Below are 288,358 nucleotides of genomic sequence, written 5' to 3'. Positions count from 1 at the left end.
GGAGAGGAGGCCTGGGATGAAGAGGGGAGGAGGTCTGGGGTGCAGAGGCAAAGAGGTCTGGGGTGAAGAGGAGAGGATGTCTGGGGTGAAGAGGGGAGGAGATTTCGGGTGCAGAGGGGAAGAAGTCTGGGTTGAAGAGGAGTGGAGGTCTGGGGTGAAGAGGAGTGGAGGTCTGGGGTGAAGAGGAGTGGAGGTCTGGGGTGACGAGGAGTGCAGGTCTGGGGTGCAGAGGGGAATAGGTCTGGGGTGAAGAATGTCGGGGTGCAGAGGGGAGGAGGTCTGGGGTGAAGAGGGGAGGAGGCCTGGATTGAAGAGGAGTGGAGGTCTGGGTTGAAGAGGGGAGGAGGTCTGTGGTGAAGTAGAGAGAAGGTCTGGGGTGAAGAGGGGAGGAGGTCTGAGATGAAGAGGGGAGGAGGTCTGGGGTGTAGAGGAGAGGAGGACTGGGGTGAAGACGGGAAGCGGTCTGGGGTGAAGAGGGGAGGAGGACTGGGGTGAAGAGTGGTGGAGTTCTGGGGTGACGAGGAGAGGAGGTCTGGGGTGAAGAGGAGGGAGGTCTGGGTTGACGAGGAGAGGAGGTCTGGGGTGAAGAGGGGAGGAGGTCTGGGGTGAAGACGAAACAATGTCTTGGTGAAGAGGAGTGGAGCTCTGGGGTGAAGAGGAAAGAATGTCGGTGTGAAGAGGGGAGGAGGTCTGGGGTGCAGACGGGATGCGGTCTGGGGTGAAGAGGGGATGAGGTCTGGGGTGAAGAGGGTGGAGGTCTGGGGTGACGAGGAGAGGAGGTCTGGAGTGAAGAGGAGAGGAGGTCTGGGGTGAAGAGGAGAGGTGGTCTGGGGTGACGAGGAGTGGAGGTCTGGGATGAAGAGGAGTGAAGGCCTGGGGTGAAGAGGGGAGGATGTCTGGGGTGAAGACGAAACAATGTCTGGGTGAAGAGGAGCGAATGTCTGGGGTGAAGAGGAGAGGTAGTCTGGGGTGAAGAGGGGAGGAGGTCTGTGGTGAAGAGGAGAGGAGGCCTGGGGTGAAGAGGGGAGGAGGTCTGTGGTGAAGAGGAGAGGTAGTCTGGGGTGAAGAGTGGAGGAGGTCTGGGGTGTAGAGGAGAGGAGGACTGGGGTGAAGGGGGAGGAGGTCTGGTTTGAAGAGGGGAGGAGGTCTCGGGTGATGAGGGGAAGAGATCTGGGGTGAAGAGCAGTGGAGGTCTGGGGTGAAGAGGAAAGAATGTCGGGGTGAAGAGGGAAGGAGGTCTGGGGTGCAGAGGGGAATAGGTCTGGGGTGACGTGGAGAGGAGGAGTGGGGTGAAGAGGGGAGGTGGTCTGGGGTGCAGAGGGGAAGAGGTTTGGGGTGAAGAGCAGTGGAGGTCTGGGGTGAAGAGGAAAGAATGTCGGGGTGAAGAGGAGAGGAGGTCTGGGGTGCAGAGGTGTGGAGGTCTGGGGTGATGAGGGGAAGAGTTCTGGGGTGACGAGGGGAAGAGGTCTGGGATGAGGAGGAGTGGAGGTCTGAGGTGAAGAGGAAAGAATGTCTGGGTGAAGAGGGGAGGAGTTCTGGGGTGCAGAGGGGAATAGGTCTGGTTTGAAGAGGAGAGGAGGTCTAGCATGAAGAGGAGAGGAGGTCTAGGGTGAAGAGGAGAGGATGTCTAGGGTGAAGAGGAGTGGATGTCTAGTATGAAGAGGAGAGGAGGTCTGAGATGAAGAGGGGAGGAGGTCTGTGGTGAAGAGGAAAGAATGTCGGGGTGAGGAGGGAAGGGTGTCTGGGGTGAAGAGGGGAGGAGGTCTGGGGTGAAGAGGGGAGGAGGTCCAGGGCGAAGAGGAGAGGAGGTCTGGGTTGAAGAGGAGTGGAGGTCTGGGGTGAAGTGGAGAGGAGGTCTGTGGTGAAGAGGATTGGAGTTCTGAGGTGAAGGGGGAGGAGGTCTGGGGTGAAGTGGAGAGGAGGTCTGTGGTGAAGAGGAGAGGATGTCTAGGGTAAAGAGGAGAGGAGGTCTAGGGTGAAGAGGAGAGGAGGTCTAGGGTGAAGAGGAGAGGAGGTCTAGGGTGACGAGGAGAGGAGGTCGGTGAAGAGGAAAGAATGTCTGGGTGAAGAGGGGAGGAGTTCTGGGGTGCAGAGGGGAATAGGTCTGGTTTGAAGAGGAGAGGAGGTCTAGCATGAAGAGGAGAGGAGGTCTAGGGTGAAGAGGAGAGGATGTCTAGGGTGAAGAGGAGTGGATGTCTAGTATGAAGAGGAGAGGAGGTCTGAGATGAAGAGGGGAGGAGGTCTGTGGTGAAGAGGAAAGAATGTCGGGGTGAGGAGGGAAGGGTGTCTGGGGTGAAGAGGGGAGGAGGTCTGGGGTGAAGAGGGGAGGAGGTCGAGGGCGAAGAGGAGAGGAGGTCTGGGTTGAAGAGGAGTGGAGGTCTGGGGTGAAGTGGAGAGGAGGTCTGTGGTGAAGAGGATTGGAGTTCTGAGGTGAAGGGGGAGGAGGTCTGGGGTGAAGTGGAGAGGAGGTCTGTGGTGAAGAGGAGAGGATGTCTAGGGTAAAGAGGAGAGGAGGTCTAGGGTGAAGAGGAGAGGAGGTCTAGGGTGAAGAGGAGAGGAGGTCTAGGGTGACGAGGAGAGGAGGTCTTCGGTGAAGAGGAGAGGAGGTCTAGGATGATGAGGGGAGGAGGTCTGGGGTGAAGAGGAAGGAATGTTGGGGTGAAGAGGAGAGGAGGTCTGGGGTGAAGAGGTGTGGAGGTCTGAGATCATGAGGGGAGGAGGTCTGGGGTAAAGAGGAAAGAATGTTGGGGTGATGAGGGGAAGAGTTCTGGGGTGACGAGGGGAAGAGGTCTGGGATGAAGAGGAGTGGAGGTCTGAGATCATGAGGGGAGGAGGTCTGGGGTAAAGAGGAAAGAATGTTGGGGTGAAGAGGGGAGGAGTTCTGGGGTGCAGAGGGGAATAGGTCTGGTTTGAAGAGGAGAGGAGGTCTAGGGTGAAGAGGAGAGGATGTCTAGTGTGAAGAGGAGTGGATGTCTAGTATGAAGAGGAGAGGAGGTCTGAGATGAAGAGGGGAGGAGGTCTGGGGTGAAGAGGAAAGAATGTCGGGGTGAGGAGGGAAGGGTGTCTGGGGTGAAGAGGGGAGGAGGTCTGGGGTGAAGAGGGGAGGAGGTCTGGGGTGAAGAGGGGAGGAGGTCCAGGGCGAAGAGGAGAGGAGGTCTGGGTTGAAGAGGTCTGGGGTGAAGTGAGGAGGTCTTCGGTGAAGAGGAGAGGAGGTCTGGGGTGAAGAGGGGAGGAGGTCTGGGGTGAAGGGGGACGAGGTCTGGGGTGAAGTGGTGAGGAGGTCTGTGGTGAAGAGGATTGGAGGTCTGAGGTGAAGGGGGAGGAGGTCTGGGGTGAAGATGAAACAATGTCTGGGTGAAGAGGAAAGAATGTCGGGGTGAGGAGGGAAGGGTGTCTGGGGTGAAGAGGGGAGGAGATCTGGGGTAAAGAGGAGAGGATGTCTAGGGTAAAGAGGAGAGGAGGTCTAGGGTGAAGCGGAGAGGAGGTCTAGGGTGAAGAGGAGAGGAGGTCTAGGGTGACGAGGAGAGGAGGTCTTCGGTGAAGAGGAGAGGAGGTCTAGGATGATGGGGGAGGAGGTCTGGGGTGAAGAGGAAGGAATGTTGGGGTGAAGAGGGGAGGCGGTCTGGGGTGCAGAGGGGTAGAGGTCTGGGGTGAAGAGGGGAGGAGGTCTGGGGTGAAGAGGGGTGGAGGTCTGGGGTGAAGACGAAACAATGTCTGGGTGAAGAGGAGAGAATGTCTGGGGGGAAGAGTAGATCTGGGTTAAAGAGGAGAGGAGGTCTAGGGTAAAGAGGAGAGGAGGTCTAGGGTGAAGAGGAGAGGAGGTCTAGGATGAAGAGGAGAGGAGGTCTGAGATGAAGTGGGGAGGAGGTCTGGTGTGAAGAGGAGAGGAGGTCTAGGATGAAGAGGTGAGGAGGTCTAGGGTGACGAGGAGAGGAGGTCTAGGATGAAGAGGAGAGGAGGTCTGAGATGATGAGGGGAGGAGGTCTGGGGTAAAGAGGAAAGAATGTTGGGGTGAAGAGGGGAGGTGGTCTGGGGTGAAGATGGGAGGAGGTCTGGGGTGACGAGGAGAGGAGTTCTGTGGTGAAGAGGGGAGGAGGTCTGGGGTGAAGAGGGGAGGAGGTCTGGGGTGAAGATGGGTGGAGGTCTGGGGTGACGAGGGGAGGAGTTCTGTGGTGGAGAGGGGAGGAGGTCTGGGGTGAAGTGTGGTGTAGTTCTGGGGTGACGAGGAGAGGAGGTCTGGGGTGGTGGAGAGAAGGTATGGGGTGAAGAGGGGAGGAGGTCTGGGGTGAAGAGGGGAGGAGGTCTGGGATGAAGAGGAGAGGAGGTCTGGGGTGAAGAGGGGAGGAGGTCTGGGGTGAACAGGGGAGGAGCCCTGGGGTGAAGAGGGGAGGAGGTCTGGGGTGAAGAGTGGAGGAGGTCTGGGGTGAAGAGCAGTGGAGGTCTGGGGTGAAGAGGTGAGGAGGTCTGGGGTGAAGAGGGGAGGAGGTCTGGTGTGAAGAGGAGTGGAGGTCTGGGGTGATGAGGGGAGGAGGTCTGGGGTGAAGTGGAGAGAAGGTCTGTGGTGATGAGTTGTTGCTTTACTGAGGCAGGGAAAAGTATTGACAGAATCCATGGAGGAGGGACTGGTTTCCCTGACATTACTTAACTGTGAATATACAACATATAACAAACAATGCTGCACTGGAAAAATTGTTCAGCTCACAATGTCATTTCAAACTAAAAAGCTAATGATGTCTAGTTACACTCATCGCTCCTGACTGTGCAAGGTTCATTTTCCTCCATTCTCTATGTAGTAATGCACCTATCTAATGATCTGTTCCTCCAAGACGACCACAACCTTGTTGTAGGGTTTGGAGGCTTGCGTGCCTCAATGACCTAGAGAGCTATGTTGGCTGGACTCTGGGCTTTATGCTTTGGTGCTTGGTAGGGTCACTATGTCAAACAGGTCAAAGGTTGGAGGTCAGACTAAGCGTGGTCCAGATCCAGATTTGAAGGTTCAGCGTCGGGCTAACAACCCTGAATAGTAAATCAAAATTGTTACAGAAACAGCAATGAAGAATTCTTCTACATTTGAGTGTGACGGTATTCCTGTGTCTCTATGTGGGACTTGCATGACTGACAGTAGTGGAAACCAAAGGGAAGCTACTGACATGACGAAGGAAGCCCTGAACACCAGCAGGCATGGAGGACCTTCATTTCTACCCTGAATGCCAGTGGCGAAACAGGCAATAAGTAAGTACAGAGGGGAGGCTAAGCAGGAGCTACACCTTGCCCAAGGGTGACCTATAGGCTAGTGGAAGGAAGGAGTGCCCTACATCTCATTTGGTAGAGACCTATCTCCATCCTGCCACCCAGTCCTGTGATTAGGCTTGGGTTAAAATCAATAAATTGCTGGGTGGTGTAGCTCAGTGGACCAGAAGGGCCTGTTCTGCAAGGCGTTTCTAAATAAAATAACATTATCATCTTATAACCTCTGTCAAGTCATTTTTCATCCTTCTTCACTCCAAAGAGAAAAGCTCTAGCTCGCTCAGCCTATCCTCATAAAACGTTCTCTCTAATCCAGACAGAATTCTTGTAAATCTCCTGTGCACCCTTCCTGTTTCCATCTCAATCTATAATTGACTGCTTTCAATGAAACTTGCAACATGATACATGGCAGGGTTAACATCTGGCCTCGGCAGAGTTAGCTGAATTAGTATCATATTTCTAAAGCTGACAGTTTGACACTCAATACAGGAAACAGGATAATAACAGTAAAACTTAAATAAGCATTTGGTTTTAGACCAAAAACTCAGCAGGAATTGTAGTCTCTTTCAATGGCAGAATGAAATAAAGGATTCCCAAATACTCTCAGTAGCAACTTTATTAGGAACCTTCTGTTGTGGTTTCTAATGAACTGTCATTTATTGAAGAGGGTTATTCTTCTAGTTGCAGTGACTATTACCTCCGGTACCTAATGAAGTGGCCACTGAGTGTATGACCATGGTCTTCTGTTCCTGTTGCCCACCTACTTTAAGGCTTGACATGTTGCATTCAGAAATGCTCTTCTGCAAACCATTGTTGTAACGTGTGGCTATTTGAGTTACTGTCACCTTGAACCAGTCTGGCCATTCTCCTCAGACCTCTCTCATTAATAAAGCGTTTTCACCCACAGAACTGCCCCTCACCTGAAGTTTTTCTTTGTTTCTTGCACCATTCCCTGTAAACTTTAGAGACTGTAGTGTGTAAAAGTCACAGCAGATCTGCAGTTACAAGATATCAAGAAACCGAGGGGAAGCTGCTGACATGATGAAGGAAGATACTGAGATACCCCATCTGGCACCAGCAATTACTCTATAGTCAACATCACTTAGATCACATTTTTTCCCCATTCTGACATTTGGGTCTGAAAAACACCTGAACCTCTTGACCATGTCTGCATGCTCTTATGCATTGATTTGCTGCCACGTGATTGGCTGATTAGATATTTCCATTAACAAACAGTTGTACAAAGGTACCTGATAAAGTAGCCACTAGGTATATGTTGGGCATCCATCGAGGATATCTTCATGAGGTGGTGCCACAAGAAGGCAGTATCCTTCTCTAAGGACTCTCACCATCCAGAAATGCCCTCTTCTTGTTACTACCATTGGGAAGGAAGTACAGGAGCTGAAAACCCATGCTTATTGTTCTAGAAATAGCTTTTCCCCCTTCCACCATCAGATTTCTGAATCACCCATGAAACCATTTATATTTTTGTATGTCTTTGGACTGTACTGCTGCCACGGAACAACATATTCCACTTCAGAATGAGAATCAGGTTTAATATCACTGGCATATGTCGTGACATTTGTTGTTTTTGTGGCAGCAGCACGATGCAATACATAACAAAAAATGTGATTTACAGTAAATATATCTATATAAATAGTTAAATTAATTAAGTAGTGCAAATAAAGTAATGGGGTAATGTTCATGGTTTCAATGTCCAATGTAGAGGGGAAGAAGCTGTTCCTGAATCGCTGAGTGTGTGTCTTCAGGTTCCTGTACCTCCCCTCCGATGGTAACGATGAGAAAAGGGCACGTCCTGGGTGATGGGGGTCTTCTTGTACAGTCTGTGGTCACCAGACTTGAATGCCACTTATGTCAGTGATAACAAACCTGATCCCGATTCTGACTTAGATTTAAATTCCTCATCTACTGCGTTGCGATCTGACCTTGTTCTCTGGTTATGGGACAATGATTAACCTCATAAAAGCCAGGGACAGCAGGCTCCGGGACAGTTTCTTCCATCAGACCTATTTACTCACGCTGACACAATTGTATTTCTATGTTACATTGATGTCCTGTTGTACATACTATTTATTACAAATTACTATAAATTACACATTGCACATTTAGATGGAGATGTAACATAAAGATTTGAACTCCTCGTGTACATGAAGGAGGATGTAAGAAATAAAGTCAATGGAGTTTGATCACGCATGAGGAGGATTCCTTTTGCAACTCCTCCAGTGGCAAATTTCATATCCACTTGTGAAATCTGACAGTGTTACTAAATTAGAATTTTTTTCTTTCTCAGGATTATGACTAAGATTGGTTTTGTTTCTCATATACGTATCCATTGAAACATTGCAACTTTCAGCGACTAACTAACTTTCACAGCTCACTAACCCTCTGCCATACTTGTTTTATTTTCCTATTATTATTTACAGGTATGGCACTGTATCAGGGGGGATGTACAGACTCTTTACAGGCAGAGGGGGGAAATGAACCTGGATCACTGGTGCTTTTACACCATCATGCCACCCCTAAAAGACAGAAGTGGTCAATTCCACCCCTCAGAGGAGTAATCCTACTCTCCTGTACCCCTGTAACATATTCTCTCTATCACAATGGCCCATCTGCCACCTCCTTGATTATTTTTTTTGTCACTTACATTGTTTAGAAGAACTGTATCAATTAAATTCAAGTTTAATTGTCATTAAACCATACATAAATACCCATGAACACAGCCAAATGAGACAGCGTTACTGTGGGGTCAGGGTGCAAAACAGAGTACTAACAGTCACACATAGCACACAGCACACATAGCACATACAAGACAGCAAGCACATAAAGATATCAGTAAGATACACCCACGGAAAAAGAAAGTCCAGACCTAAGCCATGAATACCACAGAAATCTGCAGTCAACTGCATTGCAGCTTGTCTTCTGCCAAGTCAACACTGGAGGTGGGGGGCAGAATTGACTCCAGCCTAGACGCCTGGCCACACCGCCCCGGTGGAGTGCACCAGCTCTGACGACCCTGTCCTGGAGGCACTGCGGCCTGAGGCTTAGTCCTTGCTATGAGCAAGGCCACGCTACTCCCCAGCCGCCCGTCTCTGCTCTCCACCAACTAATCAGCGAACTGAACTTACGGCATTCCTCACTAACAATGTCTAAAACGGTCTTGCGGTCACAGGAAAAGTGACCAGGATGGCCACTCACTATTAGACTGTAAACCTCCTTCGATGCAGGCAGCGGCTCTTTCACTTTCTCAGCCAACGAGCAATTCACTGACGGGGTAAACCTGCAATACTTTAAGTTCTTCCTGTCTAGCAGGATCTCAGGATCTCGCAATCATAAAAAGTACATTTAACAAGGACAATTGCACCTTATGTTGACCAAATAGTGGTCAATTTGTTAGCTGCATGTCTTTGAGATAAATGAGGGCAATGGAAGGGCCCTCGGAGGAGCATGCAACTCAGACCGGGGCTGAGGTCAAGATCGAGACGCTACCATTGTGCCACTGCACTGCCGCTATGTCCTTGGAATTGGCAGAAACTGGAGTCACAGGGAGAATGTACAAACTCCTTACAGGAATCAAACCCTGATCTTCCGATTGCTAACTGTGCTGCCCCCTTATAATCGTTTCATTCTCTCAGGAAAAATTCTGCCAGTGGAATTCAGGGCAGTGAGCAAGGAGCAGCTGAAGGAGTGATGTAGAACAGCCGAGAGAAGAACGGACGAACACCTCTTGGTAAGCAGCTTGAATGCGTCACACAGGGCCCAGTCATTGACTGCAAGGCAGATATATTCATACTCGTAGTATCTGGTGGCTAACAAGAGAAATATTTATCCCCAGGCCTCAGAGGGAGATGAGCAATCAGGTATCCAGCTCTCATTCCTTCTGCTCCAGCACATTCCTCAACATTGGGCTCAGCAACATAACTGTTACACATTCTGTGGGATTTTTGTGATACCTCTGGCTTCAGTGATTCAGAGCTTCCATTGCTCGATGGGAGACCCACTGGAGTTTGAGCTCTACTGTGGGAAGAAATCCTGTCTTGCACTGCTGATAGGGGAATGCAGGGTGTCTCTATGAAGGAGAGATTTTAACATGACCAGAGAAAACGCCCAGCTAACCTTGCAGGCTCCTGTGTGGTACCGAGTATATATGGATGTGCTGAATGGCATAGCATAGAATCATAAGGCATAGGAGCAGAATTAGAGGGTCTCGGCCCGAAACGTTGACTGCTCATTTCAAGAGATTCATCCAGCTTGTTTGTACAGCATTTTGAGTCTGGCCCTGCCTCAAGCTCATCAAGTCGTGATGAACAGTCTCAGCCCGAAACGTTGACTGTTTATTCTTCTCCATAGATGCAGTCTGACCTGCTGAGTTCCTCCAGCATTTGTTTTTTCTATCTATTCATTTATCTATCTATCATCTGTCTATCTGTCTACCTCTCTATCTGTCCATCTACCTACATACCTGGCTACCTGCTTACTTACTTACTTAAACACAAGGCAGAAAAGGGCCTTCCAGCCCTTTGAGCTTTGCTGCCCAGAAACAACCCCCCCCCCTCGGTAATTTAACAAACGACTAGTTAACCTACCAGCCAGTACATCTTTGCATGGTAGGAGGAAACCAAACCCTTGCCCCTTGTTACTTTTCTTATTTATATGTACTTACAAGTGCCACATCATGACACTGGTCTGGGTAGGAAAATAGTCAAAAGATGCTGTCATCATCAGATGGTTCAAGGCCACTGGGGGGGCAGGGAGCTTGTCTCTGGTTTAAAATCTTGGGCAAAGATACATGGACAATGTGAGGAAGCAATCTTTTTTCAGACAGCAGTGATTGTGCAGAACTCACTCCTTGTCAGAATGGTGGGAACAGACTGAAATGTGGCCTTGGAAAGAGAACAGGAGAAATGTGAGAGGGACTAGGATGTCATGGCTGATTAACTGGATGCCAAAACTCACACATATTCCTTAATCACACTTTATTTAAATGTGCACAAGGAAAACAGATTGTCCCTGTCACCAAACTATTCTGATGTCTGAACAGGCAGTTATGGATTAAAAATGGCAGTTATGGATATTGACCATTTGGTAAACAGTGAGTGTACAAATTCTTAATTTGCAAGATTAGTTGGCATTGGCAATCATCATTATTATGTGCCCTGTCGTATGACATAGACAAACATGTCTTTGACCATGCTTGTACTTGGCAAATTTTTCTATGGAAATGGTTTACCATTGCCTTCTTCAGGGCAGTGTCTTTAGGTGACCCCAGTCATTATGAATACTCTGTAGAGATTGTCTGCCTGGTGTCAGTGGTCACATAACCAGGACTTGTGATGCGAACCGGCTGCTCGTACGACCATCCACCACCCGCTCCCGTGGACTCACGTGACCCTGAGTGAGGGGACTAAGCAGGTGCTACACCTTGTCCAAGGGTGATCTGCAGGCTAGCGGAGGGAAAGAGCACCCCACATCTCCTTTGGTAGAGACGTATCTCCACCCCACCACACAAGCCATCCATAATAGAAGTGTGAGAAGTCAATAGAAGCTATCAACTGATGACACTTTGAAGTTGGTAAAGTAATTGTCCCCGAGTTGGTGTGCGCCTTGCATCCTTTGATAAATCCATATGTTATCTCTGCGCACCAAATAGCTCCAGTCCGCTGCTGTGCAAAGAGGAGCCGTGCGCTTCTTCTTGTCTGGTCTTTATTTTAACCCTTTCTTTGCTGCAAATTCACAAGGGGAAGAAGGAGTGGAATCAGACTGAGATGATTTCTGTATTTCATTGGGAGTTTGATGAGACTTGATATGGTACCAAAGACACTCGCAGATTTCTGCAGATGTACCATGGACAGCATTCTAACCGGCTGCATCACCGCCTGGTATGGAGGGAGGGAGGCTACAGCACAAGATCGAAATAAGCTGCAGAGACTTGTAAACTCAGTCAGCTCCATCGTGGACACTAACCTTCGTAGTATCCAGGACATCTTCAAGGAGCGATGCCTCAGAAAGGCGGCATCCATCATTAAGGACTCCTATCATCCAGGTCATGCCTTGTTGCTACCATCAGGGAGGAAATACAGAAGCCTGAATGCACACTTTCTATGATTCAAGAACAGCTTCTTCCCCTCTGCCAAACGATTCCTAAATGGACATTGAAACCATGAACACTACCTCACTACTTTTTTATTTCTATTTTGGCACTACTTATTTAATTTAACTATTTAATATATGTATACTTACTGTAATTCATAATTTTATATTATAAGACCATAAGACATAAGAGCAGAATTAGGCCATTAGTCAATCAAGTCAGCTGTGCCATTTCATCATGGTTGATCCAATCTCCTCCCTTCATGCTCTGAAATTCCTCCTCACCTCCATTCTAAAAGGATGCCCCTCAATTCTGAGGCTCTGTCCTCTGATCTTAAACCCTCTCATCATAGGAAACATCCTCTCCACATCCACACTATCAAGGCCTTTCACCATCAATACATTTCAATGAGGTCACTCCTCATACTTCTGAATTCCAGTAAATACAGGCCCAGAGCTATCAAATGCTCATTCAAACTTGGAATCATTTTAGTAAGCCTCCTTTGAAACCTCTCCAGTTTCAGCACATCCTTTCTAAGATATACTGCCCAAAACCACTCACCATACATTAAATGAGGCCTTACTACTGCTTTGTAAAGTCTCAACATTACATCCTTGTTTTTATATTCCAGTCCTCTTGAAATAAATGCTAACATTGCATTTGCCTTCTTCACCAGACTAAACCTGCAAGATAACCATTAGGGAAGCCTACACGAGCACTCCTAAGTCCCTTTGTGCCTCAGGTTTTGTATTTTCTCTCCATTTAGAAAATAGTCAACCCTATCATTTCTTCTACCAAAGTGCATGACCGTACACTTCCCAACACTATATTCCAACTCCACTTCTTTACCCATTCTCCTAAACAGTCTAAGTCCATCTGCAGTCTCTCTACTTCTTCAGAACTACCTGCCCCTCCACATATCTTCATATTGTCTGCAAACTTGGCAACAAAGCCATCAGTTCCATCATCCAAATTAGTCCCAACATAGATCCCTGTAGAACATCACTAGTCATCAGCAGCCAACCAAAAAGGGCACCCTTTAATCCCACTCTTTGCCTCCTGCCAGTCAGACACTGCTTTATCTTCCCTGCAATACCATGGCTCATAGCTTGACAAGCAGCCTCGTGTGGCACCTTGTCAAAGATCTTCTGAAAATCCAAATACACAACATCAACTGATTCTCCTGTGTCTACCTTACTCGTTATTTCTTCAAAGAATTCCAACAGATATGTCAGGCAAGATTTTCCCTTGAGGAAAACATGCTGACTATGGCCTATTTTATCATATGCCTTCATGTACCCCCAAACCATATCCTTAACAATTGGCTACAACAAATTCCCAACACTAAGGTCAGACTAACTGGCCTATAGTTTCCTTTCTTCTGTCTCTTTGCCTTCCTGAAGAGTGGAGATACGTTTACAATTTTCCAGTCTTCTAAACCATTCCAGAATCCAGTGATTCATGAAGCATCATGACTAATGCCTCTGCAATCTGTTCAGCCACCTCTTTTAGAACCCTGGGGTGTAACCATCTGGTCCAGGTGGCTTATCTACCTTCAGACCTTTCAGTTTCCCAAGAACCTTCTTCTTTTTAATAATAACTTCATACACTTCATGACTCCTGACACCTGGAACTTGCACCATACTGCTAATGTCTTCCACAGTGAAGATGGATGTAAAATACGTATTCAGTTCATCTGCCATTTCCTTGTCCCCCAATACTACCTCTCCAGCTTTGTTTTCCAGTGGTCCAATATCCACTCTCGCCTCTCTGTTACACTTTATGTATCTGAAGAAACTTTGGGTAGCATTTTTAATATTATCAGCTAGCTTACTTTCATATTCCATCTTTACTTTCTTGATGACTTTTTTTGTTGCCTCTGTTGGTATTTGAAAGCTTCCCAATCTTCCAACTTCCCACTAATTTTTGTTTATACGCCCTCTCTTTGGCTTTTATGTTGGCTTTGACTTCTCTTGCTAGCCATGGTTGTGTCATCTTGCCTTTAAAATGCTTCTTCCTCCTTGGGATGGATATATCCCATGCCTTCCCAGTTGCTTCCAGAAATTCCAGCCACTGCAGCTCTGCTGTCATCCCTGCCAGAGTTCTTTCTCAATCAATTCTGGCCAACTCCTCTCTCATGCCTCCATAATCCCCTTTATTCCAGTGCAATTCTGATATATCTGACTTTAGCTTCTCCTTCTCAAAATCCAGGGTGAATTTGATCATATTATGATCACTTGCCCCCAGGGGTTCTTTTACATTAAGCTCCTGAATCAATTCCGGTTCATTGCACAACACCCAATCCAGAATAGCTGATTCCCTAGTGGGCTCAACCATGAGCTGCTCTAAAAAGCCACCTCATAGGCATTCTAGAAATTCCCCCTCTTGGAATTGAATTGACTTTATTACATCCTTCAAATAAATGAGGAGTAAAAATCTTTACGTTACGTCTCCGTTCAAGTGTGCAAAGCGCTATTATAGTAATTTATAATTATTATGTACAACAGGATAGTCAATATAACATAAAAATACAATTGTGTCAGCATGAATTAATCAGCCTGATGGCCTAGTGCAGAGGTCGGCAACCCGCGGCTCCGGAGCCGTATGTGGCTCTTTCATCTCTGTGCTGCGGCTCCCCGTGGTTTGTTAGCTTTTGAAATGTAATTTGAAATTTGAAGATTATGGTGATCTTGTACAATCTAAAAACTTTGTGGAGACCCCATTTCCTGGCACATCCGAACCGGCTCACAATGAGCCACCGCTCCGGCTAAGGGAGATAGCCTACGGGGGTTTGTGAGTACGTGTCTTTTGGAGCATCCGCGCCCACGGGAACGGGTTGAGGGAGGCTTTAAAGCAAGGCTGTTTAGTTCGAATAAAGTTACCTTTGACTGCAGTGTCTTTATTTTAGCGCTGCGTGTAGCACACCGCTACAACGTGTTTTTTATCGCTATTAATATACGTCACCACTGCCAATGCCTGACACCCGCCAGTGCGTGCTTTCTTTTAATACTTCGATCCAAGGTAGGCTAACTATGGAGTAACCTTCAACCCAACCCAACCCAACGTCTTTTTTTCGGAGTTCAAAATGTTTTTGTTGCATGCAGAAATGTAATTTCGTTTTCTCTGCAGGAGTTCATCAATTTCATAAATGCAACACATTATAGTTTGTTTATACATAGCATAAAGGCAAAAAAACCCGTTGTATGCAGTGTTATTTCATTTTATATGTCAAACGGGTTTTGTGGCTCCCAGTGTTTTCTTTTCTGTGGGAAATGGGTCCATATGGCTCTTTCAGTGGTAAACCTTGCCGACCCCTGGCCTAGTGGAAGAAGCTGTCCCAGAGCCTGTTGGTCCTGGCTTTTATGCTGTAATACTGTTTCCCAGATGGTAGCAGCTAGAGCAGTTTGTGGTTGGCGTGATTCAGGCCTCCAATGATCCTTCAGGCCTTTTTTACACACCTTTCTTTGTAACTGTCCTGAATAGTGAGAAGTTCACAACTACAGATGCGCTGGGCTGTCCGCACCACTCTCTGCAGAGTCCTGTGATTAAGGGAAGTACAGGATGCTCTCAATCATGTACCTATGGAAAGTTTTAGAATTTGGGGGGCCATACCAAACTTCTTCAACCATCTGAGGTGAAAGAGGCGTTGTTGTGCCTTTTTCATTACACAGCTGCTGTGTACCAACCATGTGAGGTCTTCGGTGATGTGTATGCCAAGGAACTTAAAGCTGTTCACTCTCTCAACCCCAGATTCATTTATCCCTCCTGTAGTCCACAACCAGCTTCTTTGTTTTTGCAATGTTGAGGGAGAGGTAGTTTTCTTGACACCACTGTGTCAGGGTGATGACTTCTCTGTAGGCTGCCTCGTTTTTGTTTGAGATTAGGCCAATCAGTGTGGTGTCATCAGCAAATTTAATTAGCAGTTTGGGAGCTGTGGGTGGTGACACAGTCATGGGTATACAGAGAGTAAAGGAGGGGGCTTAGGAAACAGCCCTGAGGGGCACCTGTGTTGAGGGTCAGAGGGGTGGAGGTGAGGGAGCCCACACTTACCACCTGCCCACAATCTGACAGGAAGTCCAGGATCCAGCTGCACAAGGCAGGGTGAAGGCCGAGGTCTCTGAGCTTCTTATCAAGCCATGATGGAATTATGATGTTGAATGCTGAACTGTAGTCCAAGAACAGCATTCTCACACAAGCATCTCTCTTCTCCAGATGTGTAAGAACAGATTGTAGAGCTGTGGCTATTGCGTCGTCTGTCAATCGGTTGTGTCAGTAGGCAAATTGTAAGGGTCCAGCGTGGGTGGCAGCATGCTGCAGGTGTAGTCCTTGATCAGCCTCTCAAAGCATTTGTTTATTATTGTGAATGCGACAGGACGCCAGTCATTCAGACTTGGTCTGTTTTGGTACAGGGATAGTTTGAAGCAGGAGGGCACTCTATGCTGGGAGAGGATGAGGTCAAGAATGTCTGTGAACACACCTTACGGTTGTGCCGCACACATCCTGAGTACTCGCCCTGGGGTGCCATCCGGTCCCGCTGCCTTGTGACACTCCATTCGTTGGAGAAACCTGTGTACTTCGGCCCCACAGAGGACCAAGCTGCACGTCTCCTCAGGGCTCAGTATTGGCGACATTGAATCACGCGTAGAAAGATTTAGCTCATCTGGGAGACGGGCAGCAATGCTGGAAACTCCAATGTGTTTAGCTTCGAAGCCTGCGATGGTGTGCAGACCTTGCCATAAGCTGCATGTGTTGTTGGTAGAAAGTTGAGTTTGAATCTTGTCTCTATATTGTTGCTGCCTTGATGACTTTGCACAGATTGTAGCTGCTTTTCTTGAGCTCTTGCTGATTACCGGCAATGTAAGCTCTGTCTCGCATAGTAAGTGTGGCTCACACAGAACTGTTGATCCAGGGTTTCAGATTCGGGGAGACCCTGACTGATTTCTGGGAGACAACATCCTCGATGCACTTCCGGATGAAACTCGTGACCCCATCTGTGAACTCGGAGACATCCTCATCATGGAAGACATTCCGGTCGACATCATTGAAGCAGTCCTGCAGCATGGAGGCCGATTGGTCGGACCAACAGTGGACAGTTTTAAATATGCTGCTTCTTGTTTCAGCTTCTGCCTGTACTTCGGCACCAGAAAAATGGAGGAGTGATCTGATTTTCCAAATGGGGGCAGAGGAACACTTTGTAAGTGTTGTGGAAGGGAGGGTAGCAGTGGTCGAGTATGCTGTCTCCCGTGTGCTCACCTCGATGTGTTGGCAAAACTTCAGAGAGACTTCAGGCAGCAACGGTCTATTAAAGTCTCCGGTGACAATGAAGGCAGCCCCCAGGTGTGCATTCTCCAGGGTGCTGATGGTCTCACACAGTTCCTTGGGAGCCAGGTTAGTATCAGCCTGCGGCGGAATATACACAGCTGGGATAATAACAGCCGTGAACTCCCAGGGCAGCCAGAAAGGTTTACACAGTAGCACCAGGTACTCCAGATCTGGGGAACAAAAAGTTTTGAGGGCATGCACATTCCGGGGATCGTACCAGACATTATTGACCATGAAGCATACCCTAGCTCCCTTAATCTTCCCAGAGGGGTTTTTACACCTGTCTGCTCAGAATAGGGAGAACCCAGAGGACTCGATGGCGTGATCTGGTATCCTCTCCATCAGCCAGATCTCCACGAAGCACAAAATGTTGCATTCCTTTGCTCCCCACTGGTAGGAGATTCTGGCTCTCAGTTCACACAGTTCATCCAGCGACTGAACATTAGCCAGGAGCATGCTAGGGTGCAGCGGCTGATTAGCATACTGTTTCAACCTCACCAGGCCCTTCTCCCTTGCTTCCGACGCCACTTCCGAGGTAGCGCCAATGCAGTAGGTGAGCCTCCCACTGATCGCGCAAGCAGGGGATCCCCAGTTTAGAAAAGGCGGCACACAGTGGCTAAATGCCATCTTCCCAATGTTCAGGAGAGTCAGTCTATCGTATCTGATGTGACCATCTGCTACTTAAACATGAAATGTGAAGGAAATCACAGAAATCAAAAGTATACTGTAAAGTTGGAACAGAGCTTGCAACATAACCACCATATGCATTGCCATCGTGTGAGGTGTATCCAGCACCTATCTGATTTTTGAAATCCCCCATGACTATTGTAACATTGCCATTTTGACATGTATTTTCTATCTCCCACTGTAATTTGGAGACCATATCTTTATCACTGTTTGGGGGACTGTATATAACTCCCATTTTTTTACCCTTGCAGTTCCTTAGCTCTATCCACAATCATTCAACACCTTCCCACCCTGTGTCGCCTCTTTCTAATGATTTAATTTCATTTTTTACCCACAAAGCCTGCAGAGCAGTGTGACTCAAAAGGTCTATTCCGCACTGAATCTCAATAAATAAACTTAGAGGGCAAAGTATGGATAAGGAATAAAATGTGCATAAATGCATGTACCAATCCTGAGAAAAAAAGAATTATATACGTTCACTCTATCTATACCACTGATGACTTTATACACTTCTGTAAGATCACCCTTCAGTCCAGTGAAAATAGTCCAAGCCTGCGCAACCTCTCTCCATTACGCAGTCCCCCAAGTCCTGGCAATATCCTCGTAAATCTCCTCTGCACTCTATCAAAAGTATGCTATGGTGTCCCTCATCACCATAACTTTAGCCCTGTAAGTGCTTCCTTTAAAAGAAAGTTCCTCTTGGAACGTGATGGTATTGGGTTCACTGTCCACAAAGCCTTAAGCTCTAAAGGGGATTTTAAGAATGACCTGATACAAGTATCTACAGTCACCCTCACTACAGAGAGGTGAAACTGTATCTACGCACACTTTAAAGACTAGCTTACTTCCCCATCTAGCCTCTGTGGTGAGGTCTAACTGCCATTTGCCACTATTTGAGCAGTGGGTCCTTCCCCCCCCCCCCCCCCCACCACTCAGAAGATTATTCTGGCTAATGAGCAGTTTGAACACAGTTTATTTTACTTTTAATTCTACACATTTAAATTTAGACAAATCGCTCCTAACATGCAATTAAAACTCACTGAGGATTTCTGGTGTATAAGTGATTTCTGAAATAAAAACGATTTATAAACCGCAAAGAATTTCCAAACAAGGGTACAATTTTTAGTAACTGAAAGAACCAGTCATTTGCCGCAGAAACCAAGGAATGGATTCTAGTTCTTCCTGTCTCCTAGTCTTTTGTCACTCTCCTTGCAATTCCTAACAATCTCCAATGATTTCTAATAATCATAACTGTTTTTACGAGTTATCAGCATGCGATGTTTTCCAGATACATTTGCTAGGACAAAGTAATTCACACTGATAGTCTAAAACAGGGGTTCCCAACCTGAGATCCACAGACCCCCCAGTTAATAATAGGGATCCATGGCATAAAAAAGGTTGGGAACCCCTGGTCTAGAAGCTTCTGGAAAGGGAGATCCCAAGCACCCAAAATTAATGTTTTGAGGGCTGACTCCCTAAGTACACAACTATCACAACCATTGATTGCTCTATTCTACCTCTCAGACTGCTCTGTAAGTTTTCTTGAACTGAGTCACAATGGGGCAAATAACTTAACCAGTACTGTCTGGTCTGATACAGGCCAATTAACATAACTCAGTTGTCTTATGTTAATAAGGCCTATAAGCCCTCATCAATTTCTTGTTCACAACAAGAAAAGAATAATGGTTAGAAGTTTAACTTTGTCGCAAACAACTCTGGCCCTTTGGAAAAGTCATGTTGCTATGCTGGAAAGCTGAGGTTAGCAATAACACCGTTAGGCCCTGGAAGGTGAATATCCAACACAGGAACCTGCTTCCACCCACCCCACCTGTCAATCATTGCTCCTCATCATTGTTGTTGATTATGTGAGAAATCGTTCTCCTCAACTTGCATTCTGCTGCGTTATTGGAAACAATTGCTCCTTCTTCATGCTCTGAGAACTGAGACCACGCTAAACTGCAAATAGATATTTTGAGCATCTGAGCAGAGTAGTGGGTGAGTCAGATGGTACTACAGATGAATAATAGCTATTTTTATTGGTTGTGGTAATTTGTAAAGGTCATGTCTGCTCCTTGGAAGGGGGAGGAATCCAAATCTGAACCAGGATTAATATCACTAGCATATGCCGTGGAATTTGTTAACTTTACTGCAACAGTACAATGCAATACATAATAAATATAGAAAAACACGGAATTACAGTATATAATGTATATTAAATAGTTAAATTAAAATAAGTAGTGTGAAACCAGACATAAAAAGTAGTGAGGTAGTGTTCATGGGTTCGATGTCCATTCAGAAATCGGATGGCAGAGGGGAAGAAGCTGTTCCTGAATCACTGAGTGTGTGTTGTCAGGCTTCTGTTTCTCCTACCTGACAGTAACAATGAGAAGAGGGCATGACCTGGGTGAGGCAGATTCTTAATGATGGACGCCACCCTTTTTGAGGCACCACGCCTTGAAGATGTCCTGGATACTACAGAGGCTAGTGCTCATGATGGAGCTGACTAAGTTTACAATTATCTGCAGTTTACTTTGATCCTGTGCAGGATCCCTCACCCCCTCCATCTCCTCCCCATACCAGACAGTGATGCATCCTGTCAGAATGCACAGTATATCTGCAGAAGCTTTCAAGTGTTTTTAAAGAGATCAAATTACATAAATATTACTGTTTTCCCAAAGTAATCCAATGTGCAATTCAGTCCTTTCTGCGGGATTGCTGTATGACATTAGACTCTGTGAGTACGGTGTGCACTATTCTGCATACAGAGACACAGGAGCGTAGTGGTTACTGGAGTTTAATTCCCACCTGAGCAGAAGCTTACACTCTGGCTTGTCCCTGAACCCTAACCTAACACCTAGCTCCCTTGACTTTCCACAAAACCTTGTCTACAAACCTAAATAAAAAATCAAAAAGCAACTAAAGGTGTGCTAAGGCCTCAATGGAGAGCGCACAGTGGGTGCTTTGAATCAAATCAGGATAATCAAATTCAAATTCAAGAGCATTGGGTGACCTGTCATCATGCCATACTGGCTTCAGTCTTCAGATGCAGTAAAAAAACTGGTGCCCATCCAATCTGATCCAACCACGGCTAAGCATTGCCCAGCTATCTCTACGCTAAATCACTGGCAAAATGATGGGAAGGGTCAAAAGTTTTTTAAAAATGTTCATAAGTAAATGTGTTTATTATCAAAGTATACATGTTATACAGGCTGATCACCACAGATCCGGAATGATTGGGATCTGTGCGGTGCCGGATGAGTGATCTTGATGAGTCACAGGCGGTTAGCAGTCTCACAATATTTATTGGGGTAAAGCGCTGAATAGGTCCCTCTGGCCCTTCGAGCCAATCCGCGCAGCCACCCCCGATTTAACACTGACCTAACCACGGGACAATGTACAATGACCAATTAAGCTACCAACCAGTACGTCTTTGACTGTGGGAGGAAACTGGAGCACCAGCAGGAGAGCCACGGGGTCACGAGGAGAATGTAAAACCCCTCACGGCAGCGGCGGGAATTGTACCCAGGTCGCTGGTATTGTAAAGCGTCATGCTAACCACTACAGTACCGTGTTGCCCCGTTGTGTGGACGAAGACTAGATCCAAATAAAAAACAAGTAGTACTTGAGAGGTTTGTGAGTTGCAGAGTGGGTCTGTAGCTTCCCACCGCAACTGAAAACATGCAAAAACATCCTACAATCAGCATAAAGGGGCTCGGGGCAAAACTCACAAAGGCACTGTGAAAACAATGGTAACCATGGAGACAAAACAGGCTTGTCATTCAGTGAAGGTGTGGAAGTTTGGTGGTGGAGTGATATGCTGCAGTTAGCGATGTTTAACAGCTGTGTTTGTGCTGGTGTTATTTTTAAATGTTTGAAAATATCATGGACCTGGCCTTTCCACACAATCTTGGGCACTGTCCCAAACGGAAAGATGCGAGGCAGGTGGACCGAGGGTTAGCAACTCAGACCAGCGAAGGGTTCAGGTTCAAATGTATGGTCATAGGTAGATTTAAGTATCACACAAAAAAAGAGCTTTTCCCAACAGTAGTAACATATTGTAAATATTAGTCATGCAAAGTCATTTCTTTGGAACAGAGATGAGGAGAAGTTTCTTTAGCCGGTGGTTGGTGAGCATGTGGGATTTGCTACCACAGATTGCTGTGGAGATTAAATCATTAGATATATTTAAAGCAAAGGTTGATAGGTTCTTGATCACTAATGGTGTAAAAGGCCATGGGAAGAAGGCCAGTGAATGGGGTTGAGAGGGAAAATAAATCAGACATGACGGAGCAGACTCAGTGAGCAGAAGGACCTAATCCTGATCTATGACTGATGGTCCATGGACTCCTTGCTTAATGGTATTGGCCCATGGCATTAAAATGGTCAGAGACCACTGGTCTATGGATATTATAAGCCAAGAGGCACGCAGACTGCAAAGGGTGGCCAGCGAGTGCTGGACCCGCCCCACACTTCCTACCCGAAAGGGTTAGCATGTGAGGAACCTTTGGGCCTGAACTCATTGGAGTTTAGAAGAATGAGGGAGGACCTCACAGAACCCTAGGCCTGGATAAAGTGAACATGGAGTGCACATTTCCAATATAGTGGGAGAGTCTAGGACCAGAGGGCACAGAGATGAGGAGGAATTTCTTCAGCTTGATAGTGGTGAGTCTGGGGACTTCATTGGCACAGATGGCTGTAGAGGGCAAGTCACTGGGTATATTTAAAGCAGGGGTTGATAAGTTACAAGGAGAAGGCAAGAGAATGGATTCAGAGGGATAATAAATCAGCTATGATAGAGCAGACTTGATGGGACAAATGGCCTAATTCTGCTCCTATGCCTTATGGTCGTAAACTTAAATTAATATAAATTGTACAGAAGATAACTTAAATGACAAAGTTGCAATGCCAATGGAAGCTGAGAGGGTTAAACAAAAACTAGTCAACAAACAAAGCCAAAGTAAATTTATTATCTAAGTAGATATTGCATGCTGTCTTTTATAAGACGGCTTTCATATTTATTTTTGCTGAATTATTTTGTTTCTTTATTTTGCTCTTTAAGCTTATTAACTTTTTTAGGCTGCATTGAATCTGGAGTAACAATCATTTCAGAATCAGAACCAGGTTTAATATCACCGGCATATGTTGTGAAATTTGTTGTCTTGCGGCAACAGTACAATGCAATGCATAGTAACAAAAAAGATAAATTACATTAAAACATAAATATTTTTAAAGAATTATATCATTTGTTCATTACGTGCCATGTTGTTTGATGTGGGCGATCATGGTCTTTCTATCTACACCTTGCCCAAGGGTGACCTGCAGGATAGCGGAGGGAAGGAGCACCTCACACCTCCTTCGGTAGAGACGCATCTCCACCCCACCGCCCAGAAACAATAACAGAATGCAGAATAAAGTGTTACAGCCAGAGAGAAAGTGCAGTGCAGATAGACAATAAAGTGCAAGATCATAACGAGGTAGGTTATGAGGTCAAATGTCCATCCTACTGTATTGCACTCGGGAACCATTCAACAATAAGACCATAAGACATAGGAGCAGAATTAGGCCACTCAGCCAATCTGCCATTTGATCATGCCTGTATGATTTTCCCCCTCAGCTAGTCAACAGCCATATACTTAAGCAACATAAGGTCACTTGTGTTCCATTCCTCTGACTGCAACCCCAACTAGTGAGGCTTGAAATGCTGGTATTTGTAGCAGAATAATAAAATGCTGGAGGAACTCAATGGGTCAGGCAGCATTTGTGGAGGGAAATGGACAGTCGGTGTTTTGCACTGAGCCCCTTCATCCCGACAGAAAGCTAGAGGGGAGGCACAAAGAGGTGAGGGGACAAGGTGGAACAAGAGCTGACGGGGAGAAGTGAGGAGGGGTGATAGGGAGATGGTGGAGTTGGGGAGAATGGGAATAGCGACAGAGGTTGGGAGGTGATGGGTGGATCGAGGGGAGGAGGGGTGACGGGCAGATGGAGGAAGGAGGAGCAGAAATAGTGACAGAGGCTGGGAGATGATGGGTGAAATCAGGTGAGGAGGGTGATGGGCAGATGGAGGAGAAAGGGGCGGGAATAGCGGCAGAGGCTGGGAGGGGTAGGTGGAGGTGCCAAAAGGTTGCAGAATCTAATTCAAGAGGAAGGTGGAACATGGAATTAAGTGTGGGAGGTGGCGAGGGCAGATGGGAACAAAGGAGGAAGGAGTCCCAGGGAGAGGAGATTCCCTTAAAATTTTCACAATCCCAATAGCTCACAGACTTCTTGTATAACTGGCCAACAACAGTAACTTAGATGGCACGTAATCAGAATAATGTTATATGACATTCTCTCAAGATTGTTTCCATCCTCAATCTACACACACACTAATCACCCATTAGATATTAGTGTAATTCTGACTCATGTTTTTCCCATACTTTTCGAAACACCATAGACCCAGTTACAGTAATTTCAAGCTTGTTGGAGATGTGACCTCATCCTCCATCGTCCAAGGCTCAGTGCTGACCTCCAATGCAGCTCATGTGGAGTTTGCACGTTCTCCCTGTGACCACAAGGTACACGGATTTCTGAGATTAGTATGATGACAAGGAAAATCTCATTGAAACCTGTTGAATGTTGAACGGCCTGGTCAGAATCACATGGAGAGGATGTCCTCTCTATAGTGGTGGTATAGGTAGATAGGGTAGTTAAGAAAGCTTATGGGGTGTTAGCTTTCATAAGTCAAGGGATAGAGTTTAAGAGTCGCCAGGTAATGATACAGCTCTATAAAACTCTAGTTAGGAGTACTGTGTCCATTTCTGGTCGCCTCACTATAAGAAGGATGTGGAAGCATTGAGAAGGGTACAGAGGAGATTTACCAGGATGCTGCCTGGTTTAGAGAGTATGGATCATGATCAGAGATTAAGGGAGCTAGGGCTTTACTCTTTGGAGAGAAGGAGGATGAGAGGAGACATGATAGAGGTGTACAAAATATTAAGAGGAATAGACAGAGTGGACAGCCAGCGCCTCTTCCCCAGGCCACCACTGTTCAGTACAAGAGGACATGGCTTTAAGGTAAGGGGTGGGAAGTTCAAGGGGGATATTAGAGGAAGGTTTTTCACTCAGAGAGTGGTTGGTGCGTGGAATGCACTGCCTGAGTCAGTGGTGGAGGTAGATACACTAGTGAAGTTTAAGAGACTACTAGACAGGTATATGGAGGAATTTAAGGTGGGGGGTTATATGGGAGGCAGGGTTTGAGGGTCAGCACAACATTGTGGGCCAAAGGGCCTGTAATGTGCTGTATGAGCCTCTATGTTCTATGAGCCTACAATCAAAAGGCACAGCCTCTGAATAAGAGAGTATTCCTTTAGAATAGAGGGTAGTGAATCTGTGTAATTCATTGCCACACACAGCTGTGGAGGACATGTCATTGGGTATATTTAAAGCAGAGGTCTATAGGTTCTTGGTTAGTATGGGGATCAAAGGTTGCAGGGAGAAGGAAGAAGAATGGGATTGAGAGTGTAACAAGAGGGCTATGGATGACAGTGAGCCTCAATACTGAGTAAGGTCTAGAATTAATCCAGACTCAAAATAAACAAGCTGATACAAATAAAATCTAAAGGCAAAACTAGAGCTGGCACTCCTATGGTTAAGCATTGAGTGAATAGCATGAAGTCATTAAGTACAGACTTTCCATGAAGAAATGTGGCAGACAATAATTGGTAGTCTGAGTCTTAAAGGCACAGTGGCAGCTAGCCATATTCCAGGGAACTGGGATGTTGAAACGTGGGTGCCTGTCGCTGTTCAGTTGGGACCATGACAGAGAGGGATAATGAATCAGCCATGATGGAATGGTGCAGCAGACTCGATGGGCTGAGTGATTCAATTCTGCTTCAATGTCTTATTGTCTCATGGTCCTTAATTGATGCTGGCATCCAAAGCATATGAAAATATTCCTCTTGCCTAATATGAAATGATATTCTAGAAAATGGATTCTCTCCAAAGCAATGGAGATTAAATAGAGGTTAATTTGCTTCACTAGCAGTTCAGACGAAGGGTTGAACTTCCAACAGTTAATTTCCCTCCACAGATGTTGACTGACCTCTGCAGTGGTTTGTGCATCGATCCAGATTCCAGCATCTCCGGTCTCCTGTGTTTCCATGGAAGACATCTGCTCACCCTTCAGGGAACTGTGGCCCTGACCAGGTCAGCCATTTGTCCAGTGGGCCTGTTAGGGGCCGACCGTCTGGAGCTTGCTGCTCCTGTGCCTACCTTCACTGACTGTAGGTTGGGCACACCTCATCTAGAGAAATTTGGAGTCCGGACTGAAACATGGACAGGGTAGGTTAACGCACTTCCTTTGCCAGAAGGATCTAGGAATACCAATCCATTACTGCTTCAAAATGGCCTCACAAAGAAAGCTTTTGGTGCATTGGCTTCATAGATCTATTATTGAGTACAGGAGATGGGATGTCATGTTGAACTTGTATAAGGCATTGGTGAGACCTAATTTGGAATATCAGGTGCAGTTTTGATCACCTTCTTACAGGAAAGATGCCAATAAGATTGAAATAATGCAGAAAAAAATTACCAGATTTGCAGGTCATCGAAAACCTTGGCAAATTTCTATAGATGTGTGGTACAAAGTGTGCTGACTGGATACATTATGGCCTGGTACGGGAACACCAATGCCCTTGAATGGAAAATCCTACAAAAGGTAGTGGATTTGGCTGAGTATATCACAGGTAAAACCCTCCTTACCATTGAGCACATCTACATGAAACGTTGCCAAAGAAAAGCAGCACCCATCATCAGAGATTCTCACCACCCAGGCCGTGCTCTTTTCTCACTGCTGGCATCAGGTAGGAGGTACAGGAGCCTCAGGACTCACACCATCCAGTTTAAGAACAGTTCCTACCCCTCAACCATCAGGCTCTTGAACAAAGGGAGATAGCTACAATCATTTAAGGACTTTGTTATGTTGTTATTTCATGCTCGTTATTTATTGTAGTTCATTATCCGCATTTGCAGTTTGTTTACAATTTAGTTCCTGATGTTTACAGATGCTGTTTATAGTTACTGTTCTACAGAATTTGCTAAATATCTCAGGGTTGTATATGGTGACATGTTATGTACTCTGAACTTCACTGAGAGAATGTGGAGAAAGATACAAGGGTCCTTGTCTCAATCATTCCCAACAGTTGTGTAACAGAGGGCTCTCTCGTCTCTAGGCTGTCCCCAGGGACAGTGCCTTTGCTCGGTTCATCCCCCACAGCTGAGTACTAGAGGGCACCCTGATCTACTGGATGTTCTGGGGTGGAGGGTGGGGGGACACAAATTGCTTGAAGTTGCCACACAAGTTAATAGGTGACTAAGAAGGCTTCTTTAGCCAGGGGATTGAATTGAAGACCCCAGAGGTAATATTGCATCTCTGTAAAACCCTGGTTAGACCACATTTGGGCTGAGCTAAGATGGTGCCAGTGGCTGCCTCTTCCAGTTCATCTGCGGAAACAGCTTAAATCCCTCTCTTTAACGTCTCATTTTTTTCTCTTTTCAAGATGGGCTGGGTTCTGTCAAGGTCCTGATCTGCAAGTGGCACTCAAACTGCAGCCTTTTAGTGGCAGATGAGTTCCCGTTCCTGCAGCTTGTCGGCCGTTTCCCAACACTTTCCAGGCGTGGCTTGGAAGATGCTGCCTCCAGGGTGCAGCCCTCCGGCTGACCAATTCCAGGCCGGTGTTGCCGACTGAGGCTATGGAACATCAGGATTTCGCAGCAGTGGATGTACGGAAAAGTGACGTGGCAGACTGTAACATCATAACAGCGACTGGCAGCCTCCCCTTTCGCTGTGAAAAGGGGCGATATCTCTCTGTGCAAACACGAGGAAATCTGCAGATGCTGGAAATTCTAACAACACACACAAAATGCTGGTGGAACACAGCAGGCCAGGCAGCATCTATAAGGAGAAGCGTTGTCGACGTTTTGGACCACGACCCTTCGTCAGGACTAACTGAAAGGAAAGGTGCTAAGATTTGAAAGTAGGAGGGGGAGGGGGAAATGCAAAATGATAGGAGAAGACCGAGGGGGTGGGATGAAGCTAAGAGCTGGAAAGGTGATTGGCGAAAGTGATACAGAGCTGGAGAAGGGAAAGGATCGTGGGACGGGAGGACGAGGGAGAAAGAAAGGGGGAGGGGGAGCACCAGAGGGAGATGGAGAACAGGCCGAGTGATGGGCAGAGAGAGAGAAAAAAACAAACAAATAAATATTGTCAGGGATGGGGTAAGAAGGGGAGGAGGGGCATTAACGGAAATTAGAGAAGTCAATGTTCATCCACCATCAGGTTGGAGGCTACCCAGCCGGTATATAAGGTGCTGTTTCTCCAACCTCCTCTACTGTCAAGATGAAGCCACACTCAGGTTGGAGAAACAACTCCTTATATACCGGCTGGGTAGCCTCCAACCTGATGGCATGAACATTGACTTCTCTAACTTCCATCAATGCCCCTCCTCCCCTTCTTACCCCATCACTGACATATTTAGTTGTTTTTTTTTCTCTCTCTCTGCCCATCACTCTGCCTGTTCTCCATCTCCCTCTGGTGCTCCCCCTCCCCCTTTCTTTCTCCTGAGGCCTCCCGTCCCATGATCCTTTCCCTTCTCCAGCTCTGTATCACATTCGCCAATCACCTTTCCAGCTCTTAGCTTCATCCCACCCCCTCCGGTCTTCTCCTATCATTTCGCATTTCCCCCTCCCCCCCCCCACTACTTTCAAATCTCTTACTATCTTTACTTTTGGTTAGTCCTGACGAAGGGTGTCGGCCCGAAACGTCAACAGCGCTTCTCCCTATAGATGCTGCCTGGCCTGCTGTGTTCCACCAGCATTTTGTGTGTGTTGATATCTCTCTGTGCCTTGTTAGCGAGAGAGATAGAGAGCCTGTAGTGTGTTGCACTGTTGGGTAAACAGTTGCTCTTGTTGACTGCAGATCATGGTCTCTCTGGGTGCTTTGCTGTTGCTTGGTGAGTGGTGGGTGCTGAAGTGGGTAGGGGGGACATGGGCAGGTTGATGCTTGTCCATGGGAGGGGGCAGAGGGAGGTTGATGCTTGTCCGTGGGAGGGGGCAGAGGGAGGTTGATGCTTGTCCGTGGGAGGGGGCAGAGGGAGGTTGATGCTTGTCCGTGGGAGGGGGCAGAGGGAGGTTGATGCTTGTCCGTGGGAGGGGGCAGAGGGAGGTTGATGCTTGTCCGTGGGAGGGGGCAGAGGGAGGTTGAAGCTTGTCCGTGGGAGGGGGCAGAGGGAGGTTGATGTTGTCCGTGGGAGGGGGCAGAGGGAGGTTGATGCTTGTCCATGGGAGGGGGCAGAGGGAGGCAGAAGCTTGTCCGTGGGAGGGGGCAGAGGGAGGCTGAAGCTTGTCCGTGGGAGGGGGCAGAGGGAGGCTGAAGCTTGTCCGTGGGAGGGGACAGAGGGAGGTTGAAGCTTGTCCATGGGAGGGGGCAGAGGGAGGTTGATGCTTGTCCGTGGGAGGGGGCAGAGGGAGGTTGATGCTTGTCCGTGGGAGGGGGCAGAGGGAGGTTGATGCTTGTCCGTGGGAGGGGGCAGAGGGAGGTTGATGCTTGTCCGTGGGAGGGGGCAGTTGATGCTTGTCCGTGGGAGGGGGCAGAGGGAGGTTGATGCTTGTCCGTGGGAGGGGGCAGAGGGAGGCTGAAGCTTGTCCGTGGGAGGGGGCAGAGGGAGGTTGATGCTTGTCCATGGGAGGGGGCAGAGGGAGGTTGATGCTTGTCCGTGGGAGGGGGCAGAGGGAGGTTGATGCTTGTCCATGGGAGGGGGCAGAGGGAGGTTGAAGCTTGTCCGTGGGAGGGGGCAGAGGGAGGTTGATGCTTGTCCGTGGGAGGGGGCAGAGGGAGGTTGAAGCTTGTCCGTGGGAGGGTGCAGAGGGAGGTTGATGCTGTCCGTGGGAGGGGGCAGAGGGAGGTTGATGCTTGTCCGTGGGAGGGGGCAGAGGGAGGTTGAAGCTTGTCCGTGGGAGGGTGCAGAGGGAGGTTGATGTTGTCCGTGGGAGGGGGCAGAGGGAGGTTGATGCTTGTCCGTGGGAGGGGGCAGAGGGAGGCTGAAGCTTGTCCGTGGGAGGGGGCAGAGGGAGGTTGATGCTTGTCCGTGGGAGGGGGCAGAGGGAGGTTGATGCTTGTCCGTGGGAGGGGGCAGAGGGAGGTTGATGCTTGTCCATGGGAGGGGGCAGAGGGAGGTTGAAGCTTGTCCGTGGGAGGGGGCAGAGGGAGGTTGATGCTTGTCCGTGGGAGGGGGCAGAGGGAGGTTGATGTTGTCCGTGGGAGGGGGCAGAGAGAGGCTGAAGCTTGTCCATGGGAGGGGGCAGAGGGAGATTGATTGTCCGTGGGAGGGGGCAGAGGGAGGTTGAAGCTTGCTGCTACGTGTGTGCGGCGGGGAGAGGGGTCTTTGGGGTTCTAACGTTTTCTGTCGTTCATTCTTTTGGGGTTCTATTTCTTATGGCTGTCAGCGAAGACAAGTACTTCAGGCTGTATACTTTATCCATTCTCTGATAATATTTGGATATTGTGCTCAGTTCCGGTCGCCTCCTTATAGGGAGGGTATGGAAACTTTGGAGAGGGTGCAGAGGAGATTTACCAGGATGGTGCCTGGATTCAAGAGTGTGCCTTATGAAAGTTCGAGCAAGTTGGAACCTCATCACTTGGAGTGAGGAGTTTGAGAGGTGACGTGACGGTGTAAAATGCCAGCTAGTGGGGTAGAGGCATCAGCACTGGACTTCGAGGCGGATGATCCTGAATTCTGATTCGGCACAGTCACAATCCGGGCAGCAGCAGTGTCTGCGCAGGAGTAAGGCCTTGCAATCTACTTCAATATCTTGTCACGAAAACCCTGTGGACAGCTGTACTCTCCATGTCGTGAGTCGCTAATGACTCAATGGGACTCAACAACAACAATAGATTTAGTTGCAGCCAACGCCTTCTTTCCCAGAGTGGAACTGGCTGAAATGAGAGGGCATGATTTTAAGGTGACTGGGGGTAAGTACTAGGGAGAGGTGGTAATAATCGGAGGTGGGCACTGTCAGGTTTTTGTATCTCCTGATCAGTGGGAGTGGGGGAAGGAGGGAGAATGTCCACGGTTGGAGGGGACCTCGATTAGGTTAGCAGCTTTACCGAGGAAGTGGCAGAAGGTAGGTTTTTCAGTTAAAGAGTGGCTTGTGCATGCAATGACCTGTCAGAGGTGCTGGTAGAAGCAGATACATTAGGAACAGGTAAAAGACTCTTCGGATCTGTTTTATTTAAATTTATTTAGAGATATAACACAGTAACAGACCCTGCTGGCCCAACAAGCCCAGGTCACCCAATTACACCCATGTGGACTGTTGAACTATTGACCCCATATGTCTTTGAGAGGCAGGAGGAAACCCGAGCACCTGGAGGAAACCCACGCAGTCATGATGAAAATGCTCAAAGACCGCAGTGGGAACTGAGCTCGGGTTGCTGTCATGGTAAAGTGATAAGCTAACCACTATCAGATTCAGATTCAGTTTATTGTCATTTAGAAACCACAAATGCAATGCAGTTAAAAAATGAGACAACATTCCTCCAGAATGATATCACTATGTCACCATCGGCAAATGGATGAAAGGATGAAAGGAAACTGAAAGGCTACATGCGAGGGAAGAGTTAGATTGATCTTGGAGTAGGTTAAAAGGATGTAGGCCGAATGGCCTGTGCTCTTCCATGTTTGAAGTTCTAAGTATCACAGGCTGCATTGCGGCCTGGTGCGGGAACACCGATGTCTTTGAGTGGGAAATCCTGCCAAAGGTAGTGGATTCGGCCCAGTACATCAGGGGCAAAGTCCTCCCAGCTGTTGAGCGCATCTACGTCAAATACTGTTGTAGAAAAGCAGCATCCATCATCAAAGATCCTCACCACCTAAGCCACGCTCTTTTTCTGCTGCTGCCATCACAAGAAGGTAAGAAATAGGAGTAGGAGTAGGCCATCTTCCTGTCGAGCCTTTTCCCCATAACCTTCAATTCCCCTACTAAGCAAAAATCCATCCAACCTTGTCTTAAATATATTTTCAGAGGTAGCCTCGTCTGCCTCATTGGGGAGAATTCCACAGATTCACCACTCTCCGGGAAAAGCTGTTCCTCCTCTTCTTCATCCGAAATTTACTCCCTCAAATCTTGAGGCTATGTCCCCTAGTCCTAGTCTCACCTACCAGTAGAAACAACTTTCCTGCCTCTATCTTGTCTATCCCTTTCATAATTTTGTATGTTTCTAAAAGATCTCCTCTCATCCTTCTGAATTCCAGTGAGTACAGTCCCAGGCAACACAACCTCTCCTCACAGTCTAACCCCCTCATCTCTGGAATCAAACTGGTGAACCACCTTTGTATCCCCTCCAAAGTCAGTATATCCTTCTTTAAGTAAGGAGATCAGAACTGCGCACAGTACTCCAGATGTGGCCTCATCAGTGCCCCGTACAGTTCCAGCATAACTTCCTGTCTCTTAAATTCAATCCCTCTACCAATGAAGGCCAACATCCCATTTGCCTTCTCGAGAGCCTGTTGCACCTACAAACCAACCTTTTGTGATTCATGCACAAGCACTCCCGTCCCTCTGCACAGCAGCACGCTGCAATCTTTTACCATTTAAATAGTAATCTGATCTTCCATTTTTCCTTCTAAAATGGATGACCTTGCATTTGCTAACATTATAGTCCATCCGCCAGACCCTTGCCCACTCACTTAACCTATCCGTATCTCTCTGCAGATTCTCCGTATCCTCTGCACAATTTGCTTTTCCACTCAGTTTAGTGTCATCAGCAAACTTAATACATTACACTTTCTATTAGTTAACCAATCCTCTATCCATCCTAATACATCAACCCCAAATCTGTGCATCCTTACCTTATGGGTAAGTCTTTTATGTCGCACCTTAACAAACTCCTTCCAGAAATCCAAGTAAATAACATCCATCTGTTCCGCTCTATCCACTGTGCTTGTTAAAGCCTCAGCAGGTAGAAGATAGAAGAGCCTCAGGACTCACACCACCATCAGGCTCTTGAACCACTCATTCTATTTCTGGTGTTCCCACAACCAATGGCCTCACTTTAAGGACTCTTTATCTTGTTATTTCATGCTCTAGTTACTTATTGGCTATTTATTTATTGCAATTGCACAGTTTGTTATTCATTGATCCTGTTTATTGTTATAGTTCTATAGATTTATTGAGTATGCCCACAGGAAAAAGAATCTCAGGGTTATATGTGATGATATGTATGTACTCTGAAGATAAATTTTACTTTGACTTTAAGGGAGTTGCAAGACTACTATGGGCTAAAAAAATTAAGTTAACACTATCGAATGTAACGATTGTGTAGATAAAAGCTTCTCACTCTTTCTTGTCCCTCAGTCCAATCAATGCCCACAATCATTGGTGGTACGCCTCTGACAGCAACTCTGACCATGATAAAAACTAGCCTAGTATGGAGACCCTTGAACGGGAAGTCCAACATAAAGTAGTGTGTACAGCCTGCCCCTCACAGGCAAAGCCCTCCCCACCACTGAGCACATCTAGGTGAAGTATTGTCACAGGAAAGCACTATCCAACATCAAGGACACCCACCACCCAGGTCATGCTCTCTTCTCGCTGCTGCTAAAAGGAAGGACATATAGGAGCCTCAGGACTCACGCCACCAGGTACAGGAAGTTATTACCCTTCAACCATCAGGCTCTGCAACCAAAGGGGATAACTTCACTTGCCCCATCATTAAAATGCTCCCACAACCTATGCACTCACTTACAAGGTGTGCGGAAGAGCATCTCTGAACACACAACACGTCGGACCTTGAAGTGCATGGGCTACAGCAGCAGAAGACCATGAACATACAGTCAGTGGCCACTTTATTAGGTACAGAGAGTATGTAGTAAAGTGGCCACTGAGGGTACATTCATAATCTCTATGTTGTACTGCACAGAGCAGCTGAGTACCAAGTAGCTGAGACTCATGCAACATGCAAACAGGCAGTTTGGCCCATCGAGTCCACATGGACTATCACGCACCCAATTACAAACCCAATTCATGCTCCTCACATTCCCAAGCAACTCTTCACCATCTGAGGAGAAAATTTATACTGGCCACTTGACCTAATAATCTTCTGGGATGCTGGAGAATCTGCAGGAAATCCACGTGATTATAGGAGGAATGTGGAAAATGCACACTAACAACGCCTGAGTTCAAGACCGAAGCCACATCACACTATAGCTGTGAGGCAACGGTTCTACCCGCTGCACCACTCTGCCGCTACAGTTGGTAACGTTACTGAGTTTCTCACCATTGGGAATATCATCTGTCTAAACATCTGCTTACTAATTAGCCACAGACTTTGGCTCAACATCTATCAAAAATGTTATTAGTTCCTCCGGTATTGTGCATCTTATGCCAATCCAGCTCATTTCTTTGAGGCTTAGAACACTACAACACAGAAGCACGCCCTCCGGCCCATCTTGGCCGTGCCAAATCAGTAATCTGTCTAGTCCCATTGACCTGCACCCGGGCCATAGGCCTCTGAAGTTCGAAGTAAATTTATTATCAAAGTACTTATATGTCACCATATACAAATCTGAGATTTATTTTCTTGTGGGCGTACTCCACAAATCTCTAGTATAGTAACTATAACAGGATCAATGAAAGATCAGCCAGGGTGCAGAAGGCAACAAACTGCACAAATTTGATATAAATAAATAAACAATAAATATCAAGAACATGAGACGAAGAGTCCTTGAAAGTGAGTTGATTGGTTGTGGGAACATTTCAATGATGGGGGAAGTGAAGTTGAGTGCAGTTCAAGAGCCTGATTGTTGAGGGGTAGTAACTGTTCTTGAAGCTGGTGGTGCAAGTCCTGAGGCTCCTGTGCCTTCTCCCTGATGGCAGCACCAAGGAGAGAGCACAGCCTGGGTGGTTGGCATCTCTGATGATGGGTGCTGATTTTTTGTGATGGGGAGGGCTTTACCTGTGATGGTCTTGGCCGAATCTGTTACTTTTTGTAGGATTTTCTGTTCAAAGGCACTGGAGTTTCCATACCAGGCTGTCAATGCAGCCAGTCAATGTACTTCCCATTACATATCTATAGAAGTTTGTCAAATTTTAGATGTCATTCTCAATCTCTAACTCCCAAGGAAGTGAAGGTGCTGGGTGACCCTAGGTCATTTCTAAAGTAAGTACATATTTGGCACAGCATAGTGGACCGAAGGGCTCTAGGTTTTCTGTTTTTCTGTGCTGGTGTGCTTTCTTCGTAATTACAGTTACAAAAATTTGCACCTGCTGGGCCAGGTCATACCGCTCTCATCCATGACCCTCTCCAAATTTCTCTCAAGTGTTGGAATCAAACCTGTATCCACCTCTTGCACTAGCAGCATGTCCCACCCTCTGAGTGAACATGGTCCCCTTAAACATTTCACCTGTCACCCTTAACCCATGACCAGTAGTTGTAGTCCCACCCAACCTCAGTGGAAAAAGCCTGCTTGCATTTACTCTATCTATACCCCTCATAATTTTTGTATACCTCTACCAAATCTCCCCTCAACCTTTTACATTCCATGGAATAAATTCTTAACCTATTCAAACTTTCCCTATAACTTGGGTCTAACGTGCAAATCTACACAGACTTCTGAGGAAGCAGAGGTGCGGTGGTGCTTTCTCTGCAATTATATTTATACGATGGGTCCAAGATAGTGACACCCAGGAACTTAACATTACTGACCCATTCCACCTCTGATCCTGCAAAGAGGACTGGCTCATGGTCCTCTGGTTTCCCTCTCCTGTAGTCTACAACCAGTCCCTTGGTCTTGCCGACTCTCAGTGAGAGGTTACCACTCAACCAAGTTTTCAGTCTCCCTCCTGAATGCTGATTCGATACAGCCCAGAGCAGTGGTGTCATCAGCTAGCTGGTATATGGCATTGGAGCTGTACTTAGCCACACAGTCATGGGTTAAAAGCGAGTAGAACAAGGGGCTAGGCTTGCAGCCTTCTGATGCACCTGCATTGATGGAGATTGTGGAGGAGATGTCCTTGCCAATCCGAACTGACCGGGGTCTACAATTGAGGAAATCCAGAATCCAGTTGCATACGGAGTATTTAGGTCCAGCTCTTGGAGTTTACTGATCACTTTAGAGGGTACGATGGTGTGAAATGCTGAGCCGCAATTGATAAATTGCATCCTGATGTATGGATCTTTGCCATCCAGATGTTCCAGGGTAGTACGAAAAGCCTGCGAGATTGCATCTGCTGTGGACCTGTTACTTCAGTAGGCGAATTGGAGTGAATCCAAGTCGCCATTCAGGCAGAAGCTGATCTGCTTCAACAGCAGCTTCTCAAAACACTGCAGCACTGTGTGTGTAAGTGCCACTGGACACCACACACTGCCAAAGTGAGAGTTTGAACATGTCTGTGAATACACCAGCTGGTTTGTTGGCACAGGTACTTGGCCAAGTACTTCGTATGGACCGGATGCTTTCCTTGGATTCACTCTCTTAAAGGCAGCCCACATTCAAACCACAGTCGTGCCCATTGTCCCTCATCAGATATGTTTCGCAAGTCGGAAGTCCCAGCACTGTAATGGTGGGGTACCACACTAACCCATTGAGCGAGCAGTCAGTGGGTTGGGTTGCTATAAACTCAGCTACCAAAGTAAAGTTATTGTCAAAGTACAAAGTATACATGTCACCATTTTCCTGTGGGTATTCATAGTAGATACAAAGAAACATAACAAAATAAATGAAAAACCATACACAGATAGACAACCAAGTGTGTAAAAGACAACAAACTGCGCAAATACATAAAGAAGGGAATAATAATAAATAAATAAATCAGCAGTAAATATTGTGAACATGAGATAAAGATTCCTTGAAGTGATTTCATAGTTTGGGGGAACATTTTGATAATGAGGCAAGTGATGTTGAATGGAATTATGCCCTTTGGTTCGAAGGCCTGATGGTTGAGGGGTAATAACTGTTTCTGGAGCCGGTGGTGCGAGTCCAGAGGCTCCTGTACCTCCTTCCTGATGGCAACACTGAGAAGAGAGCATGACATGGGTGGTGGGGTCCCTCAGGGTGGATGCTGTCTTCTTGCGACAGCGCTCCTTGTAGATGTGCTCAATGTTAGAATCGGCTTTACCCGTGATGGGCAGGGCCATATCCACTACTTTTCACAGGATTTTCCACTCAAGGGCGTTGGTGCTTCCATACCAAGCTATGATGCAATCAGTCCGAATAATCTTTACCATCCATCTATAGAAGTTTGTTAAAGTTTTAGGAACAATTTCTTCCCCTCCGCAATAGATTTCTGAATGGACAATGAACCCATTTACACTGCTTCACCTTTTTTTCTTCTATCTTTTTGCTCTCTTTTAGCACCACTTATATTTACTTTTTTTATTGTAATTCGCACTTTTTATATTATTTATTGCCAGGAACTGCTGCTACAACACAGCAAATTTTGGGATATATTCCAATGGTATTAAACTAGGTTCTGATTCTGATTACTTGCAGGCTTCGAAGGAAGTAGAGGCGCTGTGAGCTCTCTTTGTAATGAACTTATGTACTGGTCCCAGGACAGTTCCTCTGAAATGATAACACAGAGGAATTTAAAGCTGCTGACCCTCTCCACCGCTGGTTCTCTGGTGAGGGCTGGCTTATGGACCTCCTGTCTCCTCTTCCTGCGGCTGATAACCAGCTCCTGGTTTTAGCGACATTGAGTGAGAGGTTGTTATTGTGGCACCAGTCGGCCAGATTTTCAGTCTCCTTCCTGTATGCTGAGTCAGTGAAGGGTTAACGAAGCCAATAAAAGCTGAGGAAAGTCAGCGGTGAAGTTACAAACTTCGCAAATATGAGAAAGGTTCATCTCACAGGAATGTTAAACAAGCCAGTAAAAGCTGTTATCTTGGCTGCTGATCAGAAAAGTATGCAGTTGTCTGACGGCTGCCAGCATAATGCAAGTACAGACAAAATCTGTCCCAATTGGTCGAAATGTACAGGGAGAAGCAGCCTTGAACAGGTACAGGTAAATCAGAGTCATTTGTATAGAACCTGGTGGGCTGAGTTGATGCCCCCGTCAATCAGGGTCGACCATGGATGTTGCGTCCGAGTTGTCGAGATACACAAGCCAGGGCAGTACAATATTGAGGGCAAGCTGTTGCCCATGTAGCAAGCTCCCCCTCTCCACACATCTGCAGGAAATGCAGAGACTGACACAGCTTGGCACTGGCAGCATCGCAGGAGATGTCAGTCAGCGTTGAACTCAACATAGGACTGCCTTAGGGACTCCAGCTCCAGATTTTTCCCTCGAGGTTTACTCCCAAATTCTTCCCCATGAGTGGGTATAGTCACAAGGCCGTAGAGGTTTGAGATCAGAGCTTTCCTTCTCCCAGATGAGCTGCCAACCATGGCCGATGAGTCCCATCTGCATGAAGTGACTAGTTTTAAGGAGCCATTACTCACCACTGCCCCTTCTCATATCAGTAGAAATGGCTCCACCAGGAGCTGGACTTGGTTGTCAAAGGCTATTGGAGATGCACGCTATTGGGAACATTTAATAGGTAGTGAGCATTTGTCCCCATTGCCACTCCCGAAACTTTATCATATGTACATTGCTACACAGAGTGGACTGCATCATTTATGCTAACACCAGCTAAGCTAACAATGTGCTGTGGGCACACACTCTGATGCCCACTGCATGCCCACCATGGCCGGCAGAAGCAACAACAACAACAATAAACAAGCTGCTTTCCTTCCTCCTGCATATACAGACAGTCCTTTAACCTAGAACGGGTCCCCTCAGAGCCTCCGGCCTCCAGCAGATTTGGATGCACAGAGCATTGGGCTTTCAAATTCCCCAGTGGACATACAGATCTTGGCCTCCAGCCATCAGGCCTCCACCTCCAGACTTCCGATCGACCTAAGGCATTCGATCTTCGGTGGCGACCCCCAAGACTCACCAATGATGATGAGTGATGACCCATCATTGATTCTGTTATGGTCACTATTCTATTATGGATTTACTGAGTGTGCCCACAAGAAAATGAATCTCAGGGTTGTGTATGGTGACACACAATATATGTACTTTGACCATATGTTTACCCCGAACTGCAGGCCTGGAATGCCAAACTATTTGATGATTGTGACCCCGAACCAAGGCCTCAAAGTCCAGTCTCACTGACTCACTCACCACCCCTCGGGCCTACTGCCCACTTAGTGCAGGTCAGGCCTATCAGGGTCAAGGATCAATTATATTCAAAGTTCAAAGATCAAAATCAAAGTAATTTTTATGTCACCACGCACAACCCTGAGATTAATCTTCCCATGGGGGATTTTCAATAAATCCTTAATAGAATAATAACTGTAATAGAAGTAATGAACGACCACACCAATTGGGCATTCAACCAATGTCAGCAATCTGTGCAAATGCAAAGTAATAAAAATAAATAAATAAATAATCACTCAATATCAATGACATCAAGGATCTTTCAAAGTGAGTCCATAGGTTGAGGGAACATTCCAATGATAGGGCAAGTGAAGTTGAGTGAAGTCATCCCCTGTGGTTCGAGAGTCTGATAATTGAGTCTGTTCTTGAGCCTGGTGATGTGAGTCCTGAGGTTCCTGATGACAGCAGTGAGCAGAGAACACGGTCTGGGTGGTGGGGGTCCCTGATGATGGATGTTGCTTTCCTGCGATGTTTCGTCTAGATGTGTTCAATGTTAGGAACGGCTTTACTTGTGATGGTTTGGGCCAGATCAACTGATTTTTGTAGGATATTCCACTCAAGGGTATTGGTGTTTCCATACAGCCAGTCAGTACTCTCCACTATATGTCATGTTGAATCTTCACATACTCCTAAGTAGAGGCACTGCTGGCTTTCTTCATAATTGGGCCCAGGACAGGTTCTCCAAAATAATAGCAGCAATGAATTTAAAGTTGCTGACCCTCTCCACCATTGATCTCCGTTGATGTCAGGCTCATGGACCTTTGGTTCAATTTGCTCTGGTGTGCTGATCAGGGTGTAACATTCACAAAAAGAAAATTCAACAATTATACAGAGTTATATAAAAATAAAGTTAAAATGCTAAGTACGAGTATGGAATACAATGAATAAATACATGAATACCAGCATGTACTTACAAAGGAAACCAATATAAATATGGTTTAAAGTGTCTACAGTACAGTACAGAGACATAGGTAATAGATAGAGAGGGTGGGGGAGGTTTCTTTCTAGAATGGTTGATCAGATTCACTGAGTGTGTATGGATATGTGTGTGTGTGTGTGTGTGTGTGTGAGTATGTGTGTCTGCGTAAATGTAAATGGAAATGTAAACAATGTTTACATCATTTACATTTACATAATTTATTATATTGCAATTTGCCCTTTACTATTCCTATTGTCTTGTTTATTAACTATTTACTGTCTTGCACTGTTTTGTGCACTTTATGTAGTCCCGTGTAGGTCTGAAGTCTAATGTAGTTTTGTGTTGTTTCACATAGTCTAGTGTAGTTTTGTGTTGTTTCATGTAGCACCAGGATCCTGGAGGAACATTGTTTCGTTTTTACTGTGTATCGTACCAGCAGTTATGGTTGAAATGACAATAAAAGCGACTTGACTTGGCTTGTGTGTGATTCACAGTTATCTTTCATCGAGCAAGCATCTGCAATCCTTCTGATAAAAATCTATGTTTTGTACCACAACCAAACAAACATTTGACTTTTTTTAGTGATTTTAATTGCACATTGTACTAACTCGGCCACAGCTGACAGTGGAGTGCAGTGGGTCAAACAATCCCATTTAATCCCAAGAAAGTGAGAAATCCCACTTTCAAAATTGAAAGCATGGGAAAAGGCCTTTCTGCTCTGGTGTACACACTTGTCAAAATGGATACCTTTCTGTCTGTGACCTCAAGTCACTCCACTGCACTGTAAGTACTTTATACCACCATTTATAGTGTTAACATTGTAACTATGTGCTGGTATGTATGTGTTTATGCTCATTTCAACGGTCCAATGGTTCCATTTAATATCAGAGAATGTGCACAGTTTGCAACCTGAAATTCTTCCTCTTCACGGACATCCACAAAACAGAAAAATCCCAAAAAATGAATGACTGGAACATCAGAACCCCAAAGCCCCCTCCCCATCCCATGCACAAGCAGCAACAAAAGCATCAACTGCCCCCCTCCCGCCACTTGCTCCAGGAAAAGCACTGACTCCACTCCCACCATGAAAGCAAAAGCAAAGTGACCATGATCTGGAGTCCATCAAAAAGTCCACACTCCATCACAGCTCTTCAGTATCTCAGACAGGCTCGCTCGCACTGAGAGAGAGGGAGATCAGTAGCAACGAGGGGAGAGGCCAGCAGCTTGCTGTTTCCATGTTACAATCTGCCGCGTTGATGGAGATATCGAAACGCCAGGTGGCATGGCAAGTTGAGAATGAGAACCCGCCACCCGTGGAGAACCGTAGTTGGGCTGCAGCTGTAGATCACGGACTCTGACAGCAGCCCAGCCATATCGGAACTTTAACCTCTAACTTTATTATAAGGTATATAATTTTATGAAATGCTTCAGTCTTTATCACTGTTGAATGTTGTATGTTGTTGAATGTTGCACCCTGACCAACTCATCACAGCAAATTCCAAACACATGTAGAAGTTAATGGTGATCCTAGTTAATTTCCACTTCTCGTGCACTATGCAGGACAGATAGTAAACAAGAGAGGGAGAGATTTAGAAAGAGGAGGAAGAGAGAAAGAGGGTGAAAGATAGAGCAGAAGGGAGAAAGAGGAAGGGAGGAAGAGATTTAGGCAGAGAAATGAGGAGACATTAAATGTCTTAGAGAGCAAGAAAGAAACAGAAAAATTTAGAAAGGTGGACAGCAAATGAACAAGAAAGGGAGGAAGAGATTTAGGAAGAGAAAAGATGAGGCAGGAAATGATTTAGAGATAGATAGATAGTGAGAAAGAAAGATTTAGAGATCGGCAGAAAATGAGAGAGTGGAGGTCTAAAAAGATAGGGAAAGGGGGAGAGTGACAGAGGAAAGAGATATTGTGAGAAAGAGGGAGAGATTGACAGAGTGAGTGAGACAGAGAAAAAAGATTGAGAAAGAAGGAGAGAGGGAGCATGGGAGATAGAAAGCAGGTCTTCTTGGCCTAAGGACCAACCGGTGGTTCTGCGGGGATAGACTGAGTGAGCTCCTGCAATGCAGTTGGTACACGGTACATGCTGCAGCCACCAGGCAGTGAGTAGGAACACTTGGGGTTCCCCAGTTGCCGAACTAGCGAACTCTGAAGAAAGATTTCATTGAATTACAACAATGCAGCCCACTCACAGAACAAGTGGCAATCCCCGGTGTCCGCGCATCGTGACCCCGAGGCAGTTCCTGAGTGAACTCGAGGGGAACCGTCCAACAGCCAGCACCACCATGTGGTGGGGGGTGGAATCGCAGGACATTGATATGCTTTTGGGACAGAAATACCTTCAACCCCCTGTATCTCGAATATTCACTCCACACTGCCAAATGGAGAGGGGGAACGTGTAAACATAGACCTGAATTGGGCCACTTCCAATTTTTTTTCTGATTCTTGCCCAAGTTCCATTTTCGTGGCATAAGAGGTCTGGCAGATGCTGGAAATCTTGAGCAACACATCAAAATACAGGTCAGATAGCATCTATGGAGGGGAATAAACTGTTGACGTTTTGGGCCAAGATCCTTCATTGGGAGTGGAAAGAAAGGGGCAGAGGAGTAGAAACTGGCAGGCGAAAAGTCAGACCAGGTGAGGGGAAAGGGGGGTGGCTGGGGAGTGTTTTGAAGCTGGAAGGTTAGATGAAAGGGGTAAAGGGTTGAAGAAGAAGGAATCCAGTTGGAGAGGACAGTGGACCATGGAAGAAAGGGCTGGAGGAGGGGAACCAGAGGAAAGTGATGAACAGAGAAGGGATGAGAACTACTGTGAACTCAAGTGCAGGAATCACGGAGACTTCAGCAAGTCAAACGAACTAAAGAATTATCACAGAAATTAACTAGAAAATCTAAAGAGAGCTTGGGCAAACTATACAGAATCTTGACGAGCTGAAAACACTCCTGATTCGCAGAAGAACTTGGTCTGATTTTCACCCGACGAGGAACCACAACGACCCAACAAAGAGGCATTGGCTAGCCTCCCTGAAATACACCCTGGAGCATGTAGGAATTCAGGGCCACTCAGACAACACAGATGACCAGACAAAACAATAATCCTCAAAGACAGCAACTACAATGACAGACATCGACAATAATGGACTGATTAAATTATTCCAATTTGAATAAAGTGATAAAAACAAAGAGTTTAACAATCCCCATGATCCCAAATGAGACACCTGCAACACACAGTAAAGACCCAGAGCTAGTTCAGACAAACAATCCAGGGACAATGCATACCAATGCGGTGACATTCAGAAAATACAGTCCACTGACAAAAAAAATCTTTTTTTTAAAAAAGACCTAGGTTGTGACAAGTAGACCCTGATGAAGGGCCTTGGTCTGAAACATCAAGTGTTTATTCCCCTCTGTAGTTGCTACCTGATTGGCTGAGTTCTTCCAGCATTTCGTGAGGGCTGCTTCACAATTAATCATCAGTTTACAACACATTTAGACCAAGTTCTTCCAAATTAATATCAAAACATTCAACAACCAGTGCCCTTCAAGACAGCAGTCACTCTGTAGCAAGAGCAAAAGGCACAGGAGCAGAAAAGAGCCATTCAGCCCATCAAGTCTGTACATAATGTAGGAAAAGAAGCGGGTGATGAGCGCACAGCAGGAGCCTGCAAACGGCGCCAGCAGTCTGGTGCTAGTGATGGAGGAAGGGGATCAAATGGTGGCCCCAACACTGTGGTGGAGTGATGCAGCAGGTAGCACCTCATATCTCCAGTGTCCCTGGTTCAATCCTGACCTCGAATGCTGACTGTGCATAGTTGGCACATTCTCTAACACCACACCCCCACGCACCCTCCCCAATGATGGTTAGTCTGGCTTCCTCCTGTATGCCCCAAACCGTCAAGCAAATCAACACCTCCACATTTTAACCCTCCCCATGACCACCACGACAAATACAATATCGAAAGTCACTTTATGTACAAACATTCTGTCTATGTATATTGATCAGGATTCAGTTTGGAATAGGTCCTTTGAGCTGCACCACCCAACAACCCTCGTTTTAACTCCAGCCTAATCATGGGACAATTTACAATGGCCAATTAACCTACCCCTCCAAGAGGACTCAGACTTGTGGTTTGGAGGCTTGTGTGCCTCAGTGACTCGGACAGCTATATTGCCTGGAGTCAAGGCCTTGTGCTTTGGCTCTTGGTAGGGTCACCAACAGGTCAAAGGGTAGAGGACAGTGGTCCACCAGTCCTCTAGGTTCTGGGGTGCAGCTCGGGGCTAACAACCCTGACTGGTCAAACAAAACAGCAAGGAAGAATCCTTCTACATCTGACATGCAAGAGAAAGTGAGACAAGTGAGAGAGAGAGAGAGAGAGAAAGTCAGGGAGTGCAGAGATGACAAAAGTGTTAGAGAGAATCAGCGGGGAGATGAGGGATGTGTGAGAGAGAGTCAGGAGTTCTAGATTGACAGATCCATCCCCACCAATACCGTACCCAGTGTTATACAGTGACAGACCCGTCCCCACCAGTACTGTACCCCGGTGTTATATAGTGACAGACACCTCCCCACTGGTACCGTACCCCGGTGTTACACAGTGACAGACCCATCCCCACTGGTACCGTACCCCAGTGTTATATAGTGACAGCCCCGTCCCCATCAGTACTGTACCCCGGTGTTATACAGTGACAGACACCTCCCCACCGGTACCGTACCCCGGTGTTATACAGTGACAAACCCGTCCCCATCAGTACTGTACCCCAGTGTTATACAGTGACAGACACCTCCCCACCGGTACCGTACCCCGGTGTTATACAGTGACAAACCCGTCCCCATCAGTACTGTACCCCAGTGTTATACAGTGACAGACACCTCCCCACCGGTACCGTACCCCGGTGTTATACAGTGACAGACCTGTCCCCACCAGTACCGTACCCCGGTGTTATACAGTGACAGACCCATCCCCACCGGTACCGTACCCCGGTGTTACACAGTGACAGACCCGTCCCCATCAGTACTGTACCCCAGTGTTATACAGTGACAGACACCTCCCCACTGGTACCGTACCCCGGTGTTATACAGTGACAGACCTGTCCCCACCAGTACCGTACCCCGGTGTTATACAGTGACAGACCCGTCCCCACCGGTACCGTACCCGGTGTTATACAGTGACAGACACCTCCCCACTGGTAAAGTCCTCCCGTGTTCTACTGTGGCAGACCGTCCCTACCAGAACCATGCCAGTTATATGTAACTTGCATTTGGTCTATATCACACCTTAGGGTCATATATCACTAAACATACAATCTATGTTAGATGCTGGCTTGTCTGAGAGTTGGTTTTATTCTGATCGAGCTGAGAGCGGCAGTGAACGGGTTAACGGGGGATAACAGTTCTCCTAGTGATGTTGGTGTTGGGAAAGTCTCTGTTTGCTTGTTTACAGTAACCAAGCGGGGGGCGGCCCCACTCGCTGGGCCGGAGCCATTTTACTCAGCTTCCGTCCACGGATCATCATAAAAAGGGGCCAGGGCGAGCGAGAGCAAGACAGAGAAGGGTTGTAAACCAGCGGTGAAGGTTGATCTGCTGCAGACACTTCTGTGACCTCCGCGCACTGCCTGCCAATGTAAGTCACCGCGTCGTCAGTCTCCGATTCTCCAGCTCTGTGTGAATTAGTCTCTGTCAACGTGGGTTTGTATAAATCTCACGTTGTTTGCTATGACTGTGCCTCTGAATGCTTAACCCTGCGTGTCTTACAGATGTTGGCTGACCCGCTGAGTTCTTCCAGAAGCCCGTCTCCCACCCTCCCTCTCCCACACACACGATGCTGGAGGAACTCAACAGGTCAGACAGCACCTATGGAGGGGAATAATCAGTCGACGTTTAGGGCTAATTTCCTGATGAAGGGTCTTGGCCAGGATTGTCGACTATTTGTTCCCCTCTATAGACGCTGCCTGACATCTTGAGTGCCTCCAGCATCGTGTGTCTGTCTATGCGTGTGTCAATGTGTGTGTGTGTGTGTGTGTGGGGGGGTATCTGCCTGCGTGTGGGTGTGTATTGCTCTGAATTTGCAGCGTCTGCCGATTCTCTTGTGTTTGCCTTCCTGTACACCTCACTCTGCAAACACCTATCTGTTTCCATCTTTCTGTGCGTCTGCATGTGAGTTCTGTGCACATTACGGCACACTCTACCGAATCTGTGTACGCACGCCCATCCCCATTGGAGTCAATATCTCATTCCAGGACTAATACTGAATTGGCCCAACTCTTAATGACTGTAGTTGTTAATAAGATTATTCTCCGTATTCACAGATCGTTTCGCTCTATCGAGTTCTCTCTACTAGATCTAAGTGCACAGTCTATACCCGTTTCAGTGTATGATCTCTTTCCAGAACTTAATCGGCATTTACCCAACTTTCGACGGGTCTGGTAGTTTAAGAGATTGAGAGTTGGAAATTGGGTAGACAGGGTCTTTTTTCTTATTTATTTGAAGGGTAGAAATATCAAGCATTAGATGACTGGTATTTAAAGTGAGAGGGGAAAAGACAAATGGCCTAATTCTGCCCCTATGTCTTATGGAAAAGTTTAAAGGAGGTGTGCGGGCTGAGTTTTTTTTACACAGAGCATGGAACAGGCTGCCAGAATGCTGGCTTTAAGACAGATGCGAATCTGTAGGTGAAAGCATTATTCAGGAGGTTCCAAAGTGCCTCACTGGAGTCAAGATGACAGTAACTGGGGGCACTGCTGGCTGGATCTTGCTGTGCACGATCACATCAGCTGTTTCTCCATAATATACCCCATCTCCCTAAATACAATCTCCCCCCACCCCACCCTTTGCTTCTCAGATCAGAGACCATAGGAGATACGAGCTGAACTAAGCCATTCAGCCCATTGAGTCTGCTCCATCATTCCATCATGGCTGATTCATTATGCCACTCAACCCCAATCTCCTGTCTCCTCCCTATAAACTTTGATGCCATAACCAATCAAGAAACTGTCAACCTCTGCTTTACCCAGTGACCTGGCCTCCACAGCCACCTGTAGCAATGAATTCCACAGATTCCCCACCCTCTGGCTAAAGAAATTCCTCCTCATCTCTGACCTTGTGCTCTGAGGCTGTACTTCTGGTCCTAGACTCCCCATATATAGGAAACATAATTTCCACATCAACCCTATCCAGGCCTTTCAATACTCGATAGGTATCATTAAGATTCCCCCTCATTCTTCTAAACTCCAGCAAGTGCAGGCTCAGAGCCATCAAACGTTCCTCGTACATTAACCCTTTCATCACCTCTCCGACTGTCACACTTCTAGCAAACATCCTGTCCATTTCCCTTGACCTCAGGAGCGAAACCCCAGCTCTGTCTTGGCCTAATTTGGAGTATTGTGTGAAGTTCTGGTCACCTGCTATATGAAAGATGTAAATAAGGTTGAAAGAGTACAGAGAAAATTTACAAGGATGTTGCCAGGTCTGGAGAACCTGAGTTATAAGGGAAGGTTGAATTGGTTAGGACTGTATTCCTTGGAATGTAGAAGATTGAAGGGAAATTTGATAGAGGTATACAAAATTGTGAGGGGAACAGATAGGGTAAATGCAAGCAGGCTTTTTCCACTGAGGTTGGGTGGGACTACAACTAGAGGTCATGGGTTAGGATGAAAGGTGAAAAGTTTAAGGGGAACATGGGGGGAAACTTCTTCACTCAGTGGGTGGTGAGAGTGTGGAATGAGCTGCCAGGGCAAGTGGTGCACACAAGCTTGATTTCAATGTTTAAGAGAAATTTGGATAGGTACACGGATGGTAGGCATATGGAGGGCTATGGTCCCAGTGTAGGTCGATGGGAGCAGGCAGTTTAAATGGTTTGGCATGGACTAGATGGGCCAAAGGGCCTGTTCCTGTGCTGTCCTTTTCTATGACTGTTTGAGCTTCTCCAGCTGAATGTGTATCCGCTAAACCATAGTGCATGGCCTCCCTCTCAGGACCTCTGAGTCCTCTCCGAACTGTGCAGCCGCCATGAACGAACAGGCTGCTGTCTGCAACAGACATGCCCAGAGATGTGTCGGAGTGAGGTGGGGAGGGAAGGGGTTGGTAGACAAAGCGGGAGGAGGGCTTGAAGGGAATGGCGCGCAACTCTGCTACTCTACATTGTAGGGAGAGCCAGGCAACCAGAGCTGTGCACAGCAAGATCCACAGGTGTGGTTTCACCATTCCTTTCCTTTTTCAGACTTCCCTGGCCATGATGAGTGAATCCTTCCTGTGCCTAGTCACCCTGCTGGCTGCCATGATGACTCCAGCCCTGACCGTGACCAGCCCCCAACTGGCCGAGCTCGGGAGCAACTTTGGGATCCGTGTCTTCCAGGAAATTGTCAGGTCCGCCGGCGACCAGAACGTAGTCCTCTCGCCCCACGGCGTGGCAGCGCTGATGGGGATGGCTCAGCTGGGGGCGGCAGGGAACACACTCCACCAGCTCGAGAACACCATGCAGTACCGGCTGAATGGTGAGTGGGGGCTGGCGATAGGCGGCTACGGGTCATAGTGTGATGGTTGTCCCAGGGCTTCTCTAGCCTGCATCTGCCTCCCCTCTCCCTGGCTCTGGTCATCTGTTCCCCTCTCTCCTTCCCTCACACTCTCTCACTCCCTGACCTTTCTATATGAACCTCCCTGCCAGCTTCTTCACCTGTCTCTCTCTCTGTCTATCCCTCCCTCCATCTGTGTCTGAACCCCCCCCTATCTGCCCCTCCCTCTCCTCTATTTATTCTACTTTGTTGTCTGTGTCCGTGTGTGCCCCTTTCTGTTCCATTGAGTGCCTCGGTCTCTTCCTCCTCCCGGGTATGTGTGCGTGTGTCTGCATCTGTAGTTTTATCTTTTTGCCATCTCTTTCTTCACCTTGCTCCGTCTGGACCTTTTCCTCTCACTTGCTTGCCCCTCCCTGTTGTTTTGGCAGGTTGGAATCATGGCTAATTCGGGTATTGGACCTCAGGACACCCCGTGGGTGTGGCAGTCCTGAGTGTACTGTGTGTCAACAAGATTACGGCAGCTGGTGAGGTTGGATTAGTCACCAGGCTCACCCTGTATGTACCTTCATCAGACATCAGCTGGTGTGAATGAACCTGCCTCTGGGTTTGGGAGATTCTGCAGTAGAGATTAAAGTGTGGATTTCATCACATTCCTCCTTGAGCGAGGAGGTTGTGGGCTCCAGGGCACAAACTCAACATCTGGCCTGCTGCTGAAGCATGCTACTGAGGGAGTGCCACCCTGCCAATGCACCTCGTCTCTGGAATAAACAAAGGTTCCATTCTGGGTGGCGGGGAGGAAAAACGTCTGTACCAAAACAGGTGTAAGGGGGCTGGCTTGAGGTGTTCTCCAGGCTTGGTAATCCATTTGCAAAAGTTTCATCACCATACATAGGGACATCAACAGTACACTGTTCACTTGTGGTGTGTCCTCTGAATACTTGGCCTTTATATACTTATCAATCAGCTGATTGGTCGTCATTATGGAAAATCAATTGTGATGTGGGGGGGGGGGTCTCGTCGCTGACTGGCTGCATGGATTGTGGTCTGGAAATTTGCCTGCGTTGGCTTAAAAATAGGATGGAAGAGTAAGAGAAAATCTGCAGTTGTGTGAAATCATAGTAACACACACACACACAGATACACACACACACACTCACACACACACACAGTCTCACACACACACACAGATACACACACACACACTCACACACACACACAGTCTCACACACACACACACACAGTGCTGGAGGAACTCAGCAGGCCAGGCAGCGTCTCTGGGAAAGAGTAAAGGGTCGAAAGGGTCGACATTTTGGGCTTAGACCCTTCTTCAGGACTAGAAAAGTGAGTTTCTGCAAACAATTCTTGTTTACAGAATTGTTTGCCGAAACCTACTCTTTTAGGAGTTCTCCTGCACGCCTCGTGCTGGTTTGCGCCATGACTTTCACTGACGATTCGAACTGTGCCCCTGTCGGACGGTCTTCATGGTTAGAGACCAGTGAGTTGGTCATGTCACTTTCCAGCCAGTTGATGTTCATGGATCCCTGTGGACAGTTTTCTCCCAGTTTGGTCGATGCAACAAGATCCTCTTGCCCCATCCCCTCGGAGGTCACAGAGGGAGGGGGTGTGTTGGTGGGTAGATGGGAAAATACGTAATTCCGAGTCCTTTCCTCGGCAGCGTTCTCTGCGACCTGCCTCTGTAGCTGACTGGCAACCCCTAGTGGCAGGAGCCAGTAGCGCATCATCAAACCAGCTCCTGGTGGGAATTGACGCAAACGCATCGATGGCACTCATTAAATTGATGTATTATTATCAAGTCTATTAAATGTTGCAGTCGAACCCGCATCCACCGCTTCCACTGGCACTCAAGGATCCCCTCAGGTGCCCCTTAAATATTTCACCTTCCACCCTTAACCTTTGACCTCTAGTACTTGTCTCACCCAACCTCAGTGGAAAAAAAAGCCTGCTTGCATTTAGCCTATCTATATCCTGCATACTTGTACATACATCATCATCATTGTCGTTACGTGCCATGTCGTGTGATGTGGACGATCACGGTCTTTCCATGACCACGATTGTTCTTGACAAGTTTTTCTGCTGAAGCGGTTTGCCATTGTCGTCTTCTGGGCAGTGTCTTTACAAGACGGGTGACCCCAGCCATTATCAATACCCTTCAGAGATTGTCTGCCTGGTGTCAGTGGTTGCATAACCAGGACTTGTGATGAGCACCGGCTGCTCATACGACCATCCACCACCTGCACTCATGGCTTCACGTGACCCTGATCGGGGAGGGGTTGCTAAGCAGGTGCTACACCTTGCCCGAGGGTGACCTGCAGCTTAGCGGAGGGTAGGAGTGCCTCACACACCTCCTTTGGAAGAGACATATCTGCATCCATGTATGCAAAGTTAGTCCGTGGATAATAGGCCATATGTATGTAGGGAATGGACGTTAAAACATTATCAGCTAGTGGATAGCTAGGTAGAAATGACTTTTGATTTCTAAAAAAACCAGTAATGTACAAGTGAGTGTGTGAGATTTACACCTGAATCTGTCTGGGTATGTAGGATACAGAATGGATGGCAGGGTGGAGATACGTCTCTTTGGTGCTGTATCTCAATAAAATCAATAAAAAAAAATATAGGGTAATCTAACAGGAAACGATGAAGTGACAAAGTGGCTGTTAGCAAGGGGAACTCTTCTAGGTGGCAGTGGAGTCAATGAAAACACAGTAGGAGAGTGACTATGTCTGTGTGGGTATGAGGTGTGGAGTGTAAGTGTGAAGTTGCAGTGAATGGGGAGGGGGGGGTGAATGAAGGGTGATGAGGGGCTGGGGAGAGGAGTGGCTAATCCCTGACCAACTGAATCCTTTTTTTCCTTTCTGGACAGATAATGGTGTGCTTCTGGCCCTGAGGCAGCTCCGTAAAGACCTCATTGCCAAGAGCAACCAGGATGCGGCCTATGTCGCCAGCTCTGTGTTCGTCCAGAGGGACATGCAGCTGCCAGTGGCCTACATGAGCAAGTACAGGAAGGCATTCAACAGCTGGCCAAAGCAGCTGTTCTTCCAGAACAACGCAAAGGCCACCTACATCATCAACAAATGGGTAGATGTGAAAACCCGAGGTGAGTCTCAGAGTCAAAGGTTTGGCACCCACAAGAATAATTGGCCATCATTGTGCCTGCACCACCCTAAAGTCCATCACTAAGGAGTTTGTACGGTCTCCCCGAGACCATGTGCGTCTCCTTCTACTTCGCAAAGATGTGCGGGTTAGTAGGTTAATTGGTCACATGGGTGTAATTGTCAGCATGGGCTCATTGGGCCAGAATGGCCTGTTGCTGCGCTGTATCTCCAAAAAAAAAAGTGAGATTACTTTAAAGCCACTGAGTCCTGCTAGTTATTAGGCCACTGCTCCATACATTATGCTTCTTCAAAAGCTTGGATTCCAGTTTATGGTTTCTTGTCATTCAATCTCTTCCAGACCCATACCACTATTAAGTTACAGGAGACACACTGGGCCATTTGGCCCATCAATCTTAATTATTTTTAACCTATTCACCCTTCTCCTCTTAATATCAGCCCTCTTACTAATCAGGAAATATACCCAAAACTTGGCCTCCACAGCCTTTCCAATCAATTTCACAGACTCACGACCCTTTGGCTGAAGAAGTTCCTCCTCATCTCAGTAATAAAGGGATGCCCCTTCATTCTGAGGCTTTGCCCATTAGTAGATTCTCTTACTAATGGAAACCTGTCTGTATGCACTCTATCCAGGGCTTCTAGTGTGCAGGAGCTTTCACAGAGATCTCCTTCCATGCATCAGACCTCATGTGCATCAATTGTTCCTCATCTGTTCAGCCTTTCATTCCTGGGAACATTCTTCGCATCTTCAGGATGAAAATATTTTCTCCTTCTAACTTTTAACAAGTTAAACCTACTCTCCTAGCTTGGGTTTCTATTATATCAGTCTGGGACTTGGGTCAGTCCATGCCTCTCCCGGGAAAACCCACCCTGAACTATATTCGGAGCCATGGAATTGTTACAGCACGAAAGCAGGCAATTTACATGAAGAAATAATTGGGGAAGAGGATTTTAGGGAAATAGTCTTTCTTTCCTAAATGCATTAAACACAGTGTCCACTACAGACTGACCTTCACCAGAGTCTGAGTGGTTTGTACATCAGATCTTTTGGTTGAGAGTCACAGAGAACAACAGCACAGAAACAGGCCCTTCAGCCCATCTAGTCCATGATGAACAATTATTCTGCCTAGTTCTAGGACCTTAGCCCTCCAGTTACAGTACTGAGCAAAAGTCTTATGTACTGCACTGTACTGCTGCTACAAAAAAAAACAAATTTCATGACATATGTGAGTGATGATAGACCTGATTCTGCTATGGGTCTCTATTGTGGACTGAGAATGGGAAAGGGCAGGAAGAGGGAAATCATGGTTGGGAAAAAGGGCAAGGAGAGAGGACGGATTGGGAAGCACCAGAGAGACATTCTGTAATGATCAAAAAACCAATTGTTTGGAATCAAATGACCTTGCCTGGTGCCTCAGGGCTGGCTGTGTCTGCACCTGCACCACCCTCTACCCCGGCACTCCTTCCCTGCCACCTGCCCCACACCCATTTCACCCTCACCATTCTCAACGTGCTTTGTTCCTGCCAGATTTACAAACTTGCTCTCCGCTCCACATTGACAAATACAGTACTGTGCAAAAGTCTTAGGCACCCTAGCTACATAAATGTGCCTAAGAATTTTGCTCGTCTACTTTACATATCTTAAGCATCATTATGTGCTGCATCGTATGACATTACACCCACCTCCTTTGGTAGAAATGTACTTTCACTCCACCACTCAGCACCATCTGTAATCCCTCATAATTTTGTATACCTCAATAAGATCATCCCTCGGCCAGACTAAAACAGCTGAAAGCAATAACTTTTATGCTTTCTTCTTAACACTGGAAGAGCCTTTGCATCACAGAAGTGTTAGTGTCCAACACCTCATTCTTCTACGCACCAGGGAATAAAGTCCTGATCTATTCAACCTTTCCCATAATTCAGGTCTCAAGCCCCAGCTACGCACTTGTAAATCTCCGCACTCTTTCAATCTTATTGACATCTTTCCTGTAGGTAGGTGACCAGAACTGCACACAATACTCCAAATTCGGCTCAGCAACGTCAATGTAACATCCCAGACTCAATACTTTGCTTACAAAGACCAATATGCCAAACACTCAATCTAATTCTAATTCTTTCTCCTCCCAGGAATGATACACGACTTTCTCCAGCCAGGCTTGCTGGATCCCATTCTGACCCGCATGGTCCTGCTCAACGCCATTTACTTCAAGGGCCTGTGGAAGATGCCATTCCCCTCAGAGGGCACACAGCAGCGCGAGTTCTACAAGGCGGATGGGACGAGGATTATGGTGCCCATGATGGCACAGATCGCCAAAGTGAATGCTGGTGAGTCAAAGGATGCTGCTTGGTCCTTGAGGTGAAGGTGCCAGAGCATTACGAGTTCAAGTGCTTCCCCTCTGCCTGCCTTAGTATTGGTTTATTAGTGCCACACACTTATTGAAAAACAGATCATTCCATACTATGGTGCCTACTTAATAAACCAGCATCCCTTGGAGACGAAGTACAGCGGGGTGGAGGGGGGGTAGGGTTGATCCGTTTGACACGCTCTCAAATCCAACAAAGTCAAATAATATATTCAATCTTTTATAAAGAACCTATCAAAACAAGACAATCTCAAAGTGTTGAAAACTAGTGAAATTAAAAGCCACGAGGCAACGAGGTGGCGTAGTGGTTAGCAAAACTATTTACAGTACCAGCAACCTGGGTTCAATTCCCGCCGCTGCCTGTAAGGAGTCTGTACGTTCTCCCTGTGACTGTTTGGGTTTCCTCCGGGTGCTCCAGTTTCCTCCCGCAGTCCAAAGATGTACCAGTAGGTTAACTGGTCATTGTAAATTGTCCTGTTATTAGGATAGGGTTAAGTCGGGGGTTGCTGGGTGGCACATCCCAAAGGGATGGATGGGCCTACTCCACGTTGTATCTCAATACACAAAATAACAGCACTAGTGATACAACAAAATGAACAGACTTAGTGTACTAAATGTAATTAATGCCAAGCGTTCTTAAACATAATCAAGAATATTCAAAAGTATTTAAGCATATTCAAGTGATTTGGAGCATAATTAACTGGCCAACAAAAATGATTTCATCCCCTTAGCTCTATCCAAACTAGACTAACTAAAGACAAGCCACATGTTACAACAGTGGTGCGCTGAAGAGTATCTCTGAATCTGTTAAAGTGGATGGGCTACAACAGCAGAAGACCATGAATCTACACTCAGTGGCCACTTTATTCGGTACCTAATAAATTGGCCACTGAGCACGTGCCAGGTGGGACGTCATATTGCAGTTTGTACAAGAGGCCGCATTTGGAGTTTTGTTGGTCCCCCTTCATTTGGAAAGAGTGCAGAAGAAATTTGTGGGGATGTTGTCAGGAATTGAGGGACTGAGTTATGGAGATAGTTTCAGCAGATTGCGACCGTTTCTAGAGTAGTTTGCATAGTTGGCACAATATTGTGGGCCGAAGGGCCTGTAATGAGCTGTAAATTTCTATTTTCTATTTAAATAATAAACCTGATTCTGATGGTTCAATTTGCATTGAAGGTCCTATTGTACAAATATGCTCCCTGTGCGTGGAATCCCGTGGGTTGTTGCTGCAGCTGTGGGTGGAGTCAGCACTGTGGTGTATCTGACATGAGCTCGGGCAATGATTAATCCAGACAGACCAGGCAGACAGAGATCTGCCCCGTGACTCTTGCGCCTTCTGTAGATTGAGATTAAGATTGGCTGCGTGCCCGGAATAACCTGCATGTCACCCACACCCACACCTAGAGCTGGCGCAGAAAGTAAAATCATTATAAGAAGTCTGTTAAAGAAAAGGTGCACACGCCCTTGTTTACAATGCAAAGACCATTCAGCCCATTTGATCCATGCTGTTATCTTTCATTCTGACTGACTACTACCACATTCTTGTTCTGCGAAAGTGACTGCTCTGTTCTTTTTTAACAAAGAAAGTATGAACTGATTCTATTTGGAAGTTCAAATTTGAAGGCAGAACACAGGGTTAATAGCAGGATTGGGGCCGGTGCCCATTGATCATTAAAGTTGCTGCACAAGTTGGCAGAATGGTTAAGGTGTATGGTGTGTTAGCCTTTATTAGTCATTGTGTTGGGTTCAAGCACTGTGAGGTAATGTTACAACTCTATAAAACCCTTGTCAGATCATAAATGAGATATTGTCTTCAGTTTGGTCAAGTCATTATAACAGTGAACGTTTTGAGAGGGTGTAGAGGAGATTTACCAGGATGCTATTTGGATTAGTGAGCGCGTCTGAGGATAGGTTGAGCCAGCTAGAGCTTTTCTCTTTGGAGCAAAGGAAGATGAGAAGTGACTTGATAGAGATGTACAAGATGATAAGAGACACAGATTGGGTGGACAGCCAGAGACCTCTTCCCAGTGTGGAAACAGCTAATACAAAGAAGTGGGGGGCAACATTTTAAGGAGAGTGGAGGAAGATATAAAAGGAAAGATTTTCACATGGAGTGGTGGGCACGTGGAATGCCCTGCCAGGCATGGTGGCAGAAGCAGATACGTTAGGGTGTTTAAGAAACACTTAGACACAAGATATTCTGCAGATGATGGAAACATACACAAAATGCTGGATGAAGGGTGAAGGGTCTTGGCCTGAAATGTCAAATGATTACTGAGTTTCATGGATGCTGCCTGATCTGCTGAGTTCCCTTCAGTATTTTGTGTGCATAACTTAGATAGGCGCATGGATGATCAAAAAATGGAGGCCTATGTAAGAGGGAAGGATTAGATTGACCTCACAGTAGGTTGAAGGGTTGTGTGCTTTAGTGCTCTGTGTTCTAAAAAGCTCTTTGACACGTACCATGATGTTTCCAAGACCCAAACTAAATGTAAAAAATTCCATATTTGTCCCTCAGTGGTGCTATGGGATGAGAGCTATTCGAAGTGAAGGCTCCTGTGAAAGATTGACAGTTTATCAGCCAAATTTTGCCCAGTAGGGTTTCAACCTCAAATGTTTCCAAGATCTCTCCTGTCACACACATTCATAAATTCGTTTATTACTGTCACAGGTACCAAGGTGCAGTGGTTAAAACTTGTTTTGCATACTGTCTCTACCAGGGGTTCCCAGCCTGGGATCCACAGACCCCTGGTGGATGATAGGGCTCTGTGGCATGGTAAAGGTTAGGAACCCCTGGTCTATATATGGTACTCATTACAACACTGCATTGAGGTAGCACAAGGGAAAGCAATAACAGAGTGCAGAATAGAGGGTGGCATGGTAGTGTAGCGGTTAGTCTAACACTTTACGAACCCAGTGACCTGCCTAACTTGAGATATGAGTTGTGTGATTGACAAGCCCGAAAACCAATGGTATTGCTTTGTTCATCCAGGCGAGTTTGTGACTCCCAGTGGCATGGACTACGATGTCATCGAGCTGCCCTATCACGGCGAGACGTTCAGCATGTACATTGCCGCCCCGTACCAGAAGAGAGACCCGCTGTCCACCCTCACTAACATCATCGACATCCAGCTGGTCAACGAGTGGAAGACGAATATGCGCCTTGTCAAACGCCAGGTCGCCCTGCCCAAGTAAGTGAGAGAGTATGGAGGGTGGAAGAGTGGCCTACAATCCATTCAAAGTTCAAAGTAAATTTATCATCTAAGTGCATTCATGTCATATACAACCCTGACATTCACGTTCATGTGGGAGTACTCGATAAGTCCTGTATGGAATAATAACCAGAATAGTCAATGAAAGACTGGACCAACTTGGGAGTTCAACCAATGTGTAGAAATCAACAAACTGCAAATGCAAAACAAACAAACAAACAAACATGTATCTAATAGCCTCTTAAATGCCACTATCATATGTGCCTCCACCACCACTCTTGGAACCAGGCACCTACCAGTCTTCGTAAAGGAAGAAACCTGGCCCCACACGTCTTCTTTAAATGTCCCCCCTTTTGCCTTAAATGCCTGTCTTCTCATCAGTTTAAATATACCCAGTGACTTGGGCCTCACAGCCACATGTGGCAACGAGTTCCACAGATCCACCAACCTCTAGCCAAAGAACTTCCTCCTTATCTCTCTCCTTCTAATTTGAGGTTGCGCCGACTGGTCCTAGACTCCTCAACTACAGGAAACATCCCCTCCGTGCCCACTCTATCTAGTCCTTTCAATATTCTGAACAGGGAGAAGTCTGCAGATGCTGGAAATCCAAAGCAACACGCTGGAGGAACTCAGCAGGTCAGGCAGCATCTATGGAAATGAATAAACAGTCAACTTTTCAGGCTGAGACCCTTCGTCAGGACTCCTTTCAATATTCAATGAGACCCACCCTTAAATCTTGTTACCCATAGCCATCAGATGCTCCTGATACATTGACACTTACATTTCTGGAATTATTCTCGTGCATCTCCTCTGGGCCCTTTCCAATGTCAGCACATCCTTTCTTAGATAAGAGCCCCAAAACTGCTTACAATGTTAATGTTTTTGTCTTTTTCTTGGCAGATTTTCCCTGGAGACAGAGACAAATCTGGAAAAGCCACTGGAAAACATGGGAATAAAGGATATGTTTAATGGAGCAGAGGCAAACTTCAGTAACATGAGCAGTAAGTATCACTTCACAGCATCCTCTCCTCAGCGTCGGTCCTTCTTAAAGAGTTCCGCATTTGGAGGGAGAGTTGCAGAGGATCTAGTGGGGACAGAATTAGTTTGAGAAACATCATTTGTGAATGATTTATTCTGGGTTTGTTCACTACCATCAACTGATCTAGCTTAGGCAACTCACTCCACAACTCTTAATCAACACTCGCACTTCATTGTCTCTGCTCAAATAACAACATAGCTATGATACTTCCGATAATTGCCCCCCCCCTCAGCATTCCCCATTCCTGTTACCCTCTCTTACCTGCCCATCGTCTGTCTCTGATGCTCCTCCCCTTCCCTATCTTGCATGGTCTTCTACCCTCTCCTATCAGACTCACTCTTCTCCAGCCCTTTATCTCTTTCACCAATCAACTTCTTTACTTCACCCTCTCCCCCTCTCCCAGTTTCACCTTTCACCTGCCACCTTGTACTTCTTCTACCCTCCCCCCACCCACCTTCTTACTCTGACCTCTCATTGTCTCAGCCCAAACCGTCAAATCTTTACTCTTTTCCATAGACACTGCCTGGCCTGCTGAGTTGCTCCACCATTTTGTGTGTGTAACTATGGTGACCCTGGGCCAATAATTTAAAACACGAATTCTACTATCCCTCTATACCAAAACACACTCAAACCACTTCTGCAATTTATAATACTGCAATAGGGGGATCTCCCACTGGCCAAACGATTGATCTTTCTTCTCCCAGCCAGCTGTTTATTCCTTCCCCAGATGCTGTCAAACCGGCTGCGTTCACCCAGCTTGTTATACTGTATGTGTTACTCTGGATTCCCAGTATCTGCTGAACCTCTTGTGTTTTCCGGGGTAAAATGGTCTTCAGTCCCACAGCGGAGACAGTCTCTGAGCTGGCGAGCTAATAATTCTACCTCCTTTCTCTGTTGCTACAGAAAACAAGAAGCTCTTTGTGGCACACGCTCTACAGAAGGTGAAGATCGAAGCGAACGAGAGTGGAACCAAGGCATCTGCAGCCACTGGTGAGTCTTCCTGCCCTCACTGGGCCCTGTAGGCTTCTAGGCTCTTCCTGATACTCAGCTGTGTAAGACATTGCAAAAAAAACCCCACAGACTTAGATCATCCCGAGTCTGGGTGACTGTTATATAACAGTAAGGACGTGAATGGAGGGTGTGTGTGTGGAACATCCTGCCAGAGGTAGTGGTAGAGGCAGGTACATTAGGAGACTCTTGGATAGCCATGTGGGTGATAGAAAAATGGAGGGCTATATAAGAGGGAAGGGATAGATTGATCTTGTGGGCTGAAGGGCCTTTTCCTGTGCTGTATGGTTCAGATCTATGCTGTCTGGTCCAATGGAGGTCGAGTCACTGAATGCACCTATAGTGGAGATTGATAGGTTCTTGATTAGTAAGAATGTCAAAGGTTACGGGGAGAAGGCAGGAGAATGGAGTTGAGAGGGATAATAAATCAGCCATGATGGAATATTGGAGCAGACTCGATGGGCCAAATGGCCTGGTTCTGCTCTTAAGTCTTATGGTCTAAGTTCCTGTGTCTATGATTTACTACTGCTTGATATGTCTAAGCTCTTGCTTTTTTTTAAACCTCTGGAGGGGAGAAAAAGACAGCACGCAGCCAATACCCTGGGCTTTCACAGCTAAAACAAATTGGTGGATGAGGAGTTGTGGTTGGAGAGAGGAAATAGTGAAAAAGCAGTTTTGGACAAGGAATCTTTGACAGCCCACAACACCAGAACTGTGCACGCACAAAGAACCCTCAGAGATATTGAAATGCAGTTAGCAAGTTGCCAACAATAAAGCCTACAGTCACTCAATAGCTACAATTGTTTGGTTTTGAAATCACGAGCTGCAAGAAAGGCTTTACACACCCAGTCCACGAGCTGCCCTGAGGCCAGAACGTACAATTTGAGCCAACTGTTTAGGCAGCTGCCAGGACAGATTGCTTTCAGGCTCATTGGTGGCTTCACAGCTGGATAGGGAGGTAAAGAAGGTGTATGACATTCCTGTCTTCGTAAGTGGAGGCATTTGGGACGATACATTGCAGCTTTATAAAACTTGAGCTAGGCCGCGTCTGGAGTCTGTATTCAATTCTGATTTATTTATCACATGTACATCGAGACACACAGCAAACTGCACAGTTTACTTTAACAAACCAACGCAATGTAAGGACATGCCGAGACAGCCTGCAATGTTGCCACACATTCCAGCACCAGCGTAGCGTGCCCATGATGCTTGGCAGAACACAACAAAACACAACATACCAAGCACCAACAGCGAAACAAGCCCCATTCCTCCCTCCCAGCCACCCACATACACATACGCAGCCCTCTTACCCTGGGATTGGCCACCTTTGGCCTCCAGCCTCCAGCAGAACTTGTGGATTCGCGGGTCCTGGGCCCCAGATTCCCCAGCGGACCTGCACAGATTCACAGACGTGCGGCTCCAGCTAGCGGATCTCAATTGGAACTCGGATCAGCCTCAGGCTTAAATCCAGAGTGGAATTTGTGAATGCACTGCTGGGTGGGTGGTGGAGGCAAGTATGATAGAGGCATTTAAAAGGCTTTCAGATAGGCAAAGCAATGAATAGGAAATGGAGAAGTACGTGTAGGCATAAGTTTAGTTTGGTGTTTAAAGTGTGAGACACAACCGGAGTTTAGAAGAATGAGATAGGGGAATCTCACTGGAACCTATTGAATATTGAAAGGCCTAGATAGAATGAACATGGAGTGGATATTTCCATTTGTAGGAGAGTGTAGGACCAGAGGGCTTAGCCAAAGGCTAAGCCAGAGTTTATTCAGCCAGAGGGCAGTGAATCTGTGGAATTCCTTACCACACACAGCGGTGGAGGCCGAGTCATTTGGTATACTTCAAGTGGATGTTGATAGCTTCTTGATTAGTAAGGGTGTCAAACGTGTCAAGGGAGAAGGCAGGAGAATGGGATTGAGAGGGATAATAAATCAGCCATGAATGAATGGCAGAGCAGACTTGATGGGCCGAATGGCCTAACACTGCTCCTATTGGGGTCTTAAAACATCCTGACCCTGTACTGTTCTTTGTATTTTATCTAGATAAACTTATTAAACATGGTTTAACAAGAATCTATCTCTGCAGGAAAGCGCAGTGCAGATGCAGATGTGTCTGTGATGTCTTGATGACCGTGATTATTATTTTAATTTTGCAGCTGCCATTATTTATGAGCGAATGGCCCCACCTGAAGTCGCGTTCGACAGACCCTTCCTGTTCCTGATCCGACACAACCCCACAGGTAAGAATTTGCCTCTGTGCGATCGGGAGAAGCTCTGTTTAGTCTGCAAGATTGTGTTTATTTAGAGACACAGCATAACAGCTCCTTCCAACCCTTTGAGCCACGCTGCCCCAATTGACCCTAAGCAACCCCAATTAATGATAGCGTAATCTCAGGACAATTTACAATGACCTATTAACCCATCCGGTACACCTTCAGACTGTGGGGGAGAATGTACAACCCCTTTACAGGCAGCAGCGGGTGAACCTGGGTCGCTGGATCTGTAAAGCATTGTGCTAACCACTACACTATCATGCCACCCCCAATGTGAAAGAAAACTGGATCCTTTTATGTTCCTGTTGAGTTAAAAATTTGTTTTCCCTCTTTAAAACAGATGTTCTTTATCTCCACTTTTATAATTATTTAGTAATTAGAATTCTAATTAAGTGCCAACTGCACGATCGACCCCTTTCTGCTCATTGAGGACCATCAGCCCCTGCTTCTTCTTCTCCTTCTGAAGTCCATCACCTCTATAGGGGCATACGCCGCTGACAGTAGCCCATCAGAGTCTTCAGTCCCAGCTATTCTTTCAAGTTGCCGCTGGGTGTAACTCATCTTCTTGGTGTATCCCCCTTCTCCCAGGGATGAGGTATTTGGAGGTTCTAACCTTTCTGTAGCTCTGTGTTTTTTTTGGGATGAGGTTGCTAGCTCCAGGCCCAACCCTGCTCCTTTCAAACCATCCACGCCGGAGTTCATCCACCCCTTGCTACACATCAAATAACCCGCTGAGTCCAGTGCTCAGACGATACCAGTTCTACACAGGCCCCACTGTTTGAACTCATTCCAATCAGATTTATTATCACTGACATAAGCCATGAACATGCTACAAATTAAGACAAGAAATAGAAAAGGAAAATAAGTAGAGTAAAAATAGTGAGGTAGTGTTTATGGGCTCATTGTCCGTTCAGAAATCTGATGGCAGAGGGGAAGAAGCTGTCCCTCAAATGTTGCACATGCATGTCTTCAGGCTCCTGTACCTCCTCTCTGATGGTAGTAACGAGAAGAGGGTATGTCCTGGAATGTGGGGGTGGGTCCTTAATGATGGATTCCACTTCTTCTGAGGCATCATCTTTTGAACCTTTCCCTCTGGTACCATTGATGGAGCCAACTGAGTCTACAGGCCTCTGTAGCTTTATCCAGATCCTGTGCATTGGTCGCATTGTACCAGGCAGCGATGCAAACAGGTAGAGTGCGTCCCCACCCACTAGCCCCAGCGAGGAACCGAGCAATCTTTCACCACCCAGTCTGTCTCCACTGTGCTTGAAGTCCAAGGCTGGGTGGAAGGGATGTGCGAGTGAGGGCAGAAGGGGAAACGATTGCAAAAGGACAAAACCAAAGTGAAAATTGAGAAGATGGACTTGCTGTTAACAATCTCTCATTTTGTATTACAGGCACCATTTTATTTATGGGGCAAGTTATGGAACCCTAGAACTACCACCGTGTAAAGACAATACTCACACCGAATCTGGAAAGCTGTAGAGAAGATTGCAATTAAACTGGCAAACAAAATGGGAAAGCTTTGACTCCACGGTGATCAACCTGCCAGCTGCCACCATCATTCTGGATGTTATCATTGCTGAGAAAGGCCGGATGCGTTTTGCGTGGCCCTCATGCCTTCCATCGCAGCACAGCAAGCCGCCGTCCAAGCGCCACCTCTCAAAGTATTAGCTGTTTCCTCTCGAAAGGCGCCCCGACACCTTTTGCTATTGTGAAGCCCACTTGCCAGTGAGCCATTGACTCTCTCCCTCACCATCGCTAGAAGTATACTAGAACATTCCAGATTTGATGGCACTTTGTGTGTGCATGTGCGTGTGTGTGTTTATGTGTGTGTGTTTATGTGTGTGTGTGTGTGCGTGCGTGCGTGCGTGCGTGCGTGTGTGTGTGCGTGCGTGCATGCGTTCGTGCATATAAGGGAGGAGGCAGGCTGTAGTCTCAGATAATCTCCAGGGTCTAGTTGTCCTACTTGCCTTTTGTGAATGGGTAACAAATCCCATCTTCTCCCTTGTTTATTTGTACGTATCTATACTGAACCTTGCACTGTTGCCTTCCAAAAATGTGTTTGAACATATGAAAATTATAGTTTAGTTTAATATAATATATTTTTTTGCAATTTTTATGTAATTTATTTCTCTGATCTTGGAAGCTTTATAATTAGTAAAATAGAAACTATATCAATTCGTGGTTTGTGATCAGTGATTTTATGTGGCGTAACTTTCTGAATAGGTGCACGAAGGTAACATTGCAACACCCAGCTCACAGTGAGCCCATTCTGGGAACATAGACATGTGGGCCATTCAGCCCCTTGAGCCTATTCTGACATTTATGTAGATCACCGATTACAAACATGAGAGAGTCTGCAGATGTTGGAAACCCAAAGCAATACGCAAGATGCTGAAGGAATTCAGGCAGGTCAGGCAGCTTCTATGGATGGAAGAGAACAGATATCAAAGGGAAGAGTCTCGACCCTGCATGTTGATTGCCCCCTTCCCTCCATAGATGCTGCCTAACCTGCTGAGTTCTTCTGGTGCTCTGTGTATTGATCCAGAATCTGACCTGCTGAGTTCTTCCAGTGCTTTGTGTATTGATCCAGAATCTGACCTGCTGAGTTCTTCCAGTGCTTTGTGTATTGATCCAGAATCTGACCTGCTGAGTTCTTCCAGTGCTTTGTGTATTGGCCAAGAATCTTGTTACACCCTTGTTCAGCATCCACATTTCCATCTAAAGAAAATGAATTCTGTCCACCCGCTCCCTCCACTTATCCTAAAAACCTCAGTTTGATTAACACCCCTGAACTCTTCATCCTTTGCCAAGAACAACCATTGTCATGAAACCATAATCGCCTACGACACAGGACACAGCGTATAATGATGATACTGACTCTTCATTCCATCAGGATATTGGGACACACCAATTCCACACGTTAAACCAACAGGATCAAGGCAGATAAAGCCGCAAGGGGGAGTATTTTAAAATCTAGATTACTATTCCAGAAGGAAAATTCTATGAGAGCTTATTAAAGCCCGCATCAGTGATAAAGAAACAACAAACCTTGCACCCCTTATCTTCCAGGATCATGTCTCATGAAGTCTGATGTAGAAAGATCCACACCTTAATCCTGCACTTTGCTCTAACATCCCAGAAAGTGCTGCCGGTTGGATGTCACGGTACTGCTTATCTGTTAGGGTGATAGAGTAGGTTTACTTTGAAAAGAAATAACCCAACAGCAACTAGAAGGAACATGAGAGCCAAGCTGCTCAGTGTATATGCATGGGTTTCATTTCATTGTGTTATCTGTGTTTGAGAGTATTTTATATCAGTTAATATGAATGTACTTTTCAAATTATTATGAAAATGGAAAATAATGGATGGAGGGTATTTGTATATTCTGTCTCTTTTGTATTAAGAATTCAAATAAATATCTCTTTTACTGATATTATTCTCTGCTGTACTAGTTTCTAATCCCAAATCTTACAGAAAGTTCTAATAATTCTTATTCCAAGTAATAATAGTAATGCAATCACTCGAGTCGAGTATGATGGTCTCCTCAGGGATTATCTACTGGTGGCTGTACAGGCTGACCCACACCGGCCAACTCACCAGTCCAGAGACAGCCATGCCCTTCCCTTGGGTAACATTGGTGGCGTAGAGAGGGGAGACTTGCAGCTTGGGCAACTGCTGGTCTTCCATAAAAAAAATACCTTGCTCAGGCTTGCATCCTGGAAACTTTCCTAGGTCTATCGAGACAAACAGAGGCCTACACTACTACTACATGCCAACCAATTTGCCTGTCCTAAGACACACACACTGGCCAACTAACCAACCCTGAGACACACAGACCGGCCAACTCACCAGTTCTGAGACTGGCATGCCAACCAACTCACCCATCCTGAGACAGGCACACCAGCTAACTCGCCAGTCCTGAGACAGGCATGCCAACTAACTCTGCAGTCCTAGGACATGCACATTGACCATCTCATCAATCCTGAGACATGTATGCCAACCAATTCGCCAATCCTGTGGCAATCACACCAGCGATCTCACCTGTCCTGAGGTGTACACGCATCAATCAACCAATGCAACAGAATTGCTGAAGTGCATTAGGCATAGATCACTAACCAGAACTCTGTGACAGAGACTAACCACCAGGATATTAATGTCAGAAGCAGCTCCCAGCATTTTGACCTTCATTCAGAAATGGGGCATAGATTTAGGATGAGAAGTGAAAGTTTTAAAGAGAATTGGGTAAACAACGTTTTCACTCAGAGGATGGTGGGCATGCGGAATGATCTACTGTATAAACACGGGTACATGTCATCATCATTATGTGCCGTGTCGTGACATGGGGGATCATGATGACCACAATCATTCTTGGTAAATCTTTCTACAGAAGTGGTTTGCCATTGCCTTCTTTTGGGCAGTGTCTTTACAAGAAGAGTGACCCCAGCCATTATCAATACTCTTCAGAGATTGTCTGTCTTGCGTCAGTGCTCACATAACCAGGACTTGTGATATGCACCAGCTGCTCATACGACCATCCACCACCTGCTCCCATGACTTCTCACGACCCTGATCTAGGGTGTGGAGTGGGAGGTCTAAGCAGGTGCTACACCTTGCCCAAGGGTGACTTGCAGGCTAGCAGAGGGCAGGAGCACCTTACACCTCCTTTAGTAGAGACCTATCTCCATCCCACTACCCCATTGTACAGCTACAATGTTTGAAAGACATTTGGACGGAACGTTATAGGAAAGGTTCAGAGGGATATGGGCCAAATACAAGGAAGTGGCTCTAACTCAGATGGGATCCATGTTTGGCATGAATGGGTTGGACCAAAAGGACGGTTTCCATGCTAGAAACTATGATAACAAAATAAGCAACAAAGATTAAGATTATCTTAATTGTCACATATGTATCAAGTGCATTGGTTTGCATCAAGACCAACCCTGGGATGCGCTAGGAGGAGGCCCACAATTGTTGCCATGATTTCAGCGCCAACATAGCATGCGCACAACTTACTACCCCTATCCCATACTGTTTGTCTTTGCAATGTGGGACAAATCCCAAGTATTCACAGTTACAGGGAGAATGTCCAAACTCCTACAGACAGCGGATGAAATTGAACCTCCATTGAGTTTACTGGCAATATGAAGCATTAGGGTAACCACTACGCCTCATAGGCATGAACGTGCTCTTTGGAAAGGACATCCCACTGAGAGAAGCCCCCGAGGGACACAGCTAGGGAAAGGCTATTCTGAAATTCTTCTGTGAAGGCCAATACCTTGTCATGCTGGAGAGTTCCCGAGCTCACAAGGGCGATGCCATTTGGAGTTCAGTCATCTGCGACTTAGATCCTGGTAGGGGTCACACGTGGCTCTACGTGAGGCAGTGAGGACGAGGGGATGGTTCCAGACAAAAAGTGATTTAACCGAGACGTCAGCGATGGAGCTGACAGAAGATGATGACACATCACAATGAACGCTGACCCCAATCTGTCAAGTACCACGTGATTGCAGCCTGTGCATCAGCCTGCCTTGTTGAACAAAGTCACGCACAGCTGTTCTCCATTAAGGGAATCAAAGTTCAAATTACATTTATCGTCAAAATTTGTACGCATGCTACAAACTTGAGATTCATCTCCTAACAGTCAGCCACAAAACAAAGAAATCGAAAAGAACCCATAAAAAAGGCCATCAAGCATCTAACGTGCAGTGAGAGAAAAAAAAACAAATGATGCAAACAATAAACACAAACAAATATTGTTCTGAACTGAAGTCCACAAAGAGAGTTTGTCCACAGGCCCTTGGTTCTGCACAAAGCAGAAAACCGGCCCAACCCTCGCCTTAGGCCCCAACACCCTGTCCTTTCCAACTTTGGCCCAGTGCCTGAATCGTCATCCAAACTTTGGATTTAATCGCTTCAATACGCTTGGGGGCCTGAAGCCTGCTGCTTCGATTTGGCCTGTACCCAACCTTTCCAGTTCAGCCCGCCATCTAAATCAATCGAACCTTGGATCTTCCTCGCTCTCAGCTGCCTCGCCGTCCCTCGGTTCTGCTACATCAAGTTATCTCCAAGTGCAAAGGGAAGTTACAGACTATTGTTTGTGCTGATCCTTTACCAGAAAAAGAGTGATCAAGTATTTAGTTGTTTTCTTTGTGCAGACATCCTGGTTACGTGGATCTCAGAATGGCCTCTGGAGCAACCTGAGGACCCCTTTGGAGAATCGCAAATGAGAAAATCTACAGAGGCTGCAAATCAAAGTTACACACACAAAATGCTCAGGCCAGGCAGCACCTATCAAAAGGAGTAAATATTCAATGTTTTGGGCCAAGACTGTTCATCATGATACAATGCCCTTCTCCATTAGTCCTTCTCCACTAATTTTCTTCCTGGTACTTATCCTTGCAAGTGGAACAACTGACACACCTGCCCCTACACCTCCTCCCTCACTACATTTCAGGAGCCCAAGGAGTCCTTCCAGGTGAGACGACACTTGACCTGTGAGTCAGTTGAGGGTCATCTTCTGTATCAGGTGCTCCCGATGTGGCTTCCTGTATACGGGGGAGACCCGACATAGATTGGGAGACCGCCTTGCTGAGCACTTATGCGCTGTCTGTCAGAAAAGGTGGGATCTCCCTGTAGCCACCTACCGTATTTTAATTCCACTTCCCATTCCCATTGTGACATGTTATTCCATGCCCTTCTTTCCTACTGTGATGAGGCCACATTCAGGTGGGAGGAACAACACCTTATATTTGGTCTGGGTTGCCCCCAACCCAATGGCATGACTTTTGACTTCTCAAACTTCTGGTAGTTGCTCCCCTCCCCCAATCTCCTTCACCATTCCCCCATTCCCTTTTCTCTCTCTCACCTTATCTCCTTACCTGCCCATCAGCTCCTCTCCCTTCCCTTTCTTCCATAGTCTTCTATCCTCTATCAGATTCCTCCTCTTCCAGCCCTTTATCTCTTTCACCAATCAACCTCCCAACTCCTCACTTCACCCTCTCCAGGTCTCACCAATCACCTACCACCTTACACTTCTTCTTCCCTTCCCCCTTCTTCTGACTTCGTCTTATTCTAAGATCTCCCCCCCCCCCCACCCCCTCTCCATTCGGGTTTCAGCCCAAAACATCGACTGGTTACTCTACTCCGTAGATGCTGCATGGCCAGGACTTTGTGTGTGTTAATATGGATTTCCAGCATCTGCAGATTTTCTCCTGTTTTTTGATGCTCAGGTTGTGGGTATTAAAAGAGACTGTGAAGAGGTCCTCTGAACAAAGTCACATAAAATGTTCTGTCCATTTCTGTTTGCTATCCAGAGAATTTTGTAAGCAAAAGTTTAGTCAGAGATTTGCATGCCAGACTTTAAGTAAAATGTCTCCCCAGGGACTGAATAATTCAGAGTCATCTGCTCACAATCAACCTCTCGCGTCTGTACACAGCCCTTACTCAGACAGCCTCCGCTCACTCCCGATCTTAGATGAATCCCCTATTATTGTGACCGAGGATTGGAAAGATGATGATTCAGAAGGACAGAAAAACAACGGATGTCTGTGGAACAGTGATACTGCCGTGATTGTGAAAATGGGAATTGTAAAAACAAGGGATTCTGCTGGAAATCCAATGTAACACACACAGAATGCTGTGGGATCTCAGCAGGCCAGGCAGGGGAATAAACAGTCAATGTTTATCCAGGACTGGAAAGGAAGGGGGAAGAAGCCAGAATAAGAACGTGGGGGAGGGGAATGTATGCAAGCTGGCAGGTGATAGGTGATGCTGCTTTCACCTGCATCTCCTCCGTTCCCCGAACATCCATGCTGACCCCATTTTCCTTCCACGTTAACTGTGATAGAGTTCCTTTTGCCTTTACCTACCACCCCAGGAGCCTCCACATCCATCACAAAGTCCTCAACCATCTCCAAAAGGATCCTGCCATGAAACATAGCTTTACCTTCCTCCTCTATCACTCTCTTTGTGATTCCCTCATCCATTCATCCCTCCCCAATAATCTCTATCGCTGAAAGCAACCAAAGAGCTACACCTGCTCCTTGACCTCCTCCCACACCTCCATTCAGGGCCCCACACAGTCCTTCCAGGTGAGACAACACTTCACCTGCAAATCCGCTGGGGTTGTCTATTGTGTCCAGTCCTCCTGATGCGACATCTTCTATACCGACGAGACCTGTTGCAAATTGGGGGACGGCTTTGTCGAGCACCCCCACTCCTTCCAGAAAGAGCAGAACTTCTTGGTGGCTAAACATTTTAATTTCCATTTCCATTCCTGTTCTGACAAGTCAGCCCACGGCCTCCTCTTGTGTTACGGTGAGGCCATCCTCAGGTTGAAGGAACAGCATCTTATAGAACCACAGAACATTACAGCACAGAAACAGGCCTTTTGGCCCTTCTTGGCTGTGTCGAACCATTTCTCTGCCTCGTCCCACTGACCTGCACCTGGGCCATATCCCTTCATACCCCTCTCATCCATGTACCTCTCCAAGTTTTTCTTAAGTGTCAAGAGTGAGCCTGCATTCACCACTTCATCTGGCAGCTCATTCCACACTCCCACCACTCTCTGCGTGAAGAAGCTCCCCCTAATATTCCCTTTTAACTTTTCCTCCTTCACCCTTAACCCATGACCTCTGGTTTTTTTCTCCCCTGGCCTCAGCGGAAAAAGCCTGCTTGCATTCACTCTGTCTATACCCATCATAATTTTATACACCTCTATCAAATCACCCCTCATTCTCCTACGCTCCAGGGAATAAAGTGCTAACCTATTCAACCTTTCTCTGTAACTCAGTTTCTCAAGTCCCGGCAATGTCCTTGTAGACTTTCTCTGCACTCTTTCAACCTTATTAATATCCTTCCTGTAATTTGGTGACCAAAACTGCAGACAATACTCCAAATCCGGTCTCACCAATGTCTTATACAACCTCACCATTACATTCCAACTCTTATACTCAATACTTTGATTTATAAAGGCCAATCTACCAAAAGCTTTCTTTTTCTATCTAACTGTGACGCCACTTTTAGGGAATTTTGTATCTGTATTCCCAGATCCCTCTGTTCTACTGCACTCCTCAGTGTCCTACCATTTACCTGGTATGTTCTACCTTGGTTTGACCTTCCGAAGTGCAATACCTCACACTTGTCCGCATTAAACTCCATCTGCCATTTTTTCAGCCCATTCCTCCAACTGGTCCAAATCCCTCTGCAAGCTTTGAAAACCTTCCTCACTGTCCACTACACCTCCAATCTTTGTATCATCAGCAAATTTGCTGATTCAATTTGCCACATTATCATCCAGAACATTGGTATAGATGACAAACAACAATGGACCCAGCACTGATCCCTGTGTCACACCACTTGTCACAGGCCTCCACTCAGAGTAGCAATCCTCCACTACCACTCTCTGGCTTCTTCCATTGAGCCAATGTCTAATCCAATTTACTACCTCACCATGTATACCTAGCGACTGAATCTTCCTAACTAACCTCCCATGTGGGACCTTGTCAAAGGTCTTACTGAAGTCCATGTAGACAACAATCCCTTCATCCACTTTCCTGGTAACTTCCTCGAAAAACTCTAATAGATTGGTTAAACATGACCTACCACGCACAAAGCCATGCTGACTTTTTCTAATTAGTCTCTGTCTACCCAAATACTTGTAGATCCTATCTCTTAGTATTCCTTCCAATAATTTACCTACTACCGATGTCAAACTTACCAGCCTATAATTTTAATTTATATTTAAATTAATTCAATTTAACTTAATTCATTTAATTCAAACGCATCTCTCCCATTTCCCACACATCTGCCCTCACCCCATCCGCCCGCCACCCCACTCGGGATAGGGTTCCCCTTGTCCTTACCTACCACCCCACCAGCCTCCTGGTCCAAAGTATAATTCTCCGTAACTTCCGCCACCTCCAACGGGATCCCACTACCCAGCACATCTTTCCCTCCCCCCACTTTCTGCTTTTCGCAGGGATCGCTCCCCACGTGACTTCCTTGTCCACTCGTCCCCCCCATCCCTTCCCAACGATCTCCCTCCTGGCACTTATCCTTGTAAACGGAACAAGTGCTACACCTGCCCTTACACTTCCTCCCTCACCACCATTCAGGGTCCCAGACAGTCCTTCCAGGTGAGGCGACACTTTACCTGTGAGTCGGCTGGTGTGGTATACTGCGCCTGGTGCTCCCGGTGTGGCCTTTTATATATCGGAGAGACCCGACGCAGACTGGGAGACTGTTTCATTGAACACTACGCTCGGTCCACCAGAGAAAGCAGGATCTCCCAGTGGCCACACATTTTAATTCCACGTCCCATTCCCATTCCGATATGTCTATCCATGGCCTCCTCTATTGTCAAAATGAATCTAAACTCAGGTTGGAGGAACAACACCTTATATACCGGCTGGGTAGCCTCCAACCTAATGGCATGAACATTGACTTCTCTAACTTCCGTTAATGCCTCTCCTCCCCTTCTTACCCCATCCCTGACATATTTAGTTGTTTTTTTTCCTCTCTCTCTCTGCCCATCGCTCTGCCTGCTCTCCATCTCCCTCTGGTGCTTCCCCCCCACCTTCTTTCTCCCGAGGCCTCCCGTCCCATGATCCTTTCCCTTCTCCAGCTCTGAATCACTTTTGCCAATCACTTTTCCAGCTCTTAGCTTCATCCCACCCCCTCTGGTCTTCTCCTATCATTTCGCATTTCCCCCTCCCCCCACTACTTTCAAATCTCTTACTATTTTTCCTTTCAGTTAGTCCTGACGAAGGGTCTTGGCCCAGAACATCGACAGTGCTTCTCCTTATAGATGCTGCTTGGCCTGCTGTGTTCCATCAGCATTTTGTGTCTGTTGTTTGAATTTCCAGCATCTGCAGATTTCCTCGTGTGAGCCTATAATTTCCCAGCTTACTTTTTGAGCCTTTTTTTAAACAACGGAACTACATGAGCTATCCTCCAACCCTCCAAATTATATTCCATTTGGTTAGCCTCCAACCTGATTTCATGAATATCGATTTCTTCTTCCGGTAAAAAAAATTCCTCCCCCCCCCCCCCTTATTCTATTCCCCTATTCTATTCTGGCCTTTTGCCTTCTCACCTGCCTATCACCTCCCTCTGGGTCTCCTCCTCCCCTTTCTCCTATGGTCCACACTCCTCTCCAATCAGATTCCCTCCTCTCCAGCCCTTGACCTTTCCCACCCATCTAGCTTCACCCATCACCTTCTAGCTATCTTCCTTCCCCTTCTCTCACCTTTTTATTCTGGTGTCTTCCCCCTTCCCTCTCAGTCCTGAAGAAGGGTCTTGGCCCAAAACATCAACTGTTTCTTCATTTCCATAGATGTTGCCTGACCTGCTGAGTTCCTCCAGCATTTTGTGTGTGTTGTGTGCAGAATTTCTCAGGTAGGTGATAGATGAGACCAGGTGAGGGTGGAAGGTGGGGATGAAATTAGAAGCAGAGAGGTGATAGGTTGGAAAGGTATAGAGCTGGAGAAGAAGGAATCTGATTGGAGAGGTGAGTGCTCCATAGGAGAAAGGGAGGGAGGAGGAGAATCAGAGAGATTTGATAAGCAGGTGAGAAGAGGTAAGAGGACAGAGTGGGGAATAAAATAAGAGGAGAGGGGGAGGAAATTTTTTTAACAGGAAGGAGAAATTGATATTCATGCAATCAGGTTGGAGGCTACCCAAATGGAATAAACCTGTGAGTGGCCTCACCTTGGCAGTAGCAGGGGCCCTGGATCGACATGTCGAAATGGGAATGGGGAGTGGTATTAAAAAGGTGGGCCAACAGGAAATCCTTCTCATTAAGGACAGAGCGAAAGTGCTCAAAAATTAGTCTCCCAATCTACACTGGGTCTCACTGATGCAGAGGAGACCTCATCAGGAGCACAGATACAGGAGATGACCCTGACAGACTCGCAGGTGAAGTGCTGTCTCACCCGGAAGGACAACCTGAGTGGCACTGGTGCTACTTGCAGGCATATATGCCAGGGCGGGGATCAGTGATGGTGGATGGCATGGGATCAGGTGGGAAATTATGGCGTAAAGAAGAAAGGGCATTAACTGTGTCTCAAGAGTCATAGGTTCAAGTCTTTGTCCAGGGATTAGGGTCATCAGTGTAATAATAAAAAAAATTGGAAACAGAAGCAAGAGAAGATCAATCTGATCAATATTCCAAGTTCAAAGTAAGTTTATTGCCCCTGTTGTGACTGCAAACATACTCACCAGAGAGACACCGAGGGTGGTGGATACAGAAGTCTTTATTCAGCAAAATGAGCAGTAGGCATCATATCCAAGATGTTCTTTGAGGAAGAGGCCTGCCTGACCCAACGTTACATGGCATCTTTATATGCTAAAAATCAAAGATAAGAGGAGGCCAATTCTATAATTACAATGTACCTACTTCCTTTGAATTACATATAAACACTTCAATCTTCACATCCACTCTCCAGACACCAAAAATGAATGTTAATGCCAGCTGACACTGGGCCGCATTCGGGCATATGCAGGAATCTGAGGTCAGATGGAGTGTTTGTATGTTTGTGATTGACCCCTAAGTGCAGCTCCAGGAAGGCCATTGTCCAAAGCTGCATCTTAAATTCAATCTACAATCCACATTCGGATCTGAAGGTGGGCTGCTATTGAAATTGGTATTTGCTATATACCATAACTTTAGAATATGCCCGAACAGCCAACATATACTACCCTGACATTCATTTCCTTGTTGGCATCCACAGTAAATATTGAGAAATACAATAGAATAAATAAAAACTACATGCAAATAAATAAGGACAAACTATGGGATTAAACAAACAAAACAAATAATAATAATAGTAAGTTCCTTGTAGCAATACAAGATCTGGTAGTAAACACAAATAATATCAAAAATATCATAGTAAAAGACCAACGAATTCAAGATGATAAATCTAGAAAATGCTAAGCAAAAACAGCAACACATTTCGGGATCCTGTAGCAGTTTAGCTCAATCTGATTACTTACACAGGCACAAGCAAGTGGCAAACTTCATTCACCAGAATTTCCTTCAAAGAGTTGAACTGCACGTGCACTTAACAAGAGCTGAATAACTCATCTCATTCCAGCTTAGGCCACGAACTTATCAATCACCCCTGCTGTGGACCACTTTTACAAAGAAGGGATCCGTATGCTCCACGACCGCTGGATTAAGTGTGTAAATGTAGGAGTGGACTATGTTGAAAAATAAATGTGCTAGGTTTTCTAAAATTGACTCCAACCTTAGACCACAAACTTATAAATCACCCCCCCCCCCCCGTATATCCTTTCCAAAAATACATAACATATAGAAATCAGTAAGTGAAGAACACCAGAACATGTTGAATTAAAAGAGAAAATCAAATGACTCTGGAACATAAACATTGTCCCAATAGTATTATCTACAACTAGTATCATCCCAAAGGCACTGCACCGTAGCATTAAACAGTTAGGGCTTCACAGCAATATCAACATAAATCTGCCGAAAGCCACAATACTAAACACTACTAGACTAGTCCAAAAGTTCTGTGTATTTATAGTAAGGTGTGATTTCATTTATGAGTTTGCATTTTAAAGCAAGATTTTGGTGAATGATGTATGCCACTTGATTGTGCCTGTGTAAGAAATCAGATTGAGTTAAACTGCTTCAGGATCCTGTAATGTGTTGGATTGTTTTTGGGTTCTCTTGGCATGTTCTACATTTATCACCTCGAACCTGTTGGTCTTTTATCATGTATTTTTGATATTTTTTTGTATTAACCACCTGGTCATGTATTGCCATATGGAACCCTTCTGCTTCTGGGAAGGCATCTCCAACTCTGAGCCAGGTGTTCAACGCTTCCTTGTCAACAACTACTCTGCTCAGATTTTGGGGATGTTGATGGAGAGTCATGCACTTCCAGTGGTTAACTTTTTCTTCTGTAGTGCTAATTTATTCATTTTTGTGGGTTGTGGTCTCATTTAAGTTTAGTTGTGTATACTTCTTATTGGAATTGCATATGCTTGCAAGGAGAGCTGATTCCTGTTTTCACTGATGAAAGTCTATCCTCAGAAGTTTTATCTGATTGTTGTGTAGATTCTTTATGTCTGTTATTCCTCTTCCCCTTTCTGTCCCAGACAGTGTTAATCTAAGCACATTAAGCATAATGTTTTCTGAAATCAGTTTCAGACCATTATGACAAAAGAATAAATTAATATAGGTACAGCGAGTGTTTATTGCCTTTGTTAACTTTTACTGTTGATCTCTGTACTGTAGATTTTCGTAAGCCTTGAAGTAAATTCTATCATAAGTTTATCATTTATCACACTATGATCAATTTTGTTTCCTCATTGATATCTCAATTACTTATATAGAACATAGAAAAACTACAGCACAATACAGGCCCTTTGGCCCACAAAGCTATGCCAAACATGTCCTTACTTAAGAAATTACCAAGGCTTACCCAGAGCCCTCTATATCTCTAAGCTCCATATACCTATCCAGGAGTCCCTTAAAAACACTATCATATCTGCCTCCACTACCGTTGCCAGCAGCCCATTCCACACACTCACCACTCTCTGCATAAAAAATCTTGACATCTCCTCTGTACCTACTTCCAAGCACCTTAAAACTGTGCCTTCTCGTGTTAGCCACTTCAGCCCTGGGAAAAAGGCCTCTGACTAAGAACATGATCAATGCCTCTCATAGTCTTATACACCTCTATCAGGTCACCTCTCATCCTCTGTCACTCCAAGAAGAAAAGGCCAAGTTCTCGCAACCTATTCTCATCAGGCATGCTCCCTAATCCAGGCAACATCCTTGTAAATCTCCTCTGCACCCTTTCCACATCCTTCCTGTAGAGAGGCAACAAGAAATGAGCACAGTATTCTAAATGGGGTCTGACCAGGGTCCTATTTAGCTGCAACATTACCTCTTGGCTCCTAAACTCAATCCCATGTTTGATGAAGGCTAACGCACCATATACATTCTTAATCACAGAGTCAACCTGAGCAGTTGCTTTGAGCGTCCTATGAACTCGGACCCCAAGATCCCTCTGATCCTCCACACTGCCAAGAGTCTTACCATTAATATTATATTCTACCATCATAGTTGACCTACCAAAATGAACCACCTCACACTTATCTGGGTTGAACTCCATCTGCCACTTCTCAGCCTAATTTTTCATCCTATCCATGTCCTGCTGTAACCTCTTGACAACCCTCCACACTATTCACAGCACTGCCAACCTTTGTGTCATCAGCAAATTTACTAACTTCCTCATCCTGGTCATTTCTAAAAATCATGAAGAGAAGGGGTCAGATCCTGAGGCATCCATGCAGAATATGACCCATCTACAACCACTCGTTGCCTTTTGTGGGCAAGCCAGTTCTGGATCCACAAAGCAATGTCCCCTTAGATCCCATGCCGCCTTACTTTCTCAATAAGCCTTGCATGGGGTACCTTATCAAATGCCTTGCTGAAATCCATATACACTACATCTACTGCCCTACTTTCATCTACGTGTTTAGTCACATTCTCAAAAAATTCAATCAGGCTTGTAAGGCAGGACCTGCCTTTGACAAAGCCATGCTAACTATTCCTAATCATTTTATGCCTCTCCAAATGTTCATAAATCCTGCCTCTCAGAATCTTTTCCATCAACTTACCAACCACTGAAGTAAGGCTCACTGGCCAATAATTTATTGGGCTATCTCTACTCCCTTTCTTGAATAAGGGAACAATATCTGCAACCCTCCAATCCTCTGGAACCTCTCCCGTCCCCATTGATGATGCAAAGATCATCACCAGAGGCTCAGCAATCTCCTCCCTGGTCTCCCACAGTAGCCTAGGGTACATCTCGTCCGGTTCCGGTGACTTATCCCACTTATTCCAAAAGCTCCAACACATCCTCTTTCTTAATATCTATGCACACAAGCTTTTTAGTCCACTGTAAGTCATCCCTACAATCACCAAGATCCATTTCTGTAGTGAGTACTGAAGCAAGGTATTCATTAAGTACCTCTGCTATATCCTCCGGTTCTATACACACTTTTCCACTGTCACACTTGATTGGTCCTATTCTCTCATGTCTTATCCTCTTGCTCTTCATGTACTTGTCGAGAGCTTTAATCTGGTCCGCCAAGGCCTTCTCATGACACTTCTAAGTCTCCTAATTTCATTCTTAAACTCCTTCCTGCTAGCCTTATAATCTTCTAGATCTCTATCATTACCTAGTTTTTTGAACCTTTCTTAAGCTTTTCTTTTCTTCTTGACTAGATTTACAACAGCCTTTGTACATCACAGTTCCTGTACCCTACCATCCTTTCTCTGTCTCATTGGAACATACCTATACAGAACCCCACACAAATATCCCCTGAACATTTGCCACATTTCTGCCATACATTTCCCTGAGAACATTTGTTCCCAATTATGCTTCCAAGTTCCTGCCTGATAGCTTCATATTTCCCCTTACTCCAATTAAGCAGATCAAGTACAGCCTCTCCTCTTGTAGGCTTGTCTACATATTGTGTCAGGAAACCTGCTTGAACACACCTAACAAATTCCACCCCTTCTAAACCCCTTGCTCTAGGGAGATGCCAATCAATATTTGGGAAATTAAAATCTCCCACCACAACAACCCTGTTATTATAACACCTTTCCAGAATCTATCTCCCTATCTACTCCTCGATGTCCCTGTTACTATTGGGTGGTCTATAAAAACAGCCAGTAGAATTATTGACCCCTTCCTGTTCCTAATTTTCACCCACAGAGACTCAGTAGACTATCCCTCCATGATTTCCTCTTTTTCTGCAGCTGTGACAGAATCTCTGATCAGCAGTGCCACACCCCCACCCCTTTTGCCTCCCTCCCTGCCCTTTCTGAAACATCTAAAGCCTGGCTCTCTAAGTAACCATCACTATTCCTGAACCATCCAAGTTTCTGTAATGGCCACAACATCACAGCTCCAAGTACTGATCCACTCTCTAAGCTTATCCGCTTTGTTCATAATACTCCTTGCATTAAAACAGACACATCTCAAACCATTGGTCTGAGCACGTCCCTTCTTTATCACCTGCCCTTCCTCCCTCTCGTACTGTCTCCAAGCTTTCTCTATTTGTCAGCCAACCGCCCCTTCCTCCGTCTCTTCAGTTTGATTCCCACCCTTCAGCAATTCTAGTTTAAATTCTCCCAATAGCCTTGGCAAACCTCCCCGCCAGGATATTGGTTCCCCTGGGATTCAAGTGCAACCTGTCCTTTTTGTACAGGTCACACCTGCCCAAAAGAGGTCCCAATGATCCAGAAATCTGATACCCTGCCCCCTGCTCCAATCCCTCAGCCTTGCATTTATCCTCCACCTCATTCTATTTCTGTTCTCACTGTCGCATGACACAGGCAGTAATCCCGAGATTACTACCTTTGCAGTTCTGCTTCTCAATTTCCACCCTAGCTCCCTGTAATGTGTTTTCAGGACCTCCTCTCTTTTCCTACCTATGTCGCTGGTACTAATATGTACCATGACCTCTGGTTGTTCTCTTTCCCACGTCAGGATATCGTGGACATGATCAGAAACATCCTGGACCCTGGCACCTGAGAGGCAAACTACCATCTGCGTTTCATTCCTGCATCCACAGAATTGCCTGTCTGACCCATATCACTGCTGCCATCCTCTTCTTTTCCCTACCCTTCTGAGCCATAGGGCCAGACTGTGCCAGAGGTGCAGCCACTGTGGCTTCTCCTAGGTAGGCTGTCACCTCCAGCAGTACTCAAACAGGAGTATTTATTGTTAAGGGGACAGCTACAGGGGTATTCTCTGGTATCTGACTCTTGCCCTTCCCTCTCCTGATTGTTACTCACTTATCTGTCTCCCGAGTCTCTGGTGTGAATACTTGCCCATAGCTCCTTTCTATCACCTCCTCACTTATGAATGTTTCATATTCATCCATCAGTTGTATCGTCTCCTGCTGCTGTTTTATATCCTACTAGCTCTATTGCACCTTTCTTTATATTTAATGTTCTGCATTTATCCAGTCCAAAGTTATTGCTTGTATCTTTTGAAAATAATTCTACTATTTGAATTAATTGCTTTAGCTTAACTGCTGAAGGAGCATATAATTTCAAATCATCCATGTATAAAAGGTGTGTTATGGTATAGCTCATTTCATGGTTTCTGATTTGATACCCAATTTTCATTGAATTTAGAGAGCAGGTTTAAAGCTCGACAGAACCATAGTGGACTTGAGAGCTGCTCTGAAAAATGTGCTGTTTATTTTGATAATGCTGGATGTTCTTTTATGGCTGTTAATAGATAGGGTGATTACAGTATGCCAATGGTTCATCAGATGTTGCAGTATTGGGTGTAGTTTACATATATTAAGAACTCTATTAACCATGAGTGTGGGACAGAGTCAGATGCCTTTTTGTAGTCAATATAGCAACATGGAAGATTTGTTTTTCCACCAGGCTTAATTTAGAATTACAGAATCTATAATTAGTTATTCTTTATATTCTTTCATCCCCTTACAGCATCCTTTCTGCTCTTCTGTAAGTACATGATGTACAATTTTATATATAGTTTGTAGACAAGTAATAGAACGATATTTTGATGGGTCTTTTGTGATTTCCCCTTCAGGCAGAAAATATGTTTTAACTTCTGTCAAAAATTCAGTCTCTTTTTCAGGATTTTAATAAAATTGTTGATATGTATTAATAGGTATGGATGAAGGTAGATACGTTTTTATATCAATAATTATGAATATTATCACTGCCAGTACTTTTCCAGTTGTGGGTATCTTTTATAACCTCTTTCAGAATAGCCATTGTTACTTCAGGTATTTGCATTTCTTCAATTGTGTGCGTGCGTTCTTTCTCCTCCCTAATCCAGCTTGCTTCCTGACCAGATATTAGACCAGTAGTTCATCATCTCTGTGTTTGTTGGTAATTCTGTGTTGGTGTTGGTGACATTTTGGCTCACTGAGTTTAATTTCAATGTCCTATGTAAACCTTTTCCATTGTTTCAGAATTAAGAGTGTTTTCTTTGTCTGTTGCATTACAGAAGTCTGGTTTTGTAAGCACCATGCTCTTGTTTCAGTTTATCTATAAACTCTACCATGCTTTTGTTAGGTTGATTGTATCTTGTATGGACTTTATATTTCCTCAGTATTTCCTTAGCTTTTCTTTAACTTTCTTGATCGGGTTATCCTTTTTATACTACATTATGTGAGCTATTTCTGTACTTAAGGTTTCAATTTTGTTTCTTAATCTCTTATTGTCAGGGTCCAGTCCGGTCCGGAATCCGCGTTCCAGGTCTCGATCTGGTCCGAGTACTCCGGACTCCGGGTCCTGCAGTTGTCCCTCCCGTCACCCATGAACTAGTTAGGACCCTCCTGGCTCAAGGACGCACACCTGTGACTCATTGAGCTGCAGGTGTTTATAACTGGGACCAGGTGGGTGGTCGTTTTGTTCTGTATCCTGTTCTGCCCTGCTCAGCCCTGGTTGCTGGACTGTTCTGTATATGCTCTATTTGGTTGGTCTTGTTCCCCTGCTTCTCTCCTGTGTGCTGGTCCCACTGTTCTGCCTTATTCTCCTTGCTTGTGCTGCCATGCTGTCGGTTGCCTTTCCCAATTTACTGGTGTATCACGGTAGTCTTGCTGTTCACCCTGGACCCAGCGTCTTACCCTTTGCCTCCGTCGGGCGGGTCTGGCCGGACTGCCGCTACCCTGCAGGGATTCTGCCCCCTTCTACCTGTTGCTTCCGTCGGGCAGATCCAGCTGGACTGCCGCTGCCCGGCAGGGGTTCTGCCCCTTCTTACCCGTTGCCTCCGTCGGGCAGGTCCGGTGGGACTGCCGCTGCCCGGCAGGGGTTCTGCCCCTTCCACCTATTGCTCTCTAAGGGTTGTGCCCCGCACCTGCCCAGGTGTCTACGACTGGCCCAGGCTTCTGTGTTTTCCGCCTGGGAGGCGGCCCTGCCCGGGATCCATGCAGCCCGCCCTAGGGACTCCTACTCTTTCCTCCCCTCGTGTCCCATAGGTTGTGCCCTGCACCTGCCCAGGTGTCTGCGACTGGCCCAGGCTTCTGTGTTCCCGCCTGGGATGCGGCCCTGCCTGGGATCCCTGCAGCCTGCCAAAAGGAATCGAGCTGCCTGCCCCGAACTGTGGGATCTGTCTGCCTGCTTGCCTACATTCTACATTGATCTGCTATTTGTTGTGCATTTACTTGCATGAAGGGATATTGCGTTATAAACTGCCAATCTCTCTGAACCACCTGCAGTAGACAGTACGGCAGAATAATGCTATTACAGCAATGGCAACCAGGGTTCATTTCTATGAACTTTCCACCCACCCCACCTATCATGACCTTCCAGCTAGCCTCCTTCCCCTCCCTCTCCCCCTTCCAACCTTATATTCTGGCATCTTTGCCCTTCCTTCGCAGTCCTGCTGAAGGGTTTCAGAGCAAAATGTCGACTGGTTATTAATTTCCATAGATGCTGCCTAACCTGCTGAGTTCCTCCAGCATTTAGTGTGTGTTGCTTCAATTCTGTTTGTAAGGAGATCCCTTTTTTTTTATTACAAAAAAATATGGAACGCTTCACGAATTTGCGTGTCACTGTGACTGTGTGGCTTTCCTCCGGGTGCTCCGGTTTCCTCCCACTGCCCAAAGACTTTCAGTTCGGTAGGTTAATTGGTCACATGGGTGTAATTGGGTGTCACAGGCTCATTGGGCCAGAAGGTCCTGTTACTGTGCTGAATCTATAAATAAGGTGGTAATTAAAACCTGCTCTCTTACAGCTGTTAAAGCAAAGTTCAGTAGGGAGGGTGACCAAACATGGCTATTTATTGCTGGAAGCCCACAGCAATGTGGTGTCTGTTAGCTACCCTCTGAAGTGGCCTCACTCACTTCCTTGTTGTGACAAACCACGGCAAAAACAATGGCTCAGGAAGACAGCCCACTGTCCCTATCTTTGGTAAACAAGGAGTCGTCCATGAATACCAGCCCTGCTAGTGAATGCCACATTACGAGAAATGGAAAAGTTATGTTTGGTCAATTTTGTCCATGTGTGTAAGTGGTCTGCAATGTTGCAGAGGTACTGCTTGGGCAAATGCAATATCAATGGCAGCTTTAAAAACCACACCATCTTTATCTCAGTTTGGAAAGATATGGAGAATTTATAAAGTGTGAGGAGAGGGAGAGAGGAGAGAGAGAAAGAGAGAGAGGGAGACAGAGTGATGGAGGGAGAGAGGGGAGAAAGAGAGCAGAAGAGAGAGAGGGGGAGAGAGATAAGGGTGAGAGAGAGGCGTGAGAGAGAAAAAGAGATAGGGGAGAGGAAGAGAGAGAGAAAGAGAGGGGGGAGAGAGAGTGGGGAGTTGGGGAGAGAAATCTGAATATTGGAACTTCAACATATCTCATCAGTGACATACACATTTCTCATTACTACCAACAGCGAGGAAGAACAGGAGCCTAAAGATCCACTGTAAACAACTTAATAACAGCTTCTCCCCCACTGCCATTAGATTTGTGTACAACCGATGAGTCCATGAACACTACATCGTTACTCATTTGTTTGCACAATTATTTATTTTTGTAATTTATAGATTGTTATGGCTTCTAATTCTGATTTAATAAACCCCATCATCACCCTCTTTTTTTTCTCTCTCTCTCCTTATCTCCCACTCTGTATGTGTCTCTATCCTAGTCTCTTTCTATCACTGGGTACATCTCCTCTTCCATCTCCTTTCCGTCAGTCTGTCACTTGCTGTAGTTGTCTCTGCTGTTGTTTTTGAAGCCAGGATATAAACAAGCCAGACGGTTCACTAAATTCTTGGAAAAGCTCTGTTGTTAAACGCCAACAGATTAGTGCAGTGGAAGAAGTTTAGAGTTGTGTCTTTCCACAGATCGAAGTTCAAAGTAAGTTTTATTATCAAAGTACATATATGTCACCCTACAGTGCCCCGAGATTCATTTTCCTGTGGACATACTCGGCAAATCTATAGAAAAGTAACTATAACAGGATCAGCGAAAGGTCAACCAGAGTACAGAAAACAACAAACTGTGTAAATGTAAATATAAATAAATAGCAATAAATAATGAGAACATGAGAATCCTTAAAGTGAAATCATCAGTTGTGGGGCAAGTGAGTGTAGTTATCCCCTTTTGTTCAAGAGCCTTACGGTTGAGGGGTAGTAACTGTTCCTGAACCTGGTGGTGCAAGTCCTGAGGCTCTTGTACCTTCTCTCTGATGGCAGCAGTGGGAAGAGAGCACAGCCTGTGTGGTGGGGATCTCTGATGATGGATGCTGTTTTTCTATAACAGCATTTCATGTAGATGTGCTCAATGATTGGGAGGCCCTTATCCATGGTACGCTGGGCCAAACCCACTACCTTTTGTAGGATTTTCTATTCAAAGGCATTGGTGTTCCCATACCAAGCCAAGATGCAGCCAGTCACAACAATTTCCACCCCACATCTATATAAGTTTGTCAAAGTTTTAGATGTCATGCTGAAACTCCACAGACTCCTAAGGAAGTAAAGGCACTGCTGTGCTTTCTTTGCAATTGTACTTGTATGCTGGACAGGTCTCCTGAGATAGTGGCACCCAGGAATTTAAATTTGTTAACCCTCTGCACCTCTCATCCTCCGATGAGGTTCACTAAATTCTTGGAAAAGCTCTGCTGTTGAATGCCAACATATTGGTGCAGTGGGAGAAGTTTAGAGTCATGTCTTTCCATAAATCAAAGCTCATGGACTTGCGGTATCCCTCTCCTGAAGTCTACACCACTATGTTGACAAACCAATGCAAAGTTTCCTCTGACATCTTGGCCACAAAGTGAAGGGTGTCAGTGGGTTTATAGAGTTGGAAAGGGTACAAGTCTTAGGCACAGCGCAAACGCCATCTATAAATTCACCAATGACATAACTGTTGCCAGCAGAATCTCAGGTAGTGTCAAGGGGGCAAAAAGAAGTGAGACAAGCACAAGAGATACTGCAGATGCTGAAATCTGGAGTATTATCCACAAAATGTGGAACTCAGCAGGTCAGGCAGCAGCTATGGAGAGGAATTAAGAGCTGATGTTATGGACCGAGACCCTTCATCAGGAGTGAGATAGATTGGCTGCTTGAGTGGTGTCACAACAACCTTGCACTCAACGCCAGTAGGACCAAGGAATCGATACCATTCCTCATCGAGGGATCAGCTGTGGAAAGGGTGAGCAGTTTCAAGTTTTTTGGTGTCAATATCACTAAAGAATTATCCTGGGTCTAAATTACAAAGTTCAAAGTAAATTTATTATCGAAGTATGTATATGCTTGAGTTTTTTTTTGCAGGCATTTCAAGTTCTAAGTACATTTATTACCAAAATATGAATACTGTGTACAACCTTGGGATTCATCTCCTTCAGGCAACCACAAAGAAACCCAATACAACTAATTAAAACAAAGCAAGACCGTGGAACACCCAGTGTGCAGAGAGAAAAAAAACAACTGTGCAAACACTAGAAGTAAGCAAATAGCATTCTGAACGAAAGTTCACAGAAGTGAGGCCACAAAGCTGGTCACAGCCGACTTACAGGAAAATGAAGAAATACAAAGGAATGGATGAAAAACTAAACATAGCTAAGACTGACAAAGATCCAATGTGCAAGAGGTACATTGTGTAAATAACAAAATAAAAATGTAAATAAATAATATTGAGAGCATGAGTTGATGCAGTTATGAAGAAGACACGGCCAGTGGCTGTGTTTCATTGGGAGTTTGTGGAGAAATTTCTGCAGATGTATGGTGCAGAGCATTCAAACCGTCTCCATTATCACCTGACATGGAAAGGCCAATGCACAAGATTGAGAAAAACTACAGAATGTTTCAGCTCCATCATGGGCCTTTCCACCACTGAGGTAATCTTCAAAAGGTGGTGCCCATAAAAGACGGCATCCATCATTAAGGACCCCACCACACGGAACATGCCCCCTTCTCATTACCGGCACTAGGGAAGAGGTACAGGAGCCTAAAAACACACACTCAATATTTTGGAACACCTCTGCTGTCAGATTTCTGAATAGACAAAGAACTATTGAGCACTACCTCATTACTTTATTTATTTAGAAATATAGCATGGACCAGACCTTTCTGGGCCTTTCAGCCATGTTGCCCAGCAATCCCCAATTTAACCTTAGCATAATCACGGGGCAATTTACATTCACCAATTAAAATACTATGCCTTTGGACTGTGAGAGGAAACTGGAGTACCCGGAAGAAATGCATATATTCCATGGGGAGGAAGTATGAACTCCTTACAGAAGATGCTGGTATTGAACTCTGAACCCCAACGGCCCAAGATGTTGCGCTAACTGCTACGCCACCTTTCCCGAAAGCAAGAAAGCCTTGTTTTCCTTTTGCTCTCTTTTTGCACTACTTATTTAATTTTTTACATATACTTCTTATTGTTATTTATAGTATTTTTTTATATATTACACTGTACTGCTGCCACAAAACAACAAATTTCACAGCATACTCTTATTGGCCACTTTATTAGGGACACCTATACACCTGCTCTCTAATGCAAATAGCTAATCAGCCAATCATGTGGCAGCAACTCAATGTATAAAAGCACGCAGACATGGTCAAGAGGTTCAGTTGTTCTTCAGACCAAACATCAGGATGGGGAAGAAATCTGACATTGACCATGGAATAATTGCTGGTGCCAGATGGGCTGGTTTAAGCATTTGAGAAACTGCTGATTTCCTGGGATTTTCTTACACAATTGTCTCTAGCGTTTACATAGAATGGTGTAAGAAACAAAAAACATCCAGTGAGCGGCAGTTCTGTGGGTGAAAATGCCTTGTTAATGGGAGAGGGGAACAGCCAGACATGCTCAAGCCGACAGGAAGGCAACAGTAACTCATATAGTAAACACATTGCAACAGTGGTGTGCAAAAGAGCATCTCTGAATGCACAAAACGAATCCAGTGATTGGCAATGAATAGATGAACTACAGCATACACATACATTCAGTGAGTGCTTTATTAGGTACACCCAATAAAGTGGCCACTGAGTGTATGTCAGCAATAATAAAGTAAATATAAAAAGGACAGAGTTTGGCTGGAGTTGTGATGGTATTTCCCTAATGAGAATTTTCCCAATATCCAGGTTACGCACACAGAAACGGTGGGGATGCCACACAGACGTCATTTTTCCCCATATGTGACTCATTATTTAGGTTAATACACAAAGAACAGCAGGTGTGCCTCATTTCCTTTTCTATACATAGCCCAACATCAAGATAATTGCACAAGAGGGTAAGAGCGTCACACTGAAATCACTCCGCAGACGAGACAGTGATGAATTGACAGAAAAACAAATTGCTGGAGGAACTCATCTCCCGTGGGTTCAATGGTCGATATTTCAGGTCAACAACCTGCATCAGGTCTCAGCCTGCTGAGTTCCTCAAGCTATCGTTTGTCTTTGCTCCAGGTCCCAGCATCAGTAGCCTTTTGAGTCTAGAATCATAGTCATAGAGTGTTCAGCACAAAAACAGATCCTTCGGTTCATCCAGTCAGTGGCAAACTATTATTCTACCTTGTCCTGCACCTGGACCATATCCCTCCTTGCCCCTCCTGCACCTGGACCATATCCCTCCTTGCCCCTCCTGCACCTGGACCATATCCCTCCTTGCCCCTCCTGCACCTGGACCATATCCCTCCTTGCCCCTCCTGCACCTGGACCATATCCCTCCTTGCCCCTCCTGCACATGGATCATATCCCTCCTTGCCCCTCCTGCACGTGGACCATATCCCTCCTTGCCCCTCCTGCACATGTACTTATACAAGCTTCTCTAAAATGCTGCAATCAAACCCACATCCATCCCTTCTGCCAGCAGCTCGTTCCACACTCTCACCATTCACTGAGTGAAGAAGTTGTCCCTCAGGTTCCCCTTAAATATTTCAATTTTCACTCTGAACCCATGACCTCTAGTTTTAGTCTCATCCAGCCTCAGTGACAAAACCCTGTCTGCATTTACCCTATCTATACCCCTCATAATTTGGTATAGCTCTATCAGATCTGCCCTCAACCTTCTATGTTCTAGGGAATAAAATTCTAACCTATTCAATCTTTCCTTATAATTCACATCCTCCAGTTCTGGCAACATCCTTGAGAATTTTCTCCATACTCTTTCAATATTATTTTCATCTTTCCTGTTGGGAGGTGACCAGAACTGCACAAAATACTCTAAATTAGGCCTCGCCAATGTCTTATACTTCAGCATAACACCCCATCCTCTGTACTCCATATCTTGATATATGAAGGCCAATTTCCCAAAAGCTTTCTTTACGACCCCATCTACCTGTTACATGGCTTTCAATGAATTATGGACCTGTAGTCCCAATTTCAGAGGAAAGTGTATGTTTGTATTAACCTGATCTATACCTTCATGTTGTTGTATACCTCAAACAAATCTCCCCTCATTCTCCTGTGCCCCAGGGAGTTTGTACGTTCTCCTTGTCACTGCATGGGTTTCCTCCCACGTCCCAAAGATGCACGGTTTGGGGTAAGGAATAGTGAGTTGTGAGTATGCTGTGTTGATGCCAGATGCCCCCAGCACAATCCTTGAACTGTGTCAGTCCTTGACACAAAAGATGCATTTCACTGATTGTTTCGATGTACCTATCACAAAACAAGATCTCTTACATGTATGAAATGAATAACTTAGTGTAGCAACATCATAGGCACATAGTATCCGAGCAACAAACACAAACAAAGTACCGGAGGAACTCAGCAGGCCAGGCAGCATCTATGGAAAAGAGTAAACAGTTGACATTTCGGGCTAAGACCCTTCATCAGGACTGGAAGAAAAGAAGAGAAATTAGAGTAAGAAGGTTGGAGGAGGAGGGGAGGAAGAAGTACAATGTGGTAGGTGAGAGGTGAAACCAGGAGAGGTGGAGGGGTGAAGTACAGAGCTGGGAAGTTGATTGGTGAAAGAGATACAGGACTGGAGAAGGGGGAGTCTGATAGGAGAGCACTGAAGACCATGGGAAAAAGGGAAGGGGGAGGAGCACCAGAGGGAGGTGATGGGCAGGCAAAGAGATAAGGTGAGAGAGGGAAATGAGAATGAGAATGGTGAAGGTGATGGGCGATTACCAGAAGTTCGAGAGATCGATGTTCTTGCTCCTCCAGCCGGGGTGAGGTCTCACATAGAATCCGATAAGTCTGAATGGTTGAAGGAAGTAGCTGTCCTTGAAACTGATTATGTGGGACTTCAGGTAACTCCTGCTCACTGGTAGCTGCAAAAATAACAGCAGATCGAAACGCCGCACTTCACTGTGAGTTTCAATGTGCATGTGATAGATAAATTAACCTGATCTGATCTGATACCTGAACAGCTAGAGTTGGGAACCAAGTTACTATAGGAAGAGAAAACACCTGCTGTTTCAAACATACACTTTGCTGTGTTTTCAGCAAAATCTAGTTTTATACCAAAGTTCAAAGTTTAAATTACGCTTATTATCAAAGTCCGCCATGGACAGTCCCAAGCCCGGCTGTGCGAGGAGGAGGGGTTGGCATGGAGCTAGCAATGTTAGGGCTACAGAAACACCAGAAGAAGCTCCAAATACCTCTTCCCTGGGAGTTGAAGGATCTTCACCGAAGATATATAGATGGGCTACAGCTGAACTTGAATGACTGTCTCGGGACAGAGGACTCTGGTGAACTGATGTTAGTGGCCTATGCCCCAGTAGGGTTATAGGCTTAAGAAGATGAAGAACATGTCACCATATACTATCCTGAGATTTGTTTTCTTGCAGACATTTACAGGAAAATAAGGAAATGCGATAGAATTTATGAAAAACTACATTCAGTGACCATTTTATGAGGTGCACCTGTACACCTGTTCGTTAATGCAAATATCTAATCAGCCAATCATGTGGCTGCACCTCAAAGCATAAAAGCACGCACACATGGTCGAAGTTCAGGTGTTGTTCAGACCAAACATCAGTATGGGGAAGAAATGTGATCTAAGTGACTTTGACAATGGAATGATAGTTGGTACCAGATGGGGTGGTTTCAGTATCATTTATTATCAAAGTATACAACTCTGAAATTCTTCTTCTCCAGATAGCCATGAAACCCAGAAAAAAAAGAATGACAACATGATCATCAATCCCCTCAACGCCACCACATCGATCCCCAAATCCCCCTCACCCACACAAAAAAAATTTTAAAAGGCAAAAACGTGGAAACAAAGGGTGCAGAGAAGATTTACAAGGATGTTGCCTGGATTGGGGAGCATGCCTTATGAGAATATGTTGAGTGAACTCAGCCTTTTCTCCTTGGAGCGACGGAGGATGAGAGGTGACCTGATAGAGGTGTACAAGATAATGAGAGGCATTGATCATGTGGATAGTCAGAGGCTTTTTCCCAGGGCTGAAATGGTTAGGATGAGAGAACATAGTTTTAAGGTGTTTGGAAGTAGGTACAGAGGAGGTGTCAGGGGTAAGTTTTTTACGTAAGGAGCGGTGAGTGCATGGAATGGACAGCCAGCGATGGTGGTGGAGTTGGATACAATAGGGTCTTTTAAGAGATTCCTGAATAGGTACATGGAGCTCAGTAAGATAGAGGCCAATGTGTAAGCCTAGGTCTTTCTAAGGTAAGGACATGTTCGGCACAGCTTTGTGGGCCGAAAGGCCTGTATTGTGCTGTAGGGTTTCTATGTTTCTGTGTTTCTATTATTAAAAACAATAGGACTGAAAAAAGTCCATAGTCCACAGTCCAAATCCAGATGCAGGTACCATCTTGATTGGTAGTTTGAGCATCTCAGAAACTGCTGATCTCCTGGATTTTCACACACAACCGTCTCTAGCGTTTACAGTGAATAGTGTAAAAAACAAAATAAAAATGCACTGAGTGGCAATTCTGTGGGTGAAAATGCCCTGTTAATGAGAGAGGATGCATACAAGCTGACCATCACCACAGTCTGGGCCATGCCATCTTCCCAGCGCCACCATCAGGCAGGAGGTACAGAATGCATAAGTCCCCACCACCAGGTTCAGCAACAGCTACTTCCCTTCAACCACTTGGTTGTTGAACCAACTGGCACAGTCCTAATCACAAACTTATTATAACAACACCATGACCATGACCACCATGTCCTGGATCCAACACATAAATGCAATTGCAAAGAAAGCACAACAATGTCTGCACTTCCTTCAGAGTCTGCAGAGATTCAGCATGATATCAAAATCTGACGTCCTATAGATGCGTAGTGGAGAGTATACTGACTGGCTGCATCACAGCCTGGTATAGAGACACCAATGCTTTTTTGAGCCCTGGTTAAGATTTCTACTGCTCTGCTGTATTATTTCATTTTAGCAGCTCTGCAAAAGGAGTGTGCCCTGCTGGTAGAATGTTTTGATTTCAGCCGGAGAGAAGAAGCCCTGCTGTTCAACTTGGGAATGTTGTGTCAGCCATTCAGGACAGCGGAATCAGGAGGAAGTTCTAGACAGAGTGGGGCAGAGAGATTTGTGATGGAAAGTAGTCTGGTTTTTGTGGTGGGGAGCTGCGGAGAGGATAGGAGGGAAGATGTCTGAGAATGCCTTTGGAAGGAGGGTGCCCGTTGCACAGTGTTCTGTACAGATAAATGCTCCAAGGATGTAGGGCCATGGGAGAGCCCATTTGTTTGAGTTGAATTTCAAGTGACATTCAGAATGTGCTGTGTGCTTTCACACAGACAACCGTGGGTCCAACGTGTGAATAAAGACATCTCCAGAATGTGCTCCAACTTTATGTGCATGTTTGGACTGAGTTAACTGTAACGAATCCTTTTATTTTATTTTCCCTTTCCTACTAACTGTTCAATAAAGTTGAAATTTGTAAATATACTTTCTTTATCATTTTGTGCGGTGTTCGATCTATTATTTCTTGCTGACCGACAATTGTGTACGGCTTCAGCCCAAAAGAGGCTTCAGCTAGAAAGAGGCATTGGCTCTGTGTAAAGCATCTGTTAAGGTTTCCTTCTTGTTTTTTTTCTTTCTTACTGTACAACTTAACTGGCAGTGGTGTGCTCTGCATGCCAGATGCTGGAGAACTGGGAGACCCAGAGTCTCCCGGGAACTACATCTGCGTGAAGTGCATCCGGCTGCAGCTCCTTAAAGACTGCATTAGGGACCTGGAGCAGCAATTGGGTGGCCTTAGAGTGAGGATACTATTGATCAAAGCTACAGGGAAGTAGTCACCCCAAAGTTGCAGGAGGCGAACAGCTGGGTGACTATCAGGAGAAATGGAAATAGGCAGTAAGAGCAGAGAACCTGTGTGGCCATTCCCCTCAAAAACAAGTACACCATTTTGGATACTTTTGTGGGGGATGACCTCCCAGGGGAATACCATGGCAACCGGAATGCCACAGCACTGAGCATGGGTATGTGGTGCAGAAGGGAAAGCGAGAGAGAAGGGAGTGGTAGTGATAGGGGACTTGATAGTGAGGGGAACAGACAGGAGATTCTGTGGACGTGAACGGGACATCCGGAGCCTCTCAGGTGCCAGGGTCGGGGATGTCTCAGATCACGTCCACAATATTTTGGAGAGGGAGGAGGAACAGACAGATGTCTTGGTACATATTGGTACCAATGACATAGGAAGGAAAAGCAATGAGGTCCTGAAAAGAGAATTGAGAGAGCTCGGTGGAAAGCTGAGAAGCAGGACCTCCCGGGTAGTGATTTCTGCATTGCTGCCTGTGCCACGTGCCAGTGAGGGTAGAAACAGGATGATTTGGCAGATAAATGCATGGCTGAGCAGCTGGTGCAAGGGGCAGAGCTTCAGGTTCTTGGATAATTGGGACCTCTTCTGGGGGAGGTATGACCTGTTTAAAAGTGACGGGTTGCACCTGAACCCAAGGGGGGGCTAATATTCTCGTAGGCAGGTTTGTTAGAGCTGTTGGGGAGGGTTTAAACTAACTTGGCAGCAGGGGGTGGGAACTGGAGTGAAGGGACTCAGGAAAGGATGGATGGTAAAAAAGTAAAGACAGCATGCAGTCAGATTGTCAGGAAAGGCAGGCAGGTCATGGGACTTAGTTGCAGCCAATAAGCTGAGTATCAAGGATTATAATAAGCATAAATAGGCATCATTAAGGATGCAGAATCAGAGAGGTCAGCAAATATGGTACTCAAGTTGTTGTATCTAAAGGCGCGTAGTACAAGAAGTAAAGTGGACGATCTTGTTGCACTATTACAGATTGACAGGTATGATGTTCTAGCCATTGCTGAATTGTGGCTGAAGGATAGCTGTAGTTGCGAGCTAAATGTCCAAGGTTACACATTATATCGGAGGGATGGGCAGGTGGGCAAGGGGGTGGTGTGGCTCTATTGGTAAAGAATGGCATCAAATCAGTAGAAAGATGTGACATAGAATCAGAAGATGTTGAATCCTTGTGGGTTGAGTTAAGAAACTGCAAGGGTAAAAGTTGTATACATACAGTTATCTACAGGCCTCCCAACAGTGGCTGGAAGGTGGACCACAGACTACAACAGGAAATAGAAAAGGAGAGTCAATTTTATGGTAGTCATGGGACATTTTAACATTCAGGTCGATTGGGAAAATCAGGTTCTCAAGAGCGTGAGTTTGTGATGGAGCACTTGGTGACACAGGACAAGATAGGATAAAGTCAGCATGGTTTCCTTCAGGAAAAATCCTGCCTGACAAACCTGTTGGAATTCTTTGAGGAGATTACAAGTAAGATAGATAAAGGGGATGCAATGGATGTTGTATATTTGGACTTTCAGAAGGCCTTTGACAAGGAGCCACACATGAGGCTGCTTACCACGTTAAGAGCTCATGGTATTACAGGAAAGTTACTAACATGATTAGAGCATTGGCTGATTGGTAGGAGACAGTGAGTGGGAATAGAAGGATCTTTTCCTGGTTGGCTGCTGGTGACTAATGGTGCTCCGCAGGGGTCAGTGTTGGGTCCACTTCTTTTTATATTGTATATAAATGATTTAGATAACAGAATAGATGGCTTTGTTACCAAGTTTACAAATGATATGAAGATTGGTGGAGGAGCAGGTAGTGTTGAGGAAACAGGTAGGACGCAGAAGGACTTAGACAGATGAGAATGGGCAAGAAAGTGATAAATGAAATATAATGTTGGAAAATACATTATACTGTCATGCACCATGGCAGTAGAAATAAATGTGTGGACTATTTTCTAAATGGGGAGAAATCCAGGAATCTGAAAAGCAGAGGGACTTGGGAGTCCTTGTGCAGAACACCCTGAAGTTTAACTTGCAGGTTGAATTAGTGGTGAGGAAGACAAATGCCATGTTAGCATTTAATTCAAGAGGTCTAGAATACAAGATCAAGGATGTGATGCTGAGGCTTTATAAGGCACTGGTGAGGCACAGTTTTGGCCCCTCATCTAAGAGAAGATGTACTGGTATTAGAGAGGGTCCAGAGGAGGTTCACTAGGATGATTCCAGAAATGGAAGGGTTATCAGATGAGGAATGTTTGATGGCTCTGGATTTGTACTCACTGGAATTCTGAAGGATGAGGGAGGATCTCATTGAAACCTTTCAAATGTTGAAAGACCTAGACAGAGTAGATGTGAAAGGATGTTTCCCATGGTGGGAGAATCTAGGACAAGAGGGCACAGCCTCAGGATAGAGGGGCACCCTTTCAAAACAGAGATGCGGAGAAATTTCTTTAGCCAAAGGATGGTGAATTTGTGGAATTTGTTGCCACGTGCAGCTGTGGAGGCCAGGTCGTTGTATGTATTTAAGGCAGAGATTGATAGGTTCTTGTTTGGACATGGCATCGAAGGTGACTGGGAGAAGGTTGGGAACTGGGATTGAGGAGGAGATAAAAGAAAATGGATCAGCCATGATTGAATGGTGGAGCAGACTCGATGGACCAGATGTCTTATGGTCTTATTTACACAAATTGAGGTTTCTTTTATTGAAACATCACGACACTCCTGTTTGGTTGAACCCCAAACCATACTGACCCTAGATGTACCTTGTTTCTGAAGGGTGGTGTTCTCAACGCTGAGTCACATGGCTGTTAGCAGAGCCGACCAATGAATCAAGTTTGCATATAAGCCAGTGAGAAGGGTCTACATTTTGAACGGAAAATCCTATCAAAGATAGTGGATTCAGCCTAGTACACCACAGGTAAAGCCCACCCAACCATTGAGCACACCTACCTGAAACATTGTCGTAGAAAACCAGCGTCCATCATCAGTGTCCCCCACCACCCAGGTCATGCTCTCTTCCCACAGCTGCCATCAGGAATAAGGTACCAGTGTATCAGGACTCGCACCACTAGGTTCAAGAACAGTTACCATCAACCATCAGGCTCCTGAATAAAAGGAGATAACTATACTCATTTGCCCATCCATTAAGATGTTCCCCCAAGCAATGATCTCTCTTTAAGGACTCTGCTATAATCTTGTTATTTCATGTTCTCATTATTTATTGCTGTTCATTTATATTTGTGCAGTTTGTTGTCTTCTGCACTCTGGTTGATCTTTCACTGATCCTGTTATAGTTACTATTCTATAGACTTGTTGAGTATGAAAATGAATCTCAGGGTTGTATGTGGTGACATACAATGTATGTACTGCGGTAATAAAATTTACTTTGGACTTTGAACTTTGATCAAATTGCACTAAGATATATTTTTTAAAATTCTAATTGTGTGCCTTATATTTATGTTTTTTTCTAAAGAATGGTGCTTCTGTGCCTGTGATGCTGTGAGTAAGTATCTCATTGCACCAGTCCTTGTGAATGTGGCGATGAACTTGAAGACTTTAATTATTAACAGAGCAGGCAACAAACGGAAGCTAGAAGTGAAGATCAGATAAATTGAGACCAAATTGAGACCTTACTAAATGGCAAATAAGGCTCCGGAGGGTCAGAAAAAGTCCTGAAAAATATTCTTCACTGTTCACTGTCAAATCAAACAGACATACCCTACATTATACCTCATTAAATGAACATTGAGCTTCCCCGCTCACAGCAACCATCTTGTTTAATTATCTCTTATTACTGCTTTGCTATATGCGATAATGACACTTGGAGCGAGAGGAAGAAGATAACAGGCATGAAAAAGGGGTATGAGAGAGATAAGTAATTACTTAGCATCTTATCTCATCTCTCAAGATGTCCAGGAATGATTCATAACAAGGTAAATTCGTTTGACAAATAACACAGATCTCAGAATAATTTTTAAAATTCTGCTTTACAAATTGTTATGATTTTCCAGTTAACAGAATTGAGTTCTGGGCATTTCAGGAGAATCCTTGGCCTTAGATCCTCCAGGAGGACCACAACCTTGTCCTTTGGTTTGGAGGCTTGCGTGGCTCAATGACCTGAAGAGCGATGTTGGCTGAAGTCAGGGCTTTGGCTCCTGGTAGGGTCACCCATGCCAAACAGGTCTGTGGCCAGAAAGAATGACAATCTTCAAATCAGTGAATTCAAATGAATCAAGGGCAGTGGAAGTGGTCTTTGTTCTTGCCGTGTGCTTGGGGGATAGAGGCTGCCATTTTGTGAAGATACCCTATTCTCCATTTTGTGAGCTTGAATGGTGGACTTGATTAGTGTTTTAAAGAAGGCACAAAGTCTCTTCAGGTAATCTGCTGGACTGGAGGTCATTCCCAAATAAGGAGTTATTTGTGACGTGTTCTTTGGTTGGCTATAACATGCAGGATTGTGACTGCCTGAGACGATTCGAGCTCATTGCTGACTGAGAACAAAGAGCCATGAGTCAGCAACTGTCCCTTGGTGGGAAGAGGACAATAGATGGATGCTGGCTTGGACCAGGTGTTAAAGGCCAGACACATGACCTGCGGCCAATGACACAGGAATGCAACATTTGAATTGATAAGAAATGGACATAAAAGTGGATGCTTTGTGGGTGCTGGTGGCGGTAACCGAAGAATAACCATCGCAGATACAAGCGAGAAGAATCCTGCATGAAGCACGTGGACAGTGAATCGGGACCACGAGGAACAAGGAACGCCTGGCCAACATAATTTCCTCCACCCTGGTAATATCTTTGCTATTCTTTGACTATCCAGGAGAGTCAGGGATACTTAGCAGGTGTGCGCACAAGGTATTTAGTCTATGAATTCACGTACTTGTTAGTTTGAACAATAAAGGTAATTGTCAGTAAATACAGATCTCTCTGTGCCTCACTCAGAATCATTGGAAGAGGTAGAAGCGGTATCTCTCTCTCTTTTCCAACGGGTCAAAGGGTAGAGGCCAGATACAAAGCGGTCCACCAGTCCTCCAGGTTTAGAGGGATCGGCTCAGGGCGAACAACCCTGACTGGTAAAACAAAATTGTTACTGAAACAGCAATGAAGAATCCTTCTACCTCTGAGTATGACGGTATTCCAGAGTCTCCACCTGGGACTTGCATGACTGACAGTAGTGAAAACCGAGAGGATGATGATTAGATATGATGTAAATGAGATCTACTATAATGATTGCAGGGGTGATGAAATTTCATTACATATGTTGGATTTGTTCTCCTTGGAATAAGAGAGCATAATGAGTTAAAATTGTGAAGCACCTGGACATAGTAGATAGGTATAAGAACTTAAGAAATAGGAGCAGGAGTAGGCCATCTGGTCCAGCAAGCCTGCTCCACCATTCGGTAAGATCATGGCTGATCCGGCCACGGACTCATCTCCACCCACCTGCCTGCCTTTTCCTGTTCCTGTTGGGATAAGGACCAAGATGGAGAGGACAAAAAAATATCAGGCAATAAGATTGAAATAAAGGAATGAATTAAGAATTAAATGATACTCATTTCTCTGTTAGACTGATATCTTTTATGAACCTATTGACTGTCACAGCTGTCTTGATTGTATCTCAATTGTAAAAATGCTATACCCTTTTTTCAGTTCCTCCATCAGAATCAGAATCAGGTTTAATTTCATCAGCATATGTTGTGAACTCTGTTGTTATGCGGCAGCAGTACATTACATTGCATAACAATAAAAAGCTGTGAATTAAAGTGAGTGCATATGTAAATAGTTAAATAAACAGTGCAACAAAGTAGTGAGGTAGTATCCATGTCCATTCAGAAATGTGATAGCAGAGGGGAAGAAGTTGTTCATGAATCACTGAGTGTGTGTCCTCAGGCTTTTTACCTCCTTCCTGAAAGTGGCAATGGGAAGAGAGCATGTCCTGGCTGATGGGGGGTCCTAAATGATGGGTGTTGCCCTTTTTTGAGGCATCGCTCCTTGAAGCTGTCCTTGAAACTATGGAGGCTAGTGCCCATGATGGAGCTGAGTGAGTTCATAACTTTCTGCAGCTTCTTTTGATCCTCTGCAGTGCCCCCAGATGGTGATGCAGCCAGTTAGAATGCTGTCCATGGTACCTCTATAGAAATTTGTGTGTGACCACCACATCTGTTCTCAGGATAAGGTTTTCTATTCCAGAGTATCCTTCTTCAAGTAATGGTGTTTCCCTTCCTCTACAATGATGCTATCTTCACTTGGAACTCATCGTTTTCCAGGCATCTACTCTCACCTCATCTTACCGACCACCCCACGAGACTGTATGTACAGCACATTGTTCTCTATAACATATGCCACCTTCAACAGGATCCTACCACCAAATACATCTTTCCCTACCCCACCCTGACTCTCCAGTCCCCAAGGATTGCCTTCTACGAGACTCTATTTTATGTGTCTTTCTATACTGAGGTAGAGATTAGAATTGTGCTGGTTGATTCAAGAACTGAATGGTTGGAGGAAATAGTTGTTCTTGAACCTGAAGGTGTGGGTCTTCAGGCTTCTGTACAGTGAAGATAATAATGAAGACTTTGGGGGCTGTATCATTAAAATAGTCATGGTGGAGGTAAACACAATTCTAGGTAACAGTGGAATAAAGGATTCTGGGAAACAAGAAGTGGAGCTGAGGGAAAGATCAGACATTCTGTGACCTTATTGAAAGTTAATTGGACCTTATTAAATGTTATTGAAGGCCTGAAGGGTTGTATAAGCTACTCCTCCTCATCTTTCTTATATCTGAATATTCCTTATACCCAGGAGTCACAACCCCACTCGTGGTATCAATGAGAGGATGTGGGAAGGCCTGAGAAACAGGCCTAAAGTTTGAGGGACCTTGAAAAGCTGTTCAGATCATAGCTGCAACATGACTAAAGCTCACAGAGGGGTCTGAAGATTAGGTCTTTGTCATGAGCCCTGAGCATTGGGCTTCTGGGTTTCTCGAGCACCTCGATTTGTTTATTATTTGTCTTAACTAGAATCGTTAAACCTTTGTGCTCTCTGTTTAATCTTGTCAAGTTAATTGTGACTGGCATGGGTTTTCTGCATTCTATGATTATATGATCTGGACCCCCGTTTAGGGTTCACAGTGGGGTTCTTGTGTGAAGAATAATTTGTCTCACTGTGTCATTCAATCACACCACTGACGTTCTGTTGGAATTTCTATGTATAACCTGCTGCTTCCGTCTCAACGTAGGAGTCTGCTGTTCCTCCACACCTGGGTTCGGTCATTCACAGTGCTTGCCATGATATTCTTGAAGAACAGAAAGATGGTACCAGGCAATTTCTTCCAGTTCAACCAAGAAACAGCTTGTTCTTCTACTCTTGTGTCCTTTTTCGCTTTTCAAAGTGGTTGGGGTTCTGTCAGAGTCTGTGATCTACTGCTCACACTATGGTTCTTTGCAAGCAGTGGGTTTTCAGACCTGCTGTACGGCTTGACACTTCGCTATCTCCAGGAACGGCCTGGAAGATGTGCGCCTTTGGGAAGCAGCCCCGTAGATAACCCAGTTCTTTGCAAAATAAAGTGTCCTGGGAGACTGCTACATTGAGACAACAGAATGGTGTGTGCTGCTGTCAGAAGAAGGTCTCTGTACTTGTATGATCCCTCTCTATCTCTCTCCTTTGATGGTTGGTTGGTCCCTGAGACAGGGGGCTTGGAGAAGCAACACAGAAGATGGTAACATCGGAATGAGTTATGAGTCGCTGGTCTCATTATTGTAGGAGGAACCTCTCATTCAGAGAGAAAGAGGAGCAGGAGAGAGAAAGAGAGGGAGGGAGGGAGAGAGAGAGGGAGGGAGGGAGAGGGAGAGAGAGACTATCTGACATACTTAAGTGCTGGTTATGGTCTGTAGTTTTTGATGGACTCTAGATGAAAATCTCTGGAGAGCTTTTGCCTTGGTTTGCACATGGAGGGGGGAATTGGTGCTTCTGCTGGCGTAAGTTGGCGGAGGGGGTGGTTTGATGTTTCTGCTGCTCCTTGTGTGTGGGAGGACGAGGGAGCTTTGGGGTTCCGATGTTTTTTCCATTCATTCTGTGGAGCTTCTTGTTTCGAGGATGTCTGCAAAGAGTAAGAATTTAAGGTTGCATACTGTACAAATACCCTGATATTAAACTGAGCCATTAAAACTACAGCAGTGAAAGAAGACCATTGTGGTGAGGTGATAAACCTGTTTCCGTCCTGTAGGATTTTGTGACTCTAAGCCAAGCAATGCTCTGGATCAGAAGGAAACTGGAGACGTACAGAGGAAATCAAAGCTGATGGGGCACAAATTAATCTTCTGGCTGATGATGGAGAGGTTGGTGGCAGACCGGATGAGGTTGGTGAAAAGGATGTGGTTCTTGAGACTCAGCAATAACAACATGCAGCCCACATTCGTTTCATCAGCCTAATTCAACAAGAACAAGGGGCATGAGAGGAAGGAAGTCAGTGCTAATGGCAAAACCTTCATGTGTCAGAAACAAATTTGATATCACTGACTGATGTTGTGAAATTTATTGTTTTGCAGCAGCAGTACATTGCAATATATAAAAACAAATTATGAAGACAATAAGATCTATTTATATATTTTTTAAAGTAATTAAGTAGATAGCGCAAAAAGAAAGCAAAAATAGTGAGGTAGTGTTCATGTATTCATGGACTGTTCAGAAATCTGGTGGAAGAAGGGATGAAGCTGTTCCTAAAATGTTGCCTTCAGGCTCCCTGATGGTAGCGATGAGAACAGGGCATGTCCTGGGTTCATACAACTTTGGGATTTGTTTCCTTACAAGCAGCCACAAAACAAGAAACCCAAAAAAACACCCATAAAAAAGCCAACAAACACCCAATGTTCAGAAGAGGGAAAAAACAGAAATGGGCAAATAATAGAAGTTTGCACTAAAAGCCTTGCAGACAAGAAAATTTTGATTGCGGGGGGGGGGGGGGTCCTTTAATAATGGATGCCACCTTTTAGAGGCAGAGTCTTTTGAGGATGCCCTTGATTGCGGGTAGTCTAGTGCCTGTGATGAAGCAGGCTGAGTTTTCAACCCTCTGCAACTCCTGTGCAGTGGCCCCTCTAAACCAGATGGTGATGCAACCAGTTGGAAAGCTCTCAGCACACCAGTAGAAATTTGCTAGAGTCTTTGGAGACACACTAAATCTCCTCAAACTGCTGATGAGCTATAGTCATCATCGAGGGGTCAGCAGTGGAAAGGGTGAGCAGTTTCAAGTTCCTGGGTGACAACATCTCTGAGATCTATCCTGGGTCCAATATACAGCAGCTGTGCAGGAAACATAACATCTTCCTGCTGTATAGCCACAAGAAGGGCCTGGAATTATTGTTGTACACATCTACCATCTGCTTTTTGTTACAGCATGAAGCAGTGTATAAATATGCTGAGTATTTTTGAAAAGGAGCTACAGTGTGGTTGAAGACGAACAACAAGCACCAACATGTTTTTCCAATACATCAGGGTTTGCTGGAATTCAAATTTAATTTTCCAAAATCTACCTACTATTATCCGCTTTGCCATGAACATAGAATACTTAAATAAAATTTATCCAAAGCAATTTTATTCAAAGGTTGGTTTGCAGGTTCAGCAAGCTATCAAGAAGGCAAATGGAATGTTGGCCTTCATTGCTCGAGGGATTGAATTTATAGAGCGGGGAGGTTATGCTGCAACTATACAGGGTACTGGTGAGGCCGCACCTGGAGTACTGCGTGAAGTTCTGGTCTCTTTACTTGAAGAAGGATAGACTGACTTTGGAGGCGGGTCAGAGGAGGTTCAACCAGGTTGATTCCAGAGATGAGAAGACTAGACTATGAAGGGAGATTGAGTCGCCTGGGACTGTACTCACTAGAAATCAGAGGACTGAGATGAGATCTTATAGAAACATATAGAGCTATGAAAGGGATAAATAAGATAGAGGCAGGAAAGACCAGAGCTAGGGGACATAGCCTCAAGATTCGGGGGAGTAGATTTAGGATGGAGATGAGGAGGAACTGCTTTTCCCAGAGAGTGGTGGATCTGTGGAATTCTCTGCCCAATGAAGCAGTGGAGGCTAGCTCAGTAAATATATTTAAGACAAGCTTAGATAGATTTTTGCATAGATTTCTGCTCCTATTTCTTAGATGTTTATGAAATCAGATTATTAACAGAGTGGAACATGGCTGGGAGGAAGGAAATGCTACTGTTGTTTTGTTGTATTCCGTGTTATTCTGCCAAGCATTCTGGGCATAGTACGTTGACACTAGAATGTGCGACAACACTTGCGGAATGCCCCCAGTGCACTCTTGGTTGCACTGGTTGATAACGCCAACAACGCAGTTCACCATGTGTTTTAATGTACACCAGAATCAGGTTTATTATCACTGGCAGATGTGTGAAATTTGTTGTCTTTGTGGCAGCAGTACAATGCATTACATAATAATAGAGAAATGAAATGTGAATTACAGTAAATATATATATTAAAAAGTTAAATAAGTAGTGCAAAAATAGAAATTAATAAGCAATGAGGTAGTGTTCATGGGTTCAACATCTATTCAGAAATTGGATGGCAGAGGGGAAGAAACTGTTCCTGAATTGTTGAATGTGTGCCTTCAGGCTCCTGTACCTCCTTCCTGATAGTAGCATTGAGAAGAGGGCATGAGATGGGTGATGGGGGGTCCTAAATGATGGATTCCACCTTTTTTGAGTCATCTCTCCTTGGACTGATTACCATGGAGGCTAGTGCCCGTGATAGAGCTGACTAAGTTTGCAACTCTCCGCAGCTAATTTCGATCCTGTGCAGTAGCCCGCACCACCATACCAGAGGCTGATGCAGCCAGTTACATGCTCTCCACTGTACATCTGTAGAAATTTGGAGAGAGTGAACCCTCACAAGGCATCAGGTCCCATTGGAGTACCTACCAGTCCAGGTAGTGAAAACCTGTGCACACCAAGCTGTGGGAGTGTTCTCTCACTGCTACAGTCAGAATTCCCTGCACAGGATTGAAAGCAGCTGCAGAAAGTTGTTGTAGCTGTCTCGATGCACAAGACAGGACAGTATGATATGGAGAACAAGCTGTTGCCCATGTAGCAAGCTCCCCCCTCCATTCATCTAATGAACCCCAAGGAACGGTAGAGACCGATGAAGTTTGGCACCAACAGCATCACAGGAGTTGCCAGCAAATGTTGAACTCAATGTAGGACGGCCTTACGGACTCCAACTCTAAATTTTTCACCTCTGGATGTACCACCTAAGCCTTCCCATGAGTGTGTATAGCTGCAAGATGTTGGAGTTTGAGATTAGAGTTTTCACTCTCCTACAAGAGCCGCCAACTATGGCTGATGAGCCCCATCTGTCTGATGCTACAGGATTTAAGGCTCCAGTAGCGGGCCTTTTCACCTCCTCCTGTCTGTAGAAACATTTCTGCCAGGCTTAGTAGCTAAGCCACGCATGAAGGCCAGGGTCTGCACTTGGTTGTCAGAGGTTATTTGAAGCCCACACCATTGGGAACATTTAATAGGTTTAACCTTATTACCACCTCCAGCTGTAACAACCTTCCTTTCCACTATTTATTTAATTTTATTGTGAGTTTTATGAATTGCATTGTTGATCGTTCATTAATGGAACTAGGTCAGGAGATTCTGTGGATGTGAACGGGACACCCGAATGGTATGTTGCCTCCCAGATACCAGGGTCAGGGGCACCTCAGATCGCGCCCACTGCGTTTCGGAAGGAGAGGGAGGGCCGCCAGAAATTTTGGTACCAATGCTACCTTATTGCTACCAATGATGTAGGAAGGAAAAGCAAAGAGGTCCTGAAAAGAGAATTTAGAGAGCTAGGCAGAAAGCTGAGAAGCAGGACTTCCAGGGTAATTTCTGGATTGTTGCCTGTGCTATGCACCAGTGAAGGTAGAAATGGGATGATTTGGCAGATTAATGAGTGGCTAGGAAGCTGGTGCAGGGGACAGGGCTTCAGGTTCTTGGATCACTTAGATCGCTTTTGGGGGATGTATGACCTGTACAAAAGGGAAGGGTTGCACCTGAACCAGACTGGGACCAATATTCTCGCAGGCAGGTTTGTCAGAGCTGTTGGGAAGGGTTTAAACTAACTTGGCATGGGGATAGAAACCAGAGTGAAGGAACACAGGATAAGACAGATGGTAAATAAGCAAATATAGCGTGCAGTCAGATTGTCAGGAAGGACAGGCAGATGATAGGACAAAATTGCAGCCAGCAGCATGAGTACCAGTACATTAGGGATGCAGAATCAAAAAAGGGTAGCAAATACAGTACTCAAAGTGTTATATCTCCATGCACGGAGTATAAGAAATAAGGTGGATGATCTTGTTGCACTATGATAGATTGCCATGTATGATGCTGTGACCATCACTAAATCGTGTTTGAAGGATGGTTGTAGTTGGGAGCTGAATGTCCAGGTTACACATTGTATCGGAATGATAGGAAGGTCAGCAGAGGGGGTGTTTAAAAGAGATGGCTTTTTAGAACAGTTTGTCATTGAGCCTACTAGGGGATCAGCTATACTGGATTGGGTGTTAAGTAATGTAATTGGGCAATTAGGGAACTTAAGGTAAAAGAACCCTTAGGAGACCGTGACAGTATTTCAGTGGAGTAAAGGAAATGACACTGGTATGAGAGAGGAGTTGGCCAAAGTAAATTGGAAAGAGTTGTGGCAGGGATGTCAGCAGAGCGGCAATAGCACAAGCTTCTGGGAAGAATGAGGAAGGTGCAAGATAGATGTAGTCCAAAAACAAAGTACTCAAACAGCAAAATAGTACAACTGCGGCCGACAAGGGAAGTCAAAGCTAATGTAAAAGCAATAGGGAGGGCAAACAACAAAGTAAAAATTAGTGGGAAGAAAGGGGATTGTGAAGCTTTAAAAACCTGCAGAGAGTAATTAAAAGAATCAGTAGGAGGGATAAGATGAAATGTGAAAGCAAGCTAGCAAACAATATCAAAGTGGATAGTAAAAGCTTTTTCAAGTATGTAAAAAAATAAAAGAGATGAGATTAGATATAGGACTGCTAGAGAAGGGTTCAACAAAGGTTCACAAGGATGATTCTGGGAATGAAAGGGTTATCATACAAGGAACGTTTAATGGCTCTGGGACTGTACTTGCTGGGATTTAGAAGGATGAGGGGATTTAATTGAAACCTTTCGAATGTTGCAAGGCCTGGACAGAGTAGAAGTGGAAAGGAAGTTTCCCATGGTGGACTAGTCTAGGACAAGAGGGCACATCCTCAAGAGAGAGGAGCATCCATTTAAAACAGAGATGCGGAGAAATTTCTTTAGCCAGAGAGTGGTGACTTTGTGGAACTTGTTACCACATGCAGCTGTGGAGGCCAGGCCATTGGATGTATTTAAGTTAGAGTTTGATAGGTTCTTGATTGGACATGGCATCAAAGGTTATGGTGAGAAGGCCAGGGAGTGGGGCTGGAGAGGGGAGAAAAGGGTCGGCCAAGATTGAATGGCAGAGAAGACTTGATGGGCCAAAAGACCTACTTCTGCTCGTTATTGTCTTATAGTCTACTCACTCAGACCACTTTTCCAACTTACAACATTAAAATGGGGTGATCTCCGTTGGCCAGATGATTGATCTTTTCTTCTCCCAGCTCCTGGCATTGGGGTTCTTCCTTGTGACAGTGAGTTTCTAGAGAGAGTTATCGCTATCATGTTATCTGAAAACCTCCACTTTCCTTACCAATTCAAAAGTTGCATTCCAGTGTCCTAGGCTATATGATTGACCTTTAACACCTTTTATTGGCTCTGATCCAAAAGTGACAACTGATAATTTATAGCTTTGTTCTGCTCAGTAACCAGCTCCAATCACTCAGAGCAGGCACAGGCCCCAACATTCGCAAACCTGCACGCTGTACTATATCAAAGAACACCTCACAAATAACTTCTTATTTGCAAATTATTCCCAGTCCAGCAAATGACCTGAAGCATCAGTGTGTCTACTCTGATCAAGCCAAGCAGCTTTAGCTCACAAAATGGAGGAACATAAAACAGTTCCACATAATGGCAGCCTCCATTCCCAAGCAAATGGCAGAACAAGACCATCGGTTTGTCTGCTTCCACTGTCCTTGATACATTTGAGTTTGCCAATTTCTTCAATATTGTGGAGAGCAATTGTTCCATAATGTCAGTAGAGGAAGTTCGCTAAATTCAGCAATGGTTTTCTTGTGATAAGCACAAAAACAGACCAGGCACCATGACCCAGAGAGAGAACAGCTCAGTCTCATACAGACGGAGTAGGAGATCGTCATGCACCATGGTTACATTCAGGGTGACCCACAAATACACAAGTGAATAACTGTATAACCTAAGATAAATGTAACGATAAGTGAACTTGAATTTCCCACCATAATCCCACAAAAGCATTTTAAGACAAGAACAATAAACAGCACAAGGGCAAGCTGTCAACCAGGCCCCCCTCCGGAGCCCCACTCTACCCCCGAACAAGGACTCAGCTGTCCATTGCAACCAGAGCATATAACAAAGTCCAAAAGGTCTGGTGGTGGTCAAGACTGCTGGCCGGGGTGCTGGAGCACCCCCCCCCCCCCCCCCCGCCCCCCGCCAAAAGGGGAAACACAGTTTGCAGGGCACCCAGAGTGTCACCTTCTTCCTTCAGCCTCAATGGGTCAGAGGTGGCCAAGGGCTGACACTGTACCAGTCAGTCCCTGCACAGCACCACTGCCTGCTGCCACTTAGCCGATCTCACCCGATATGCCACATCAGAGGTGCAGTTGAGCACATCTCCGACCACCTTCCTGTGGCTTCCCGGCCTGGAGGATAGTCCCTTCTTCTGGGAGGGCCAGCAGACCCATACTGGGGCCGCCAACATGTACTGCTGCATTGGCCCCTATTGGGGCGTTCAAGCATCGCAGCAGTGCATGAACAGCTCCACTTCCTGCCCGTACCCAGGCCAGTAGAAGTGTTCGCGCAGCCTTCCCGAAGTCTGCAACTCCGAAATGGCCGGGCCCCACACTCCCGTGCACCGGCCGCAGCCACACGGCGCAGAACCCCGGGGAGGCCACCAGCTGCAGGAGATGTCTGTCTGAACGGCAACCCGTCACACACCTCCAGCGATCCCCACTACGAGTATAGGGATTCTGCCCACCCGGGCCGGCTCAGGATCGCTCACCGGCTCGCTGTGTCCTTGGTAGGGAGGTCGCCGCCGGCTGTCACCTGAGGAGCCGCCACTCCTGCTTGCCCCTCGTTCCGTCGGGTCGCTGCACTGAGCTGCGGCGTGGTGTACCAGGAAAAATGGCCTGAAAGACGTCATTTTGTGACCCGCGGCGGGGTCGGCACGCCACTGATCGGACTCGTCTCACGGGTTCCCCCTCATCTGTACGCTCCTCTTCCTCGGTGACACAGGCCCGGGTTCGCTGTGTGCAGGGCATTGCTGGGACGGCTTGGGATGGGGGGGTGCTTCTGCCCTCTCCGCCTCGGCCAGTGGTAATGGTGATGTCAGGCGAACAAACTGCCGAAAGCGCGGAGGGCAAGCTCTTCATGGGCCGTGGGAGGAAACTGGAGGGGTAGCCATGCCGAGCACAGCGATGGAGATCTGCTGGGAGCGCCCCCATGTTTTCTCCCATACCCCGCTGTCTGCTGCACAGTTCTTCCTTCACTACTAGCGCCAACGGCCTCTGCTCGAAACGCCGCTCCAGCGACACTACAAGGGCCCTGTAGTGGTGCCGCTCAGGTTGGGGAGGGCCTGCAAGTCATCCCCCTCCAGTGCCAGGAGAAGGTGCACTGCCGTCGCGATGGGGCGCCACCCATTACGCCAAGTGGCAAGTGGCACCAGATAAGGCTCCAGGCGGCTGGTACCATTGTATCTGGGGAGCTTCACCTCCTTTTGCTCCAGCGGCATTTGCCATGGTGCCCATCCTCCCATGGCTATGGTGTCTTGGGTTCTCTGGCACAGGTCATGACATAGGCAGGTGATGTGCTCCGCCACTCTCCCCGGACTGGAGAGCCTGGATACGCTTTCTCTGTCTAGGCTCCCTGGGAAAGCAGAATGCTCAGATCCCAGGACCTCCCTCCGGGTCGCGTCTTCATGAGCCCGTGGGTGCGAGGAGGGCATACTGCTCAATCCCTCGTCTTATTCCCCAGGTCTATCCGACATCGTAGCTCTTCAACCTCGTTGTCCATTTCGGATCCCACTCCTGACACCAGTGTGGCGAGCATTTAGTTCATAATGACAGAGAGGAAGCTCGTTAATGACCCACAAATACACAATCAAATAACTATATAACCCGAGCTAAAATGTAACAATAAATGAACTGGAACTTCCCACCATAATCCCAGAAAAGCATTTTAACACAAGAACATTGCTCATTAGTAATGCAGGGACGGGACCCCAGAGCTGCACAATATTTTAATTCTGCCATGGCTAACAGCAGTGCCACAAAACAACAAACTTCACTACAAATGTCGATGATAATAGACCTGATTCTGGTTCTGAAAACTTACATTGTTTTTCTTCCCTTATTAACATGAAAGTTATTGGAGAACCAGAGAAGCGTCTTTCTCAAACTGATCCAACGTCTTATGGTCTTATGGTTAAACTAGTAAAATGTTTGCTCCCTCTTAAAACATTGGCAGCTAGTTTTAAAAGATTCCTTAAAAGTAATGAAGTAACCCATGGAAACTAACAGGAGCATCATTGAACAAAATCATTGCAAAAAATGACACAATGCCACAAAGAGACTTCAGGGCAGATGACTGAATGTTTAATCAGTGAGGTGAGGTTTGAAAAACTTCCTACAGGAGCAATGTGTGAGACAAAGAATTAAAGGGAGGGAATCCAAGACCATACAATTTAGGAGAAGAATTAGGCTATTCAGCCCATTGAGGCTGCTCTGTCATTCTGTCATGGCTGATTTATTATCCCCCTCAACTCCATTCTCCTGCTGTCTCCCTGTAACCTATCAAGAACCTATCAAACTCCACTTTAAATATACCCAATGACTTGGTCTCCACAGCCGTCTGTGGCAACAAATTCCACTGATTCACCTCTCTCTGACGAAAGATATTCCTCCTCCTCTCTGTTCGAAAGGGACATTCTTGTATTCTGAGGTTGTGTCCTCTGGTCTTAGACTCTCACACTGAAGGAGCCATCCTCTCCATGTGCATTCTATCTAAACTTTCCGATATTCGATGGGTTTCAATGCGATCCCTCATCATTCGTCAGCAGGTATAAGCCCAGAGACTTCAAACACTCTTCATATTTATTTAGTGATACAGGAATTTAGAAGAATGAGGAGGGATTTTATTGAAATTGATCGAATGTTGAAAGGGCTAGGTAGAGTGGATGTGATGTTTCCTGTGGGGGGGGGGGGGTTGTCTAGGACTAGAGGGCACAGCCTCAGATTAGACCAATTAGAATGCAGACAAGGAAGGATTGCTTTAGCTAAAGAGTGGTGGATCTGTGGAATTTGTTGCCACAGGTGACTGTGAAGGCCAAGTCACTGGGTGCAGTTCAGGCAGAGGTTGGTAGATTCTTGCTTAGTCATGGCATGAAAGGTCACAGGGAGAACCCAGGAGAAGGGGCTGAGAGGGAAACGGTGAAGGAGACTCGATGGGCCGAGTGCCCAATTCTGCTCCTGTGTCTTATGGCCTTAGAGTTGTGGCCAAAATAAGATCAGGCTTGATCTTATTAAATGGTGGAACAGGAGTGAAGACTGCATGGCCATGTTTAGTTTCTCTGTCTTATGCTTCTTGCCCAATATCACTTTTTTGAGGCAAACAAGAATGAAGATTAACAGATCCACATTGTCTATCAGGATCTGGATGACTCTTCAGGAGATGACTCTTAAATTCTGAACACACTGGTGGATGTGCACTAGGTGAATACTTCACAATCTTCACTATATCCTAGTAATTACTGATCATGTCTGGTAATAAGATATTTTGTAAAATTGCACTGGCTATGCAATTGGGGAAAAAAACAGGCAGGCTCATTGCTCACATCTTCTTGAAGACTCCAACCATAGTCTGGCCAACTACTGTGAAATGCTGAACTCTGTCCATCACTGGCAAATCCTTCTCCGTCGTTGAGCATAACTACAAGGAGTGCTGCCACAAGAAAGCAGCATCCATCATCAGGGACTCCCACCAGACAAGCCATGCTCTCTTCTCACTGCTGCCATCAGAAAGAAAGTACAGGAGCCTTAGGTTCCACACCACCAGGTTCAGGAATAGTTACTACCCTTTGACCGTTAGGATCCTGAACCAGTGCGGATAAATTCACTCACCTCAGCGCAGAACGGAGTCCACAACCTATGGATTCATTTTCCAGGATTCTACAACTCCTGTTGTCAATCTTAACTATTTGTTTATTTTTTTATTATTTTGTACTTGCACAGTTTGTCATTTGCTGATTGGTTGTTTATCAGTCTTTATGTGTATGCAGTTTCTCATTGTATTTCTTTGTACTGCTGTGAATGTCTGCAAGAACATGAATCTCAGGGGAGTACATATATGGTGACATAAGTATTATTTCTCTCCGTCACTTGAGGAACATCGGGTGGTAACCCTGCTGTTTCTTTAACATTTTGTCCATTTTTTATGAGGCTGATCGATGTTCAACCCAGCATGGATGGAAAGCTTGCAAGGAGCTGGCTGGATTCAAACACGGGACGCTCGCCTCGAAGACCAGTGCCAATGCCACTACACCACCGGCCACCATAACATAAATGTCCTTTGATAATAAATTTACTCTGAACTTTGAACTTAATGCTTTGAAAACTGTTACAGACATAGCAATGAGCAGTCTTAGAGAGGAAGTCTTAGAGAGGTGGCCTGGCTCGTTATAAGACCAGAAGAAGATAAGACATAGGACCAAATTAGGCCATTCAGCCCATCTTATCTGCTTTGCCATTCCATCGTGGCTGATTTATTATCTCCCTCAGCCCCATTCTCCTGCCTCTCCCCATAACCTTTGGTGCCTTTACTATCAACCTCTGTTTTAAGTAAACCCAATGATTTGGCCTCCATAACCAGCTGTAGCAATGAATCTCACAGACCTGTCACCCTTTTGCTAAAGAAATTCCTCCTCATCTTTGTTCTAAAGGCACCTCTTTCAATTTTGAGGCTGTTCCCTCTGGTCTTAGACTCCCCCACTGTAGGAAACATCCTCTCCATGTCTACCCTATCCAGCCTTTCAGTATTCAATAGGTTTCAATGAGATTTTCCCCCATATTCTTCAAAACTCCAGCGAGTACAGGACCAGAGCTGTCAAAAGTTACCAAGCATAACATCAAGGATGAGTTTGCATGGTTAACATTTCTTTGAAAATCTTCAAGAAATCTTGCTTCTGGTAAAGTTACTCATCTGTGTTCTTGCAAACAAACAGTTCTTTTTACCTTACAATTAAAACGCAACTCCTCCACCCTGAAAGCAAATGTGTGGCAAACTGGATAATTAAACACATCCTCTGAAACAAAACCACACCGCCCTAACCCCGTAATTAAATGTCAGGACCAGCCTGTTGTGGGAATTTATGGGAAGTTCTCCAAATATTCCCACTAAAGTAAGTGTTTTCTAAAATAACATTCCAACGCCCACTCTATATTTGTGCATATTTCCAATTTCTATTATTACATTGTAATTCTAACATCATGGGTGGCACACTAGCGTAGTGGTTAGCACACCGCATTGCAGTACCAGTGATCTGGGTTCAATTCCCAACACTGCCTGTAATGAGTTTGCACATTCTCCCCAAAACCACATGGGTTTCCTCCAGGTGCTCTGGTTTCCTCCCACAATCCAAGGTTTATTGGTCATAGTAAATTGTACCATGATTAGGCTAGCTTTACAACAGGGGATCTATCTATCTATTCATTTTCATTATTCATTACAGGCTCTTCCAGCCCAATGAGCCCACACTGCCCATTTACATCCACATGACCAATTAAACCACTAACTCGCACATCCTTAGAATGCTGGAGGAAACTCACATGGTTTGGGGCAGAATGGACAGTGTCATAAAGTCATAGCAAAGTACAACACAGAAACAGCCCCTTCAGCTGATCTAGTCCATACCAAACCATTTAAGCTGCTATTCCTATCAACCTGCACCTGGACTATATCCCTCCATACACCTGAGATCCATGTATCTATCCAAACTTCTCTTAAACATTGAAGTCGATTTTGCATGCACCACTTGTGCAAACAGTTCATTCCACACTGAGTGAAGACGTTTCTCTCATGTTCCCCTTAAACGTTTCACCTTTCACCCTTAACCCATGACCTCCCATTGTAGTCCCACCCAACCTCAATGAAAAAAGCCTACTTGCATTTATCCTAGCTATACCCCTAATAATTTTGTACACCTCTATCGACTCTCCGCTCAATCTTCTACATTCCCAGGAATAAATTCCTAACCTATTTAATCTGTAACTCAGGTCCTCCAGACATGGCAACGTCCTTTTATATTTTCTCTGTAACATGCATAACACACTGGAAGGACTCAACGAGTCAGGTAGCATCCGTGGAAATGGAACAGTCAACATTTTGGGCCAAGACCCTTCGTCAGGACATGTCCCTGATGATGAATGCTGCTTTCATGCAACAGCACTTTGTGTAGATGTGCTCAGTAGTAGGGAGGGTTTTATCTGTGATGGACTGGGACGTATACACTACTTTTTGCTGGCTTTTCCATTCAAGAGCATTAGTGTTTCCATACCAGGCAGTGATGCAGCCAGTCAATATATTCTCCACTACACACCTATAGAAGTTTGTCAAAGTTCTAGCTGTCATGCTAATCTCCGCAAACTCCTAAGGAAGCAGAGTTACTGCCGTGCTATCTTCATAAATGCACTTAGGTGCTGGGCCCAGAACAGGTCCTCCGAAATAGTAACATTGAGGAATTTAAAGATGCTGACTTTAAAGTTGATGTCTCTGAACGCTCTGTCAAACTTCCTTAAAGTATCCTGACTGGTAGCATCATTGTCTGATACAGCAGTTCCAATGCAATGCTGCAAACACCCAGTGAGTGGCAGTTCTGTGGGTGAAAACGCCTTGTTAATGAGAGAGTTCAAAGGAGAATGGCCAGACTGGTTCAAGCTGACAGTAACTCAAATAACCACACATTACAACAGTGGTGTGCAGAAGAGCATCTCTGATCACACAACACATCGAACCTCGAAGAGGATGGGTTGCAGCAGCAGAAGACCATGGACATACACACAACAGCCACTTTATTAGGTACAGGAGGTATGTAATAAAGTGGCCACTGTGTGCAGTAGCTGTTGATCATTTCACGTTGAATTGAATTGGCTTTATTTCTTACATCCTTCACATACAGAAGGAGTAAAAATCTTTACATTACGTCTCTGTCTAAATGTAACATAGAAATACACTCAAATCAGCGTGAGTTAATCAGTCTGATGGCCTGGTGGAAGAAGCTGTCCCGGAGCCTGTCGGTCCTGGCTTTTATGCTGCGGTACCGCTTCCCAAATAGTAGCAGCTGGAATAGATTGTGGTTGGGGTGACTCAGGTCCCCAGTGATCCTTCGAGCCCTTTTCTCACACCTGTCTTTGTAAATGTCCTGAATCATGGGAAGTTCGCAACTACAGATGCACTGGGCTGTCCACACCACTCTCTGCAGAATCCTGCGATTAAGGGAGGTACAGTTCCCATACCAGGCAGTGATGCAGCCAGTCAGGGTGCTCTCAACTGTGCCCCTGTAGAAAGTTCTTAGGATTTGGCTTCTGTGGAAAAATATTTGCCAAGAACAATCATGGTCATGGAAAGACCACAATCGCCCACATCATAAGGCACCAAACTTCCTCAACCATCTGAGGTGAAAGAAGCGTTGTTGTGCCTTTTTCACCACACAGCTGGTGTGTACAGACCACGTGAGGTCTTCGGTGATGTGGATGCTGAGGAACTTAAAGCTGTTCACCCTCTCAACCCAAGCTCCTTTACAGCTGAGATTTACAAGTCTGCTCTGAAAATTACCAGATCATGCTCAGAACAAAAGGAGGTGAATCTGATGAAGACGGAGATAATATGTAGAGACTGAAATGCCACACGAAGTGGTGTGTTTCCCATTCCCACAGGCTGTAAAATCCTATTCTCACCTGTGACATCCTTTGTAAAGAGAACAGCTTTTTCACAGGACTTTATGCATGCAGTCATTTCCCTTTACATCTCTGTTGTCAAGGTAATGTGCCAGATATACCAGGAACAGTGAGAAAAACTGTAAGCCCATCCATTTAGCATCCACAGCCTTTTTTCGGATTGCAATATCAAACTTTGGGTGTTGGGGTGGAGATATGTCTCTACCAAATGAGGTGTAAGGCACTTCTTCCCTCCGCTAGCCTGCAGGTCACCCTTGGGTCAGGGTCACGTGAAGATATGGGAGTAGGTAGTGGATGGTCAAATGAGCATCTGGCGCAGATCACAATTCCCGCCGGGAAGACAATCTCTGAAGAGTATTGATGATGGCTGGGATTACCCGTCTTGTAAAGACACTGTCCAGAAGATGGCAATGGTACACCACTTCTGTGAAAAAAATTTGCCAGAAACAATCATGGTCATGGAAAGATCATGATCGTTATAGGCACAGCACAGAACGAGCGGACGAGTATCAACCTTGATGTTATTTTTGGAGAGAACTGTCAAGTTGAAAACCACTATTAAATTATTCTGATGAAAGGGTACACTTAAAGCATTAATAGCAATGTTTTCTCTACAGGTTCTGGATGCCATGCTGTTTATTTCCTGCATTATGTACATTAAAAATGTTCCTTCAGTGGTTTAAGCAGTGAAAACCCTTTCTCATTGAAACCTATTGAAACTTGAAAAGCCGGGATAGAGTGGCTGTGGAGAGGATGTTTCCTATAGTGGGGGAGTCCTGGACCAGAGGACACAGCTTCAGAATAGAAGGATGTCCCTTTGGAATTTCTTATATAACCATATAACAATCACAGCACAGAAACAGGCCATCTTGTCCCTCCTAGTCCATGCCGAACCCTTAATCTCACCTAGTCCCACCTACCCGCACTCAGCCCATAACCCTCCACTCCTTTCCTGTCCATATACCTATCCAATTTTAACTTAAATGACACAACTGAACTGGCCTCTACTACTTCTACAGGAAGCTCATTTCTTTAGCCAGAAAGCTGTAAATCTGTGAAATTCATTGCCACAGACAGCTGTGGAGGTCAAGAATTTAAATATAATTTTAGCACAGGTTAATAGGTTCTTGAATTAGAAAGGACGTCATAAGTTATGGGGAGAAATGGCTTTGTGAGGGAAAAATCAGTCATCGTGGTGAACTACATATACCTGTCTGGACATGCCCCCCCCCCCCCCCTCCACTGACTGCTCCTGTGGTTCTTCCCACAGACCCCGGTATAAAGGCGATTGGGGCCTGAGCCCTGCCCTCAGTCTCCAGGATGTAGTATGGTGGTCAATTGCTGCTTATTCTTTCTTCCAGCCAATAAAAGCCTATATCTCGCCTCACGTCTCAGAGAGTTGTTGATGGTGCATCAATTTTATTGGCTGGAAGTCTTAAAACATGGAAAGTATTTTACGTCCGGAAAAATTAGACTTGGACCCCCAAACTCCAGAAGTAGCTCTTGCCTTTGAACTCTGGTTTGCATGCTTCCAATCATACTTGGAGGAGGTTCGTGCAACTGAGCCTGCTATTATGCACAGAATTCTCCTTTTGAGGATCACCTCGAAAGTTTACTCCCTTATCAGGGACCTGCCGCCCTACTAAGGGGCACTGGACGCCCTCAAAAGACAGTACCTGTGGCCAGTGAACACCGTCTACGCAAGACATCGCTTGGCGACGCGGCGACACCGACCCGACGAGTTGAGTGCCGAGTTTCTCCGAGCCCTACAGACACTCGTGCGAACTTGTGACTGCAAAGGACTGACGGTGGAACAACATGCGGAGCTGCTAGTACGAGACGCCTTCGTTACGGGGATCAGGTCAGTGTATGTGCGCCAGCGGCTGCTGGAAAATGCCGATCTTACCTTCCGCTTGGCGATCGAGACGGCCAACACGCTGGAGGCTGCTCTGCACAACGCTGACGCTGTCCAGCCGCGCGATCCCCCGCCGGTTCCGTGAACACTGCAGACCCTGCCACCGCTGCCCGCGAGCAAATTCACCAACACCACTACCAGTCGCGAGTCCACGAACTCCCCGAAACCGACCACAGCTGCTGCCAGTCGCAAGTCCACGCAGTGTTACTTCTGCGGACTCGAAAAGCACCCCCGAAAACACTGCCCAGCCCGAGAAGCAACCTGCTCCCGCTGCGGGAAGAAGGGCCATTTTGCCAAGGTCTGTAAGTCTGAACCACAAGCAGGGTTGGGCAGTGTTGCGTGTGAGGCTTGGGGGCCGCCATCTTGCCTGCCCACCTCGTGTGAGACAAGGGGGCGGCCACCTTTGTCGGCACCACCTCGCCCCGCCGCTGACCCACCGGTGCTTACCAGGCACCAAGACGGCGGTTCAACTCTGGCCTCCGTAACCCTCGACCAAAGCGCCCCACACCAGCTTGCAAGGTCAATGATGGACATCCTGGTGGAGGGGCACAGGACTAGCTGCCTGTTTGACACGGGCAGCACTGAGAGTTTTATTCACCCGGACACAGTGCAACGCTGCGGACTTGTGACACAGCGGGTAAGCCAGAGGGTCACCATGGCTTCTGGGTCGCATTCCACAGACATCCGGGTGGGTTGTGTAGCGACATTGGTGGTGCAAGGCACAGAATATCGGAACTTTGCGCTACTGGTCATGCCTCAACTGTGCGCGCCTGTGCTATTGGGGCTGGACTTCCAGAGCCCACTTGAAAGTGTGACTATGGCATATGATGGGTCCCTCCCACCACTCACTGTCAGGAATCCTCAGTTTTGTGGGACTTCGTCATATACCCCGCTACTGACCACACACACACACCGACCCACACATCCCACCCAGCACCATGCCGACAGCTGTGCTACTGACACCACTTGCAGCCTCTCCACCCTCAAGATCCCTCCCCCACCGCTGTTCGCCAACCTGACCCCTGACTGTAAACCTGTGGCAACTAAAAGCAGGAGGTACAGCGCGGGGAACAGGACCTTCATTCAGTCGGAGGTGCAGCAGCTGCTCAGGGAGGGGAGCATTGAGCCAAGCACAAGCCCTTTGAGGTCCCAGGTGGTTGTTGTTCGGATTGGGCTGAAAAATAGGATGGTCGTGGACTATAGCCAGACCATCAATAGGTTCACGCAGCTTGACGCGTACCCCCTACCCCGCATCGCGGATATGGTCAAGCAGATAGCTCAGTACAAGGTGTACTCGACTATAGATCTGAAATCTGCTTATCACCAGCTCTCCATCCGCCCAGAGGACCGCCCCTACACCGCCTTCGAGGCGGGCAGCAGGCTCTATCACTTCCTGCGCGTCCCTTTCGGTGTCATAAATGGTGTCTCGGTCTTCCAGAGGGAAATGGACCGGATGGTGGACCAGTGCCAACTGAAGGCCACATTTCCCTATCTGGATAACATCACCATCTGTGGTCACAACTGGTTGGATCACAACACCAACCTCCAACAATTTTTCCAAGTGGCCAAAGCCCTGAACCTTACTTATTACAGGGACAAGTGTGTGTTCGGAACCACCCGACTCGCTATCCTTGGGTATGTCATGGAGAACCGGGTCATTGGCCCTGATCCCGACCGTATGCGTCCCCTGTTAGAACTCCCTCTTCCCACCACCCTCAGAAGCCTCGGCTTCTTTTCCTATTATGCCCAATGGGTCCCCCATTACCCAGACAAGGCCCGCCCCCTGGTCAAGTCCACCGCATTTCCCCTCTCTGCCGAGGCCTGCGTGGCCTTCAGCTGCATGAAAGGGGACATTGCCAAAGCTACGATGCATATGGTGGATGAGATCATTCCCTTCCAAGTAGAGAGTGACGCCTCTGATTTCAAGCTTGCTGCTACCCTCAATCAGGCAGGCAGGCCAGTAGCATTCTTTTCTCGTACCCTTCAAGGCCCTGAAATTTGGCACTCCGCTGTGGAGAAAGAAGCCCAGACCAAAGTGGAGGCTGTTAGGCACTGGAGGCACTATCTTGCCGGCAAAAGGTTCACCTTGCTGACCGACCAGCGCTCAGTTGCATTCATGTTTAGCAACCAACAGCGGGACAAAATCAAAAATGATAAAATTTTGCGGTTGAGAATAGAACTCTCCACCTACAACTATGATATCCTGTACTGGCCTGGAAGGCTCAATGAGCCCCCTGATGCCCTATCATGGGGAGTGTGTGCCAGCACACAGCTCGACCAGCTATACGCCCTCCATGCAGATCTTTGCCACCCGGGGGGGGGTCACCCGATTTTACCATTTCGTGAAAGCCCGGAGCCTGCCGTACTCCCTTGAGGACATCAGGACGATGACCAGGGACTGCCAAGTCTGCGCTGAGTGCAAACCGCACTTCTACCATCCTGAAAAGGTGCAACTTATCAAGGCCACCCGCCCTTTTGAGCAACTGAGTGAGGTCAAGAGTCCATTTTTTCATACTAGGGAAACATTCAATAGTGTTGTAACAGCAGGACAGAAGCTGCTGAGGTTGGCTGGTAGGTATCTCAGGCTTTTGTACCTTTTGCCAGATGTGAGGGGCAGCAGACAGAGTGAGAGAATGACCAGTTGGCTTAATCTGTTTTGTTCCTGTGGTCCTACAATGTTTTTTTCCTCAAGTATTTGTCCAAATCCAATTTGAAGATACAATCTGCTTTCAATGTCCTTGCAAGAACATAATATTAAAAAATCTCATCTTCCTCTCTGCTAATGCCATATGCTTCGATTGCCTAAGGTTGGACAAACTTGGATTGTTTCTCTGGAGTGTTGGAGTCTGGGGGGAGACCTGATGGAAGTTTATAAAATTATACAAGCTGTGAATGGCTAAGTAGCCAGAATCTTTCTCCCAGGGTATAAATAAATGCTGAAGACCAGAGGGATTTGAGGAGTGTTTGGGTTGGGGGTGGAGGTATAAATTTAGTTGTGAAATGTCAGAGAGGCTTTTTTAATACCATAAAACCACAGGAGCAGAATTAGGCTATTTGGCCTATCAAATCTGCTCTGCCATTTCATCATGGCTGACCCATTTTCCCTCTCAGCCCCAATCTCCTGCCTTCTCCCTGTATCCCTTCATGCTCTAACTAATCAAAAATCTGTCAATCTCTGCTGTAAATATACCCAATGACTTGGCCTCCACAGATTCACCACTCTCTAGCTAAAGAAATTCCTCCTTGTCTCCGTTCCAAAAGAACACCCCTCTATTCTGAGGCTGTGTCCTCTGATCTTAGGCTCTCCCACCATAGGAAACATCCTCTCCACATCCACTCTATTGAGGCCTCACTATATAGTGTGTGGTATGTGCCAGGAATGTCCTGCCAGGAGTGGTATTGGAAACAGATATGATAGTGGCATTGAAGAGGCTTTACCTAGCCATGCACCACATGTCAGGGCTGCTGGGTAAAACGCTTCAATGCTTGGCCAGAGTTTAGCCAATTCAGAGCTACAGGAGCGGCCGAGGTAAGAGATGAGGCTGGTCCTCAAGGCAGGGCCCTAAATGGGGAGAGGACAGATTCCAGCAGTGTACGGCAGGATCGGAGCTAACCTTTTGAGGGGAAACCCCTATTGAATGCCCTAGATAGAGTGGATGTGGAGAGAATGTTTCCTGTTGTGAGGGAGACTAGGACCAGAGAACACGGATTCGAAATACAAGGATGTCCCTTTAGAATAAAGATTAAGAGAAATTTCTAGAGCCAGAGGAAGGTGAATCTGTGGAATTCATTGCCACAGATACATGTGTAGGCCTCCATTAGTCTCGATAGACCATGGAATTAGACCATGGATAGACCTGGGCAAGGTTATATGGGAGACCAGCAGTTGCACAAGCTGCAAGTCTCCCCTCTCCACGCAACCGATGTTGTCCAAAGGAAGGGCAATAGGACCCATACAGCTTGGCACCAGTGTTGTCACAGAGCAATGTATGGTTAAGTGCCTTGCTCAAGGACACACACACAATCTCAGCCAAGGCTCAAACTAGCGACTTTCAGATCACTAGACGAATGCCTTAACCACTTGGCCATAGTACATAATAATAATATCATTGGGTATATTTAAAGCAGAGATTGATAGGATTAGTAAGTGTGTCAGAGGTTATAGAAAGAAGACAGGAGAGTGGGGTTGAGAGGGAAAATAAATCAGATGCGACTGAATAGTGTAGTAGACTCGATGGACCGAATGGCCTAAGTCTGCCCCAACGTTTTATATGAATGTGCAGGGAATGGAGGGATTTGGATCATGTAGAGACAGAAGGGATTAATTTAATTTGGCTTCATGCTTGGAGGTAGAGGAAGTTGAAGACACACACTCAACGATTCAGGAACAGCTTCATCCCCTCTGCCATCAATTTCTGAATGGATATTGAACCCATGAACACCACCTCACTACTTTCTTTCCTCTTTTTGCACTGCTTATTTAATTTAACTTTTAAAATATATATGCATATATATACTTCTTTCTGTAATTTACAATTTTTATTCATATGATATTATGGAGGATGCTAATTATTATGCATTACAATGTACTGCTGCTGTGTAACAACAAATTTCACAACATATGCCAGTGATATTAACCCTGATTGTGATTCTGATCAGTACAAACATTATGGGCCGAAGGGCCTATCTATGTTCTAAGTACCGAACATCCAAAGAATAGACAGCTTCTCCCTGCTACATCTACCTATGCCCCTCCTGTTAGCACAGGTGAAGTGTGGCCTGAAAGCCAGATATCCTGTTGCTTTCACATCAGTTCCTGGGAGATCACATCACGGATGATCTGTACCCTTAATATCACCTCCCTGAACAAGAAAGCACAGTAACATCTCCACTTCCTAAGGAGATTGAGGAAAGTGAGCCTCACACCCCAATCCCCATCTCAGCCGCATTTTATAGGAGCGCCACTGAGAGCATCCTGACAAGCTGCATCTCCACCTGGTATGGGAGCAGCCGAGCATCAGGACTGCAAAAATGTCTGAGAGCATCCTACGATTCTCCTTACCATCCATTGGGGACATTTATCAGGTGTGCTGCCTTTAGTATTATCAAGGATCCCGCCCATCCATCCAGCATCCCCTTTGACTTCCTACCATCAGACGGGAGACTCCAAAGCATAAAGACAAGAACAGTCAGGATCTTCCCTCAGGCCATTAGGCTTCTGAACTCCCTACTGCATTGCATTTGAAGTGTCACTAGTTAATCTGTTCTACACCTTACAATATTTAATTTATGCACTTTAATCTGTTTATGTGTAGCGTTCATCCTTACTTTCATAAGTTCTATGAGTGTTATGTGTTACGTATGCTGCAGTGCTTTACACCTGGTTCAGAGTAACATTGTCTCATCTGATGGTTTCTATATATGTAGTTAAATGACAATAAACCTGACTTAATTTGACATATGTTCATGATTTTTTGAGGTGGGGGGGGGGGGGTGTTGTCCACTAATTTGTTTCATGATACATGCTAATCTTTGAAAGCAGCAGTTAAAAATTGTTGTGTACCAAAATATCATGGCTATAAATAGCCTGAATCCTGCATTCACACAACGGCACAGGCTGAAGGTAACTGACGCTACATTTCGAAAGGGAAGAAACATGCTGTAGGTAAGCCTCGTTCTGCAAAAAACTTCTGCTGCAAGGGATTTCAGAAGGTGCTACCTGGGCGGCGGCTTTCAGATTGCAACCAGTTGGAGCTATTTTTGGGGCTAGCAAATGTGTAGCAAATACTTTTAACTGACTTCAGCCTCCAGCCTTCAGATTCAAATATGAACTCTGGATTAAATCCAAAACGTAGCTCTGAACAATGGGTTTCTTAAGAACTGTGAGCCGAGTTAATTGGAAGAACTGACAATGCTGATTTAAATTTGTTATTTCTGTGTATTTGGGTGTCTGTAATATAGATGCAAACAGGGAGGTGTGATGTGGGAAGATCCAGGCATTTGAAACTGTTACATGTACCTCAAAGGAAGCATTGTAAATATGGAATTGTCCTTTGATCTTAGTCTGAATTGTCCTCTGATCTTTAGCATATAAAATATTGTGTAGTGTTGGGCCAGGCAGAGCCCTTGGTCTGAAATGGTCTCCAATACATTGCCTGCTGTATCTTATTTTGTCAAATAAAGAGACTGCTTCATGACTGCCAGTACTTCTCTCTGGTGACATCATTCACACAACAACACCACCCAGGAGAACATGCCAGATCCCAGGAAAGCAATCCCATTAGTTGCATCCCCCTTCCTTTGTCCCCTGCGACTCAAAGTTCAACGCCCTTATTGTCTCTCACAAGCCCATCAGCTCATTTGGGGAGACAGAGAAGGTCATTAGCTTTTAATACCTTGGTGCTAACATACCAGAGGATCTGTCCGAGGACCAGCATGAAAATGCCATCACAAGGAAGGCACAACAGCAACTCTACTTTCTCAAAAGTTTGCACAGATATGGCACATCACCAAAACCTTTGACAAACTTCTATAGATACACAGTGAAGAGTAATTCCTCCCTCTCACCCCCTCTATTCCACACTCTGACCTTTCATTTCTTCTCACTTGCCTATTACTTCCCCCTGGGTCTCCACCTCCTTCCCTTTCTCTTGGTCCACTGTCCACTCCTATCAGATTTTTTTTTCTCCAGCCCTTGGCAGTAATGACTCTATATAACCATCAGTCTCCTGAACTGGCGTAGATAACTTCATTGACCACAACTTCAAACTGATACCACAACTGACAGACTCTTTACAACTCAGGCTCTCAGTATTATTTATTTGCTCTGTTTCTCTTGTTCTTCTCATTTGTTCTTTGTTGGTCTTTGTTTATATATGGTTTTTCATAGATTCTATTGAATTTCTTTATTTCTTCTGAAAGCACCTGCAACAAAAAAGGAATCTCAAGGGTGATACACAATATGAATTCTTTGGTAATAAATCTACTTTGAAGTTTGAACTGGCTCATTTGCTCTTACCACAAAGGGTTAATTTTTAGTAACCAATGAATCTACCAGCACACCGTTGGGATGTAAAGCAAAATATACCATATAACCATATAACAATCACAGCACGGAAACAGGCCATCTCGGCCCTCCTAGTCCGTGCTGAACTCTTAATCTCACCTAGTCCCACCTACCCGTACTCAGCCCATAACCCTCCACTCCTTTCCTGTCCATATACCTATCCAATTTTACCTTAAATGACACAACTGAACTGGCCTCTACTACTTCTACAGGAAGCTCATTCCACACAGCTATCATTCTCTGAGTAAAGAAATACCCCCTCGTGTTTCCCTTAATCTTTTGCCCCCTAACTCTCAAATCATGTCCTCTCGTTTGAATCTAGGCCTATCTCTGTCCCTTATCTCCATAAGGCCATCATACGCATCCATCAGAAACCTACGCAGTCAGAGGAAGAACTTGCAAACTCCACACAGAAAGCACCCAGGCTCTGGATAAAACCTGGGATTTTGTGTGCAGTACATTAGGTTTGTAGATTGGAAAATTCACAACAGAAATTAGAGGAGTCATAGAGGTTTACACTACAGAAACAGGTCCTTTAGCCAAACTTACTCATGCTGCCTGCATCTGGTGCATATCCCTTTAAACATTTCTTATCCATGAACCTACCCAAAACTCTTTGAAATGTTACTACTGTAGCTGTTTTCCTCTGGCAGCTCATATCTTATATACACTACCCTCTGTGTGGTAGTGTAGCGGTTAGCATAACACTCTTACAGCAGTCAGCATTCAATTCCCTCCATAGTCTGTAAGGAGCTTGTGGGTTTCCTCCTGTTGCTCCAGTTTCCTCCCACATTCCAAAGACGTTAGGGTTTAAGTTGGTAAGTTGTGAGCTATGTTGGCACCAGTAACAAGGCAACCTTGTGGGCTGCCACCAGCCCATCCTCAGATTGTTCTGGTCATTGATGCAAGTTTCGCTTCAATGTTTTGACGTACATGTGACAAATTAAACTAATCTCTCTCGTTAATCTTCTCTAAAGTCTATCCCCTCTCACCATAAACCTACATCTTCTCGGTTTTGATTTCCTTTTCTTGATAAAAACAATTCACCCTACCTCTGTCCCTTATCTCCATAAGGTCATCATTCAGTATCCTGTTCTCTGAGGAATAAAGTTCACGTTGTCAGAGACAAAGGTTACCTGTAAACGGCATCCCAGAGCACTAGAAAATTATCACCAATCCAGGTTCTTTGAAATCCTCTAAATCAGGGGTTCCCAATCTTTTTAATGCCATAGACCCCTAACATTGACTGAGGGGTTCATGAGCCCCAAGTTTGGAACCCCTGCTGTAAATCCATTGGTAAGAGATTTGAAGTACATTTATTACTAAAGTATGAATAAATTATATAACCTCGAGAGTTGTCTGCTTAGAGGCAACCACAAAGCAAGAGATCCAAAAGAACCCACTTAAAAGAAAGCAGACAATGAGCAGAGAAAGAGAAAAAAAAACACAAATCTTGCAAACAATAGAGCGAACACCAGTGTTCCAAACCAAACCAATCCACCTCCTCAATCCAGAGCAGCCCAGAGCAGGCCCAAAACCTCAGTCTGAGTTCGTTATATTAGTGCAGCAAATCATCACAAAGCTCACCGACTTGAAGCTGGGGCATGAAATTGGCCTGACCCTTACCTCCAGTTCCAACACCCTGGCTTTCCGGTCTATCTGGGCTGGTGTTTGAATTGTCCAAACAGCGGATTGTGCCTTGCATTAGAACCAGGGCTCCTCTGCAGGCCTATACCTCACTGCCCAGCAAAATGCTCTGGGCCTAGACCACACCGACCAGCCTGAAGCCATTCTCAACCTTTCCATCATCTCAGTGCTTAGAGCAATCCAACCTCGCACCCGTGTTAGTTAGCTGGGCATAGAAACTCCTCCATCTCAACTCCTCCTCTAATAGCTCATTCCAACTCCTTCCATGACCCCGTCTCGAACATGTTTCGCTTCGGTTTTGCAGCACACCAGCACAGCTCATCCCTCCAATTAGCTTCACCTTCTAACTACCAGAATGCTGTTTCTTGTCTTCCGTAACGCCATCTTAAACCGGAAAGGAGAACTAATGGTATTGTGAATCACAAGCATTATCCAATCCCTTGGCAAATTCCCAAGCACTGAGGCTCTAATCACACTCACCCAGTTCCAACGGGAGAACCACACCGCCTGCAGGATAAAAATCAAACTCCTAAACTAGGCACGCTACCCTAAGCTCTGTCAGTGGAGAAATGCTGGGGAGAATCCTGAAAGTTGCTGATATCAGAAATTTCTTACCATTCCCCGCCACTTTAGGGTGGCAGGGTAGCATATTGCTCAGAGCAATGCTTTATGGTGTTCCAGCTATAAGACCATTGTTCGATTCCCACCACTGTCTGTGAGAATTTTTTACATTCTCCCTATTACCACACAAGTTTCTTCCAAGTGCACCCGTTTCCTCCCACTTTCTACAGCCCCATGAGTTAGGGCATGCTATGTTGGTGCCGCAAGTTTGGTGACATTTGCAGTCTCTCCAGCGCAATCATCACTGATATGTTTGGACACGTGCATTTTACGGTTTGTTTCGATGTACACATGACAAATTAAGCTAATCTTTATGAAGCTAACTTTTAAAAATATTTCAGTTCAGGAGCTTTTTGGCTACCTAGGGTAATAACTGTTCCTGAACCTGGTTGTGTGGGACAAGGCTTCTATACCTCCTGCCCGATGGTAGGAGCGAGAAGGGAGATAGCCTGGATGTTGGGGTCCTCGATGATGACTGCTGCTTTCTGGTGGCCACACTCCTTGTAGATATGCTCAATGGCGGAGAAGGCTTTTGCTGTGATGGAATGAGCTGTATCCAGCACATCTGTATCCATTCCTGAGTGTTGGTGTTTCCATACCAGGCTTAATAGATGTAATAGGTTGTTGTGGACCATGTGTAATAGGGACCAGCATGGAAATGACATCTCAAAGAAAGCATGGCAATGTCTCTACTTTCTTCAGAGTTTGTGCAGATTCAAAATGTCAACTAAAACTTCAACAAACTTCTATAGATGCTTGGTGGAGAATATCCTGACTTGTTGCATCTTTACCTGGTATGGAAATACTAATGCTCTTGAACAGAAAAGCCATAGAAAATGGAGGATACAACCCAACTCATCACAGGAAAAGCCCCGCCCACCATCATTGAAGCATCAAGGACCCTACCATTCTATAGAGGAGATTTACAAGGATGTTGCCTGGATTGCAGAGCATGCCCTATGAGAATAAGTTGAGTGAACTTGGTCTTTTCTACTTGGAGCGACGGAGAATGAGAGGTGTCCTGATTGAGGTGTTTAATATAATGAGGGGCATTGATCATGTGGATAGTCAGAGACTTTTTCCCAGGGCTGATTTGGCTAACACAAGGTGCTTGGAAATAGGTACTGATGGGATGTCAGGGGTAAGTTTTTCACGCAGAGAGTGGTGAGTGCTGGCAATGGTGGTGTAAGCGGATATAATAGTGTCTTTTAAGAGCCTCTTAGATAGGTACATGAAGCTTAGGGCTATGCACTTGGAAAATTCTAGGTGCTTTCTACAATAGGTTACATGGTTGGCACAACATAGTGGGCCGAAGAGTCTGTAAAGTACTGTAGATTTCTATGTTCTACGTTCATTCAGGCCATGCTCTCTTCTTACTGCGACCATTGGGAAGGAGGTACAGGAGCTTTAGGTCTGATACCACCAGACTCAGGAATAGTTATTACCCTTCAACCTTCAGGCTGCTGAACCAGTGTGGACAACTTCCCTCACCACAACACTAAACCGATCATTGAACATAAACTGTGGACTTGCTTTCAAGGACTCTTCAACTCATGTTCTCAGTATTATTTAATTATTATTATTATTATTTGTATTTTTGGTATTGCACAGTTTGTCTTCTTTTGCACATTGGTTGACTTAAGTCATTGTTTGCGTCCAATTTTTCATTGGTTCTATTGTATTTCTTTGTCCTACTGTGAATGTCTTCAAGAAAATGAATCTCCGTTAGTATACGTGTCATAAGAGGCCTCCGTTGGTCATATGTTGCCCCCTAGCTGTCTACGTACAGAAGCCAGGGTAGTGCAATATGGAGAGCAAGCTCTTGCCCATGTAGCAAACTTACCCTCTCAAAACATCTGATGAACCCCAAAGAATGACAGAGACCAATACAGTTTAGCACCAACAGCATCGCAGGAGTTGCCAGTCAATGTTGAACTTGATGTAGGACTGCCTTAAGGACTCCAACTCCAGATTTTTCCCTTGGGGTTTACACCCAAAGCCTTCCCATGAGTGGTACAGCCACAAGGCAGTAAAGGTTTAAGATCGAGCTCCATTTGCCCAAGGTGACTGGCTTTAAGATGCCAGTAACCTGCCTTTTCTCCTTTCCCTAGCAATAGAAATGGTTCCACAGGGCTTATTAGCTAAGCCACACATGAAGGCCAGGAGCTGGACTTGGTCAGAAACATAGAAATATAGAAAACCTACAGCACAACACAGGCCCTTGGGCCCACAAAGCTGTGCCGAACATGTCCTTACCTTAGAACTACCTAGGCTTACTCATAGCCCGCTAATTTTCCAAGCTTCATGCACCTATCCAGGAGTCTCTTAAAATACCCTATTGTTTCTGCCTCCACCACCGCCATCAGCAGCCCATTCCATGCACTCATCACTCTGCGTAAAAAACTTACCCCTGACATCTCTTCTGTACTTACTTTCAAGCACCTTAAAACTACGCCCTCTCGTGCTAGCCATTTCAGCCCCAGGAAACTGCCTCTGACTATCCACACGATCAATGCCTTTCGTCGTCTTGTACACCTCTATCAGGTCACCTCTCATCCTCCATTGCTCCAAAGAGAAAAGGCCGAGTTCACTCAACCTATTCTCATAAGGCATGCTCCCCAATCCAGGCAACATCCTTGTAAATCTCCTCTGCACCCTTTCTATGGTTTCCACATCCTTCCTGTAGTGAGGCGACCAGAACTGAGCACAGTACTCCAAGTGGGGTCTGACCAGGGTCCTATATAGCTGCAACATTACCTCTCAACTCTTAAACTCAATCCCACAATTTATTAAGGCCAATGCACCATATGCCTTCTTAACCACAGAGTCAACCTGTGCAGCAGCTTTGAGTGACCTATGGACTCGGACCCAAGATCCCTTTGATCCTCCACACTGCCAAGAATCTTACCATTGTTAGGTACCCCTAGGGTTCATATTGTCTGTGGACAATCACCTTAAAATGTCAGGAGAATGAGACTGGCTTTTGGATACTGTTTGAGCTGCTATTAAGAAAGAGGGAGAGAGAGAGACAGAAACTGCTTGAAAGATTGTTGTTATGGTTTCTCTACAAGTTGTTTACCTTTCCACAAGGACACTTGCCTGCTTGCAAAGTTCTTGCAGAGAGAGGAGGGCGGAGCAGGTCGATGGACAGCTGGTGTCCAACATGTGGAGATAAAAACCAGGTCCGCTGGGACACAGTCAGACACATGGGTTCGGACACTGGACGAGCTTTGTTATACCCACAGGAAGGTGGGGCTTTTGGAGGATCAATTTGGGGAAATCGATCAGTGGCTCTCGCAGTGTGAAAAGGTGTAACCGGTGGGGAATTATTTGTGTGTCCACCCTTACCAGGGTGATAATTCCATCACTGAAGAACAGTTGCATGTGTTATGGTCACAGTTGGTGACTTCAACAGGATTTCGGAGGACAATGGGGATTTCAGAAGACAACGGGAAGATCGATGTCATCAGTTCACCTCTCATCCCTCTCTCTCTCCAACGTTACTCAACTAACTACCTCAAACTGAACTGAACTCTCTTCATCATCGTTAAACTATATCCATCCACCCCTAGGTTTGAAAGAGCCGAGTTTTGTTCCTGTTTCTACACTATATCATTGCTAACCTGTTTGGTATAGCTGATTTATATGACTGTATTGCGTAGTTACTAATAAACACTATTAGTTATTAGCAATACCAGACTCCAAAGTGTTTTCCATTTCTGCTGGTCCTTTATCCCGTCCCTGGGCGTGCGTCCAAAATTGGGGCCTGCATCCAGGATTTGAACAAATTGTGTGGGGGCTTGTCTGAATTGATTGGGGGAAATCCCTTATTTGATTTGGTTGTGTAGAAAAACAGCAGAAATGGATGTTGAGGGTTTTCTAGAAAGACAAGACCCCGCAGGCTTAAAGAAAGCTAAAAAGGATGAGTTGTGGGAAGTTGTAAATGCTTTGAAACTTAGGAAGGGTATGATGAAGGTGGAACTCCGAGTGATAATAGTGGAGCATTATATTTCTACGAAGCACTTTAGTGAGGAGGAGTTAGAAACATTTCCTCTAGAGGTCCAGATATGTCTGGAACAGATGAGGCTGAAGAGAATTAGTTAGAGGCTGAAGAAGCAAAGAAACAGAGAGAAGAAGCAGGCAAGTGTCCTTGTGGAAAGGTAAACAACTTGTAGAGAAACCATAGCATCAACCTTTCAAGCAGTCTCTCTCTCTCCCTCTCTCTCTTTTTGAATAGCAGCTCAAACAGTATCCAAAAGCCAGTCTCATTCTCCCAACATTTTAAAGTGATTGTCCACAGAAAATATGAACCCTAGGAGTGCATAACACCATTAATATGATATTCTACCATCATATTTGACCTACCAAAATGAACCACCTCACACTTATCTGGGTTGAACTCCAGCTGCCACTTCTCAGCCCAGTTTTGTACCCTATCAATGTCCCGCTGTAACCTCTGACAGCCCTCCATACTATCCACAACACCCCCAACCTTTGTGTCATCAGCAAATTTACTAACCCATCCCTCCACTTTCTCATCCAGGTCATTTATAAAAATCACAATGAGTAGGGGTCCCAGAACAGATCCCAGAGGCACACCACTGGTGACCGACCTCCGTGCAGAATATGACCCGTCTACAACCACTGCCTTTTGTGGGCAAGCCAGTTCCGGATCCACAAAGCAATGTCCCCTTGGATCCCATGCCTTCTTACATTCTCAGTAAGCCTGGCATGGGATACCTTGTCAAGTGCCTTCCTGAAATCCATATACACTACATCTACTGCTCTATCTTCATCAATGTGTTTAGTCACATCCTCAAAAAATTCAATCAGGCACATAAGGCACAACCTGCCTTTGACAAAGCCATGCTGACTATTCCTAATCATATTATGCCTCTCCAAATGTTCATAAATCCTGACTCTCAGCATCTTCTCCATTAACTTACCAACCACTGAAGTAAGACTCACTAGTCTATAATTCCCTGGACTATTTCTCTTTCTTGAATAATGGAACAACATCCACAACCCTCCAATCCTCCGGAACCTCTCCCATCCCCATTGATGATGCAAAGATCATTGTCAGAGGCTCAGCAATCTCCTCCCTTGCCTCCCACAATAGCCTGGGGTACATCTCGTCAGGGCCCTGTGACTTATCCGACTTAATGCTTTCCAAAAGCTGCAGCACATCTTCTTTCTTAATATCTACATGCCCAAGCTTTTCAGTCTGCTGTAAGTCATCCCTACAATCACCAAGATCCTTTTCTATAGTGAATACTGAAGCAAAGTACTCGTTAAGTACCTCTGCTATCTCCTCTGGTTGCAGACACACTTTTCCACTGTCATACTTGATTGGTCTTATTCTCTCACATCTATCCTCTTGCTCTTCACATACTTGTAGAATGCCTTGGGGTTTTCCTTTGTTACGAACCCCGTAACTGGGTCACTTACCAGCAAAGATAGAGAGGCCCGTTGAAGTCTGATGGTACTATTTTTAAAAGTATTTATTGAAAAAGGGGCACAAAAGTAAGATTAATGCAAACATACAGGCAATATACGTCATCAATACTAAATCTAAAAGCGCGGGTTTAATAATAACTAATAAGAAATAGCTCTATCATTGTCTAGGGGATAATGTATTGTCGGATGGAAATATAAAAGTCACTGTTAGTTCGTTCAAGCTGCAGCATTTTGAGTTTAAGAGAAGACAGCTTAAACTTGCCCAGGTCTTTTATGATGCCAATCCTTTGAGTTGGGGGGAAGTTGGTTTCCCGTTGTTAGCTAAAAGCCGTTTTCCGTGGTACCAGCCACCAGTCTCAGGCAACAGAACTGAATGCACGTGGCCTCCTTCAAATGGCTTCCCGCTATTACGGGATTGCTAGCATTTTTTCTGGTGCGTCTGTGGAGCTGTTCCCACAGACCCTCTTTTATCCTGACTCGCAGGGTCGCAGATGTCAATCAGGTTTGGGGTGATGCAATCCCTCCCTCAACCAGCCCACTTTGCCTGAGGGCATCCACGTAGCATAGTATGTCCAATCCACAAGTTTGTCTCCAAGAGACAATGGCCGTGTCCGTAGCTTTATATTGCTGGGGGAACGAGACACTCCGCATGTCTCTCTCTCTCATTTCCTGGGTCTCCTGACTCCACCCAATAGTGATCTTGCGATTCTCACAAAGGAGGGGGCTGCAGGCATAACACCTTAATCCTGTCTGGCAAGGTCTTCTCATGGCCCCTGCTGACTCTCCTAAATTCTTCTTTAAGCTCCTTTCTGTTTGCCTTATAATCTTCTAGATCTCTATCATTACCTAGTTTTTTGAACTTTTCATAAGCTCTTCTTTTCTTCTTGACTAGATTTACAACAACCATATTGGAAGGGTGTTATCATTATCAGGCTCAACCGAGATATACAATTGTGTGTCATTTGCATAACTGTGGATATCAAATTCCTGCTCTCTGATGATGTCTCCGAAGGGGAGCACATATAAGAGGAAGAGTGGAGGACCAAGACAGCTTCCCTGAGCAACACCAAAAAGTACATCGTATCTTTTAGAAAATTGGTCTCCCAGACAGACAAAAAAGATTCTCTCTAAAATATATGAGTGAAACCCAGTTGTCAAGGTGATCTTGGAGAATATTGTGGTAAATTGTGTTGAAGGAAGCACTACATCTGGAGAATTAGAACTAAGACCCTGTTGGCATCAGTCCTGAGCCTAAGGCCTCTGACAATCCTGGTGAGAGCCATTTCTGTGCTGTGGTTTCCTCTAAAACCTAACTGAAACTTTTCTAGACTATTGTTCTCATTTAGAAAGTTATTGAGTTGGTTGAAAATGACTTTCTCAAGAATCTTTCCCAGGAGGGGAAGATTTGATATAGGCCTGTAATTAACTGTTACCTCACTATCAATATTTGGCTTTTTTAAGTAGGGATTTGACAGTTGCAATTTTGAAGGCTCCTGGAAAAACTCCTGTTTCAAGGGATGTTTTTGTAATTTTTCTAACAGAATTGAAAACACTATTAAAGGGGTCCTTAAAATGTGGTAATAACAGGGTTGAGACAGCAAGTAGATCTGATTTTTAATAGTGGTTGGCAGTTCAACTTAAAGATGCATTACCATTACCTACTAGACTGGAGTGTGGTGTAGAGAGTTGGGAGATAAAACTCCTACTAGTTCTTTATCAACTAAAAACTAAATTAACCCAGAAGCTCTATAGATTTTAAACAACGAAAGACAATATTGTGAATTAAAGTCACTTCCATACTTAGTAAAGTTTTAAATGAAAACTGTCGGCCCCAAAGCTAGTCATACAGCCTGTATTTGCTTCCTTTCAACCTTATATGCTTCGTATTGTAAAAGAATGTGTTCAACTGTTTCATAATAATGACAAAACCTACACACCCCCAGGTGATGTTTTCCACAAGATATAAGGAATAATTAAGCATAGTATGCCCAATTCTGTTGAGTCAATATACTTTGTAATTCATACAAACAAGCTGGAGGAACTCAGCAGGTCGGGCAGCATCCATGGAAACGAGCAGTCAACATTTAGGGCTGAGACCCTTCGTCAGGACTGAAGAAGGAGGGGGCAGGGGCCCCATAAAGAAGGTGGGGGGAGGGTGGGAAGGAGAAGGCTGGTGGGTGTCAGGTTAAAAACCAATCAGAGAAAAGATCAAGCGGTGGGGGAGGGGATAGGCAGGAAAGGTGAAGGAGGAATGAAAGGGGAAAGCATGGTGTAGTAGAAGAAGGCAGAATCATGAGAGAGGTGATAGGCAGCTGGAGGAGGAGGCAGAGTAAAACTGGGATTGGGGAAGGGAGAGGGAAGGAAATACTGGAAGTTGGAGAATTCAATGTTCATGCCACGGGGCTGGACACTACCCAAACGGTACATGAGGTGTTTGTATGTGTTGCTTTGACCACAGCATCTGCAGCGTACTTTGAGTCAATATAATTTCCTCCCTCTTGTCTTACCCCTTTCTTCCACCAATCCAACAGTTTTATGTATATTGTAAAGGTGTCTCCCCTTTTGCCTGTTATCCCACACATCTTGCCTTAATCCCCTAATTCTTAGGGCCACCAATCCCTTAGTTTCAGAAGTGGAAGGTTTATATTCACAGATGGATTTTAACAACATTTTTGGCCAAACAATCAAAGTGCTCATTCCCCTCAACACCTCTATGTGTAGGGATGAGCAAGTAGATGGTTTATCCTTGTTACAATCTTACAGAGTCTGGAATCGGAAATGCTTGTAGTTTTGACATGGTTGCTATCTTTTTACGAAGTTGGCTATCAAGGTTACCTGTAACTAAACTGTCACTAAAAGAAGTAATACTGTTGTTAAAACAAATTGTGAATTCCTCACATTTTGTGATAGATGCTTGACTGAGGACATTATAGGTTGGGGCAGGGTTCAACCGTCGGTTTATAGATGAGAACAATATTCTTGAATCGATGCTATTCTCTGCAATAATCTTGGAAAACTGAGCTCTTCTTGAAGAGCGTACAGCAGCGTTAAAGGAGGCTAGATTTTCCTTGAAAATCTATGGTGGACTTCTAGCCCTGTTTTCCTCCATTTTCTCTCAACAATTCTGCATTATCTTTTGAGTTCATGAATGGAATCATTTCGCCATGGCGACATTTTACTAAGTGATTTATTTTTAACCCTAACTGGGGCCACTGAGGTTAATAGATTTGTCAAGTTATTGTTGAAAGAATCAACGATTTCATTTACTGTAGTTTAGATTGTATGGGTCAGATAAATTAGGCAGCTCAGAGAATTTAAATTGTGTTGCACCATCGAGAAACATTTTTTAACTGTAATTTCTTTTATGGTCTTGGTTACAGGCAGGAGGGCATCATAAATGATCAGATATAGTGGTATCAGACAGATAATAATAATATTTAACCTTTTTGTCATTAGTAAGTCAAGCGTATTTCCAAATCGATTGTTGAGCTCAGTGACATGTTGGGTAAGATCTCGGCTGTCTCATAAGTTCATGAATTCAGCTGCCATATAGTTTGTATTTGACAGTTCGTTAATACAAACATTGAAATTACCAGCGATCACAAGGTCAAACCGCGATCTCAGCTACCATCAGGGAGGAGGCACAGAAGCCTGAAGACACACAATCAACGATTCAGCTTCTTTCCCTCTGTCATCAGATTTCTGAATGGACATTGAACCCATGAACACCACCTCACTACTTTTCTATTTTTATTTTTACACTGCTTATTTAATTTAGCCAATTTAGTCTATATATTTTTACTGTAATTCACAGGTTATTTTCTATTATTATGTATTGCATTGTACACCTGCTGTGAAGACAGCAAAATTCACAACATATGCCGGTGATACTAAACCTGAGTCTGATGCTGATTCCAGTCATAGCTTCAAGTTTCAAAGTACATTCAATATCAAAGAATGTATGAATTATACAACCTTGAGATTTGTTTGCTTACAGGTAGCCACAAAGCAAGAAACCCGAACGAACTCAATTAAAAAAAGTAAAGCCCAACACCCGATGCACAGAGAAAGGGGGAGAAAACATAAATCATGCAACCAATAGAACTGAGCAACAACGTTCGGAACTGAAATGAATCCTTAGATCTGAACCCCAGTCAGGAGAAGGCCCAAGCCTCAGTAGCAGTTCATCATAGTTTAATATAAAAGAGGATAAGAATTCTGAGAATTTTGAGAGAAAGCAGGCATTCGATTGAGGAGGACAATAAATTATCGTACCACAAATATTAAATAAACGTCCCTCAAAATCTGAAAAATTGTTGTCAGACAGAAGAATAAATCTCAAATGTATTTTGATCACAATGGCAAGCCCACCACCTCGGCCATGGGTCTTGATACACTGAAACCGCAAAGATCAGGGGGACACCTTTCAGATAACTGGCTGTGTTCGTTTGGCTTTCACCAGGTCCAGTTGAGAAGATAATATCAAGGTCTGTAAAGGTAATAAAATAATTTAAAGTACAACTCTATTTGAAAGGGATCTCACATTTAGAAGAGCTAGCCTAAACAGAGTAGACTAGAGTACTGCAATAATTGGGTGTTGTGAAATAATCTGGATCTTATTAGGGAGCTTAAGATAAAGAAACCCTTAGGAGGCAGTGATTACAATGTGATTCTATTCATACTGCAATTCGAGTGGGAGAAGCATAACTCACATATATTTTTATCGCAATGGAATAAAGGCATGAGAGAGGAGCTTGCCCAGGTGGACTGGAGGAGGAGACTGGTGGGGATGACAGCAGAGCAGAGATGGCTGAAGCTTCTGGGAATAGTTCAATAGATATAGAACCAAAGAACATTATAGTATGTTCCAAAGAGGAAGAAGTTTTCAAGTGGCAGGGGTAGGCAACCATGGCTGACAAAGGAAGTAAAGGACTGCATAAAAGCCAAGGAAACAGCATATAGGTAGCAAAAGTCAGTGGGAAGTTGGATGATTGGGAAGCTTTTAAAATCCAGGAAAATGCAACTAAAAATGCTATAAGAAAGGAAAATAATGAATTTTGAGAGCATACTAGCCAAAATATAAAGCAGAATACCAGAAGTTTTTTTTTTCAGTTATATAAAGAGTAAAAGGGAAGTGAGTGTTGATTTTGGACCACTGGAAAATAATGCTGCTGAGGTAGTAATGAGCGACAAAGAAATGGCAGATGAACTTAATGAGTATTTTGCATTTATCTTCACTGTAGAAGACACTAGCAGTGTGCCAGAGGTCTGTGAGTGTCAGGGACAGGAGTGAGTGCCAATGCTATTACAAAGGAAAAAGTGCTATGGAAACTCAAAGGATTTAAAGATAGATAAGTCACCTGGACCAGATGGACTACATCCCAGAGTACTGAGAGAATTTGCTGAAGAGATAACAGATGCATTGGTCATGATCTTTCAACAATCGTTTGATTCTGGCATGGTCCCAGAGGACTGGAAGATTGTAAATGTCACTCCACTCTTTAAGAAGGGAGGGAGGCAAAAGATAGGAAATTATAGGCCAGTTAGTCTAACCTCAGTGGTTAAGGATGAGGTTTTGAGGTACTTGGAGACTAATAATAAAATAAGTCAAAGTCAGCACGGTTTCTGCAAAGGGAAATATTGCCTGACAAATCTGTTAAGAGTTGTTTGAGTTGTTAGAGTTGTTCAAGCAGGCTGGACAAAGGGGAGGCGTGGATGTCATTTACTTGGATTTTCAGAAGGTGTTTGATAAGGTGCAACACATGAGGCTGCTTAACAAGATAAAATCCTATAGCGTTACAGGAAAGATACTGGCATGGATAGAGGTTTGGCTGACAGGCAGGAGCAGTGAGTGGGAATAAAAGGGGCCTTTTCTGGTTGGCTGCCAGTGACTAGTGGTGTTCCTCAGCAGTCAGTATTGGGACCACTGCTTTTCATATTGTTTGTCAATAATTTAGATAATAGAATTGATGGCTTTGCGGCAAAGCATGCAGATGATATGAAGAAAGGTGGAGGGGTATGTAGTGCTGAGGAAGCGATGTGATTGAAGCAAGACTTAGATAAATAGGAAGAATGGGCAAAAAGGTGGCAGATGGAATACAATTGGGAAATAGATGATAATGCGTTTTGGTAAAGAACAATAGTGTGGACTATTATCTAAATGGAGAGAAGATTCAAACATCAGAGGTGCAGAGGGAATTAGGAGACCTCATGCAACACTCCCAGAAGGTTAATTTACTGGGTGAGTCTATGGTAAAGAAGGCAAATGCAACATTGGCATTAATTTCAAGGGGAATAGAATATAAAAGCAAGGAGATAATGCTGTGGCTTTATAAGACACTGGTCAGGCTGCACTTAGAGTATTTTTCAAATGTTTTGGGCGCCTTATCTCAGAAAGGATGTGTTGTCACTGGAGACAGTCCAGAGAAGGTTCACAAGGATGATTCTGGGAATGAAAGGGTTAACATGCGAGGAGAGTTTGGCAGCTTTGAGCCTGTACTCACTGGAATTTAGAAATATATCTCATTGAAACACACCGAATGTTGAAGGTACTAGATAGGGTGGAAGTGGAGAGGATGTTTCCTATGTGGGGGTATCCAGAACTAGAGTACAGCCTCAAAATTGAGGAGGCAATCCTTTAGAACAGAGGTAAGGAGGAAATTTTTCAGCCAGAGAATGGTAAATCTGTGGAATGCACTGCCACAGACTGCGGTGGACGCCAAGTCCATGTGTATATTTAAGACAGAAGTTGATCGTTTCCTAATCAGTCAGGGCATCAAAGGATATGGTGAGAAGACAGGTGTATGGGGTTGAGTGGGATCTGGGATTATCCATGATGGAATGGCGGAAAAGACCGGATGGGCTGAATGGCCTAATTATGCTCCTATGTCTTATGGTCTTAACATGAGAGATAGGTTTTGAGAATAGAAGGTTATTTCTGTTATGATAGTTCAATCTGGGGGCTCTTCCAGCAACAATGGTCTAAATAGGGTGGGTAACATTTACAGAACTGGTGGACAGTAAGGTGGAAGTAGTAACAAGCCCTGCTGGCCAAATCACTGTGTTCTGTCCAATTACACCCATGTGACCAATTAACCTACTAACCCATGTGTCTTTGGAATATGGGAGGAAATCAGAGTACCCAGCAAAAACCCATAGAAGATGTTTCCTGTGGTGGGGGGTATCCAGAACTAGAGAGCACAGCCTCAAACTGAGGGGCAATCCTTTCGAACAGAGGTAAGGAGGAAATTTCTGATTCATTCTGATATGTCTATCTATGGCCTCCTCTACTGTCAAGATGAAGCCACACTCAGGAGGAACAACACCTTATATTCCATCTGGGTAGCCTCCAACCTGATGGCATGAATATTGATTTCTCTGACTTCCATTTATGCCCCTCCCCCTTCTTACCCCATCCCTTATTTATTTATTTATTTATTTATTTATTTATTTATTTATTTATTTATTTGTTTGTTTGTTTGTTTGTTTGTTTATTATTCCCACCTTTTATTTTCTCTCTCCTTTTTTTTATCTCTCTGCCCCTCTCACAATCACTCCTGGCCTGTTCTCCATCTCCATCTGGTGCTCCCCTCCCCCTTTCTTTCTCATTAAACCTCCCATCCCATGATCTTTTCCCTTCTCCAGCTCTGTATCCCTTTTGGCAATCAGCTTTCCAGCTCTTAGCTTTATCCCTCCCCCTCCTGTCTTCTCCTATCATTTTGGATATCCCCTTCCCCCCTCTCACTTTCATTTCTCTTACTATCTTTTTTTTCAGTTAGTCCTGATGAAGGGTCTCGGCCCGAAACGTCAACTGTACTTCTCCTTATAGATGCTGCCTGGCCTGCTGCGTTCCACCAGCATTTTTTTGTGTGTTGCTTGAACTTCCAGCATCTGTAGATTTCCTCGTGTTTGCGTTTTTAAAAACCCATAGAGTTTGCATTTGACAGATCAGATATGAACATTGAAGTCACCAGTGATGACTATCCTGTCCTAGTTCAATAGAAAAGGGGTAGGAATTCAGAGAATTCCGAGAGAAAGCAGGCATTTTGTAGGGCGATACAGAGGATAGAGTCTGTACCGCAGGAAGGATGTATCAACTCCCTACAGTTCTTGTTGTTCCCTTCCACACCCAGCCCAGATGGAAAGTGTGCAAGGAGCTGGCTGGATTTGAACCGGATCCACTGGCTTCTAAGTCTGGCGCGGATGCCACAACATCACCAGTCGGCTAGGCTCCTTACAGACAGTGGCAGAACTGAATCCAAGTCACTGGAGCTGTAATGTGTTACACTAACCCTTACTGATTAAGGGACCTTTAGCTTGAAATTTTAACAGCCCCTCTCTCCACAGATGCTGCCTGACCAGCTGAATATTTTCAGCAACTTCTGTTCTTATTACTGGAGTGGCAGTAGAGGTCCTCTCTGGGCTAAGAATGCCCGATTTCCAAGCAGTCTCCGCATATGAACAAATGTTAGGGAGACAGTAGGAATGGATTTGTCATCTACAACCCAATGGCCTGAATATTTAGTTTTCCAATGTTAGGTAACCCTCCCCTCCAGTGACATATTCCCCTTTCCCCAACCTTCTTTCTAATCCTTTCGTTTATGACTCCTTTCCAAACCCCCACTCTAGTCCACCCCATCTACTTCCCATCCTCCTCATGGTTCTGATCATCCACTACATAGTGATTAGTGCAACGCGACCCAGGTTCAATTCCCACTGCTATCTGTAAAGAGTTTGTATGTTCTCCCCATGACCATGTAGGTCTCCTCCAGGTTCTCTGGTTTCTTCCTACAGTCCAAAGACATACTGGTCATTGGATGGTTATTGTAGATTGTCCCGTGATTAGGCTAGGATTAATTTGGGGATTGCTGGACGGCATGGCTCGAAGGGCCAGAAGAGCCTATTCCATGCTGTATCGCAGTAAACAAATAAATAGATTGATAAATATACACAAACATGCACGTAATTTACTCACAGGTTCCCCCACCCCTTTCTTTTCTGATTCTGGCTCAATCTGCCATTCACCTCTCCCCTAATGGTTCCTATCATCACCTCCCTTACTTATCAGATTCCAGTTCTTTGTGTAAACACAAGAGTTTCTGAAAATGCTTTAAAATCCAGAACGACACACATACACACACAATGCTGGTGGAAGTTCTACAGCATCAATATCTCTGAAGATCCAGCACAGTGATGCGGTTACAAAGAAGGCATGGCATCGGCTATATTTCATTAGTAGTTTGAAGAGATTTGGTCTGGCACCGAAGACACTCGCAAATTTTCACAGATGTACCCTGTTTCTTTGAGCTCATCTATGGAAACAGCTTAAATTCCTCTCTTTAATGTCTTTTTTTTTCCTTTTCAAGGTGGCTGGGATTCCGTCGAAGTCTGTGACCTGCAACTGCGGTTTTCCATAGCGGATGAGTTCCTGCTCCTGGAGCTCACTGGCTGGCCGTTTTCCGACATTCTCCAGGAGCGGCTGGAAGACACACGCCTCAGGGGTGCGGCCCTGTGGTTGACTGGTCTCCGGCCAGTGCCGCTGACTAAGGAAGGAGCGTGATGGAGAAGGAACAGGAGAACTTCACAGTGGCGGATGCTGCGGACAGAAGTCTTTGTACTTGAGCGATTGCTCTCTCTTTCTTTTTCGCTGGATGGTGGGAGAGTTTGCTGCTGAGTCTTGAATCGCAGAATCTAGGAATAAAAAGTGATGTGCTAGGTTGTAACACTGTAACAGCAACTGTTTATTGGTATCCCCTTTCATTGTGAAATGGATGACACCCCTCTGTTCTTTGTTAGTGAGAGACAGAGCCTGTGGCATGTCAAACCGTCAAGTAAACAATAGTTTTTGTTGACAGTGGATCGTCATCTCTCTTTGAGAGCTTTGTTGTTGCTTGATGGTGGGTGCCGATGCTTTCTGTTGAAATGAGTTGGGGGTGACGTTTCTTGTGCAGGAGGGGCTTTGGGAGAGAGGGGGCTTTGGGTTTCTAATGTTTTTCTGTTGCTCATTCTTTTGGGGTTTTCTTCTGTTTTTCACAGATGTCTGTGAAGAGTAAGAATTTCAAGTTGTATACTGTATACATTTTCTGATGTTAAATTGGAACCATTTGAATTCAGTCAGCTCCATCAGCCTCCTCAGTATCCATGAAATCTTCCAGGAGGTGGCATCAATCATTAATGACCTGCATCACCCAGGGCATACCTGGTACTCATTGCTACCATCAGGGAGGAGGTACAGGAACCTGAAAGCACACACTCAATAATTCAGGATAGTTTCTTCCTCTCTGCCATCCAATTTCTGAATGGATATTAAACCCATGAACACTACCTTACTACTTATTAAAATATTTTTGCACTATTTATTTAATATAACCTTTTAAATATATACATATATATTTCAGACTGAATCCTTGTCAACGAAAGTTTCGCTGTTAACATCATCTTTATTTTTGCCTTGCCATTCCTTTGTTTCAACCATGTCAATTCTCTGTCATCATCAATATCTGATAGGCATTCTTAGTTGGTGTTGATTTTTAATTTAGCCCCATTAATGATTGGTAAATATGTACTCTGTGAGTCTGAAAGTGGTGGGGCCCTGAATTTTAATCCTTCTAAGAAACAGAAACTCCAGAAAGTGTATCAATACCATGTTACACACCTGGAGTGTGGACTTATTCTGTTCCCATCAGATCAGAAATGCCCCATGTGTCTTATTTGCAATACTGTACTGTCTAATGAAGCCATGAAACCATCAAGATTATAGGAACACTTCTGTAAAAGACACCCTGAAAAGGCTACTTAGTTCCAAAGATGAAAGAAGCATTTTGAAAAGGGTTGCACACTCCAGACATTTGCCAAGAAAGCTAAAAATAACCTTGATAGTGGGCCCATTGCTTCTTATAACATTTGCAAAATGATAGCAGAGTCTCATACAATTGGTGAAAGATTAGTAATGACTGCTGTATCAGAAGAGCTCATCACTGTTCTCAAACTGGATACCAGTATTTTAAAATCAATTCCTCAAAGTAATAACACTGTGGCTCATTGTATTGATGAAATGAGTGAAGACATTGAGTTTTAACTATGCACAGAGCTATAAAAAGTAGTATTTGAGATACCACTGGATGAGTCAACTGTGCGAGACAATGAAGCATTGCTACTGACATATCTATGGTTTACCAAAAATGAAAAAGTTTATGAAGAGATTCTCTTTTGTAAAAAGTTAAAAACAAATACCAACAAAAAATCTATGACAAGCTCAAAATGTATATTGTGGGTAAAGGTATTCTGATCGGGAACATGGTTTCTTGTACAACAGATGGAACATCATATATGACAGGTTGCCATGCTGATTTAGTGGCATTTATGAAAAAAGAAATTCCAAATCTGTTTGCAATCTATTGTGCATCGTCAACATCTCGCAGCTAAAACCCTCAGCCAATGACATTTTTCAAGCATGACTCCTATAATATCTGCTATCAACAAAATTAAAACTCATCTATTAAATAGATTATATTGCCAATTACACCAAGATAACGATGAAGTGTTTGAATGCTTGCTTCTTCACACTGAAGTGTGTTGGCTGTCAAAAGGCTGCTGCTTAAAATGTTTCTTTGATCTTTTTGACACTGGTTGAATTTTTGCTCAAAGTCAATAAGCACTTGGGAAACAAGATTGAACTTTTACAGGGAGATGTGGCATAACTAGCTGATCTGCATGACAAAATAAGCATTCTAAATATGAAACTGCAGGGTAAGAATTTCAATTTAACCCAGGCAAAAAGTGCAGTGTCCACTTTTATCAGAAAATTGAAAATATATAAGCAAGGAAGTGGGAGAAGAATGTTCTCACAGTTTCCCTGTGTGGCAAGTACAGCACTCTCTTTCACAGACAGTGATTTGCAAGAGTACTGCTTACACCTGTGGTCACTGAAGAGATTTCAACAATCTGGAATTTCCAGACTGGGTAATTAAGCTATTTCTTTGCAAGGTGGAAGAACAGGAAGATAGTTTGCAAGAAGAAATGATCAAAATTCAGTATGATGAAGAAGGAAAAATGCTTTTCAAAAATGCCAGCTTTTGCAGTATGTGGCTACACTATCATTAAAAATGTCCTGGTCTTTGGAGGAGAGGCAAACTGCTCTTCATTGCATTTCCATCCTCCTAACTTGTTGAAAGGGGCTTCAGTACAGTGAACCATATACTCACAAAAAAATAGAAATGGCTTAGACATTGTTATACGGGAGAACTTAAGGCTTTTGCTGTCACAAATTGAACCAGATATTTCAACTCTTGCTAAAGACCATCAAGCTCAAGGATCACATTGATATCGAAGCTGCTGTCCAGTGACCAGGTACTGAGTAATCTAAGTAAAAGACAAATAAAAATTTAAAGCAGAATCATTTTTCTCATGTTAGCATGTGGTAGACATGTTTTTACACTATAGGGGTGCTGAGAAGTACATTATGCCTAAGAGAGGCATTGGGAAACACTGGTTTAGCCCTTCATGCTCCTGCTTATCTCCCTCCAGTTGCTAGCTCCAAAATTCACTCCTCTCCTCCTCCCACCTCACTCCATTTTCCTATCATATTTTTCTCTTTGCCACCATCTGTCATCCACCTACCACTGTCTCTCTTCCTCCCCTCTCCCCCCACTACCATTTCATTTCCTCCCTATCTGGTGTAACCACCCATCACTTTTCACCCCACCAATCACTTTTGCCCCTTGCCTCACCCCTCTCCTTACCCCCTTTTTTTGGCCATTCCACTCTCCAATCTCAGTCCTAATACAGGGTTTCAGCCCACAACATCAACAGTTCAAAGGTTCAAAGTATGCATGCAGAATACAACCCTGAGATTCAGTGAGCTGTCTATTTGAATGGAATTCACTCTTGTGGTGAAGGTAATTCCAAGGCATGTTGGAATTAAATTGGGTTCAAACCCAATATGAGCCTCGGAGCTTAGAAAAATAGAGGGCTATGGGTAACCCTAGGTAATTTCTAAGGTAAGGACATATTCGGCACAACTTTGTGGGTCAAAGGGCCTGTACGTGCTGCAGGTTTTCTATGTTTCTATGTTTCTAAATCGCACAAATGTCAAAATGAGTGAAAAACACAGAATGTAAAACCTCAAACCAGAGTTTAGTTTAGTTCAATTTAGCACCATCACAGGCTGTAAAGGCAATCTGCCCCAAAGTTGCACAAAATAGCAATAAAAAAAAGGTGTAAGCAGAAATCAGAAACACATCACAACGTGATCTACAGAGTCCAATCTACAAACCGCATGAACTAAACCTTGCCCAAGACCCAAGAACCCAGCACCATCGAGCCAGAGTGAGATAGAGGGAGACTGGCCAAACACAGGCATCTTCCTCTGGCAGCAGCCAGTGAGAACAAGGGACAGACCAATCAACTGTAGGTAGATGGTGCTGAACACCCATTCACCTTCCACTCTTGTTCTTGTTCAATCTTGCTTGACACTTCAGTTGGTAAGATAATGGAGAAATGTTGCTGCTTGTGTGAAGGGAGGGGGTGGGTGCTTTGGTGTTTCTAACATTCATTCTCTGGGGTTCTTGTTTTATAGATGTCTGTGAAGAGTAAGAATTTCAAGTTGTATGCTGTATACATTCTCTGATATTAAAGTGAACCTTTGAACTTTTGAATTCAGGAGCCACGGGATCCAGGGAAACTAAACTGCTTGGAATCAGAAATGGCTTGCTCACAAAAGGGAGAGGATGGAAACAAATGCCTGTCTCTTCCAAGATGGCTCTGATGAACCACAGCGACATGTTGTGGGCTTTTTAAATTTACTCTGAACTAGGAGTGTATTCTGCTTGGAGGTTGGTGACCAGTTAACGACTTAGATGAGAAAGTGGAAGGGCGGGTCATTATGTTTGCAGGTGACACAAAGGTTACCAGTTTTGTGGATAGGTAGGAGGTTACAACAGGACACTGATAGGATGCTAAACTAGGCTGAGAAGTGGCAGATGGAGTTCAATTCATAAAAATCTGAAGTAATACACATTGGAAGTTGAGAAGCAGGACTTCAAAGGTAGGAATCTCAGGATTACTGCCTGTGCCATTCAACAGTGAGTATAGGAATAGAGTGAGGTGGAGCATAAATGTGTAGCTGAGGGACTGGTGCAGGGAGTAGGGATTTAGATTTCTGGATTATTGGGAACTCTTTTGGGGCAGGCGTGACTTGTACAAAAACGACAGGTTGCACTTGAATCCAAGGGGGACCAATATCCTGGCAGGGAGGTTTGCTAAGACTATTGGGGAGAGTTTAAATTAGGATTGCTGGGGTACAGAAACCGAACTGAAGAAATGGCTCACAAATAGAGAAAGCTTGGAGACAGTGCTAGAGGGAGAATAGGCAGATGATACAGAAGAGATGTGCTCAGATCGATGGTTTGAGATGTGTTTGAGATGTGTATATTAATGCAAGAAGCATCATGAACAAAGTGGATGAGCTTAGAGCATGGATCAGTACTTGGAGCTATGATGTGGTCATTACAGAGACTTGGATGGTTCAGGGGCAGGAATGGTTACTTAGAGTGCCAGGCTATAGAAGTTTCAGAAAGGACAGAGAGGGAGGAAAAAGATGTGGGGGTCAGAGATAGTGTCATGGCTGTAGAAAAGGAGGAAGTCATGGAGGGATTGTCTACGGAGTCTCTGTGGGTGGAAGTTAGGAACAGGAAGGGGTCAATAACTGTACTGGGTGTTTTTTTATAGACCACCCTATAGTAACAGGGACATAGAGGAGCAGATAGGGAGACAGATTCTGGAAAGGTGTAATAATACCAGGGTTGTCGTGGTGGGAGATTTTAATTTCCCCAGTATTGATTGGCGTCTTCCTAGAGCAAGGGGTTTACATGGGGTGGAGTTTGTTAGGTGTGTTCAGGAAGATTTCCTGACACAATATGTAGATAAGCCCACAAGAGGAGAGGCTGTACTTGATCTGGTCAGGTGTCAGATCTCTCAGTGGGAGAGCATTTTGAAGATAGTGATCATAATTCTATCTCCTTTCCCATAGCAGAGAGGAATAGAAACAGATAAGTTAGGAAAGCATTTATTGGAATAAGGGGAAGTATGAAGCTATCTGGCAGGAACTTGGAAGTATAAATTGGGAACAGATCTTCTCAGGGAAATGTACAGCAGAAATGTGGCAAATGTTAAGGGGATATTTGCACGGAGTTCTGCATAGGTACATTCCAATGAGACAGGGAAAGAATGGTAGGGTACAGGAACTGTGGTGTACAAAGGTTGTTGAAAATCTAGTCAAGAAGAAAAGAAAAGTTTACAAAACGTTCAAAACACCTGGAATTGATAGAGATCTAGAAGATTATAAGGCTAGCAGGAAGGAGCTTAAGAATGAAATTAGGACATCCAAAAGGGGCCATGAGAAGGCCTTGGTGAGCAGAATTAAGGAGCATTCTACAAGTATGTGAAGAGCAAGAGGATAAGACGTGAAACAATAGGACCTATCAAGTGTGACAGTGGGAAAGTGTGTATGGTATAGGAGATAGCTGAGATACAATTAATATTTTGCATCAGTATTCACTATGGAAAAGGATCTTGATGATCGTAGGGATGACTTACAGCAGATTGAAAAGATTGAGCATATAGGTATTAAGAAAGAGGATGTGCTGGAGCTTTAGGAAAACATCAAGTTGGATAAGTCTCTGGGACTGGATGAAATGTACCCCAGACTACTGTGGGAGCTGAGGGAGGAGATTGCTGAGTCTCGGACAATGATCTTTGCATCATTAATAGGGACGGGAGAGTTTCCAGAGGATTGAAGGGTTGCAGATGTTATTCCCTTATCCAAGAAAGGGAGTGGAGATAGCCCAGGAAATTATAGGCCAGTGAATCTTACTTCAGTGGTTGGTAAGTTGATGGAAAAGATCCTGAGAGGCAGGATATATGAACATTTGGAGAGACATAATATGATTAGAAATAGTCAGCATGGCTTTGTCAAAAGCAGGTCATGCCTTACGAGCCTGATTGGATTTTCTGAGGATGCGACTAAACACATTGAAGGTAGAGCAGTAGATGTAGTGTATATGGATTTCAGCAAGGATTTGATGTATCCCATGAAAGGCTTATTGAGAAAGTAAGGAGGCATGGGGTCCAAGGGGACATTGGTTTATGGATCTAGAATTGGCTTGCTCACAGAAGGCAAAGAGTGGTTGTTAGATGAGCCATATTCTGCATGGAGGTTGGTGACCAGTGGTGTGTCTCAGGGAACTGTTCTGGGACCTCTTCTCTTTGTGATTTTTATAAATGACCTGGATGAGGAAATGGAGGGGTGTGTTAGTAAATTTCTAATGACATAAAGGTTTGAGGTGTTGTATATAGTGTGGAGACCTATCAGAGTTTACAGCAGGACATTGATAAGATGCAAAACTGGGCTGAGAAGTGGTAGATGGAGTTCAACCCAGATAAGTGTGAGGTGGTTCATTTTGGTAGGTCAAACATGATGGCAGAATTAGTGGTAAGACTCTTTGCAGTGTGGAGGATCAGAGGGATCTTGGGGTCTGAGTCCCTAGGACACTCAAAGCCGCTGCGCCAGTTGAATATGTGGTTAAGAAGGCATACAGTGCATTGATACTCATCAACTGTGGGATTGAGCTAAAGATCCAAGAGGTAATGTTACAGTTATATAGGACCCTGATCAGGCCTCACTTGGAGTACTGTACTCAATTCTGATTACCTCACTACAGGAAGGATGTAGAAACTATAGAAAGCATGCAGAGGAGATTAACAAGGATGTTGCCTGGATTAGGGAGCATTCCTTATGAGAATAGGTTGAGTGAACTCCACCTTTTCTCCTTGAAGCGGCGGAGGATGAGAGGTGACCTGATAGACGTGTATCAGATGATGAGAGGCATTGATCATGTGGATAATCAGAGGCTTCTTCCCTAGGCTGAAATGGCTAGCATGAGTGGGCACAGTTTTAAGGTGCTTGGAAGTAGATACAGAGGAGACATTAGGGGTAAGTTTTTTACACAGAGAGTGGTAAGTGCGTGGAATGAGCTACCAGTGATGGTAGTGGAGGTGGATACGATAGGGTCTTTTAAGAGACTCCTGGACTCATGGAGCTTAGAGAATGGAGGGCCATGGGTAACCTTAGGTAATTTCTAGGTAAGTACATGCTTGGCGCAGCATTGTGGGCCGAAGGGTCTGTATTGTGCTGTAGGTTTTCTATGTTTTCTGTCTTGAAGGCAGAGTACAGGGTTAATGGCAGGATTCTTAACAGAGTGCCCTCTCATGCAAGCCACTTCAGTCCTGGGAAAAACCTCTCATTCTCCGCTGCTCCAAGCAGTTAAGGCCGAGTTCACTCAACCTATTCTCATAAGGCATGCTCCCCAATCCAGCCAACATCCTTGGAAATCTCCTCTGCACCCTTTCTATGGTTTCCACCTCCTTCCTGTATTGAGGTGACCAGAACTGAGCACAGTATTCCAAGTGGGGTCTGACTAGGGTCCTATAAAGTTCTCAGTTCTTAGACTCAATTCCACAATTGATGAAGGCCAATGCACTGTATGCTTTCTTAACCACAGAGTCAACCTGCGTAGCAGCCTTGAGTGTCCTATGGACTTGGACCTCAAGATCCTGCTGATCCTCCACATTTCCAAGAGTCTTCCCATTAATGCTATATTCTGCCATCATATTCGACCCACCAAAATGAAACACCTCACACTTATCTGGATTGAACTCCATCTGCCACTTCTCAGCCCAGTTTTGCATCTTATCAATGTCTAGAGTAGAGCAATGGGCTAAGCATGTATCCTTGAGGTGCACCACTGTTGATTTTCAGCAAGAAGGAATGTTATTTCTGATCTGCAGAGACTGTGGTCTCCTGATGAGGAAGTCAAGAATCCGTTTGCAAAAGAAGGTAGAAAGGCCCAGGTTTTGCAGCTTGTTGATTGGAACGGAGGGTATGATGGTGTTAAACAGCAGATTGATGCAGGTATTGTTATTATCTATATGAAACAAGGCCAAATAGAGTGTCAGTGAGATTGCATCTGCTTAAGACCTATTGTGGTGATAGGCAAATTGCAAAGGGTCCAGGTTCTTCCTTCAGCAGGAGTTGATTCTCGCTATGGCCAACCTCTCTAAGCATTTCATCACAGTAGGTGTGAGTGCAACTGGGCAAGTGTTGAGTCAGCTCACCCTTCTCTTACTGAGCACTATTATAATTGTTGCCCTTTTGAAGCAGCTGAGAACCTCAGACTGCAGCAGTGAGTAATTGAGCTGTTCTTGAGCACTCCTACCCATTGCTTGGCACAGGTTTTCAGTGCCCTACCGGGTACACCATCGGAGTCTGATGCCTTACAAAGATTCACCCTCTTGAACGATGTTCTAACGTTGGCCTCCGAGACAAATATTGCAGGGTCACCAGATGTGGTTTTATTGTCCCTTTAAAAGTGAGCATAAAATGTGTTGAGCTCATCAGGGATTGGCGAATCATCGCCATTCATGACATTAGGTTTTGCTTTGTTCAATATCAAGTTTATTTGTTGTTGTACCACACACATGAATACAGCTCAATGAAACAGGGGCTGAGATGCAAAACACAGTACCAATAGTCATACACAGCACACATCACATATAACACATAATTATGATAGTGTAGAAATGTCCAGTCACAAAAATAATGATATTGCAGGAACTATTGAACTACAAACTCTGCCAGAGCTGATTTGAATCTGACTTCATCTCCAACTTCAATCAGAATTTCTTTGCTCTTAAAATAGCCTTCCATAAGTTGTACCTGGACTTCTTGTATAATTTTGGATTACCAGTCTGGACTACCACACATCTATCCCTCAGCAGATTACGAATCTCCTGTTTCATCGATAGCCTTCAATTTGGGTATGTTCTCAACCCATTCACAAAGGTCTTGATGAGGTTGATGATAGCTGTGTTGTGTTCATTCAGGTTTGAAGGTGAATCCCTGAATATTCTCCAGTCCACTAACCCAAAGCAGTCCTGTAAGCAGATTTTAAAAAAGAAAGCTGTGTGGGAGGGAAGCATTAAAGTGATCTTGAGTTCGTTCAGAGGTTGGCATAACATCGTGAGCTGAAGGGTTGGTATTGTTCTATGTTCTCTGTCACTGAACTGAAAAAACTGGCACTCCTTTCCCAATAGCACAAAGCATCTCACCACCATCTTCTCAGGAGCAATAAAGAAATTAAACCTTGGTGACCCTATGATCCTAAAAATAGATATTTTCTCAAAAAATCCAATGAGTATTGGTCAAACAATGATCAGTAGAGGCCATCTCAATATTAGGATCAACTTTGCACTAGATTGGATACACCCAATCATAATGTGTGTCAGGTAAGGGAAGGAACCTATTTATAATAGTATTTCTGTGTAAACATGAAGAAATCTGCAGATGCTGGAAATTCAAACACACACAAAATGCTGGTGGAACACAGCAGGCCAGGCAGCATCTATAAGGAGAAGCACTGTCGACGTTTTGGACCGAGACCCTTCGTCGACAGTGCTTCTCTTTATTGATGCTGCCTGGCCTGCTGTGTTCTACCGGCATTTTGTGTGTGTTGATTATATTTGTGTTTCATTTTGAAATAAAGAAGAGCTTATTGTCAGCGCAGGCCGCTGTTGCCACGGCAACCATTCCGGTGAACTGCAGCATGCGTCGTCCCAGGGCCGTGGACCAGGGAATCGGAAAGAGCCGAAGGTAACCGAAAAAGCCCGAAAGGTTCTCTGGGAGAGCGGGAGAGGGGGGGGGGGGGAGAACAAGGCCGTGGTTGCACATGCGCGTCTCTAACTTCACTGTCTCCGATCGGAGCGGGTCCGTGCAATCGGCAGCGGCCACGAGTCGAAGCATGCTGGGGCGTTCGAAAACAGCCAAAGGCGTGACGTTGACGTTAGCGAACGCTCCGGAAAAAACCGAGCTGCAGCTTCGTTTCTTCGTGTCCGGCACTCGGAGCTGACGACAGTTTCCGGAGAGAGCCGAGCCCGGGCGAGGGCAGGATGGCGCAACGCATGCGCGGCTTAGGATGGCTGAGTGACACCAGAGAGGAGGCGGCGGGAGCGGCAGTGGACCGGGCAAGTTTTCGGGTCGGCTTTAACGGACAGTGCTAGGCAGAGGGTCGGGATAGTACACATCGCCACTATGGTAAGAATCCTTAAATCATGAGGGAGTGATGGGGGGAAAAGGAGGATTGCGAGAGAGTAGCCGTCTCTTTCCGGTTTCTGCTCACCTGCACCCAGGTGAGGGCACGTGACGTCACCAGGTGCCTCACTACCTGGACCCAGTGCATTGACTATGCCTCTGCTTTCGCGTTATTTACAATTACGACACTGTTTTTGACTTCAAAGGCAAAAGTCAGAAAGTGGAAGATGCCAGTTTTAAGACCGGAACATCTCTTTTACCTTTTAATCCCATTTTTGTTTTATTTCGACTATTAATTTGTGGGCTGCAAAGTAAGCTTTTTGGTTCTGATCTCTAATTGCCCCTTGAGAAGGTGTTTGCCGTCCCGACCTGTGGTAAGCCCCCGCGGCGCTGTTGGCTCAAGAGATTCAGGATTTCACTGCCCATGAAGGGAAGGCAGTGACATTTGCGAGGCGAATCTATAGGCGATGATGTTCTCGTGCATCTGCTGCCTGTGAGTTTTTTTTAAATGACAAGAGATCGTGGATGTTATACTGTCAGAATAACCCAGGTGGATAACTCCGGGCATTTTGTGGAGGCATGTGCTGCAGACACTTTGTTTTCACTAATCTATTCCCTCTCTTGCTCTGGAGCCTTTATTCTGTTATGGCAGTTTTTTTAACGTCTTTTATGAAGACAGGTACAGAGTATGTATTTAATCCTTCTATCACTTTATCCCCTGCTATAAAATATCTGGTCTCTGACTTTAAGACACCCACAATTGTTACTTATTTCATATTATTTCCTCTTTCTTTATGATTATATTTCCCAGTATTCTAGTTTTTCTTTAGATTCATTTAGATTTTAGTTTTTTTCTTTAGATTCATAGAGAAGTACAGCACAGAAACAGGCCCTTTGGTCTTTCTAATCTATGCCAAAATCATTTAAACTGCTTTCTTCCATCGATCTACACTGGGACCATATCCCTCCATACCCCTACCATCCATGTACCTATCCAAACTTCAATTAAACGTTGAAATTGAGCTTACCTATACCACTTGTGTTGGTAGCTCATTCCACATTCTCAATACCCCCTGAGTGAGGAGATTTTCTCTCATGTTCCCCTTAAACTTTTCACCTCTTACCCTTAACCCATGAGATCTGGTTGTAGTGCTACCCAACCTCATTAGGAAAATCCTGCTTGCATTAATGTAATTTTGTAGACTTTCATCAAATATCTTCTCAATCTTCTACATTCCAAGGAATACAGTCCTAACCTATTCAGTCTTTTCTTATAACTCAAGTACTCTGGACCCAGCAACATCCTAGTAAATTTTCTTTATACTGCATTGTTTTATGCTGAATTCTAAGGTGCTCCAAATTCACAAGCTTCTTTTTGGTTATAACTATAATTGGATATTTATTTAACTTGTCCCGCAATCTATGTTTGAAACAGTTCACCTGCTGTGTTTCTGTGTCTCAAAGGACCTGTATTTGTTGCAATTGAAGTACTTTCAATTTAAGTGCTGGCCATTTTCTATCTACATCAACTCTTTACTGCAAAGTCCCAGTCTACTGTGGCCAACCTGCCCTTTGTACCCTCATGGTTTCCTTTATTCAGGTTGAACATCCTGTTTTCTGATCTAGATACACCACTTTTCAACATATTATAAAAATCTATCATCTTATTGCCACTTTTTTTCAGTGGGCCTCTTTACAAGATTATATTTGGCAACTATTTTTTTTAAATATGTTGCTTACTCTGAAACTTCTTTTGTTTATGATGGACTGCTTGAGGCTGGACACAAATATAATTTCAGGTGACTTGTATCATGTTGGAAATTGGAGAAACAAGAAGTTAACTTTTATTGAATATAATGTGTTTAATTGTATAATGGTGCTGATGCTTTGCTTCAACTAAATTGAAAGGGTTTTGTCAATGATTTTTGTTTGTACTCAGTGTCTGAGGCTTCTTGGTTAAGTCTCCAACAATAATCAACCAGCATTGTTGGATTCCAGTTACCCTGATACCATCACAATATCCTGGTGAAACCTTTCACCAACCTCTTCACTGACACTGTCAAGATTTGCAGGGAAGAAGACTAAATGGGAATGCAGAAAATGAGTCTTTAGCGACATATTGCACTTCACAGTTTTGTGTGCTTGAAGCATGTTGTCAACTAGCTGCATGTAGTTTGGTGCTCTGTAGTCACCAAGAACATTTTCAACAACGTCATTGCCTTCCATGTGATTTTTCATAGTCTTTGAATTGCCTGTCATTGATAACCTGTTTGATTTGTGAGCCAACAAAAATGCCTTCCTTAATCTTGACATCAGTTATTCTGACTTGAATTATGAAGTGAAATAGCCAATAGAGAGGATTTCATAAAAATGCAGCGTGATGGGGATATTTCATAGTGATTTGCATGATTAGCAGCCCAAAATCCAAATGCTTGTTGTCCAGCATTATTGGAGTAGACTTACTGTTGGAAGTATTGCTACGTGATAGCTCTCAAAACAAGCTGGATGTAAACTGGTTGTCACTGTTAGTGCAGCAACAAAAATCTCACTGAGAGTAGTGTGTTATTTTCTTTTTCTTGATTTTTTTAAAAAGATGCACCAAATTTGTCATTTTACATTCGTATTCCTTGTGTATGAGGTCTAATAACAATTATCATCATCATTATGCACCATGTTGTATGAGGTGAGTGATCGTAGTCATGATTGTTCTTGGTAAATTTTTCTACAGAAGTGTTTGCTGTTGCCGCCTTCTGGGCAGAGTCTTTACAAGACGGGTGACCCCAGCCATTATCAATTCTGGGTTGAGTTGTTCTCCAATCTTGGCATGAAGTTTGGTACACAACCAATCAGCAATGAGATTTCCTCCCCACCTCACAGTTGAGTTTCCGAAAGGATTACCAATCAGCTGATTGATAAGTCTATAAAGGCCAAGTATTTGGAGGACAAACCATATTTAACAACACACTGATGATGTCTGCTTGTATGGTGATGAAACATTTGCACATATGCTGAGATGGCAGAACAACTCAACCCGACAGTCCAGAACCCGAGCTACACGTTTTCCAAATTATTATCAATACTCCTCAGAGATGGTCTGCCTGTTGACAGAGAGTGGCCGCATAACTAGGACTTGTGATATGCACCAGCTGCTCGTATGACCATCCACCATCTGCTACCATGGCTTCATGTGACTCTGATTGGAGGGGAGGAGGGTGTACTAAGTAGATGCTGTGACCTGCAGGCTGGAGGGGAGAAGTAGTGCCTAAACCTTTGCTAGAGATTTATCTCTCTCCGCCACCCACATAACTCTTATGCATTCCAGAAATTTTCCTCTCCACTTCAGGTACTAATTCAGTTTGTAATGCTTATTGTAATCTTCAAGTGACCACTGTGTTACCCCTGTTACAATATACTTGAATTTACTTACTTTTCCTTGCCATACATTAAAGAATGCAATCTCCTCTGTAACTTCCAACATCTTCAAAGGGACTCTACCACTAAGCATACCCCCCCCCACCCCACCCCTGCTTTCCGCAGGGATCACTCCCTCTGTGATTCCCTTGTCCATTTGTCTCTTCTCACTAATCTCCCTCCAGTCCTTCTCCCTGCAAGCGGCCTAAGTACGACACCTGCCCATACACCACCTCCCTCACCTCTATTCAGGGCTGCAAACAGTCCTCCCAGGTGAGGCGACGCTACACCTGTGAAGCCACTGGGTCATCTATCATGTCTGGTGCTCCTGAAGCAGTGGCCTCTCTGTCGGTGAGACCTGTCGTAAATTGGGGGACTGCTTTGTTGAGCACCTCCGCAACATCTGCCATAAGTGGGACTCAAGATTCCCATTTCCGTTCTGAACTGTTGATCCTTGACCTCCTGTGCCAAGCTGAGGCCACCCTCAGGGTGGAGGAGCAACACATATTCTGCCTGGGTACCCTCTAACCTGCTGGTATAAATATTGATTTCTCCTTTTGGTGAACAAAATTTCCTCCACCCCTTCTTGTACTCTGCACTTTGTGCTTTTACTACTTCTTATCTACCTATTACTTCCCCCGGGCCCCCTCCTCCTTCCCTTTCTCTTATTGTCCACTCTTCTCTCCTATCAGATTCTTTCTTCTCCAGCCTTGTCCTTTCCCACTCATCTGGCTTCACCTATCACCTTCCAGTTAGCCTCTTTCCCATCCCCCCCCCCTTTTAATTCAGGCAACCACTTCACTCTCAGAAGAAGGTTCTCAGTCCAAAACATGTCAACTGTTGACTCTATTCCATAGATTGCGTTGAACTATACGAAAGTATTCCCCATCTTGCTGCTCCAATGCATCCAATTTGCTTCTAATTCTCTACCAATTGAGTTTTTGAAATTATTGCACAACACTTCAACTATGGCAAAGAGAAGTCCATGGTAGTGGAAGAGCAGATCCCTAATGTTTCAGTGCTGTGGTAGAGTTGGGGCTGCGCAGAGAGATTCAAGTGTAAGACTGCATTAGCCATTGATTCAAAACTGTAAACATGAGAAAATCTGCAGGTGCTGGAAATCCAAGCAACACTCCCAAAATGCTGGAGGAGCTCAGCAGGTCAGGCTGAGACTATGGAAATGCATAAACAGTCAACGTTTTGGGCCAATGCCCTTCATTAGAACGAGAAAGGAAGGGAAAATAAAGCAGACTAATGTTACGGTGACAAAGGAAGTTTAGGGTGCCAGACCATAACAAGATAGATTGTAAGGCCAGATAAGAAAGCAATGCATCTCACCACACTGTCCCAAATCAAGATCAGTCCTAGTTGCTATATTAATGTCATCCTTTATTAAGGTGCTTTTTATTCCATTGTTTTAAAAGAGGTGGCCTATTTGATGAGTTATTTCAAGGAAATAGGACTTCTTTGACATAGGTATTTCTAGAATGTAAATTCTTTAAAAATTCTAATGGTTCTGGAATGCTTCTTGTGGATTGCAGTGTAGCAAATGTGGCTTCAGTATTTCAGAAATGGAGAAAAAAAATAGGGGATGGATGCTTCCTGATGGGCTGAGTTCCTCCAGCACTTATTGTGCATTGCTCAAGACTTATTTGCTGCCCATTATGCTGCTGCGTTCAGGGCAATAGTGAAGGTCCTCCACATCCGTCTGTCTGTGCCATTGCATACAGATGTAGAAGGATTCTTCATTGTTGTTTCCGTAACTATTTGTTGTACCAGTCAGGATTACTAGCCCTGAGCTGAACTGAATCTGGAGGACCACTCTTAGTCTGGTCTCTACCCTTTGACTTCTGTGCCGTGGGTGATCCTACCAAAAGCCAAAGCATAAAGCCCTGGCTCCAGTGCAAACCTATGACAAGGTTGTGGTCCCCTTGGAGGCATTACTCAAGAAAATAGACTACAATACATAGGAGCAGAATTAGGCCATTTAGCCAGTCAGGCTTACTCCATTCCTTTATGGCTAATCTATTATCCCTCGTATCCCCATTCTCCTGTCATCTTCCTCTAACCGTTGACTAATCTAGAACCTATGAGCTTCTGTAAATATACCCAAAGATTTGGCCTCTGTAGATGTCTGTGGTAATGACTTCAGATTTACCACCCTCTTGCTGAAGAATTCCTCCTCATCTCTGTTCTAAACAGACATTCTTCTATTCTGAGGCTGTCCCCTCTGGCCCTAAACTCTGCAATTGATGCTGACTGATCTTCTGATTTCCTTCAGTATTTTTTGTGTGGGTGGGTATGTATGTGTGTGTGTGGGTGGGTGTGTGTTGCTGTGGATTTCCGGTATCTAAATAATCTCTTGTGCTTGTGGTCATGAAAGGGAAATCATCTTTGACTGTACTGTGAGACTCCTTAAGAGAGCTTGACAGGGCAGATGTAAGGATACTGTTCTCCTCCGGCTGAGGAGTAGAAAGCTTTGTTTCAAAATAAAGATGAGGACACGAGGCTGAAATGAGTTGTTCCTTCACAGAAAGTGGTAAATCTTCAGAATTCTGTACCTCAGTCACTGATTGCATATAAAGCATTGACTGATAGATGACTGGAAGATAAAATAAAAATTCAAGTTTATTATCATGTAGTCTGAGGAATATTTGGGTTAAAGTTAAGTTTATTGCCACATGCACAAGTACACCCAATATACTGGGGATTAAAGTGTGCACACAGTGCAACAACAGCAGAATGACAAGTGTGTGTGAGCGTGTGTATATAGATATATATACACACACACACGCATGTATACAAAATGCTTTTACTGAGCACTCTTGTAAAATTAATTATCAAAATACTTGTATGTTGCTTGTATTTTCTTGCAGGTATTCACAATAGAACAAAGAAAGACTACAGAAAATCAATGAATAACTGCACACAAACAAAGGCTAAAAAAACTAATGTGCAGCAGAGGCCAAATGTGCAAATACGAACATAAATAACTAACTGAGAACATGAGTTATAAAGTCCTTGAAAGCGAGTCCGTAGATTATGGAATCAGTTCAGTGTTGGGGTGAGTGGAGTTAACCCCACTGGTTCAGCAGCCTGATGGTTGTAGGCTCATAATGGCTCCTGGACCTTGTGGTTTGGGACCCAGTCCTGGTGGTGTGGGATTTCAGGCTTCTGCCCGATGATAGTTGTGTGATGAGTTTGTGATTGTTGAATTGGGCAATAGAGGCTTCCCTGGAAGGGGAAGAGCTGTTTACTACTGCCAAGGTACAGCCAGCCGTTGCTGTTAGTGTGCTGATATTGACATAAGCAGACATTTTTGCTGCATGCCCCACACTCATACTTGTTCCCCTCCTGAGTACTATAACACCACATTAGCTGTTCAGCCTATGGAGTCTGCTCCACCATTTGATCACAGCTGATTGATTTTGCCTTTCAACCCCACTCGCCTGCCTTCTCCACTTAACGTTTGACTAGCCTTAGTAATCAAGACCCAACCCATCTCTGCTTTAAAAGTACCCAATACCTTAGTCACCACAGCCATCTCTGCAATGAATTCAAGAGATTCACCACCCTCTGGCAGAAGAAATTCCTTCTCATCTCTGTTCTTGTATTCTGAGGCTGTGCCCACTGGTCCTAGACTTCCCCACTATAGGAGGCATCCTCTCCACATCCGCCTATCCAGACCTTTCAGTATTGTAAACATGAAAGTCTGCAAGTGCTGGAAATCCAGAACAACACATACAAAATGCTGGAGGAACTTAGCAGGTCAAGCAGCATCTATGTAAATGAATAAACAGTCGACGTTTTGGGCTGAGTCCCTTCTTCAGGGCTGGAAAGGAAAGGGGAAGATACCGGAAGAAAAAGCTGAGGAGAGGGGAAAAGAAGCTAGCAGGAAGGTGATAGGTGAAGCCATGTGGGTGGAAGAAGATCAAAGGCTGGAGAAGAAGGAATCTTATGAGAGGAGAGTGGACCATAGGAGGAGGGAACCCAGGGGGAAGTAATAGGCAGGTGAGAAGAAGTCTGAGTGGGGAATAGAGGAAGTGGGGGGGGGGGAATTTGTTTACTGGAAGGAGAAATAGATATGTCATCAGGTTGGATGCTACCTCCTTTTAATATCTGCTGGGGTTTGGTAAAAGTGCTTATGAAAATGTTCATGGACAATCACGTTGTAATCATATCCTGTTAATTTCTATCAGACACATTTTGTTTAACCTTCTAGTTTAATTATTTCCTCAACTGCTGCAGGAGTCGTCCCCACTTTCAGCCTCCTTTCTCCACCACACCTGACTCTTCTGTTTGTCTGCCCTCCTCTAATAGTCCTTCAGCCCTTTACCCTGCCTGGCTTCATCTACCTGTCACCCACCAGCCCCAGATCACCAATCGTACTATTTCATTGCTCCCTCTTTCCTCTTTATGCATGCTGTCTCCTCTCTACACTCTTAGTCCTGATGTAGGGTTTCAACATTGACAAAGCTTCCCCACTCCCCACCACCTCAGCAGATGCAGCTTGATCTGCTCAGTTCCTCCTGCAGATTGTTCCTTGCTCCAGATTCCAGCCTCTTGTGTCTTAAAATAAACATACATGATTGACTGTCAATACTCATCTTCATGCCTGCTCTAGCTCACTAGCTGAAAACTACTTCTATGCCATTGTCACCTATACTGTTTGATATCCAATATCTTTCTGGCTGACCTGTCCTCTGTAAATATGAGATCTCCGCCTCTTAACGTTCACCATCTCAGTCACTCTTTATCCCAGGACATTGACCAGCGTTGACTCCTGTCTGTATTGTCATGGCTCCTGGACGTCTCCATCTCCCTCAACTCTTCTGCAGCCCCACAATCTATAGTGACCTGGGGGACACTGATCACCAGTACCTGTCCTCTTCTCATTGGGAGGGGATACAGGAGCCTGAAGATGCACACTTAGCATTTTAGGAAAAGCTTCTTCCCTTCCGCTACTACAGGATGGATAACGAACCAGCTGCATCATCATTTTTGTTCTTTTTGATATATAGTTTGGGCACCCCTAGTCAAAATTTCTGTTACTATGAATAGTTAAGTGAGTAGAAGATGAACTGATCTCCAAAAGTTAAAGATGAAACATTCTTTTCAACATTTTAAGCAAGATTAGTGTATTATTTTTGATTTGTACAATTTTAGAGTGGAAAAAAAAGGAAAGGAGCACCATGCAAAAGTTTGGGCATCACCCCAAGAGATTTGAGCTCTCAGATAACTTTTACCAAGGTTTCGGACCTTAATTAGCTTGTTAGGGCTAGGGCTTGTTCACAGTCATCATTAGGAAAGGTCAGGTGATGCAAATTTCAAAGCTTTACAAATACCCTGACTCGTCAAAACTTGTCCCAACAATCAGCAGCTGAGCAGCTGCCCAGCATTCTGAGAATTAAAATAAATGATGCCCACAAAGCAGGAGAAGGCTATAAGAAGATAGCAAAGCGTTTTCAGGTAGCTGTTTCCTCAGTTCGTAATGTAATTAAGAAATGGCAGTTAACAGGAATGGTGGAGGTCAAGTTGAGGTCTGGAAGACCAGGAAAACTTTCCAAGAGAACTGCTTGTAGGATTGCTAGAAAGGCAAATCAAAACCCCTGTTTGACTGCAAAAGACCTTCAGGAAGATTTGGCAGACTCTGGAGTGGTGGTGCACTGTTCTACTGTGCAGCGACACCTGCACAAACATGCCCTTCATGGAAGAATCATCAGAGGAAAACCTTTCCTGCATCCTCCCCACAAAATCCAGTTTGCAAAGGAACATCTAATCATGCCTGATGCATTTTGGAAACTAGTCCTGTGGGCTGATGAAGATGAAGTTGAAATAGAACTTTTTGGCTGCAATGACCAAAGGTATGTTTGGAGAAAAAAAGGTGCAGAATTTCATGAAAAGAACACCTCTCCAACTGTTAAGCACAGGGGTGGATCAATCATGTTTTGGGCTTGTGTTGCAGCCAGTGACACGGAGAACATTTCACCGGTAGAAGGAAGAATGAATTCAATTAAATACCAGCAAGTTCTGGAAGCAAACATCACACCATCTGTTTTGGAAAAAAAAAAGCTGAAGATGAAAAGAGGATGGCTTCACACACCTCAAAATCCACAATGGTCTACCTCAAGAGGCACAAGCTGAAGGTTTTGCCATGGCCCTCACAGTCCCCCGACCTAAACATCATCAAAAATCTGTGGATAGCCTCAAAAGAGCAGTGCATGCAAGACGGCCCAAGAATCTCACTGAACTAGAAGCCTTTTGCAAGGAAGAATGGGTGAAAATCCCCCAAACAAGAATTGAAAGACTCTTAGCTGGCTACAGAAAGCGTTTACAAGCTGTGATACTTGCCAAAGGGGATGTTACTAAGTATCGACCATGAACGGTGCCCAAACTTTTGCTTCGGGCCTTTTTCCTTTTTTGTTATTTTGAAACTGTAAAAGATGGGAATAAAAAAGTAATCTTGCTTAAAATATTAAAGAAATGTGTCACCTTTGTGGAAATCAGATAATCTTTTACTGGCTTAGCTATTTAATATATATAGTTTATTGTAATTTATAGTTTACAAAATAAATTACATGATGTATGTCAGTAGTATTAAACCCACTTCTAATCCTGGTTTTAGCACTCCTCGAATTCCAGCCTTTTAGTTATAACTGAACTCAATTGTTGTCTTGTTGACAATCCCTGAAGCCAAGGAAACCCACTTACGCTCTTCATCATCGAATTTATAACTCAATAAAAGATCCCTCTTCGGCCAAGCTTTACTTAAATGGCCTCGTATCCTACTTTGCTTGATAATTTAACATTTTTAAAAAATGTTAAATGTAATTTCTAAATGAAAATTGTTTTGTGAAATTGCTTCAGGGTGCACAGACATTACAAAAGGAAAAACTGACCTTGCAAATTAAATTGAATTTGCATGAAGGGGTAGTAAGTGATTGTAATGTACTCTGATATTGAACCACGTGAAGTCTAATCTGTTTATAGGTTCATGTGTTTTTTTTATACAGAGTGGTGGGTGGCTGGAATGTGCTGCCTGGGGTAGTGGTAGAGGCAGATGCATTAGGGATTCTTAACAGGCTTTTAAATAGGCAAATGAATGTGAGTGAACTAGAAGGTTTTGGACATTGTGTATGCAGAAGGGATTAATTTAGTTGGCCATTCGAGTACTAATTTAATTGGTTCAGCATAACACTGTGAGCCAAAGGGCCTGATCCTCTGCTGTACTATTCTATATTCTCAGCACAGAAACAAGCCCTTGAGCCCACTGAGTCAGTGCCGACCATGGCCACCTTCTCATGGGTCAGCACGGTAGTGTAGTGCACAGTGCTTTATTGACCCAGGTTCAATTCCTGCCGCTGCCTGTAATGGGTACAATCTACCTGTTACTGTGTGGGTTTCCTCCAGGTGCTCCAGTTTCGTCTCACAGTCCAATGGCATACCAGTTAGCTGGTTAATGGGTCATTGTAAGTTGTCCCATGATTAAGCTACGATTAAACTGGGCACTCGCTGGGTGGTGTGACTCGAAGGGCTGGAAGGGCCACTTCCACACTGTATCCCAATAAGTAAGTAATTTCCTCCCTGCTTCTTCCACACACCTGCAAACTTGGGGCACTGTACAGTAATCCTCAGGATGTGGCAGGAAACCAAAGGACCTGGAAGGAAATCTATGTGATCATAGGGAGAGCGTGCAAATTTGGCACAGACAGCAGCAGAGATGAGGTGTATACCTGGGTTGCTAGGACTGTGAGGTGGTGCACTGTTTGGTGCACTGTGCTGACCTACGGTTGAAATGCTGTGTGGAATGGCTTTAAAATCAAAATGAAGAATACAGGAACTACTTGGCAGGTTAGGCAGCACCTGTGGAAAGGGAAACAAAGATCAGTTCATTTTGATCAGATTAGAAAGCAAACATGTTTTAAATTGTAAAGAAGGGAGAGGCGTGGAGTGGGAACAAAGGAAATATTTGCTAAAGGGTGGGGTTTTGACACAGAATAAATTACACGTGGGAAATGTTGTTAATGACAACTAATTTGTCTTGAAGAAATGCAAGAAGGAAACAAAATGAGAACAGAAAAGGGAGAAAATAAAATAATGGAGTCAGAACTGTCAGATTCAAAGCACTGCAGTTCGCATTTACCTCCTCCCTCAGCTCCATTCAAGGCCCTAAATAGCCCTTTGCAAGTGAGGCAACACTTCACCTGTGAATCTGTTGGGATCATCCATTGTGTCCAGTGCTCCCAGTGCAGCCTGCTTCTGTGTTAGTGAGACCCATGTACGTTGGGGGACTGCTTCATTGAGCACTTCCGCTCCATCCACCAAAAGCAGAATTTCCTAGTGGTCAAACATTTTACTTCTGATTTCCATTCCCAGTCTAACATGTCGATCCACGGCTCCCTCTTGTGCCAAGATGAAGCCAGGGTAGAGGAATAATACCTCGTATTCTGTCTGTGTAGCCTCCAACTTGATGGCATGAGGTTTGATTTCTCCTTCTGACTTACATTAACGAGCAGGTGTACCTAATAAAGTGGCCACTAACTGTAAGCTGCTAATTTGTGCAAACACACTTCCAACATTGTGGTCATCTTGCTACAGTCCCATGTTTCCATTATTGCAATTTGCTTCTCAGGTTTTGCAATGCAAGCTCTTACTGCTAAAGTCTGTAGTCTGATCATGTTATGTGCAGTCAGCTTGCAAAACCTTACTGGTATTTGCTTCTTATTCAACAGTTCCTTCCCTTTATTAACTTCTAAGTACAAAGTAAATTTATTCTCAAAGTACGTACAGTGTGCATAATTCTTAGGCACCTAGGATTTTTTTAGTGTGGTTTCAGATGGTCTGCCCTGCACAGAGCTCTGCTCGCGACGTTATCCAGTCTGCCCACTGTAGGAGCCATCCACTCTATCCAGGCCTTTCTAGTCCTGACGAAGGGTCTCGGCCCGAAACGTCGACAGTGCTTCTCCTTATAGATGCTGCCTGGCCTGCTGTGTTCCACCAGCATTTTGTGTGTTGTTTGATTTTCCAGCATCTGCAGATTTCCTCGTGATTATCTAGGCCATCTGGGATTGCCTGGAGAGACGGAAGCAAGCAAGCAGAGGTCCTCACCCTTTTTTATGCCATGGACCCCTACCGTTAATTGAGGTGTCTGAGAACCCCAGGTTGGAAGGTTGGAACCCTGCAAGTGAGATAGTCAAAATCTGTCAAGTTCTCCAAGAAGCTTCTAAGAACCTACCAGCCGATTTCCTTTTAAAATGGTGTGACAGAGCACCTAAGAAAATTGATACAGTTTTAAAGGCAAAGGCTAGTCACACCAAATACTGATTTGATTTAGTTTTTTTAATGTTTACTGTTCTTTATAGTAAATTTTTGATGCTTAGAAACCTTTTTCATTATTTTTGAAAGCATCTTCACTTCAGATTTTTTTTTAAAATCTGCTTAAGACTTTTGCACATAATATACTGTGTATGCCATCATATACTACCCTGAGATTCATTTTCTTGCTGGCATTCTTATTAGAATAAAGAAATACAATAGAATCATGGAGCATTGACAATTACAGCACAGGAACGAGGCCTTGGATCCACGATGTTGTGCTGAAGCAATTAAATTGGTAATCAACTGGCCAACTAAACTAATCTCTTCTGCCTGCATAATGCTCATATCCTTTAATTCCCCCCCCCCCCCATTCATGTGCCTTTCTAAATGTCTCTTAAAAATCTCTAATGTGTCTGCCTCTACTACCACCCCAAGCAGCACATTCCAGATACCCACCACTCGTGTGTTTTTTCAAAAAAGCACCCCCTCATCCCCTTCTCATCTTATACATGCCCTATTTGAACCCCCTCTCTCTCTCTTCTATTTATGCATTTCATAACCTTATAAACCTCTATCAGATCTCCCCTCAGCCACTACACTCCAGAGAAAGCAACAATGCCTTCACTTCCTCAGGAGGCTAAAGAAATTGCCATGTCCCCATTGACTCTTAGCAATTTTTATCGATGCAGCATAGAAAGTATTCTGTCTGGATGGATAGCGCCTTGATATGGCAACTTGTAAGCATAAGAGATTCTGTAGGCGCTGGAAATCCAGAGCAACGCACACAAAGTGAAGCACCACAGTAGTGTAGTGGTTAGTGCGACACTCTTACGGCTTGGGGAGTCAGAATTCGGAGTTCAATTCTGTAATCAGTTTGCATGTCCTCCCTGGATGCGCTGGCTAAAAAGGGAGACCAACAACAGTGTCCCACTGAAATTAAAAATAAGTTTCTTCGTTGTGTTATGTAAAAAATGCATTTGAAAATATTTTTTTCCATAAGCCTTACATGTTACATGTCATTTCTGTTAAGTGATGGACATGAGTAGTGCGCAGGTGCACGTACGTTCTCAAAATAAAAAATACGCTCCAGATCAAATAACGCGCTCTGCATACTGGCGCGCCGTCAGTGTTCTGTCTTTGTGCGGGTCGTTGTTGAGTTTTGGCACAGGGGACAATTGAATAAGAAGGAGCAGGACAAGTAGACCTGCATCTCCTACCGTTTTTGAAATAAAGACAGTCAGGCGGAGAGTGATGATGATAATATCTTGAAGGATAACAGAATTTTCAGTGCTTTAAAATAATAACTGTTACTATTAAAAAAGCTGTATTTGATTCATTTAATTTTCAGTGTTTTAAAAGACATTTCAATAAATAGCTAAATACCATGGGACTTCAAAGACAGATATTTTGTTGTAACGCATTTGTTCATTTTCAATTGAAATTAAAGCACATGTTTTCTACATATCCCATGATATTTTATTTTCTCTTATGAGGTGTATTACCAAAACACTCCGTCCATCTGCTCCTGGTCTGGCCCCCCTGTCAAATTTTAGAACCCTTTGTGGCCCTCAAGTCAAAAAGTTTGCCCACCCCTGTTGTAGAGACACAGCCCTATCACAGAGCTGGCAAAGGTACAATGGCCCCCTCCACTTGTATCTGAATAATGGCCACATGAGAGGAGCAGTTAGTGGTCCAGTTGAATTTGGGGAACTGTCTGAATTCTTCGAGGATTTTTTTTCGTGTCACAGTGAATTAGGAAATGACACCTCTTGTCTTCCACTGGATTGCATTTTTTTAAAAGTTTATGGCGTTATCATATTCTGCCCTTCCCCTCAGGTAAAATATCTGCTTTGCCATCATGTCAGTGCAGCTCATACAGGCGCTGAAAGCCACTCTTGGAGTTCTAGACACCTTTTAGGTCTCCTTCCTTCAAGATGTTCTTGCCTTGGAAGCAACACCATGAGACGAAGGAGCAGAATAGGCCATTCAGCCCTTAGAGTCTACTTTGCATTTGACTGTGACTGATTTAGTTTTCCCTCACAATGCCATTCTCCTGCCTTCATCCTGTAATCTTTGATGCCCTTACTAATCAAGAATCTATCAACTTCAGCTTTAAATTGATCCAATATACTTGGCCTCCACAGCCAGTCTGTGACAATGAGTTCCACAGATTCACCACCCTCTGGCTAAAGAAATTCTTTCTTGTCTCTGTTCTAAACAGATGTTCTTGTTTTCTGAGGCTGTGCTCTCTGTTTCTAGTCTCCACTATAGGAGCCATCCACTCTAAGCAGGCCTTTCTAGTCCTGAAGAAGGGCCTTGGCCTGAAAAGTTGACTGTTTATTCATTTTCATAGATGCTGCTGACCTGCTGAGTTCCTCCAGCATTTTGTGTGTGTGTTGCTTTCAATGTTCAATAGAGTTCAATAAGATTTTCCCCCCCCCCCAAGCATTCTTCTAATTTCCAGCAAGTACAGTCCCAGATGCAACAAACACTCCTCATCTAACCCAGGGGTTCCCAACCTTTTTTATGCCAGGGACCCTTGTCTTTAACTGAGGAATTCCCAGAATCATTCTTATGAACCTTCTCTAGACCCTGTCCAATGCAGGCTCATCCTTTCTTGGGTAAAGGGCTCAGAAATGCTCACATTACTCTTGTTTCCATAATACTTGATCATTCTCTGCACCACCTCAATCCTTTCTCTTCTACTTTCCCCTCTTCCCTCCCCCCCAAGAAATCCAAATTCAACCTGATTTGAAGTAATGCTGGCAGCTTTCTGATCTTCTGTAAAAACAGGTTCTTGCAGATTTTTGCTCCAAAACACTTGACTTGTATCTACATCAGCTCTTATTTAGATGAGAGGCTTTCAAAATACAGGAAGCACATTAGCCCTGGGCTTACCACAAAGTATTGTCAAAGTCGAGTTTATTGTCATCTTCACAAGCCCATGTGTGCACAGGTGCAGAGAAAAACTTGCCTGCAGCAGCATCAGATAAGCAGTGTTCACAAGGAAAAAAACACAAATTGAGGCTGCCATTGTTCAGGCTCGACCATGAATGTTTCATTCTAGATATCTAGATATGCAGGCCTGGGCCGTACAATATGGAGAACAAACTGTTGCCCATGTAGCAAGCTCCCGCTCTTCCTACATCTGATGAATCCAAAGGAACTGCAGAGACCGACAGCATCGCAGGAGTTGCCAGTCAGCGTTGAACTCAATGCTTTAGGGAGTCCAGCTCTGGATTTTTCTCTCGGGGCTTACTCCCGAAGCCTTCCCCATGAGTGTGTGTAGCCGCAAGGCAGCAGAGTTTTGAGATCAGAGTTTACCTTCTCCTAGATAAGCTGCCAACCACAGCCGACAAGCCTGATCTGCCCAAAGTGACTGGATTTAAGGTGCCAGTAACCTGTGTTTGCTCCTTTTCCTGTCAGTTCTGCCTGGCTTAGTAGCTAAGCCACACATGAAGGCCAAGAGCTGGACTTGGTTGTCAGAGGCTATCTGAGACACATGCCACTGGGAGATTTAATTGTTTGTGGGAGCTTGTCCCCATTGCCACCCCTCAGCTATAATAACCTTAAGGAACCTAAAAAGTATGTTAAACATTAATTATAAACACAAGAGATTCTGCAGGTGCTTGAAATCCAGAGAGACACACACAAAATGCTGGAGGAACTCAACAATTCAGGAAGCATCTATGGAAAATAATAAAGAGTATCCCTTCCTTTCCAGCCCTGATGAAGGGTTTTGTCCCAAAACATCGACTATTCATTCATTTCCATGGATGCTGCCTGATCTGCTGAGCTCAGCCAGCATATTGTATGTTTTAAAATAAATTATACACTTTTTTTTAAACAAGAACAAACATGACTAAAATAAAATTTTTAGTGCAAAGTGATCTAAGTATTCATGGTGTTGCTAGAGATTACTGGTTGGCTTGAGAACAAAATGGTTGAAGGGAAGTAGCTGTTCTTGAATCTGGTATATATAACCCGATGTAGTATAGAGGAAGAGTATAGTGTAGGTTAGGACTGCTCACAACAACCTGGAGGGAAGATGCTGAACAGCAGTAATCATTGCCTGACAACGAAGGAAAGCAATAACAGTGGCTCCACTTCCAGATCCAGTGCATTTTCACACCCACATCACTCTCCATTCCTGTGTGGAAGAGTTTTTAAAGTAGAGATACTGTTGCACTGGATCAGTTCCACTCTTTTGACATCTGAAGTCAGATGTTTGGATGAGCAAGCATCACAAACTGGGGTCTTCCTTGGTCACAGTGGATGACCATGATGTCTTCAGTGCCTTGTCATGCCCCTCACTCTCCATGTGGCATTGCAGTACTGCATCCCTGGCCATTGGGTCTCACTGTCGATCTCATCCGCCCAGTCTGCCGGAGCTGATTTCGCACGTTTGGATGGGCATGTCCCTAACTTTCCAGGGTATGAGGCCACCGGCTACCCTCACCTGGTTTAGCCCACCTGGCGAAGGGTGTAGCTGGCTGTTGCAGGTGAGGGTTGAGTGTCCAGTGAGGACCAAAGGTGAGTGAGCCACTCACACAAGCCCCTACACAAGAGGTGCTATCCCTCTCTGGTCACCCCATACACCCAATGTCACATGTAGTGAGATAGATTTGACAATCACATCTAAAACAGTGATTGGGCTACAATTCCCACAAGAGGTTTGTATATTCCCCATAACTGCTCTGGTTTCCTCCGGGTGCTTTGGGTCACTCCCACACACCAAAGACCTAGGAGTTAGGTTTAGTAAATTGTGGGCATGCTGTGTTCAGGCCAAAAGCACAACAACAATTGTGGGCTGCGCTCAGCATATCTACGGACTGTAATGGTTGTTAATGAGCACATCCACTTGAAACGCTGATGTAAAGCAGCATCCATCATCAGGGTCCTCCCCACCACCCAGGACATGCTCTCTTCTCACTACTACCATCAGGAAGAAGCTACTGGCACCTCAAGGCTCATGCCTCCAGGTTCAGGAACAGTTATTGCCCATCAACCATCAGGCCCTTGAACCAAAGTGGATAACTTATAAGGGCCCTTGGTATTATTAACACACTTCCATCCAGCATCCTCTTTGACTTTCTGCCATCAGGCAGGAGACTGATGCATAAAGACAAGAACGGACAGGATGGGAAACAGGTTCTTCCCTCAGGCCGTTAGGCTTTTGAACACCATGCCATATCACATTCGAAGTGTCACCAGTTAATCTATTCTGTACCTTGCAGTATTTAATTTATGCACCTTTACTTTATTCATGCGTGATTCATCTCCCGATTTTATCTTTACTTTCCCCAAGTTATTGTGTATTATATCTGCGCTTTTCACCCTGGTCTTGAGAAATACTGTCTTGACAGTATATACATGTATATAGTTAAATGACAAAAATATTGACTTGAGTACACCCACAAGAAAATGAAACTCGGGGTTGCATATGGTGACATAATGTATTTTGATAAAATCTACTTTGACTTTGAAGTATTTACTGGCGACACCCAATTTCCATGAATGTCAACATCCTTCAATTTCCCCCTCCCCCTCCCACTTTCAAATCTCTTACTATCTTTTTCAGTTAGTCCTGACAAAGGGTCTCGGCCCGAAACATTTACTGTACTTCCTCCTATAGATGCTGCCTTCCCTGCTGTGTTTCACTGGCATTTTGTGTGTATTCCTTCAATTTCTGTTAACCTAACAAAAAGCTGGCTGGTGGCGTAGTGGCATCAGCACTGGACTTTGGAAGCAAAGGCTCCCAAGTTCAAACCCAGTTGGCCCCACTCTCTCCAGCCCCCCCCCCCCCCCCACCCGTGCTGGGTTGAGGGCCGAGCTAGCCACTCGGCCTCGTAAAAAAAAAAGGTCAAGTCAGGAACGTTCATACTGTGATCCGGTTAATCTGAAAGGAGACCAATCCTGACACTACGCACCAGACAAGAATGACAATAGACAATAGGTACAGGAGTAGGCCATTCGGCCCTTTGAGCCAATGTGATCATGGCTGATCATCCACAATCAGTACCCCATTCCTGCCTCCTCCCCATTTCCCTTGACTCTGCTATCTTTAAGAGCTCTGTCTAACTCTTTCTTGAAAGCATCCAGAGAATTGGCCTCCACTGCCTTCTGAGGCAGAACATTCCATAGATGCACAACTCTCTGGGTGAAAAAGTTTTTCCTCAACTCTGTTCTAAATGCCCTACCTACCCCTTATTCTTAAACTGTGGCCTCTGCTTCTGGATTCCCCCAACATCGGGAACATTTTTCCTGCCTCTAGCATGTCCAATCCCTTAATAATCTTATATGTTTCAATCAGATCCCCTCTCATGCTTCTGAATTCCTGTGTATACAAGCCCAGTCGCTCCAATCTTTCAACATATGACAGTCCCGCAGTCCCGCCATCCCAGGAATTAACCTCAATAGCAAGAATGTCCTTCCTCAAATTTGGAGACCAAAACTGAACACAATACTCCAGGTGTGGTCTCACCAGGGCCCTGTACAGCTGCAGAAGGACCTCTTTGCTCCTATACTCAACTCCCCTTGTTATGAAGGCCAACATGCCATTAGCTTTCTTCACTGCCTGCTGTACCTATATGCTTACTTTCAGTGACTGATGAAAAAGACACCTAGATCTTGTTGTACTTCCCCTTTTTCTAACTGACTGATTGTCTGGTATGACAAGCTATGAAAATGAAACATTACAAAAACAGTCCCACGGTATTTTGTCTTCCTTTCACAAGGTAAACGTGGCTCCTAGCAGTTATCTAGTATTGCATTGTGAATCTAGCCACCTGGGCCATGGGCCAAGGAGCTGGCGACATCTGGGCCTGTGTCTGAGCTTAAAAAAAGAAGGCAAAAGTAAGAAGTCTTCAGCCATTTCAGGCCTCTATTTCTCAGCAGAACTACTTAGTCACCTTTAAAATAATTGCTTTACAGTAAAATCCCAATTTACATTAAATTCTGTCAAAATCTTTGGGAGGAAGTTGTCCTAGCATAGTAAATCGAGCACTGCAGTTTGAATGGGTAACAGGTTCTGCCAGTACTTGATGGTTGGTTTAATATCTTTAGCCTTACTTACTTACTGCCTGTTACACCGCTGGCATTTAGGGCAGCAGTGAAGGTCCTCCATCTCTGGTGGTGTTCAGGGCTTCCTTCATAATGTCAGTAACTTCCTCTCGGTTTTCATTACTGTCAGTTAGCCAGGTCCCAGACACAGTCTTGGGAATACCATCACACTCAGATGTAGAAGATGTCTTCGTTGCTGTTTCTGCAACAGTTTTGTTTTACCAGTCAGAGTTGTTAGCCCTGAGCTGAACCCCCGTGCCTCGAAGACAGGTGCACTAGTCTTGGTCTGTCCTCTACCCCTTGACGTTTGGCATGGGTGAACCTACTGAGAGCCAAAGCATAAAGCCCAACATAGCTCTCCAGGCACGCAAGCCTTCAAACCCTATGACAAGTTTGTGGTTCACGGAGGTAGACTGGCAAAAAATCCATGTGCTGGTTGGTTTGGCATTGTTTACAATTAAGGTACCAGTAGCAACATCCTAATTGCTTAATTACAGTAATTACCAACACAATTAAAACAGTTTACTTCAGAATTGAATTAAATGCTAATTCCTCTTGAGTAACAGTGAAATAAATAGTGCCTGTTGAACAGAAAAGGATCTTTCATCACAACTGTTTTATGCTGGATTTGATCTGACAATCATTTCTTGATCTAAAACAAATTTGAACCCCCTCCCTTCTCCGTATAGATGCTGCCTGGTCTGCTGTGTTCCACCGGCATTTTGTGTGTGTTGTTGTTTGAACCCCCTCCCCCTTTCCCCTTCCTCAGTTTGCTCTGTGACACTGTCTGACACGCACCATCAATGCCTTTCGCTGACTTATTTATCACATGTACATCAAAACGTGACAAGGCACATAACGAACATAAAAATACACAGTGGTGCATTGTTTGTGTACACAACCTAGGAAGGCGCAAGTGCCGCCACATATTCCAGTGTAAACAGTAAGTGCTCTCAGTGTTTAGCGGGACTACACAAGCAGCAGCAAGGTCGACACAACAGCCAGAATCAGAAGCAGGTTTATTATTACTGACATACAGTACTGCACAAAAATCTTAGGCTCATTTTCACTTCACATTCGACAGGCTGAATAGCCTAATTCTGCTCCTCCGAATGGTCTTGCATAGTTAGGGTGCCGAAAACATTTACAGAGTACTGTAGTAATTTTATGTATTGCACTGTGCTGCTGCTGCAAAACAAAACAAATTTCATTATGTATGTGAGTGATGATTAATCTGATACTGATATGGGTCTCTATCGTGAACTGAGAGTCAGAAGGGGACAGGGAGAGGGGATCATGGTTGGGAAAAGGGAAGATTGAAAGAAGGGAGTGGGAAGCACTAGAGATATATTCTGTAATGGCCAATAAGCCAATTGTTTGGAATCAAATTACCTTCCCTGATGTCTGTACCCGTGTCGCCCCCACCCATGCTCAGCAATCCTTTGCCACCTGTCCCACACCTCTCCAGTGGATCTCCACCCTTCCACCCTCGCTATTCCCAATATCCTTTGCTCCTACCACATTTACAATCCTGCTTTTTGCTGCATGTTTTGCATGTTGACAAATACAGTACAGTAAAAGTCTTGGATACCCTAGATTTTATATATAATACATGCACGCACGCACGCACACACGCACACACACACACGCACACACACACACACACACACACACACACCACATTTATATCACACTATCAGTTGTAATTAGAAAATGAAATGTACATAAAATAAATTAAATGAGCAGAACAAAAAGGGGTAGCAAAGGGAAAGCAAAAAGACAGCAATAGCAAAGCAAACCCATTCCTCCCAAACACTCAGACAGGCCTTGAAACTTTAGTCTGGCCTGGACTTGCCAAATGCATTAAAAATACATCTGTGATTCTCCTTGGAATAATGATGGTGAAATTATCATCATCATTACATGTCGGGGGCGATCATGGTCTTCCAACTGACTTTAATCTGAGTTCTAATAAGCTCTTCAGAACTTTTGCCTGTCAATCCCTTATTGTAACTCATGAATGTCATGCACTGTCAACCATTTAAAAAAAAATCCAGATCTTCAATGTAGCAGAAAACTTCAGTGACTCTCAGGAGTATTATTGAGCAAATTGCTTCGACGCAGCTGCAGAAAGAGATATTGGGACAAGCGGCTAAAGCTTTGTTAAAAGGGAGAGGTTTTAGAGAATGTCTTGGGAAAGAACTTCCCAATTTAGGATTACCATAAAGAGAAGGTAGTTAATTTTACTCCCCAGGAATGTCTTAAATACTTAAAATAAATATGTCAAGATTCAAATTTATTTATTACATGTACATCGAAACATAGAGTGCGTGCTGGGGCAGCCTGCAGGTGTTCCCACGCGTTCTGGGACCAATAAAGCAGGGCTACAGTGATTGGCAGGACAACGTGGAACACAGCAAGCAACTAAACAGCTGCAAAAAAAAGCAGTGTTCCTCCTTCCCACCCACACGCCCACAGCCTGATGAACATAAACAATGAAGCTTTCTTTCTATTAATCCTTTATCTGTGTCCCTTTGTCTTGACTCCCTTGAGCACTGGAGACAGCGAGAGAAAGCTATGACTCAAGCTATTCAGGCCAATCCCACATTTGTGCACCCAGTCCACATTCTTGTAAGCTGTGCCCGATGACGTTTTCCCACTAGTGTATTCCTTTCAAGCCGACCTTCCACCAGCCATTCAAGATTAAATATGGCTGTTGATCAGGAAGCCAAAATTAGATGCAAGTAGATACTCCAGAGGGATATTAATGGTCTCTGGAGATGGAGGGATGAAATCCTGAAGAGGAGCCAAATGGCATCCTTCTGAATGTAGAGCCAGGAAGATGGCATCCACTGTGTGGGCAGCTTGTAGCGTAGTAGTTAGCACAGCTCTTTACAGTGCAGGTGACCTAGGTTCATTTCCCACTGCTGCCTATAAGGAGTTTGTACATTCTCCCTGTGACTGTGTGGGTTTGTTTGCTCCAGGTACTCCAGTTTCCACCCACAGTCTGAAGACCTACAGCACAGCATGGTAGGTTAATTGGTCATTGTAAATTGCTCTGATTAGGCAAGGATTAAAACGGATGGCTGGGCGGTGTGGCTCAAAGGGCCTATTCTGCACTGTATCCAATAAATCTTTTAAAAGTATATATTATTTGAATATATGTGCGCATATATGTCTGTATATATGTAGGAGCTATCTATTTTCTATTTGTTTTGTGTTGCAAGTTTATTGTGATAGTCACATGGGTGGAGATGTGATAAAAGCGACTAGTTTTAGTTTCATATTCATGCTTTTGTCTTTAGTTCAGTGGAGCTAAGTGAGTGAGCTATAGGTGATACTTTTTTTGTTGACAACTTAATTATATTTTAAATCGCAAATTAGTTTAATTACGTTGAAAAATGCTTTAAGTACGTTTAATATGCTAAAACTGTTTATTTTGTTATGTGGCTAGTTTTAGTTTCATTAGTTTTTATTGCTTTAAGATTTTGTTTTGGTAGTACCCTGATATAAAAATAGAAGTATTCTTTGACTTTTGGAGCCTTGTTATTGGATTCGAAAGTGTGTCATACAGGGTTAATTCTGCCCCCTCACTTAGTCTCCAAGCAGTGTTGGTTTGTTCCAGTAGCTGCTAAAATATATATCATACATGTATATATTTGTGTATATGTATATATCTATCTGTGTGTGTGCACATATATGTGTACATATGTATATGTGTATGTATGTATTGAACCTTGTGCTTCCTCACATCTTTGTATAATATGACCCATTTGACACGATAATATAGTCAAATTGTTATAAATTTGCATTACTATACCCTGTTGTCTTTTCTATAAATACATGCAGTAGTTCAAGAAGTTGGCTCAGTTCCACCTTCTCGAGATGCCATTAAAGTTGGGTGGTAAATGCCAGCCCTGTCTTTGACACCTGGTAACCCAAGGAGAATGTGGGGTAATTTGATATAGTTATACAAACTATATAGTTATGCAGGGTAAATGCAAGCAAGTTTACCCGCTACGGTTGGGTGAGACTAGAACAAGAGGTCATATGTTAAGGCTCTAAGCTGAAATATTTAAGGGAAATGTAAGAAGAATCTTCTTCACTCAGTGAGTGGTGCGAGTATAGAATGAGCTGCCAGTAGAGGTAGCGGATGCAGGTTCAATTTCAGCACTTAAGTGAAATTTGGATAAATACACAGATGGGAGGGGTATGGAGGCTTTTACGATTTGATGGGACTAGGCAGAATAACAGTTTGGCATGGGCCAGATGGGCTGAAGGGCCTGTTTCTGTGATGTAGTGCTCTTGGCTCTAACTAGTGAAAGCTGTCATTGTCACTGTGTTAATAAAACTGGGTTCCGACACAGTCCAGGTGAAGAGGGACAGGAAATGAAAACGGAAAATGTTAGAATCACTGAGTTCAAAGTAAATTTATTATCACAGTACATATAAGTCACCACATACTACCCTGATATTCATTTCCTTGTGGGCATACTCAGTAAGTGCAAAAAACACTGGAATTAATGAAAAAACTGCACCCAACAGGACAAACAACTAATGTACACGAGAACAAACTATGCAAATGCAAAAAAGGAAAGAAAAAGTAATAATAAAAAATAAATAAACAATAAATATTGAGAACATGCGATGAAGCATCATTGAAAGTAAATCTATAGGTTGTGGGAACATTTCAGATTCAGTTTAATGTCGTTTAGAAACCACAAATGCAATGCAGTTAAAAAATGAGACAACGTTCCTCCAGAATGATATCACAAAAGCATATGACAAAACAGACTACACCAGAAAGTCCACATAACGTTTGGCAATCCCCAATCCAGAGTCTGGAGAGGCTGCTGCGTATTTCAGTGAGTGGCTGAGTAAAGTTGAGTGAAGTTATCCATTCAGGTTCAAGAAACTGGTGTTTGAGGGGTAATAACTATCCCTAAACCTGGTGTTGTAAATCCTGGGCTCTTGTATCACCTCCCTGATGGCAGCAGTGAGAAGCGAGCATGGGTTGGGTAATGCAGTCCCAGACGCTGTTTTCCTGCAACAGCACTCCATGTAGATGTGCGATTGCAGCTGTACTTGGACTCACTGTCATAAGTAGAAGGTGAGCAGAGCAGGAGGATAAGCACATAGCCTTGTGGAGGAAATGTTGTCAATCCAACTCACTGCTGGTCTGCAAGTGAAAGAATCGAGAATCCATTTGCACAAGAAGGTATTAAGGCAAAGGTCATGAAGCATTGACTAGTTTTGAGGGATGATAGTATTGTTTGCTGAGGTGTATTGAGTGGAGAGCTCCCTGATGTTTGTATCTACACCATCCAGATGTTCCAAGTTTGAGTGAAGAACTCAGGAGATCATGGTAGCATCTGAGGGGAGAGACAGTTTTGAGTCCAGATGGTTTTTAAGAAAGAAAAGAAAATTAGTTTCATTAACAGAATTGGGGAAGAGATGGGGTAGAACAATGGAAGTATTTATGGTAGCTGAGACCAATCAAGACATTGCGGTCATAAGAAGAACATTGTGTTGGTCTGTGTTAATACACGGCCTTGGGAACTAGCTTATTTCTCATCCCTTCTGAAGAGATTCTGTTTCCAGCTGCCATATCCACCCACCACAGCTGTCTTCCTATAGTCTGTGTTCTCTAATAAAGATATTAGTCATAGTGCAGACATCAGGTAGCTGTAGAGGCCAACACGGGCTCCACATATTCTGGTGCATTGTGGGCAAGAGTGAGTGGTGGCTGTGAAGAAGGCAGAATAAGGTGAGGGGAGGGGAAGGAGTACAAGCCAAAAGCTGATCGATGAAGTCAGGTGGGTGGGAGAGGGGGATGAAGTAAGAAGCTGGGAGGTGATAAATGGAAGAGCCTCCCCCCCCCCCTTCTTATTTTGTCGTCTTCCTCCGTCCTTTCCAGCCCTGATTAAGGATTTTGATCCGAAACGTTGACTGTTTAAAGTTCAAAGTAAATTTATTGAAGTGCAAGTACATCACCATATACAACCCTGAGATTCATTTTCTCACAGGCATACCCAAAAGTGTGCCTTATGAGAATAGGTTGAGTAAACTTGGCTTTTTCTCCTCGGAGCGATGGAGGATGAGAAGTGTATAAGATAATTAGGGGCATTATTCTTGTGGGTAGCCACAGACTTTTTCCCAGGGCTGAAATGACTAACATGAGGGGGCATTGTTTTAAGGTGCTTGTAAGTAGGTACAGAGGGGATGTCAGGGGTGAGATTTTCGCTCAGAGAGTAGTGGATGCGCGGAATGCACTGCTGCCGACAGCGGTGGAGGTGGCTGCAACAGGGTCTTTTAAGAGACTCTTAAATGGGTAAATGGAGCTTAGAAAACTAGAGGGCTATGCGGTAGGATAATTCTAGGCAGTTTCCAGATCTAGGTTACGTGGTCGGCACCACATTGAGGGCTGAAGAACTTGTGCTGTAGATTTCTAAGTTCTGCTCAATAAATCCTTAATAGAATTATAACCATAATAGAATCAATGAAAGACTGTACCACCTTGGATGTTAACCTTTTTGCAAAAGACAACAAACTGTGCAAATACAATAAGAAATAAATAATAATAATAAAAAATAAACAATAAATATCAAAAAGATGAGATAAGAGTCCTTGAAAATGAGACCATAGGTTCTGGGAACATTTCAGTGATGGGGCAAGTGAAGCTGATTGAAGTTATCCCCATTGGTTCAAGAGCCTAATAGTTGAGGGGTAATAACTGTCCCTGAACCTGGTGGTATGAGACCTGAAGCTCACCTCCCAGATGGCAGCAGCGAGAAGAGGGTGTGGCCTGGATAGTGTGGTCCTGGATGCTGTTTTCCTACAATAGCACTCCATGTAGATGTGCTCAGTGGTGATGAGGCCCTTACCAGTGTTGGACTGGGAGGTATCCTGATGTATGCATCTTTGCTATCCGTTTGTTCCAGGGTAAGTGAAGAACACAGGAGATCAGGTAGCATCTGAGGAGAGAGAGAGACAGTGAGAGTTTTGGGTCCAAATGGTTTTTAAAAAAGAAAAAATTAGTTTTCATTAACAGAGTTGGGGAAGGGAATGGTTAGAATAAAGGAAGTATCTATGGTAGGCTGAGACCAAATGAGAATCTGTGGTTATTAGAAGCACATTATGTTGCTTTGTCTGTGTTAATACAGGGCCGTGGGAACTAGCTTATTTCTCACGAACTTCTGAAGAGATTCTGTTTCCAGCTGCAATATCTGCCTACCCTCACCACAGCTGCCTTCCTTCAGCCTGTGTTCTCTTATAAAATATTAGTCATAGTGCAGACATCAGGTAGCTGTAGGTGCTGACAAGGGATTCATATATTCTGCTACAGTGTGGGCAAGAGTGAGTGGTGGCTGTGAAGAAGGCAGAACAAGGTGGGGGGAGGGGAAGGAGTACAAGCCAAAAGGTGAAGTCATGTTGGTGGGGGAGGGAGCATGAAGTAAGAAGCTGGGAGGTGATAGATGGAAAAGACCACCTCCCTTCTTATTTTTCCGTCTTCCTCCTTCCTTTCCGTCTTCCTCCTTCCTTTCCAGTCCTGATTAAGGATCTTGGTCTGAAATGTTGACTGTTTAATGTTCAAAGTAAATTTATTAAAGTACAAGTATGTCACCATATACAACCCTGAGATTCATTTTCTTGCAGGCATACTCAAATCCATAATAAGATTAGATACGATTCAACTTTATTGTCATTGTGCCGAGTACAGATACAAAGCCAAATGAAATGCAGTTAGCATCTAACCAGTTACAAAATAACTGCGAATGAAAAGTGCTACAGCACACAAATATAAAAGTACTGAGACAGTACAATATGGGTGCAATACTGCTTTGCGCTGTGATGTGAGGTTCAGCAGGGTCACAGCCTCAGGGAAGAAGCTCTTCCTGAGCCAACTGGTGTGGGAGTGGAGGCTCCTGTAGTGCCTACTGGATGGGAGGAGAGTGAAAAGTCCATGCTTAGGGTGTGATGCATCCTTGATAATGCTTTTCGCCCTACCCAGGCAGTATTTATGGTAGATGTTCTCAATGGTGGGCAATTGAGTGCCGATAATCCGCTGGGCAGTTTTCACCATAATAGAATCATTGAAAGACTATACCACCTTCGAGCATTCAACCAGTGTGCAAAAGACAACAAACTGTAAATACAATAAGAAATAAATAAATAAGCATTATATATTGGGAATATGAGATGAAGTCTGCTTGAAAGTGAGTTCATGGGTTCTGGGAACATTTCAATGATGGGGCAAGTGAAGATGATTGAAATTATCCCCACTGGTTCAAGAGCCTGATGGTTCAGGGGTAATAACTGTTCCTGAGCTTGGTGAACCTGGGGCTCCTGGCCCTTCTTCCTGATGACAGCAATGAGAAGAGAGCATGACCTGGGTGATGGGGGTCCCTGATGATGGATGCTGCTTTCCTGTGACAACGCTTCATGTAGATGAGCTCAATGTTGGGGTGGGCTTTACCCTTGGTAGACTGGAACATATCCACTGTTTTTATAGGATATTCTGTTCAAGGGCATTAAACAGAACTGTTTATTCACTTCCATTGAAACTGCCAATACCAGAAACCTGAAATTACAATGGAAGGTACGAGAAATGCTCAACAGGCTAGCCAGTATCTGTGGAAAGAGAAACAGTCACTGTTTCTGTTTGAAAGTCCTTGGTCTGAATTGCCAAAAGAGAGCTTAAGTTGGTTTTAAGTAACATTGCCATTTGTAATCAGTGCATGCAAAATTCTGGAGGAATTCTTTGGGTCAGACAGCATGTATGGAGGAATATGAACAGTTGGGATTTCCAGCTCAGACTCTTCGTCGTGGGCCCCTTTCAGTCCTGTTGAATGGTCTTGGCCCAGAAAGTTCACTGTTTATTTTTCTCCATTGATGCTGCCTGACTTGCTGAATTTCTTCAGCATCTTGTGTGTGTGGATCCCAGTTTCCAGCATCTGCAGTCTCTCCTGTGGCTCTGTCATTATCATTTGTAAAGTATTTTACAAGCATAATGAGGTCACACTCAGGGTGGTGGAATAACACTTTATATTCTGCTTCAGTAGCCTCCAACCTGATGGCATGAATATTGATTTCATGCTACACCTGCTCTTACACTTCCTCCCTCACCACCCTTCAGGGCCCCAGACAGTCCTTCCAGGTGAGGCGACACTTCACCTGTGAGTTGGCTGGTGTGGTATACTGTGTCCGGCGCTCCCAGTGTGGCCTTTTATACATTGGTGAGACCCGACGCAGACTGGGAGACTGTTTTGCTGAACACCTACGCTCGGTCCGCCAGATAAAGCAGGATCTCCCAGTGACCACACATTTTAATTCCACGTCCCTTTTCCCATTCTGATACGTTTATCCATGGCCTCCTCTACTGTCAAGATGAATCCACACTCAGGTTGGAGGAACAACACCTTATATACCGGCTGGGTAGCCTCCAACCTGATGGCATGAACATTAACTTCTCTAACTTCTGTTAATGCCCCTCCTCCCCTTCTTACCCCATCCCTGACATATTTAGTTGTTTTTTTTCTCTCTCGCTGCCCATCACTCTGCCTGTTCTCCATCTCCCTCTGGTGCTCCCCCTCCCCCTTTCTTTCTCCCGAGGCCTCCCGTCCCATGATTCTTTTCCTTCTCCAGCTCTGTATCACTTTCACCAATCACCTTTCCAGCTCTTAGCTTCATCCCACCCCCTCGGTCTTCTATCATTTCGCATTTCCCCCTCCTCCCACTATTTTCAAATCTCTTAGTATCTCTCCTCTTAGTTAGTCCTGACAAAGCGTCTCAGCCCGAAACGTTGACGGTGCTTCTCCTTATAGATGCTGCCTGGCCTGCTGTGTTCCACCAGCATTTTGTATGTGTTGTATTGATTTCTCCTTCTGGTTTAAAAAAAATCTCTCTTCCCCCCCCCCCCCCCCGATTCTTCTACTTCTTACTTTGCCTCTTACTACCTACCAATCACCTCCCTCCTTCCCTTTCTCCTATGGTCCACTCTCCTCTTCTAGTAGATTCATTCCTCCCCAGCCCTTTACCTTTCCTAACCCACCCGGCTTCACCTGTCACCTTCTAGCTAGTCCTGCTTCTCTTCCTTTCTTTCCAGTCCTGGAGCAGGGTCTCAGCCCGAAGCATCGACTGTTTAATTCACTTCCATTGATGCTGCCTGACCTGCCGAATTCCTCCAGCATTTCGTGTGGGTTGCTAAGCATTTTCCTTGTTGCTATTGACTACAGTCGTTACAGCTTCTCTACTGTACTTCCTCTTGGGTTAAGAGAACAGAACTGTACTTCGTACCACAATGGTGATGTCACCAAGGTCTGGACCAATTGCAGTAAGATGTTTTAACTCATGGAATTAGTCCCATTCGTAATAATGGCCAGCAAACCACTTCTGTCCTAGATGCTTGCCCCTTGAATTCTGTCACTTTGAATGTTTTTCTGTATCTTAACCCACTTGTGCAACACAACCAATAGAACCACTCCTTCAAATGTCCAGTGATCTGTGTTCAGTCCTGACTTCTGGTGTTGTCTATGTGTGGAGTTTGCACATTCTCCCTGTTCACATTCTCTCTCTGTGCCCGTAACTGTCAGCCTATGTAGAGCTCAAATGCCATCTAAAAATGTGCTGATAATAGAAGTATTGTTGGCAGAATTTCAGATGGTGACAGAGGACGTACAGGAGTGAGATATATCAGCTAGTTGAGTGGTGTCACGGTAATAACCTTGCACTTAGTATCAGTAAAACCAAAGAACTGGGGTAAGACGAGGGAACACACACCAGATCTCATAGGGGGATCAGGAGTGGAAAAGAGTGATCAATTTCAAGTTCCTGGGTGTCAATATCTCTGAAGATCTAACCTGGATGCAGCTACAAAGAAGGAACAACATCTCATTAGGAGTTTGAGATTTGGTATGTCACCAAAAGAGACTGCAAATTTCTATCGATGTACTATGAAGAGCATTCTAACTGGCTGAATCACACTCTGGGGGGGGGGGGGGGGGCTACTGCACAGGGTAAGTAAGGTGCTGTGAGTTGTAAATGTAGTGAGCACCATCATGGGCACGAGCCTCTGTAGTATCCAGAACATCTTCAAGGAGTGATTCCTCAAAAAGGGTGGCATTAAAATTCATCATTAAGAACCCCCATCACCCAGGACATGCTCTCTTCTCATTGTTACCATCAGGAAGGAGGTACAGAAGCCTGAAGGCACACACTCGACAATTCAGGAACAGTTCCTTCCCCTCTGCCATCAGATTTCTGAATGGACATTGAACCCATAAACACTACCTCATTATTTTTTTTTGCACTACTTATTTAATTTAACTATTATTAATTCTGTATTTTTTTCTGTATTTAGCATGTATTGCATTGCATTGCCACAAAGACAACAAATTTCACGACATGCCAGTGATGTTAAAACTGCTTCTGATTCTGATGAAGTGGGTTTCCGCCAGGTACTCTGCTTTCCTGCCGCATCCTAAAGATATGTGGGGCCGATGGGTTCATTTGTTGCTGTAAGGTGTCCCATGGTGTGTGCATGAGGAATAGAATCTGGTGAGAGTTGATGGGAATATGGGGAAGGAGGGGAATAAAATGGGATGAAAGTAAATGAGTGATTGAAAGTCATCAGAGACTCGGGCTGAAGGTTGTATCTGTTGTATCCCTCATTGACATCTCCTTGCTTGATTTTGATTTTGCCATTTATTTACCTCGAGCACTTTCAATCTTTGCTGCAAAAAGGCAGCATCTCTCAGCAGTTGCCATTTCAATTTGGCTTTCCATTTCTATTTCTATGCCCTCCTCTATTGTTATGTTGCAGCCAAATTCAGGATGGGGAGGCAACACCTCTCAAACTGTCAGTGTCACTAACTTTCTCCTTCTCCCTTTTTCCATTCCCCATTCTGGTTCCTCTCTAACCCTTCCCTTCTCCATCTCGTCACCTCCCTCTGGTTCCCCTCATTCCTTTTCTCCCATGGTCCAATGTCCTTTTCTATAAGATTAATTCTACTTTAGTCCTTCAGCTCTTCCACCTATCCCCCTCCCAGCTTTATACTTGATCATGCCTTTCTCCATCCACCAGCCTTCCCCTTCACCTTGTCTCACCTATCAGCTGGCTATTTGTACTCCTCCCCCTCGAATTATTCTGGCTTCTGCCCCCTTTCCAGTCCTGATGAAGGGTCTCAGCCCAGAACATCGATCTTTATTCCTCTCCATAGATGCTGCCTGACCAGCTGAGTTCTCCCAGAGTTTTATTTATGTGTTGTGTTTAATTCACTGACTACCATCTTAACTTCCCTTTCTGATTCTCCTTTTCCTGAATTCCTTTTGAGGTTCCCGATCCCATATCGAGCTGGTTTAAACTTACCCCTATGTTACAGGCAAACCATTCACCCTACCACCCTCCCCTGAACTTCTCTGTAAGAACAGGCCAAAATCAAAGACATTCTCCCTGCCTGAGGTTTCAGCCAGTACAAGGTTGTCATGTCTACTCTCTGGGCCACTGGGTAAATGAATTGGACTCCTTTAGTGAAAGAGCTATAAGTGACAAATACAAGAGATTCTGTAGATATTGGAAATCCAGAATAACGCACACAAAATGCTGGAGGAACTGAGCAGGTCAAGCAGCATCTATAGAAATGAATAAGCTGTTGATATTTCAGGCCATGACACTTTACGGTCCAAAATATCGACTTTTCATAAGACATTCCTTTATATAGATGCTGCCTGATTTGCTGAATTCCTCCGGTTATAAGTGACATCAGCAATAAATCAAATAGCCTTGCATCCTGTGAGATGGAGACCAAAAATAGTTTCTTTGTCCCAGTTACTTGTTCCTTGAGGCACTTGTGATGCAGTCAGGCTGTTTAACACTATTCAGACCACTCTGGAAGTTCACTTTCAAGGTTGAGAATGTGAAAAACATAAGCCTTACTATTTCCAGCACTGCTTTGCATATTCATGCCTGGTCACATTTAACACTTCAAAGATTCTCGTTCAAGACCTTCTGTAGTCTGGCTATTCCAAAGTACTCTTGGTCCAACTCCTTAATTCCATCCTCCATGGACCTGAACTCATCCAAATTTCTGCTGCCTTTTCCGGTCTTGCACATTGTGCTTACGACATGTTTAATGTCCTCTCCTCCAACCTTATACTTGCTGACTGGTGCTGTCTCTGATTTCCTCCAAACCTCAATTTTTAAATTTGCATTTTTTCATTTTCAAACCCTATCTTTTAATCATTTCCATTCTCCTTAATCTTGCAAATAAAAATATCTCTAACTCCAGTTCTGTCCTCTGGATCATTACCATATGCATTTTTTCACAGTCAGTGGGTGTTCTTCAGATGCACATGCTCCGAGCTCTGAGATTCCCACTCTAAGCCCCTTTGCCTCTCTCTCCAGTTAATTGAATAAGCAAAATAAATTCAAAACCATGGCAAGCAATGCAAGAAGTAAAGCATTTAAAGAGACCCATGGAATTCTTGTTTTTATTGGCAGGGATATTCTGAAATGCAGACCACAGCTGGAATACTGTGCATGGTTTTGGTTACTGGTCAATAGGAAAGTATTAGAGAGCATGCAGATGTGGTAAGCCTATGACTGAAATTCTCCTTCTGGGGAATTATTCAAGTCAATAGTTTTCTCATACCCTTCAAAGCCTTCGTGTCCTTCCTGAAGTCTTATAAAGGAAAGTAAATTTGAAGTCGTTAGTGACGATAGAAACATAGAACAGTACAGCACAGAAACAGGCATTCAGCCCACAGTATTGTGCTGAACCAACTAAGAAGCAAATCAAAATTACCCAAACACTTCTTACCTACACCATGTCTATGTCCTTGCATCCATGAGCCCATCCAAACATCTTTTAAAAAGCTTCCAGTGTATTTGTCTCTACCACCATGCAGGGCAGTGCTATTCACCACCCCCTGAGTAAAAAAACTTGCCCCTCACATCCCCTTTGAACCTACCTCCTCTCACCTTCAATGCATATCCCCTGGTATTAGATATTTCAACCCTGGAAAAGACAGAAACTCTGTTCACTCTGTCTATGCCTCTCATTATTTAATAAACCTCTATCAGATCTCCCCTCAGCCTGCATGGCTCCAACAAAAATAACCGAAGTTTATCCAGCCACTCATGATAGCACACATGCTCTAAACCAGGCAGCATCCTGGTAAACCTCTTCTGCACCCTCTCAAAAACCTCAATATTCTTCCTATAATAGGGTGACCTATACTCCAGTTGTGGCCTAAACAGAGTTTTATAAAGTTTCAACATAACCTCTTGACTTTTGAACTCAATGCCTCGACTAATACCATAAACCTTAACCACCTTATTGACCTGTGTAGCCATTTTCAAGGAGCTGTGAATTTGGATCCCAAGATCTCTCTGCTCACTGTTAAGGATCTTGCCCTTAACGGTGTACTTTCTCGTTGCATTTGCTCTACCATGGTGTAAAACCTCACATTTATCTGGGTTAAACCTCATCTGCCACTTCTCTGTCCATATCTGCAACTGATCTATATTGTGCTGTATTATTTGCCTGTCTTCTACACTATTCATAGCTCCACAAATTCGGTATCATCTGCAAACTTACTAACCCACCCTTTTACAGTTTCATCCAGGTCTTTTATATACAGTCGGCCCTCCTTATCCGTGAATTCAGCCAATCGCGCATCGTGAAAACCTGGAAATGCTCTTCCAGCACTTGTTGTTCACGCATGTACAGACTTTTTTCCTTGTCATTATTCCATAAACAATGCAGTATAACAACTATTTTACATAGCATTTACATTGTATTAGGTATTATAAGTAATCTAAAGACGATTTAAAGTATATGGGAGGATGTGCGTAGGTTACTGTGGATCAGGATTGAAAATATATCAGAAGTTCTCTTACTAAGTAAGTTGGAACAGGTACATCCAGTATTATTTAGCGCCAGTTGGTCAAACGTTTGGCTTAGTACCTATTTTACCTTTCTATGCATATAAAACACTTAAGAACATATGTTTCAGCACCAGGCTTGGGAATGGAGGTTCCCGAGTTCGATCCAGTGACAGATCGCTCCCGAGCATGCTCTCCATCTGTGTCTGGTTGATGTGGAAGATCAAAACCCCAAAACCCAATAATTAAACCACTGCCTTGGTTAGAAATAATTGTAGCTTTCATCGGGGCACAGCCTTTCTCACTTTATCCTTTAAAATTGTTCCGATCATTGACCAACGTAGCCTAACGCTTTTCTAAAGGCTGATGGCATTTCACCTCTTTTCAATCACTTTATTATTTCCACTTTGTTTTCAATCGTTATTGTGATTATTTTAGTGAGCAGAAACACTGCGGATTCAGATCTCTGCTGCTGGGTCCTAATGTCCACTGCATTGAGACAGGTTGATTAAGGGACTTGAGCATCCACGAATTTTGGTATCCGCGAGGGGTCCCGGAACCAATCCATCGTGGATAAGGAGGGCTGACTGTACATCACAAACAGCAAGGGGCCCTGCGGACTACTTCCATTCACAGAGCTCACAAACTTTCCACCACTGTGCTTTTATGTTTTCACCACCTTTAGATACAGCACGATAACTGGTCCTCTGATCCAATGAACCTCCACAGTCCGATTACACCTGTGTGACTAATCAACCAACTAACCTGTACATTTCACCAAAAGTGTTTTCAGATAGATAAAGTGTAAAAGAGAGGCAAGAGAGGACATTGGATTGCTGAAAAGCAATGCTGGAGAGGTAGTAATGGGGGACAACAAAATAGTGGACAGACTGAATAAGTAACTTGCATCATTCTTCGCCCTGGAATACATTGGAAGTTCCAGGTGTCAGGTCATGAAGGTACCATAACTAGAGAGAGGATTCTTGGGAAACTGAAAAGTTTGAAAGTAGATAAGTCACCTGGACCAAATGGTGTACACCCTCGGGCTCTGAAAGAGGTGGCTGAAGAGATTGTGGAAGGATTAATAATGATCTTTCAAAAAGCACTAGATCCTGTAATTGTTCTAGAAGACTGGAAAACAGCAAATGTCCCTCCAGTCTTCAAGAAGGGAGAGAGGCAGAAGAAAGGAAACTGTAGGCCAGTTAATCTGAGCTCAGTGGTTGGGAAGATGTTGGAGTGGATTATTAAGGATGAGATCTCAGAATAAACATAGAAACATAGAAAACATACAGCGCAATACAGGCCTTTCAGCCCACAAAGCTGTGCCAAACATGTCCCTACCTTAGAACGACCTAGGCTTTACAAATAGCCCTCTATTTTTCTAATATAACCATATAACAATTACAAAATGGAAACAGGCCATCTTGGCCCTTCTAGTCCGCGCTGAACGCTTACTCTCACCTAGTCCCACTGGCCCACACTCAGCCCATAACCCTCCATTCATTTCCTGTCTATTTACCGATCCAATTTTACTTTAAATGACAATACCGAACCTGCCTCTACCACTTCTACTGGAAGCTCGTTCAACATAGCTGCCACTCTCTAAGTAAAGAAATTCCCCCTTAAATTTTTGCCCCCTTCCTCTCAACTCATGTCTTCTTGTTTGAATCTCCCCTACTCTCAATGGAAAAAGCCTATCCACGTCAACTCTATCTATCCCCCTCATAATTTTAAATACCTCTATCAAGTCCCCCCTCAACCTTCTATGCTCCAAAGAATAAAGACCTAACTTGTTCAACCTTTCCCTGTAACTTAGGTGCTGAAACCCAGGTAACATTCTAGTAAATATTCTCTGTACTCTCTCTCTACTTTGTTGACATCTTTCCTATAATTCGGTGACCAGAACTGTACACAATACTCCAAATTTGGCCTCACTAATGCCTTGTACAATTTTAACATTACATTCCAACTCCTATACTCAATGCTCTGATTTATGAAGGCCAGCATATCAAAAGCTTTCTTCACCGCCCTATCCACATGAGATTCCACCTTCAGGGAACTATGCACCATTATTCCTAGATCACTCTGTTCTACTGTTCTAAGCTCCATGTTGCCATCCAGGAGTCTCTTAAAAGACGCTATTGTTTCTGCCTCCACCACCACCACCGCAGGCAGTCCATTCCGTGCACTCACCACTCTCTGCGTTTTTTTAAAAAAAAGCAACTTACCCCTGACATCTCTGTACCTATTTCCAAATACCTTAAAACTATGCCCTCTCGTGCTAGCCAATTCAGCCCTGGGTAAAAACCTCTGACTATCCACATGATCAATGCCTCTCATTAACTTGTACACCTCTATCAGGTCACCTCTCATCCTCCGTCGCTCCAAGGAGAAAAGGCCAAGTTCACTCAATTTTTTCTCATAAGGCATGCTCCCCAATCCGGGCAACATCCTTGTAAATCTCCTCTGCACCCTTTCAATGGTTTCCACGTCCTTCTTATAGAGAGGTGACCAGAATTGAGCACAGTACTCCAAGTGGGGTCTGACCAGGATCCTATATAGCTGTAGCTGCAACATTATCTCTCAGCTCTTAAACTCAATCCCACAATTGATGAAGGTCAATTATGCCTTCATGCATAATCATGCCTTCTTCAGCTTTGGAGGCAAATGATAAAGTAGGCAGAAGTCAGTATGGTTTCCTCAAGAGAAAATCTTGCCTGCCAAATCTGTTAGAATTCTTTGAAGAAATAACAAGCAGGATAAACAAAGGATGTTGTGTACTTGGATTTTCAGATATGCCACGCAAGCTATGAGTCCCTGGTATTACAGGAAACATTCTAGCAAAGATAAAGTAGTGGTTGATTGGCAAAGAGTGGGAATAAATGGATCCTTTTCTGGTTGGCTGCCGGTGGCTAGTGGTGTTCCACAAGTGTCTGTGTTAGGAACAGTTCTTTTTTACATTAGATGGCAATGATTTGGATGATGGAATTATTGGCTTTGTTGCAAAATTTGCAGATGATATGAAGATAGGTGGAGGGGCAGGTAGTTTTGAGGAAGTAGAGAGGCTACAGAAGGACTAGGTTGCATTAGAAAAATGGACAAAGAAATGCAATACAGTGTCAGGAAGTGTATGGTCATGCACTTTAATAGAAGAAATGAAAGGGTTGGCTATTTTCTAAATGGATAGAAAATACAAAAAACTGAGGCACAAAGGGACTTGGGAGTGCTTGTGCAGGATTCCCTAAAGGTTAATTTTCAGGTTGAGTCAGTGGTAAGGAAGGCAAATGCAATGTTAGTGTTCATTTCAAGAGGACCAGAATATAAAATGGAGAGTACAATGTTGAGACTTTATAAAATACTGGTAAGGTCTCTCTTGGAGTATTGTGAGCAGATTTGGGTCTCTATCTTAAAAACAATATGCTGAAAATGGAGAGGATTGAAAGGAGATTCACAAAAATGATTCTAGGATTGAATGGCTTGTCATATGAAGAGAGTTTAATGACTTTGTGCCTGTATTTACTACAATTCAGAAGAATGAGAGGCGACCTCATTGTAACCTATCGAATGGTGAAAAGGCTTGATAGAGTGGATATGGGCAGGATGATTCCTGCTGTGGTAGAATTCTAGAGGAGAGAAGAGAGCATCAGAATAGAGGTGTGTCCATAAGATGATAAAACATAGGAACAGTATTAGGCCAGTTGGTCCATCGAGTTTGCTCTACCATTAAATCATGGTTCATCCCTTCTCCCCCTTCTCCACCCCACTCTATGGCCTTCTCTCCATGAGCTTTGATGGAATGGCTAATCAAGAAACTATCAATCTATGCCTTAAATACACCCAACAGCCTGGCCTCCACAGCTGCTTGCAGTAACTAATTCCATAAATTTGCTACCCTCTGGCTAGAGAAATTTCTTCACATCTCTGTTTTAAATGGATGGCACTCTATCCTGAGGCTATGCCCTCTTACCGTAGACTCCCCCACCATGCCAAACATCTTTTCCACACCTACTCTTTTCCTTATAAATTCCAGCAAGTATAGGCCCAAAGCCATCAATCGTTTCTATATACTAATCCATTCATTCCTGGAATCATCCTTGTGAACCACCTTTGAACCCTCTTCTATGTCAGCATATCCTTTCTTAGATAAAGAACACAAAACTGTTCGCAATACCCAAGGTGAGGCCTCACCAGTGCCTTATAAAGCCTCAGCATCACATCCCTGTTCTTGTATTCTTGATTGCTTGAAATGAATGCTAGCATTGCAATTGCCTTCCTCACCACAAATCAACCTGCAAGTTAACCTTTAGGGTGTTCTGCACAAGGACTCACAAGTCCCTTTGCATCTCAGATTTCTGGATTTTCTCCCTGTTTAGAAAATCGTGTCCACTTTCATTTCTACTACCAAAGTGCATGACCATGCATTTTCCAACATTGTATTTCATTTGCTACTTTCTTGCCCATACTCCTAATCTGTCTAAGCCCTTATGCAGCCTTCCTATTTCCTCAACACAACCTGCTCCGCCACCAATCACTGCCTCTTACTCATCAGCCAATGCTCTAACCATGAACTTTCCTGTAATACCATGGGCTCTTAACTTGGTAAACAGCCTCGTGTGACCCCTTATTAGAGGCCTTCTGAAAGTCCAAATATACAACATCCACTACATCCCCTTTATCTATCCTACTTGTTATCTCCTCAAAGAATTCTAATAGGTTCATCAGGCAAGATTTTTCCTTAAGGAACCCATGCTGACTTTGTCCTATCTTGTCCTGTGTCACCAAGTACTCCATAACCTAATCCTTAACAATTTGCTTCAACATCTTCCCAATCACTGAGGTCAGGCTAATGGGTCTATAATTTCCTTTTTACTGCCACCCTCCTTTCTTAAAGAGTGGAGTGACATTTGCAATTTTCCTGTCTCTGGAACCCTGCCAGTGTCCAGTGATTCTTGAAAGATCATTACTAATGCTTCCACAATCTCTATTGCTACCTCTTTCAGAACCCTAGGATGTAATTGTCTGATCCAGGTGACTTATGCACCTTTAGGTCTTTCAGTTTTTTGAGCACCTTCTTCCTTGCCATAGCAACTGCACTCACTTCTCTTTTCCACACACTTAAACACCTGGCACACTGCTAGTGTATTTCACAATGAAGACTGATGCAAAATACTCATTTAGTTTGTCTGCTATCTCCTTGTCCCTATTATTATTTCTCCGGCCTCATTTTCTAACAGTCCCATATCCACTCTCATCTCTTTTATTTTTTTTATACTTAAAGGCTTTTTCTATCCACCTTGATATTGTTTACTGGCTTGATTTCATATTTCATATTTTCCCTCCTAATTATTCCTCTAGTTGTTTTCTGCAGGTATTTTAAAAGTTCCCCATCCTCTAACTTCCTGCTAATTTTTACTCTTTTGTATTTACACTATTTTTGACTTCTCTTAGCAGCCATAGTTATACTGCTTTGACATGTCAGTATTTCTTTATTTTTGGAATATATCTGTCCTGCATCTTGGAGAGGTAGGTAGTGTTGAGGAAAGAGGTAGGATATAGAAGGACTTAGACAGTTTAGAAGAATGGGCAAGAAAGTGGCAAATAAAATACAATGTTGGAAAATGTATGATCATGCACTTTAGTAGTAGAAATAAATGTGCTGACTATTTTCTAAGTGGGGAGAATATCCAAAAATCCGAGATGCAAAGAAGCTTGGGAGCCCTTGTACAAAATACCCTAAAGGCAACTTGTAGGTCGAGTCTGTATAAGAAGACAAATGCCATGTTGTTATTCAATTCCTAAAGGCTAACTTGTAGGTCGAGTCGGTAGTAAGAAGACAAATGCCATGTTGTTATTCAATTCCTAAAGGCTAACTTGTAGGTCGAGTCGGTAGTAAGAAGACAAATGCCATGTTGTTATTTAATTCCTAAAGGCTAACTTGTAGGTCGAGTCGGTAGTAAGAAGACAAATGCCATGTTGTTATTCAATTCAAGAGGTCTAGGATACAAGAGCAAGGATGTGATGCTGAGGCTCTGTAAGGTACTGGTGAGGCCTTGAGTATTGTGAATAATTTTGAACCCCTCATCTTAGAAAAGATGTGCTGGCATTGGAGAGGTTCACAAGGATGATTCCAGGAATGAAAGGGCTATCATACGGAATGTTTGATGGCTCTGGGTCTGTGCTCACTGGAATTCAGAAGGATGATAGGGGATCTTATTGAAACCTTTTGAATGTTGAAAGGCCTAGACAGTGTAAATGAGAAAAGGATGTTTCCCATGGTGGGTGAGTCTAGGACAAGAGGGTACAGCCTCAGGATAGAGGGGCACCCTTTCAAAACAGAGATGTTGAGAAATTTCTTTAGCCAAAGGGTGGTGAATTTGTGGAATTTGTTGCCACATGCAGCTGTGAAGGCCAGATTGTTGGGTGTATTTAAGGTAGAGATTGATTCTTGATTTAACTTGGCATCAAAGGTTATGGGGAGAAGTTCCTGGAGGTTGAGGAGAAGAAAAAAAAGGATCAGCCATGACTGAATGGCAGAGCAGGCTCAATGGGCCAGTTGGGCTAATTCTGCTTCTATGTCTTGTCTTCCTCATTTTTTCTCCAGAAACTCAGGCCATTGCTGCCCTGCTGTCATCTCTGCCAGCATTGCTTTACAATTTACTTTGGCCAATTCCTCTCTCATACTACTGTAATTTCCTTTAATCCACTTACTGCTACTTGAGACTTTCTCACTATCAAATTTCAAATTGAACTCAATCATATTGTGATTACCGTCTCCTAAGGTTTCCTAAACCTTAAGCTTCCTCTGGTTCTTTATGTAACAAGCAGTCCAGTATAGCTGATTCCCTAGTAGGGTCAATGACAAGCTGCTATACAAAGACATCTCATAGGCATTCTACAAATTCACTGTCTTGACATCCATTATCATCCTGCATGTTAAAGACTCCCATGACTATCACAACTTTCCCTTTTGACACGTCTTTTCTATTTCCAGTTGTATTCTGTAGTCTGCATCCCAGCTGTTTGGAGGCCTGTATATGACTGCCATCAGGGTCCTTTTACCTTTGTAGTTTTTTAACTCAACCCACAAGGATTCAACATCTTCTGATACTATGTCACATATTTCTGATGGTTTGATGCCATTCTTTACTGCCAGAGCTATGGCATCCCTTTTGCCTACCTTCCTATCCCTCTGATACAATGTGTAAACTTGGACATTCAGCTCCCAACTACAACCATCCTTCAGCCACAATTCAGTGATGGCAACATCATATCCAACAATCTGTAAAAGTGCAACAAGATTATCCATCTTATTTCTTTTACTCCATGCATTGAGATATAACACTTTCAGTTCTGTATTTGCTACCCTTTTTGATTCTGTTTCCCTAATGCCCTGATATTCACCTGCTAGCTGCAATTTTGTCCCATCATCTACATGCTTTTCCTGACGGTCTGACTGCATGCTATTCTTGCTTTTTTTAAAAAAATCATGCATCCTATCCTGTGTCCCTTCACTCTGGTTCCCATCCCCTTGCCAAATTAGTTTTAACCCTCCCCAACTGTTCTAACAAACTTTCCCATGAGAAAAAAGGTCCCCCTCAGGTTCAGGTGCAACTCGTCCCTTTTCTATGGGTCATACCTCCCCCAGAAGAGATCCCAACGATCCAAGAGCCTGAAGCCCTGCACCTTGCATCAGCTTCTCAGCCATGCATTTATCTGCCAAATTGTCCTGTTTCTATCCTTACTGGCATGTGGCACAGGTAGCAATCCAGAAATTACTACCTTGGAAGTTCTGCTTCTCAGCTTTCTGCCTAGCTTTCTAAATTCTCTCGCCAGGACCTCTTTGCTTTTCTTTCCTATGTCATTGGTACCAATGTGTACCAAGACATCTGGCTGCTATAAAATGTTGTGGACGCGATCCAAGACATCCCTGACTTTGGCAACGTACCATCTGCATGTCCCATTCACATCCGCAGAGTCTCCTGTCTGTTCCCCTGAGTATTGAGTTCCCTATCACTACTGCTCCCGTCTTCTCCCTCTTTCCCTCTCAATACGGACCCATGCTCAGTGCCAGTAACCTGAACTCTGGGACGTCATCCCCCAGAACAGTACAGTATCTAAAATGGTATAGTTGTTATTGAGGGGAATGGTCACAGGGATGGTCTGCTCTTCCTTTCCTTCTGCCAGTCACCCAGCTACCCATCTCCTGCAACTGAAGGCTGACTATTTCCCTGTAACTCTGATTGATGATCTCCTCACACTCCTGTAGAAGCCATAGGTCATCCACATGCTGTTCCAGATCCCTAACGTGGTCTGCAAGGAGCTGCAGCTGGATGTATCTCACACAGATGTAGTTCCCCAGGAGATTCTGGGGCTCCCAGGACTCTCCATCCAGCATGAAGAACACACAACAGCCATTTAAACTACAATAAGTACCCCTGATATCAAGAAAAAAAATGGAGACATGGGACAATTTCTTTCGTTAGAGAGTGGTGAATCTGTGGAATTCTTTGCTACAGGCAGCTGTGGAAGCTGTGTATGTAAGGCAGAGGCATGAAGTATGTGGCATGTGTATGTAAGGCAGAGGCATGAAGGGATTTGAGGAAAAGGCAGGAGATTGGGGCTGAGAGGAAAATTGGATCAGCCATGATGAAATGGTGGAGCAGACTCAATGTGCCAATTGGCCTAATTCTACTCCGACATCTTTGAAAGATTCAAAGCACTTATATTATCAAAGTATGTATACATTACATAACCTTGAAATTTGTCTGCTACAGTCAGCCCCAAAGCAATAAACCCAAATGAACCCAATTTATAAAAGAATGACCAACACCCAATGTGCAGAGGAGGAAAAAGACACAAATCACACAAACAAAGGAAGCAAGCAACAGCAATCTGAATCAAATTGAAGTTATTCAGGCGGTTCAAGAGCCTGATGGCTTTTGGGTAATAACTGCACCTGAACTTGCTGTGTGGGACCTCAGGTTTTTACACCTCCTGCCCTATTGTAGCAGAAAGAAGAGGGTATGGTGGGGGTCTTTAGTGAACACTGCTTTCTTGTTGCGGTGCTTCATGTAAGTGGATTCAATGGTTGAGAGAGCTTTGCCTGTGATAGACTGGGCTCTATCCACTACTTTCTACAGTCTTCCATTCCTGGTCATTGGTGTTTTCATATCAGTTTAAGGAGAGGGAAGAGAGTTTTATTGGAGATTTGAGGATGTAAGTTCTTTTGCACTGTGAGGGGTTGATATCTGGAAAACATTGCCAGTGGAGGTGATGGAATCAGGTACAATTAGTGGGTTTAGGAGGCATTTGAACAGAAAATGAATTGGAAAAGATGTAGAGGAATGTGGTCCTGGTCTGGGTAGGTGTGTGTTGTGACTGAATGAAGTCACCAGGAGACTGTGAAGTTGGGGATATACAAGTCTTTATTCAGCACCCAAGCCAACATCGTACTCAAGACACTCTTGGGAGAAGAGGCCTCCAAAGTACATCACATTTCCACCAGAAAAAAAGCAGGATCTCTCTGTGGCCACCTATTTCAATTCCACTTCCCATTCCCATTTCCATTTCGACATGCCCATCCATGGCCTTTCTAATGTTGCAAATGAGGCCACACTCAGATTGGAGGAGCAACACCTTCTGTATGGCCTACCTTCCCACCCCTCCCAAGCTGTTTATCTCTTTCACCAATCAACTTTTCAGCTCTTTACTTCACCCCCTTCTCTTCTCCCAGTTTCACCTCTCACCAGCCACCTTGTACTTCCTCCCCTCTCTCACCTTCTTACTCTGACTTCTCCCCTTCCTTTCCAGTCCTGATGAAATGTCTCGGCCCGAAATATTGACTGTTTACTCTTCTCCATAGATGTTGCTTGGCCTGCTGAGTTCCTCCAGCATTTTGTGTGTGTCTCAGTGTATCCCCTTAAGATCAGTGGTAACTCAATAAAGTTTCAATGGTTGCAATGAATCATTTACTACAATACTTTGAGTTGACAATGCTTCATTTAATTGCATATAATTTTCAAACACTTAAATCTTCAACTGCAAAAAAGAAAAGCAAAAATGTTTGAATTGGAGTTAGCTTATTATTGTTGGATGTACCAAAATACTGAAATCCATATTGAAAATTTCACTACGTAAGTCCAGGTTTTTGGGCTGGCTGGTGGCATAGTGACATCAGCACTGGACTTTGGACCGAAGGACCAAAGGCTCCTGAGTTCGAATCCAGCCGGCTCCGAAAATCTGGAGAGGGATGGGCTCCACCAGGTTTCAGGTGCCCAAGACATGCTGTATGATGAGCAATCACCAATAAGATCAGTGCATTAAGCTTGTCATGACGGTGCCCCGACGACTCCACCAGGAGTTAAGGGCAGACACGCACACACACACACACAAGCACATTGAGGCTTTTGCTTAAGAGGTTTGGGCAGGAGGGCACAAGTGACTAACAAGTAAGAATATATAAGGTTACTTACAAAGTAGTTAGCTAGTAAGATTGGGTGGCTGGGTGGAGATGTATCTTCACTAAAGGAGTGTAAGGTGCTCCTTCCCTCCGCTAGCCTGCAGGTTGCCCTTGGGCAAGGTGTAGCACCTGCTTAGCCCCTCAGTCAGGGTGACATGAAGCCATGGGAGCAGATGGTGGATGGTTGTATGAGCGGCTGGTGCATATCACAAGTCCTGGTTACATGACATCTGACACCAGGCAATCTCTGAAGAGTGTTGATAATGGCTGGGTTCACCCGTCTTGTAAAATCACTGCTCAGAATAAGGCAATCACAAACCAGTTCTGTAAAAAAAAAGATTACTAAGAACAATCATGGTCATCTATGCCTTATGACAGCACATGATGACGACGAATGGTAGGATGAATATATGTAGGCTTTCTCTCCTCAGGTTTGTGAGATTAGGTTCAGGGTGAAAGATGAAATATTTAAGAAGAATCTGAGTGGAACTTGCAAATGCAGGATCAGGTGTTGTAGCTGCCTTCCTCACCACCGACTCAACCTGCAAAATAACCTTTAGGGAATACTGCACAAGGGCTCCCAAGTCCCTTCACACTTCAGATTTTTGGATTTTCTCTCCATTTATAAAATAATACGATAGAATTTACCCTGACATTTGAAAGAGAGATAAAATAAGATGGTCTTGGTAATATAGTCCAGTAAATATAACAATAGATACATGAAAGAGGAGCTGGTCAAAGCTAATTGGAAGGGGATTTTAGCAGGGATGACAGCAGATCAACAATGGCTGGGAGCACTTTGGAAGACTCGGGATTGGTTCATCCCAAAACAGAAGAAGCATTCTAAAGGGAGGTTGAAGCAACAGTGTCTGACAGGAGAATTCAAAGAAAGCATAAAAACAAAAGAGAGGGCATACAATAATTGTAAAAAAAAATAGTGAGAAGCTGGAGGATTGCAAAGCTTTTAAAAATCAGCATAGATTGGCAGCATGTTTCGATATACAGTACAGTGCAAAAGTCTTAGGCACATATATATAGCTATCGTGGACTGAGAGTGGGCAGGGAGAGGATGAGGGGAATCATTGTTGAGAAAAGGGAAAGGGAGTGGGGAGGAAGTGGGAAACACCAGAGAGACTTTTGGTATTGATCAATAAACTGACCTTGACTGCATCCGTATTACCCACCCCAGCACTCTTTCTCTGTCACCTGTCCCACACACTTCCCGCAGCACTTCAGTCCTACCATTCCCACATCCTTTGCTCCCACCAAATTTACAAACTCACTCTCTGCCCCAGGTTGACAAATACAGTACGGTGCAGAAGTCTTAGGCACTCTAGCTATATATATGTGCCAAAGAGTTTTGCACAGTACTGTATAGTCCTGTGGGGGCAATAATACTTTATAAAAACACAGGATTGCCAGTGCATCTGCTTGTTAATGTTGGTACCCTTGTTCATGATTCTGTTACTGACCAAATTTTCAACACTGACGCAGGAGATGGATGGATGTTACAAAACCAAGAGTCCTTGATCATGTTCCTTTCATCTTGGGGAAGGTCAGTGTAAGAATCAGGTTACTTTGGAGGTGATTGTCTCTGTGGAGTATATTGCACTTAAAGTTCTGACTTTTCCATCTTGTTACCAATGTTTTGAATGTCAGTATCAGATTTAATATCAATGCCATATGCTGTGAGAATTGTTAGCTTTGCAGCAGTAGTACAGAACAAGGAAAACTGTGAATTATAGTAAGTAGATACTGTGTATATTAAATAGTTGGATTAAGTAGTTCAAAAAGGAATCTGTGGGGTAGTGTTCATGGTTTCAATGTCCATTCAGAAATCAGATAGAAGAAGCTTTTCCTGAATCATTGAGTGTGTGCTTTCAGGCTCCTGTACCACCTTCCTAATGGTAGTAATGAGAAGAGGGCACATCCTGGGTGAAGGGGGTGATGGTTCTTAATAATGGGGGTTCTTTCTGAGGTATCGCTCCTTGAAGATGACCTGGATACTAATGCCCATGATGAAGCTGGCTAAGTTCACAACTCTTTCTGCAGCTTACAACAATCCTGTGCAGTAGCAATCCTCCCCCCACCACCCATACCAGACTGTGATGCAGCCAGTTAGAATGCTCCCCATGGTACATCTGTAGAAATTTGCAAATCTCCTCAAACTCAATAAAATATAGCCGCTGCTTAACCTTCTTTGTATCTGCATTGATATGTTGGGTCCAACTGAGATCCTCAGACATATTGTCACCCAGAAACTTGAAATTGCTCATTCTCTCCGCTTCTAATCCCTCTATGAGAAAAATGTGATTTTCATGCATAACAGTCTCTAGAGCAGAGATTTCCAATCTGGGGTCCACAGACTACTCGGATAATAGTAAGGGTCCATGGGATAAATCCCCTGCTCTAGTGTTTTCAGAGAATGGTGCAAGAAACAAGAGACATCTAGTTGGTGGCAGTTCTGTGAGCAAAACCACTTTGTTAATTAGAGAGGTCATAAAAGAATAGCCAAACTGTTTAAGTTGACAGGAAGGCGACAGTGACTTAAATAACCATGCGTTACAACAGCAAAGTGCAGTTGTGTATCTCTGAACACACAACACTTTGAACCTTGAAGTGGATGGGCTGCAACAGCAGAAGACCACTCCTGGTTCCACTCCTATACTTAATAAGGTGATCACTGAGCGTTTGCCAATTCTCAGAAACAGTACAATCGGTACCTCCACTTGCAAAACAATGGAGCAAAGCAAAACAAATTTGAGATGGCTTAGCTTATTTTGGATAGTCAGCTAGAAATTGAATGAAGCCTCCACTCCTTCAGCCTCTCCATTCATTTTGACAGAGCTAGAATATCAGAGCAAGATATAAACATGAGCAAGTCCACCAATGCTGGAAATCCAGAGCAACACACACAAAATGGTGGATGAACTCAGCAGGTCAGGCAGCATCAATGGACATGAATAAGCAGACAACGTTTTGGGCCAAGATCCTTCATCGATCAACTGTTCATTCATTTCCATAGATCCTGCCCAACCTGCTGTTTCCTCCAGTATTTTGTGTGTGTTGAGCAACATGTAATGCTGACTCTATAACCAATTGGTCAGTCCACATTTGGAATATTATGAGTAGTTTTGGGCTCCTTGTCTAAGGAAGGTTATACTGATGTTGGAGTGGGCCTGGAGAGGGTTTGCAAGAATGATCCTGGGGATGAAAGGTTTAATGTATTTGATGGTTTTGGGTCTGTACTCACTGGAGTTCGAAGAAAGAGGGCAGGTCTCATTGAAACCTACTGGATACTAAAAGGCCTGGATAGAGTAGATGAGCAGAGATGCAAAGGAATGTTTGGTGCATGGGAGGCCTTCAGAAGTGAACTATTGAGAGTACAGAGTTTGTATGCTGCTGTTGGAATGAAAGGTAATAGATTAGGAAATCTTGATTTTCAAGGAAAATTGAGACCTTGGTTAAGAAGGAAGTGCATACAAGTTATAGGCAGGCAGGAACAAATAAGGTACTTGAGTATAGGAAGTGCAAGAGAGCACTTAATAAGGAAATCAGGAGAACTAAAGAAAGGCATGAGATTGCTCTGGCAGACAAGATGGAGAATCCAAGGGCTCCTACAGATATACTAAGAGCAAGAGGATACTAAGGGACAACATTGGTCCACTTGAAGATCAATGTGCTCATTTATGTATAGAGTCAAAAGAGACAGCAGAGATGTTAAGTGGATTTATTTTGCATTTGTATTTACTTGGGAGATGGACACAGTCTATAGAACTGAGGCAAAGCAATTGTGAGGTCATGGATCATATCTAGATTACAAAAGAGGAGGTGCTTGCTATCTCGAGGCAAATTGTAACATCTAAATGTACTTCTGAACTACTCTCAATGCAATCTGCAGCCTGTAATTTCCCTTTAAGACTATTTCGAACTACGTTAGTTAATGAACTAGCAATTTCATGATCTTTTGAAGGACTTGGCAGACTTAACTCACAAGTATGCAAGTACAGCATATTTTAGTGGAGAAAGGTACATTGCCAGGGCAGAAAGGAGAGGGAGGAGGGAAGGACTTCAAGACAGACTAAAACACCAGGATTTGAAACTTCCCCTACCCAGTATCTTGTTAACAAACTCACTGGAGAACGAGATTGGGGACCTGAGGGCAAAATTGCTTTATTGGAGGGGAATGAGGCATTGCTATGTTCTGAGTTTTGTGGAAACATAGTTTACTCCAGACACGATATATTCAGTGATCAGACTCGAGGACTTATCGATAGACAGGATGGACTGGACTGCTGATTTGGAGAAGCCAAAAGGTTTCATGATAAACTGTTTGAGGTGCCGAGACACAGTGGTCCTGTTGCACTCTTGCTCCCCCAACCTGGAACATTGGAGGATCCATGAGCATCAACTGGCTATAAAGTGGCATGACCAACTCTCTCATCTCAATGCTTGGATTGAGAGGGGCACAAATTTGACTGGGCATCAGTGAAAGTTATGGCGCAAGCAAACATGCGACATGCAGCAGAATTCTTAGAAGCATAGTTTTCCACGGACAACTCTGTAAACAGACAAGTAGACCTCGGTCCTATTTATGAGCCAATGCAGGCAAAATTCCAGACCAGAAGGCACAGAGTTTGCCATGCAACCAATCAGCGATGTGATCTGCTCCCTACATCACAATTGAGTTTCCATAATGATGACCAATCAGCGGATTTATACATAAAGGCTAAGCATTCAGAGGACACACCACAAATTAACAGCAAACTGATAATGTCTTCTTATATGATGATGAATCATTTGCAAGTGAATTGCCAAGATTGAAGAACTGCTCAACCCAGCCATCTAATGATCAAGTGCTGACCATTATATTTACCAAGAGAATTCTCCTTCATGATCCTGACCACAGTTTACTACCACCAAAGGCAAATGTAATGCAAGTGCTTGATATATTGAGTACAGTGATTAGCAAATTAGAAACAGCGTACACCAACACTTTTCAAATCGTGATCGGGGAATTCAATCAGGTTTGTTTGGAGAAATCTCAACCAAGCTCAATCATCAACTTATCACCAGCAGCACCAGGGGTCCCAACGCACTCAACTATTGTTACACTGTAATTAGAAATGCCAAGACTGCATTTTGGGATATATGATCCACCTGTACACAAGTAGAGGCTAAAGAGCAAGACAGTAGAGGTAAGGACAACAAAGAGTGGTTGTAAGAGGCAGAGGAGTAGGTAAGGTTTTGCGTTGAGTTGGTGGAATGGGCCGTGTTCAGGACTCAGCAGAGGATCTAAATGAATACATCATGCTTGACACAGACTTCAGAAAATCAGTTGTTGTCAAGTGTGTCCCCACAAAATCATTCATAGTCGCCCCCAACCAAAATCCATTGGAGAACAGTGTGATCCACGATCTACTGAGGGCCAGATCAGTAGTTTTTGTCTTGGCAACCAAGTAAAATACAAGAGGCCCAGGTATGATCTTAGAAAGCCATGTCATATGCAAAGTGGCAATTCCAGATCAAACTTGAATCACTGATGCCAGATGGCTGTGGCAGGGTTTGAATGCTATCACCTGCTCCAAAGTGAAACCAAATAACATGCGTAGGTAAAAGCAAGGTTTCACTCCCAGATGAGTTCAGTGCCTTTAATGCTCACTTTGACAGTCAAAACATAGAACTGCCACAGCCCCCGATGACCCCAGTTCCAGTCTCTGAGGTCGATGTGAGAGCATCTTTCCATAGTAAACCCACGGAAAGCACCTGGCCCAGATGGGGTACCTGGCCAAGTACCATGACCTGTGCTGATCAACTGACTGGAGTGTTCACTGAGATCTTTAATCTCTTGCTTTGGCAGTCTGAGGTACCCACCTGCATCAAGCAGGCTTCAAGCAGAAAAATGTGGTAGCCTCCCTCAATGACTATCCTCCAGTAGCACTTACATCCACTGTAATGAAATGCTTTGAAAGGTTAGTGATGAAACATATCAACCCCTGCATGAGAAGCAACTTGAATCTGCTCTCATTTGGCTACCAACACAACAGGTCCTCAGGAGATGCATTTTTATAGGCTCTTCACTCAACCCTGGAACATTTGGACAGGATGTTCTTTATCGACGACAGCTCGGTATTCAGTACCATCATCCCCTCAAATCAATAAGCTTCAATACCTTCTTAAGCAACTGGATCCTCAATTTCCTTCCTTACAGACCACAATCAGCATCTCCTCCACAACCTTCCTCAGCACAGGTGCACCACATGACTGTGTGCTTAGCCCCCCGCTCTATTTACTTTGTACTTATGACAGTGAGGCTAAGCACAGCTCCAATGCCATATTTAGGTTTGCAGGTGACACCACTGTCATTGGCTGAATCAAAGGTGGTGATGAATCAGCATATAGGAAGGAGTTGAAAATCTGGCTGACTGGTACCAAAATAAACAACCTTTCAGTCAATGTCAACAAGCCCAAGGAGCTGAATATTGACTTCAGGAGGAGGAAACCAAAGGTCCATGAACCAGTCTTCATTGGGGAATCAGAGGTGGAGAGAGTCAGCAACTTTAAATTCCTTGGTGTTATAATTTCAGAGGATCTGTCCTGGGTCCAGCACATGTAGTAAGCGCCATTACAAAGAAAGCACAGGAGCACCTCTACTTCAAAATTTGTGAAAATTTGGTATATTATTTAGAACTTTGACAAACTTCTATAGATGTGTGGTATATCGACTGGTTGTATCATGTCCTGGTTTGGAAACCCCAAAGTCATTGAATGAAAATCTTTCAAATAACTAGTGGATACAGCCCAGTCCATCACAGATAAATCTCTCCTCACCATTGATCACATCTGCACAGAGGGTATCCCAAGAGAGCAAAATGCATCATCAAGGACCCCCACCATCCAAACCATGCACTCTTCTTGCTGCTGCCATAGGGAGGAAACTACAGGAGCCTCATGACTCTCTCCACCGGGTTCAAGAACAGTTACTACCCCTCAGTCCATCATGCTCTTGAACCAGAGGAGATACCTTCACTTGCCCCATCACTGAGCAGTTTCTGGAACCTATGGATTCACTTTCAAGGTCTCTTCATCTCATGTTCTTGATATTTATTGTTTGTTTATTTATTTGTTATTTATTAGTTTTCTGTGATTTTGGATTTGCACAGTTTGTTGACTTTTCTGTATTGGTTGTTTGTCCATCCTGTTGGGTGTGATCTTTAATTGATTCTACTGTGTTTCTTGTATTTACTGTGAAAGACCACAAGAAAATGAATCTCAGGGTTGTATATGGTGACACATATGTACTTTGATAATAAATTTGCTTTAAACTTTGAAATTAGGGTGGATAAGACCTCAGAGACTGACAAAGTGTTTCCTTGGACTTTGTGGGAGGCTAGTGCAGAAATTGCAGAGGCCCTGGCAGAGCTATATACAACGTTCTTAGTCAATTGGAGAGGTGCCAGAAGACTGAAGAATAACTAATGTTGTTCCTTTTTTTTTGTTTTATATATATATATATATCAATAATTTCAGTGATAACCTGGTAAAGTGAATCAGCAAATTTGCTGATAACATTAAGATTTGGGGAGTAGTGGACAATGAGGAAGGCTAGATCTGGACCAGCTGGAAAAATGAGCTGAAAAATGGCAGATGGAATTTAATGCAGACAAGTGCGAGATGTTGCATTTTGGGAGGAAAATCCAGGGTAGGACTTGCACTAGGGTACTGAGGAGTACAGTAGAACAGAGGGTCATGGAATAAAGATTCATAATTCTTTGAAAGTGGCGTGACATGTAGATAGTGTCATAAAGAGAACTTTTGGTATATTTGCCTTCATAAATCAAAGTATTGAGTAATGGAGTTGGGATGTTGTGTTGAACTAGTACAAGATGTTGGTGAGGCCAAATTTGGAGTATTTGTGTATTTCTAGTTACATACCTGTAGAAAAGATATCAAAAAGATTGAAAGAGTACAGAGAAAATTCACACGGATGTTGCTGGGATTTGAGGACATGAGTTGTAGGTAATGGTTGAAAATGTTTAGGAGTTTCTTCCTTGGAGTGTAGGAGAATGAAGGGAGATTTGATAGAGGTGTATAAAAATGTGACGAGTTTTGATAGGGTGAATTCAGGCAGACTTTTGCCCCTCAGGTTGGGTGAGACTAGAACTAGAGGTCATAAGCTTAGGGTGAAAGGTGAAATACTTAAGATCCTGGGGGGTGGATTTTAATCAGAGGGTAGAGTGAGTGTGGAACAAACTGCAAGCAAAATGGGGGATGCAAGATTAATTGTTTAAGAGAATGTTGAATAATTACATATATAAGAGGGATATGATGGGCTGTGGTCCAGCTGCGGGTCAATGGGACTAGGGAGAACAGCAATTTGGCCCAGCAGCAGGCCCGTTTCTGTGCTGTAGTATTCTATAACAATGTGGCAAACTGGATCAGCAGATCGGGGGCAAAGTGGACAGCAAAGAATACTATCAAAGCTTGTGACAGGATCTGGATTGGCTGGAGAAAATGGGCTGAAGAAATGGCAGGTGGAATTTAATGCAGACAAGTGTAAGGTGTTGCACTTTAGGTGGGCACATCAGGGTGGGTCTTTCACAGTGAATAGTGGGGTACTGAGGTAGTGCAGTGAAAAGTGTGGAATAGAGGTCTGTAAATCTTTGAAAATGGTGTTACAGGTAATTTAAATTTCACTACAATGTGACATCATTAGTAAGGTGTGCCATGAAGCTTGATTTTTTAAAATTATTTTTCTCCCTCCCTCCCCAACCAGAGACAGGAACCTGACTGTGATACAGTGAAATAAGTTGCATTATCAATGATGTGGCAAATTCAAAATACATTTATTATCAAAGTATGTATACATAATACAACCTTCAGATTTGTCTCCTTACAGGCAGTCACCAAACAACGAAACCCAAAAGAACCCATTAAAAAGAAAGTCCATCAATACACCCAATGTGCAGAGGAAAAAAAACAATAAATGTAAGCAAATATCATTCTGAACTGAAATCCAGAAAGAGTCTGTCCCCAAACCCAAGCACAGAGCGGAGCAGTGTGCTGAACCGGCCCATCCCTCACCTTGGGCCCAACACCTTGACCTTTTCAATGTGACCCGGTGCCTAAGTCGTCATCCAAACATCGGGTTCAGTCGCTTTGATGTGCTGTGGGGCCTGGACCCTGCTGCTTTGATTCAGCATGCAACCAACCTTTCTGATTTGGCCCGGCGCTTAAATCAGTCGGATGAGTGGGTGGGAAAGGGAGGGGTGGGAGTTTGCTGTGAGAAGCTGGTGGGTGATAAGTGAAACTTGGTGAGTGGGTGGGGCCTTCCTCTCTCTTGGCAACAAGCTCACCTCGCCACGGTTCTGCCACATCAGATTGCCTCTAAGTTGAAAGGGAAGTTACAGGCTATCGCTTGTGATGATCGTTTGCCAGAAAAAGAGTGATTAGTTGTTCTCACCGCTCACCAGACAGAAATCACTGAGATTCACCAGCGCCATCTTAAGTCGGACTTGTGTTTCTAATTACCTCGCTCTGCTGTACTAACCTCTTTGAGGCAAAGGAGTACTGTAGTGGTTAGTATTTGTAATAAATGTATTTTTGTAAAATAAAAATGAAGGTTGAGAGGAGATTTGGTGCATATGACTGGTTTGCAGTCATTCCCGTTAGCAGATGGTTAGAGAGCCCAGGGGCACAGATTTAAAATTCAGTGCAAAAAATACAAGAGGATGTGAGGAAAACTTTGTTCTATACCAAGGCATGATATGAACTGGAATTCACAGCCTGTAGGAGGGAGGGAAATGAAATGAGAGACTTGAAAGCAAATTAGACAGAATTTTAAAAAGAGAATAATTTACAGAGCAGCTCACAGAAAATTGCTGGAGGAAATCAGCAGGTCAGGCAGCATCTATGGAGGGGAATAAACAGTTTTGTGCTGAGAGCTTTCAACAAGACTGGAATGGAAGGGAGCAGAAGCCAGAGCAAGAAGGTGGGAGGAGAGGAGAAGCTGGCCAGTGATGGGTGAGACTAGTTGGGAGGGGAGTTGGGGGTCTTCATGTGAGAAACTGGTAGGTGATAAGTTGGTGGTAAACACGAGGAAATCTGCAGATGCTGGAAATTCAAACAACACACACAAAATGCTGGTGGAATGCAGCAGGCCAGGCAGCATCTATAGGGAGAAGCACTGTCGACGTTTCGGGCGGAGTCCTGACGAAGGGTCTCAGCCCGAAACATCGACAATGCTTCTGCCTATAGATGCTGCCTGGCCTGCTGCGTTCCACCAGCATTTTGTGTTAGTTGGTGGTAAGACTAGGTGAGTGGGTGGGAAAGTGGGGGGGGGGGTTTGTTGATGTGAGAAGCTGGTGGGTGATAGATGAGATCACGTGAGGGGGTGGGAAAGGGGAGGGATTGCTGTGAGAAGCTGGTAGGCGATAGGTGAGAGCACGTGAGGGGTTGGGAAGGGGATGGGGTTTGCTGTGAAAGTCTGGTGTGTGATCGATCTGTGGGTGGGAAGGGGGTGGTTGCTGTGAGAAGCTGGTGGGTGACAGATGAGACCAGGTGAGGGGAAGGGATGGGGTTTGTTGTGTGAAGCTGGTAGGTGATGGTTGAAACCAGGTGAGGGGGGGTGGGAAAAGGGGGCAGGTTGATGTGAGAAACTAGGAGGTAAAATAGGACATATTTCTCTGCTCGGGGCTGGCATAGACTTGATGGGCTGAATAACCACCACCTGAGGTCCAATTGTTTTCCATCCGCTGCAGGTTATAAAAGTGGCAATCAGAGTGAGTTACATATTAGCTTCACAGAACAGATTCCATCACTGATTCAGTAAATCCTGGAGGACAGGGATGATTTTCTGATTATCTGTTCTCAGCACAACTTCTAAGACTTTTACTTGCAACAGTAAATAATCATACAGCAAGTTAATATTTCCTCTGTGATGAGCCTTGCGAATAGACATGAATTTGACTGTGTTAAGGACCTTTGAGATTGTCTTGTCTTTAATGTACGGTACCTTGTGTTATTATTAACGTCAAAAACATGAAGCTCCCTCTGCAGCGTCCTGTAAACACTGACTATCAGGAATACATCCTGATCGAAGTGTCACAGTCATACAGTGCATCCACAGTCCCTTTGGTCCACAGTATACCTACTGACCTCTTTGCCATAGGGTCATAGAGCACTACAGCACATAAACAGCCCCTTTGTCCCATCTAGTTTGTGCCAAATTTAGAAAATAAGAACTTAAACAAAGATGAAAGTCTTGCTCTAAGTAAGAACTGGAATACAATTTTAAACAAGACCTCCATCTGTACTAATCCCATATACCTGCATTTAGATGATATCCTTCTGCAGCTTACCTATTTAAGTGTCTCTCGCCATGACTCCAAAGCATAGTTTGTGTATCTGATTCCATCATCTTTAGGTATTAACCACTCACTATGTGGAAAAGCTTTGCCCTCAGATTTCTCTTTTTTGAAAACTCCTTCTCACCTTAAACCTATACCTTCTTGCTTTCGATACCTTAATTCTAAGAAAGAGATTTTGACTGACTATCCTACCAGTGTTATGGCGGTGTGGAGATATGCTTCTACCAAATGTGATCATGGTGTAAAGCGCTCTTTCCCTCCACTAGTGTGTAGGTCATCCTTGGGTAAGGTGTAACCAGCTCCCCCACCACCATCCTGCACCAGTCAGGGTCATGTGAAGCCATGGGAGCAGGTGGTGGATGGTCATATGAGCAGTTGGTACATATCACAAGCCCTGCTGACACCAAGCAATCTCTGAAGAGTATTGATGATGGCTGGGGTCACCTGTCTTGTAAAGACACTCCCAGAAGGTGGCAATGGCAAACCATTTCTGTAGAAAAATTTGCCAGAACAGTTATAATCATTGAAAGACCATGATTGCCCACTTCATATGGCATGGCTCATAATGATAATGATCCTATCTATGCTTCTCATAATTATATATGCCGTGGTCGCCACATAGCAGGGGACCCACCCTGAGGTCCATGGACCCCTTGCTTAATGGTATTGGTTCATGGCATAAATAAGGGAATCCCTGTCCCATGGTCTCTTTTGCTCCAGGGAAAACAAGCACAGCCCATCAAATATCTCCCCTTAACTAAAGTGCTCTGAATCCTCTCCTGGAGAATCCCTCTGCCCTCTCTGCAGTGCTCTCACTTCCATTCTGTTGTGCTGTGACCAGAGCTACTTCATGCAGTGTTTTGTAAACACTCCCAGGGAAGGAAGACAAAGGTAACACGCCTAAAGAGAAAGATTAGCTTTATTTGTCACATGTGCATCTAAACATACAGCCAATTGTAGTCGACAGAGTAGATGTGGCAAGCACGTTTCTTATGGTGGAGGGGAGTCCAAGACCAGAGGACCCAGCCTTAGAATAGAGAGGTGTCCTTTTAGAACAGAGATGGGGAGGAATTTTTTTTGCTAGAGAATGGTGAATCCGTAGAATTTGTTACCACAGATGGCAGCTATGGAAGCCGAGTCATTGGATATATTAACAATTAATGGAATCATGATTAGTCGGGGCATGAAAGAATATGGGGAGAAGGCAGGAGATTGGGGCTGAGATGGAAAATCAATGAAATGGGCAGATGACCTAATTCTGCTCCTATAGCTTATGATGTAACATCTTAAATGTGACATTTGGTGTGAAATCAAATCAGTGCAGGTTGTGTTGGGCAGCCCACAAGTGTCACCATGCTTCCAGTGCCAGCATTGCATGCCCAAAACTCACTGACTCTATCACGTATATCTTTGGAAGCAAAATGGATGTGGTCACGGGGAGAACATGCAAACTCCTTACAGACAGTGGCAGGAATCGAACCCCGATTTGACAAATAAGTATTTCACCTTTCACCCTAAACTTATGACCTCTAGTTCTAGTCTACCCAACCCGAGGGGCAAAAGTCTGCCAATGAGATGGCACGGCATCACAGTGGTTAGCACAACACTTTAAAGTACCAGTGATCTGGGTTCAATTCCCTCTGCTGTCTGTAAGGAGCTTGTACATTCTCCCCGTGACCACATGGGTTTCCTCTCAATGCTCCTATTTTCTCCCAAAGTTAAAGACATACTGGTTGGTAGGTTAATTGATCATTGTAAATTGTCCTGTGATTTGCCTAGGATTAAATCAGTGGTTGCTGGGCAGCGCAGCTCGAAGGGCTGGAAGGGCCTATTCCACGCAGTATTTCAATACAATAAAATGTTGGTTTCATTTTGAATATTACATAAAGCTTATTACATGTGTTTAGTAGCCCAGCCTGAGGGATAAATATTGGCCGAGTCACTTGATATCCATCATCAAAGATTGCCAGCAGCTGGGCCATGTGATCTTTTTGGTGTGTGCTGACAGACGACTGAACCGTGCAGAGGAACAACAAGCTCCCCTGTTGAGACAGAAACAAGAGTTTATTCATCAGAATTCCAACTGAACATTGGTGGTTTGATCGAATGACACCACAAGACAAATCATTCTTGAAATGTGCGTGCACACACAGACACAGAAAGAGAAAGAGGAGGACTCGCGCACACACCACCACCACCACCCAAGCAGAAAGCATAAGGGCTTAACGACTCTAAATAAGATGACTAATACAGGCACAAGGCCAGCGGGACCCATGGAAATTGGGCAGAGGTACAAAAGTTAGTACGTTCTCCTCGTGATCGCATGGGTTTCCTCTCAGTGTTCTGGTTTCCTTCCACCCTCCAAAGACTTTTTACTAGGTTTATTGGTCATTGTAAAGTGTCCTGTGACTAGGCTAGTGTTAAATCGGTGGGTTGCTGTGTGGTGCGGCTTATTGGGCTGGAAGGGCCTGTTCTGCGCCTGCATCTCTAAACAATTAAACAAATTTAGGTTCTTGAACCAGCTAGCACAACCTTAAACACCACAACTTAACAATACTGTGACCATTTTGATCACTTTGGATTCAACTGGATTTATTTTGTTCTAATTGTGATCCATCTTGTAAAAAAATACTGTTTATGTTTTCCTTCTGAATGCTGTCACATGATCTTATAAGAAGCATAGTTATGTTCAAAGTTCAAAGTAAATTTATCATCAAAGTACATATATGTCACCAGTACAAACCTGAGATTCATTTTCTTGTGGGCATATTAAGTAAATCCATAAAATAATAACCATAACATCAAAGAAAGTCCACCCAACTTGGGTGTTCAACCAGCAAGCAGAAGACAACAAATTGTGCAAATACAAAACAAAGAAATAATGATAATTAAACAAGTAATAAATAAGCAAGCAATAAATGTCGAGAACATGAGATGAATAATCCTTGAAAGTGAATCCATTGGTTGTGGGAGAATGTCAATGATTGGGCAAGTGAAGTTGTCCCCTTTTGGTTCAAGAGCCTGATGGTTGAGGGATGGTAACTCTTCCTGAACCTGGTGGTGTGAGACCTGAGGTTTCTGTACTACCTTCCTGATGGCAGCAACAAGAAGAGATCATGTTCTGGGTGGCGGTGGAGGCCCTCATGATGGATGCTGTTTTCCTGCGATAGCATTTCACTTAGATGGCTCAATGGTTGGGAGTGCCTTACTCGTGATGGACTGGGCCATATCCACTACTTTTGTAGGATTTTCCATTCAAGGGCATATGTTGTTATGCTGTTACTGCAAGTAAGTTTTTCATTGCGTGTGTGTGTGCATGTGTATATGTGTTTAAACAGAACTCAAACTTGAAATGAGAACTAACTCTCCCCACCCATTCTTGGTTAACCTTCGAGTCCGCCACTGGCTCACCACCTCTCTCTCTCTGCTCTGGATCCACAGATGCGCTTCATGCTACTGTTTAGCCGGCAGGGCAAGCTGAGGCTGCAGAAGTGGTACATTGCCATGTCAGAGAAGGAGAAGAAGAAGCTCGGGCGAGAGCTGATGCAGATCGTGCTCGGCCGCAAGCCCAAGATGTGCAGCTTTCTAGAATGGAAGGACCTGAAGATTGTTTACAAGAGGTGGGTCCCAATTGTGCTAATCATCACACATGCTCAGGAACAGACCATTCAGCTCAGCCTCTCTGTCCTATTGTTTAAACCCTTCGCTCCTCCTATCCTTTGCATCTCAGCATATTGTCAGCGTTTTCATTATGTTTATTGCTTCCTCCATACAAATAAATCAGTCCCTAAGGGAGTGAATTATACATTATCAAAGTTCAAAGTAAATATATTATCAAAATACATATGTTGCCATATACAACCCTGAGAGTCATTTCTTGCAGGCATACTCAATAAATCTTTTGAAAAATAACCATCACAGAATTAATAAAAGACCACACCAACTTGGATGTTCAACCAGAGTATAAAAGACAACAAACTGTGCAAAGCCAAAAAGAAATAATAATAGTAAATAAGTAATAAATATGAAGAACAGGAGATGACGAGTCCTTGAAAGTGAGGTTGTAGGAGTATTTTAATGACAGGGCAAGTGAAGTTGTGTAAGTTGAAGAACCTGATGGTTGAGGGGTAGTAACTGTTCCTGAACCTGGTGGTGTGAAGCCTGTGATTCCTGTCCTGGGTGGTGGGGGTCTCCGATGATGTACTCTACTTTACTGCGACAGCATTTCATGTATATCTGCTCAGTGGTGGGGTAAAGCGAAGAATCTTCTCCTGAATTCCCAAATGGATTTATTAATGAATGCGCCTTTATGTTAATGTCCCACAAGTATTTCACATCACCCTCACTGATAAGCAATCTGCTGGAAAAACTCAATAGATTGAGTAGCATCTGTGGGAGAGAAAGAATTGTTGACGTTTCATGACAAAGCATTGCATTAGGGCTGATCTAGTATGTGGAAGAGCTGGTGGTGGTATGGAGTGTTAATAGGTATGTGTGAGAGAGTAGATCACAGGGAAAAGAAATCGGGAGAATGGGATGATTGTGAGTGCTAACACAGAAGCAATGGTCCAGAAGCTGTGGTGTCAGGCTCAAAAAAACCCTGATCCCCCGGCCTTCTCTCTTGATTGGATGGCTCACATTCCAAAGCACCCTTTATCACTAACTGTAATCCAAATACTGCTTCTACAGAAAGACCATTACATGAAATACTCTACAACGTTAACAGTGACACCTTTATCAGGGCTTTACATCTGTAAGTGAGGAAATTGAGGATCCAGTTGTACAAGGAGATATTGAGGCCTGAGACTTGAAGCTTATTGATCAGTTTAGAAGGGAAGATAGTATTGAATGCCGAGTTGTAGTAAATGAAAAGCATCCTGATGTAGGCATTTTCGCTGTCTGGATATAGACAATAGAATAGACAATAGACAATAGGTGCAGAAGTAGACCATTCGGCCCCTCGAGTCTGCACCGCCATTCTGAGATCATGGCTGATCATTCACTATCAATACCCAGTCCCTGCCTTGTCCCCATATCCCTTGATTCCCCTATCCATCAGATATCTATCTAGCTCCTTCTTGAAAGCATCCAGAGAATTGGCCTCCACCGTCTTCCGAGGTAGTGCATTCCACACCTGCACAACTCTCTGGGAGAAGAAGCTCTCCCTCAACTCTGTTTTAAATAACTGACCTCTTATTCTCAATCCATGCCCTCTGGTACTGGATGTTCCAACATTGAGTGGGGAGCCATTGAAATGACATCAGCTGTTGACCTGTTATGACAGTAGGCAAATTGGAGTGGATCCAAGTCATTTAGGTGGGAGTTCATATGTTTCATCACCCACCTCTCAAAGCACTTCATCACAGTGGATGGAAGTGCTACTAGAAGATAGTCATTGAGGCAAATTACCATGTTCTTCCAAGGCACTGGTACAGCTTGAAGCATGTGGGTACCTCAGACTGCCAAAGCGGAATGTTAAAGATCTTGTTGAACATGCGAGCCTGTTGATCAGCACGGGGCTGTGGGAGTTCATGAAGGTGTTTCCATCTCTTGTTAGTCAAAACAAGCACAACAAACACTGAGGTCATCTTGGAGCAAAACTTCATTGTCATGTCGGCTGGTTTCACTTTGTAGGGTGTGATAGCACATGAGATGGCTTTCTGGAAATCGTACCTGGACATCTTGTATTCAACTTTGTCCCCAGACCTGAATGCCACTGATTTGACCCTCAGCAGATTGCGGATCTCGTCGTTCATCCAGGGCTTCTGGTTGGGGAAGGCTCTGAATGATTTTGTGGGGACACACACAACTTTGAATGTTTTTATAAGGTCCGTGACAACCGTAGTGTATTCATTCAGATCCTCTGAATGGCCCAGTCTACCGACTCAAACCAATTCAGTACCTGCACCACAGCCTTCTACACTACCATTTTGTTGTCCTTACTGCTGCAGTCTTGGTCTTTTGCTTCTGCCTGTAAGTAGGTAGGAGGTGGATAGCCAAATGATAAGACTTCCTGAAATATGGTCCAGTTGTGGACAGCTCACAGTCCTAACTGTAGTGTAACAGTGGTTGAGCGTGTTGGGACCCCTAGTGCTGCAGGTAATATGTTGATGATAACTGGGCAAAGTTTTCAAACAAGCGTGATTGAAGTCTCTGACTACTATTTGAAAGGTGTCATGGTAGGCTGTTTCTTGCTTGCTAATTGCTGCACTTAATATATCCTGAACGTGCATAACATCTACCTGTGGTGGCATGTAAACTGTGGTCAGGATCACAGAGACTTCTCTTGGTAGGCAGAGCAGTCGGCACTTAATCATTAGATGGTCCACGTCAGGGGTACAAGAGTGGGGCAAGGCCACTGCATTGGAGCACACAAAGAGTTTGTCATGAAACACGGACATCCAGCTTCAGCCTTCTCCAAATCAGCAGTCTGGTCCATTCACTCTGTTGCGAAGCCCATATCTGGCGAGTCCAGAGTGAGCCGTGTCCGTGAAACACAGAACACAGTAGTTCTTCATTTGCCTCTGATATAGCAATTTGGCCCTTGGATCCTTAGTCTTATTCTTCAGTGACTGTATATTTGTTTACAAGCTGCTGGGTAGAGGAAGTTTCATTCCCCAGGTTTCAGTCTGGCTTGAAGTTCTTCCCTCCTCACTCTTTTTCAGCCAAGGTGTGCTAAGGAACTATCAGATATGGATGGTTATTATAATTAGAAGCGGAAATGGAGCAGTCACATAAATACTGTTGGTACCAGAGTGGATCAGAAACTGGGTAGCTTGTGGCAAATGAGCCCCCTTCTGATTTCCTGAAGCCTTTTGTATCTACATAGTATATGTCAGGAGCATGACAGAACACACTGCATTGCCCTGCACATACTCTGCTTGACTGTAAGGATCTCACTGTAGCCAGCTATTTCAATTCCACTGAATCTCCTGGTAGTCACCAATTTCAAATCCACTTCCCATTCCAAATCCGACATCGCAGTCCATGACCTCTTCGACTGCCGTGATAAAAAGCAACACCTTGCATTTCAATTGGGAAGCCTCCCGTCTGATGGCACGAACATCGATTTCTTGTACTTCCGGTAATTGCCTTCACCGTTCCCCGTTCCTGTTTCTCTCTCTTCTTACATGCTCATCACCTTCCCCCTCCTCCAGCCCTTTACCTCTTTCACCAACCAACTTCCCAGCTCTTTACTTCACCACCCCGCCACCCCTCTCCCGGTTTCACCTATCACCTGTCACCTTAAATTTCTTCCTCCCCTCCCCCCACCTTCTTATTCTGACTTTTCTGCTTCCTTTACAGTCCTGAAGAAGGGTCTCGGCCCAAAATGTTGACTGTTTACTCTTTTCAATAGATGCTGCTTGGCCTGCTGAGTTATTCCAGCATTTGGCGTGTGTAACCTCGGCTGTAAGGGCTTGCTCTTCAGGACGTCTCAAAGCAATGTAGGCAGATGGAATTTAATGCAGACGTGTGAGGTTTTGCACTTCAGTTGGCCTTACACATGAACAGTAGGGCTCTGAGGAGTGTGATAGAAGGAAGGGATCTGGGAATACAGATTCATAATTTATTGAAAGTTGTAACGCAGGTTGATAGGATCGTAAAGAAAGCTTTTGACACATTGGCCTTCATAGATCAAAGCACTGAATACAGGAGATGGGATGTACAAGACTAACTTAGAGTATTGTGTGTAGTTTTAGTCATCTACAAGAAAGATATGAGCAAGGTGGAAAGTGTGCAGAGAAAATTTATAAGGATGTTTCCAGGTCCGGAGGACCTGAGTTTTTATTAAAAATTTATATAGTTTAGGACTGTATTCTTTGGAAAGTAGGAGATTGAGAGAAGATTTGATAGTGGTATACAAAATTATGAGGGCTTTAGACAGGGTAAATGTGAACAGATTGGGTGGGACTACAACCAGAGGTCATGGTTTAAAGGTGAAAGGTGAAATGTTTAAGGGGAACATGAGGGCAATCTTCTTCACTCAGAGAGTCCTGAGAGTGTGGAATGGACTGCTAACACAAATGGTCCAGGTGAACTCGATATCAACATTTAAGAGATGTTTGGACAGTTACATTGATAGTAAGGATATGGAGGGCTATATCCAGTGCAGGTCATTGGGAGTAGGCAATTTTAATGGCTTTTCAGCATGGACTCAGTGTCCTGAAGGGCCTGTTTCTATGCTGTACGTCTATGACTCTATAACTAAAATGGAGAATATAACTACTGGGCCCTGTTTGTTGGGAGACTCAAGGGGGTACTGCAATTGACCCCAGTTCTTCTCAATCTATATCAACATTTGGATGATTTATTTGAGTGTATTAGATTCACGTTTACTGAAAATACAAAGCTAGGTGGCAGTGTGATCCATGGGGAAAGTGTACAGAGACGTTCAGATTCCAGGAAAATCTGCTTGACATGACAAGTGAAAAATAATGTGGAAAAATGTGAGGTCATCGAACATAGATGAAAAAATAGAAACAGACTTTTTTTAAATGATGAGTAGTGTTCAGAGAGTTCTGGGCGTCCTTTCGCATGAATCATTTCGTACACCAGTTTGACACGCAGTTTGAAAGCTGGCTTTTATTGCAAGTGGGTATGTACAAGACTGAATTATAGGGATTGAAAGGTTTGTCATATGAAGAGCATTTGATGGCTCTGGGTCTATTCTCACTGGAATTCAGAAGAATGAGGGGAAACCTATCAAATGTTGAAAGGCCTCGATAGAGTGGATGTGGAGAGGATGTTTCCTGGGGTGGAGAGTCTAAAACCAGAGGACGTAGCGTCAGAATAGAGAAGCATTCTTTTAGAATGGAGATGAGAAGGATTTTCTTTAGCCAGAGAGTGGTGAATCTGTGGATTTGTTGCCACTGGCAGTGGTGGGGGCCAAGTCATTGGGTATATTGAAGGCAGAGTTTGATAGATTCGTGATTAGTCAGCACATAAGGGATATGGGGAGAAGACAAGACAGGAGATTGACACTGAGAGGGAAAATGGATCAGCCATCATGAAATGGCGGAGCAGACTTGATGGGCCAAATGGCCTAATTGTATTCCTGTATCTTATGGTCTCATTGAGAGGGGGAGATTGAGTTACAGGGAAAGATTGGGCAGGTTTGGACTCGGAGCATAGGCAACTGAGAGGTGATTTTATAGAGCTGTATAAAATCATGAGGGGCATAGAGAGATTAGCTGTATTAGTCACATGTACATGCATCAAATCAAATCAGTGAGGGTTGTGCTCGGTGGCCTGGAAATGTCACCAGGTAGCCAGCACCAACATAGCATACCCATGACTCACTAACCCTAACCCATATGTCTTGGGAATGTGGGAGGAAACTGGAGAACTCAAAGGAAACCCTCATGATTATGAGCAGAACATACAATCTCCTTATAGACAGCAGAGGGGACCGAACCACAAACAGCAACAATGCTTCATTAGCATTTGAGGAGATTTGGTATGTCACCAATGACTTCAGTAAATTTCTACAGATGTGCCCTGGAGATCATTCTGACGGATTGCATCGCTGTCTGTTATGGATGGGTCACTGCACGGGATTAAGAGAGGCTGTGGATGGTTGCAGGCTCAGTCAGCTCCATCATGGCACCAGCCTCCCCTACCATTGAGGATATCTTCAAAATGGCGATGCCACAAAAAGGCAACATCCATCATTAAGGAATCATGCCACCCAGGACATGCCTTCTTCTAGAGCCTGAAGACACACACTCACGCTTTAGGAACAGCATATGTCCCACTGCCATCAGATTTCTGAATGGTCTATGAACACTATCTCACTATTTTGCCCTCTTTTCACACTACTTATTTATTTCCTTTGTATTTCTTATTACAACATCATTTTAAAATGTTTTGCACTGTAGTGCTGCCACAAAACAACAAATTTCATGATGAATGTCAGTGATTATAAACCTGATTCAAATACTGAATGATACAAGAGATCAAAAGGCCAAATTCCCTTTTTTAATTATCTTTTCCTTCCTTGACCCTCTTTCTCTTTCATTCTATTCAAGTTCCCCGATTTCATCGCATCATTATCCCTGAGGCCTGACTTGGTGATTCTGACAGAAAGCTCGAAGCAGGTGGTCATGGTAATATTGACAGTTCTTTGGGAAGACTGATTGAGGAGGTCTTTCAGCATAAGAAAGCCATTTACCAGGAGCTTGTAGAACAGTGCCAGAGATGGGGGTGGAGGGCACGATGCGAGCCTGTAAAGGTGGGGTATAGGGGTTTTGCTGTTTGCTTGCGCTGCAGAACCTACTCTCACCTTGGCATAATGGACTGCAAAGAGAAGAGCCATCAGGACCAGCACAGAAGCTGATGAGCGAGCCTCCAGATGGCTGTGGATCAAGAAGTGTGACTCGTGGACCGATGCAGCTGGGACACAAGCCAGGGCTTATTCAGCTCTGGCTGAGTCACCTGGGAGTGGGTGTCTGATGTTGAAAGACCCAAAATGCTTGATGACCCGAGGCTCATGTGTCCCAGTACATCCTACGATGCAGCTTAGCGTCACTTGATTCACTCAGCCTCCCAACATCGATTAGTGTTCTGCGGAGGAGGAGATAGTCACTATTGAATACAAGGTACATTAATGCTTGGATTACAAGAGGAAATGAGAGGCTGGGTTACCCTGTGGTGAGCGACTCACTTCCTAACTCCATCCACAGGTTGGGAGTGTGATGAAATTCTCCCTGCTTGCCAGCTAAATGATTAAAGCTTCTGTATCCATTGCCTCATTCACAACCTCAGGGCATGGCTGGGGAGAGAGAATTAACTATTAAAAAGCTGCACAAACTTGGATTGTTTCCTGTGGAGCATCAGAGGATGAGGGGAAATCTGAAAGACGTTTTAAAAAAATTCTGCGAGGCATCGACAAAGTGGATACCCTCAGTGGCCACTTAGTATATCTGCTCGTTAATGCAAATATCTGATCAGCCAATCCTGTGGCAGCAAATCAATGCATAAGAGCATGCGGACATAGTCAAGAGGTTCAGTTGTTGTTCAGACCAAACATCAGAATGGGGAAGAAATGTGATCAATGTGTCTCTGACCATGGAATGATTGTTGGTGCCAGACGGGTAGATTTGAGTATCTCAGAAACTGCTGATCTCCTGGGATTTTCACACACAACAGTCTCTAGAGTTTACAGAGAATGGTGTGAAAGCAGAAAACATCCAGTGTGTAGCAGCTCTGTGGGCGAGAATGCCTTATTAATGAGAGAGGTCAGACTGCTTCAAGCTGACAGGAAGGTGACAATAACTCAAATAACAACAGGTTATGAAATTGGCGTGCAGAAGAGCATCTCTTAATGCACAGCACATCGCTTATTGAAGTGGATGGGCTACAGCAGCAGAAGACCATAAACATGCACTCAGTGGCCACTCTATGAGTTGCAGGAGATACCTAATACAGTGACCCCTGACTAGTCAAGAGTTTGCCCCTTCCCCCAGGATAGAAGCATCAGATACTCGAAGGCAGAGGTTTAGTGTGAGGGGGGAACGTTTTTAATGGAAATTTGCAAAACAAGTCTTTTCACAGAGAATGGAACATGCTGTCAGGAGAGATAGTGGAAGCAGACACAGTAGCAGCATTTAAGAGGTATTTAGACAGCCTCGCTAATCCTTTCTGGCTATGCATGGTCTCTGTCCCTCAGTGCTCTGCATATTCCTGTGCTTATCTAAGACCCTCTTACACACCTCTATCATATCTGTCTCCACCAACACCCCTGGCAGTGCTTTCTGTGTACAGCCCCCACTCTCTGCATAAAACAAACCTTGTACCGCACACCTCCTTTGAACTTAACCCCCTCACCTTATTTGCATACCATTTGGGGAGAGATGTGAGCTGTCTTTATCTTTATTTATTTAGAGACTTGGGCCCTTCCAATGAGCCTGCAGTGCCCAATTACACCCGTGTGCCCAATTAACCATCTGTGGGAGGAAACCCACGCAGTCATGGGTATAACATACAAACTCCTTACTGCCAGTGGTGAAATTGAACCTGGGTCACTGATGCTGTCACAGCATTCCACCAAACCACTTTGCCAATGTTCTACTTTGCCTTTCATAATTTTATAAATGTTTCTCCTCTTTCCCCCATAGCTTAGAACCATAGAACATTATAGCACAGAAACAGGCCTTTTGGCCCTTCTTGGCTGTGCCGAACAATTTTTCTGCCTAGCCCCACTAACCTGCAGCTGGACCATATCCCTCCATACCCCTCTCATCCGTGTACCTGTCAAGTTTTTCTTAAATGTTAAAAGTGAGCCCGCATTTACAACTTCATCTGGCAGCTCGTTCCACACTCCTACCACTCTCTGTGTGAAGAAGCCCCCCCCCATGTTCCCTTTAAACTTTTCCGCCTTCACCCTTAACCCATGTCATCTGTATTTTTTCTCCCCTAGCCTCAGTGGAAAAAGCCTGCTTGCATTCACTCTATCTATACCCATCATAATTTTATACAGCTCTTTCAAATCTCAGCTCATTCTACTTTTCTACCTCTTTCGGCCTCCCCTTAGCCCAGGCATGGGCAAACTACGGCCCGCGGGCCGTATGCGGCCCGTTAAGTTTTTTAATCCGGCCCGCAGAACTTGATGAAATTATATTAATAAACCTTGTTAACATTTTTTCCCCGCAATTCTGGCGTTTTCCCAATAGATGACGCACTCTATATACATTGACCTTTGTTGAGGTGCAGCGTATTACTCCACATTTGCGCTTTACTCTTTGTTTGGCTTGACCTATTTGTGTGAACAGGCGTTCAGCGTCATGAACATCAACAAAGCCAGGCACAGATCCAAGTTAACTGACCAACACCTCAGATCCATCCTGAGAATCGTCACAACAAAACTAAATCCAGACTTCGATGCGCTGACTAAAAAGGGAGACCAACAACAGTGTCCCACTGAAATTAAAAATAAGTTTCTTCGTTGTGTTATGTAAAAAATGCATTTGAAAATATTTTTTTCCATAAGCCTTACATGTTACATGTCATTTCTGTTAAGTGATGGACATGAGTAGTGCGCAGGTGCACGTACGTTCTCAAAATAAAAAATGCACTCCAGATCAAATAACCCGCTCCGCATACTGGCGCGCCGTCAGTGTTCTGTCTTTGTGCGGGTCGTTGTTGAGTTTTGGCATAGGGGACAATTGAATAAGAAGGAACAGGACAAGTAGACCTGCATCTCCTACCGTTTTTGAAATAAAGACAGTCAGGAGGAGAGTGATGATGATAATATCTTGAAGGATAACAGAATTTTCAGTGCTTTAAAATAATAACTGTTACTATTAAAAAAAGCTGTATTTTATTCATTTAATTTTCAGTGTTTTAAAAGTCATTTCAATAAATAGATAAATACCATGGGATTTCAAAGACAGATATTTTGTTGTAATGCATTTGTTCATTTTCAATTGAAATTAAAGCACATGTTTTCTACATATCCCATGATATTTTATTTTCTCTTATGAGGTGTATTACCAAAACACTCCGTCCATCTGCTCCTGGTCCGGCCCCCCTGTCAAATTTTAGAACCCTTTGTGGCCCACAAGTCAAAAAGTTTGCCCACCCCTGCCTTAGCCTTTACCGCTCCAGGGGAAAAAATCCCATTAACATGCCACTGTCTTAGTTGCCTCCATTACCATCCCTGCAAGTGCATTTGAGGAACCTAGCACTTTCTGTAAAAAAAAAAGTTGCCGCACATGTTAAAGTTCAAAGCACATTTATTATCAAAATATGTTTACATTATACAACCTTGAGATTCGTCTCCTTACAGGCAACCAAAAAAAAAGAAACCCAAAAAATTTTTAAAAAACTGACAAACACCCGATGTGCAGAGAGAGGGGAAAAAAAGCAATTATGCAAACAATGAAAGTAAACAAATAGCATTTAAAACAAAAGTGAGACGTCAGACACGAAGCCCAGAGCAGCCAGAGCAGACCCACAGCCTGGCCTCAATTCATTGCATATGGAGTAAATTCATGGAGCTCACAGGTATGAAGCCCCACAACTTGGAACGTCCCCCTTCTCATCTCAAAAGCATTCCCGAATTTGGGGGAAAAGATACCATCTGTCTATCCTATCTATGCTTGTCATAATTAAAAAAAAATTCTCTTCTTTCCCACAAAACGTTTCTACCTCATCCCCCCGTGACCTCTGCTTTCACCTCACCCTGAACCATCACTGTAAAACTCCTTGCCTTTCTCACTCACGTTCCATTCTTTCCCTCTCACTCCTGCAGCATTCTTCCTGCAATTGAAATTAAAATCTGCTTCACACTGAGCACAATATGAATGTCAGTAGTAAGGTTTACTGCTTTATAAACTTGTACATTAATGGCCAGAAGGAAAGCTTGGCTTTGCTCGGATGCATTCGGTAAATGGATTACGTTGTGCAAGCTTTCTGGTTAGTGAATCCTGCTGATTTTCTGTAATGCTTCCTGGGCACAATGTGGAGTAAAGTGTAAACTGACACGGTAAATTAATTTGCAATCTCAGCTTCAGATTACTCATTTAGCCTTTGGCAGTTGTGCATTTGGTAGAAGAAATAAAAGTGTAGACTATTTTCAAAATGAAGAGAAAATTCAAAACTCTGAGGTGCAAAGGGACTTAGGAGGTCTTGTGGGGGTTACCCTTAATTTGCAGGTTGAATCTGTGGTGAGGAAGGCAAATACGATGTTGGCATTCATTCTGAGAGGACTAGAAAATAAAAGCAAGGATGTAATGTTGAGGCTTTATAAAGCACTGTTGAGGCCTCACTTGGAGTATTGTGAGACATTTTGGGGAAAGAAAGAAAGGATGTGCTGATATAGGAGAGGGTTCAAAGGAGGTTTACGGAAATTATTCCGGGATTGAAGGGTTTATCATGTGAGGAGCATTTGATAGCTCTGGGCCTCTACTCACTGGAATTCCAAAGAATGAGGACAGGACCTCAGTGAAACCTATTGAATGCTGAAAGGCCTCAATACAGTGGATGTGGAGAGGATGTTTTCCACAGTGGGGAAGTCTTAAGACCAGAGGACACAGCCTCAGATAGAGGGACATCCATTTAGAACATAGATTAGAAAGAATTTCTTTAGCCAGAGAGTGGTGAATCTGAGGAATTCGTGGCCACAGGTGGCTGTGGAGGCCAAGGTATTGCATATATTTAAAGCAGAGTTTGATAGATTCCTGATAGTCAGAGCATGAAGAGATGTGGGGAGAAGGCAGGAGATTGATGCTGAGAGGGAAACGGATCAGCAATGGTGAAATGGCAGAGCATACTCAATGGGTAAATGGTCTAATTCTGGTCCAGTGTCTTGTGGTATTAAATTTGGGTTGCCAAGCAACACTGGTCATTGCAAGGGCCGCTCAATTATAAGAGCCGCTCGGAAAAAGCGGAAGGTTGTAAGCTCATTCAGCTCCATCGTGGGCACTGGCCTTCCCACCATTAGCAGTGGAATCAGGTTTGATATCACCTACATATTTCGTGAAATCTGTTGTTTTGCAGCAGCAGTACAGTGCAATACATAAAAATACAATAAATTACAATAAGAAATATGTTTTAATATATTAAATAACTAGTGCAAATAGAGAGGAAAAAGTAGTGAGGTAGTGTTCATGGACTGTTTCATTGTCTGATCAGAGGGAACGAAGATGATCCTAAAGAATTGTATGAGTGTCTTCAGTTTCTTGTGCCTCCTTTCTGATAGTGCCAATCAGAAGAGGGCATGCCCTGGATGATAAGAGTCCTTAATGATGGATGCCGCCTTATAGGGGCATTGCCTTTTGAAAATGTCCTCGACACTGTAAAGGCCTAGTACTCATGATGGAGCTGGCTAAACTTACACTATCGAGGACAATCTTCAAAAGCCAATACCTCAGTGAGTGGCATCCATCAGTAAGGGCTCCCACCACCCCTTCTCATTACTACCATTAGGGAAGAGGTACAGGAGCCTGAAGGCGCATACTGGGAATAGCTTCTTCCCCTCTGGCATTAGATTTCTGAATGATCCAGTAACACTACCTCATTATTTTGCTCTGATTTTGTACTTTTTTTTAATTTCTTGTTGTAACTTATAGTTTTATGTATTACATTGTACTGCTGCTACAAAAAAACAAATTTCATAATGTATGTCAGTGGTAATGTTTTTTTTATTGCTACAATAACTCATTCATGAGCTATTGTTGTTGCACTTATAGCCAGTGTTTATTTGTCTGTATGCTTAGCAACCTAGTAAGCCATTTTGGAGGTGGGAAATTGACCACCTTGTTGGGTCTGAAGTCACCGACTGAGTGGTAAGGATCTTGAGTTCAATGTCTGAATTGTACGTGAGAAACTGTGTTTGGGTAAGGTAGGGGTAGTGGTTCATAAACACAAGTGACTCTGGAAATCCAAAGAATACATGCAAAATTCTGGAGGAACTCAGCAGGTCATGCAGTATATTTTTGGATCATAGGCTAAAAACTGATTGAACCCCCCTCCCCACCCCCCTTCGACCTCCTAATCCCCGTTCATTTTGACAGAGCTAGAATATTAGAGTAAGATATAAACACAAAGATTCTGCAAATGCCGGAAATCCAGAGTAACATACACACAAAATGCTTTTAAAACTCAGGGTTAGGTAGCATCCATGGAGGTGAAAAACAGTCATTGTTTTAGGCTGAGATCCTTCATCAGTACTCCCTAAAGAATATTAGTGAATGAACCATTTTGATAACTGTTGAGTCGTTTGCTATCAAAGAATGTATAAATTATACAACCTTGCAATTTGTCTCCTCACAAAACAAAGAAACCCAAAAGAACCCATTTAAAAAAAGACAGTCAAGCACCCAATGTGCAGATGAAGAAATCCAATAAAAGTGAGCAAATGGCATTCAGAATGAAAGTGAGTCTCCAGACACAAAGCCCAGAGCATCTGGAGCAGACAACAGTGTCAACCTCAGTTCAGCACAGAGCCTGGTAAGCTGCCTGGAGTGCTTAGACAGAGGAGCCCAGTGCAGGCCTCAGCCTCAGGCTCAGCACAAGGCTGAGTAGATGTTGCAGAGTAGCGAGCAGAATTGGCCTGACCCGCGTCTCTGGTCATGACACCCTGCCTTTTCAATCTAGCTGGTCCGGGATTTAAATTGTCTGAAACATTGACCATTCATTTCCATAGATGCTGCCTGACCTGCTGATTTCCAGCATTTTGTATGTGTTGCTTTGTATTTCCAGCATCTGCAGAGTTTCTCATGTTCATGAACCCTCACCATGCATCTTTTGGAATATGCAAGGAAATTGGAGCACCTGGAGGAACCTCACCCGGAACTCAGATCAGTTAATGTTGGTTCTATAAGTGTTGCATTACGTTGGAACTGGCCATCAGGGGTGATGGTGGAAGCAGCTACAATAGGAGCATTCAAGAAACTTCTAGACAGGCATGTTGATATAGTGGAATGGAGGGGTATGCAAGCAGAAGGGATTAGGTCAATTTGACATCATGCTTGGCACAGATGTTGTTGGCAAAAGTCCTGTTCCTATATTGTAATGTTTCTAGTTTATTCATGGGTTGGATGTTGATTTTAGTGGAATCTGAGGCCTCTGTTGGTCAGTGGAGATGTTGGATGTTCTGACCTATCTGTCTAGATACACAAGCCAGGGTGGTACAATGTGGAGAGCAAACTGTTGCCCATGTAGCAAGCTCCCGCTCTCATTGCATATGGTGAACCCAAAGGCACGGCAGAGACCAATACGGTTTGGCACCTGCAGCATCACAGGAGTTGCCAATCAGTGTTGAACTCAGGGATTCCAGCTCTGGATTTTTTTCCCTTGGGTTTTACTCCCAAAGCTTTCCCTTTGAATGTTTTCCTTCTCCCAGATCAGCTGCCAACCACAGCTGACTAGCCCCATCTGCCTGGAGCGACTGGTTTTAAGATGCCAGTAACCCACCTTTTCCCCATTCTTCTGTCAATACAAACAGTTCCACAGCTACACATGAAGGTCAGGAGCTGGACTTGGTTGTCAGAGGCTATTTGAGGTGCACACCATTGAGAGCATTTAATAGGTAGTGGGAGCTTATCCCCATTATCACCCTTGGCTATAAAAACCTTAAGGAACCAATTTTCAGCAGATCTATTTTAGTAGCAGTAACAGCAATTATGGTCCATTGCAACTGTGGGGTTAACAAGTTGACAAATCTGGAGTCTTGTATTGATTGGACCAAATACGGATGGTGGATTTTGGCCCCTGAAAGGCACTAATGAACCAAAACGAAATTTCTCGTCACCCAAGATTAGGTTTCAACTTCTTTCTCTGCATGAGTAGTCAATATTTACACATCCAATAGCTCACCTAATGTTTGTGTTAAACCCTGTGACTTTAGTACTGCTTTCAACCAAGTTACATGTACACAACAGATTTATTTTAAACTTGTATAGTCATTAAAGGAAACTGCTGAGAGGCTCTTTGTACTGGTTGACAAGTGTCAGACTCTGAGCAGAGGCAGCAACTGTATTTCACACAAAGAGATTTTTCACTCAGGTTGAGATCAGACTTTCCTCCTCGGTTGGAGATTGCATGTGTCATTACCTGTGTGAGTAGCCCTAGATTTAAAAAGCAAATGGGGCCTGTCAGAACTTCCTGCTCAGTTTGAGATCAGATTGAATGATTTGTCAATTGGCAAAGGCCAATAAAGTCGAGTATAAGCAGAGCAACCATTGCGTGACTGGACAGAATTGGAGTGGGAAATGGAGATTTTGGCAGAAGAGGCTCTGGTGAAGGGAGGTTGACATCAAGTCCCAGAGATCATTTTTGGAGCATCCAATTTATGAGTAAAACAGTGTAGCAGTCAGAGATATGAAGGTTCCACAAGGAGGCACAGATGAGTAGTAGATGAGGTCCCCTCTCCCCCCATTCAGTGGCCTCTGAGTGTATGTTCATGGTCTTCTCCTGCTGTAGCCCATCCATTTCAAGGTTTGATGTGTTGTGCATTCAGAGATGTTCTTCTGCACTGTCATCTTCCTGTCAGCCTGAACCAGTTTGGCCATTCTCCTCTGTCATTAACAAGGCGTTTTTGCTCACAGAACTGCCGCTCATTGGATTTTGTTTTGTTTGTTTCTTGCACCATTCTCTGTAAACTCTAGATACGGTTGAGCATGAAAATCCCAGATGATCAGCAGTTTCTGAGATGCGCAAACCACCCTGTCTGGCACCGACAATTATTCCACAGTCAAAGTCACTTAGATCACATCCCTTCCCCATTCTGATGTTTGGTCTGAACAACAACTGAACCTGTTGACCATGTCTGCATGCTTTTATGCATTGAGTTGCTGCCACATGATTGGCTGATTAGATATTTGAATTAAGAGTGAGTGTACGGGTGCCGCTAATAAAGTATAAATTAAACACAATCTTTACAAGAAAGTTACAGCTTTATAAAATTCTGGTGATGCCACACTTGGAATATTATGTTCTACTCTGGTTGCCTCGTTGTAGGAAGGATGTGGAAGCTTGGGAGAGGGTGCAGAGGAGTTTTACAAAGATGCTTAAAAACAGAAATTCTGTAGATGCTGGAAATCCAAAGCAACACACAAAATTTTAGAGGAGATCAGTAGGTCAGTAGCATATATGGAAAAGAGTAAACAGTTGAAGTTTCAGGCAGGACCTTCCTTCAGGATGCTGTTTGGATTAGAGAGCATGTCTTTTGAGGAAAAAGTTGAACAGGCTTAGGCTTTGCTCTTTGGAGTGAAGGAGCACGGGAAGTGACTGAATAGAGGTGCCTTGGATTATAAGAGGCATATTGTAGGTGGGATGGATAGCCAGCACCTTTTTCCTAGGGCGGCAATGGCTAATACCGGACAACATGATCTTGATGCCCCAACCAACCAGGAATCTATCAACTTCTGCTTTGAATATACCCACAGTCTGTGGCAGAGCATTCCACAGATTCAGCTCTCTTTGGCTAAAATAAATTCCTCCTTGTTCTGTTCTAAAAGGTCACCCCTCAATTTTGAGGTTCTGCATGCTCCCCTCCAGAGGAAACATTCCAAAACTGTTGACAATACTCCAACTATGGCCAGACTAGTGTCTTATAAAGGCTCAGTATTATCTCCTTACTTTTATATTGTATTCACTTTGAAATAAATGCCAACATTGCATTTGCCTTTGTTACCACAGGCTCAACTGGTAAATTAACCTTCTGGAAGTCTTGCACAAGGACCCTTAAGTCCCTTTGCACCTCTGATGTTTAAATTTTCTCCCCATTTAGATATCATACATTTCCCAACACTGCATTCCATCTGCTACTTTTTTGCCCAGTCTTCTAATTTGTCTTAAGTCCTGATGCAATCACATTGTTTCCTCAGCACAACCTACCCCTCCACTTATCTTTGTAATGTGCAAACATCTGCAAACATTGTCACAAAGCCATCAATTTCATTATCTAACTCACTGACAAGCAATGTGAAAAGTAGCGGTCCCAATACTGATCCGTGAGGAACACCACTAGTCACTGGCAGCCAACCAGAACAGGCTCCCTTTATTCCCATTCTCTGTGTCTTGCATCAGCCATTCCTCTATCCATGCCAGTATATTTCCTGTAACACTGTAGGGTTTTATCTTGTTAAGCATGTGAGGCACCTTATCAAATGCCTTCTGAAAATCTAAGTAAATGATATCCACTGCCTCTCCTTTTTCCACCCTGCTTGTTACTTCTTCGAAGAATTCCAATAGATTGTCAGGCAAGATTCCCCTCTGCAGAAACCATGTTAACTTGAACTTATTTTATCATTAGTCTCCAAGTACCCTGAAACCTCAGCCTTAATAATCAACTTCAACAATTTCCCAGCTACTGAGGTTAGGCTAACTGGCCTGTAATTTCCTCTCTTTTGTCTTCCTCCCTTCTTAAAGAGTGGAGTGGCATTTGCAATTCTCCATACCTCTGGGACCATGCCAGGATTAAGAGATTCTTGAAAGATCATGACCAATGCATCCATTATCTCTTCAGCAACCTCTCTCAGTACTCTGGGATGTAGTCCATCTGGTCCAGGTGACTTATCTTCCTTAAGAGCTTTCAGTTTGCCTGGCACATTTTCCTTGGTAATACAATGGCACTCACTCCTGCTCCCTGACACTCACAGACTTCTGACTTGCAGCTAGTGTCTTCCACAGTAAAGTACTTATTAAGTTCATCTGCATTTCTTTATCCCCCCCCAGTACTACCTCACCAACATAATTTTCCAGTGGTCCAATATCAACTCTTGCCTCCCTTTTGTTCTCTATATAACTTTAAAACATTTTTAGTATCCTGCTTTATATTACTGGCTAGCTTGCCCTCGTATTTCATCTTCTCCCTTCTCATAGCTTTTTCAGTTGCCTTTTGTTGAATTTTAAAAACTTATCAATCATCTGACTTCCCACTCACTTTTGCCACATTATATGCCATATAACCATATAACAATTACAGCACGGAAACAGGCCACGGAAACATGCTGAACGCTTACTCTCACCTAGTCCCACTGACCCGCACTCAGCCCATAACCCTCCATTCCTTTCCTGTCCATGTACCTATCCAATTTTACTTTAAATGACAATACCAAACCTGCCTCTACCACTGGAAGCTCGTTCCACACAGCTACCACTCTCTGAGTAAAGAAATTCCCCCTCGTGTTACCCTTAAACTTTTGCCCCCCTAACTCTCAACTCATGTCCTCTTGTTTGAATCTCCCCTACTCTCAATGGAAAAAGCCTATCCACGTCAACTCTATCTATCCCCCTCATAATTTTAAATACCTCTATCAAGTCCCCCCTCAACCTTCTATGCTCCAAAGAGTAAAGACCTAACTTGTACAATCTTGCCCTGTAACTTAGTTGCTGAAACCCAGGTAACATTCTAGTAAATCTTCTCTGTACTCTCTCTATTTTGTTGATATCTTTCCTATAATTTGGTGACCAGAACTGTACACAATATGCCTTTTCCTTGGCTTTTATGCAGTCCTTAACTTCCCTTGTCAGCTGTGGTTGTTTAGCTGTGCCATTTGAGAACTACTTCTATGGGACATATATCTGTCTTGCACATGTGAAATATTCCCAGAAACTTCAGCCACCTCTTCAGTCATCCCTGCCAGTATCCCCCTCCAATCCACCAGGTAAGCTCTTTCATGCCTCTGTAATTCCCTATATTCCATTGTGATACCGCTACATGTGACTTACGTTTCTCCCTGTCAAATTGCAGTATGAATTCAATCATATTATGATCACTGCCTCCTAAGGGCTCCCTAATAAGATCTGAGTTATTACACAGCCCCCAATCTAAGATGGCCTTTTCCTCAAGTAGGCTCGAGCACAAGCTGTTATAAAAAGCCATCTCATAGGCATTCAACAAATCCTCTCTCTTACAATCTGACACCGTTCTCCATACCCCCATCTTTCTTGCATGCACTCTCTGTTCCCCCCCCCCCCCCCCATCTCTCTGTCTCTCTAAAATAAACTCACACTGTCTCACTCTATTGTACTCTCTCTTTTCTTGGTCCATGCACTCTCACATTCACTTAAAACTTCAGAATTCTGGATTGAACCCAGATCACGAGCTGTGAGGCAGTAGTTTTAGCCAGATGTCAAGACGCTTTTCTTCATCCAGTGGATTGTGACAATCACAAATCAAGCAAATAGACCTGGGAAGTGGGGGGTATTAAACTGGCAGGTAGGTAGCTGAAGTTAAGATGCAGGTCAGCTAGGTCCTCGAGCGGCTGTTCGGCCCCAGCCTAGTTGTGTGCCCATCTCCAGGAGATAACAGCCTTGGTCTGGATCTATGTCGGAGCGAGATGAGAGATTTAGCTTTGCTGTGCAGCAGTTAAGAAATTCTTACCACATCTTTCCAGCAATTATTGATCAGACAGTGATATCTCTCTCCGCCTGTGGCACTTTTCTGTCCCAGTGGGGGATTTGAAGGGAAGCAGCGAAGCTTGACAGAGATGGGAAGTATATCCTAATTGCTCCACTAGCATTGATTTCTGCATTTCATTTTAAGTTGCATTTTGGCAGAGCTTTCACAGGCTGAGCATTCAGTGTGCTCAACTTGTAGCACGGAGCCCCTGTGCTCCACCCACCACTCCTCGTCTTCTTTTGCACTTCTTTCTGGTCTTGTTCCTCCTCAGGGTCGTGGGTTTGTGCCCCTATACAAACACTCCACTGCACAGCCCAATCTGTGCTCTCAGAACAGCATCAAGCAAGCACAGTGCTGTCTTTCTAGGGCAACAGGAATCCGAAGCCCCACTCTGCCCCTTCCCTTGGTTAGAAAGCGGCTGATCCCAGCAGGAATATTGGTGAGATTCATCCAAACAAATGGCATTCTGAATCGACACAATCTGATAAGACCAAAAGACAGAGGAGAAAAATTGGGCCATTCAACCGATTCGATCATGGCTGATTTATTATCCTTGTCAACCCCATTCTTTTGTCACCTTTGTCACCCTTACTAAGCATCAACTAAGGTTTGAGCATTACCTGTGGGAGAAAAAGGATTGCTAGTGATCCTGGTTGACACTCAAAGGTTCAAAGTACATCTATTATCAAAGTATGTATGTGGTATACAACCCTAAGATTCGCCTTCCCCACAGTCAGCAACAAAATAAAGAAAAAACTTGAAACCCGTTCAAAGAAAGATATCAGACAAATTGAACAAATTGGCAACAAAAAAAAATTAGCAAAGAACGCAGAATGTAAAACATAAAATCGAAAGAGTCCATATTCAGTTCAGCTCAGTTCATTATCTGCAGGCTGCCATGATCAACATCCACCAAAACAGCAACAAAAAAGGGACAACCAGAAACATATCATAATGTGAACTACAGAGTCCAATCCACACACCATGTCGATTAAACCTTGGCAAAGACCCAGAGGTCCGGCACATCCTTCAACTGCATTGAGGGAGAGAGACCATTTGAACGCAAGGACCTTCCTTCAGGAGCAGTGACAGAGAGAGAGAGAGAGAGAGAGAGAACATCATACGCAGCCAGCTTCCTTGGGCAGCAGCAAGCAAGAGGCTGGTAGATGGCACTGAACACATGCTCACCTTCTGCACTCGCCTCAGTAATTTCAATGTTCCTTAACACTAATGGGCAAGATTGGCAAAAAATGGAATTGCTCATAGCCTCATGCCCATTTCCAGGCTTCTTGGCTCGAGGCTGCTCAAAGCCCTCTCAGAGACACCAAAGCACCAGATCGCTCAATCGGCCCGAAAACGCACCACCAAAATGTATATCACAGATTCCAAGAGCAGCAGAACCACATTTAAAAGGAAAACATGACATAAAAAAGGTGAAGGAAATAGTCCTGTGAACTGTCTGGTGCATGTTACCCTTTGTCATGTTGTTTGCTGGCATATTCTTCTTCCAGATCGCTGGATCAGGACTGTGACTGGAGAGGGGTGATGGCCAGTATAATGAGGAGATTGGGTATTAGTGAGTTAGGAGTCTGAGGTGATTGGTGCACTGGGGAGTGGTGACAAATGATAGACCAAGGAAGGGCAGGGAGTTGTTTGGCTATGGCAAGTTCTACAACAATTTAAATGCTGTGAAGAGTCTTGAAATATCTGTGATGAATAAATCTTCAGCCTCTCTTCCTCTGACCCCAGGACTTCATCTCTTCCTTTTTCCTCTATAATTCCATGGAATGCCCTCTCAATACCACACAATCCAGCAGATATCCACTCTCAACACTGTGAGGCAACATGGTAGTGTAACAGTTAACGTAACACAATTACAGTGCTAGTGTAAGACCGGGGTTAATTTGCACCACTTTGAAAAAGGAGTTTGTAATTTTACCCTGTGTGACCATGTGGGTTTCCTCTGGGTGCTTCAGTTTTCTCCTATATCCAAAAGACGGCTAGAGTTAATAATTTCTGGGCATGCTATGTTGGCACTGGAAGCACGTCAGCACTTGGCAGCACAATCCGAGCTGATTTGATTTGATGCAAAGGATATATTTCACTGCATGTTTCAATGTACATGTACTGTGCAAAAGTCTTAGGCACATACATATAGCTAGGGTGCTTAAGACATTTGCACACTACTGTGATAATTTTATGTTTTGCACTGTACTGCTGCCAAAAGAAAAGCAAATTTCATGACATAGGTGAGTGATGATAAATCTGATTCTGATATGGGTCTCTATTGCGGACTGAGAGAGGGAAGGCAGCAGGGAGAGGAGAATCATGGTTGGGAAAAGGGGGAGGGAATGGGAAGAACCAGAGGGATATTCTGTAATGATCAAAAAACCATTTTTGGATTCAAATGACCTTCCCTGGTGTCTTAGGGCTGGATGGGTCTGCACCTGTGCCACCACCTCCCTGCCCATTACCACTTCTTCCCTGCCACCTGTTCCACACCTGTCCCGCAGTGCACCACCCTTGTCATTTGCAATATCCTTTGCTCCCGCCAGATTTACAAATTCATTCTCTGCTGCATGTATGATACTGTGCAAGAGTCTTAGGCATCCTAGCTATATAGTATATGTGCTGAAGACTTTTATACAGTATCATACATGTGACAAATAAACCTAATCTTAAGTTATAACACTGTAACCTTGACTGCTAAAGCTATTCAGAACTGACTCATTCTCATGTGGCCCTCAAAAAAGTGAACAACCATTATACTGACAGATTTTAATTTTCTTCCTCACTAACTCTGGAACGCTGAAATCTATCAGTTTTCCTGCTAGGGATCAAGTAGCTTGGTGCAACAGTGTAGAGGAATTGAATGATCACGTTAAAGTAAATAGAAACTTTTGAGTAACACACACAAAATGCTGGAGTTGCTCAGCAGGTCAGATTCTTGTTCAATGCATGAAGCACTGGAGGAACTCAGCAGGTCTATTATGGAGGGAAGGGGCAGTCAACATGTAGGGTCGAGACCCTTCATTGGCACATTTATTCCTTTCCATCCATAGGTGATGCCTGACCTGACTGAGTTCCTTCAGTGTTTTGTGCGTTGTTCCTGTCTCTCCTAGATTCTTGGCCTACTTAGGAAGCCCGGTCATATTTCTTGTTAGCAAAGACATTAGGCATCCAGTGTTATTAAGAGTGAGATTCAACGGCTAGGAAGGTGGTTCTGCAAAGGTTCGTGGAGAGCGAAGAGCATGGCAAGGCACAGAGGATGTCATGGTCAGCCACTGAAGCCCCTAGATGCTAGCCCCTAGCCCCTACTTGTAGCTTTGGACCCAGACTTCCATGGCTGAGAGAGTGGAACTGCCCCAGTGCAACGGCTTTTCCACTTAAAAAAAACTCTGTACACGGGTTTCCTGTCATCATCAGATATGATAGACAACCAATCACATCAATCCATGATTGATTGTACCTACTTGGGAGTAGGTGCAGAGGAGATGTCAGGGGTAAGTTTTTTACGCAGACAGTGGTGAGCACGTGGAATGGGCTGCAGGCAACAGTGGTGGAGGTGGATATGATAGAGTCTTCTAAGAGACTTTTGGGTAGGTACACGGAGCTTAGAGAAATAGAGGGCTATGGGTAATCCTAGTAATTTCTAACGTAGGGATGTGTTCGGCACAACTTTGTGGGCCGAAGGACCTGTATTGTGCATTTCAATATTTCTAGGTTTTCTATGTTTCTATGATGAGGAGAAAGGTCTCAGCCTGAAATGTCGACTTTTTACTATTTTCTATAGATGCAGCCTGACCTGCTGAGTTCTTCCAGCATTTTGTGTGTGTTGTTTTGGATTTGCAGCATCTGCAGATTTTCTCGTGTATGATCTTTTGAGTATTTTTATTTTGTGCAAGGCTTATTCTGAACACTGAGAAATTCCAGTTACTAAGAATAAATTGCAAGGTCAATTTGTTGCTGTATAATTCAGGGGATTGGTTTGTGTTTTTTTTTGTCTTGTTCTGGCCATCTACAATTGTTACCATTTCATGCTGGCCATTTGTAAGTACCCTTGTTTTCAGTTGATGTTTCCTACCTCAAAACTCAGACTGGACAGTTATACTGAACACATCAGAAACGTGAGAGTCCACAATACAAGTCTGTTTACTTAGCTAACTTGCTGCCTGTTGCACCGCTGGTGTTTAGGGCAGCAAAGAATGTCCTCCATATCTGTCTGTCTATACTGTCAATATGGAAATATTCTTTATTGCTGGTTCCATAACAGTTTTTTTTTTACCATTCGGGGTTCTTAGCCGTGAGCTGAAAACCAGAATCTAGAGGACCAAAAGATGACTCTTAGTCTGGCCTGTTTGTCATGGTGACCCTACGAAGAGCCAAAGCATAAAGCCCTGACTCCAGCCAGTTTAGCTCTCCATGTCATGGAGGTATGCAAGCCTCCAAACCCAAACCCAAATGCAACAAGAAGGTTGTGGTCTTCTTGGAGGAATACAAGTGTATGTAGAAGCAAAAGTATGACAATACACATGTATGTGCAGCTGTATATTTTCCTGTATGTAATGTGCAGGTATGACTATCTATGCACACCTAGTTGTATGTATATGCATTTACATATATGTCCAAACAAATATGCACATAGATTTGTAATGGTTGTATGTAAGAAAGTGGGGGGGAGAAAAAGATGGATAACCTTAAGAAAAGCTTCATAAGTGATCAAAATATTGACATTTTTTGTCCAGATATGCTAGTCTGTACTTCTGCTGTGCAATTGAAGACCAAGACAATGAACTCCTGACCTTGGAGCTCATCCACCGTTACGTGGAGCTTCTAGACAAATATTTCGGCAGTGTAAGTAGTTCTGTGTCTGTTGTTCTACCGCTTGGAGTGGGTGTTACTGACTCAGTTAGCTGTATTACAGGGTCTGGTCCAAAGGGACACAGTAGAGAACATAGAACAGTAGAGCATTGATTTCAGATTCATTTTTATGTATCACATTTACATTTAAATATACAATTTAATGTGTTGTTTACAGTAACAACCAACACACCCCAGGGCGTGATGGAGGCAGCCCACAAGTGTTGCCACACATTCCAGTGCCAGCATAGTATACCTGCAGTGCTCAGCAGAACAACACAGAATACAACAAAACTACACCAACAAGACAAGCCCCATTCCTAAACATGCACACATACAGTCCTCCAACTCCACGTCAGGCTGTCTCCATCCTCCAGCCTGAAGTGAACTCGCGGAGTACAAGCCCTTCAGCCCACAATATTGTGCCTAGGGTGCCAAAGACTTTTGCACAATACTGTACTAAATTTTTTGAATTACACTGTACTGCTGTCGCAGAAATAAAACAAAGTTCATGACATTTGTGGACTGAGAGTGGGAAGGGGCAGGGAGAGGGGAGTCTTGGTTGGGAAAAGGGGGAGGGAAAGGCGAGGAAGCAAGGAGCACCAGAGACATCATTTGTAAATTCAATAGCTGTTTATATATAATGGCCATAAATCCTTTTTGAAATGGTTTAAGCTGAAAGATAACATCTATCATATTTGGTAAAAGAGCAAATGGGTAATTCGGTAACAAATCACGTATATAAAAAAAAATTCCTGACTTGTAAATATTTTAAAAGTTGTGCATTAGATATATTTATATTATTTGTTTTAGTGGGTTTTTTTCCTCTCTCAATAATAGAAATTTTTGAGTCTTTTTTTCTATGAGCTGTTAAGAGGAGTTGTGGTTCTTTTTTTATATTAGCTTAATATTATACTATATATGATTTTGACAGTGTATATTCCTTTGTTTGTACTATTATTGAAATATGTATTTGAGATAACTTCTCCTCTGACTTGTATTTATCCTTATTATTTTAAATCAAGAAAAAAGATTGAAATGGAGAAGCACCAGAGAGACATTCTGAAATAATCAATAAACTGATTGTTGATTGATCACCCTAGCAATATATATGCGCCTAAGACAGTATTGTAACCCTCCATTTTTCTTCCATCCATGTCCTATCTAAGGCTCTTAAATGTCCCTAATGTATCTGCTTCTAGCAACACCCCTGGCAGAATGTTCCATGGACCTACTACTATCTGTGTTTTTAAAATAAAACCTACCTCTGGGATGGCACAGTAACATAGTGGTTTGCACAGTGCTTTACCCTAGTTCAATTCTCACCGCTGCCTGTAAAGAGTGTGTACTTTCTCCCCATGACTGCATAGGTTTCTTCCAGGTGCTCTGGTTTCCTCTCTCAGTCCAAAGATGTCCCAGTTGATAGGTTAATTTGATCATTGTAAATTGTCCCATGATCAGGCTAGGATTTAAAAAAAAATTGGGGGATTGCTGAGCAGTGTCCAGAACAGCCTATTCCATTCTGCATCTCAATAAACAGATAAATAGATAAATAAATAATTTCCCCAGCTACTTTCCATCAATCATCTTAAAATTATGCACCCACATATTTCTGCCCTGGGGGAAAAGTCCCTGGCTGTCCACTATATCTATGCCTCTTAACATCTTGCACACCTCTATCAAGTCACCTCTCATCCTCCTTTGCTCCAAAGCGAATAGCCCTAGCTGGCTCAACCTTCCCTCATAAGATATGCTGATCCAGGCAGTTTGTGGAGTGTTAAAGAGTGTGTCGCAGAGTGGGGGTGGGAGAAATAACAAAGCATCAGAGGCATTAACCAATGAGAAACTAATATCTCATTGCCAAAATGCTTAGCCTGTCTGGGTTACAGACTGCAGTTTCTGATGGACTCTAGATCAAGATCTCTTTGGGGGGTGGGAGTGGTGGCTTTTGCTATTGCTTGCACAGTGGGAGGGTTGTGGGGAGGTGTCAGTCCTTCTGCTGGTGCAAGTTGAGGGAGGGGGAGGATCAATGTTTCTGCTGCTGCTTGTGTGTTTGAGGGAGAGGGGGCCTTTGGGATTCTTATGTTTCTATCATTCTTTGGGGTTTCTTGTTTTTGGATGGCTGTGAAGAGTAAGAATTTCAGGATGTATACTGTATACATTCTCTGATATTAAATTAACCCATTTGAGATCTGCAGGAAGAGTCATAGAGATTTACATCATGAAAACAACTCACTAAGTTTTTGCTGACCTACAATTTATGATGATCTTGCATCAATCAATTTTTACCCTCCCCACATTTTCATTGGCTTCCCCTTAAGATTCTGCTCCTCACCTACGTACCAGCGGATGATTAACAGCAGCCAGTAAACCCAGCAACCTGCACGTCATTGGGATTGGGAGGAAATTTGAGCACCTCAGGGAAACCCAAGCGATCACAGGACGGATAAACCCTTGAGTCTTAGAGACCTATGGCTCTTTGTGCAGGCTCCCATACAGATAGTTCTCAAGGTCAAGATAAAGAGCAAAAGGTAACAGATTCATGATGTCTCACTGTCACTGCTGTTGGTGGTGTAGTAACATCAGCGCCGTACTCTGGAACGGAGGTTCCCGGGTTCGAATCCAGTTGGGCCGTTACCGAGTACGCTTTCCATCCGTGCCAGGTTGAATGTTGAGCTTGCAACTCGACCTCGTAAAATAAAGAAAAAAATACTGTGAAATGTCTGTGTGAGGAGTGGCATGCCACACAGTCTTTCGTTCCGCGCCTTGTAAGGCATGAAAATGCCCGATGCTGGCCTCTCAAGCCTGAGTCGACGTCATCATCATCACTGTTACAAGCACAGTCCTTGAGTCAGATGTTGGTCTAGCGAGGTAACAGGAACCACTTTAGACAAAGTGAGGAATAAACTGTTCGTGATCATCATCATTATGTGTCATGTCATATGACATGGATGATCATGGTTTTATCCATGATTGTTATTGACAACTTTTTCTACAGAAGTGGTTTACCATTGCCTTCTTCTAGGCAGTGTCTTTCCAAGATAGGTGACCTCAGCCATTATCAATGCTCTTCAAAGATTATCTGCCTGATGTCAGTGGTCTCATAACCAGGACTTGTGATCTGCACCGGCTGCTCGTGCGACCATCCACCACCTGCTCCCATGGCTTTGCATGACCTTGACCGGGGCGGAGGGGCTAAGTAGGTGTTACACCTTGCCCAAGTGTGACTTGAAGGCTAGCGGACGGAAGGAATGCCTTACATCTTCTTTGTTAGAGATGTATCTCCACCTTGCCACCCTAAATTGGTACATGGCGATAATAAACCAGTTCACTGAGTTTTGCACGTGATGATTTCATTACAACAATGCATTGAGTAGTACAAGGGGAAAAAAAACAATAGTAGAATGCAGAATAAAGTGTTACAGTTACAGAGAATGTGCAATTCAAGCAGACAATAAGGCACAAGGCCATAATGAGATAAATTGAAGTTAAGAGTCCATTTTATCATACTAGGGGACAATTCAACAGTCTTATAACAGCTGTTGGTACGTGTTTTCAGACTTTTATACGTTCTGCCTGATGGCTGGTGATGTCATGGCATCTCCACCAGACTTCTAGGCGAGTGGTCCCAGGTTTGCATCCAGCCGGCTCCTTGCACGCTTCCCATCCACGCTGGGTTGAGCATTGAGTTAGCAACTCAGCCTCGTAAAAAACAGAAGTGCTAAAGAAACAGCAAGGTTGCCACCCGAGGTGCAGAAAGGAACAACAGCAACTGATGGAAGAGCATGTAGAAAGAGTGCAGGTGATTGGGATGTAGTCCAGTGACCATGTAGGACCCAAAATCACCTGTTTCAGAGCCATAGTTATAATGGAGGGAGTGAACTTGGGGTGTCCTGAGAGACTTCAAAGTCAACGAAACTCGGCACTGTAATATACTCTGCTTCAACGCACTGATTTATAGAATATAGAATATTACAGCACAGTACAGGCCCTTCAGCATGATGCCAACCTTTTAACCTACTCTAAGATCAATCTAACCTGTTCCTTCCTACATAGCCGGCCCTCCCTTTTATTTTTGTATCACCCCTGTACCTATCTAAAAGTTTCTTAAACATATCTGGCTCTACCTCAAATACTGTTGGGTGTTCCATGCACCTACCACTCTTGCCTCTGACGACCTCCTTCCCCTATTCTTCCCTCCAGTCACTTTAAAATTATGCCCTCTGGTATTAGCTGTTTCCACCCTGAGGAAAATATCTGAGTATCCACTCAGTCTATGCCTCTTATCATCCTGTACACCTCTATTAAGTCACCTCTCATCCTTCTTCACTCCAAAGAGAAAAGCCCTGATACACTCAGTTTTTCCTCATTAGACATGTTCTGTCATCTGGGCAGCATCCTTGTAAATATCCTCTTCACTGCTTCTGAAGCTTCCACGTCCTTCCGATAATAAGGTGACCAAAGCTGAACACAAAATTCCAAGTGTGGTCTAACCAGGGTTTGATTGAATTGCCAGGTTACCTCGCAGCTCTTGGACTTGATCCCTCGACTAATGAAGGCCAATACACCATATGCCTTCTTCACAACCCTATTAACTTGCACAGAAACTTTACGGGATCCCTTTGTTCCTCAAAACCACTAAGAATCCTGCCATTAGCCCTGCATTCTGCCTTCTAATTTGACTTTCTGAAATGAATTACTCCACCTGTCACTTCTCAGCTCAGCTCTGCATCTTGTCAATGTCCCATTGTAACCAACGACAAACTTCTACACTATCCACAATGCCACAACCTTCATGTCAACTGCAAACTTATTAACCCACCCTTCTACTTACTAATCCAAGTCATTTGTTAAAGTCACAAACAGCGGGGGTCCCTGCAGAACACCACTGAGCACCAAGCTCCAGGCAGAATACGCTCCATCTACTACCACACTCTGTCTTCTATGAGCAATCCAATTCTGTATCCACACAGCCAACTTTACCTGGATCCCATGCCTCACAACTTTCTGAATGAGCTTACTATGAGGAACCTTATCAAACACCTTATGCATCACATCTATTGTTCTGCCTTCATCAATGTGCTTCGTCACATCCTCAAAGAATTAAATCAACCTCATTAAACGTGATCTGCCCCTCATAATCCTGTCTCTGAATCTCCAATAGTTTGCCCACAACTGAAGTATGACTTGGTGGTCTATAATTCCCAAGGTTATCTTTCTTTTCTTGAATAAAGGAATACCATTTGCCTCTCTCCAATCTGCTCCTTTGGCCAGTGAAGATGCAAAGATCATTGCCAAAGCTCAGCAATCTTTTCCCTTGCTTCCCATAGTAACCTGGGGTATATCCTGTCCAGCTCCAGGAACTTTTCTATCCTAATGTGTGTGTTTTTTTTTAAAGTTCTTGCACATCCTCTTGCTTAACGTCAATATGTTCCAACATATCAGCCTACTTTATGCTGTCCTCTCAAACGTTAAGGTCCTTCTTACTGATGAATACTGAAGCAAAGTTTTCATTAAGGGCCTCCTCTACCTCCTCTAACACCAGGCACATGGTCCCTTTACTATACCCGATCAGTCCTACCCTCACTCCGTTCATCCTCCTGTTCTTCCCTAATCTAACTCATCAAGGCCATTTCATGCTCCCTTCTAGCTCTCCTAAGTCCATTCTTAAGTTCCTTCCTGGCTACCTTTTAACTCTGAAGAGTCTGCCCCATCTGATTCTTGCTTTCTAAACCTTAAGTAAGCCTTTTTCTTTTTTCTTCCTCTTGACTAGAGGTCCTGTGATCTTTTCCTGCCTCAGTGGGACAAACCTACCCAGAACCCATGCAAACGTTCCCCTAAGCAACCTCCACATTTTCTATTGTGAATTTCCCCGAGTGCATCATTTTCCATTTCATGCTCTCAAATTCAAACCTAATATATATCTCCTCCCTCCAATTTAAAAACTTCCCAATACCATCTGCTTCTATCCCTCTCCAAGGTTATAATAAGGGTCAGAGTTGTGGTTATAGTCTCCAAAATGCTCACTCACCAAGAGATCTGACGTCTAACCTGGTTCAATACCTCGCCCCAGATCCAGAATGGCCTCTCCTTTTGTCAGCTTGTCTCCATATCGTGACAGCAATCTTTCCTGGACACACATAACAAATTCTGCCCATCAAAACCTTTGCACAAAGGAGTGCCAATCAGTATTAGGGAAGTTGAAGCCTCCATAGCAACAACCCTATTATTTAAGCACCTCTCCAACATCTGCCTCTCGATATGCTCTACAGTTCCTCTGCTGCCGTTGTGGGGTCTAGAGAACACTCCCAATAGAGTGATTTCTTCCTTCCTGCTTCTGACTCAGTAGGCAATCCCTCCACAATGTCCTTCCTTTCTGAGTTAGCAACACTACCCCCCATATCTTTCACCCCCTCCCTGTCCCTTTTTGAAGCATCTAAACCCCAGAACATCCAGAAGCCATACTTGACCATGTGACAGCCAAGTCTCAGTAATGGCCAGAGCATCATAGTTCTATGTACTTTCCCATGCTGTGTCTGAGCTGTCAGGGGTTAATTGCGTGGAGAAACTGAGGTCCCCAGTATTCCACTGCCCCTAACTTGTATGTCTTCTCTATTCACTGACTGAATGTATCTGTCCTGTGTGAAGCCAGTGTGTGTTGTCCCTTCCCATGGTGACTTGGAGAAGGTGATTATGGTGGTCTCCAAACTTCACGGCTGTGGGTCTGGAGTCATTGGTCCTTCCCAGAAAGCGTGGCACGTCAGCATAGTGCTTAGTGTAATGCTTTTAATGCCTGTGATTTTATTCAATTCCTGCCGATGTCGATAAGGAGTTCTCCCTGTGACCGCATGGGCTCCAGGTTCTTCACTTTCCTCCCACATTCCAAAAACATTTGGGTTAGCGTTAATATGTTGTGGGTGTGCTACAATGGTGCCAGAGGCAAGGTGACACATACAGGCTGCCCACAGCACATCCTCAGTATGGTGGACGTTGGCACAAACGATACATTTCACTGTATATTTCAAAGTACATGTCACATGAAGGGCTGCTGGTTCTAGTTGCTTCCCTTGGAGAGTCACTCGGAGAGTCTCTCAGCCTTCCCTCAGAGAGGCTGCTGGGTCATGATGCTCTCGGAGATGTTATTAAAATTGTGCTGCCAATTAGTGGGCTGAGGGGTTAGGGCAGGGGTCAGCAACCTTTACCACTGAAAGAGCCACTTGGACCCGTTTCCCACAGAAAAGAAAACACTGGGAGCCGCAAAACCCGTTTGACATTTAAAATGAAATAACACTGCATACAACGTTTTTTTTTGCCTTTATGCTATGTATAAACAAACTATAATGTGTTGCATTTATGAAATTGATGAACTCCTGCAGAGAAAACGAAATTACATTTCTGCATGCAACAAAAACATTTTGAACTCCGAAAAAAAGACGTTGGGTTGAAGGTTACTTTTAAGTAAAATACTCAATCTATTTGAGCCCTTCTTGTATTTATGAAAAACGCCAAACTTAAATTTGCCGCCAGCAGCAAACCAAAAATAACGTCAGCCAGCTGTCAATCTGAAAAATAAAAGGACTATTTCATTGAACGATGAAAAAATATGAATATAAGTAAAATAATAGGCAATTAAAATATTTATCATACTTGGTCAGGTTGACTCACATCTGACAATGCAGTCGTATTCAGTAGGGATGGATCGATGCTTCGGGGAGTGACCGGGAAGGATAATGTGTTTTTTTCCTCTCTGAACTCACAGAAGTGTTTCCCAAACGATGTTTGCATTGCGATGATTGCAGAATGTAAATACTTCGAATTTATCATGTCGTGACCTTGTTTGAACTCTCTCAAATTGGGGAAGTGAGACAATGTGCCTTTCTGTAAATCTCTGGCAAGCACTGTCAACTTGCGCTCGAATGCCAAAACATCCTCCAACATGTATAGGGCTGTACGTCCTTTCCCCTGAAGAGCTGTGTTCAGCGTGTTCAAGTGCGCTGTCATGTCTACCATGAAGTGTAGCTTTTCCAGCCACTCTGGCTGTTCCAGCTCAGGAAAGGTGAGCCCTTTGCTGCCCAGGAAAGTTTTCACTTCTTCCAGACACGCGACAAAGTGTTTCAGCACCTCCCCTCTGGACAGCCAGCGATAAAAACACGTTGCAGCAGTGTGCTACACGCAGTCAGTAAACTGCAGTCAAAGATAGCTTTATTCGAACTAAACAGCCTTGCTTTTAAGCCTCCCTCAACCTGCTCCCCCATGGGCGCGGATGCTGCAAAAGACACGTACTCACAAACCCCCGTAGGCTATCTCCCTTAGCCTGAACGCTGGCTAATTGTGAGCCGGTTCGGATGTGTCAGGAAATGGGTCTCCACAACGTCTTATTTAGATTATACAAGATCACCATAATCTTCAAATTTAGAATTACATTTCAAAAACTAACAAACTAACATAAAATACATTTTAATTAAATACTGACCAATTATTTCCCAAAGCAACAGGGAGCCGCAGCACAGAGGTAAAAGAGGCGCATGTGGCTCCGGAGCCACGGGTTGCCGACCCCCGGGTTAGGGGTTTGATCTCGTTTCTCCATGTGGGTGATCTGTTAGTTTTTGTGCGAGGTAAGTGTTGGGGGGTTTGGAGTTTGCAAGTTTTTGTTTCTTTTTCTTTTTCTTTTCATGCAGGGGGGGATTGATGTCTTTCTTTCAACTACTTTTGTGATTTTCCATATTTTATGGCTACCTGGAGAAGAGAAATCTCAGAGTTGTATTCTGCAGACATACTTTGATAATAAATTGAAGAATTGAACCCATGAACCATTGAACAAATAAAGCTATTTTTTTTTAAATTACTCGGTTGCCCTAGATATCGTTGTGGGATTTGAACTCCTGACGCCAGGGGTAATGCCCCTCAGCTGGATTACTAGTCTCACCTTGCTGCCATACACTTGTCATTTTCCAGGTGTGTGAACTGGATATAATCTTCAACTTTGAGAAGGCATACTTCATTCTGGATGAATTTATCATGGGTGGAGAGATCCAGGATACTTCGAAAAAGAACGTCTTGAAGGCCATCGAGCAGGCTGATCTCATGCAGGAGGTAAGTGCGATCAGTGGGAGGTGAAGGAACAGGGATACTGGAAATGCTGGTTAGTCCGGCTACTGCCAAAGGTCGGAGACTGTCAGAATGATGTGAAGTCCATCTTGCACTGCTGAGGCATTGCTTCTGGCCATGTGATCAACCTCAGAGCAGATTCAGGTTCAGATTTATTTATTACACGTACATTGAAACATATAATGAATTGCTTCGTTTGCTTTAACAAACAGGGCTACCACCACCAGCTCTGCCGGGGCTATTGGCAGAGGCAAATAGATTGGCAACATTTAAGAAACTCTTAAGTAGGCACATGGATGAAAGATAAATGGAAGGACGTGTGGGAGAAAAGGTTTAGGTTGATCTTAGAGCAGGTTAAAAGGTCAGCATAACATCGTGGACCAAAGGACCTATACTATGCTATGCTGTTCTATGTTGTAATCAACAGGCCCAAGGATGTGCTGAGGCAGCCTGTAAGTGTCAACACCCCACAATTCTGAGCAGAGCAACTAGCGGCAACAACAACTGGAAAAAAAACAAGTCCTGTGCCACCCCTCTACCCCCCTTTACCCCCACCCCCCTTCCACACTCTCCCTTATTCTCTCTCCCTCACACACAAAAACTACTTTTTTCTTTAAAGGCAAGGAGGCAGTTGAAAGTCAAATATTATTACAATAGAATTACAGTACAAATTGGGTCCAAGACATTCAACCACCACCAATTAAATTGTAGTGCCTACACAGTCTTCATCTTAATGAGAATGTGGGTGATGCCTTTCTACAAAATCAGCTCTTTCATGGTTCATTTACCTTAATCATAATTGTGATGAACAGTGGGGATATGTAGCAGTGTGCTAGCACCGTAGAGAAGATACCTGCCTGGAGTTTTTAATGAAGGATCACTCACTGTCTTGTATGGCTTTTAGATCTATATAGGAGCTCTTTGACTAAATTACCAACTAAGTTTACTGACACTTAACCTCTCTGCATTGAGTCCAGCAACATCCTTGTAAATGTTCTCTGAACTCTTTCCAGTTTAATAGCATCTTTCCAACAGCAGGGTGATCAAAACTGAATGCAAGCATTTTAATTGTGGCCTCACTACCATCTTGTACAACTTCCATTCAACACTTCACCTGCAAATCTGCTGGGGTCATCTATTGTGCCTGGTGCTCCTGATGCAGATTCTTCTACATTGGTGAGACCTGTGGTAAGTTGGGGGACCGCTTCATCGAGCACCTCCATTCCATCCATCACAAGTGGAGTCTCCCTGTGGCCAAATATTTTAATTCCTATTCCCGTTCTGACATGTTGGTCTATGGCCTCCTCTTGTGCCAAGATGAGGCCACCCTCAGGGTAAAGGTGCAACACCTGGGTAGCCTCCAACCTGATGGCACGAATGTTGATTTCTCCTTCTGGTTTAAAAAAAAAATCACCTCTTTGCCCCCCCCCCCCACCTCTTCCTCTATTCCCCACTCTGACCTACTTCTTCTCTCCTACCTATTACTTTTCCCTGAGTCCCTTCCTCCTACCCTCTACTCTCCTGTCCTATCAGATTTCTTCTCCAGCTATTGACCTTCCCCACCCACCTGACCTATCACCTTCTAGCTATCCTCCTTCCCTTCCCCCCACCTTTTTACTCTGGTATTCTCTCCCTTCCTACTCAGTCCTGAAGAAGGGTCTTGGCCTGAAACGTTCATTTCTATAGATGCTGCCTAACCTGGTGTATTCCTCCAGCATCTTGCTTCATTATAACCTCCCAACTTTTATAGTCAGTGTTGAAGACCAGCATGCCAGCAGCCTTCTTCACCATCCTGTCCACCTGTGATGCGGCTTTCAGGGAATCATATACCCATAGTCCTAGGTTCCTCTGTTGTAGAAGCAGATTCTAGAACCCCACTGTTCACTGTGAACGCTGTACGCTCATTTGTCTTTGGCAAAATACAACAACTCACATTGGTCAAATTAAACTCCTTTTATCATTTCGTGGCCCACTTAACCAGCAAATCAAGATCCCTCTATGAATCCTGATAACCAACTTCACTGTCAATGACACCACTTAAATTAGTGTTATCTTCAAACTTCCTAACAATGCCTTCTCATCCAGAACACTGATATAGATCACAAATAGCTTTTTTCCCTATACAATTGTCACAGGTACTGAAATACAGTAAAAAGATTGTCTTGCATTCTGATCATACAGATCAAGTCATTACACTCCCAGACCATAAGATGTACATTAGGAGCAGAATTAGGCCATTAGGTCCATTGAGTTTACTCTGCCATATTCTTCATGGCTGATCCATTTGTCCTCTCAACCCCAATCTCCTGCCTTCTCCCTATATCTCTTCATGCCCTGACTAATCAAGAATCAATCAACCTCTGCCTTAAATTTACCCAGTGACTTGACCTCTACAGCTGCCTGTTGCAACAATTTCTACAGATTCACCACTCTCTGGATAATCAAATTCCTCCTCATCTCCATTCTAAAAGGACGCCTTTCTATTCTGAGGCTGTGTCTTCTAGCCTTAGACTCTCCCACCTCAAGAAACATCGTTTCCACATCCACTATATCGAAATGAATGATAAACTCAACATTCAAAAGGTTTCAATGAGATCACCCATCATTCTTCTGAACTCCAATGAGTACAGACCCAGAGCCATTAAATGTTCCTCATATAATCAGCCTTTTAATCCTGGAATCATTTTCATGAGCTTCCTTTGAACCCTCTGCAATGACAGCACATCCTTTCTTAGATAAGGAACTCACAATATACAGGGTGAGGCCTCACCAGTGTCTTATAAAGTATCAGTGTTACATCCTTGCTTTTATATTCTAGTTCTCTCAAAATGAATGCTAACATCGCATTTGCCTTCATAGACAGTGCATTGAGGTAGAACAAGGTGAAACAATTGCAGAATAAAGTGTAACAGCTACAGAGAAAATGCAGTGCAGGTAATCAATAAAGTGCAAGATCAAAACAAGGTAGTTTCAGTATTAAACAAGTTTTCAAAAGTCAAAGGTAAATTTATTACCAAAGTACATGTATGTCACCATATACTAGCCTGAGATTAATTTTCTTGCAGGCATTTAAAGGGAAATTAAAAAATGCAATAGAATTTATGAAAACCTATACATAAATGAAGACAATCAATATGCAAAAGTTGACAAACTGTGCAAAAAAAAATACTGAGAACATGAGTTAAAGAGATTTTAAAAAAAGGGATTCTGCAGGTGCTGGAGATCCAGAGAATAAAGAGTCAGCAGCAACATGAGACATCAACCCGTTATTCCTCTTCATAGATGCTGCCTGACCTGCTGAGTTCCTCCAGCATTTTGTGTGTTGTAGAGTTCTGGAAAGTGAGACCATAAGTCAGTTATTGTGTGTGTGTGTGTGTGTATATATAAAAAATATAGAACCATGGAACATTACAGCACAGAACCAAGCCTTTTGGCCTTTCTTGGCTGTGCCGAACCATTTTTCTGCCTAGTCCCACTGACCTGATCCTGGCCCATATCCCTCCATACCCCTCTCATCCATGTACCTGTCCAAATTTTTCTTAAATGTTAAAAATGAGCCCACATTTACAACTTCATCTGGCAGCTCATTCCACACTCCCACCACTGTCTGTGTGAAGAAGCCCCCCCCCCATGTTCCCTTTAAACTTTTCCCCCTTCACCCTTAACCCATGTCATCTGTATTTTTTTTTCTCCCCTAACCTCAGTGAAAAAAGCCTGCTTGCACTCACTCTATCTATACCCATCATAACTTTATACACCTCTATCAAATCACCCCTCATTCTTCTACGCTCCAGGGAATAAAGTCCTAACCTATTCAACCTTTCTCTGTAACTCAGTTTCTCAAGTCCCAGCAACATCCTTGTAAACCTTCTCTGCACTCTTTCAACCTTATCCTTCCGGTATTTCAGTGACCAAAGCTGTACACAATACTCCAAATTCGGCCTCACCAATGCCTTATACAACCTCACCATAGCATTCCAACTCATATACTCAATACTTTGAGTTATAAAGGCCAATCTACCAAAAGCTCTCTATACTACCTTATCTACCCGTGATGCCACTTTTACGGAATTTTGTATCTGTATTCCCAGATCCCTCTGTTCTACTGCACTCCTCAGTGTCCTACCATTTACCTTGTATGTTCTACCTTGGTTTGTCCTTCCAAAGTGCAATACCTCACACTTGTCTGCATTACCGTAAACTCCATCTGCCATTTTTCAGCCCATTTTTCCAGCTGGTCCAGATCCCTCTGTAAGCTTTGAAAACCTTCCTCACTATCCACTACACCTCCAGTCTTTGTATTGTAGCGGTGTGCTACGAGCAACGCTAAAATTACGACACGGAGTCGGTAACTGCAGTCGAAGGAAAAACTTTATTCGAAAACTTCAGCCTCACTTTTAAGCCTCTGTCAACCGGCCCCCCATGGCGAAGAGGCTCCAAAGCTCTGTGCTCGCAAACCCCCGTAGGCTATCTAATTGTGAGTCGGTTCGGATACGCTAGGAAATGAGGCGCTACAGTATCATCAGCAAATTTGATGATCCAATTTACCACATTATCATCCAGATCATTGACATAGATGACAAATAACAATGGACCCAGCACTGATCCCTGTGGCACACCACTAGTCACAGTCCTCCACTACCACTCTCTGACTTCTCCCATTGAGCCAATGTCTAATCCAATTTACTACCTCACCATGTGTACCTAGCGACTGAATTTTCCTAACTAACCTCTCATGCAGGACCTTGTCAAAGGCCTTACTGAAGTCCATGTAGACAACATCCACTGCCTTCCCTTCATCCACTTTCCTGGTAACTTCCTTGAAAAACTAATAGATTGGTTAAACATGACCTACCACGCACAAAGCCGTGTTGACTCTCCCTAGTAAGTCCCTGTCCATCCAAATTCTTGTAGATCCTATCTCTTAGTACTCCTTCCAATAATTTACCTACAACAGACATCAAACTTACCAGCCTATAATTTCCTGGATTACTTTTTGAGCATTTTTTAAAGAACAGAACAACATGAGCTTTCCTCCAATCCTCCGGCACCTCACCCTTCGATACCGACATTTTAAATATATCTGCCAGGGCCCCTGCAATTTCAACACTAGTCTCCTTCAAGGTCCGAGGGAATGCCCTGTCAGGTCCTGGGGATTTATCTACTCTGATTTGCCTCAAGATAGCAAGCACCTCCTCCTCTTCAATCTGTATAGGTTCCATGACCTCACTACTTGTTTGCCTCATTTCCATTGACTCCATGCCAGATCCTTAGTAAATACAGACGCAAAAAACCCATTTAAGATCTCCTCCATTTCTTTTGGTTCCATACATTGCCGACCACTCTGATCTTCAAGAGGACCAATTTTATCCCTTACTATCCTTTTTCTCTTAATATACCAGTAGAAGCTCTTTGGATTATCCTTTACCTTTATTGCCAAAGCAACCTCATGTCTTTTAGCCCTCCTGATTTCCTAAGTATTTTTTTGCACTTTTTATACTCCTCAAGTACCTTATTTGCTCTCTGTTTCCTATACATGTCATACATCTCTCTCTTCTTCTTTATCAGAGTTCCAATATCCCTACAGAACCTAGGTTCCTTATTCTTATTCACTTTGCCTTTAATCCTGACAGGAACATACAAACTCTGCACTCTCAAAATTTCTCCTTTGAAGGCCTCCCACTTAACAACAACATCCTTGCCAGAGAACAACCTGTCCCAATCCACGCTTTTTTAGATGCTTTCTCATTTCTTCATATTTGGCCTTTTTCCAGTTTAGAACCTCAACCCGAGGACCAGATCTATCTTTATCCATGATCAAGTTGAAACTAATGGTGTCATGATCACTGGAACCAAAGTGTTCCCCTACACACACTTCCGTCACCTGTCCTAACTCGTTTCCTAATAGAAGATCTAATATTGCATCCCCTCTGATTGGTACCTCTATATATTGATTTAGAAAACTATCTTGAGCACAGTTTACAAACTCTAACCCATCTAGAACTTTAACAGTATGGGAGTTCCAATCAATATGTGGAAAATTAAAATCCCCTACTATCACAACTTTATGTTTCCTGCATTTGTCTGCTATTTCTGCAGATTTGCTCGTCCAATTCTCGCTGACTATTGGGTGGTCTATAATACAATCCCATTAATGTGGTCATGCCTTTCCCGTTTCTCAGCTCCACCCATATGGCCTCGGTAGACAAGCCCTCTGATCTGTCCTGCCTGAGCACTGCTGTAACATTTTCCGTGACTAGCAATGCCACCACCCCCCACCCTTCATTCCTCTGCCTCTATCACGTCTGAAACGTCAGAATCCTGGAACATTAAGCTGCCAGTCCTGCCCCTTCTGTAGCCAAGTTTCACTAATGGCTACAATGTCATAATTCCACGTGTCAATCCACGGCTTCTGCTCATCAGCTGATATAATATCAGCCCAAAATGTTCCTCCAGTATTTTACTATATAGAGTATTTCATTGTACTGCTGCTGTAAAATTAACAAATTTCTCGACATATGCCGGTGATGTTAAACCTGATTCTGGTTCTGATTTTAATCATGGCTGGGGTCACCTGGCTTTGAAAGACACAGACCAGAAGAAGGCAAACCACTCCTGTAGCAAACTTTGTCAAGAGCAATCATGGTCATGAGGCCATGATCACCCTCGTCACACAGTACGTCACATATTGATACTAATTACTATATTGGTTTTGACACTTGCAGGCCGCTGCCAGCACTTCCTTGCATTGTGCTGGCTGTTATACAGATGATGCATTTCATTATATGTTTCATTGCGTACATGATATAGTATATAAATGAATCTGAATTGCAAGTGGCACTTTACTAGTTGCGTTAAATTGGATTTTAATCTGATCTCTCTTTCTGTCTGTAGGACGATGAGTCGCCTCGCAGTGTTCTGGAGGAGATGGGCTTGGCTTAGCTCACCGCGAACTTTAAAAGGGACATCTTGCTCAGTTAGGGTGGGGGGAGTCAAAGGGGAAAAAACACTAAACACTGCGTAATCTGGACTGTCTGGCGTCGCTGTCTGTCTGAAATAAATGATCGAAATCTGCACCCCCAAATACCCTCTCGCCCAACCTCTGGTTTCATCCAGCTCTCCGGATAGCGAGAACCTGGAGCCAGTGATCTGCTCTGCACCCACAGCTGGAGAAAATGGGGCAGCCAAGATTGGGGTGGGGGCAAACTGGGGTTATTGTCATTAGTGGGAAGGGATAGTACAAAACCAGGACTTGATCAGAGAGCATTGGAGAAGGTGTTGGTGCTGTTAACGAGCGGGTGTATTTGGGGGATGCCACATAACCAGGATCAGATCTGTAGTGGGATTAAGAAGGTGAGGAAGGTGTTGGATTTACTAGAGACTACAGATGCTGAAATCTGGAGCAAAACATAAAACGCTGGAGGAACTCGGCAGGTCAGGCAACATCAACGAGGAGAAATGGGCAATCAGTGTTTCAGGTTGAGGTCCTTCATATGGGAAGGTGTTGAAACCTAGCTAGATTCTCTAGTGGGTCGAGTTGTTTAGAGTCTGACACAAAAGGAGAACCAAATCCTTAGTGGGAGAGGTGATTTGGAGAATGATGCAAAACCAGAACTGGATCAGTGGGAGAGGTTTATTGGGGAATGATGTACAGTCTGAACTGGATCGGTTGGAGAGGTCATTTGGGGAATAATGTAAAACCAGAAATGGATCACTAGGAGAAGTTAATTGAGGAATGATGCAAATCCTGAACTGGATCAGTGGGAAAGATGATTTGGGGAATGTAAAACCAGGACTGGGGATTTTATTACAGACCCATACGCGGATTTTTAACCCTTGCTCAAGTACTCCATAAGTGAAGAGGCTAATGCAAAATCCAATTTATTTTCTTATATACATTTTCCAGAGTGTGACAAAAAAAACAATGGAAGGGACTTTTACACTTCCTTGATTTCACTTCCACTGCCTAGCCTCACAGTGTTCCTGAAGTGTTTGCCTGTGGGCATGGGAATCCTATAAGAGGTGTGAGGAGTGATATTCCCATTCCCTTTCTCCATCTGTCAGTAGCACAGGAACCACCTGCCACATTCCACAGTGGCAGATAGAATGATGTCTCACAGCGCCAGAGACCTTGGGTTCAATCCTGACCTCTGTTGCTGTTCGTGTCGAGTTTGCACATTCTCCCCAAGAGTATGTGGGCTTCCCCCATCGCAGAGACGTGCAGGTCGATAGGTTAATTCACCTTGGTATATTTCCCACAGTGTGTAGACGAGATGTAGAGTTTGAGGGGGGCATTGACTGAAATGTGGAAAGAATAAATATTGAAATTAATGTAGAATTAATTGGTTGAGTGTGTAAACTTGATGGGCTGAAGGACCTATTTCCTGTGTTTTTCTCTGACTAGTATTAAGGGAGAGAACCGATCCGGGCTGGGTGGGGTGAAGTGAAGTGAAAGTGTAAGATAATGGAGTTGCTGTATGGGATGGGGAAGGGAGTCCTATTGTTGAGCAGATCAGACTACACCAGCATGTTAATGGCAAAATAATTCACAAGAGTCTGGCCAAACACTGTGCCAATCAGGACTGTACATCCATGTGGAATATTTTTGACAAATCTTTAGGTACAACTTTTTGCTGGGATCTATATCACCAGAAAGAGGAAGGGAGACATAATATTTACTCTTAAGCACACGGAGACAGGAAATCAAGGATCAAATAATTACTGTAGTTGGAGCAGTTGATGAGATGCTCAACTGGGGATCTTCCAGTTGACTTACATGGGATTTGGTTTTGCTGCTTTTTAATGATGAGGGTGTCATTCTCCCTCTCCCTGTGTGTCTCTGTGTCTATCTTTGTGTGTATGAGAGGGCAAGAGGAACTACTGTGTAACACCATCTGAAGATTGCTTAAATAGTTTGAGTGAGCTGGATGGGGTTTTGTTCCCACTGCATGGGCAGAGCTGTTTGATCCATTCTCATTAGCTCATCCATTGTTACATTTCTCTGTTCCATCACTACCTGGCTACCGTGTTTTGCAGGTAACAACAACACTACATTTGGCAGGGATAGAAATGAAAGTCTGAGAATGGTAAAAACACAGGAAGAGACCACTTGGCCCATTGAATACTTGCTGGCCATTGTAGAGCAATCTCTTGAGTTCTTTCATTGAAGCCCTACATTAGTCGGTGTTCATTGAGTTCCCTTTCAAAGTCTCTGCTTCCATTTTGTATCTTTTGTCTAAACATGAGTCAGGGTCTCCCCTACACTGTTGCAAATTCATGCATTTGCCACCCATTGAAGCCATGTCTTGTCCTTTGCTGGGATTATTTTGGCTGCTCAGCTTATAAAGTAATTTTATCCAGATTACTTGATGTTCCTTTTTTGTAAAAATTCTACACTTCAGGTGGCATGTCCACTTAAGATGAGAGAGTGCATTTCTTTCTGTTTGTTTTGCTTGTGATCACTCATCACTAAAAGCCTCCAACTCGGCAGGTATGCTCTCCAACCTGTGCACTTACACAGCCTACCGGCATTTTTACAACGTCTCAATATCACTGGGTGCCCTGCAATTACACCACAGAGCGCATCCTTTGACCTTCAGCCACAGACAGATCAGTGGACAGAGCACATGGGTGTAGCTATCAGAAGGCTAGGTCCTGCCCACCCATCGTGCCCTCCCATCAGAGATAATTTCAAACGCCTTTCAAACTTCCCATGCGTACTTTGCAAGTCACCCTTTGGATTCACGAGAGGCAAAATCCCCTTCCTCCATGACCTCTTGGATGTCTCCAGAGCCACGCACTTATGAATTGCTCTTTCCCGCGCCACAAGGTTGTCCTCTCTTCTCCTCATCCAACCTGACATTAGCCAGTTTACAGTAACAGCAAAAGAAGTTATGAAATCACATGACTAGCACTATGTGACCTTTCAAAACAGATGTCCCTTCATTTTAAAGAAAACTGACATTTTATACAACTTCTATGTTTCCCGTTTTTGTAAAAATGCTAAACCTGATGCCGCATCCATTTAAGAAGGGAGCTTGCATTTTTTTTTTGTTTTACCTGAAATCCCACATCACTGAGGTCCAGGGCAGGGGTCCCCAACCTAGGGTCCACAGACCCCTTGGTTCACAGTAGGGATCCATGGCATAAAAAAGGTTGGGAACCTCTGGTCCAGGATATGATTAAATCCCTTTGTGTTGACCACCTTATGCTGGTTTGGTATCTCATTCTGATGACGGCATCTTTTATTCATTTGAGAGAGATGGGTGCCTTCCTAAATGGTATAGGACTTCTGAGCTTACTCCTCTGTTTGAGGGACATCTAAGAATCAGCTGCATTGCCTGAGGAGGAAATAACTCGAGTACAGGCTTCAGGCTATGAATATGGACATCTAAATGAACTCCCATTATATTAAATTAAAAAGCCCAATGGCTGAATTAGTTTCTTGCCTCTCTTCATTATTAGGTCTTCCTTATCAGTCTTGTGTGCTTTGGTACTGTTCAGTACAAGGGAGTTCCGGTTACCATGTTGAGAGATTTTTGTGTGGAGTCTGACTTTTGGACAAAATTAACTAGAAAACTGAGCTTGTTTGTTACTTAGCAGAACCCAGTGATTGGACTTTAAGACAGATGAAAGGCACAGGAGGACGAATCCCAAAGGATTGATTCCTCTTGGGAGGAGGTAATTTGAGGATGATGAGTTGCCTATTTGAAACAGGGGTGGGGAATTTCTCCAAGGGGCTGTAAAGCCTGTAAAGGGACTTTCTCAGCCCAAGCAGCAGCAGGTTAATTCAAGGGAGAGAAGGACTTTTGGGCTGCAGGGCTAGTCAGGATCAAACTGCACAGTGGAGTTGGGACAAAGGTCAAAGTAGCCATCATCTCATTGACTGATGGAACAGTGTCCATGCGTCTGTGGGTTCAGAGCCTGTATTGGGGAAGAGGAGCAAATTCCGTTCCCTAAGTAACATCGGTAAATCACGTAGGTTTTAATGATTGGTCGTTTAATTAACTAAGTTTAAGTTACCCAGATGCCATGGTGGGCTTTGAACTTGCTACCCTGGATCATGAGACTTCAGAGGTGCTGGGAGGATGCTGAGGGGGAAGAGCTTATCAGGAATGCCTCCTGTGCTGGAAAGGTTCTGTGGGCTGCCTTAAATAAGAAATTGAGGCAGAGGAGAGTAACCAGATTTGAAATCTGTCCAATTTTTGTACACTCTTTCTGACAGTTAGTTTCACTGAAGCCAGTGTAGCCAGATCTTGGAAGGGACTTAATGAGAGTTCGGTGCAGGCACCTGCATTTGGCACACTTGACTACCACTGACTGCATTCAGATTGATGTCAGATTTCAGATTAATCAATCCACACCTCTCTTCTATCTGGAATTTTGAATGTTTATTTTTGGACTATTGTGGAGTGAAAATATTCATGTACAGTATATCTCTGAAATTTGATGTTTTATTTATTAAACATTAAACAGGTACAGCTCATGCATTAGTGCTTTTATTCCTATTTAACCATCGTGTCTTCTCATTTTAATGAAATGTGTTTGGCAAATTTATCACGTGTACATCAAAACATACAGTGAAATGTGTTGTTTGCGTTAACAACCGGCGCATCGACGGATGTGCTGGAGGCAGCCCAGAAGTGTTGCCGCATTCTGACGTCAACATCCTCTTACTCCTTACTGCCCATTACTCCACTGGTGTTGAGGGCAGCAGTGAAGGTCCTCCATCTCTAGCGATGTTCAGGGCTCTCTTCATTGTGGCAATAGCTTCCTCTCGGCTTTTACTCCTGTCAGTCATGCAAGCCCTGAGTGGAGACTCAGGAATACCGTCACACTCAGATGTATAAGGATTCTTCATGGCTGTTTCCATAACCATTTTTTTTGACCAGTCAGAGTTGATAGCCCTTAGCTGAACCCCCAAACCTGGAGGACCAGTGGACCACTCTTAGTCTGACCTCTATCCTTTGACCTGTTTGGCATGGTTGACCCTACCAAGAGACCGAACATAAAGCCCTGACTCCAGCCAACATAGCTCTCTGGGCTGTTGAGGCACACAAACCAAGACAAGGTTGTGGTCCTCTTGGAGGAGCTGTCAACATAGCACGTCCACAGTGCTCAGCAGAATAACACAGATCACAAACAACAAAACAAGCCCTGTTCTTGCCTCCCACCCACCATTGTACACAGTCTCTAAGCCCAGGACAGGTCATGTTCAGCCTTTAGGCTCCAGCTGACTCATGGATATGCAGACATTACACCTTTGGCTTCCCCAGCAGAGATTTGCAGAATCAGGGTTCTGCCAATTAGGCCATGACATTTTGACTTCCAATCAAACTTCAGGCTTCAATATTGTTGTAGGACTTATCGACGATGATGAGTGGGGACCTGAACTCCCGATTCCCCAATAATGGGACCGAGGACACTAGGCCTCAGGTCCTGTCTCACCAAATTGGATACCAAAAGAAAGGAGCTCCCATCCCAGGACACACCAACAACTAACTGTTCTGTGTGGGGTGGAGGTGGTGGGAGCACCAAGCCTTGAACTCGCTGTCCTGAAAGCCCAACATCCTACATCTACGAACACGGAATTGAGTCTTAGATTCCAGCCCATCCTCTAATTCCCCCAAATCCCTGTCGCTAAACCCTAATCAGACATCTAACACCCTCTCTGACCCCACAACTATCCCAATGAATCTAAAAAAGCCTTTTAAAAAAAAAAAATCTGAGCCGCAACCTTGACAGATACCATAGCTGGATGCTGTCTTCAGAATTGGGTTTAATATCACCAGCATATGTTGTGAAATGTGTCTGCAGCAGCAGAGATACAATGCAATACTTAATAGAAGAGAGAAAAAAACAGAATTACAGTGAGTATATAGATACATACATATTAAATGGGTAGTGCAAAACTGGAAGTGAGGGAGAGGACCTGTGGCATGTCGCGCTGTTGGGTGTACAATGGTCTCTTTGGGGCTTTGCTGTTGCTTGATGGGTGGTGAGCACTGATGCTTCCTGCTGGAATGAAGAGGAGGGGGACGGGAAAGGGTTGTTCCTTTGCTGCTGCTTGTGCGTGGGAGGGGGCTTTTGGGTTCTAATGTTTGCTGTCAGTCATTCTTTTGGGGTTTTCTTCTGTTTTGTGGATATCTGCGAAGAGTAAGAATTTTAGGTTGTATACTGTAGACATTCTCTGATATTAAATAGAACCGTTGAGCCATGAAAATGAAAATTAAAAAAAAGTGGTGAGGTAGTGTTCATGGTTTCAATGTCCATTCAGAAATCTGACAGCAGAGAGGAAGAAGCTGTCCTTCAATCATTGAGTGTGTGTGTACTTCTTCCCTGATTGCAGCAATGAGAAGAGAGCATGGCCTGGGTGATAGGGGGTCCTTAACGATGGATGCTACTTTCTTGAGGCATCTCTCCTTGAAGAGATCCTAGTTGCTATGGAGTCTAGTGCCCATGATAGAGCTGAGTTCACAACTTAGTTAACTTGACTTAACTTGAACTAACTTAATTTGCGTTAAGGATATTTCCACTTGTTCAAGTTTCTAGTCATCTGACTGTATGTACAGTATATGCAACCAAGCACAACAATGTTCCTCCAGAACACAGTGAACACACAGTTATATATCTCCCATAGCATATAAAACAAAATAATAATATATCCAAAATGCATGTAGTGTATAAACAGTAAACAGCTCGCTCTCCTACTGATGAGACCTTGGTGGTGGTGAGTATTCATTAGTCTCAGAGCCTGCAGGAAGAAACTAGTCTGGTAACCTAGTCCTAGTTCTGATGCTCCTGCACCTCCTTCCTGATGGTAGCATGTCAATGAGATTGGGGGATGAGTGGTAAGGATCCTCAACATTGTTTTAGGCCCTCCGTTGCCCCACCAAACACGCTTCACAAACAGGTTAGACAAAGAAAGTAAAGCCCCTTCAACACTGCCCCATCAAATTCCCTCAGACTATTACAGGGGAGGTTCAGATGTGAGGATGACACTCACCATCCAGACTATGCCATCTTCAGTAACGTTGAGTGGGAGGGACAAAAGTCAGATGTTCCACACCAGGCTGAAGAGTAACTACTTCCCTTCAACCAATTGGTTATTGAACCAACCGACAAAATGATAGTTTAGCAACACTGACCACTTTTTTTACGACATGGTAGCACAGTGGTTAGTGTTACAACTTACAGCACCTGCAATTTGGGTTCAATTCCCACCACTGTCTGTAAGGAGTTTGTACATTCTCCTCGAGACTGCATGGGTTTCCTCACACATACCAAACGCATATAGGTTAGTAAGGCTTTGTGAGTTATGGGCATGCTATATTGGTGTCTTAAGCAAGGTAGAACATCCAGGCTTCTCCCAGCATATCTTCACACTATGTTGGTTGCTGATGCAAGTAATGCATTTCACTGTATGTTCTGATGTACATGTGGTAATCTTTATTTTGTTCTAATTGTGTTCTTTCCTGTACAAATAATGTTTTCTCGTGAACACTGCTGTCTTCCTGTGATGCTGCTGCGAGTAAGTTTTTCATTGCACCTGTGCATGTCTGGGAAGACCTAACCTGGTCCCAATATATTGATGCAGCTATAAAGAAAGCAAGGCAACATATACATTTCATTAGGAGTTCGAGGAGATGTGGTTTGTCACCTAAAACACTCAAATATACAGATATACCCTGGAGAGCAGTCTCACTGGCTGCATCACCGTCTGATTTGAGGGGTGGGGGTGTATGGTGGGCGGAGCTACTGCACAGAATCAAAATAAGCTGCAGAGAGTCGTGAAATCAGTCAGCTCCATCACGGGTACTGGCAGGAGGGAGAAGAGATTGTATGAGGGGAATTCTCATTATTACCATCAGGGAGGAGGTACAGAAGCTTGAAGGCACACACTCAATGATTCAGGAACAGCTTCTTCCCCTCTGCCATCAGATTTCTGAATGGGCATTCACCCCATGAACAATACCTCACCACATTTTTTTAAAATTTCTGGTTTTGCACTACCTATTTTAACTATTTAATATATGATGTATATATACTTACTGACATTCAGTTTTTTTTCTATATTATCATGTATTACATTGTACTGCTGCTGTAAAGTTAACAAATTTCACAATCTTTGCTGATGATATTACCCACGATTCTGATTCTGATGAATTTCTGCAAATGACAATAAGTGACTTGAATCTCAAATCAGGCTTTGTAGGTACTACATTATCTCCAAGATGAACTAGAAGTCCAAATCCGGAGATTTAAAAAAGAATGTTGGAAACACAGCAGATCAGATAGCAACACTGGAGGTAGAACCCGTCGATGATGTGGGTCGATGACCTTTTGTCAGAATTGGAAAATTGAAGAAGTGGCTTGTTGCGGCAACTGCTCGACCCATCACAGCAAGAAACCAGAGAGAGAGTTGTGGGACTCAGCTCAGTGCATCATGGACACCAGGTTCCCCTCCATGGACTCTCGCTACTCTCCCCGCTGCCTTAGTAAACAGCCTGCATAATCAGACTCCCTCCACTCTTGACATGGATCATGTGGAGCCATAATCAGCCTTCACAGCCACCAGAAAACCCACCCCTCAGGAGAACATCATATCCAACTCGAGTCATTACACATTTCTATTACAGTGCCAAGCTTCAGTGGCTTTGAGGTCTCAGTGGATAACTCATAGCACTCCCTCCATTATAATTATGGCTCTGAAATAGGGCCCATCTAAACATTTTTGGACCTATAAGGGCATTGGACTACATCCCAATGGTCTGCCCTCCTTCCACATGCTTCTCCCATCAGGTAGAAGAAACAAACCTGAAAATGTGTATCACAAGGCTCAAGGACACTTCTTATTCCAATCCCCCCCCCACCCGCCCCATAAGATGATTTAAGTAGGACAACAAGATGGATTCTTGACCTCACGATCTACCTTGTTATGATCTGCACCTTTATCTGCTGACTCTGCACATTCTCTGTAACTGTAACACTTTATTCTGCATTTAGTTATTCTTTTCCCTTGAGCTACCTCAATACACAGCTGTAATGAAATGATCTGTGGGGATAGCATGCAAATTTTTTTAAAACTATATCTAGATGCATGAGACAGTTAATATTCCATTTCCAAAAGGAATGTCAAGTTGCTGTGAAGATGGGGAGAAGAATGGACAGAAAAATGAGAATACCTCCCTTCTCCTTACCCTACCTTCATGTCAAAGTTCAAAGTGCATTTATTATCAAAGTATGTATCCGACAACCTTGAGATTTAAACATGTAACATATAACAATTACAGCACGGAAACAGGCCATCTCGGCCCTTCTAGTCCGTACCAAATGCTCACTGTCACCTTGTCCCACCGTCCTGCACTCAGCCCATAACTCTCCATTCCTTTCCTGTCCATATACCTATCCAATTTTTTTTTAAATGACAATATCAAACCTGCCTCTACCACTTCTACTGGAAGCTCATTCCACACAGCTACCACTCTCTGAGTAAAGAAGTTCCCCTTCGTGTTGCCCCTAAACTTTTGCCCCCAGCTCTCAACTCATGTCGTTTGAATCTCCCCTATTCTCAATGGAAAAAGCCTATCCATGTCAACACTATCTATCCCCCTCATAATTTTAAATACCTCTATCAAGTCCCCCCTCAACCTTCTATGCTCCAAAGAATAAAGACCTAACTTGTTCAACCTGTCCCTGTAACTTAGGCGCTGAAACCCAGGTAACATTCTAGTAAATCTCCTCTGTACTGTCTCTAATTTGTTGAGATCTTTCCTATAATTCAGTGACCAGATTTGTCTCCTTACAAGTAGCCACAAAGCAAAGAAACCCAACAGAACTCATTTTGAAAAAGACCATCAAACACCCAATGTGCAGAAAAATAAACAAATCACGCAAACAATAAAAGTAAGCAAATAGCATTCAGAATTGAAGTTTCACAAAAGTGAGCCCACAAACACAAAGACAGCAGCCAGTTCAGGAGCCTGTAAGTTGCAGGCCACAGCCTCGGTACTGCACAGGGATGAGTAATCCTTGCAGAGTGGCTAGTTGATCTGGCCCATTCCCTTTACTCTGGCCCCAACACCCTAACCTTTCCGATGTGGCCCCATGCTTAAAGCATCCAAACCTTGGATTTCTCCTCTCTCTCAGACCTGGGCCCTGCCACCTCAATTTGGCCCATACACAACCTTTTCCTCCATCCCTCACTCAGCTTCTCCGCAACTTGCAACTGATTTACTTCCTCCTTTTTTCCAGTTTTTTCCTGCCTGATCTGCTGATGCTTTCCAGTGTATTCCATTGTAATTTCAGATTTCCAGCATCTGCTGATCTTTTAAATTTTCAGTTCCTGCTCCAGAACTACTGCTCAAAGTAAATTTGTTATCAAACTACTCATATTACACTATATACAGCCCTAAGATTCACTTTCTTACAGGCATTTACAAGGAAAAATAAGTATAATAGAATTTACAAAAAATTATACATAAATAGACCAAGTCTATCAAAAAATTCAATGTGCAAAATGAATCAAGAACACAAACTGCAAATAAAAGAATATGATGTTGTAAAGAGTCCTTGAAAGTCCATCTGTTGGTTTTGGATTAGTTCAGAGTCAAGGTGAGTGAAGTTATCCACCCCAGTCCTGGAGCCTGGTGATAGTAGGGTAAAAACTGTTCCTGAACCCGGTGGCTTCTCTACCTCCTGCCCAAGGGTATTGGTAATAGAGAGCAGGCCTGAATGACAGAGGTATTTGATGATGAACACTGTGTTCCTGTGGCATAATTGGTGCATAATTCGCTCCTGGTGTGGTACTGGAAGAGTGCGGCCTTAGCAGAGTTGTACTGTTGTTGTTTGACGATGCTCGCACATCACCTGAAGCAGGCAGCCAGTCGCTACCCCATTTCTGCTACGGGAGCTTGTTGTGCGCAAAATGACTGCTGCACTTCCTCCGAGACTTGACAGGCTGGGCACTATTGATACTGCGAGAGGAATTAGTTGTTCATCCATTCAGTAGCCTCTGTTAGGTATAGGAGATACGTACCTAATGAAGTGGCCCCTGAGTGTTGGTCTGTGATCTTCTGCTGCAGTTCCCTATCTACTTCAGGAATCGACATTTTGTGTCTTCAGAGATACTTTTCTACACACCACTGCCGTAATGTGTGATTATTGGAGTTAATCTCACCTTACTGTCAGCTTCCAGTTTAAGATGGTACTGGTGAAGCCCAGCGATTACTTATCGGTGGCAAACAAAACAAAGAATACAACTGCATACTTTATTAATAACACTTTTTCTGGTAAAATTTATGGTAAACAATCACCACAGACACTGGAGAGGTTAATGAAGGTGAAACTGAGTCAAGGGACGAAACGTGCAGGTCGGGGCGAATGGACAGAGAAGAGGAGAGGCAGATTCGAGGCCCATCCACCTAAACTGAGAGTGGTTTGATTGATCTAAGCACTGGGCTGATTTGGGAAGGTCGGGTATGGCCGAAACGTGGCAGCAAATTCCAAGTCTAGGCCCAGAGTGTATTGATGTAACAGGAACCATGTCTTAAAGTGAAGTGTTAGGATAATTTAAATGCCAGGCCAGATGGATTGAAAAGGCAGGGTATCAGGACCAGAGGAGAGAGTGGGGCCAGTTCTTACTCAGCTCTGCGCTGAACTGAGGCCGGAGCTGTGGCCTACTCCGCTGCTCCGGGCTTCGTGTCTGAACTCACTTTTGTTCTGAATGCTACTTGCTTATTTTTATCGTTTGCACAATCAGCTTTTTTTCTCTCTGCACTTTGGGTGTTTGACAGTTTTTTATGGGCTCTTTTGGTTTTCTTTGTTTTGTGGCTGCCTGTAAGCAGACAAACCTCAAGGTTGTATAATATAATGTATGCACAGTTTGAAAATAAATGTACTTTGAACCTTGAACCAGTTTGGCCATTCTCTCTGACCATTAGCAAACTGTTTTCATCCACAGTCCTGCCACTTACTGCATGTGTTTTTTTTTTTTGTTTTTCACTCCTTTCTCCCAGGACATCAGCAGTTCCTGAGATACTCAAACTATCCCACCTGGCACCAACAATTATTCCATGAACAAAGTCACTTGGATCACATTTTTTCCCTATTCTGATGCTTGGTCTGGACAACAACTGAACCTCTTGACCATGTCTGTACACTTATATGCATTGTGTTGCTGCCACATGATTGACTGATTAGATATTTGCATTAACCAGCAGGTGTACCTAATAAAGTGGCCACTGAATGTATTTCCAACAGCAGCACTTGCTGTACCTAGTAGCCTGCCGTCTTCCTCACAGTAGCTTGCCTGCGAGAGATTGGTCCCCTAGAAGCGCAAGCCTGCAGGAACATTGTTCAATCTGATAAGTTATATCCATACACCATGGGAGTTGGTGTCACTCTGAAATCCAGCCAGTGGGGCGCGCTCTCATTAACTATGAAAGCAACCTTTGTAATCTTAAGATCCCTGCAGGGAAGTCAGTGCCAGCTGATGTTTCTGATGTAGCATCTCTGTCAAGTTCTGCCGCCATCTGAGATCCCTGGGTAATTCCAGTTCTGACCGCTGTCTGCCTATGTAACTGTAATCTCTTCCCTAAAGGACCACATTTGCACCACCAGCAAACACAAAGTTCATTCCTGCTACTGTCTGGAAGGAAGTTTATGGGGAGAAGGCAGGAAAATGTGGTTGAGAGAGATAATATATCAGCCATAATCAAATAGTGGAGCAGACGATCGGCCGATTGGCCTAATTTTCCTCCTATGGGCAGAATTATGTCCATGGATTTATAGAGATTGTATGTTCTCCCCATGACCTCAGGTTTCCTCGGAGTGCTTTGGTTTCTTCCCACATTCCAAAGATGCTTTTAAATCGAAGCAAGAGGTGGAGAGGGAAGAAGTAAAGACATTTCGGAGAGAAGCCGTTTGTTTTTAACTGATCAGGGAAAAGAGGCTAGACTGTGCAGGTGCGTGACATAGTGCACCAAAGGGTTAAAAAAAAACGCCATGTACAGCAGCCATCCTCATAGTGGCTATCATCGGAGAAGACTGAGGCAGAGTGGGATGGCTTTGGCTCAATCAGGCTTCCACGAGAACAGGCAGAGGCGAGGTTTGAACGGGGCACGACTGCGCAAGCGTGTGAAAGTCGGCCCGTGAAGCAGAGGGAGAATTTAAAAAGCGAGCAGAGGCTGAGGACGAGCTTCAAGCAAGTTAAGGCCAGGTAAGCTACTTTAATTAATTGAATTCAATTACCTTAGGAGTAGGTAATGGAGGCAGCAGTTAGGGCAGTTGAGTGCTCCATATGCAGCATGTGGGAAGTCAGGGCGAGCACAATTGTCCCTGATGACGACACCTGCAAAAGGTGCCTCCAGCTGCAGTTCCTGACAAACCAAGTTAGGGAGCTGGAGCTGGATGAACTTTGGATCATTTGGGAGGCAGAGGCAGAAATAGACAGGAGTTTCAGGGAGATAGTCACCCCTAAGAGTCAGGAGACAGGTAGCTGGGTGACTGTCAGGAGAGGGAAGGGAATTAGACAGATTGAGTAGAGCACCCCTGTGGCCGTTCCCAAAAACAATAAGTATACCGTTTTGGATACTGTTGGTGGGGACGACCTACCAGGGACAAGTTGCAGTGGTTGCGTCTCTGGCACCGAGACTGGACCCTCAGCTCAGAAGAGAAGGAGGGAAAAGAGGAGAGCAGTAGTGATAGGGGATTCGATAGTTAGGGGGACAGATAGGAGATTCTGTGGAAGAGATCGAGAATCCTGGATGGTCTGTTGCCTCCCTGGTGCCAGGGTCTGTGATATCTCGGATTGAGTCCTCAGTATTCTCAAGAGGGAGGATGAGCAGCCGGATGTCGTGGTCCATGTAGGGACCAATGATGCGGGTAGGAGGTCCTGAAAGGTGAGATTAGGGAGCTAGGTGCCAAGTTAAAGGACAGGACCTCCAGGATAGCAATCTCAGGATTGCTACCAGTGTCATGTGCAGGTGGGTTTAGAAATAGTAAGATAGTGCAGATCAACACGTGGTTGAAGACATGGTGCAGGAGGAAGGGCTTCAGGTTTATAGATAATTGGGCAGTTTTCCAGGGAAGGTGGGACCTATTCCGGCGGGACAGTTTACATCTGAACTGGAGGGGGACAAATATTCTTGCAGGTAGGTTTGCTAGAGAGGCTCCAGTGGATTTAAACTAGATACGAGGGGGGAGGGGAGCCAGAGTGTAGGAACCGATGTATGGGAGAAGGAAGAAAAAGAAGATAGTAAATTTGTTTGCACCGTTAGAGATAAACAGAGAGAAAGTGGTGGAGAATTTCTTAAATGCATTTATTTTAATGCTAGGAGCACTGTAAGAAAGGTGGATGAGCTTTGAGCATGGATTGATACCTGGAAATATGATGTTGTAGCTATTAGTGAAACATGGTTGCAGGAGGGGTGTGATTGGCAAATAAATATTCCTGGATTTTGTTGCTGCAGGTGTGATAGAATCGGAGGGACAAGAGGGGGAGGTGTTGCATTGCTTGTCAGAGAAAATATTACAGAGGTGCTCTGGCAGGATAGATTAGAGGGCTCAACTAGGGAGCCTATTTGGGTGGAATTGAGGAATGGGAAAGGTGTTGTAACACTTATAGGGGTGTATTATAGACCACCTAATGGGGAGTGAGAATTGGAGGAGCAAATTTGTAAGGAGATAGCAGATATTTGTAGTAAGCACAGGGTTGTGATTGTGGGAGGTTGTAATTTTCCACACATTGACTGGGAAGCCCATACTGTAAAAGGACTGGATGGTTTGGAGTTTGTAAATTGTGCGCAGGATAGTTTTTTGCAGCAATACATAGAGGTACCAACTAGAGAAGGGACAGTATTGGATCTCCTGTTAGGGAATGAGATAGGTCAGGTGACAGAGGTACGTGTTGGGAAGCACTTCGGGTCCAGTGATCACAATACGATTAGTTTCAATATAATTATGGAGAAGGTTAGGACTGGACCCAGGGTTGAGGTTTTTGATTGGAGAAAGGTTAACTTTGAGGAGATGCGAAAGAATTTAGATGGAGTGGATTGGGACAATTTGTTTTATGGGAAGGATGTCATAGAGAAATGGAGGTCATTTCAAGGTGAAATTTTGAGGGTACAGAATATTTATGTTCTTCTTAGGTTGAAAGGAAAGGTTAAAAGTTTGAAAGAGCCATGGTTTTCAAGGGATATTGGAAACTTGGTTCGGAAAAAGAGAGATATCTACAATAAATATAGGCAGCATGGAGTAAATGAGGTGCTCGAGGAATATAAAGAATGTAAAAAGAATCTTAAGAAAGAAATTAGAAAAGCTAAAAGAAGATACGAGGTTTCTTTGGCAAGTAAAGTGAAAATAAATCCAAAGGGTTTCTACAGTTATATTAATAGCAGAAGGATAGTGAGAGAGAAAATTGGTCCCTTAGAGAATCAGAGTGGACGGCTATGTATGGAGCCGAAAGAGATGGGGGAGATTTTGAACAATTTATTTTCTTTGGTATTTACTAAGGAGAAGGATATTGAACTGTGAAAGGTAGGGGAAACAAGTAGGTAAGTTATGGAAACCATGATGATTAAAGAGAAGGAAGTATTGGTGCTTTTAAGGAATATAAAAGTGGATAAATCTCTGGGTCCTGACAGGATATTTCCTAGAACCTTGAGGGAAGTTAGTGTAGAAATAGCAGCGGCTCTGACAGAAATATTTCAGATGTCATTAGAAACAGGAATGGTGCCAGAGGATTGGCGTATTGCTCATGTTTTTCCATTGTTTAAAAAGGGTTCTAAGAGTAAACCTAGCAATTATATGCCTGTAAGTTTGACATCAGTGGTGGTAAATTAATGGAAAGTATTCTTAGAGATGGTATATATAATTATCTGAATAGACAGGGTCTGATTAGAAACAGTCAACATAGATTTGTGCGTGGAAGGTCATGTTTGACAAATCTTATTGAATTTTTTGAAGAGGTTACGAGGAAAGTTGATGAGGGTAAAGCAGTGGATGTTGTCTATATGGACTTCAGTAAGGCCTTTGACAAGATTTTGCATGGAAGGTTAGTTAGGAAGGTTCAATCGTTAGGTATTAATATCGAAGTAGTAAAATGGATTCAATAGTGGCTGCATGGGAGATGCCAGAGAGTAGTGGTTGATAACTGTTTGTCAGGTTGGAGACCGGTGACTAGTGGTGTGCTCAGGGATCTGTACTGGGTCCAATGTTGTTTGTCATATACTTTAATGATCTGGATGAAGGGGTAGTAAATTAGATTAGTAAGTATGCAGATGATACTAAGATAGGAGGCATTGTGGATAATGAAGTAGGTTTTCGAAGCTTGCAGAAAGATTTAGGCCAGTTAGAAGAATGGACTAAAAGATGGCAGATGGAGTTTAAGGCTGATAAGTGTGAGGTGCTACATTTTGGTAGGAATAATCAAAATAGGACATGCATGGTAAAATGGTAGGGCATTGAGGAATGCAGTAGAACAGAGTGATTTGGGAATAATGGTGCTTAGTTCCATGAAGGTGGAATCTCATGTGGATAGGGTGATGAAGAAAGCTTTTGGTATGCTGGCCTTTATAAATCAGAGCATTGAGTAAGGCCAAATTTGCAGTATTGTGTACAGTTCTGGTCACCGAATTATAGGAAAGATGTTAACAAAATGGCGAGAGTACAAAGAAGATTTACTAGAAAAAGCTTCCAGTAGAAGTGGTAGAGGTAGGTTTGATATTGTCATTTAAAGTAAAATTATATAGGTATATGGACAGGGAAGGAATAGAGGGTTATGGGCTGAGTGCAGGTAGGTGGGACTAGGTGAGAGTAAGCGTTCAGCACAGACTAGAAGGGCCGACATGGCCTGTTTCCGTGCTGTAATTGTTATATGGTTATAGGTATGAGTTGTGGACACTCTGCTGGCATTTTTTGGTAGGTAGGTAAATGATCCCAAGGTACTACACAATATTTAGGTCTCAAGTAATGATCAGAAAAATGGCCCCACACAATATTTAGTTAAATGATCCCATGACACTATGCAACATTTAGATTCCACACAATGTTTAGGTAAATGGTTCCATGCTGTTACACTAGGTTTTAGACCATAAGATATAGGAGCAGAATTAGGCCATTTGGCTCATCGAGTCTGCTCCATCATTTCATCATGGCTGATTCATTTTTTATCTCAGCCCCAATCTCCTGCCTTTGCCCCCCCCCCACCTGTACCCCTTTATGCCCTGATCAATCAAGAATCTATCAACCTCTGCTTTAAAAATACATAAAGACTTGACTTTTACAGCTGGCAAGGAATTCCACAGATGCACCATTCTCTGGCTAAAGAAATTCCTCCTCATTTCCATTCTGAAAGGATGCCCCTGTACTTTGAAACTGCGTCCTCTGGTCTTGGATACTCCAACTATAGGAAACATCCTCTCCACTTCCACTCTATCAACGCCTTTCACCATTCGATAGGTTTCAATGAAGTCACCTTTCATTCCTCTGAATTCCAGTGAATACAGGCCCAGAGCCCTCAAGCACTCTTAAAGTGATAAACCATTTAATCCTGCAACCATTTTCCTGCACCTCCTTTGAAGCCTCTCCAGCTTCAGCACTTATTTTCTAAGATAAGTGGCCCAAAACTCATCACAATGCTCCAAGTGAGGCCTCACCAGTGTTTTGTAAAGGCTCAACCTTAATCCCTGCTTATATATTCTAGTCCTCTTGAAATGAATACTAACATCTCATTTGCCCTCCTCAACACAGACTCAACCTACAAATTAACCTTTGGGGAACCTGGCACAAGGACTTTGAAGTCTATTTGCATCTCAGTTTTTGTATTTACTCTTCATTTAGAAAATATTCAACCCTTTCATTTATTCTACCAAAGTGCACTTCCCGATACTGCATCCCATCTGCCACTTCTTTGCCCATTCCCTTAATCTAACTCCTTCTGTAGCCTCTGCTTCTTCAAAACTCACTGCCCCTCCACTTATCTTCATTTCACCTGCAAACTTTGCAACAACACCATCAATTCCACCATCCAAATCATTAACATATAACATGAAAAGAATCTGTCACAACATAAACCCCTGTGGAACTCCACTGGCCACTGGCAGCCAGCCAGAAAAATCTCCCTTTATTCCCACTCTTTGCCTTCTGCCAATCAACCACTGTTTTATCCATGCTACAATGTTCCCTGTAATACCATGGGGGTGTAGTGGGTTAAGCAGCTTTATGTGTGGCAGTTTGTCAATGCCCTTCTGAAAATCCAAGTTCACAACATCAAGTTTGTCTATCCTGTTGTTTATTTATTCAAAAAACTCCAACAGATTTGTCAGGCAAGAGTTTCCCATGCTGACTATGGCCTATTTTATCATTGCCTCCAAGTACCCTAAAGCTACATCCTTTACAATTGACTCCAACATCTTCCCAACTACTGAGGTCAGACTAACTGGCCTATAATTTCCTTCCTTCTGCCTCTCTCCCTTCTTGAAGAGTAGAGTGGCATTTTCAATTTTCCAGTCTTCCGGAACCATTCCAGAATTGAGTGATTCTTTAAAGTTTATTGCTAGAGCCTCTGCAATCTCTTCAGTCACCTCGTTCAGAAGCCTGGGGTGCACACCATCGAATCCAGGTGACTTATCCACTTTCAGACTTCTCAGTTTCTCAAGAAACCTCCTCCTGATAATGGTAACCTCACACGTCAAGACGCCTGACACCTGGAATATCCACCATTCTGCTACTGTCTTCCACAGTGAAGACTGATGCAAAATACTTATTCAGTTCTTCTGCCATTTCCTTGTCCCCCTTAGTACCTCTTCGACATTGTTTTCCAGCAGTCTGATATCCACTCTCAGCTCCCTTTTACACTTCATGTATCTGAAGAATCTTTTGGCATCCTCTTGAATATTATTGGCTAACTTACTCTCGTATTCAACACATACGAACAAGCCGGAGGAACTCAGCATGTTGGGCAGCATCTGTTGAAACGAGCAGTCAACGTTTCGGGTCAAGACCCTTCGTCCCATCCCACTTTCACTCTTGCCTCCTCTTCCAGCTGCTTGTTGCCTCTCTCATGATTCTGCCTTCTTCTACTACCTATAGTGCTTGCCCCTTACATTCCTCCTTCACCTCTCCTGCCTATCCCCTCCCCCACCTCTCAATCTTTTCTCTGATTGGTTTTTCACCTGGCACCTACCACCCTACCTCCACCTTCTTTATGGGGCCCCTGCCCCCTCCTTCTTCAGTCCTGATGAAGGGTCTCGACACAAAACATTGACTGCTCATTTCCACGGATGCTGCCCGAGCTGCTGAGGTCATCCAGCTTGTTCATTCGTGTTGATTTGACCACAGCATCTGCAGTGTTTACTCTCGTATTCCATCTTTACCGTCTTAATGACATTTTTAGTTGCCTTCTTTTGGTATTTAAAAGATTACCAATCCTCTAACTTCTGACAAATTTTTGCTCTGTTATACACCCTCTCTTTGGCTTTTATGTTGGTTTTGACTTTCTTTGTTAGTCACGGTTGTATCATCTTTCCCTTAGAATGTCTTTTCCTCTTTGGGATGTACATATCCTGTGCCTTCTGAATTGCTTCCAGAAATTCCAGCCATTGCTGTTCTGCCGTCATCCCTGCCAGTGTACTTTTCCAATCAATGCTGGGCATCACCTCCTCTCATGCCTCTATAACTCCCTTTATTCCATTGTAATACTGCAGCATCTGACTTTAGCTTCTCCTCAAATTTCAGGGTAAATTTGATCATATTATGATCACTTGTCCCTAAGGGTTCTTTTACCTTAAGCACTCTGATCAATTTTGGTTCATTACACAACACCCAATCCAGAATAGCTGATCTCCTAGTGTGCTTAACCATGAGCTTGTCAAAAAATGCATCTTATAGGCACTCTAGAAATCCCCCCTCCCCCTTGGGATCCAGCACCAAACTGATTTTCCCAAACTACCCGCATAGTGAAATCCCCCTTGACAATCGTAAGATCACATTTTGGCCTGAATTTTCTATCTCCCATTGTAACTTGTAGACCACATCCTTACTACTGTTTGGGGGTCTGTACATAACTCCCATCAGGGTCTTTTTACCCTTGTAGTTCCTTAGCTCTATCCACAATCATTCAACACCTTCCCACCCTATGTCATCTCTTTCTAATGATTTGATTTAATTTTTTTCCAACAGAGCAACACCTTCTGAAGAGAATTGTTAATGTCTGGTGTCACCCATCTTTAAAGTCACTACCCAGAAGAAGGCAATGGCAAGCCACTTCAGCAGAAAAAATTACCAAGAACAGTCATGGCCATAAAGACCATAATCACCCACACCATACAACGCAGCATTGACTACTCGTCCCAATATCAGAAATGTATGACTCAATTTCAATTTTTGGCCTGGTAACTGTGTGCAACTGGAACTGAAGTATGCCCCATCTCCCTTCACGTTAGCTCTGACTGTTCAGGTGGGGAGGGTATGACCAGAAGACTTCAGTGGCGTAAGATGATGATCTTGCACATGCATTGTAAGTTTCATTATTTCCTTAGATGTAGAAGCAGGTCACTTTGCCCCCATGACTCTGCCAGAACACAGAGCAAAACCATATCTGTGTCCATCTTCCCTAAGTTCCATCACACCTCCTATCTCTATCATCAGATTTACAGAAAGAACAGTGCCTGACCCATAAAGAATACATTGTTATTTGTTATTTACACTGTTTATTTCTGTAACTAATTAATTTTTTTACTGTGCACTAAACAACATATTTCATGGCACACACTAATGTCTACTTTATTGGGTACTTCCTGTTCCTAATGAAGTGGCAACTAAGTGTTCACAGTCCTCTCTTGTTGTAACCCATCCATTTGATATGCCAAATCTTCACAAACTTCAATGAAATTAGAGGTGCTGTCGTCCTTTCCCCGGAGTGGAACTCGGTGTGGCTTTCTGCTGCTGGAGCCCATCCGCTTCAAGGCTTCGACATGTTGTGCATTCAGAGATGCCCTTCTGCACACCACTGTTGTAATGTGTGGTTTTTTGAGTTACTGTTACCTTCCTGTCAGCATGAACCAGTCTGGCCATTCTCCTCTGACCTCTCCCGGTAACCAAGTGCTTTCCCCCACAGAACTGCTGCTCACTGGATGTTTATTTTTGTTTTTCACACCATTCCGTGTAAACTCTAGAGACCGCTGTGTGTGAAAATCCCAGGGGTTCAGCAATCGCTGAGATGCTCAAACTATCCCATTGGGCACCAACAATCATTCCACGGTCAAAGTCACTTAGACCACATTTCTTCCCCATTCAGATGTTTGGTCTGAAAAACAACTGAACCTTTTGACCATATCTGCATGTTTTTATGCATTGACTTGATTGGCTGATTAGATATTTGCATTAATGAGCAGGTGTACCTAATAAAATGGCCACTGAGTGTAATAAATCTGATTCTCACTCTCCCCACATTCTTCCCGTATACCACCACACACCTGCACAGCTGACAGAAGGCTATAATGGCTAATTAATTTCCTGACCAGAACATATTTTTTAAATGGTATAAAGCTCACATAGAAAATGCAGACTGCGCGCAGCTGGAGTTTAGTTTTGTGCTTTCTTTTTTAACCTTTTTTATTAATTTTCGAATTCATAAACATAACAACAATAATAGTACAAAGAGATTGGGATTACATTACTGGTAAATAGCATATTCAAATAAAAGCTACAGATAACACAAGTGTATTAAGCCTCCCAACTCTTAATGTAATTAAACATGATAAAAAAATGGAAAAATATCAAAAAACCCCCCAAATTTAAAAAAACAAAAAGCTAAACTAAACTAAGCAGAACTAAACTAAACAAAGCTGGGCTATTATATTACATCGGATACAATCATTAATGTCATTAACTCTGCTCCTCTATACATATATTTCAGGTTAATAAAAAAGGATTCGGGAAAGGTCAAGTTACATCATATGAAAGTTTCTTCAAATTTAACCAAAGGGTCAAAAGTGACACTTCTGATTTTTTCTAAATTTAAACAAGATATAGTTTGGGAAAACCATTGGAATGTAGTAGGAGGATTAATCTCTTTCCAATTCAATAAAATGGTTCTTCTAGCCATTTATTTAACAAATGCAATCAGCCAACGAGCTGAGGAGGATAAATAACTATGTTCCATCATTGGTAAACCAAAATTGCGGTAATAGGATGAGGATGTAAAACAATATGCAAAACTGTTGAAATAGTATCAAAAATGTCTTTCCAATATTTTTCCTAAAGAGGACAAGACCAGAACATAATAGTTAAAGAAGCTACTTCAGGATGACATCTATCACAGACAGGACTTAGATGAGAGTAAAAACTTACATGAGAGTTTAATTTTGTTCTAGTTGCAGTCCTGATGAAGATCTCGACCCAACAAATCGACTGTTTATTTCTCTCCATAGATGCTGCCTGACTCGCTGAGTTTCTCCAACACCTTTCAAAGCTCAAACATTTATCTCAAAGTATGTACACATTATACAACCTTGAGATTTATCTCCTTACAGGCAGCACAAAACAAAGAAACACAAAAGAACACAAAATAAAGAGGCGCATTGAACACCCAATGTGTAGAAAGAATAAAACAAATAATGTAAACAAAAATATAAGCAAATTGCATTCTGAGCTGAAATTCACAAAAAGTATCCCATAGTTCAGCGTAGAGCTGAGTAAACATTGTGGGGCAGTGAGCTGAACTGGACCATCCCTCACCTTGGGTCCCGACACCCTGACCATTTCATTCTGGCTTGGTGCCTAAATCAATGTCTGAACATTGGGTTCAATTGCCACGATATGCTCTGAGGCCTGGACCCTGCTACGTCACAAAATCAAAGGAGCTGGTTGCGGACTACAGGAGGAATGGAGACAGGCTAACTGCTGTAGACATAAATGGATCTGGGATTGAGAGGGTGAACAGTTTTAAGTTCCTTGGCATAAACATCATTGAGGATCTCACATGGTCTGTTCATACTGGCTGTGTGGTGAAAAAGGCACAACAGCACCTCTAGCACCTCAGACAGTTGAAAAAGTTTGGTATGGCTCCCCAAATTCTAAGAATTTTTTACAGGGGCATGATTGAGAGCATCCTGACTGGCTGCATCACTGCCTGGTATGGGAACTGTACTTCATTCAATCACAGGACTCTGCAGAGAGTGGTGCAGACAGCCCAGCGCATCTGTGGATGTGAACTTCCCATTATTCAGGGCATTTACAAAGATAGGTGTGTAAAAAGGACCCAAAGGATCATGGGGGACCCGAGTCACCCCAACCACAAACTGTTCCAGCTGCTACCATCCGGGAAACGGTACCACAGCATAAATGCCAGGACCAACAGGCTCCGGAACAGTTTCTTCCACCAGGCCATCAGGCTGCTTAATTCATGCTGATGCTATTGTATTTCTATTTTATATTGACTATCTTGTTGTACATAATGTTTATTATAAATCACTATAATTGCAAGTTGCACTTTTAAATGGAGACATAACATAAAGAATTTTGCTCCTTATGTTTTGGAATTATGTAATAAATAAAGTAAATTCAATTCTTTTTTATTCCATGAAGTCTTACCATTACCTGAGGGGTTGGGAACTCCTGCTCTACAGCCTCATTTTAGCCCCCATTACTGCTGAATACACAACCTTGTTGCAGGGTTTGGAGCCTTGCGTGCCTCAATGACCCAGAGAGCTATGTTAGCCGGAGTCAGGGCTTTATGCTTTGTCTCTTGGTAGGGTCACCCATACCAAACAGGTCAAAGGGTAGAGGCCAGACTAAGAGTGGTCCACCGATCCTCCAGGTTCAGGGTTTCAGGTCAGGGTTATCAACCCTGACTGGTTAAAAAACAATTGTTACAGAAGCAGCAGTGAAGGATCCTTCTACATCTGAGTGTGACGGTATTCCCGAGCCTCCACCTGGGACTTGCATGACTGACAGTGGTGAAAATTGAGAGGAAGCTACAGTCATGATGAAGGAAGCTCCGATCATCGTCAGAGATGGGGTCCTTCATTGTTGCTCTCAACACCAGCAGCGTAAGTAAGTCAATACCACTCCATAGTGTCAAGGGGCAAGATACTCAGGCGCCACAGTGGCACAGCTGGTAGGATTGCTGCCTGAGTGCATCGAAAATCCTGACCCCAATGCAGTGGACTTTGCATGTTCTGTGTGGGTCTCTCTGGGGTGCTCCACTTTCCCCTTACCTCCCAAAAGTTTAAATTAAATTACAGTAGTGTTGCAGTTAGAGTAACATTCCTTCAGCACCAGTGACCAGCGTTCAATTCAGTAAAAACCTTCTACCTTCTCCTCAGGTTTCCGATTTCCTCCCACATTCCAAAGTCGCATGGTTTTATAGGTTAATTGGCCATATGCACGTAATCAGATGGGCTTGTTGGGCCAGAAGAACCAGTTCCCATGCTGAATCTCTAAATAAATAAATAAATAATCTCCTCCCACACAACAAGGGAATATATGATATATAGGATGGATATGAACAAAATTATTGTCTTCCGTGTGTGAACTGCTCAGACAGAGGTTCATTTGCAGCCTTGGATATATTACAATTGATCTTGCTCTTTCACTTAGCCTTTTCATATCCCCCTGAAGGGTTTCTGCTTCTTTCTCAAAGGCCACGTTATTGACACGTTGTGTATCCTTGCACCCTTTGATTGGTGGCATTTGATCCATTAAGAAGACTCAGTTAAGAGCCAATGACACTGACTTCATTGATAGACCACGCTAGATAAGGAAGGTGGATTATCCTCTCTATAGTGATACTGTAGGCAAACAGGTCCTTCAACCCAACTGGTTCATGTCAACTACATTTCCCCTGCTGGTCCCAGTTGCCTGCTTTCAGCCAGTAACCATCCAAGCCCTTTCTCTCCATGTGCTCATCCAAATGTACCTGCATTAGTACCTGCCACAACCACTTCCTCTGACAGCTCACTCCAGGACACATTGAGGCCTCCGATGGTCAGTGTTGCATCTCAGCTGTCTAGATATGCAAGCCAGGGCTGTAAAATACAGAGAATAATCTGTGGTCCATGTAGCAAGCCCCCCCCCCCAACTTCATGCATCTGATGAACTCAGAGGCTGATACAGTTTGGCACCAGCAGCGTCACAGGAGTTGCCAGTCAGCATGGAACTCAATGTAGGACTGCCTTAGGGACTCCAGCTCTGGAATTTTCCCTTGGGGTTTATTCTCGAAGTATTCCCCAAGTGCAGGTAAAGCTTCAAGGCAGCAGAAGTTTGAGATCAGAGTTTTCCTTCTCCTAGATGAGCTGCCTAGCATGGCTGAAAAGCCCCATCTGCCTGAAGCAGCTGGTTTTAAGGCACCAGTAACCTGCCTTTTCCTTTCTCCTGTCTGTAGATATGGTTCCACCGGGCTCAGTAGCTAAGCCAGACTTAAAGGCTAGGAGCTGGACTTGGTTATCGGAGGCTATTTGAGTCGCACACCATTGCGAGCATTTAATAGGTAGTGGGAGTTTACCCCCTCTATCACTCCTGGCCATAACAACCTTAAGAAACCCAGGACACACGAGCTTTTCTGTAAAGAAGTGAACTTTCAGATCTCTTTTAAATCTCTCCTCTCTACACTTGTATCTGTGCCCCACAGAAAAAAAAATGCTGCGGGGAGCTCACTGTACCAGGCAGCATCTATACAGATAAAAGAAAGGCAGATGATCCAGGCCTGGACTCCTCATCACCCCCTTCACCTTGGGGTAATTTACAACAGCAGTTAGTCTACCAACATGAACATTGGTTTCCCCCAGGATCTCCAGTTTCCTCCCACATCCCACCAATGTGGTCATAGCAATGTCCAAACACAGTGAAATGTCCTGGAGCAGAACAGAGTGCAAGAAAGATGGTTATTTTATTTATTTGTTTGTTTGTTTACAGGATGTAAACATCGTCAGCTAAGCCAGCATTTATTGCCCATCCCTAGCTGCCCTTGAGAAGGTCTTACCCTGTGCACTCAACTGGACCACCTGAATAAAGTTGACTTATTTATAGAGACAAGGGTTAGGGAGAGATAGATCCATAGATTTGAAATCCTGCCCAGCTTTTTGTGGCTACAGAGGATGATCACATATAGCCGAGTATGCTCAGCTAAATATGAACCAGTTACTTTCACACCCTGCTTTACACATTGTCACCATCCTTGTAAAAAGCAATCCCAGAAAACAATTAACTCTCTCCCTACTGCAATACCACCTGCTGCTTCGGATGGGATATTAGTTTTAAAAATGCTATAAGTATTCAGCACGTCAAACAGCATCTGTGGAGAGAGAGATGAAAGGTCATTGTTTCTAATCAGAGACTCTCTGCCAAGACTGGGAATGAGAGAAAACAAGATAGTTTTAAAATGCACTGAGAGTGGGAGGGGGGATAGGTAGCACAATGGGAATTTCCTCGATAGGGTGAAACCAAATAAGCAAATGAAATTGGAATTGGTTGACTATTGAAAAGCTTGTCTTGTATACTGTTATGGTACACACCCTTCTGTGCCAGTCTCCGGGGTTTAGACACTCCGATTCTCCGGAATGATAGCTGGAACAGTCACTTTAAAGATTCTGGCCTGTTCCACTGATTGGCGGCCATGTTTTGGCACCAAGGTTTAAAGAGCACCTGAACTCAGATTCGGGGCTCAATCGTCAGCTCAACTTTGGCTCGGTCCGCGAATGCGTTTAGGATTTTTGTCTCATTTGTATCCTCATCTAGTCTAGTCAGGTTTCTGTCTCGCATCTAGTCAAGAACCTTGTTCTCGTCTCAGTCTGAACATTGTGTCTCAATCTCAACATTGCGTCTCGATTCTAATATCGGATACTCCGGCACTTGAGTCCTTACCATCCTTGCCTAGGCCTCTCATCACATATACTCTTCATACAGATCAAATCGTCAACAGTATGTCAAGGTAGGACAAAGTCAGACAATAATCACACAGAATAAAGCACAACAGCTGGAAAAAGTGCAGTGCAGGTAGGATGCAAGATCATATGAGGTAGATTGTGAAGTCCGTCATACTAGGAGACCATTCAATAGTTTTTTAACAGTGGGGTGGAAGCTGTCCTTGACCTGGTGGTACATGGGATAGAACTGTCCCTGATGTGCTTTCAGGCGTTTGCATCTTCTTCCTACTGGAAAGGGGGAGAAGAGAGCATGTCCGATCGGGAAGAGTGTTTGATTATGCTGCCTGATTTACTGAGGCAGTGACAGGTGTAAACAGAGTCCATGGAGGGGAGGAAAGTCCCCATGGCATGCTAAGCTGTGTCCTCAACTCTGCAGATTCTTGCAGTCATGTTAAGGGGCAGAAGCTGTTGGAGTTTATGGAAACGAGTTTTGATCAATACCTCATCGAAGGCAAGAAAGGAAAGGGAAATCACTGAGGGTAAACCAGGCAAAAGGGTAGGTGGAGGTTCTGCTGGATAGTGGAGGATCATTTTTGAAGGTTGGCATTTCTGGAAGGGATTTCATCAAACATAGAATAGTACAAAACAGGAATAGACCTTTCTATCCAGAATGTTAGTGCCAAGCATAATGACAAATTAAATTAAATCTCTTCTGCCTGCACACAGATCATATCCTTCCATTCCCTCAAGTGGCAGAAGGTACAGGAGCCTGCAGGCCCACACCTCAAGTCTTTTCTTTCTGCTTCTCTCTCTCTCTCTCCACTGTATTTCATATATTTATATTATTATTATAGTATTTTTCACCACTATACAAGGAGCTCCCAACCTTTTTATCCTATGGACTGATGCCATTAAGCAAGGGGTCCATGGACCCCAGGTTCAGAACCCTTGACCTAGACAATGTATATCTCTATACAACCTCATTGTAGCCCTGATTACCACTACATAGAGCCAAGGGACAAGATATTCTGCTTCTGCACCATATGGAATTACATGAACTATAGATTGGATGTACAAGATGATTGTCTTGCATGTCTGCATTCTACTCTCAGAGCACTGACTCAGGAATCATTTGCAAGCTTGGATATATTATACATGATGCCTGTTCTTGCCCTTTCACTTAGCCTTTCTATATCCCCCTGAAAGGTTTCTGCATCATTTTCAAAAGCCTTGGTAATGCCTCATTGTGCATCATTGTAACTTTTCATTGATGACACTTGAGCAACTGAGAAGAAACAGTTAAGAGCTGATTACATTGACGGGTCTGAATTCTTTCATAGACCAAACCAGATAAAGACAGCAGATTATCTTGTCATAGAGTAACACAGCCCGTCAGCCCAATTAGTCCTCACTGACCACACCATCCCCCCATGCAAGATCCACATGCCCATGATCGAAATATAACCCTCCAAGCCTCCCTCCTTCACATACCTATCCAATGCCTCTTAAATGTTTCAATTGTACCCGCTCGGCCACTTCCCCTGGCAGCACGTTCCAGGTAATTGTTACCCTCTGTGTAAAGAAGTTACTTCTCAGACCTCTTTAGAACCTTTCCTCTCTTATTTTGGATCTGCCTACCACTCACACACAAAACGATGGACACCATTGTACCATAAGGTGGCATGGTAGCACAATGCTTTACTGTGTCTGTGACTGGGGTTCAATTCCTAACACTACCTGTAAGGAGTTTGTACAATCTCCCTGTGACTGTGTGGGTTTCCTCCAGATGCTCCGGTTTCCTCCCACAGTCTAAAGACGTACCGCTTGGCAGGTTAATCGGTCATTGTAAATTGTCCTGTGATTAGGCCGGGGTTAAATCGGGGTATTGTTGGGTACCATGGCTCAAAGGACTGGAGGAACTTATTCCGCGCTCATCTCAATAAATTAATTAAAAAAATAGTGGTTTATATGACACTATTACAGATGGGGGCATCGGAGTTAGGAGTTTAATTCCAGTGTCCCCTGTAAGGAGACTCAATACGTACTTGCTGTGGAATGCATGGGTTTTCCCACAGTCCAATGGCACACAGTTTAAGTTAATTGGTCATTGTAAGTTGTCCCGTGATAAGGTTTGGGTTAAACTGCAATAGTTTGAGGTTGCTTGGGAGGTGCAGCCCAAAGGGCCGGAAAGGCCTATTCCACACCCTAACTCCAAATAAAACATAACAACTAAAGAAACTCAGCATGCCAGGCAGCATCTATAGAGGGAAATGAATTGTTGATGTTTCAGGACAAGACTCTTTGACACTTCCTTCCAATGGGGATCATTTACCCTATGAATGTGGATATTGGGGGGTGTGGGAGAAGACTGGAGAGCCCAGGGGAAACCCTCATGGTCACAGGGAGAAAGTGCAGGCAGACTGAAGTGTTTTGGAACAGAAGAGAGTCCAAGAAGTCTTGCCCCGTGCCCTCAAATGGACCACCTGAATAAAGCTGACTTATTTATAGAGGTGGAGGAATACACACAACGTTGTGGAGGAGCTCAGCGGGTCGGGCGGCATCTATGGATAGGAATAAACGGTCGACATTTTGGGTCGAGACCCTTCATCAAGACGGGTCAACCTGTTGTTTGTGACATGTGTTATATATCACATATTAGGTGGGATATTGGCTAAAAGAAAATGATAGAAACATTCAACATGAACAGCATCTGTGGAGAGTGAAACTGGCTGATATTTCAGGTTAAGGACCCTCTGTCAGGACTGGAAGCATGAGAAAGCAAGTTAGTTTTAAATTGCACTGAGAGTGGGAGGAGCGATGGGTAGCACAATGGGAATATCCTTGTGAGGGCGAGACTAAATAAGCTATAGAAACTGGATTTGGAATTGATTTGTTATTAGAATCAGAATCAGATTTAATTTCATTGGCATGTATCATGAACTTTGTTGTTATGTGGCAGCAGTACATAGTAATACATATTAATAAAGACCCTAAATTACAGTGAGAAGTGTGTATATATTTTTTTAAAGTTTAATTAAATAAGTAGTAGAAAAAGAGGAAAAAAAGTAGTGAGTTAAACACCCATTCAGAAATTTGATGTCAGAGGAGAAGAAGCAGTACCTGAATCGCTGAGTGTGTGCCTGTACCTCCTTCCTGATAGTAGCAATGAGAAGAGGGCACGTCCTGGCTGGTGGGAGTCCTTCATGATGGATACCGTCTTTCTGAGGTGTCACTCTTTGATGATGTCCTGGATGCTGGGGAGGCTCATACCCATGACGGAGATGACTGGTTTTACAACTTTCTGCAGCTTTTTCCAATCCTGTAAGAGGTCTCATTATACCAGACCATGATGCAACCAGTTAGAATGCTCTCCAACAAGAGAAAATCTGCAGACGCTGAAAAGGTTATGGCCTGAAATATCGACTGTTTTTTCCATACATGCTGCCTGAGTTCTTCCAGCAGTTTGTGTGTATAGAATGCTCTCCAAGGTACATCTGTAGAAATTTTCGAGAGTCTTTGGTGACATATCAAATCCCCACAAATTCCTAATGAAATATACCTGCTGTCATGCCTTCTTTGACATACAGATACAGTGAAAAACCTGTTTCACATACTGTTCATACAGATGAAATCATTACACAGTGCATTGAGATAGAACAAGGTGAAACAATATCAAAATGCAGAATAAAGTGTGACAGCTACAGTGCAGTGCAAGTGCACAATAAACTGCAAGATCATAACAAGGTAGATTGTGAAGTCAGGAGTTCATCTAATCATGCCATTAAACTATTTCATAGTCTTATAACAGTAGGGTAGAAGCTGCCCCTGAGCCTAGTGGAATGTGCTTTTAGGTCTTTGTGTCACGGTGTACATGACAATATCAGAACTCAGGTGCATTGGAAAGTATCTTGTTGTAGAAACGGCGATTTTCATAATAATTCCAAAAAAACACCAGTGGCTTGGCTGACCCACACTGCAAGAAGTAATGTTCTCAAAACTAGAACCAGTGATTCACGTTAATCAGGCATCCACTTACGTAATACAAGTAACACAGAATCCTTTAACAGGCTTAAACCAGGAGACCAGATTACAAGGAGTCAGTCGCTTGGGAAAAACAGAAGGAACTCTAAACGATTAATGACTGTCATAAAACAACACTTAATCAGTTCAGCTGTTCTTGGCACCCAGACTCTCTGACGCCCCCATCAGCCCCGAAGTACTCATTACACTGTTGTATCTTTTGCCCAATTGAAGAGGGGAGACATGAGAATGGCCAGGGTTAATGGAGGGGTCTCTGATTATGTTGAGTGTCTGTATGTTTACTGAGGCGTGTAGACAGAAGTGAAGTGTAGAAGTGAGAAGTGTAGACAGAGTCCATTGAGGGGAGACTGGTTTCTGTGAAGTGCTGAACTGCGACCACAACTCTGCAGTTTCTTAGGGTCATGTTAAGGAGCAGTGGAACTTAAGTCTGTGGAAATGAATTTTGATCAATACTTTATCGAAGACAAGAAGGGAAAGGGAAACCACTGAGGGCGAAAGGGTAGGTGGACATTCTGCTGGAGAAAAATTTCTCAAGGCTGACGCTTCTGGAAGGCAATTCAACACATTTACGGCAGTACTGCACAGAAAAAGACCTTTGCACTCATAATGTCTGTGGTAAACACATTGCCAAATTAAACAAAATCTCTTCTGACTGCACATTCCTCCATTCCCCTGAGTGGCACGACGTACAGGAGCCTGAAGACCCACATCTCCAGGTTCAATAACAGCTTCTTCCCCACCACCACAGATTCTTGAACCCCCCTGGAAAACCCTATCATTACCTGGGTCTCACTACTTCAGACTGCATTTCTTTTCCTCTCTCAAGTTGACCCAGTGTCTGTATGTTTACCTTGTTGTACAAGTTATCAATAATTTATCTAAATTTAAGTTTTATGTTGACTTATGTTTATAGTATACTGTGTTGCTGCTGCAAACTTCATGATGTTTGTACCCGTGACAATAAACTTCAACTTGCCTTTGTGGGAGCTTGCTGTGCACATCTGGCTACCCCACTTCCCAAAATTGTAGCAGTAACTTCAAGATAGGATGGTTTTGTAGTGTAGCAGATAGCATAACACTACTACAGCACCAGCAACATGGGTTCAAGACTACTGCTATTGAAGGTTCTGACTGCTTTGATTTTCTGCCACACACTGAAGGTTAGGAGGGTAATTGGTCACATGGGTGTCATTGGTGATCGAGCTTGCTGGGATGGAAGGGCCGGTTACAGTGCGGATTTTCTAAGTAAGTAAATAATAGCTCCTGATTAGCCTTCCCACCCTGATCAGGGTCATGTGAAGCCATGGGAGCAGGCGGTGGATGGTTGTATGAGCAGCCGGTGCATATCACAAGTCCTGGTTACGCGCCCACTGACTCCAAGAGGATGATTTCTGAAGAGTATTGATAATGGCTGTAGTCACCCCTCTTGTAAAGACACTGCCCAGAAGAAGGCAATGGCAAACCATTTCAGTAGAAAAATTTGCAAAGAACAATCAGGGTCATGGAAAGACCGTGACATGGCACGTAACAAATGAATGAAAAACTCAAATTATTAAGAGAAGGGGCCTCACTCTGAATATTAAGATTTACCAGGATGAACCAAATATGAAGAGAGAGTGGACAGGCTGGACCTCTTCTATAGTGGCTGATAGACGACCTGACCGAGCTGTACAAACCTGTGAGAGGCATTTGTAGTGTGGATCATGAGAAACGTTTCCCTCTAACAGCGGTGCCTAAAACAAGTTAGCTTTGTTCAGAGCAGGAGTTCCTAACCATTTTTATTCCATTAACCTAAGGGTCCATGCACCAGGGGATTTGAAGGTTTCGTTTTTTTTTGAATGGAGGATGATTGAAGCCTGTAACACACTGAGGGGCAGATGGAAGCAAAGACTCCCAGAGCATTTAAGACAGGGACACTCAACCTGGGGTCCATGGACCCCTCAGTTAATGGTAAGAGACCATGGTATAAAAAGGTTGGACCATGTAGAAGAGGGTCCATTCATCCTATCAATTCTATGCCAGCCCTTCATCCACCCCACCCCATTTATTTCACCATTTATATCAGTATGCAGTGCAAAGGGTGAGGTGTTTCCAGAGCATCAGCATCTCAGAGCCCAACATATTGATGCAATCATGAAGAAATCACACCAGCTTCCCTAATTCATGAAGAGTTTGAGGAAACAGCATGTCACCAAAGCTTCTAAAAAATTTCTGAGGAAGTGCAGTGGAGAGCACTTGAGTGGTTGCATCACACTGTCTGGTATGGAGGCTCCAATGCACAAGCTCGAAAAGGACTACAGAGGGTTGTAGACTCCATCACAGGTACAACCCTCCTCACCATCCAGGACATCTTCAAAAGGTGATGTCTCAAGAAGGTCATCATTATTATGTAACGTGTTGAATGTTGTGGAAGATCATGGTCATCTATCCATGGCCATGATCTTGGCAATTTTTTTCTACAGAAGTAGTTCTCCATTGCCTTCTTCTGAACAGTGTCTTTACAAGACGGGTGACCCCAGACATTATCAATACTCTTCAGAAATTATCCGCCTGGAGTCAGTGGTCGCATAACCAGGACTTGTGATATGCACCAGCTGTTCAGTCAACCATCCACCACCTGCTCCCTTGGCTTCACATGACCCTGATTTGGGGCTAAGCAGGTGCTACACCTTGCCCAAGGGTGACCTGCAAGCTAGCGGAGAGAAGGAGTGCCTTACACCTCCTTTGGTAGAGACGCATCTCCACCCCATCACCCATCTCAAGAAGGTAGCATCCACTATTGACCTTCATGAAGATGGCACCTGTTACTAAGGACATGCTTTCTTTTCATTACTACCATCATGGAGGAGGTACAGGGGCTTAGGAACAACTTCTTCACCTCTGCCATCAGATTAATAGTGTTAATGGTCCATGGGCCCATTAACACCACTGCACTAGTCTTCTCTTGACCTTTTTATTTGCTTTTGTAATTTGTCATAGAGTCATAGAAAAATACGGCACAGAAACAGGCTCTCTGGCCCATCTAGTCTGTGCAGAACCATTTAACAGGCCTAGCCTTATCAACCTTCCAGAATATAAACCTCCAGACCTCCACAATCCAAACTTCTCCTAAGCATTGAAATCGAGCTCACATGCACCACTTGCACTGACAGCTCATCTCACACTCTCAGAACCCTCTGAGTGAAGAAGTTTCCCCTCGTAGTCTCCTTAAACTTTTCACTTTTCACCCTTAACCCATGACCTCTGGTTGTAGTCCCACAAAACCTTGGTGGAAAAAGCCTGCTTGCTTTTATCCTATCTATACCTCTCATAATTTTGTATACCTCTTTCAAATCTTCCTTCAATCTTCTACCTTCCAACGATTAAAGTCCTAACCTATTCAATCTTTCCTTATAACTCATGTCCTTCAGACCCAGCAAAATCCTCTTTCAACCTTATTTACATTTTTCTTATAGGCAGGTGACCAAATCTGCACACAATGCTCCAAATTAGGTCTCATTTACATCTTATACAACTTCAACATAACATCCCATCCCCTGCACTCAATATTTTGATTTATCAAGTCCAACGTGCCAAAAACATTTTTTGACCCTATCTACCCGTGACACCACATTCTTCAAATTATGGACCTGTATTCCCAGATCCCTTCGTTCTGCCACACTCCTACTGCTCACCACGTAAGAACTACCCTGATGGTAAATTACTACTACTCTGTAGTAATTTTTATGTCTTGTATTATACTGCTGACCCAAAAGAAATTTCACAATTATATGTTTGCATTCAGAAACCTGATTCTGATTTTGAATTGCCAAGGCACAGAACACAATGTACCAGTTTGTGATAAACAGAATTAGACTAGATGGGCACAACCACATTGACACACAGTCAAGAAAGCACACCAGCACCTCCACTTCCTCAGGAGGCTAAAGAAATTCAGCATGTGGCCTTTGCCCTGCACTAATTTTATCAATGCACCCTAGAAAGCATCATATCCAAATGATTCATAGATTGCTATGGCAACAGCTCCACAAGGAACTGCAGAGAGTTGTGGAGACAGCTCTGTACAACACAGAAACCTGTTTCCCCTCCATGGAATCCATCCCCTTCTCCCGTTGTACTGCCTCAACGCACTGATACGATGAAATGCTCTATTCGGGTCTATTATCACTGACATGATGCCATGAAATGTGTTGTTCTGTCGTGGCAGTACAGTGCAAGATCACTACATTACAATTAAATTAATAAATATTTCAGGTAATTGGAAGATCACTCTCAGGACCTTCCCAGGCTATGAGGGAGGGGAATAGTTGGAATGAGGTCAGAAGCAGAAAGGTGATAGGTGGAGGTGATAAATAGCTAAAAAAGATGGAATCTGATAGGAAGCAAGGTGGAGCATGGAAGGAGGTGGGGAGGGGGAACCAATAAGAGGGGAATGTGGGTGATGGGCAGATGGGGAGGGAGAGGGAGAGGATGTTGGTGGGGGGAGTCATTTGGATCATGAGCAAAAAGAAAAGAAAACAAGTAGAAGGGACAGAGGGGGAGCAGTTATCAGACATTTGAGAGGTTGACAGTGATGCTGCCAGGTTAGAGACCGGCCAGGCGGATATGAGGTGCTGTTCCTTTACTTCGCGGTTAGCCTTGATCCGGCAGTAAAGGAAGCCTTGGACAGTTGTGTTGGTGTGGGAATGTCAAACGGGATTGAAAAGACTGGCCACCTGGATGTCCTTGCTTTCATGAGCCAAGGTGTTCAGCAAAGTGGTCCCACAGTTTGCGAAATGGGTCTGGACGGACTATGGTGTTGAAGCTTGGACTATGGTGCTAAGTGGAGAAATTGATCACTGGAGGTCACGAGAATAGTATGAATGGGAAGGGAATGAGGAAAAGTTTTTTTTCTAATGCACTGTGGGGTTTGAATCCCACGGTGGTGTAGTACAGGAAGAGAGACCCAGGTTCAATTCCCATCGCTACTTGCACAGAGCTTGTATGTTCTTCACACGACCACATGGGTTTCCCCTGGGTGCTCTGGTTTCCGCTTACAGTCCAAAGATGTACTGGTTGTTAAGTTTATTGGCCATTGTAAGTTGTGCCATTATTAGGCTAGGATTGAGTCAGGGGATTGCTGGGCAGCACAGCTTCAAGGGCTGCAAGGGCCCAATCTGTCCTGTAACTCAATAAATTGAAAAAAAAATCCAAGAAGCATTGCCTGCAGATGTGCTGCAGGCAAATTTCCCTAAAAGAGTAAACTGGATATAGCCAGAAGTTATTTTGCAAAGTTTTAGCCAAAGCACTGGTGTTGATGGAACTTTGGAGTTGAGGTAGGAGTGAGCAAGCATAGTTGTAATGGGCTGAATGGTCTTCCTCTCCACTGTAACCATTTTGGCACCAGATGATCAATCAGGGTAAATGTTCCACTTGGATCCAGAAGATAACTAAGTGACTAATTAAAGGACCCTGTGATCCAAAGGGTTGTTGGGGAGGGTTGGAGGTGGGGAGGTGGACGGTGAGGTGGGTGAAGACAAAATGCCACAAGATGATCCACACAAGGATTACAAAAGAACAAGAAGATGAATTTATAGAATGTAATTCATTATCATCATTATGAGTGATATGACATGGGTGATCATGATCTCATGACCATGTCTGTTCTTGACAAATTTTTCTACAGAAGTGGTTTGCCAACGTCTTCTCAGCAGTGTCTTTACAGAATGGTGACCCCAGCCATTATCAATACTCTTCAGAGATTGTCTGCCTGGTGTCAGTGGTTGCATAACCAGGACTTGTGATATGCACCAGCTGCTCATATGACTATCCACTACCCATGGCTCCCATGGCTGCATGTGACCCTGATTGGGGAGCTAAGCAGGTGCTACACCTCGCCCAAGGGTGACCTGAGCAGAGGGAAGGTGTGCCTTACACCTCCTTTGGTAGAGACGCATCTCCACCCTGCCACCCATCATCCTCCTACACCCATCATAAATTAGTACACCTCTGTAACTTCTCCCCTCATCCTCCTGTGCTCCAGGGAATAAAGTCCAAAGCTATTCACCCTTTCCCTATAACTCAGCTCCGTAAGTTCCAGCAACATTCTTGTAAATTTTCTTTGTACTCTTTCAATCTTATTGCTATCTTGCAAATGATCCTTTGTTTTTTTTTTATTATTTTTGTCTCTTCTCCATACTGGAAAAAATAAAGAGGCCAATTTTTCCAGCTAGAATGCCTCTACTTCCTTAGGAGTTTGCAGAGATTTGGCATGACATCTAAAATGTTGACAAACTTCTGTTGATATTGTACTGGAGAGTAGATTGTCTAGCTGCATCACAGCTTAATGCAGATAGGTATCTTATGGATAGGGGAATCAAGGGATATGGGGACAAGGCAGGAACCGGGTATTGATAGTAGATGATCAGCCATGATCTCAAAATGACAGTGCAGGCTCGAAGGGCCGAATGATCCACTTCTGCACCTATTCTCTATTGTCTGTTGATATGGCTATACAGAAAACAGAGAATCCTACAAAATAATGGTTATGGCCCATTCCATCATGGGTAAAACCCACCCAACCATTGAGCACATCTACAAGAAACACTGTTGCAGGAAAGCAGCATCCATCATCAGGGATCTCCCACCACCCAGGACATGCTCTCTTCTCAGTGCTGCCATCAGGATAAAGTTACAAGAGCCTCAGAACTTGTACCTTCAGGTTCAAGAATAGTTATTACCCCTCAACCATCAGGCTCTTGAGCCAAAGGGGATTCCTTCACTCAACTCCAAACGCTCCATTAATGAAATGTTCACACAACCAATGGATTCACTTTCAAGGATTCTTCCTCTGACTTTTTAAAACATTTATTGCTTATTTATTATTTTAAATGTTATTATTGTAT

General features: G+C 44.1%; 2 protein-coding genes and 2 long non-coding RNA genes across 5 annotated transcripts; all 4 read left to right on the top strand.

The window, feature by feature from the left end:
- The first annotated feature begins 45,010 nt into the window (after window positions 1-45,010).
- On the top strand, window positions 45,011-64,501 carry LOC132396970 (plasminogen activator inhibitor 1-like). Its single transcript, XM_059975133.1, has 9 exons — window positions 45,011-45,142; window positions 47,738-48,011; window positions 50,914-51,147; window positions 53,294-53,491; window positions 56,523-56,721; window positions 57,643-57,743; window positions 58,685-58,771; window positions 60,948-61,031; window positions 62,462-64,501. The coding sequence occupies exons 2-9, from the start codon at window positions 47,750-47,752 to the stop codon at window positions 62,497-62,499; spliced, it is 1,203 nt and encodes a 400-aa protein (XP_059831116.1). The 5' UTR covers window positions 45,011-45,142; window positions 47,738-47,749; the 3' UTR covers window positions 62,500-64,501.
- A 14,958-nt stretch (window positions 64,502-79,459) lies between these two features.
- On the top strand, window positions 79,460-84,615 carry LOC132396975 (uncharacterized). Its single transcript, XR_009513205.1, has 2 exons — window positions 79,460-80,498; window positions 84,371-84,615. It is a non-coding gene; the product is annotated as an uncharacterized LOC132396975 (long non-coding RNA).
- Window positions 84,616-119,521: 34,906 nt separating this feature from the next.
- LOC132396968 (uncharacterized) lies at window positions 119,522-140,216 on the top strand. The gene is made up of 2 exons (XR_009513202.1): window positions 119,522-120,978; window positions 139,470-140,216. It is a non-coding gene; the product is annotated as an uncharacterized LOC132396968 (long non-coding RNA).
- Window positions 140,217-150,089: 9,873 nt separating this feature from the next.
- On the top strand, window positions 150,090-255,047 carry LOC132396966 (AP-1 complex subunit sigma-1A). Of its 2 annotated transcripts, none has more exons than XM_059975130.1 (5): window positions 150,090-150,250; window positions 210,192-210,370; window positions 234,345-234,453; window positions 243,415-243,552; window positions 250,462-255,047. In XM_059975130.1, exons 1-5 carry the CDS (start codon window positions 150,248-150,250, stop codon window positions 250,507-250,509), a joined length of 477 nt encoding a protein of 158 aa, XP_059831113.1. In that variant the 5' UTR covers window positions 150,090-150,247; the 3' UTR covers window positions 250,510-255,047. The 2 variants fall into 2 exon arrangements, with proteins under 2 accessions (XP_059831113.1, XP_059831114.1); XM_059975131.1 differs by lacking the exon at window positions 150,090-150,250 and adding an exon at window positions 150,478-150,740.
- Window positions 255,048-288,358: the final 33,311 nt, after the last annotated feature.

The sequence above is a fragment of the Hypanus sabinus genome, chromosome 7, assembly GCF_030144855.1.
Source record: "Hypanus sabinus isolate sHypSab1 chromosome 7, sHypSab1.hap1, whole genome shotgun sequence".
NCBI classification, from domain to species: domain Eukaryota; kingdom Metazoa; phylum Chordata; class Chondrichthyes; order Myliobatiformes; family Dasyatidae; genus Hypanus; species Hypanus sabinus.
This window is presented reverse-complemented; position numbering and strand designations above follow the sequence as displayed.

What these genes read in the sequence shown, in the direction of transcription:
- LOC132396970 (XM_059975133.1), top strand. Translation starts at nt 47,750, where the DNA reads ATGATGAGTGAATCCTTCCTGTGCCTAGTCACCCTGCTGGCTGCCATG. An exon ending in CGCCAGGTCGCCCTGCCCAA is followed by an intron (nt 56,722 to 57,642) that starts GTAAGTGAGAGA and finishes TTTTCTTGGCAG; the next exon opens with ATTTTCCCTGGAGACAGAGA. An exon ending in GATCCGACACAACCCCACAG is followed by an intron (nt 61,032 to 62,461) that starts GTAAGAATTTGC and finishes TTTGTATTACAG; the next exon opens with GCACCATTTTATTTATGGGG.
- LOC132396966 (XM_059975130.1), top strand. An exon ending in TAGACAAATATTTCGGCAGT is followed by an intron (nt 234,454 to 243,414) that starts GTAAGTAGTTCT and finishes GTCATTTTCCAG; the next exon opens with GTGTGTGAACTGGATATAAT. An exon ending in AGGCTGATCTCATGCAGGAG is followed by an intron (nt 243,553 to 250,461) that starts GTAAGTGCGATC and finishes TTCTGTCTGTAG; the next exon opens with GACGATGAGTCGCCTCGCAG.